The sequence below is a fragment of the Peromyscus californicus genome, unplaced genomic scaffold, assembly GCF_007827085.1.
Source record: "Peromyscus californicus insignis strain IS unplaced genomic scaffold, ASM782708v3 Scaffold_21__1_contigs__length_65335640, whole genome shotgun sequence".
In the NCBI taxonomy this organism is placed as follows: Eukaryota; Metazoa; Chordata; class Mammalia; order Rodentia; family Cricetidae; genus Peromyscus; species Peromyscus californicus.
This window is the reverse complement of record NW_026294514.1, coordinates 41,440,356-41,728,713: the sequence shown is the minus strand read 5'-3', so window position 1 is coordinate 41,728,713 and position 288,358 is coordinate 41,440,356. Positions and strand designations below refer to the sequence as shown.

Here is a 288,358-nt window from a genome sequence, read left to right as displayed (position 1 = left end):
ATGAGAATTCGGAGAACATTGCAGTGTGTGTATGGGCTACTAACCTATGATTTTTCCTCTCTTGTGGCATAGCCTGGCTATTATGGGCTGGACACAGGGCTTGGCTGTGTACCCTGTAACTGCAGTGTGGAGGGCTCCACATCAGACAACTGCACAGAGGAAGGCCAGTGTCACTGTGTACCAGGCGTAACTGGGGAAAAATGTGACAGGTGTTCACACGGCTTCTACGCGTTTCGGGATGGTGGCTGCACACGTAAGCTCCTGAGCTCCTTACATTCCCTGTAAAACCTTCTCTGTGACCTTCCTCAATGTCAGGATAAATTCGGTGAAGTTCCTTTACTTTCCTCTTGTCTTTACAGTGAGTGGGGCTTCATGCCCGTTTTCTGTTCCTGGGTACAAGCAGGTGTTTGGTCCCAGATCCCCACCTCCTTGTTGTGTTAGCCTCGGTCTTTGAGACCCTGATTGCAGTCCACATCCAGCGACGTTTGTAAGGATGGAGGGTCACATCTAACACAACAGTAGGCAGATGATGAGAACCTGGTAACATTAGAACAGTGGTTCTTAACTTTCCTCATGCTGCGACCCTTTAATGCAGTTCCTCATGTTGTGGTGACCCTCCCCCCACAACTAATAAAATTATTTCATTGTTCCTTCATAACTGTAATTTTGCTATTTTTCTGAAATGTAATGTAAATATCTGATAATGACCCCCCCTCCAGAGGTCACGACCCACAGGTTGAGAACCACTCTATTAGAGCCCTTCCGTTCTTCTGGTCATCAAGCCATGTTTGTCCCCCTTCTTCCGCTCTGATGACCTCTCTGACATGGAGGGCAGCTGCCTCCGGGAGAGATGAAGAGATCTTGGGAATGGTTCCATGTCTTTTTATAGTGGTTCTGATCATCGATACAAGAGAAGTCACTTTACTGTCACCCCTGAGTCCCATGAGACGTCTAAATCTGTGATGCTTCTTTTGTTTTAGCCTGCGACTGCTTGCATACTCAGAACAACTGTGACCCTGACTCTGGAGAGTGCCTCTGCCCTCCTCACACCCAGGGTCTGAAGTGTGAGGAATGTGAGGAGGCATCCTGGGGCCGGGACCCGGAGCGGGGGTGCCAGGTGGGTGCTGCCACCATGCTGGGGTGAGAGTCTCTTCCCTGGCATGATCTTCCTTGTATCCACTGGCTTGGTTTGGAGCAGATAAGTATCTCCTTAGTTTATATTTAAAACCAGTACAGCTTGGCGCACTGGTGGTACACCTGTAGTCCCAGTTACTTGGGAGGCTGAGGCAGGGGGGTTGTTTGAGCGTAGTTCTAGGATAGCCTGGGGAGCTAGACTAGGAAGACCTCTACCTTTAAATAAATAAACACATACATAATAGACTCAGGAATAATGCAGAAGAGTAGCATCTTCCAAATTGCTTATTTTGGGTTTTCTTCAACAACTTAGCTTTGAAATTGATAGTTAGAAATTTATATCTATATATCTATATCTATCTAAGCAATATCTACATATCTATATAAAAGAATATCTATATAATATACCTATATTGTATATATCGATATCTATTATAGATATATAGGCAATATCTATGTATCTATCTATATCTGTTGATCTATCTGTATCTACCTATATACCTATATATATATATATAAATAGATACAGATATTGATACATATAGATAGATAGATAAATAGATATAGATATTGCCTTTTAAATATGTTTTAGCCTAGTCTATATTCTATTTTCAAATGGAGTTGTAAATAGTTTCAACAGAGGATTAGGTTGAATCTGAGAGCTATACTTTCCTGTAAATAATTTTCTTAGTATAGAATTGGGTGTGGGTTGGGTTTGGTGGGGCCATTGTTCGGCCTCTAAAATAGTTTGGTAGAGTTGATAGCACCATTACGTTCAATTCTAGTTCACAGTTCCGATGCCTTGTCCACTAGTGTCCGTGAATGCCCTGCTGTGTAGCCCTTGTCCCATTGGTCCCTGACAGCATGGTCCCATGTAGGGACAGCAGGCGGTCAGCTTGTCTAAATTATCGCCCCACACCGTGTTTTCCTGGAGTCTCAGTTTGTGTACTTCCTGAGGATGTAGTTCCTGCCCTTGCGTTAATTGTATTATCTCTCTCTCTCTCTCTCTCTCTCTCTCTCTCTCTCTCTCTCTCTCTCTCTCTCTCTCAGGCTTGTAACTGCAGCGTGACTGGCTCCAGGGGTCCCCAGTGTGATGTTCTGTCTGGCCAGTGCCCCTGCAAAGAAGGATTTGGTGGGCGGAGCTGCGATCAGTGTTCCTTGGGTTACCGGAAGTTTCCTGACTGCGTCCCCTGTGACTGCGACCTGAGGGGGACACTGGCTGACACCTGTGACCTGGAACAGGGTCTCTGCAGCTGCACAGGGGACAGTGGCAACTGCTCCTGCAAGGTACGTGTCCTGGGCCCTTGAGCCTCTGTTTCCTTCCCCTGGCCGCCTCATTCCCACTCCTGAGATTCTGCCTATTTACATTAGATTCTAGTGACCAGGAGTGTGGTGTCAAATACTTCCTCCAACAGTTCCATACTTTGATATCCGACGTTAGAGTCTCCATGTTCTCTCCTGAAATGATGGAAGATTCTTAGAATAGAGTTTTTACCACTTCTACGGTGTCTGATGACTTTACTCCTCTGAACACAGCTTTCTAGGATGCATCCATGGACTGAGTAGTCATTCTTTCTTGAAGAAATAAAGTAGTTAGCAGGGCTTCTAGGAAGATTTGGGATTTTTTTATAGTGGCGCTCTTGGACAGTAATTATTATATGCATGTGAAAGTAAAAGGAAATTGTGTACAATATTTGCCCATGAGGTAAGAGTTGAATGTCATTTTGAATTGCACATGTGTCCATTGGGTTTTTTTCCCAACATGCTTTGCTGCCAAGTGATTGCCACCTTCTCTGGTCCTCTCTGCAAACAGGATGAGGAGGCAGCCTGATGGCGGTGGGTTGGTGTGGGGCTAGAAGTAAAAAGGAAAGAGTCACGGTGGCACATTTTGGAAGTGTCTTCCCGTATATGCTAGCAATACTCATCACTCCAGTCAGCCAGAATGGCGAGGACCTGGATTGTCTTCCCTTCGTAGCCTGGGGCTCTACCCGGAGGCCCTCAGAATCAGTTGGGGACCATGGGAGAGTCACATTAGGGAATGTGTGACTTCCAGCCCCTCCCACCATAGTTTTGATCCTCAGTCACACTTGGGGAGCTCTGGTGTGGAAGAGAACTAATTTCCACAAGCTTCAGTTAGAGACGTGGCCACAGAAGATTGAGTTTAGCGATGCTTGTCGGTCAGTGTTTTTTATTAGTTTGTCTCTGTGTATATAAGAGATCACATCTCTTCTTTTTATTTCTTTTCTGTTATTCCCCACCTTTAGGAGAACGTCCTGGGCCTCCAGTGCAGCGAGTGCCGGGCTGGTACCTTTGCCTTGCAAATTGACAACCCCCTAGGCTGCAGGCCCTGCTTCTGCTCTGGTCTGTCGCAGCTCTGCTCGGAGTTGGAGGGTTATGTGAGGGCTCTGGTAAGTCACATACACACAGTGGAAAGGGTTTTAGCCCTCACTTGCCTCTGGGAGTCAGGTGGACCTTGAGAGGGAGTAGAGACATCAGAAATTGTAGGGTAGCGATTTGCTTGGTATAAGGTGAAAGTGTTCTGAGCACTCTGCCGTCCAGTGACAGAAGCAGCTGATGACTTTCTATGCCCACCTTCAGCTGACCCGTTGAAAGCTTTTCTTGGAAAGAAACAACTGCAACATCTCCACGTGTACCTCCTGTCACTGATGGTTGCTCAAGGATGACAATAGCTTGAACCTAATCATAGCGCTTCAGGCCATGCTGATCCAGGCGTACAATCTACAGGAAAAGTCTTTACTTCTCTGCCCTAAAATGAAACTACTTTGTGTGTGTGTGTGTGTGTGTGTGTGTGTGTGTGTGTGTGTGTGTGTGTGTGGTGTGTGTGTGTGGTGTGCTGCACATTTGTGTGTGCAGAAGCCACCAGGAGGATGTTGAATAGTCCTGCTCTGTGACTCTCCACTCTATCCCCTGGAGCCTGGGTCTCCTACTAAACCTGGAGTTGGCTAGTAGCCTGCAAGCCACAGCTATCCTCCTGTTCCCCGGTAGCATCGGGGTTACAGGTACACATGCAGCCCCACCTGGTGTTTTACATGAGTGCTGGTACTCCTGGGTCCTAAGGCTTACCAAGTCAGTGCTGTTACTCACTGAGTTACTTTACGGGTACTTAACCTGAAAACACGTCTTTCTCTTTCCCATGCTTAGATAACGCTGGCCTCCGATCAGCCCCTGCTGCATGTGGTCTCACAGAGCAACCTCAAGGGCACCATTGAAGGTGTGCATTTCCAGGCCCCTGACACCTTGCTGGATGCGGAGGCTGTCCGCCAGCACATCCATGCAGAGCCATTTTACTGGCGGCTACCAAAGCAGTTCGAGGGAGATCAGGTGAGCATACACCAGCCTTGCCCACTCCCTTCCCAGAGGGAAAATCAGAGTGTGCTACCTCTGCCCATCATTAAAGGACGTGGCTACTTACTTAATCGATCTTCTGAGTGAGGGTGGAGACATTCTCCTGCCCACCATTAAAGGACAGAGTTTTTTAATCGCTCTTTTGAGTAAGGGTGGAGATATTCCGCGCTTATAAAAATCCTTGCAAAGGTTTGAATCTTTGAATGGTTTGATTTTTAAGTCCTTTACAGTTTCCTTAATTCACATTATTTTTTTCTCCTTTCTAAAGCAATAGTTCAGGAAGTCTATACTGTAGTTCCTAGTAGCAGCTGAATGTAATTTTCAGTGCTAGGTCTGCCCTGGGGAGCTCTTCTAGAGGAAGCGATGGTTGGTCGCATCCTCCTATGAAAGGGCACTAGAAGGCTCTGAGAGATCTTCCGTGTCATTCACTCTGATCTCTGGATCATTCTGGTTTTCCTGGGATAGGGTTCAGTGTGTTAGTCCAAGCTAGCCTCAAATTTTCCATCCTCCTGCCTCACTGTCCTGAGTGCTAGGATAACTGATCTTTTCTACTATTCAGGCTCACTTCGATCTAGAAATTTACCCCAGTGGTCATATGGATATGGATGATTTTAATTCAAAGGAGCCTGAAAGTAATTAGAATCCTTGTCATGATGGTGGTGTCTCCTGATACTACCTTCGGTGGAATCACTGGGAAGCGTAGCTTCAGTCCATCTCCTAGACCATTAATAAGCAGATTAGAAGGAGGCTGGTCCCAGACCACATTTTTTTGTTTTTTGTTTTTTCAAGACAGGGTTTCTCTGTGTAGCTTTGGAGCCTGGAGCCTGGAGCCTGTCCTGGAATTCTCTCTGTAGCCCAGGCTGGCCTTGAACTCACAGAGATCAGCCTGCCTCTGCCTCCCAAGTGCTAAGATTAAAGGCATATGCCACCACCGCCTGGCCCTGAACATGTATTTGTAATGAGATACATTGTAACGTGTAATGCCTTTTGTGTAATGGCAAACTTTGCATGAAACGTCTTTACACCAAGTCTGCATCACAAGAATAAAACAGGTTTGTCATTTGTTAGCTCCTGGCCTACAGTGGGAAACTGAGGTACAGCGTGGCGTTCTACTCTACCCACGGCACCGGCACATCCAATTATGAGCCTCAAGTTCTCATCAAAGGAGGTCGGGCCAGGAAGCACATCATTTATATGGATGCCCCGGCGCCAGAGAACGGAGTGAGACAGGATTACGAAGTGGAAATGAAAGAGGTGATGTGTGATTGTTCCACATATGTTCCTTAAGGATGTGAACTTCGCTGTCAGGGTAACAAAAGTCTAGAGCTAAATAAAAGAGACTGCGAGGTGACCCTGGGGTCTGACCCCCCCAGCGGGCTTATCCAGAGTTCTAAGAGTGATTCACATTTCATGGCCTCATGAAAGACACACTGCAGTAGTCATCCCTTACCCACAGCTTTGCTGTCCACAGTTTTGGGTATTCAAGTTCAACCGAAGTCCAGATTTATTAAATGGAAAATTCTAGAAACAATCCTCTTAAGCTTTACATTGTAGACTCTTCCGAGTCACATGATGAAATCATACATCTTTCTGCTCTGTCCTGCCCTAGGTGTGTCTCATCTGGCATATCCTCCTTGTAAGCCACCTGCCTGTTAGGTTACAGCAGATCTTTGTCAGTTCATGAACCACCCTGAGTAGGGCTGATGTCTGAAGATGATTATGGAAGAGCTATGTTCTCTTTTTAAGGCTGTACGTCTTGTGACCGTTTGAACTCTGAATTTAACTGGACAATTTCTCATCCACAGGAGTCTTGGAAATACTTTAACTCTGTGTCTGAAAAACATGTTACGCACTCCGATTTTATGTCTGTTCTTAGCAATATTGAATATATCCTCATCAAGGCATCGTATGGTCAAGGATTACAGCAGAGCAGGTACTCGGAAGCCTCTAGATCAGCGGTTCTCAACCTTCTCAATACTGCGACCCTTTAATACAGTCCCTCATGTTGTAGTGACCCCCAACCATAACATTATTTTCACTGCTACTTCATCATTTTGCTACTGCTATGTAAATATCTGTCTTTTCCAATGGTCTAGGTGACCCCTGTGAGAGGGTCATTCAACCCTCCCAAAGGGGTCAGGACCCACAGGTTAAGAACTGCCACTCTAGAGCTTTGAATATTTGCATTGTTTGATGCAGAATTGGAAGATGTGTCCCCTCACTCTAACTCCCTACATCTTTATTAGTAGATATATCTCTAGTCCTTAGCAAAACCTTGTTAAAATATTAACAGCTTGTTAGTCAGCTTTTCGATGCTATAACAAAACACCCAAGACAGACAGTTTCAAAGGCGGAAAGGTGCATTTGGGTTCTACATTAGTTGTTTTCCTGTTGGGGGTGATAAACACTCTGGCCCAAAGAAACTTACAGAAGAAAATAGTTGATTTTGGATTATGGTTCCAGAGGACTAGATGTCCATAACAGCAGGGAAGTCATCCCCAGTGGTGTGCTCCCTCCAGCAAGGCCATACCTCAGAAAGGCTCCATGAGCTCCCCAAACAGCGCCACCAGCAAGGGACCAAGTGTTCAGTTACACAAGCTTGGGGGGGGAGGGCAAGTTCTCATCCAGACCCCAACAGGTTCACAGTTCATGAGGTTTGAGTCTGTGCTTGGCTGTCTCCATCAGACTCAAGCTGCTTACCGCAGAGCAGGCAGGAAGTGGAGAGCAAGCGAGGGGGGGGTCTGGGAACAAAATATCCCCCTCAAAGGCATGCCTTCAGATGGGGACCATGTGATGAACACGTGAACTTTCTGGAGGGGGCATTCCACCCAGACTATCAGAGTATGATTATGGAATTATGTGAACTACAGATTATCCACCTGGCATGGCAGTAGGGCTTGACAGAAGTGCAACATGGTGGAATTTTAGAGGAAATGAAATATTTTTTATAAAGACTACTCAGACCCCTGAAAGCCGCGCTGTCTTTTTTTTTTTTTTTTTTTTTTTTTTTTTTTGTAGCCATGTCTAAGGGTACTGCCACCTTCTCATCTAATATGAGGAAATAGGTTCAGTGCTGGGCAGCGCAGTATTGGCAAGTGTTGAAGGTGTTCAGGCCCTGACATGCTGGCTGTGGCCTTTTCTGTAACCACACATTCGTGCGTGCTAACATACTTTGCAGTTGTGAGCAGAAGAACTCCACGTGACAGGTCTCAGGCTTCCTACAGTACAGATGCAAATGTTAAACCATGTGCCGTGTTTCTGGAAGTTTCTCACATGTTAATGCTTCTTCTCCCGCTTCTTTTCCCAATGGTGGCTCAGGATTGCCAACATCTCCATGGAGGTTGGCAGGAAGGCTGGAGAGCTGCCCTCTGGGGGAGAGGCAGCATCCCTGTTGGAGCATTGTGTCTGCCCTCCTGGTACCGCTGGATTCTCCTGTCAGGTAGGGAGCCTTCAGTTCACACCTGTTTCCTGGCTGAAGTGTCTTCGTCTACGGCAATCCCGCATGGGGGACGGAACACATGAGCAGCTATAGCGTCACTTTCTATCGCTTTTTGAACTTTAAAAAAAAGTTAGTTTTTGTTTAAATATACGTTAAATATAGTTTATATTTAAATTCAGATTTATTGTCTCCACCTACTTTTAAGTGTGGAGGTCAGCAGCGTCAAGTGTGTTCACGTGGTTCTGAGGATAGACTTGTTCTCCAGAACATTCTTTCTCTTACCAAACCGAAACTGCATCTGTCCAGTCACCCCCGGCCCCCTCCCTCCAGCCCCTCATCTGCTGTTCTGCTCTCTGCCTGACTCTGACTGCTCCTATATTCCCCATATGAGTGGAATCCGGCAGTATATCTACTTTTGTGACTTTCCTTTTTACCTAGTACATATTTAATACACACTGGAGTCTCTTCCTCTTTAAGGCTGAATACTAGTCCGTCATTTGGATATGTTCATTTCTCTATGGGGACGCGGGTTGCTTTTGTGAATAGTGCTGTGAGGAAAGGATTGTGAATGTCTCTTCTAGTTCCTCCACGTCGTTCTCCTGAATCCACCAGACGCAGACTTGTTAGTCGTGCCTAGCGTCGTTTTTAATTTTGGAGGACTGTGCACACTGTCTTTCCTCCATACCAGCTCTGCACAAGAACTCCACTTTATTTACATCTTCAACGCTTGTTCTGCTTTGCTGTTTGGATGGGAGGCATCGGTTTTGTGGAGAGCTGGGGACTTTTGTTTTTGTTGGTGGGAGTGTTTTGAGACAGTGTTTTGCTCTGCAGCCTAGGCTAGCTTGAAACTCACTCTACAGCCTGGGCTGGACTGTAATTCACAGGAGTCCTTCTACCTCAGTTTCCCCACAGCTGGGATCATGGGTATAAGCCATCATGCTCTATTGGTTTAAATATTAAGGCAACTCCACGTAGTTAAAAGGGAGGTTTATTTTATGGGGTAACTTACAAGTGAAGGGATAGGTAACAGGGTCTGGGAAAGGTGAAACGCAGTCCAGTCGAGTTCTCTGGAGAACTCTGCTCAGTGTACCTCCAGTGTCCAGGGTCCAGGAATGAGCGCCAGCCCATCCAGATCTCGGGTCTTCAGGGTCCTCTCACGGCTCCGCCTTGTAGGCGTGACAGTTACTGAAGCCTCAGTGGGGGTGGCACTTCTAGGTCAAACCTGGAAAGGCTACCCACTACATCACTCAGCTCTTAGTGTGGATATAGTTTGCATTTCTTTCTGATAGTGGTGTTACACTTCTCATAAGCTTGTTACCCTCCTGTCTTCGCTGGAGAAGGACATTCATCCTGTGCCCGGATTTTAATCAGTGCCCACTTCCTTGTCCCTTCTGCCTCCCTTTAGGATTGTGCTCCCGGGTACCACAGAGGGAAGCTCCCAGAAAGTGGTGGCCGTGGACTCCGCCCTCTGATTGCTCCTTGTGTGCCATGCAGTTGCAACAACCACAGTGACATCTGTGACCCTGAAACTGGGCAGTGCCTGGTACGTTTGCTTGTGTGGGGAACTGACCTAAGTTTACGCTAAGTTTTCAGTGTGACTTGAAAGAAGACCAGGAACCAGGGAGGTCCTCCAGCAGGTCCTTGCCACATGGCTGCCGCCATCTCTGTCTAGAAGACGCTGGAGCCTCCTCACATCACTGGGAAACTGGCAGGTTTTGTTTCTGCATCTCCCTCAGCAACTGCTGTCCCCTCACTCTAGTCCTCAGTAGCAGGGCTTTGTTTTTCTGCTACTTCCTGGGGTAGCTCATCTGTAGGATGGCAGCCCCCAGGAAAGCTAGAATCCGTTGTCTTTTAGGGCAAGTGTTTCCCCATCAACAGGGACAAGGTCTAGAGCTGTTTCCATCCTCTCTCCTCATCCAGTACTTGGACCTTGTCTGTGTCCTGCTATGCTGGTGAAACAAGTATTTATTGCAACTTATTTTGGAAGAGATAGCAAATAGTCCTTCTGAAGGGAGACCCATTTGAGAGGTCACGTGGATCCTAATGCAACCTATCTTTTTCAGTTGAAATAGGAATAAAATTTTTAAATGAAAGTGCTCAAACGTTTTCTAGTTGAAAAGTATCTGTAAAACTAGTTTTTAAAATATTCATTTGGTAGCGACGTCTTGTCTGTCCTGTCTTGCTGCCACGGGACAAGGCAGAGCAAGGGGGGAGGGCTGCTCAGGGACTCCACGCTTTGCTGTCAGAGCCCTGTGCACAGGGCCAAGCAGATAGTGAGGATCTGAACAGCAGAGATTTTCAATAGAACCCATAATAAGAACCGCTTGCCCTTGGAGCTTAAAAAAGCATCTGATATTCTTTTTTGGTAATAGGAAGGTCGCTGGTTCCACTGACGATGTAAAATTCCAGCTGATGTTCATTCGGTTGTTACCAGAATCTGTTGGTGGCGCTCTGTGGCCACGACTTTCCTCCCTCCCTGGTTTGTAATCGCCTGCCCATGCTTTTCTGCCACGGCAGCTCTCTGCGTGTGGATATCGAATCCTGGAGTAGTTACTTTTCTGTGGCTGGGATGAAACGGAAGGAGGACTTTATTTTGATTTCCAGTTCCAGACGGGGAGCCCATAAGGCAAAGAAGTCACGGCCATAGGTGGTCAGAGCAGAAAGCTGAGGGGTCACATGTCAGTGTACACAGGAAGCAGAGAGTGAACTGGAAATGGGGCGAGACTCTCAAAGGCCACCTCCATTGATTCGTTTCCTCCAGCAAGGCTCCATGTTCTAACTTCCCTCAAACATCACCACCAGCTGGGGACAGGTGCCCAAATTCTTGAGACTTTTCTCGTACAAACCACACGAAGCCCTCACAGACACACAGACAAACTGTTGGGTCTCCATCTAGTTCCGATCTGTATTTTAAGGATCTAAGTCCTGACTGCTTTGGGGGTCCTGGGTCTGTTTTCCTCCAGTAGAATGTATTAACAGTCTCGAGGCTTACGTAGTCTTCTGTTGATCAAAGGCCACAGATCTGGAAAAGCCTCCAGCGTTCTAGGAAATAATCAAGAAAAATGCCCCCATCTTCCTTAAGAATTAACGAACACCTGGCTGATGTGAAGCACGGTTGTTTACACAGCTGTTGCCCGTGAGGATCCTGTCTGACCGTTTCCCATTGCTTCTCTCTTCCACTGAACTGTGGACCTCCAGAACTGCCGCGACCACACGGCTGGTGACCACTGTGAGATGTGTACCCCCGGCTACTACGGGAAGGTGATTGGGTTGCCTGGAGATTGCACCCCGTGTACCTGTCCTCACCGCCCCCCTTTCAGGTAAGCCTGTGCTGGCCAGCCTGACACACCACCGGCTTCCATGCCTGTGTTTGCCTTCCAGGGCCTCTGAATGCTCTCCGTTAATGTCGGCCCTGTGGGGAGATAAGCCGACGTCAAGGAAAAGTGCACGTTCTCAGGGTGTTTGAGCAGGATCTTTTTTTCTTTCTTTCTTTCTTCCTTCCTTTCTTTCTTTCTTTTTTTTTGGGGGGGGGCGTCAAGACAGGGTTTCTCTGTGTAGCTTTGTGCCTTTCCTGGAACTCACTCTGTAGCCTGGGCTGGCCTCAAACTCACAGAGATCCACCTGGCTCTGCCTCCCGAGTGCTGGGATTAAAGGTGTGGCGCCACCACCACCTGCCTGCCAGGATCTTTTCAAAAGGAAAGCATCGTGTGGGGCTTGAGTGTTGGGATGGAACCAATTTTAAAAAAAAAGCTTTTGGGAATTTTCAAGACTGATTTTAGCTCCCAGCTATATAATCCAGTTCGTATTCAATGTAAGGGGATAGGGGTTGATTGTGTATGCATATGCCTAGAAGGAAACACACGAGCACTGAGAAAAGATACACGATGTTTGTATGTCAGTTAATAATTTATGTGGTGGCCGTGGAACTGCTCATGCTGTGGAATAGGTAATGTGGCACCATTCTGGAAAAGATAATTTCTATATGTATATTCCACATCTGTGGCTTGTGGCTATGTGTACCCAGAGAAGTGTGCGCATGGCTCTTGTACCATGCACTTTGTGTATTTCCATACTGTTGAATAACACACTTTATTTCTTCCATCAAATAAGGTTAACCATCCCTCAAGCCCTTAGTCATGACCTATGAGGCCACAGATTGCTTGGTTTGTCTTCTACGCATTTGTATTTCCTTGAAGTCCACCTCATTATTTAAGGAGAGAGATGTTAGAAGTGGTGCAGGTATCTCATGTTGAGGACACCCAGCTTCCAATCCCCTGCAAGAAACCAGACCTGATTTCCCTGCTTGGTTTGGGTCAGGTTTCTGTGGTTTGCAGTTACCCAGCTCAGCCTCCAGGTGGCGCCAGAGCAGTTCATCACGTGGAGGGAGAGGGTGGGGCGAAGGAGGGACTAGCCCAGAGCTCCATCTGGGTAGTAATGTCAGTTTACTTCTGCTGGTCTATCAGGTGACGGTCAGTCCTGTTTCTGTGTTCCACCAGAGTAGCTTTTCTGTGGCTTGACCTATGCACATCATCACAGCCTGCGGACCTGTCCTAACCAGCAACATTCAGTCTTCCTGTTTTCCGCACTTTATCAACGCTATCATTATCTAAAAAATATGGCAACTCCTCTCTCAGAATAAGACCCCTTTTGATTTGGAAAGTTCTTGGGTAGCTAGTTACACTCTGTGAGACTGATCGACTTAGCACTCACCTGCTGCCACCTTGCAGCAAAAGCCTCTTCAAATGATGGATAAAAAAGGGATGTGTCCTGTAACATTGCCCTCAGGCTTCTTTACCTTCTGTTCCACAGATTTTGGCTCTAGCATTTTATCTAACTATCCCGTATAATCACTTAACGTTTAGAACAGTAATGATGAATAAATACTTTAAGGAAGATTTGAAGCTAATATCTGAAATCTTCTGTTAAAAGGTATTTTTTTTTCTTTCAGTTTCAGCCCCACTTGTGTCTTGGAAGGTGACAGTTATTTCCGGTGTGATGCCTGCATCCCTGGCTATGAGGGACAGTACTGTGAAAGGTATACTGCTGAACTATCACAAGGAAGCAAATAAGGACATCTGCTCCTTTTATACCATGTGGGATGTAGTTATGACAGTGATCTGGGAGTCGCTACAAATTTGTACGTTTGTACAGATGTGGGGGGGCACATTGATATCCCATAGCAAGGTCTCGTAGGGTGAGCGTGTGCTCTGCATTTCCTTTGGCAAAAAGGACGATGACTGCCTCTGGGCAGAGCTGGTGTATGTATTCCTGGTTGGTACAGACTGCTCTGTCTATACCTACGATCCTCTTCTCTGTAGGTGCTCCGTGGGCTATCACGGCAACCCTCGAGCAGCAGGTGGCAGCTGTCAGAAGTGTGACTGTAACCCCCAAGGCTCTGTCCACAGTGACTGTGACCGAGCGTCTGGGCAATGTGTCTGCAAGCCAGGAACCACGGGGCTCCGCTGTGAGGAGTGCCTGCCAAGACACATCTTGGTGGAGAGCGACTGTGTTTGTAGGTGATTCTCCTGTGTGTCTCTAAAGTTGGGTTTTCCTGCTGACCTGGCTATGACACCCACAGGGTCAGTGGGGTACCACGAATCTCACTGTACTTCCCATTCTATTACATTTCCTCGATGTACATTGCTGCTGAATCTACTGAATTGAACCTTTAGTGGTGCACAAATAAGCCAAGACGACTTTGATTGGGGTAGGGTTTTATGATACAGTCCGGGCTGGCTTCAGGCATCACAGTTCTGCCTCACCTTCCCATGTATGGACTGGGATTACAAAACATGTACTACACCCAGCTAATAATTTTTATTTCGTAATTGAGCCGTATCAATACTTCCTTCGCCGAATCCAAGGATCAATCAATGAGGAGGAGGGAACATCCTTATGGGGCTGTCATTTATATCGCCCCAATTTCTGGTCTCTTTAGTTTTCTCCAGCTCTGATGGATGTCCCTGTCGAGTGCAAGGGAAAGTCATCTTGGGATGTCTTCTGTGTGGGTGATGGGAGAGGGTTAGAAGGGACGAGTATCAGGGAGTTGGAAAAGGTTTTCAACTTTCGTTTCCGTGTGCTATAAGCAGACGCTCCCAACTGTGTTCTCCACTAATCCCTGCTTGAGGAGGAAGGACTGGCGCACATAGACAGTGGAGGCGGGCTTTGGAGGGGAATGCTGGGACAACTCGTAGCCAGGCCCAGTTAAAGATGAGTGACAGCACTATAATGGTTCAAGTGGTGTGAAGGCATGATGCCTAGGCCACTTTCCTATCTTTGTGACCTTGAGGGTATGACTTTGCCGAGTCTCCATCACCAGTAGAGAATTGCAGCTCACCCTGGGCTGGAGTGAGAAGGAGATCTGTGTGGTGCACAGATCCCTGGTGTGTGTGTGTGTGTGTGTGTGTGTGTGGGTGGGTGTGTGTGGGGGTGTGTGTGTGTGTGTTTCTCTTTATAACACCATGACTAAGGCTGTTTGCATTAGCCTTTGCTTTCTCCCCGTTTTCTCTTCAAGCTTGTGATGATGAATGTGTGGGGGCCTTGCTGAATGACCTGGATACTTTTGGCGATGCTGTCCTGTCTCTGAACCTCACTGGCAGTTTCCCTGCCCCATATGGAATTTTGTCAAGTCTGGAAAATACAACTAAATATTTCCAGGTAGGTACTAGGGATGTAGAGATGGTGGAGAGAAACATCTGTCACTAAGAGAGAAGGAGTATGGGGGGCGGTCATTTGTCTCCCCAACCTTTCAATCCCCCGTGGGTGGCCAGTGACAGTGTCCTCATCCCACACCTCACCGGGGGTTTCTGGGGAGCTCTGATGGAGTTGCTTCACAGAAACCTCCTTGGACATTCTGCCCACGGATTTCATCCCACCTTCTGGAATTCGGCTACAACCCTCCTTCCTCTTTGACAGACCTTTGGGTACTTGAAAAAAGCTGTCCAAATACAAATACTAGAAATAAATCTGGACCATATCCTCTCTAGTGCTGGTTTATGCCAAAGATGGGCTGTTTTCTGTTACGTGTTGTTATCTTCAACTGGAGTTCAAGGTATAAAAAGAGTCTTCCTCCTTGGAAGACCATTAACATCTCAAAGCGTCAATCCTTGGTTTATATTTTATCAACAGATCTGGTCAAAAGGAGAGGAAAGTTAAGAAATTGAATCAGAGACAGTACCTTTCTCTGGAATGTTAATTCTAATTGGAAAAAAATATTGCTAAATTATACTTTTTACCTCCACATTTCAATTTAAATTAATCTACCCACTGTGTCATGGACTAAGAAAAAGAATGGTCATTACTAAAAAGTGTTTACAGAAAGAAGCTTTTCTTGTGTGTGCTCAATCACTCCCCACCTCCATAAACACACTCACACTCACACTCACACACTGGTACTGAGGAGGAGCTGATGAACTCCAGGCAATATTTTTATATTACTTTTTATCAAATAGCAAAATGTGCTTGTGAAAGATGGGTGATTCTGCATTCATTAAGAAAATTCTACAAAAAAAGAAAAGAAGGACGAGATACTTCAATATATATTCTAACCATCACATACACAATCAATAAATGATGTGCTCTGCCGGTTACGTCCCAGGGGTATGACTGGACTGTGAATTTATCAAGTGAAGTAAATGGTTCAGATTTTAACGAACCTTGAATGGTTTGCTCTGATGTAATCCACCCATCCATCCCCTTAACAATGGTTTGTATTCATCTCCAACACTCTCTGGAGGGCAGGAATGTGAACTGCACCCTTCCTAAAGAGTAACATAACTACCTTGTGAAAGGTTTACGTACTTAAACAAGTAAAGAGGTTAGACTGTTGGGATGGATTAAACACTTAACTATAAATAATTGTAAAAGGCTTTTCCTTATTAAATACTTTTTCATTTTGTATAGTAAGTACTTTTCCATGTATTGAGAATTATAGTTAATATTTATAACTCTGATACTGAAATAAAGCCATATTTGGTCTATGAATGCTATCTGTTCAGAGTCTGCTTACTAGAGCAGAGTTTGAGTTTACGTCCCTGTGAGAGCAATGGGGAAGGTGGTAGCCAGGAGTGCATTGCTGGAATTGACAGCTGGCGATGAGCGAGTGAGCGCTTTTGCTTTTAAGAAACTATTAGAAGAAATTAGAATGTCTTTCTGTAAGCCAAAAAGCAATTAGCCCATGAGTCCCTGAAGGATGGACATTTTAATGTGATACAGTAAACAATGTAATATTGTGAACAATGTAACATTTAATGTGATACAGTAAACAATGTAACATTGCTTCTTTTGTCTTTCTTAGAGGTATTTATTAAAAGAAAATGCTAAGAAGATTAGGGCAGAAATCCAGCTTGAAGGGGTTGCAGAACAAACAGAAAACCTTCAAAAGGAGGTAAGTTCTCTGCAAAAAAAATCCAGCTCCCCACCAGCCTCCCAGGGCAGCCCCTGGAAGCCTTTGGGTTCCATCTGGCAGGTTCCTGGAGGCTTCGATTGTAACCCCATGAGTTCCCCTGCTGTAATGGGAAAAGGTTCCTGACCAGATCGCTGTTGCCACCCATGCTAAGGAAGAACCGGGTGGTTCGCTTAGCTGCTTGCCTTCTCTCGTTAACCTAAGCAGAACTAAAAGATCGCTATGATTCCCTCCTTTTCCTAAATTCAGTCTACTGTGGAGTTTGAGAGGCAGAGTGACTTCAGTACTTAGTGGTCCTGTGACCTGCAAGTTTCAGACCAGGTTGACTCTGATGGTTTTCGGTCCTAGATAGAATTAGCTTAGTTTTCATGTCAGCAGGGAATTATTTATTTTGTTTACCTCATGGCACGGTGTGAGCCACCAAAACATCTCCTGGTTTATAGCGTGTGAGGGAGGCCTGTTGTCAAACAGTTTATTATAGATTTCTCAATATGCGCAGACATACACAGCTGTGCACGCAGAAGGAATTTGAAACCAAAGATGATTTGGGAAGACCTTGCATGTTGCAGTGTGGACTTCGGGTGCCTCAGCAAGAAGATATTGTGTAGAAAATAATCTGATTAAAATAATTTTTCTCTCATCAGGAAAGAAGATTCTCTTGGGTCTTAAGGAGAAAATGCCTGCAGGCCCAAGTCTGTTAGTTTATATTCTTTGATATTGCAATCACAATCTTCTTTTGACTTATGAAATTACTGAAAAGAAGTGACAGCTAAAAGCAGTTGTGTCAGCGTTAGGGCTGGGAGCTTTAGGGTCATGGCCTCACTCACACTCCTAAGGAGGTGCTGGTCACCCCCATGTTACCCATCAAGTTGGAGATGGATAGTTCTACTGCCTGGCAGATTGGGGGTCTAAAGCATTCTCCCTGCCTCCTTGTTCTTACTTTATAGGAACTGAAACCTCACAGGCAGTGAGGTTCCCCTTCCTGTATTCAGTGTGAAATTCTGCACTATACACTAATGTTCTGGTCTCCAATCTCATAAAAGCACAAACTGTTCAGCCACCTCTTAGCTATGCCAACAGAGTAGCAAAAGGGCTTGCTCATGTGTCTGCAGGAGTGCCGGTGTGAACAACCTACCACACTGCCAGCTGTGTAAAGCATAACACACTTGTGTAAAGTATATAACAGTGTGAAGACAGTGAAAAAATCGTGATGCAGCCAGTTGAGGTGTTTACAATCCGACGCTTCCCCTGGTGCCAGTGGATTCCTGCTCTGCCACCAGGGTCATGCATCCCTTGTTTACTCAGTGCCTTGATTTTTATCATATTATCTTATGCTTGATTTAATTATATATGATTATATGCTTCATGGCCCAAGGAACAATGGGCTGCACCCTAAATGTCTGTGGGTATTATATATGCACACAGGTAAGTACCGTTCAGCTTAGGTGTAAGTACACAATACCTTCTGTATGTAAGGAAGCACACATGGTATCTCGACAGTACCTGTATATCTCCTAAGGAGTCATTTCCCTTGTCACTCGGTGACATGTGACTGTACATGGGAGCTAATGTGAGTTTAGCTTTCACAACTAGACACAGGAAGTATCTTGCATTACTAGTCATCTAGACTGCTTATAAAAATAAACCATCTTTTCTCATGATGAGTGTCTCTTAGGTGATAGTAAACCACACTAACCCGAGTCCTTACTGTCCTGTCAGCTCACTAGAGTCTTAACCAGCAGTCAGCAGGTGAATCAGGCAGCAGAGAGAACCGTCAATGGGACTCAAGCCCTGGCCACGTTCATTGAGCGGCTGCACACAAACATCAAAGGTAGTACAGGGCTCTCCTTTGGGGACTGGGTGCTTGTTTGGTACAAAGAGTCATGATCACCTTATGAAGCAGGTGAACAGTGTTGGACTGGGCTCCCTAATGCCAAGGGACTGGGATGTCCCATAACACAGGGATCCTGAAGTGTCCGGGATCCCTACTATCTACCTTGAAGAGACTTACCTAGCAACAAATGTTCTCTGTAGAAATCACGACAAAGGTGGCGACGTTGAATCAGACTGCCCATGAAGATTTCCAGCCACCCATTTCTTCTCTTCAGAGCATGCACCAGAACATTTCTTCTTTGCTGGAGCTTACCAAGAAAAGGAATTTCACCGAGATGCACCAAAATGCTACCCTTGAACTCAAGTAAGTCCCGAGCACTGTTCAAACACCACCAGTGAGAAGCAGGCATTTGGATGCTGTGGAGGGGGAAATAATGTGGAGAATGATCTCTGAGAATTTATATTGCAAGCGAGGAGAGAGGTCGGCTGTCCAGGAGATGAGGAGATGGGTACCTGCCCCTACAAATACAGAAAACAAGTCAGTGGAATCAGGGCAGTCCTTCTCTGCATACTGTGCAATAGGCTCTGTGTTCTCTGGGCTGCCCCAGAGAATGGTTGTACGTAGACTCGGGAGCCTGTGATTTCCTGCCTGGCCTTTTCTAGTTTGGTTTTTTTTTTTTTTTTTTTTTTTTTTTTTTTTTTTTTTTTTTTCCCACATAGCTGTTAGCTGACACTGTCTTTCTGTCAGGTAGGCTGGAGATCGCTTTAACCAGTTACGTGAGACTCACTAACTCTGTTCCTTCTAGTAAAACTTGAAGTGTTTGTAAATTTTATCATGGGATAGATGTCTTGGGCAAGCGTTTTCTCTTATTTTCCATATTTCTATGTGGTTTAATATTCAGTATTTATACTACAAGTTCTCCCCTTCTCCCTCCGCTGTCCTCTTCCTCTCCTCTGTCCTCCTCCTCCTCCTCCTCCTCCTCGTTTTCCTTCTCCTTTGAGACAGGATCTCACTATGTGTCCCTGCTGGCCTAGAACTTCCCGTTTTCCCGCTTCAGCCTCCCGAAAGCTGCGATTACAGTGTGTGCACACGCAGGTCCGGTCCCTCCTTTCTGGATTTCAGGGTATCCTGTTACCAGAGCAGACCGTAGGAACTCGATCATTTAGTCACATGATCCGCACTCGGAGGCTCCCTCCTGCTCGTTTCCAGATTAGTTCCGCAAGAACGTTAATGTAAAGTACTCTACACTTTCACCCAGCGACATGCACATTAGGCTCATACCTCCTTTCATTTTTTTGTTTTGTTTTGTTTTTCGAGACAGGGTTCCTCTGTATAGCTTTGCGCCTGTCCTGGAACTCGCTTGGTAGCCCAGGCTGGCCTCGAACTCACAGAGATCCGCCTGGCTCTGCCTCCCGAGTGCTGGGATTAAAGGCGTGCGCCACCACCGCCCGGCTACCTCCTTTCATCTTTGAGTACACTTTCTGACCTGTTGCTTTGCTCAGGTGGAACTTGAAAGGAAAGACTTGGTTGGATAGGGTTTGGAACGAGGTCCTGTGATACAGTCACTAGCATGTTGGTGCAGAGAGCCTGGGGAGGCCCAGAGAAGACTGAACCGAGGGCTATGAAGGCAGCAAAGTGCCAGAGCAAGTAACAAGACCACAGAGTGCCCATCTGTGGCAGCGAGCGTGGCAGCTCTGCCTTCCACTGCTGCCCCATGTAGGAGAGAATCCTTGCCTATGCAGGAGCTATTAAAGATGCAGGTTCCCAGGCTGGCAGTCCTAGAGACTCAGAGCCATGCTGCGGGACCCCCTTCCTCACATCACCTTGCAATGGCCAGCCCCTTGGGTCACTCAACGGAAAGGTTTGAGCCACGGGTGCAAACATGATACTAGGAGCTGGGGATACCCAGAGGACACACAGCAGAGCCTTTGTGCCCAACAGAACTTCTAGACCACCAGGGAAGGCAGGGCCACCCCTTCCTCTCCCCTGTTCCCTGACCTCCCCACTGGCTGGGTCCTCTGGGAATGCTTGCTCTATAATTGCAGCCCCCTTTCTGTTTGGAATACAGTTGTCAGTCAGATTCTATGTTTCTCTCTCCCATCTATAAGTGAAGCTGTGACTAAGGGAATTTTTTTATTAACAATGGGGGGATTCAAAGTGTATTTTCTAGCTTCCACTTTCTAGTTTCCAAGATACTCCCTCTCCCGATGTCATGGATTATTTTAAGAATTATTTATCATCATATTACTAATTATCATTGTTATATAAGTCATGGCCAGTGCTTGAGTGTGGATAAACAGTTGTGGCACACACACCAGTCACTTTCACTCTACATCAGACCACTCCCACCTTCAGGGACTCCCTGCAACTCCCAGGATCCCACGTGTAATTCAATTTAGGGCCGAGATTCTTTAAGGATGTGCAACCAGTTGAGGAAGAGGATACAAGGAGCCTGCAGGGGTGTGTGGGGAGGAGTGCCTGTGAGGTCCCCTCGCACCTGTTGATGCAGTATGGGGGGTGACATTTCTGCCTGGGGAGGCCATTGGAAACGCAGCATCTGTGGGTTTTCCTGGGGGTCCGTCATACATAGCACCCATCTGAACACCAGATTCTCTGCAGGAAAGCAGGTGCTTGTCTGAATCGCCTTGCTTACACAGTTGAGCCCCACTGTCCTATCAGTTAGAGATGTGTGGCACCCTTGCCCACTGGCCCTGCTGAGGACAGCTGACTGCCACTTGCCGTGGGAACTCTGCTTGGCACACTGCAGATTATCACTGGCAGCTGTGATCCCAAACCATTTTCCCATGCTCATGTCCCCACAACTATGCGAAGATAACTTCAGTACAGAAATGGATTCTGTGAGAGATAAGTGGGGGCCGGGGGCTGCTGCATGGACTAAACGGGCCAGTCCCTTATTATGGGTCTTCCCATGTCAGTGTCCTGATGTTCATGGAGAATTTCCAGGGAGTGAGAGAACTGAGGATAGACCTAAATCTACTGTTCTTGTGGAATCTGTTTAATGATCCATAGGATTACAAAGAACAGTCCATGGAAAACTACTTATTCTGTTCAACTTTGCAAGACACTAAGAGTATGGCCTTGTCTGTCCTGTTCTCATGATTGAGGCCACGGATAATGTTTAGAAAGGAACAGAAGAAAATCTTCTGCCGTGTGCAATAACACATGCCTATAATTCCAGCACTTGGGAGGCAGAGACAGGTGGATCTCTCTGAGTTTAGGCTAGCCTGGTTTATATAGTGAGTTCCAGGCCAGCCAGGGCAAAAATAGCAATATCCTATTAATGAATAAATAATAAGAAAAACCATTCTTTTGATTTCCAAAAGCTTGCATTTATTAATGGTTCAAATTGTATCTTTTTTTTTAGTAATTTGAACTTCTAAGTTTTTATCAGAGCTGTTTTATTGGCCCCTGAACCTTTTCCTGCCCTATGAATAAGTTTCCCTCTTCCTTCAGTTCTTGGTCCAGTGAAAGAATGCAGTTGCCATCATTAACACAGAATATACTCTGTTTTCCAGGTCCAGCCTCACTGAGGTCATTTATTTTAATTCCACGACTAATGTATGGTAGGAAGTTTGTGACTGTAGTTTGTTAACCAGAGAAACAGTCCATCCTACTTTAAACCATAACTGTCTCAGAAAAAACGTTCCCAGTCGAGGGCTGGGGAGATGACTCACAGGGTAAAAATGCTTGTTGTGTCTGAGTTAGGGTTACCATTGCTGCAAAGAAACACCATGACTAAAAGCAAGTTGGGTTTATGTGGCCTACACTTCCACATCACTGTCCATCACTGAAGGAAGTCAGGACAGGAACTCAGACAGGGCAGGAACCTAGAGGCAGGAGCTGATGCAGAGGTTATGGAGGGGTGCTGCTTACTAGCTTGGTCTTCATGGCTTGCTCAGCTTGCTTTCTCGTAGAACCCAGGACCACCAGCCCAGGGATGGCCCCACCCACACTAGGCTGGGCCCCGCCCCCATCAATCACTAGTTAAGAAAATGTCCTACAGGCTTGCCTACAGCCCGATCTTACTGGGGCATTTTCTCAGTTGAGACTCCCTTCTCTCAGATGACTCTAGCCTGTGTGAAGTTGACATGAAACTATTCAGCACACTGTGCAAGCATGAAGACCTATGTTTGAATTCCCAAGAACCCACATAAAGCCAGGCACAGTACTATGGGTCTGTGGTCTCAGAGCTCCTAGGGTGAGATGGGAAGTGGAAACAGGAGAGTACCCGGAAGCTTGCAGGCCAACTTACCTGGTGTATGAGAGAGCCCATCTCCAACAAGGTACAAAGTAAAGACCACAACCTAATGACCTAATGTTGTCCTCTGAACTCTACATGTTTGACCTGGAACTCCTGCATTCTCTTCCCCCATCACACACACACACACACACACACACACACACACACACACACACACCCCAGATAAAGATAAAGAAAGAAAAATTGCTTCTAGTCATAAGTAGTCAGGATCCATGTTAAGCATGGTAATTTATACTCACAATCCTAGCAATGAGGGAGGCTGAGGCAGGGGAATTTTCATGAGTTCAAGACTATCTTAAGCAGCACAGCTAAGACCTGTCTCCAAAATAAAAAGTAAGTCTTTGTATATTATTTTTGTTCCAAGAAGAAATGTGAATCTGTAAAAAACAAAAACAAAAACAAAAACAAAAAACTCATTAGTATTACAAGACATGCTTTGTTTTTATTTTCTTCCTACGTGAACCATTTCTATTTGTCAGGGCTGCTAAAGATTTATTGTCACGAATTCAGAAGAGGTTCCAGAAGCCTCAGGAAAAGCTGAAGGCATCGAAGGAGGCAGCCAGCGACCTCCTTTCAAACCACAGCAAAGAACTGCAGGCTGCCAAGGAGCTCCTGAGAGAAGCTGAGAACAGGACCCAGGAGAGCGACCGCCTGCTGCTCCTTGTCAAGGCCAACCTGAGAGAATACAGCGTGAGTCTCCCTGTCTCCTTCCTTCTCAGTTAGGACTGTGATCGTACAGGCCTGTCTGTAAACAGTGCCAACTTTAGCTTCTAACAAAGGGAGCCTGGCCAGTGGCTTCAGCAGGTGGCACTCACTCGGTGCCAACATCAGGGGCTGGCTTGCTTTCATGATACATCCTTAATTGGTGATTTTTGATGCAGGAGAAAAAGCTGAATGTTCAAGAAGAACAGAACTTGACCTCAGAGCTCATCGCCAAAGGAAGAGAATGGGTAGATTCCGCTACTACTCATGTGGCTACTGTACAAGACACCCTAACAGTAAGTTACAATTTGGGCCGCCATACCACAGTTTCTAGAGTAGCCACACACCTCATTTATGTGTGCACATGTACACTAGTAAATAAGTATGCATATATTTACATTTTAATTTCCCCATGCAGCAGCTGGAGCATCACAGAGATGAGCTCCTTTTGTGGACCAGTAAGCTCCGAGGCCACGTAGATGAGCTGGTCATGCAGATGTCCAAACGAAGAGCTCGTGACCTGGTCCACAGAGCTGAGCACCATGCCTCTGAGCTGCAGAGCCTAGCAGGTGTTTTGGACAGGTAAGACTGCGTAGTTGTCGTAATCCAAGAAGCGCTTGCCAACCCATTGATCAGGGTGAAGATGGCTTTTTTTGGTTACAGCATTGAATCGCTTTTACGCTGTGTTTGTGTGCACATGCATGCATGCACACTCGTAGATGCCTATGCTTGAGTGTGCATGTATATGTAGATGCATGCATACTTAGAGGACAGGCATGGGAAAGCCATAGGGCAATCTTTGGTATCGCCCCTCAGAGGCTGTGCACCTATTTTAGAACAGCGTCCTGATGACCAGGAACACACCGTGTAGGCCAGGCTAGCTGGCTAGTGAGCTCTGTCTCTCTCAGCCTCCCCAGCACTGGGATAACAAGCCACCATGCTTGTCTTTTTCCCCATGGACCCTGGGGAGTCGTCGTAAGGTGCTCACGCCTTCAAACCAAGCATTTTACTGACCGAGTCATCTCCCTGGTGAACTTTTATTGTCATGTAAAAATGAGACTTCTGTTTTACCTGTGTGGCTGGCCAGATTCCCTCCTGTGTCTGCCAGCTCACTTTACCATAGGCATGCGTATATGATGGGAAAATGCAGACAGAGTACTATGCTACCATACCATATGCTGCCAGGCTATCAAGGTTTTCTAAGGACCTACAGTGCTCACGTGCTTTGTGTGCGAGTTGCACAAGGAGACTGTGTTCTCTGTACATCTTGTGTTCTTGGGTTCATGATTCAAAGGGCGGATGTGGCTGCCCATGCTCTCTCTGTAGAAGTGTTGGCAGTCTCTTTGCCAGTGCTGAAAGATATCACATCCCATCCTTTCCTGGTGGTCTGTGCTTGTAATGTAGTTATTTTTTTCAAAAGAGAGAGAGAGAAAGAGCAATGTGTGTGTGTGTGTGTGTGTGTGTGTGTGTGTGTGTGTGTGTGTGTGTGACAGTGTGTGCTAGTACCCACAGAGGCCAGAAGAGGGCATCAAATCCAAAGGAGCTAAAGTAACAGACTGTTGAGCACTGTCCAACATGGGTGTCGGCACCTGAACTTGGTCTCTTAGTGGTTAGTTGAGCCATCCCTCCAGCTACCATCCCAAAGTCACTTTAACAAATAGTTGTAGTTATTGCTTAAACTGTTCCTCATTTTATTAAAAATAAAGTATAACTCTAACCAGCATGGTTCCCAGGCTTATTTGTACATTGGACTTAACCTAGGGCACCTCATCAAATACTGGCTTCCTGTACCTTGTTCTTCCTCCCCCAAGATGGTAACTTACGTGCTCTGGATTGTGGTTTAGGATTTACAGTTTCTTTCCTACAGGATGTGTGTGTGTGTGTGTGTGTGTGTGTGTGTGTGTGTGTGTGTATGTGTGTTAAAGTACTGGGTATTGAACCAACCAAGGGCCTCGTGCATGCCAGGTAATCACTCTAATACTGAGCTATATCCAAAGTCTTCTTTGTACTTTCATCTTGGGACAAGATCTCACTAGTTGCTTAGGCTGGTCCTGAACTCACTGTGGAGCCCAGGCTAGCTCTGCATTTGTGATCCTCCTGAATCAGCCTCCTAGTTTAGGCTAGCAGGCCTAGCTAATCTTGGGGTGTTAATTATTTGGTGAATTTGTTTCTTTAAACTTGTGTGTAAAGGATGGATATAAAAAGCATGGTGGGAATATTTGTGAATTGGAAAATACTCCCCATTGAGAAATAGTGTCAAGAATAGATTATACAACAAAAGCAATTAAAAATGACTCAATAGCCTATCGCATAAGTTGGGTGCTGAGTTGAATGGCTGTGAGTACCATAGCAACCAGTAACAAAAAATGGAGGCAGCTTCTCTGTATCATTTCCCATCATTCCTTAAAGATATATGGGCTCCATCCATGGCTAGATTAAAATCTTTATTATTTAGTCTAAGAGTAGTGAAAGCAATTTAAGTGTGATAGCCAACATTAAATAACATTATTTTTTTTAATTTATAAATCATTGAATTTCCCAGTCAAATAGCAAGAGACAGTAATTGCTGATGTCTGGTATGGGAATTGCCCAATTCAGTATTGTTGGAGAGAAAATGAAGTGATTTCTTCAGCAGGCAAAGATGTGTCGATTGTCACATTTCATTGTCTGTGTAGAGCTAGTGAAATCACACCCTTGCCAGTTGGCAAATTCCTAAACTATTTGCCTGCTTGTTAGAATGAAGTTCAACTGATGGAAATATTATCTGATCCTCCTGCAGACAGCCAAGTGAATCTCACCAAGTTGGGGTACAGCCTTTAGGGACCACCCCAGCACCCCAGCATGTACTCAGAAAGCTTTTTGAAAACTACTAAATGGCTTGCAAGAGAGATTATAACCAGTATACACAGGCAGGAGCACCCCAACACAAACCGTGAACCTCAACATGGATCGCGGAAAATCGGGGACAGATGGTGGTAATTGATGATGTTTCTCTATGGGAGATGGCCATCAGGAGCCTCAGTGTTAATGAAAAGCAGTTCCGAGTGTTGCCATGACAAGCAGCTTCTCAGGCATGACTTCTATGTGTAGAGGAGAAGCCATTGATTGCTAGTCCTGGCTTCTTTTCTCAGAAGAAACGAGGAAGCTTTCAGCTTTAGTAAGCACCTACTGTATTCATGAGTGACCCCACTAGTTTTTTTTTTTTAAATAACATCTCTAAATAATGCCTATTTGATAGAGACCTTGAAAACGTTAGAAACGTGTCTGTGAACGCCACCAGCGCAGCGCACGTTCACGCCAACATCCAGATCATGATGGAAGATGCAGGAAGACTGGCAGCTGATGCTCAGAAGACTGCAAATGAAACAAGCTTGGTGAGAAATGCCCAGGGCTTCATTGTGCCTCTTCCTTTTCTGCATGCCATGCATGTCTTCTAGAACAGCAGTGCTCAACCTGTGGGTCATGACCTCTTTGGGGGTCAAACAACTTTTCAGGGGGTCGCCTAAGACCATCAGAAAACACAGACATTTGCATTACAATGCACAACAGTAGCAAAATTACAGTTATGAAGTAGCAACAAAATAATTTTATGGTTGGGGTCACCACAACATGAGGAACTGTATTAAAGGATCGCAGTGTTAGGAAGGTTGAGAACCGCTGCTCTAGGAGGTTTTTGAGCATACACTCAGTGGCTCAAATGTGTTTAGACACATTCTTTTCTGGTGAAATCTGTTTGTGTTTTTGTTCGTTTCTTTGCCGTATCATTTGCCCTTTAAATAATTTTTAGAGAACAGGGTTTCACTATGTTGCACAGCCTGGCCTTCAATTACTGAATTCAAGTGAGCACACCCCCCCCCCCCCACGCCCCAGCCTTCTGGATTGTTAGAAATGCATTACACCATCTCACTCTATGTTTTTAGTCATTCTTGCTTCTTTTGTGAAGACTAATGCCTACAGTTAAAGAGGAAATCTCAGTTTCTTCTGATAAGGCGTTGATGCTGTTCGATACCCACTTGACATTTCGTTTTACTCACAGCTTTATAATGGCCGATGGCCTTCTTTATAGACTTACACATGTCTCTGCGTTCTTCCTCTTAGACATCGAATTTCCCCTCCGGCTCTGAGGTGGACTTGCTGATTTGGAAGCTGGCTGCTGCTCCTCCCTCCAATGGGGCTGCTCTCTCTTGGAGGTTACTATTCGTGAATTGTTCTGTTTTTCAGGTCTCGGAATCCCTGGTTTCTCAGGGGAAAGCAGTTCTGCAGCGCACCTCCAGATTTCTAAAAGAAAGCACCACTACCAGGAGGAAGCAGCAAGGTCAGTTTGCATTTGGACGAGCAGGATGAGAGGCCACATGTCAGTGAGCATCCTCGGAGATCACTCTCCTTAGAGCCATTGGAAGCTTCACGTGTGTCTTCCTCTCCTTCACGTTGGGATATCGCCTCATCTCAGCATCGTGTGACTGTGAATCTTTTCCTAGTGCCGTCACTTCCTTGAACGTGCACGCTTCTCTGTACTGAAGCCTTCCCTATGCCCACATTCCAGGGATTACCTGAGTTAGTATCGCTGCTGTTCCTCCTGATGTATGTGCAGATGCTCCTCTTTTTTTCTCAAACATCCAGTTCCTTGAAGAAATGAGTTATATCTAATGCCATCTTTAAATTTTTTTTTATCTGGCTGGAGCCTGATAGGCCTTCCTTGAAATGTTACTGGATTAAATCACAAATGATAAATCCTTTTCCATAAATACACATACAGTTCAAGAGTGTACAAGTTCAGTATACAAGCAATTGCCTAGGACATATACAAGCATAATATAAAATGGAAAGAATCTGTTCTATATGAGAAAATGTGCAGGCATGGCATTTTTCCTAATGTATAATATGCTTCTCACATTGATGCAGGAAATTTGTAGGAGTAGCATTAGACCCTCCCGTAGTTCCATGAGCCAAGGGCTGGACTTTGCCATAGCTGTGTGAATTAAGAGCTAGGCCCTGCTGTAGCTGACTGAACCAAAGCTTTGGACCAGGGCGTTTTTGTTTGCTTCTCTGTGATGAGACAAATTGGAACCTCCCTTGTCCTCTGAATATTAGATCTTCACAGTTCTCGCTCACCCACTCAATCATAAATGCTGATGGGTTTTGGCTTCAGTTTACAGAGGTAAAGGTCCTTCTAGGGCATTGAACTGCGAACTTCTTGACAGTTCAAATTCCAGGCTTTAATCATGTGCTCAAAATGCTCAATGTGGCTTCATGTTATGAACAGAAACTGTAGAAGTGTTGATCCAACAGTGTAAATTAAAAATCAGAAGAAGCTGAGATGAGTCCAGATTTGGTAGGTGAAGGGAATACAAAAGAGCTGATTGGCCAGAGTGGCAGGGTGGGGACCATGAAGAGCCAGGCCTGCCACCATCAGGGTTTGACAGGGGAAAAAAATGGCAGGTTCCAGCACAGGGAGAAAATTACAGTCTGACAGTTTAAAGATTTCTTCATCTGTGTGCTTTTATGAACTTAGGCACGAAATTCCAGAACAAGCAATAGGGCAAAAGGCATTAGGAAGATAGAAAAAATGATCAGACAAACCAAATCCATCCCCAGTGTCTTCAGTGGATAGTGCTCAGAATTGCTGGGGGAATCTCTCCATATTGAGGCATCTGCAGGAACCTGTATACTCGGTAGATGGATGAGGAATGATAAAGCTGTTACCTCGGTAGTGTTCTAGAAAACTAACACAAAGAAGACCCTTCCTTCCCCTTCACGTAGGTATTACATTGAAGCTCGATGAGCTGAAAAATTTGACAAGTCAATTTCAAGAGAGCGCGGATAATATTACGAGGCAGACCAATGACTCCCTCTGGATCCTGAGAGAAATTCCTGGAGGTAAGCAGAGATGCGTTTCGTGGTGTGGCTACCTTCTTGTTGTGAAAGCGGTCCACAGAAGCATGAGGAAGTCCTGCCTGATGTCTCATTAGGAACTACAGTCGAAAATGAGACCAAGATTGATTAAGCTTCAACTTGAGAGGGGGTGTGACTTAGAGATGAAGATCATGAAACTTTTTTAAAACAAACGCATCAAATCACACTCTAAAACGTCATGATTACATCCTGAAAGACTTTAGGGGCTTTTGAAACTTTTTAAAACAAACACATCAAATCATACTCTAAAACATCATGATTACACTCTGAAAGGTTTTAAGGGCTTTTTTGTAACCACCTTAATTACTGGCTTTCAAATTGGGTTTGACACAGCACTTTGGGGACAGAGGGACCTTCCAAAGAGGCCAAGAAGAAGAGAGAACGTGCTTGCCTCCCCTTGGAGGGGATGCCAGACTCATGTGGCAAATGCAGGAATTCTCATTTTGTGATCTTCCTCCCTCGGATGGGAAAACATTATAAAGTCAGCCTGTTGATTTCATGTTGATGATTTGGAAACACATGGTTCTCCAACACTTAAATAAGTTTGAGTCATAACCTAAATGAATCATGGTCTCATGCACTGTGTACGTGACCCCAGGTCCCCTTGCTTGTTTCTAAGGCTCAGCTGGTGCTTTCTCACCTGGAAATGTCTCTTTCCATTTCTTTTCACCACCCCAAGGAAAATGATTCTTCATCTAATTTAATAAAACACTCACAGTTTTATTTGGGCCTAGTTAAACTGACAGGAAAGTTGAGAGAAGGGAAGAACTGCATTGGGATTTTCTCGATTATTTTCTGGGGTCTTCTGGCCTCAACCTTGTGACTGTGTTGTGCCTGCTTCCTGGTGCTGGAATGACAGGTATGTGCCACCACCGTGTCTAGCTTGATTGCTGTATGCTTTTATATGGCTTCTTCCGGAGTGAATACTTTACTCTGGGTGCTGAGACAGACATTCTCAGCCAGGTGTCCTTGAATAACAGAATTCTTTTTCCCTTTGCAGCCATGTCCTTCCTAAGCTGCTGTCCCTTGTAGTAGCAGCCAGTCCACGTTGTGACTAAATACCACTTTGTCCAGCTGCGGCCACTTCCCTCTTGGTTACAGGCTTAAGTTCCAGAGCCTTCTTATCCAGACATGAGATGACGTGGGGTGAAGATGAGAAGGCTTACAGACAGGGACTAAATAGAGAAGTCTGGGGCTGGAGGGATGATTCGGCGTGTAAAGACACCTGCTGCCAAACCTAGGGACCCGAGTTTCATCTCTGGACCCCACACACTGGAAGGGAGAAACCTCCTCCCACACCTTGTCCTCTGGCTTCCAAATGTGTACCATAGTCATGAACACTCATACATACACATGCACACACTAAAGCAACATGTAAAATATTAAAAGTACTTTCAGTGAGTGTATCACCCCAGAGCTGGACTAAGGGCCCGGCCACTAGCCACTGTTTTTGTAGTCTCGCTGTGCAATTGAAGTAATGTTCCAGAGAATTAAATATCCAAGTTACTTCATTGGCTCTTTAGTGGGGTGATAGAAAATATAAACATACAGCCTTCTTTGACGTGAGAAAGCAAGAAGCCTTGTTTAGTATTCAACAAGAAAAACAATGGTTGGGACATGTTTCTGTGTAAAATGACGTTTGTGGTTTTAGACTTTTCTCTGAGTCTTCAGCGGGGTGCATGCTTGTCCTTGCCTTTATTTTAGGTGTGAGAGAGAAGGGGAAGAAAGCCAAAGAGCTGGCCACAGCCGCCAACGAGAGTGCCCTGAAGACACTAGAGGACGTCCTGGGTTTAAGCCTAAAGGTCTTCAACACATCAGCGGACCTGTCCAGAGTGAATGCCACAGTACAGGAGACAAATGACCTCCTGCGTAACTCCACAATGGCCAGTATGTCGGTGGTCTTCCTCCCTCTTTGGAAAGCCTTCAGCCTGCTGATTGGGAGAGAGCTGGGTACACAGGGATGCAGAATGAAACTGTCCTAGCGTGTAGATTTCCACTGGTGAAGGAGAGGGACCTCAGGGAATGCACATTGCTGGTGTGTGCATTGCTCATATATTTCAGGGTTTGATCACTCTGTTCCGTCTTATCCGGTGTCTTAGTAACGAACACTTCCCTTCCCTCTTCTCCTCTTGCCTAACTCTCTTGCCTTCTTGTCTTTGTTAGCTCTGTTGGCTGGAAGGAAAATGAAAGACATGGAAATGCAAGCCAACCTCTTATTCGATCGACTGAAGCCTTTGAAAACACTGGAAGAAAACCTGAGTAGAAACCTGTCGGAGATCAAGCTTCTGATCAGCCGGGCCCGGAAACAAGCAGCTTCGGTGAGCTGGGCTTGTGGCTCTGAACCCCACAGCTCCCAAAGTCTGGGCTCCTGCTCACAATTACAGAATTCAGTGGGCCTGGCGCTCAGCCACCCCAACTCCCCTGCAACTTCTACAGGCCCAGATCTCAATGACCCCATGTCCTCTTAGTCTCCTCTTAGGATATTTAAACCATCTTCCTCAGAATCCTGCTCATATTTAAGAGTTCAACGACTCTTAAGAAAAAGTTGTCCTTACTGTATGGGGATTAATACATATATAGTTAATTCCTGACTTCGTAACTTAGCCTTGCTGCCATGAAGACATTAAGTCTAGTGGTTACATCTGGTTCTGTTCCTTCAGTTTACCAATTAACTTTTAATGCTGGTGGTACTCTCCAAATTGAGTAGCATGGGCCTCACCCTCCAGGACTCTGAGCAAACAATCTGTGTACATGCAGATGCTGTACAAGTGTACTTCACTAAGTACATGAGGTAACAGAGAGGTCAAAGTTGGGGAATCGTTCAGTAACTACCCATGGATCAATTCACTTGTTTTAAGCATGTAGTAAGCCTCCAGAGAGTATACAGTTGCCACAGTGTGGGGCCCTAGAGAAGAAGAGCGTGACCCTCACCCCAGCTTAGTCTTTCTTCAGCTTTCTAGAGAAAGGCACTCTGGGTTCTCCAAGAGTCTTCCTTTCTATTAAAGGATGCAGGCTCCCGTGCACTCTTACTTCCCTCGATGTCATGGACAGCCTAAGAAAGTGTGAGACAAACTTACAGTTCTAAATCCCATGGTTAATGCAGACTTAGACGAGTGGAAATTAATAGAAAATCTAGACACAGATAATTAGGAAGAGAGCAAGCAATATGTAATACATAGTAGTCTATAGCTATTTACTGAGTGATATAATAAATATATTACCCCTGCATTTATTTAACAAAGGATCATCAAATACTTTATATCAGGCTTTTTCTTTGGGGCCACCAACCTGCTCCCAAATCATGACGCAGAGACTTATTAGTTTTGAATGTTCGGTCTAGCTTAGGCTCATTTCTAGCTGGCTCTTTTAACTTAAATTAACTTGCTTCTCCACATCTACCTTCTGCCTCGGGGCTTACTACCTTTCCTGCTTCTGGACATCTTACTTTCACTGCTTCTCTGGCTGGCTGGCGTCTGCCTGGCTTCTTGCCCTGGGCGTGTCCCTTGTCCTCTCCTTCTCTCCTTCTTCTTCCTTCTCCCAAGCCTAGATTTCTCTGCCTATTTATTCTCTCTACCTGCCATCCCTACCTATCCCTCTTCCGCCTAGCTATTGGCCATTCAGCTCTTTGTTAGACCAATCAGGTGCCTTAGGCAGGCAAGGTGAAACAGATGCAACACATCTTTACATAATTCAACACACATTCTGACTAAACAAATGCAGCAGAAAAAAAGTTATACAATTTTACACAGTTAAAGTAATATTCCACAGCATAAGCAAACGGAACCTATCTTTGCCTAGTTAAAAGAATAATCCACAACAAATCCTGATTTGTGGGTAGGTGGTGAGAGTCCACAGTCACAAGGTATTAAATCTTGTATAAATGAGACAGTGCCTTATGTAAAAGAGTCTATTGAAAACTAACGAGCTGTAGCTGGGTGGTGGTGCGCACGCCTTTAATCCCAGCACTCAGGAGGCAGGGGCAGGCAGATGTCTGTGAGTTCCAGGTCAGCCTGGTCTACAAAGTAAGTTCCAGGACAACTAGAGCTATTAACACAGAATCCCTGTCTCAAAAAGAAAAGGAAAAAAAAGGAGGAAAACTAAAAAGACTGCTCAGCAGTTAAAAGCACTTGCTGTTCTGTGGAAGACTGGAGTTAGAGAAGCTGAGTGTTTCATAGTGGCACACACCTATAACCCCAGGCTGAGGCAGGGAGGATCATGTGTTTCAACTGGAGGCCAGCCTGGTCTACACAGGTGAGACACTGTCTCTAAATAAGCAAATCCTGATTTAAATGACTATCCTGTATCTAAACAGTTGATGTTGTCTCACTCTGGGAAACCAACAGTGTTTTATGAATTATGCACAGAGGAACCAGAGACACCTGGGAAATTGCCCCTGTGTGTCACTAGGTCATGGGTTGCTTTCTTTTTTCCTGTCAGATCAAAGTTGCCGTGTCTGCAGACAGAGACTGCATCCGCGCCTACCAGCCTCAGATTTCTTCTAGCAACTATAACACTCTTACTCTGAATGTTAAGACACAAGAGCCCGACAACCTTCTCTTCTACCTAGGCAGCAGCACCAGTGTAAGTGAGCGACCCTGGGAGTTTGGGAATACAGGTGTCTCCTGGACCCTCTCATGATGAAACCATCAATGTGACGGTCCTGAAGTCACTGAATTCTCCTACTAGGGGTAACCTTTGCTACAATTGTAACATTGGGTTTCAAATAAATGCCAAAGTAACTGCCTAGGGTTTGGGCAGATGGGTTGGTGGGTAAACCGTTTGCCTGAGAATCTGAGCTCAGTTCCCAGGACCCACTCAAACAAAGCCTGGGTGTTGAGGTATGCATCTGTGTTTCCAGAGCTGGACAGGTAGAGGTAGGCAGATCCCTAAGGCTCCCTGGCCAGCTGGCCTAGTCTACTTAGCTAAGTACCAGGTGACTGAGTATCAGGTCAGTGAGGGGCCCTGTTTCAAAGGTAGACAGCACCTATGAATGTACATGAGGTTGTCTTCTGTCCTTGTGAACATGCCATTGCTAATATGCATACATGTGAACTTATACACACATATGAACACGGGCACACATGCCACAAAAAAGAAAGTGACATACCTTATCAGTGCCCCCATCTGCCACCTTATTGGTACACCTTGGGTACATCATGCCTCTGTCGACTTGGGGTTATTCTCAGATTGCCAGGCATCACCCAGGTCCTTCCTGCCAAGGAGTTGCCCATGGTCCCTAGATGACACGTTTCCTAGAGAAGACCACTGCTCCTTTGGCTGTATTCAGGAGGGATCCAAGCCCTTGGGACTTGGGAATATCAGGAAGGAGATATTAAGAAGCATGTTTATTATCACAGATGTCTTCTGAGGAGACAAGAATAGAAGCTCGCTTGCTTTTGTGACCCTTGCCTTAGTGTGCATGCCCACACACCCATTGGTGCCTTCTGAAACAGAAAGAAGCGAGTGCCGCCTTGCCCAATCCTCCTGTGGCTTGGTGGCAACCCCACTGAATGTTCTGGGGAGCTTCCTGAGAGACATAGTGGATGGTCAGTCTGCAGAAGCACTCATATTGGGTCTGTCCTCTGCCTCGGGAATCTCCATGCTCCAGTCCCAGGGATGCGATTATTTACAGACAGAAAAGCACTGAAGTGTTGTACTGGCTGTGTAAATAGCAGTATGCAACTCATCCCCCACTCATCCCCCCCTCCCCCAGTCTGATTTTCTCGCAGTGGAGATGCGACGGGGGAAAGTGGCCTTCCTCTGGGACCTGGGCTCCGGGTCCACAAGGCTGGAATTCCCAGATGTCTCCATCAATGACAACAGATGGCACAGCATCTACATAACCAGGTAGGGAAGAGCGTCCTCCAGCATCTTTTTTCTTTCATTTGCGCCTTCTAACACGTTTGTAATGTATGTGATAAACAGGCTTTGAGTCCCAGTTGGATTATAAACAGCCAATGATGGATTAATTGTAACTATAGTATCTGCACCATAAGTGTGCAGTACCTTCAAAAGCCAGATGAGAGCATTGGATCCACAGGACCTGTACTTAGAGACGGTGATGAGCCACCGTGGGGGTGCTAGGAATGGAACCCAGGTCCTCTGCAAGAGTAGCCGCCAGTGCTCTTAACCACAGAGCCGTCGTCTCTCCAAGTCCCCGGATTTTTAAAAATATTTTTAGGAAGTCCAAGTCCAGGGAGACCCGCCTTGTAAAATGGCTCCTTCCACCGAAGAGGATTTAGTGAAAAGCTACAGAGGAGGGGAAGATGGGGGATGAAAACGGGAGACGTGTTCTCTTAAAATTCAGATAGAAAGCCAAATCCTTCTTTTTTAAAGCCCCCACCCCAGAAACAACTTCCTTTAAGCAGTCTTCCCTAGGACTTTCCTTTTACCTTTCTGTAATATCGTGGGGTTTTTGTTGTTGATGGAGTTGTTGGAAATATTGGCATTCTGTTAAAAACCGGTATCGTAGTGAAAGGAGTGATTTTTATTCAGACGTAGTTTAACTCAGTAATGATTTCAAATAGGGAAAGGGTGGGATGAAACGTCTCTTTCCCGGGAACTCCTTAACATGACTAGGGGAGTAAAACAGAGTTTGAATGGGCAAAGGTGGGTGTAAGGAGAGCTGGTGGGGGGGTGAAAGACATGCTGACACATGTGAGCACGTGAAATGTTTCAAGTTCCCCTCGCAACTCTTTCTGACCTAAGGTTTGGAAACATGGGGTCACTGAGTGTCAAGGAAATAAGTTCGGCTGAGAATCCACCAGTCAAAACAAGCAAGTCTCCGGGGTTGGCGAATGTTCTGGACATAAACAATTCAACACTAATGTTTGTTGGAGGCCTTGGAGGTCAGATCAAGGTAATATTCTCTGAGTGTCTGAGCAGGAGCCACTGGCTCGTCAGCTTGCTTGTGGTCAAGTATGTCCTCCACAAGCCAAAAGTGTCTGCTTTTCTTCGTTTCCATTTTGGCAGAGTCTGCAGAGCTGTGCTGGATTTGCCAGGGTAAAAGGTCATTTTTAATCGTGAAGATGAATACAAGAGAAATCAATGGTGCCGTTTGCCACTTAGAGATCTTTCCAGTGCTGAAATAGGAAATTCAATGAATTTATAGTAATTTCTGTGAAGTCCCTTATCTCTCTTTTGATTTTAGTGGTAATTATGCTAATTGGTGTTTGGCAAGGGTGCATTGTATTTGTTTAATGACATTGGTTAGTTGGACTGGGTTCAGTGTTCTGAGGTTGAAAGAAAGGTTTGCATCCCAGCTGGACTAGACTACTGACCCCCTGTCTGCTCTGATGCTCACCTCTAACAGGCTTTCCCCAGAACCCCTAGCAACTGAGTTGATCTTTAGGAAACCATCTAGAGCTGGGTCTGGTCATGCTCACACACCTGTAATCCCAGCATTCTCGAGGCTGAAGCAAAGGAACTTGAGAGTATGAGGCCAGCCTGGGCTACATATATAACAAGACTCTTTCTCAGCTCCCCCTTCCCCTCAGAAAACCAAACAGTACAAACTGTTCCTGCTTGGCAGTAAATCCAGCTGTTGCAAATGGGACATTCATCACGTGTCCTCTTGGAATTTAACTGTGGGCATTTGAGTCCCCCCCCCCCCCCCCCCCCCCCCGTGGTTTGAGGGAATGTATGCTTCCAACTGGTTATGCATCATGTCTTTGCTCTTATCTTTACATCAGAAATCTCCCGCTGTGAAGGTTACTCATTTTAAGGGCTGCATGGGAGAGGCCTTCTTGAACGGCAAATCGATCGGCCTGTGGAATTATGTCGAAAGAGAGGGGAAATGCAATGGCTGCTTTGGAAGGTAATCCATCCCCACGTCCGACTGTTCCGTTAGCTCTATGCTCTACAGCCCCTTGAGAGGTCATGCACTGTGCTCCTGCCTTGTGTGACTTGCTACTGTTAGGTCATTAGTGTCCTTCAGGTCAATGAGTATATTGGGTTTATAGTGGCAACTAAACCGGTTAATTCTTTAATCTGTCTTTTCATATGTTGTTGATACTCTCACGTAGTACCAGCATCTTTCTGATGATCACCCATCTCTTCCATTCTTGAAGGGTATTGTGAGCCTCTGAGTCAAGCAGTTCTCACTAAAGAAATGTGGAAAATGTACTAATTAGCAAGTAGAGTTTGTGTATTGAGAGTAGCTGTCACGTGCTCATGGACAGAGGGCCAGGACATCTGGGATTCCTGTAGGCCTCAGTACTAACTGGGGGGAGGTACTATTACCCAGGTCCCTCTGTGAGCAGATCCCCCTCACCCAGGCCCCTGACTGAGCCTGCAGGTGCCAGTGCCCTTTCAAGTACTAGAGCCACTGATGAAGCATGTGGTGTCCCAGCCTGCATCTGTCTTGGGTGTTCTTCCTAGTCAGGAGCCCAGACAATCTCCTTGCAGCCCAGGGTAGTAAACCTAGGCCAACTGTGGAACACATGGGTCTCATGGGTCTAAAACATAAGCCCACAGAGGCTCCAGCAGAAGTTTCTGGGAACTAGCCCAAAAACCTTCCATAGCCCCCAGGAGACTCTTTCAGTCTTTATTCCTTTGGAATACATCCCTTCTTGTGGCTGCCCTGACTGAGCAGGCTGTGAGGAGGGAGAGAAACCAGAAACAAAGACCATTCAGGTGCTTGGGTAAGAGAACTCCTGGGCTCTGGGTGGGAAGGGGTCACACACAAGGACAGGACAGCTTTGTGAAGTTTGTTTGAACCCTGGTTTTACTGTTTTCTTGGACTGTATCTTTAGATGACGTCACCTGTGTCTCTTAGGCTTGAACAAGCTAACTGGAAACACCCCTACCATCAAGGAGCACGTTTGCTGTGTGCCGGGCACTAGTCCTAAGAACTTAAGGCACATGTCAAGTTGTGTGCATCTTTCCAGAACACTCTGCTGGTTTCCTTTAGAGACGAAAGCAGCAGAGGAGAGAGAGAGAGATTAGGGAACGTTTTCATGTTCACACAACTAGTAACTTGGGAAATTGGGGTTTGAACCCCAGTTGCCTGGCTCTAGAGACTGTGTCCTCAATCAGACCAGATGGTAGGAAGCAGAGATCAGGGTCGAAGAAAACAGCTGAGTCAAGTGCTGGCCATAAGAGCATGAGGACCTGAGTTTGAATTCCCAGAACCCACGTGATGCTGTACATAATGTCGCACGTGTGTAATTCTATAACTCCTGCTGGGATATAGGAGGCAGAGACAGAATTCCTGGAAGTTCCCAGGCCAGCTAATCTGGAGTATGTAGGAGAGAGAGAGAAAGAGGGAGAGGGAGAGGGAGAGAGATCATAGATAGAGATCCTGCCTCAAGTGGGTTGGAAGGTGAGAATCCACATGCAAGGTTGTTCTCTGACATCCACACATATGCTTTGGTCCCCTCCCCTCCATCCTCCTCCTCTCCCCTTCTCTCCCCTCCCCTCCCCTCCCCTCTCCTCATTAACCTGATTGCTTGACTGTTGGGTTACCCCCCTGCTTGGATGTGTGAAGCTAAATTTAGCTATTAGTCTTGCACGGAGGAAATTTAAAATTCATATCCCAAACTACTCTCATTTTAGCTTTCCCTCAAGCCCTGTGGTATTCCAGGAAAGCTTTTGGAGTGTCTTTGTGATTAATTACAGTTAAAGTTTAGGTTGATTGAATTGTGAGTCCAGTCAGCCTTTGATATATAAGGGGGGAAAAAAAGAAAACCAGGAATACACTGGTCTTAAAAAATATTTCTGTGCATGTATAATTCATTAAAAGCTGTACACCTGCCTCAAAATATGCAAGCTTTAAACTCATACTAAGCATTCTTGAAGGTGTCAATGACATTGCTCATAATATGGTCCTTTTGATACCTATTTACTGTTTGATATATTAGTTAAAACTAGGAGAAGCCAGGTATGGTGGCAAACATTTCATCCCAGCACTCGGGAGGCAGGGACAGATCTCTGTGGGTTCAAGGCCAGCCTGGTCTACATAATGAGTCCCAGGACAGCCAGAGCTCTACAGAGAGCGTCTAAAGAAAATAAAAAACAATAGAGTAGAAAATGCTAACGTAAAAATATCCTGAAGGCACCGGAAGTGAGAAAGGATGGCTACATCAAAGGAAATTAGAGGAAACAAACACGTGCATTGGATAAGCAGAAATATGTGTAGTTGTTATAGTCTAGTGAACAGATTTCAGTTTCCTGCCACGATGGCCACTTGCATTAACTCTCTTTACCTTATAAAGCAGCTGGGCTCTGCTCTGCATGGGTTTGCCTGCATGGTAAGTGCCTTGTCAGTCACAGGTCGGGTGTCTCTTATCTGACTGACATGCTTGGGACTGAGAGTGCTTGGAATTTTAGATTTGTATTTTAGGACTTTGGGATAATTGCATATGCATAATGAAGTATCCTGGAGGTAGGATCTGAATCCAGACACAGAGTCTATGCGACGTACACAACATGCGCATAGCCCGAGGTGGTTCTGTATATTTTAAACCCTCTCTCTGTCTCTGTCTCTGTCTCTGTCTCTCTCTGGCGCACACTTTTCCTCTCATGTCATCGTGTCTGTCAGTGCTCAGATTGTTCAGACTGTAGAGGACTTCAGTTTTCAGAAGTTCAAGTTAGGGGCGCAACTTGTCTTACATTTAACGCCTCCAATGAGTGATGGAGATAAAATTCTACCCTGGCTTAGGATGAAGGAATTCCTTTGTCTCCCCACCCTCCCAAGAGTGAATGGTATTTCATGGCTTCTCCTCCGCAGCTCCCAGAATGAAGACTCTTCCTTCCATTTTGATGGAAGTGGGTATGCGGTTGTGGAGAAGACACTCCGGACCACCGTGACTCAGATAGTAATCCTCTTCAGTACCTTCTCCCCCCATGGGCTGCTTTTCTACCTGGCTTCAAATGGCACTGTAAGTGAAGCGCTTGGCCCTCTGTGTTTGTCCAGTCCCCATTGCCTTGAGATCACCTGTTTCCTGTGTGACTTTTCCTGGGGAGATGTGGACAAATGTCCATTCACTTCAGACCAGAGCAATGCTTGGTCTGGGGAGAATGATGAGTTTATGAGGTTCACTAAGAGGAATATGAGTGAGGAGTTAGGAACAGGAGAGTCCCCAAGACAGCTGCAGGACTCAGACGTCTCCCCCCAGCGTGCATGATGGGCTCCCAAACACTGGGTACACGAGACCCCTTGCAATCAGTTCTGCTTTCTTTCCTAAGTATCCCACCCCCTCCTACATCCCTGGGGAGCTGGGGGTTCCATACAGGGAGGAGGACAGCACAGACGGGAGGGAGTGGTTGGCTGCAGTCTCAGGTGAGGGGACACACATTCCCTGAGGAGATGTCAACAACCCGACCTTGTCAAGGTCTCATTTGGGGAGGAGCACGGTGGCAGCCGTACTATGGCTTGAGGACAGAGTTCCGCAATGGTGTCTCCTGAGGATTTGGAAAGGTATCTCATGGAAATTTACCTTAGCCATTTTCCACAAGCACACACTACTGTAATCTACACATATGTGCTGCACAGGTTCCCACTTAAAATCACTTACCAGTTAACACAAATTCACGAAGAACTACGAGGAACACGTGAGAGTGCTGAGGGGAAGCGTGCCTCCACTTAGCACAGGTATTAGTCAGACATTTGCTATTAAGTCCTCGTTCAAACCGTGTCTTGTTCCTTGTGTGACCATCATGGCCTTGTTTTTTTTTAAATTATTCTTACTATTATTTTGTGTGTAGTTTCTCTGTCTATGCACCATATGTATGAGGCCAAATGAAGGCACTGGATCCCCTGGGACTGGAGTTACAGATGGTTGTGAGCTAACAGGTGGATGCTGGGAATCGAACACAGGTCCTCTGCAAGAGCAGGCAGTGTCCTTAACCGCTCAGCCATCTGTCCATCCACCACAGTATCCTCATTTGAGTCTCATCTGCGGGAATGGTCCCCTTTTTCATCTTGTATGCTGGTCATTTTCAGAAGCAGCCCACTTGTCAATTTAAATAAGAAACACGCAGAGAGTCCAGTTCTCCTACTAAAATATGGATCTGGGTAACAATGGAGAGCAGTTCACTTAATTCTCAGTATTGTTCTACAAAGCCATTGGGGGCATTTTTACTTTCATGTAATGGACCAACTATGGGGCTAGGCTCAATTTCCCCAATTTGACTTTAAAAGGTTCCTTCTACCCCTGACTTGGGTGGGAAGAGCCTAGAGGTAAAGATGTATCTGCAGAGAACTGTTCTTTCCTTCACAGAAGGACTTTCTGTCCATCGAGCTGGTCCGTGGCAGGGTTAAGGTGATGGTGGATTTGGGGTCAGGACCCCTCACTCTTATGACAGACAGACGGTATAACAACGGAACCTGGTACAAAATCGCCTTCCAGAGAAACCGGAAGCAAGGTAAGTGAACAGGGTAGATGTCTGTGATGTTGGCTGCCCCTCTAAGAACAAAGAGCACTCCAAAATCAGTGGCCATTGTGCTCCGTTAGCTTCCTGGCTCCATCCTAATGATATCAGAGTACATCATCCTTACCATTCACCACTTGGCTGGAAAAGAAGAGTACATTCTTGAGTGATATTCTGACTGAAAGCTACCTCTGTCTATGAAACAAGAAGCAATGGGGTTTGCTTCTTACTGGAAGAACAGTATTATTCTGTATGTCTGTGATTTCAGTATTTCTCCTTCAATGCCAAACTGGAAACAAGAATCAAATCCCGTTTTCTTCCACATACCTACTGTTACCATTCAGCTGTGTGTGTTCTGTATCTGCCGACAATTGTCTTTGAATGGTAAAGAATAATGCTGGTCAAAATAGCAGAATTTAAAAGAACCTGTGTTGTTCTTATCTAAGTTGTTCTATTACCAATAAAGACTCAGAAGTCAGATATTGGGGTGAAAACCTAATAGATCAAAGATGCAGAAGAGGAGCAACCAGATGAGCTTCCCTTTTTGACTGGAGACCTGGCAAGCGTGTCTCTCTCCACACATCCCAGACCAAAAAGCCATGAATCTTTAAGTCCCTCCCTACTCTTTCTGGTGCTTGTCTAGCCGTGTCCCTGGGTCCTCCAAACTCTCTATGGCTAATTCTTGTCAACTAGTCACTGGCTTTGCCCCCTGATCCAAGGTTAATTTTATTAACACAGTCTCGGAGTTTCACAGTGTGATCAGATATCCACCACAAACATGCCTTCATAAAGGACTGTGTTAAGGGAAGTTTCCATTCACATTAACTGATCCTTTCTGCCTCCTATTAGGACTGCTGGCTGTCTTTGATGCCTACGACACCACTGACAAGGAGACCAAGCAGGGAGAAACCCCAGGAGCCTCTTCTGACCTCAATCGGCTGGAAAAAGACCTGATTTACGTGGGGGGCTTACCTCACTCTATAGCTGTGAGGTACGGGGTGAAACTGGGGACCCCCTCACTGTGGAGCTGTCATGTGGGATTGTCAAGCCTCTCTTTCCAAGCACGTGACTGTTTCTTATGTCCTTACCTCCAGGAAAGGGGTCAGCAGCAGGAACTACGTGGGCTGTATCAAGAACCTGGAGATATCCAGGTCCACCTTTGATCTGCTGAGAAATTCCTATGGAGTGAGAAAAGGCTGTGCGCTGGAGGTGGGAAGCAAGTGTTGTCGCAGGGGTCTGAATGATGGCTTTCCCTCAGTGCCCAGTGATTTATCTATGTACTAAAGATGCAAGCTCTCAACCAGCGGGTGGGTGGGAGGCAAGGGAGGCCACCAGTCCCGCAACAGCTGGCCAGCCTCACTGTTCTCCCCTCCGTCACCAGCCCATCCAGAGTGTGAGTTTCCTGAGAGGTGGCTACGTGGAGGTGCCACCCAAGTCTCTGTCACCAGAATCGTCCCTTCTAGCCACATTCGCCACCAAGAACAGCAGTGGCATCATCCTGGCCGCACTGGGCAAGGACACGGAGAAGGCTGGTTGGTCTCAGGCACACGTGGTGAGTAGCTGAGACCCACGGAAGGGGATGCTTTCCAGGAAGGCATCTGCCTCTGAAGCAATGATTTCCTGAGTTTCATGATCAATATCCCACTTCTAGAGGTGGATGAAAGGCTGCTGCCCTCCGACCAAGGCATCTCCTGATGGCAGAGCCTGGGGTTTCTCTCTGTGTGCCTTGTGGAAGCTTAGGGGATTTGTTGTTGTTATAAACATGAAGGCAGCCGGGTGGTGGTGGCGCATGCCTTTAATCCCAGCACTCGGGAGGCGAGACAGATCTCTGTGAGTTCGAGGCCAGCCTGGGCTACAGAGTGAGTTCCAGGAAAGGCGCAAAGCTACACAGAGAAACCCTGTCTCAAAAAACCAAAAAAAATTAAATAAATGAATGAATGAATGAATGAATGAATGAATGAATAAATGAATAAATAAATAAATAAATAAATAAATAAATAAATAAATAAATAAATAAAATAAACATGAAGGGAGGAGATAGATGTGCCCTGTGATGGGCACAGTGGTCCAGCAACAGAAGAAAGCAGAGAGGAAGACTTTTTCCAGAGTTTGACTCCCTACAAGAGGGTGTCATGTAATCACATAAAGAAATGTTGGAGGAAACAAGTGTGTGGGCTTGTGAAGGAGAGCCTGCGCATGAGCAGTTTACAGAAATGTGTGGTCTGCTGCTGCAGACATGGCTGTGTAACTATGACCGTGCATCCAACAAGGCAGTACTGCTTCCTAAACTTTGTGGGGCAAAAAAGTAGTTTCTGAGAACCTGATTACGCTGCCCAAGGTCACACAGAAGGCCGGAATACCAGTCTGTGGACCCCGGATATGGCATGGGTCACTTAACCAAGGGTGACTGGGACTGGAATTGGTTTTGTGGGCTTCATTAATCTATTTTTAAGTTGAGGTGGAATTCATATAAAATTAACGACTTTAAAGTGAGCTGTGCATTCAGTAGCACTCAGTGTAATGTAACATTTAGTGTAATGTAGTCACCTCCTTTATCTAGCTGCAAATGTTTCATCACCCAAATTAATGGCCTGTGCCCCCAAGGAGCAGCTCTCCACCCTCCCCTTCCCATTCCTGGCTGCCATCAGCCTGTTCTGTCTCTGTGGATGGGTTACGTATTAGATAGTTTGTGCTGTTGAGTCTAATACAATATTGTCTTTTATGGTTGTTACTCAGCAGGTTTTCAGGGTTCATCCACATTTGACTATGTATTTGATTTGCTCGATTTCTTTTTATTTCCCTGTCTGTACATACACAGTTCATCATTAGTTCACTGAGGGCCCTGGCTATTTCTTCTCTGGGGCACTCAGAAACAATTCTGCTATGGTTTGGGCCCTTGGCTTCCTTCCTCCTGGGCCTAGACCTTCAAGTGGGCTGGCTTTCTGGTGCGAGAGTGGTTCTGTATTTTACCCTTTGAGGCACTCCCAAACTCTTTCCCTCCACCGGTCATGAGAGGGTCGCACACAAGTCCGAGTTTTCTCACTGAACCAGTGGAAAGGAATAGCGCATCTGCTGTTAGCATTGGGAAACACACTTCCGCTCTGGGGCTGGCTTTATAAATCGTTGTGCTTTTTGTCAATGTTGTGAGGAAGTTTTAAGAACTTGAAATGTCCTCAGACCCTTCTAGCTCTTAATGCCACTTTTAGAAAAGCTAGAAGCAACCCACAGGCCAAAGGAAAATCAAATTAAGTGGTCGCGTGTATGGACATAGGAAATCAGAAGTTTCTTAAAATTTCCTCAGTGAAAAAATAAATTAGTCTACTTGGTACTCCATCATGTAGCAGTAAATAGCAAGTATGGGAGCCTCTGCAGAAATTGAGATGTGTGACAGGGTCAGTGACAGCATGATGCAGAGTATAAATTACAGGGACATAAATTAGAAAGCAGTACACCAAATCCAAAATAGTGTGGCAGGTGGTGGCGGTCATACGCACTAGCTTACCTTGTGTTAACATGCCTCGTTATCTGTAGAAGGTGAAAATGTTGCAAATCCTTTGGTAATGTATTTTGTTTTGGAAAATGCATCCTCTCTAGCCCTTCTTTTCCATCATGCTGATTGAAGGCCGCATCGAAGTGCATGTCAATCCCGGGGATGGGACCAGTCTGAGGAAGGCCCTACTGCACGCCCCCACTGGCTCCTACAGTGACGGACAAGAACATTCCATCTCCCTGCTTAGGAACCGGAGGTATCTTAGCTCTCAGATCTTTGTGTGAGGAGACTGAGATGAGCTTGAGAAAGCGTTCTTAGTAGGAACCTTGTCGGATACTTAATGTGATTCAGTGATGGGGATGGTTCACACGATGTCATTAGCAACCACAGTTCTTACTGTTTCCACATAATTCTAGGACTTGGCTAGAATTCTGCCATAGAGTCCGCCTTCTTCTACTTTGTAGTACTGTGTTTATGAAATTTTCCTAACTGAGCCTCTTAACTTTGTACTTTACTGAAGCCCAATATAAACTGTTTACAAACTGGATCAAGTTAATGGCGAATAGTAGGCTGGTTTTGGTGGGAAGTATTGTGCCTACAGTAAAAGCTATCATATCAGCATCCCGTGTATTACCCTCTTCAACTGGAGACCTTGTGCTTGAGGCACGCTGGATGTTTTCACAACAGGGAAAGAGCTGTTTGAATACACACGTTTACCTCTAATCATCGATCAAATCCAGTGACATATTCATAGATTTTATTCTTTTATGTTGAGCCATAGGTTTCATTTGTGGTCTTCACATACAATGTCATGCCAACATTTATCTCTATGGAAAGCTATTATTTCGAGAGTTTGCTAGAATTACACGTGAAAATGGAGCTATTCATTGTACTTAAGAAGTTTGTTTTCTCTTTTGATCTGGTAGAGTTCTCACCATACAGCTGGATGAGGGCAGTCCCGTAGAAATGAAGTTGGGTCCCTTAGCAGAAGGAAGGACAATCGAGATAACCAACTTGTACGTAGGGGGCCTTCCCGCGGACAAGAGGACACCAATGCTCAGGATGAGGACTTCATTCCACGGCTGTATCAAAAACCTGATCTTCGACACTGAGTGAGTGTAACTGGCCCTCATCATGTTTCTTGTAATTTCTCATCTGCCTTCTGAGTTTGCTATTAGAGACAGCCTGAGTTCTGCAAGTTCTTCTGTAGCAAGTGAATTTCTTGATCTATGATGACAGTCTTTTCCAATGAAAGAGTGAACATGGTAGACTCATCTGGCCATGAAATTTTACTAAGAAAAAAATATCATCATTGGCCTCCTGTGTGTGCATGGTATAGAGCACTGAACTGGGCCTTAACACATGCTAGGCAGTTACTCTACCACTAAGCTACATGCCATCCCCAAGTGTACTTTTGCAAGAACCCAGCTGGATTACTAACAGCTACATTTTATTAATGGCTTTCTGAAAAAACAGTTGTTATATAATTAAATATCGCAAGTCTCCATTCTCCTTGAGGAAGAGAATTTCTATCTGTACAAGTGGCTGTTCGTGTCTCCTCTCCTGAGTTCTAGTCAAATTGAGATGGTGGGAAAAGTTGTGCTTGAACCTACAGGCCAGAATCTGCCTCCAGGAAATCACAATGGGTTCAGCAGCAGAGGACACTGGGCCCATCCTTACTAGGCTACTGGCCTGTAGGTAACCTTGAGCAAGGGCAGGCGTTTTCCACAGAAATCCCTGAGCACAGAAAGAATAAGGCCTGTAGCGCAGGCTCCCATGCAACAGCAGAGCCCTACGCAGTTACCTGTAGTTGTACACACATTCACCAATTGCTCATCCATCCCTTCACTGATGAAGGGATGCTCCTGAAAGCAGCGATGCTCTGGACTCCATAGACAGGTACAGATTCGTGAGGTGCCAGTGGGATCCAGGCTGGTGCAGGACGCCAGGTAGAGCTTCTAAGTAGAGAGACCTGTGACAAGCACGGTTCAGAACAAGGAACCAGTGTTAAATGGAAGCTGCTGTGCAGTGGTGTGGGGGCCAGAGATTCGTTGGCCTGAGAGCCTAGCCTACAGGAGGTGACAACCTTGAGTCCATCCTGTGTTCAGGAATGTCCAGGTCACCAGCATGGTCCTGGTTTAGGGGTAGAGTCTTATTTTAATTGGAACCAAACAGAACAGTGTGACTTGGGTACCATGAAGGATGGCCAGTTTGGTTACTCTAAGAGAAACAGATCAATGGTTTAAAATGGGTTTTAATTACACAGTAATGCACTGATTGGGCACCCAGGCTGGTTCCTGGTATTTTTATTTAAATGCCGTCTTGTTTGTCTGTAGAATTTTGGACTTCACTCACGCCGTTGGCTCTGAACTAGTAGAGCTGGACACTTGCTTGCTGGTAGAAGAGCCCACGCAGGACCTTCATGGTGAACATGGGGAACTCCCTCCAGAGCCCCCAACTCTACAACAGCCTGTAAGCATGACTTCCTTCAGCGGCATCAAGACAGCTTGAGAGAGGCACAGGGAGTAGAGAGAAAGGGAAACTGAGTCCCAGGGAGGCCACTGAAGCTGGGAGGGAGGGGAAAATACCCCAGCTGTGCCCTCGCCCTGCCCTCTAGGTCTCCAGCTGTGCCTCCAGTGGCAGAATATCCAATAGCCATTTGTTTATGGTCTTGAAATTATTAAATTATTAAGATCCAGCCCTAATAGTCTTCTTCCCAGGAGCCCAGAAGAGACGCTGCTAATGGTGGGGGTAATCTGTGGGAAAATTATCTAAGTACACCGGGTTCTTTTGTCTATTTCTCTAAGACAAAATTCTATCTACACAGCTTCAGTTCTGTTCTCACACTCAGCTCCTCTCTGTCCCTTCTCCTCCTGTCCTCTCACAGCCCTAACTAAGCTCTTCTGCTATGGATCTCATCTTCGTCCTCAGTTCCTCCATCCATACTCCTTCCTTTTTTTCCTGCTCTCCTGACCTGACCCAGTCCACCTACCACCTGCAAAAACTCTGCCTTGTTCTTTCTTCTCTGCCCACACGACTCTGCTTGGAGCTAGGAATTCTGTCTCAACCCTCCTCACCTGGTATGCAAAAAACCCTTTTGTTCAGAGTCAGTTGCTCTGGAGTGCCATTTGGCCCGAGAGAGAAATTAGGGTCTGAGCTTCATTTGCATAGGAAACAAAGCTATGCATCTATACATCCTCCAGTGGCAGCAGCTGCTGTTCTGACACAGTGGCTTCTGTGACATTTCCTTTATGGAAGAACATATCTGTGTCAGTCCTGCTACAGTGGCTGAGGGCCCTCATGCACCTCTTACAGGAACTGTGCGCGGTGGAAACGGCTCCAGGGTATGTTCCAGGTGCTCACCAGTTTGGCCTCTCGAAAAACAGCCACTTAGTGTTGCCTTTTAATCAGCCCGATGTCCGAAAGAGGTAAGCATTTTCCTGTGGTTCCTCTGTGGTGTTCATTGCCAGATGGTGAGGAATGTGTGGTGTTGTCTTCTGAAACATGCAAGTGTGCTCATACCAGACGGGTTCCGTGCCCACGCGGACCCAGGCAAGGATCTCATCTGTTAGCTCTAATCGGGCCCCTCATGATAACATAGTTGGCATTGTCCTAAAACAAATGAAAGCATTTCCTGCTGGCCTGCGTGGAAGTCTTGCTCATTTTTGTCATTTGGAGCTTAGCTGAAGTGTCATTTTTTTAGAGTTATCCACCCTAAGGACTTAATGCAGTTGCCAGTGAGCTTCTCTGTGCTGCAGTACAACTATGACTTGGTCCCAGTCTTGGTGTCAAGGGTTGAGGGACTCCTTCTTGTTGACTGTTATAGAACTGTTCCCATCAGACAGTAGCCCTCTGTGCCATGAAAGGGTGCACACGTGAGTGAAAACCTCTCTCTTGAGAAGCTGAGTATGTACACTGCGGTAGCAGTGGGCACTCTCTCGGAGGTTGCATTAAAAACAGGAAGCCAACCTTCCTGGTCCCTGGCGCTGACTTCCTGTTCTCTCTCAGGCTCCAGGTTCAGCTGAACATCCGGACATTCGCCTCCAGTGGCCTCATTTACTACGTGGCTCATCAGAACCAAATGGATTACGCCGTCCTCCAGCTGCATGAGGGCCGCCTCCACTTCATGTTTGACCTCGGCAAGGGCCGGACCAAGGTCTCTCACCCCACGCTGCTCAGTGATGGCAAGTGGCACACAGTAAGTTCTTGGGAGGCCCTGTCTCCTGTCCCAAATGTTCTCTCCCTCTGTCTCGTGCACATTCCATTTTCTTGAAGGGAAGCCGTGCATTTTGACCCCTCATTGGCCTTATGTTTGACATCTCCCCCAAATGATGTAAGCATCTTGTCAGGAGGGCCCTTTTCTGCTTCCTGAATCCCTCCAATAAACACTCAACAGCTGGTTACTGAATGAATTGAAGGTCTCAAAAATGTTCTTGACTTGGCAGGAAGCCAGTAAAGCCCACTTGGGGCGTGAAAGGACCGAGCTGCTCACCCGTGGCATCTGCTGATAACCAGGGCTCTGGAGCCCTGCTATACTATTCCCGTTTTCTACGAGCCTCAGCCATTTTCTCACACCAGCTGTGCCACAGGCAGAGCCCACTCCAGGGTTTAGTCTGGGCTCTTACAGATCTAAGGAACACATGTCGTAAGCACACATCTGTTCAAGTTTTTCTCAAGTGGTTTACAAGGCCTGGATGTTTTCGTCTTGCGTAGGTCAAGACGGAGTACGTTAAAAGAAAAGGCGTCATGAGTGTCGACGGTCAAGAGTCCCCCACGGTGACTGTGGTGGGAAACGCAACAACACTGGACGTGGAAGGGAAGCTGTACCTGGGAGGCCTTCCTGTCCAGTACAAGGCCAGGAACATTGGGAATGTAAGCAGCGGTCTCTGTGTGGGACCCACGTCATCTTGCTGTGGTTGTGTGGTTGTGTTTTTGTATGAGACCATCATTCTCCAATGCATTTGTTTAAGTTACTCTGCCTGAATCTGAGGCTCACCAGAAGGTACAGATTTTTCAAAGCATGTGCACAGGTCATGTGCTGAGGCTCCCCTTAGAAGATGCAGACCTTTCAAAGCATGTGCACAGGTCATGTGCTGGGGCTCCCCTTAGAGCTGTCCAGCTTTTCCTGCCTCACAGCTAATGGACTTTGCCTTTTCTGAAGACACACAGACCCAAAGCAACTCAGGAAAAGTCCAGCAAATTTGTACGGTACATAATTAGTGAGAGAAGCACTCTGGATTCAAGGGGTATTTTAGGAAAATGATAGAAAATACTTCTACCCCATTATTACCAAAGTACTGGAGGAAGAGAGCAACATGAAACATTCATGTGAGGAATTGCCACAATTAAGCTTTTTAAAAAAACCCAGATGGTATTGTAATGTGTGTGATGGAGAGAGGTTTAATGAAGCACAGGAAAAAGACGCCCCGTGTCATCCTCTCCACCTACTCTCCTATCTCTCTTGGTTTAGACAACCCACAGCATCCCTGCCTGCATTGGGGAGGTGACAATCAACAACAAGCCTCTGGATAAAGACAGCCCTGTGTCTGCCTTTGCCGTGGACAGGTGCTACACAGTGGCCCAGGAAGGAACTCTCTTTGAAGGAAGTGGATATGCAGCTCTTGGTATGTGCTCTTAGCAGTCTGGAAGGAGCATCTTGGGTTTAGCGTGTCCACACAGCTGATGTGGATCTAGGAGAGACTGAGAGAATAACACCCAGCTGGCAAGGCTGGCCTAAGGCCGCATTTCTGTCCTTCCATGTTCTGGCCTGTTTCTAGCACTTTGCCTGTTCATGCAAAAGCCTGCACCAGTCTTGCACTTGGCAGATGGCCTACAGAGGCCTTCTCCCTCCAGAACAGACAGCCACAAACTCCTGGCTTCACCTGCACACTCCCTGAGTTTATGTAGGGCACGATAAAGACCTTTGAATTCAACATCAGGTGTGTCAGCTGGGTGGTCGTGGAGCACACCTTTAATCCCAGCCCTCAGGAGGCAGAGGTAGCTGGATCTCTGTGAGTTTGAGGCCAACCTGGTCTACAGAGTTAGTTCCAGGACAGCCATGTTTACACACAGAGAAACCCTGTCTTGAAAAACAAGCAAAACAGCAGGCATGTGCATCTGTAATTCCAATGCATGCAAGTAAGACACTTATTCTATCTAGGATATGAAAACATCACCCTCTCAATCTTTCATTCAGCCCCTGGCATGGTGACAAATGCCTTCTGTTGTCAATATCTAGCTTTTTTTTGTCACTTGAATTAAAAAATAAAGTCATTCAATCCCCATTTTGAAAACACCTAACGTAGAGGCTGATACAAGCAGTAAATGATGCTATCCAAGGTACATACACATTAAGAAGCTAAAGATTAGGGGGATAAATCTACAACACAGGGAAAGACCACCACATTGGATGCATCCAGGGCCCAAGGGACCAGATGTCCCCAAGGCTGCAGATAAAGGAAGTACCTGCTCATGCTCTGGCCTGGTCTGTGACTGAACAACTTCTTAAAAGGCAGAGTTCCTACTTGGGCTTGGTTGGGCACACTGTAATCTCAGCCCTGGGGAGGCAGAGGTAGGACCTTATGTGGTGCTGGCCCGATTACACAGCAAGACTCCATCTTAAAACAAACAAACAAAAAGCAAAAAAGCAATGTTTCTTTTTACAGAGGACTGTGAGAGTTGAGGCCTGGAGGATGGGGTGGGGGTGTAACCAGATCTTGAACTTGGCCAATACCATGAATGCTTAGCCAGCCCAATGCAGCCCAGCCCATCTTATGGGTTCTCACAATGACAGTGCTGTCCGTGTTTTTCAGTCAAGGAAGGCTACAGAGTTCGACTGGATTTAAACATCACACTGGAGTTCCGTACCTCCTCTAAGAATGGTGTCCTCCTGGGGATCAGCAGTCCCAAAGTGGATGCCATTGGCCTAGAGATTGTAGACGGCAAGGTAGGTGCCCCATCTCCATGCCCTGCCCACCCCACCAGAGGCGGAGCAGGAGAGAAATGGTAGAAATGCTTAGATCCAAGTTGCTCATTATCTACTTCATTAATGGAGAGGAAAGAAATTTCCATTACTGTTTTAAAATCAGATAGTCCTAAAAAGCTATTTTCAGAGTAACTTTTTTTCACATATTTGAATTAAGATTGCAGTAAAGCCTTGGCATTTCTGCCTGAACCTTACCAGGAGTAATATGTCCACATAATGCCCCGTCTCTTCTAATAACTTTTAAAGTAGTCACTTGCAAATGAGCAGAGTCATCATACAGAATTGCAATTCTGAAGTGAACACACATATCCCTGTGCACCCAGCCCCGGGCTTCCCCTGGTGATGTCCAGTACAGGCCCACCGTGAATCCCCACAGGACATCCTCACAACCCACAGAACTTCTGAGGATAGACCGTGTGTGCACCTGCTCATGTGCATAGCTTGTGATATGCAAATGGAACTGTGGCCACCATCAAGATCCATTGTAGCACAAATCTTAACAGGTCTTATTAATGAAAACAAACCTGAAGCCAGGTATTGGGGTGACCGCTGGAAGATCAGAGAAGCAGAACAAGCCACAGCCACCTCACCTTGCCATTTCCTCAGTTGATCCTATTTCCTCAGGCTGGAAGCCTCTGAGTCCTCATCCAGAATGAATCTCAGCTGAATGGCTGCTAAAAGCCTAAAAGCTTAACCAGGCTCTAGTTCCTGGTCCTCACGCCTTAATATACCTTTCTGTTTCCTGCCATCACTTCCTGGGATTAAAGACATGTGTCACCATGCCTGGCTGTTTCCAGTGTGGCTTAGAACCAGAGATCCAGATGGATCTCTGCCTCTGGAATGCTAGGATTAAAGGCGTGTGTGCCACCATTTTCTGACCTCTGTATCTAGTGGCTGTTCTGTTATCTGACCCCAGATAAGTTTATTAGGGTGCGCAATATTTTGGGGAACACAATATCACCACAATCCAGGGCAACTCTGACAGTACCACTGGACTCCTCCCATGGCACGGCCCCCAGACCTTGCCCCCTCACCCTCGTCAGTCACAGCTCTGTCTCCATCTCTCAACTCCTATTTTACAAGTGTTACATGCTGAGTTCATGCAGTAGATGTCCTGGTTCCCTGAAGGTTCAGTCGGGTTGTCCATAGCAACAGTTATTTCTTATTACAGTGTTACCTCATGGGTTGAGTATATTGGTGCTCTTGCAGCTCAGCCTCTGGTGAATGCAAACTTTCTTCTCTTCCCTTGTGTAAATCTCTCCTCCACACTTGTTCCTGGTGCTCACCTCCCTTTTCTCCCCTTCGGGGCCATGTGGGCACATGGAGGGGAGTCAGGGGTCCCCCCTCTTCCTGTGGGGTGTCTCACACGTGGCTGCAGTTCAGTTGGGGCTCCTGCACTTGGTCCTAAGGTGGCCCCCATTCCTTTGGCTTTGGGCACAAGTGGCCTGGGGTCTCAGCATTGCCACTGGGTAGTGACTCCTCCCAGGCCAGGTACACTTCAACCCCTGGGGACTAGTCTTCCCAGGTGTCTTTGCCAGTGCTGCTTCTTCAGCTGGAGCTACCATCCATCCCACTGCCTGGCACATGAGAGAACTGGGCATGTATGCCATGCCTTCTGCCTAAGCCACAGAAACCATGGATATTGGAGGCTTGGGCTGCCATCTCCTGGTGTGCTCTGCCACCATTTCTACTGTTGGAGTAAGATGCTGGAATGCTCCTTTCAGAAGGCGAGGAACATGGCATCACTCAAATTCACATGTGAAACACCTAACTACCAGCGTCTCTCAGGATGTGATCTTATTTAGACTTTCAAGAAGTAATTAGGAGCCAGCAAGATGGCTTACTGGGCATAAATGCCTGATGCCAACCCTAACAACCTCAGTTCAGTCCCCAGGACCCACAGGATAGAAGGAAAGAATCATTTCCAGCAAGTTGTTCTCGGATCTCTGCGTGCTCACGTGTGGGCACACACATACACACAATAAATAAATGCAAGTAAAAGGATAATTCAGTTAAAACGAGGTCACTAACGTGGGCTCTGAGCCAATCTGACTGTGTCCATGTAAGTAGTGGGCATCAGGACACACAGAGAAGACCAGCTGAACAGAAGGCCCCTTGTGGGTTCCCATGAACTTCCTTGCTTGTTTTTAGGATTTCTTTATCAGGTTCTTGGCCCTTAGGATTTCCTACAGTGACTACTATTTCCTATAGTCAGGAAGACTAGCAAAGTTCTGTTTGCCCTGCTCTTCACACACACACCCCCACTTCAATTGAAAAAAAAACACATTATCTGTATGACAGATTGCTGCTTTGATGCTACTGTTTAGGGCCGATGTTCCCTCTCATCTTATATTTTAAAATCTTTGAAAAACCTAACATCTATTTGCAAGTTTTTATGTGATCTCTTTTTTTAAAAAAAAAAAGTTACCGGAAGTATAATAGCTATAAAAATGTGCTTCCGTATTGCGTTCCGTATTTTACTTTTCTGTTGTGTTCTATCTATTACTTCTTGTTCTCTTTCAAGTTTATTTAGTGCATTGTCCAAAGGTCTGCAACACGCATCTTTAATTTGTCACAGTCTATTCTGAAACAGTGGGTCTCTTAGGTGGCAGGTCCAAAAGAAACTTGGGACGAATGGCTAACTGTGGTGCCTCTTAGCATACCAAGGTACATGCTGGCCTCCGGGCCCTCTCAGGACCTGTGGCTCTTCTCAGCTCTTCTTCATCCTGCCCCCCATCCAAACTTCCAAGACTCCTCCAGCTCATGGACTTCCCTTCCATGACCCTGCTGTTTTGGCAATGGGCTTCCTTGCTCCTCTTGGTTCTCTTGACCCCCCTCTCTCTTGGCCCTTTTTCCTCTTTGCCCTCTCTCCCCTGACTCTCTCACCCCACACCCGCTCCGCTCTCCTCTCCTCACATGGCCCGGTTCAGTCTACTGGCCAAGTTTGGTCCACTACTTTCTCTTCCTGCTCTGGACTCTTCCAGATGCCTCCCTCATATCTACAATAATAAAATTTCCTCTCAACCAGACCTTGGAGCAGTCATGTCCTCACTTTTTACAGTAGGTAGCGTGAGAAACTTAGAGCAACATGTACCAGGCTTTTTCTCTTTTGGGTCACCAACCAGTTCCCTAATCATGGCACAGAGATGACTTATTAGTTATGAATGCTCTGCCTAGCTTAGGCTCATTTCTGGCTAGCTCTTTTAACTTAAATTAGCCTGTTTCTCTATATCTGCCTTTTGACTCGGGCTTTTTACTTTTCTTTCCTTCTGGATAGCTTCCTTCCTTTCTTTCTTTCTCTCTCTCTCTCTGTCTCTCTCTTTCTTTCTTTCGGTTTGGTTTTTCGAGACAGGGTTTCTCTATGTAGCTTTGCGCCTTTCCTGGAACTCACTCTGTAGCTCAGGCTGGCCTTGAACTCACAGAGATCCGTCTGCCTCTGCCTCCCTTACTTTCACTGCTTCTTGTGTCTGGCTGGCTGGTGGCTGCCTGGCTTCTTGTCCCAGGCATGTCCGTCTCTTTCTCCGCATTCTCTTCTTTCTCTCATCTTCTCCTGTTCTTCTCTCAAGCCTAGATTCCACCTCCTGTTTATTCTCTCTGCCTGCCAGCCCTGCCTGTCCTTTCTCTGCCCGGCTATTTCACGTTCAGCTCTTTATTAGACCAATCAGGCGCCTTAGGCAGGCAAGGTGAGACAGATGCAGCACATCTTTACATAAGTAAACAAATGCAGCATAAACAAATGTAACACACCTTTACATAGTTAAAGTAACAGTCCTCAGCAAAAACAAATATAACACCTCTTTGCCCAGTTAAAGTAGTTTCCACAACAGCAATCTGCTTGAAGTTCTTCGCTCCTCCCTCAGTCATCCGTCCTGAGCTGCTAGAACCAAGTAATGGAGACAGGAAGCTTAAACACAGAGATCGACTCTCCCAGCTCTGGAGGCTGGAAGTCTAAGGCTTGGGAGGGTTGGCTCCTTCTGAGAGCCCTCTCCTTGGCTTGTGTATGACTGTCTTCTCTTCACATTATCTTTTCTCTGTGTGTCTGTGTCCTGATGCCTCTTTTAAGGACACGGATTGGATTAAAGTCCACCTCAGTGACCTCATTAAGGTCCCCATATCCAAATATCATCATATCCTGAGGCATGTTAGCGGTTATAGAACTCCAGCATGTGAATTTTGGAGTGGCACCATTCAGTCCAGAGCTCCTCTGCCCTTTGCTGACCCCTGGCTTTTTGTTTGCCACTCACGGCTGTAGCACATCTGTGGTTTGTTAGAGGGAAGTTAGTGAGTGGTCACGTGTAAGTGCCGCCAATGCTCAGCCTCCCAGAACTACAAACTCCCAATAATGTCCGCCATGCTCTGAAAAGGGAGCACTGATTTCAGAATTGTGGGGGCTGGGCTAGAGTCCAAGTTCTTGAGGAGGCCATTGTCCACCATGTTGTTTCTTATGGTCAGTGCTCCATTCTGAGAACAATTCGTGAATGTTCTGTGCTCCGTGGCTTCTTGGCCTTATGGCTAAGATCCAGTGAGAAAGACAGTGGTCCGAAACGTGGATAAACTCACCCAAGCGTTTGCGTTGTTCAGGTCTTATTTCACGTCAACAATGGTGCCGGCAGGATAACAGCCACATATGAGCCCAGAGCTTCCACAGCTCTCTGTGATGGGAAATGGCACACGCTCCAAGCCCAGAAAAGCAAACACCGCATCGTCCTGACGGTGGATGGGAATACGGTTAGGGCCGAGAGCCTTCACACCCATTCCACCTCAGCAGACACTAATGATCCCATTTATGTGGGTGGCTATCCTGGTACGTATGACTCCCAGTTCTGTTTACCTACACAGGGGGCCCAGTCCCGGGGGAGGTATAAGCTCAGGGGAATACAGGTTAGGGATGGAGAGATACACAGTTCAATGGCAAGTCTTACCGTTTTAGAAAAACTGTTCAAAATACTATACCTAAACGTTCTTGTTTCTCACTGAGAACACTAGCTCTGATGGCAGATAAGCAGGAAGATCCTACCTTTGCCCGAGATGACTCCCGAAGTTGGGGGTCTAAGTCACAGGGATAGACAAGCTTCATCCTCTTGCACCAGTTTTGCATTTGAATTGGGCATTGAAGATGTCCCCAGAAATGACTGCAAATCCTGAACACCCCGTTGTGTGACTTTTCAAGTTACAGCTATGCCTTCAAGTTGCTACGTGTTAAAAGTTAAGGAATTCTGCTATCCACTAAAGCCCCGTATGTGGGGAATATTCTGATTTGATAGAAGGTCCACTTGAGATAACTTTTGTCCCTAATGGACAACTTACCTATCTCAACAAGATTGATCAAGGCTTGTCTCTTGTTTTCTCAACAGCCCACGTCAAGCAGAATTGCCTGAGCAGCCGGACCTCGTTCCGGGGTTGTGTGAGGAACCTCAAGCTGAGCAGAGGCCCGCAGGTGCAAACCTTGGACTTGAGCAGAGCCTTTGACCTTCGGGGAGTCTTCCCTCATTCCTGCCCTGGGCCTGAGTCCTGAACTGCTGCCGGAAGCCTCCTTTAGAGTCACTGTAAATATGTTGAGGAGAAACAAGTTTGTGAACTCAAGTGTTCTTCCGTTCCAATTTCATTTCCAGCTCAGGTTATGGTTCCAGAGAAAAACGCTGTATTTATGTTGAACTAAAGCCACATGTACAACAGATACCTCTATTAAATAGTCCAAAATGTCGGTTGAATTCATGGCCTCCTTTTTTAGGTTTTTCAAATGGATCTTTGTGGACATGGGATATTCCGCTGAAGACTGGACAGTGTTTCCTAGTTCCCATTTTGTGAGCATAAAAAACAAAACATCACCAGTCTGTATTAGATTAGAGCAGGATATGGATAATTTCATTTCTTCTCTCTTATAAGTTTCACACAATATATTCACCAGGTAGAAATTAGGACCTGAACATAGTCTAGTTGGTTTCTTACCCAAACAGAAAACATTGTCCAAAGGCTTCCAACAGGACCCAGAGTCTAAGACATGTGATATTACAAGGGATGGGATATAATTTAATACCCCTCAACACAAGCAACCAGGGAAATGAGACCAATTTTTCAAGGGAGTGAAATCAATAAATGCTAATCTCAAGAGGGAATTTATCAGACAAGGCTTTTATTTATTTATCGTTTAGACACACCTTTATGTAGCCCAGTCTGGCCTTGAGCACACTTCATAACAGAGGTCAGTGTCTCCCTTCGGATTCTCTGAGCTTGCCTCCGGAATGCCGCCATACCCAGCTCAAGGACATTAAAGAAGCTCTTATTTTACCTGAGCATGATGAGGATGAGGGAATATTTGTGGGCTTTATGTGAATGGAGTGATGGAAATTTTAACAGAGAAATGGAAAATAGGAGAAAGCATGAAATGGAAGGTATTTATGTATCTATTTTTTGCTTTTTCGGCAGGGTCTACTATGTGGCCCTGGCTGTCCTGAAACTCACTAGGTAGAGCATGCTGGGATCCAATTCAGAAATCCTCCTGTCTCTGCCTCACGAATACTGTGATTAAAGGTGTCTATCATTATTGCTGGTCAAAACCAAACTTCGAAGAATTCAAGAATCATATTTAAACGTAATAAAAATGAATATTGCAAACCCACAGGCAACATCATGCTAAGTACTGAAAAGCTGAAATCATTCCTTTGATTTGGAAGGAACAACTGTGTACTCTCACTATTCTTTTTTCCCTTCTTTTTATTTATTTATTCTTTGTGTCTTTTGCATCATGCAGCTCCATCCCATTCATTTCCCCATCCCTTCATATCCACCCTCTGCCCTTGCAAACCCCCCCAAAAAAAATAAAATTTAAGAGAAAAAAGAAAGAGAGAAGGAAAAATCAGTCTCATCATAGAAGTGTTATGCCCAGATCGCAGGGACTCCCAAAAGATCACCATGGAGACCGAATCCTGCATGTAGAAGCAAAGAGCCTTTATTTCAAGCTCTGGAGCTTGGTCCCTCTGTCTGTCTGACACAGCGGTGAGAGCAGAGAGCCCTGAACTCAGGCGGGGCAGAGTTTTTATCATAGCAGAGGTTGGGGTGAGGGGATTTCCAGGGTCCAGGACCCTGACTGGCTGACAATTGTCTAGGGGTATCAGTAAAACAAAAACAGGTGTGTGCTAGACTCAAGGACATCTGGCCTCCTTATCTAATGGTTAGAATATTTGGGATGTCAGGTACTTCCTCACCCCTGGGTGGTATCAGCTTGAGGCTTTTCCTGGATCTGGCTGTTGCCTGCCAGTAAGCCTGTCACAGAAGCTGTGTCTAGGCCCCTAAGCCTGTCATAGCTGCTGTGTGGTCAAGCTGTTTTGGGGCCCTCCACAGAAGCTGTAGTGTCACACATTAAGTCACGAAGCAAATCCTCTTATTCATACATCTTTACTTGAAAGTGTTCATGTCAAAGAGTCATTGGTCTGGTTCGAGGCATCTGGTTTCTGCTACACTATCAATGCTGGGCCCTCACTGGACCTCCTCTTGGTTATCCTGTTGTTGCCCTGTGTCGTGGAAACCCTGCGCTTTGGGTCTGCGGGACTGGTCCTTTCATGTGCTCCAGCAGATCACAGATAGGGCGGATATTGGGGTAGGCCAACACATAACCCTGGTTCTGGGCCTGGGTAGTTGGAGGGCTGAGCAGCCTGCCAGCTCTCCCTTGTCCTCACCAACAGCTCTCCTGCATCGCCCAGGAGGAGTTCACCCATTGCAAGGGGTGTTCACCTCAGCAAGGGGTGGGGACCAGCCCTCCTGCTTTCTTGTCTCTCAGCTCTCCCACACCTACACCTCAGGGCCAGCTCGACTGTGTTGCCCAGGCTTGCATAGGGGCCACGCTCCTGAGTGCTGCAGCTGATGAGGGGCAAGGCCAGCTTTCCCGCTCTTATGACCTCAGAGCCACCTCTCCCACCTGCCTCAGGGATTGATGGGGTGGGGCATCTCTCCCCAACCCATGCCACTATGTGACAGATGGGTAATAGGGACAGCTCTCCCATGCTCACAATTTCGGGTTGGCTCACCCACACCTCTGCCAATGGGGCTGGCTCTGTTGTGCAGCCCATGTGTACTCCCACTATTCATAGTCAATACACTGGTGGAAGTTTTCACCTAGCAATTAGGTAAGAGAAAGAGAGAAAGGCCATATAAATGGAAAAAAGTCAGATTATCCTGTTCTGTAGAAAAATGTAAAGATTCTACCAAAAGATTATTAAAAGTGATGAAGTCGGTGATGTTGCAGGTTATAAAACTAACACGTCAATATCAGTAGCATTTTTCATTACAGTAACAAGAATTATGAGAGAGAAATTGTGAAAATAATACAGTTCACAGTAGCTACAAAAAAGGGGGTGGGGGAGAGAAATGGGGAATGAGGGATGAAAAAGGGAAGCAAAAAGGACAAGTGGGGAGTAGAAAAGGGGAGAATCCAAAAGTCTGGGAGTAAGTTTAACTGAAGACTTGTGTAATACAAATCAACACTCATGAAAGAAATTGAAGGAGACACATACACAGAAACCTACGCAAACGTGGAGTTCCCTCATGTAAAAGAATTTATATTGATTTTCTTAAAAACCTGTATTACCCAAAGTAATTTTAATGCAACCCCCCCCCCCATTAAAATACCAATGACATCCTTCACAGAAATAGAGGGAATAATTCTGAAAGGCATATAGAAACACAGGAGTTGCCCAAGCAATTGCTGTTTTTTTTTTTTTTTAAAAAAAGATTTTTCTTTTTTACTGATGCGTGTGTTTGCATCTGGTGGGTGCCTGAATTGGGCAGAAGAAGGCACCAGATCCCCGGGAGCTGGAATTACAGGTTGTTAAGAGCCCTGAGATGTGGGTACCAGAAATTAAACTCAGGTCCTCGTCAAGAGCAGCAAAAAGTTTCCATTGTGCAGCCATCTCTGCATGCCTGCAGGCTCCAGAAAAGGACCAAACCTGAGGTCAGTATAATGCCTCATTTGGAGCAGTGCTAAGAGCTGTAACCACCAAAACAGTGTGACATTCATGTAAAAACAAGATTGTTCCCAGAAATAAACCTAACCATCTACAGCCAACTGCTTCTTGATAAAAGTACCCAAAACTATTATGGGAAAAATAACCCTCTTCAGTAAACAGTGTTGAGGAAACTGTATATCCACAAGAATATAGAACTTTGACCCGTATCTGTAGTGCTGTGACAAAAATCAACATGGACCCAATACCTAAATGCAAGGCTTAAAACATGGATGAGACACTTCAAGAGACAGGCATAGACAGTGGATTCAAGTGTGGCCTGAGATGTACAGGAAACAAAAGTGAAGACGAGATTACAAGGGAACCAAAAAGCATTCCAGAGCAAACAGACAGATGGGAAGAAATCTTTGCCAGTCACTCACTGGGTCAATGATGTGTAAGATCCTCAACAAAACAAATAATCCAATGTAAAACAAGGGGGAGGGGACAAATGATCTGATAGACACATTTCAAAATAAATGCAAATGGCCAGCAAATATTTTTTTTAAAACGATCAGTATCATTAGCCATAAGGAAAAAGTAAAATAAATCCAAATTGCAATATGAGATGTCAGCCCAGTTTCAATATCTATAACGCCCCCAAATCAGTTTAAGTAAAATCGGTGTTGCCAATGAAATGGAAAAAATAGGAATTCCATACATTGTGGGTGAATATGCAAATCTGCCTAGCCTCTAAGGACCATGGAGTCCTTTGCTGTCTCCAGACCTACTTACTCCCCAAAGCAATGCAAGCCCCGCCCACCACAGTGCCAGCCCCGCCTACCACCAGCCTGGCCCCTCCCTCCCCCCATCCTTCTACGTTATAACCCCGCCCCCAAGCGGCGGTGAAGAGAGTGGCGAAGTGGACCCGCCCAGCTGCTGACCCTGACTCGACAGGTCGGCTCCGCCCACTACACCCTATGGGCTGCTCCTGCCTGGTTCGCCCAAGTGGGCGTGGCCTATGGAAATTAGGGCGGAGTCTACCGTCAGAGAAGTGGGTCTGGAAACTGGGAGAGTAGAGGGGGCGGGTCGGCCTGGGGTGGGCGTGGCAGTAGGAGTGACGGACTGCGTGAGGGGCGGGGTCTGGGGATGGCGGCCAGCCAAGGTGGTTGGAAGCAGTTGGAGGGGGATGGATAGGGACAGTCTTCTCTAGCTGTTGTCCTGAGGTGAGCACCCAAGCAGAAGCTCTTTGATTCCCGGGAGATAAAGGGATGCTGGGAATTGGGCGGTTACGGGCGGTTGGACTCCTGGCCGTGGGTTTGGGCTCCTGGTTGGAAGACGGAAGGACCAGGACGGCCTCCTGGGTTTCAGTGAATAATAAGGATTTGAACTACTGGACCATGGTGACCCCGTTCCTGGTACCGACAGCCACTTGCCAGGAAGGCTGGGGCTAATGGGTAATTCCCTGCGCTTAGATTCCCACATTTCGTTGAGAATATTTTTCCCTGTTACCGAATCAGTTATGGAGGAGGTTGCACTTGATAGCAGCATGCTCAAGTGTGTTGTACAGTAACGGTGATAATGAATTTGCTCTCAACCCGGGGCTAATAGGGCGCTTTCCATGTGAAAGTTCATTTGATCAAATCGCCTCACCAACTCCTCGTGGAAAGTATTCATTTTCACTGTGTAGGTGAAGAGATGAGGGCTTAGTTTCCCCAACACTCTGCAGTAGGAGCAGAATCAAACCGTGTACTTAGGGATTGTAGGGGTGGCTCAGTGGAGTTAAGAATACTGGCTGTTCTTCCTTGACGGACCTGGGTTCAATTCCCAACAGCTCTAGTTCCAGGGCATCTGATGCTTGGAAAAAAAAAAAATCTTACTTAAGCTGAAGCCATTAATGCCATCTAAGGGGCCATCACTTGGTGCTACACTTGAGCTCCAGAGCCCAGGGTTTCTTTTGTTCTTAACATACTGCAGAACCAACTCCCAATTTGAGCAATATGCCAAGGTTCATTCCTTAAGTCCAATACAGACACTGACTGATTCCAGTAATCAGTTTCACTAATGGGCCTTTTACTAATACAGCTCAATTTCTCTTATCCTTAAGTAATATTTTTAAACTATAAGAAAGCTGGTACCACTTAAAAGATTAAGGGCAGCTGGTTAGCAACCAGCACAGACAAAACTCCCCAACCAGAAGTGGAGTGGAGACAAACTGTGTGAGCTGTTCAACAATTTGCCTCCTCACGACTTCTCAAATGGTCAGTGGTAAAAGCTGGGTTTGCTTGTTTTTAACCTTCCTAGTAGAATAATACGTTTGTAAAAGACTCCAAGAACATAGGCCTTCACATCTGAAACTGTTTTCTCTCCAGTGTCAGCAACAGGGCACCTGGGAACTTTGACTACAGACCAGGCCCCAGCTACTCACTCTAATGAAGTACAGATGGTAGAGTTGATGTTAGGAGTTCATAATGCAGCATATTTTAAGTCCTCGGGCAGTGCAGAAGCAATGCAGTCTCTTTCCTAGCTGTGTCTTGGTAGCCCCAGCCCTGACTGCAAAGGAAAGTCCTAAACTAGCCCCTTAATTGGAATAATTGTTGGCGCACACCCCTTCCGGTGAGTAAATGAGTGATCATTGTAGGGGTGGTGCTAGAACATAATTTACAGCAGGTCTCCCCTCTGACGGCTACGGATAGATCCTCTGGGATATTCTCACCCAGGAAGCTAGTTAACACCAAAGAGTATTGACTTAAGGTATCAGCACCATGCACACTCTACTCCCCACCCCTTTCCTTCTTCCTGGGAATCAGCCTGCCTGCAGGCTCTTGCTATAAACCTCACCCCATAAAGGAGTTTGATGCTTCATCCTTTACCACGTAGGCTCCGACTCTTCAGAGACACTGCGTGCAGTTTGTCTCTGGGACTCTCCCTGGAGGCTCCACCATGCTGGTACCTCTCTGTCTGTTCATGTTATTAATAACTATTCTAATAAAGTCCTTAGTGTCCAGTAATCCTCAGTGTCCTCCAGACCAACCTCTCCTCCCAACCAAAACCCAACGGCTTGCAGAAACCAGTAAGTGGTGAACAAAACACCTAGGAATATGTATCCTTGACCCGTGTTTGGGACTTCAAGTTCCTAGGCCCAAAGGGGTCATTTCCCTTGTTTCCTGGAGTGTTCATAAGATAGCGATGACATGTGTAAGGTCTCCAGGTCCTGTCATTACCTTCCTCCATCAGAAATGGCATCTCCCCTGTTGAGTAGCACAGGATTGACCTAGAAGATACACCCTCTGTCTAGTAGCATCTGGAATGTTTTGTGGTAGATACTCAACATTTATCCACAGAACAGTGTGGAAGTCTGTGGCGGAGTCAGTTTCAGGTACACTGAAGCCAGGTTATGCTGGGGTGTTGGTCTTCCTCGGCACATGCATTTGCCAGACTTCGATGGTCCTTGACAGAGGTTATGACAGTTCACCTAGGCCTAGTGATGAAGTTCAAAGAGAGGACATGATGATTTCAGGTGGAGGGAAGAGAATCTGTGAACTTTCTCCAGGACTGTACAGGTTAGATTTGATCAACTTGACACAAATTAGAGTTACCTGGGGAACTGGAACTTCAGTTGAGTAATTGCCTCCGTCAGACTGATCTATGGACATGTCTGTCAGGCATTTTCTTGATTAATGATTGATGGAGAAGGGCCCAGCTCACTGTCATCCCTGGGCAGGTGGTCCTGGGTTGTATAAGAAAGCAGGCTGAGACAGGCGGTGGTGGCACATGCCTTTAATCCCAGCACTCCAGAGGCAGAGCCAGGTGGATCTCTGTGAGTTCAAGGCCAGCCTGGGCTACAGAGCGAGACAGGACAGGCACCAAAACTACACGGAGAAACCCTGTCTCGAAAAACCAAACCAAAAAAAAAAAAAAAAAAGAAAGAAAGCAGGCTGAGCAAGCCATGGAAAGCAAGCCAGTAAGCAGCACTCCTCCATGGGCCCTGCTTCTGTTCTTGCTTTAGTTTCCTGGCCTGCTTGAGTTCCTTGGCTTCCTTTGATGGTAAATTGTAACTGTAAGCCAAATAAACCCATTTTTCCTTGGGTTGTTTTTTTGGTCAATGGAGTTTATCCCAACAGACTGTAAACTGGAACACAGACTCAATTTGTTCAGTTAGTCCCGTTTTTAGGAAGCCTCTGCTCTCCTGGGCATGCATTTCATCATAAGGCAGGATTTCTGTTTCTGGCAAATGCATTTCTCTTGTGGCATCCCCAGCGAGCTGGGCATAGCAAAAGGTAGAGGCTCCTGAGAACATAGCTTATTGGTACTTTTGTTTCCTTGTGGGGTCTGTTCCTGCTACTTGATTTTAATCGTTTTCATCTTTAATGGTCTGCAGAACATTTCCCTGGACACCTAACGAGGCCTCTACCATGTCTCCTCTGTGGAAGATCCCATGGTCCACTTTGGAGAACTCTGTCTTCTTGTGTCTGCGAGGCTTGACGGAGTAGGAAAGCCTGTGATCTCCCAGGAGAACTTGAGCAGCGTCTGAACTGCCTTCCGCTTTGGTGAGCCCTAGAGTCAGTCCCTTGTGTATTTAGAGACACTCAGGCCACAGAGGGCACTGGATGCAGGGCCTCTCAGCAGTGATAGCCTTTGCCAAGTAGAAGCCACTTTACACAAGTAAGGGTGTAGAGCACAAATTGAAAGACTCTGTCCCCCACATATCCCCCACTCTGATTTTTTGCTTTTGTTTTTTTTTTTCAGAGAAGCGTTTTCTTGGAACTTGCCCTCTCGAGGGTGAAGCCTGGCATGTTTAACCTTGTCTGAGTCTCTGACTTGCTTTCCCATGGCTTTTACCGAGGCTCTGTTGAACACTCATCACATACAGGAGCCGACTGTGACTTGCTCTGTCTTTGCAATAGCAACATGATTTCCTGGTGATTGTAAGACATCTCTCCAGTGTCATTACCCCCCTGGGAAGGTCCCTTGAGAATCACATTCACAGCAGTAGTCAGACATCCTTCTCCAGCCACGTGAAGTTTTGTTCTCCCACTCACCACCACTTGCTTGCTTCCTGTCTTCTTATACTATTCTTCTGGTATAACGAGAAATCCACTGGGGTCTGTCTGCTTAAAGGGTAAAGGAATTTATTAAGAAAGAAAACTCTCTAAACAGGATAGGAGAATCGCCATAGGGTCCTGGAAGGGTGAGGTACTGTCCTCTGCTGCTCCGGCCACCTGAGTCAGTCCGCACCATCCAAGCCCATGTGGGAGAGTAGAGACCAGGGTACATGTGTCTCAGGTCTTACGGGTAGCCCTGAGGCCATTCCCCAGGGGCAGGTACTTCAAGGTCATATGTAACACGAATTGCTAAATGGTCTTAATAGAAAGCCTGGAGCCAAATATCAAGGTGAAGGCTGAAAGATCAGAGAAGCAGAACAAGCCACCGCCAACCTCACCTTGCCAACTCCTTAGCAGATCCTGTTTCCACGAATCCTCAGATTGAAAGCCTCTGAGTCCTCAGCCCTGAGGGTCTCAGTTGAAATGCTGCTTAGTTCCTGTCTCCTCAGCCTTATATACTATTCTCCACCCAGCCATGTCGCTTCCTGGGATTAAAGGTGTGTGTGTGTGTGTGTGCTTTCCAAGCAAAGACATGAGATCTCAAGTGCTGGGATTAAAGGCATGTACCACCACACCTGGCTCTGTTCCCAGTGTGGCCTTGGACTCACAGAGATCCAGACTGATCTCTGCCTCCCAAGTGATAGGATTAAGGGTGTGTGCCACCACTGTCTGACCTCTGTGTCTAATCTAGTGGCTGGTTCTGTCCTCTGATCCCCTGGCAAGCTTTATTAGGGCACACAATATATTAGGATACACAATATATAACCACAGTCATAGATAGTCATAGATAGAACAGATATCCACTACATTCTAATTATATCACATCAGGGTTTTTCTGTTCTTCAAGCTTCCTTCCTGTCTTAGATGATTTAGGGTTGGCAAGTTCTTTCTCAGAATATGTTGAAGGTATGATTTTAGATGCATTAGAGAGTGTATAAGGGACACTGGTCATGGGGATACATTCACTTGAATCCCCGGGGAAAGCAGATGTGTGATGTCCTATTTTTTTTCCCAAATGTCCCAGCAGGTTGTATAGCCAGGGGAAATACAATCTTTCTAAAGTCACTGCCATTCTCGCCACCAGCGATTGCTATAACATGACACTTGGAATCCCCAATGTCATGATACATGTTGATGAAACATTGTGACAGGAGCATGCTTCCCTTGTGAGCCATTTCTGAGGTCTTCTGCTGGAGAATTCGAGGGCTGCCTGAAACACGGCGAAGGAGCTCGGAAAGCGGCAACTTCTTTAGCAGTTGTCGCACTGGACACTACCATTTTGCCAGGAAATACTTTTGTGTGTGTCTGTGTGTGTGCAAACATGCTCACATGTGGATGTGCTCCATGTGCACATATGTGTGACTCCTTATGCCAGAGGTTGACATTAGGTGTCTTCCATTGTTCTTTTCCATCTTTTGTGGCTCACTGATTGGCTAGGTCAGCTGGCCAATGAGCTGTGGTGATGCACTTATCTTTACACCCCCATCTCTAGGGTCACAGATTTATGTGACCATACCCATTGTCATGTAAGAAGTGTTAGGATTCAAACTCAGGTCATTTTTGCTTCCATGGCAGGCACTTATTTCTCACTAAACCATCTCCCCAGCCTCAGAAACTAATCCTCATCTCTTATGGGAGTCTATGGATCATGTTTTTTGTTGTGTAGCAGTTCCCTCCATAAACACATTGAGACTTAGCAAGTTCTAAAGGGAGACTGGGTTAGACTCAGGAAGGAGCTCACAAGTAAGTCTTAGGAAGTTCCTGAAATTGACCAGCCGCACAAAGTTCCCCTTCCCTAAGCTTAGATGACCTCTGAGGCAACTCACACAAGCTGCTTCTGAAAGACTTTCTGGCCTGGAGATGCCTGTAAGTCATACAGAAAGCTTCAGGGCTTCATACTGGGGTGGACTTGCAGTGACATTCCCACTCCTGTAACTCATTCCCCACACTCATGTATGTAACTCCAATAAACTAATTCGTTCACCACGTTTGGTGCATGTTTGTTGACTACTGTTCACATTCCCTTTCTCCCAGTGGGTGTGTGCCCGGTGTTGGAGAGAGGACTAAGTTATAAGATGGCTGAGAAGCTGTTGTCTTCTGTGGGGCAGGTCTTGAGGGCTGCAGGTTCTACCCCTAGTGTTTTTTTTGGATAGGCTGCTGCCATTTGTGCTGATGAGCACTATATAAGGGGCAGCCCCTGGCTGGTCCTCTTTTCTCTTGCTCTCTTGAGTGGCTCTCCATTCTTGGGTGGCCCGCCTTGAGTCAGCTCTGGTCTGATCCTCACTGCTAGAGCATACATACCTCACTGGTAGAGGTTACAGGCCACCATGCATGGAAGGCCAAATCAGAGTACTTCATTTTGGTTAGCACCCAGACAGACTCTTGGTGCCAAAGCATGGGGGTACCGTGTTCTTAAAGACAAAAGACCACAGTTACATCAATCTTAGATAAGGGTCAGAGTAACCTTGCAACATCTATTTTGGCAGGACATAATTTCAGACACAACATGATAATTTTTTTTTTTTTTTTTGGTTTTTCGAGACAGGGTTTCTCTGTGTAGCTTTGCGCCTTTCCTGGAACTCACTTGGTAGTCCAGGCTGGCCTCGAACTCACAGAGATCCGCCTGGCTCTGCCTCCCGAGTGCTGGGATTAAAGGCGTGCGCCACCACCGCCCAGCCGATAATTTTTTTTTATTTATACCTTTTCCTGTGATTTTTATGTGTGGTTTGTCGAAATGATTATTTTGGTTAATGCATCTGGACCATGGTCAGAGTCGTGGACAATCCCAGATGTGTTAACCAAAGTATCTGTGCAGGGTTGAAAAGTTTCTAAGCAGACACAAAATGGAGGCAGGACAAAATGACAGTGACTTTGTCACTTTAGCCCAACCTCCCATGCTGGTGGGGTCTGCAAGTCTGTCCACTTTTCCCCTTGTCTGAGCCAGAGCTTCTGCCCTGAGTTTGGGAACTCAAGGCCTGTCCTTAGTCAGTTCTGATTTTTCTGGGTCCAGGACTTCCACTAGCCTGACTTTTTCTGAACAGTGGTCTCTGCACCCTTGTCCTGTCCTGGGCAAAGAGGGTCCGGGAGGAGTGCGGACGGGAAAAGCCACTGCCCCTGCTGGATAGACCTGGGATTCTGCCCAGTCGTGGGCCCAGGGAAATCAGCTTTGAATCAGCATCCTCTGCTGCCCTCTAGTGATGGGTGCTGGGAAGCACAACATTGTTAAAATGAGACTGCTATTGAAGATAAAGCTGATGTTTAAGGACCCAGATCTCAACTGCATATAAAATGGAAAAAAGCTGATCTCAGAACCCTAGAAGAGAGTTGTGGCTGCCAATGGGCCTGGAAAACGAGGGAGAAGGAGTTGTGGGGTTGGTCTATAGGTACTAAGTTAGAGTTAGGAGGAATTAAGTTAATGATGCAGATTTCAAAATAGCTAGAATTCAGCTTGAATGTCCTTACCCCAAAGAAATTCATGTTTTGCATGATGAATATGTTAATTATTCCGATCATCACAAAATGGACATGAATTTAAACATCCTGTGTCAATCGGGAATGAAGTAGAAGGAAAAGTTCAAAATAAATCCAGGGCCCCTCTGTTCTTGCCTGGCTTGTAGCTGCTGTGGCAAGTCTTACCATAAACTTACCAGTGGAAGGGAAATGGTGAGAATTTTCCAGGGCAGGCTGCACACACAGTGTAAAATGTTACAAGGTGGTAGAGCCATCACTGAGAGTGAATAACTGTCAGGTCCAAGTTCACAAACAGTTAACCAATGCATAGAAGATAGTTAAAACACTGGGCAAAAGGGCAGTTTCAGAATTCTGTTTACCCTGTCAGCATTGGGAGTATGACTGAACACTGGCACACAGATGGGCATTCTCCTGTAATTACTTTATTACATTTGGACTTGCATCTACCTATCTGTCTAGTTATCTTCTATTACATCTATGAAACGACTTTTAAAATACATTGTAAAAACCTTGCGAACACCAGTATGCTCCCCCCCCCCAAGTATCTTAGCACACAGGCTATTCCCTCTGGTTGAATATATATGTTATTGCAGAGTCGTCCCCCGCCCCCAGAGGTAACATGTACATGTAAGGAAATGCATAGATCTTAATCTTAAGTGAAGATCACTGCATGTTGAGTGGCACACACCCCCAGTCGCTGTACCCTCTTAGGCTTCTGATAACACCCCTCATCATGACCCACCTTTAGTTTGAGGTGTTTCAATACATAAGTGGTCATGTTGCTTGTTTAATTTTCCTTTCCCTAATGATTCACCATGTTACTTTTTTTCCCCATGTTTTTTTTTTGACAATCTGTGTATCTTCTTTAAAAGTGAGATGTAATTTTAATTTAAAAATCTGTTGCTGCAGATATTAACTGTAGGGTTCCATTAGCCATGCCCATGCCTGCCCAGTGAGCTCTGATTATACTCACTCCACTTTTGCTATATCCCCCTCCTGCTAGTCCACCTTTTAGGCTCACGTCATTCTGTACTATTAGGGAAAGCATATGACACCTGTGTTTGTGGGACTGGCCACACAGCACCATCTCCAATCCTCCAATTGTCACAAATGACACTTTTGTTCTTGTGACTGAATTAAATGCCATCATATGTACGAACCACATTTTTATTCATTCTTATGTCACAGAATACCCAGGCTGACTCTGACTTGGCTATTAGGAAGAATGCAGGATAAACACGGCCGTGCAGGCATCCCCAGGCACAAACCCAGAAGTGGGACGGTTGGATCATGTGGAAACTGACTTCCATAGTGCTGGACTAATTGATTTTTAGCAAAAACGCATACAGGCATCTTACCCTGCTGCATCCTGTCAGAATTGGTGTGCTTTCTTTACCACGGTTGCTCTGACCAGGGCGAGCCAGAGTCATCTGAATGTGGTGTTTGTTTGCATTTTCCTAGTGGATAAAGTCAGTGAGCATTGTGTGTGTGTGTGTGTGTGTGTGTGTGTGTGTGTGTGTGTGTGTGTGTGTGTGTGTATTGGCTGCAGTGGTTTGAATGAGACCCCCCCACCCCGCCCCACTGGGCTCATGCATTTGATTACATGGTCTCCAGTGGTGGACTGTTGGGGGAGAATTAGGAGGTGCAGTCTTCTTGGGGGAATTGAATCCTTGGGGTTGGGGGACTTTGGGGTTTCCAAAGATTCCTGCCATTGTCAGTGGTCTACTCCTGCTTGTGGCTTACTATGCAAGCTCTCAGCCGTCCCTGCCACCATGGTGGCCTTTGCTCTGCCACCATGGACACTAACCCTCTGGAACCATACAGTGATGCTTTCTTTCTCACCATGGAAAAGTAACTAACACACTGACCATGTAGACTTCATCATTTGCAAAGTGTCTGCTCAATTCCTTTGCCTTTTTATTCATTGAAATGTTTGTTTGTCGAGTTTTTGAATTCTTTACACATTATAGACAGCTCCTGTCAGGAGACCACATAGCAGGGGTCTTCTGCCACTCTGTGACTCTCTTCAGGCCTCCGACTGCTCTGCATTGTGGGAACTTTTTGGTTTGGAGTCATCCCACTTCTCCATGCCTCGTTTCCCGAGCTACTGCAGCTCTCTTTCAGGAACTACTTGTCTGCCTGTATTTGAAGGTTTAGCGATGTTTAGCTCCAGTATTTCAATTTCACGCCATACACTAAGGTCTTTGGTCCATTTTTAGTTGATTCTTTTTAACGGCATGAGAGATAAGGACAGTTTCATTTCTGTACAGGTGGATATCCAATTTTTTCTGCATTCTTTGTTGGAGAAGCCATCTTTTTTCCAAGGAACATTTTTGTCATCTTTGTTGAAACTCAGGCAGCTATTACTGTGTGGATTTATTTGTAGGTCTTCCATTGCATCCTGCAGCTCTGTGTATCTGTCGTGGTGCCAGTACCATGTCCGTTTTTTCACTTGGGTTCCATCGCATGGTTTGGAATTGGGTTTTACGGTGCTGTCAGCACTCACTGTTCATCCTGCACAAGATTGCTTCGGCTATTTGAGGTCTTTTTGTTTCCATGGGAATTTTAGACTTGTTTTTCTATTTCTGTGGGAAATGTCACTGGAGTTTTGATGAGGGGGACTTGAGTTTGTTTGTGTGTTACTTTTCATAAACTTTGTGTCTCGGAGTATGTCAGAGTCTTGAGCCCACATTAAGAAATTAGCTTGTCTCTTACCAAGTTCTTTTAAAATTGTATTGCCCACCCCCCTCTCCCCATGTGTGTGTATGTGTGTGTATGTGTGTGTGTGTGTGTGTGTGTGTGTGTGTGTGTGTGTGTGTGTGTGTGTGTGTGTGTGTGCCATAGTGCACTTGTGGAGGTCAGAGGACAATTTGTTGAGTATTGGTTCTTTCCTTCCATCACATGGGTCCTGGGAATAGAATTCAGGCTTGGGAGCAAGCTCCTTTCCCTAGTGAGCGAGCTTGCCAGCCAATTGCTGAATACTTTATGCTTCTGGAGTACTAGTCCTTTGTCAAATAAAATTTACAGAGGTATTTTTTTCTCTCAATCTGTAGTGTGCTCAGTTGACTTTGTTTTTGTTTTGTTTTTCGAGACAGGGTTTCTCTGTGTAGCTTTGCACCTTTCCTGGAACTCACTTGGTAGCCTAGGCTGGCCTCGAACTCACAGAGATCCGCCTGCCTCTGCCTCCCGAGGGCTGGGATTAAAGGCTTGTGCCACCACCACCGCCCGGCTGACTTCTTAATATTCTCCTGGGATAATTAGCTGTCTGCTATTGTCTTCAAGTCTAAGTTCAATCTTGTGTATCGTGCTTGTTCCTAAGAAAACTACCCTGTGCATTTGTTTGTGATGTTGAGATGGTTTTGCTATGGAGTCTCAGACTCACCTGATACCCAGGGTCTTCTGCCTTAGCTCCTGAAGGCTGCTATTTCAGACCCCTCTCTCCATACTGGTTTTTCTCTGTGGTATTTGCTGAAAGTCCCAGGGTTGGCAGTTTCATTAGCTCTATCAACCACTGTGCAAATTCTAGTCTGTAATGCCAGGGGTCCAGTTGTACTTTTTCTCTTCCTTTTTTAATTAATCCATGTTGATACCCACTTGTTCTAATGTTACCCATTGTCCACTTGGTTGTGTTAGGACCCACGAAGTGGCATGTCAGTGGCACCCTCCTGGCCTGTGTTACCCTAACATGCTTAATGTTATTTTCAGCAAACTTTCTTGGAAGTTAAAGTTTTATAGTAAGCAATGAATTCATTCATTCAAGGCCCCCTTCTTATTTGGTAAGATTACATATTCTAGCTCTTTTGTATTAATGTATGAATTTTGTAACTAGTTTGTCCATTTCTACCAAGAATCCTTTTGATGCTACAGTTGGGATTATATTGAATTGGAGATGTATTTGTGAGGAATTTACACTTGTCACTTATCTTTCATTCCCAAACATGGCACAATTTACATGTATTTAGATTTTAACTTCTATATAAACAGCTTTGATATATATTATGTTAAAACTATTCAAAAAGTGTTTTACTGTTTGCTGCTGTAGTAAAAAGGAAGTTTTAAAACTTTATTCTCTGCTGCAAACATAAAAACCAACTTTACATAATGATCAATATGCCATGACCTTGCTAAATTATTAAAAGGAAGATGTGTGAGGATTTCCTCTATCAATAATCAAATAAATTACAAAAAGATCATTTTACTTTTTCTGAAGACGGAGCCCGGGGTTTCATTTGTGCTAGGCATGAAGGTGTGTTTCTGCTGACATGTAGACCTTTGATTTCCTAATCCTTGTCTTCCAGTGTGCATATGTGCATGTATGTGTTAGGAAGGAAGGTGTGTTTCTGCTAACATGTAGACCTTTGATTTCCTTACCCTTGTCTTCCACAGATTCCACCATCCATATGTTAATGTGTGTGTGTTAGGCAGGAAGGTGTGTTTCTGCTGACATCTACACCCTTGATTTCCTAGCCCTTGTCTTCTGCAGCTTCCAGTGTGTATATGTGCATCTGGGTGTGCATGTGTGAATGGTGCTGTGCCAGCTTTCGATGTGGTTGCTGGGGATACAGACTCAGGTCCACATGCTTGCACATGGTCACAGCAAACATGTGAATCGCTGAGCGCCCCCCCCCTCCTTTTTACTTTTATTGCTTTTGCCTTTTGCTTAGGATAGACAGTAAAAGGTTGAAATTTTTTAAAAGAAAGAGCATTTATTGAACTTTGTCAAAATATTTTTTTTGTATTTGTGGGAAGTTTCATACATATGTAAAAGTTGTCCTATCATATGTGACTGAAATCCTGCCTAGGCAAGAACTGATACCAGCGAAAGTTATGAGGTGGTGGGTGCTATCCCACAATCTCCCTCCCCAGTCACCCTTCACTGTGATGACAGGAGCTTGTCAGGGCTGGCCTCAGACACACGCCTTTAAACGCCCATCTTCTGCCAGCACTGTGCACACGGATGCAAGGAGTCTGGTAACAGTAATTTTAGTTTTTGTCTCTTTATTTTTATGGATAAAAGTCAATGCCTACATCCTATTTAATGAGAGCTGATGGAACAAAAGACTCAATATTCTAACTTTGAGGAGAAAACATACCATGCTGGCATTTCCATGGATATATGATTTTTTTTCCTAATTAAATTGCCAAGTTTTAGAAGATAAGAAATGCTTGAAAGACGGTATTTTCAAATGAGATGAGAGTGTGTAAAACAACGATGTGTTTGAAAGAAACGCTTTAATCCCATGTCATATTACTTTTTATTAAGTGACATATTTATGGAAAATAATTGAAAATGCCTGTCAAGGGGAGTATTCTACCCCCTAATGTACAGTCTTTTCAGGCAAGTCAGACACACACGTGGAAAAGAGTTAACACACAATTGCTCAGAAGAGGGACATTGCATCTCCTGACTTCTCAGAGGAAATACAGAGACAGTAGTGGGAAACACTGCCAGACAAGAGGAACACCAGTTCCTGACCACCTGTGTCCCCACATGGTTAGAAACACGAGACAATCACTAAGGACCCACAGGGACTCCCTCAGAGCACACGACAAGTCATTGCTAAAACTATTTTATATCGTGAATGGCATATTATCAAAACATACACAAAAGATAACTGCGCAACTTAAGTAAGACCCAGGGACAGTTGAACAACAACAAAAAAATGTTAAAGTCCATTTGATTCTTTTTCCCAAGAAAGGCTGGTGAGGTAGTTTATACTGCATATATATATTGTAAGGAATCAGTATTCCAGTTCCTCCAAAGACCACTGGAAGAACCATCTCCCAGCTGGGCTGCATAGAAAAGGACCCTCTTAGGGAGAATGGTGGGGAAATGAGGCAATTGTAGGACTTTTCCTGAATGTGTATTCCTACAAGTCATTTCCTTTAATACTTTCCCAAATGATATTATTTTCTTACTTGTGTATCAAAAGCACTTGATGGGTGAGAAGCCAGTAAGAATTTCATTTACTGACCATGTATCTGGCCTCTCTTTTGTTGGCAAACAAAAAGTCATTTGTTCTAACAGGTTGGCTACTGGACTTTTGAAAACCAACTCTTAATAAGGCCAAAGTTCTTTCAATACTCAGATGACAGGAATTTTACATTTAATTGAAGGTTTATTCTTTCAGAATAAAATCAGTAAAACTCCTTCAGCACACAAACATTAGTGTGCATGTCGACTGAAACTTCTCTAGTCAACTGAATAAGAACAAAATGTTATAGCCAATGTTGACCTTGATGTTGACTTCTGTACAATAGTTATTTGAAAGTTGCCATGTTCCTGAATAAACTGAAATGATTAATTTCAAGTTACCGATTCAGCTAAGACTTTACACAAAATGCAGAGCCTTGCTGTGCGCTACCTGCCATCGACTAGCTGCTTGTCAAACATTGGTGACCAAAGCTAACGCACGAATTCTAATGTGCCTTCAGCCAAGTAAAATGAAAACTCTGGAAAAGAAAAGTAAATGAACAGATCTGTGCAAGTCCTATATAAATAAAACAGAATTGGATGCTTCTAATGCAAAGAAACGCAGGACCATGTCCACGTCTTTACAGAACCACAGAGATGCTCTAGAAGAAGGGCTTCCATGTGCAGGCAGGGTTCTCCCAATGATATCCTGGCATCCAGCAGCCATACAGAGTGATATGCTCACTCTCCGCTTGCACCACAAAATGATAATATACTCATCGCACACACTCATAGGCCCACTGGGCAGCCTTGAGACTGGTCAAACACTGGGACACACACAAACCTCTGCAGTGCATATTTGGCTGTTAGTGGCTTTTCAGAGAAAGGAAATGGAAATTCATAAATAGATCAAACAAACTGGCTTTTGTGTTTCTAGAAGCGTATAACGAAGTCCTGAAGGTCAGAAGTAAAATGAGCTGCACGCTGACTGTACAGATAGCTCCGCTTCTACAACAGGATGGTCTGACTGCTCGAGTTCAGAATGTTTTGTTTCACAACACAACATGTGAGAGCTCTTCTGCACATGCATTTGCAGTAACCTCACATTAGACCTGGACATGGGGTACACAGGTAAGGAAACAGTTCTTTAGCATTTGCAAGTCAATTTTGCTGGCACTCGCACTTGGGTCTGAAATGTTGGAACTGCTGTGAGTCCATCAAACTCCCAGTCAGTGGAAGATGAAGCAGAGCTGGGATAAATGAGCCTCCATCTTCAGTCTCCAGAAGGCAGAGTGGTCCTGTCCCTCGGTGCACTGCAGATTTGTTCCTATTAGAAACACGAGGACCGAACGTTCCCCACTGCAGATCTAGATGACAGTCGCGCAAGATGCGGACAGTGAGGCAGTCTCCAGCCTCCACAGCCCAGTGCTAATCCACAGTGCTGACCCATGTCTCTGGTTAATGATCAAAAAGCAGATGCACTTTTGCAACTTATCAATTCTGCATCTAATGGCATTTTTCAGCACTTATGGGTAAATGCATGTCTGTAGTTTTTGAGTTGGGGCTGCAGAACTGACTGCAGTTGTGAAATGTTTAAAAAAAAAGTGTTTGATCTGCAAAAGGAATCCATACTGACACATGAAAGGCGATTTATTCACTGAGCACCACAACTGTGAAAAGAGAGAAGAGATGCCGTGACTGTGGGCTACAAAGGAGGCTCTGGAAGCACAGACTGGGATTTGTAATGAGGATCTGTGCTCATGAGAGAAGGAACCATAAAACACCATCTCAACACTCAACGGAGGGGAAAAGTTCCTTTGCACCAGCGTGCCACTAAGTCCTCTTAGAGCATGACACACAGAATGACATGGTGCACAACTGTCTTTAGACTGAAGGTCTTCCAAACTAGGAGCAGTGAGAGCATAAATACTGTATGTTTCACATCAGAAGTGCTGCCTATTCCCAGGAACAGGGCCAGGTCTATTTCTGCCTCATAGCTCCATAGTGAGTAGTGTTGGCCTTTCTTCTGGGTCACACCTGCTTACCAAGGAACTGTGATAAAGTTCAGCTCAGTGTGAACCAGCTCCTCCTCTGTAGTTCATATTGACAGAGCTGGCGATTCTGCCCCTCCAGGAAAACCAGGATTACAGGAGCAACCACCTCAGGGCAGTGTGGTTTTCCCCACAAATGCAGGATCTTCTTGGCATATAATACAAGGTAAGAGGCATCTTGGGCATATTTCAAAGACGTGGCTAGGGCTTAATCACCCATTCTGCATGAGGATTAACATGATACACATCCAATATATATGCATCAGGATCCAAACAGTGCTGTCCTAAAAAAAAAGAGAAAAAGCTCAAGCCAATAAGCAGGAGGACGTGAGTTCTATCCCCAGGATCTACATTAAAAAGTAGGGAGGAAGGAAGGGTCAAGTGTGGTAGTGTGCCTTTGTAATGCAAGATAAAGGGTTTTAGAGCAAATAAGCAAGGGATATGAAAAACAAATTAAAAACACATGAAAGTAACAAACAGGAAATGTGTGACAAGCCAAACCTTGAATTATAGGCATAGAGAGGAATAAGTATAGCAGAGATACTGTGCAAAGATATAGGAAGCCCTAATTATTAAAACACAAACTACCACTGGAATGCAAGCAGTAACACCAAACATCAAAACACCACTGATGACTGAAAACAACAGCCAGCATGGAACGATAGCCCTAAGGATGCAGTAGCGACACACACGGCTTAGCGGTAACCAATGGCTCTCTACTCAGCAAGACGGAAATCACTGCTGGTACTGGAAACCTAGCTAACTTCCTAGGGCTAGTTAATCACGGATCATGGAGAAGCTACAACCACCACCTTACTAAACCAGCATAATCCCTAGCAGCAATCAATAAACATTTGTCCTTATATCCACAGGTAGGTGTAGTCCTCACCCCTTATCAAGGACATTTCTCTCTGCAACAGATAAGAGACCAGTACAGAAAACATCAGCCAATCACAATGCAGAGTTGTAGAGCTCAGCCCCAGTGGATACAACCTCCCACACCCAAGGCTCAGGGAATATTGTGGAAGCCAGGGCAGAGAGTTTGTAAGAGCCAGGGGGTCACCGAGTCTCATGTGAGACTGTAACTCCCAGTAATGTCAGGAGCTATATCCATAAAATATGGCCAACATGGCTACCTAAACATGAGCTGAACAAAGGTGACAAAATAGATGTGTAAAGTTCATGGGGTAAAGACCACAAGGCCTCAACACAACTACAGGAAACTAAGGAATGCTTATTGAGAGAAGTAGTCCTCCCCAAGGAAGCTCGTACCAATCTGATAACCAACACCTAGTGGGCAGTCCTGAAGACATACATACAAGTAACACCATGTAGACTGTGCGGGTTATATTTCGGTATATATCTGTCCATACATATATTCATGTAACAACGGTAGAAAAAGGAGGCCGTGAATTTGAAAGAGAGGAAGGGGAAGTGTTATGGGAGGGTTTGGAGGGAGGAAAGGAATGGAGAAGTGACGTAATTATAACCTCAAAAACATTTTTTAAAAGGGAAAGAAGAACGGACATTTTGTTGATTTCTATGGAAGTAACAGGCACTGTTCCCGTCTCAGAAACTTCTCCGGTGGGTACTTAGACAGTAAGTAAATATGTGCACTATAAAGTAAGTCTTAATGATAGGGACATTAGGGGAAAACAAAGCTGGAAGCCTGTACGGTGTAGGAAGACATCACCAAGAGGGTGGCCTACCAGCAAAGTCATGAAGAGTCAGGAGGAGGTGAGGGCATCCGGAACAAGAGCATCCTAGAAGTCTGCCCATGTGAAACGCCCAGCAGTGTGCCAGGTGACTGCGCGCACAGGGGCAGGGTCCAGAGGGTAGGCTTGGAGGCCAGTCCGAGGAACACTACCAGGCAGCTGGACTGACAGCCACGGGGCAGCTGAGTTCACCCAGGAAGGCGTGTGTACCGACCCAGGCTTCCAAGGACTACACCCTCGAGAGCCAAGAAGCAACAGAGACCCGGGAAAGCAGGAGGAAGCTCAGAAACGCACGCTGTCCTCAGCAGCGAACGGAGACAAGTGTGATTCAGATGGGAAGGCACGAGCCAGGCAGTAACTAAGACAAAGGCAGTGGCTGCATTTCAGTGTGCGCGTTCTGGTGTCCTGGATGAGAGGATGGTTCTGGTGAGATGCTGGGGAGGACGCTGGACGCTGGACTAGAGTGGTTTCAAGAGAAGAAACTGGAAGAAATGTAAGAGAGAGCGCTGACGGAAGGTGTGTTGTGAAGTGGAGCAAAGGGACTTGAAGGAGTCAGGAGGAGTTTTTTAAAAAGGACAGAAATGGCTTTTTAAAAAATTTTTTTATTTTTATTTGAGACACAAGCTCACTGCTGTGGGATTGTCTTTCTGCACGCTGTGAATATGTGTTGCTACTATTGGTTAATAAAGAAGCTGTTTTGGCCTATGGTAAGGCAGGATAAGAGCCAGGCTGGAAATCCAAGGGAGATACAGAGAGAAGAAGGCGGAGTCAGGGCAGATGCCAGCCCCACAGCCCAAGGAGCAATATGTCAGCAGACCGGTAATGCCAAACAGTTTGTAATTAATATAAGTCTCTGTGTGTTTATTTTATAAGTGGCTACGGGACCTTGGGACTGGGGCGGGACAGGGAAAAGTGTCTGGCTACAGTTCACCATATTTCCCAAGGTGCTCTGAAACTCATGATCTTCTAGAATTCTGACTTCTGTAGTGCTGAGATTGCTAGCATAGCAATGCACCGCATGAGGCAGGTGGTGGTGTTGACATGGCTGACTGCTTAATACCGCCCTGTCACTGGCCATAAATTGATCCATTTAGGAGAAGCCACGTTTCATTTCTGTGTTGTGAGAATTGAAGGCATTCCCTCTTCAGTCTGTGTCACAGTCCCAAGGTTCCCTGGTGCTTTGAAAATCATTTTAATGGCTGGGCGGTGGTGGCACTCGGGAGGCAGAGGCAGGCGGATCTCTGTGAGTTCGAGGCCAGCCTGGGCTACAGAGTGAGTTCCAGGGAAGGCAAAAAGATACACAGAGAAACCCTGTCTCGAAAAACCAAAAAAAGGAAAAAGAAAATCATTTTAGGTGGGATTGATGCTGATGGGAGAGAAAAGGTTATGGTGCAGGGGTAAACTGAGGCACAGGTAGAGCAAGGCCCTGATTGGGCAGGAAAGGACAGCCCTGAAGAAATCTGAAAAACACTGCCCACAAATAAAAGAGACCACCAGGGACAAGTCAGCCACAGAAGACACAGACAAAGACACAAGGAATCGCCCTTGACCTGTGGGCATGCATCGGGAAACAGAATGACCTTGGGCTGTGAGCCAGGGAGCCGTGTACTACAAGCACTAAGATCTGGTCTGTTTTGTAAGTCCAGCAAGAGGCAGTTTCTAACTTTAAGAGTCACACTGAAAAGGCCTCCAAGTCTTTACCTCACTTCAGTTTTGAGGATATTGGAGAAAAATCACGAAGCTTTTTATATGAAACTATAAAGCCCCTAGACACTTGCTGATTTTTATCTAGAAAATGTGTGAAAAAAAACCCCACCCCTACAACAATAGCAATGTGTCATGGAATATGGGACTGGAAATGGTTGATGACACTTACCTATGTTTCCACCAACTTCATATAACCTTTGGCTCTGCATCTTCATACATTCAGATGAACTATGACTGAAAAAAAGAGGGCAACAGTTGAGGGTTCCTTGGGGACCCACGGTGAATACTGACAAGTCATTCCATCTTGACGAAATGCCCCCCACACTTTTACGACCGAAGTCATGACAACAGCAACAAGAACTGAGGTCCACATAGGCCGAGACAGTTCCCAGCCAATGGGATGCTCAGTGGCCCATGGCAACAGAGAAGCAATTCTAGCTGGGAATGAACGTTGGCGCCGCTGGAGAGAGGTGGTGATGTCAACGTGGCTACCTGTGTAATACTGCCCTGTCACCGGCCACAATCCTCTCCATTCCAAAGGAGCCAAGCTCATTTCTGTGTTTGCTGACTTTGAATGCACTCCCTCTTCAGTCTGTGTTACAGCTTTAAGCTTCCTTAGTGCTTTAAAAACCACCTTTAAAGCCACCTAAATTACCTAAAGGTGATTTCTTTCCAAGTCTTGTCATACAATAAAAAGAAGTCAGAGAAAGCAATCGCCCAATTCAGTTTTTCTATCCCAAGTTTAGAAGGCTGGGATAAGGGAATTCAAAAGGTCCGTGTCAATCACAGTGATTCAAGAACAGTCTGCAACTCTGTGGAGGGGAGGGAGGTCTCAGAAACTTCTCCGGTGGGTACTTAGACAGTAAGTAAATATGTGCACTATAAAGTAAGTCTTAATGATAGGGACATTAGGGGAAAACAAAGCTGGAAGCCTGTACGGTGTAGGAAGACATCGCCAAGAGGGTGGCCTATTCCATTCTTAGTCTTTTTATTTTCAGTGAAGTAATCTTTGAGGTAACTGTAGGTTTGGATGTCAATTTTAGAAATAGTACATGCAGACCCTACGTATCCTTCATAGTCCCTACCAACAGCAGCGTCTTGTGAAGCTGTAATGTGAATTCACGAAGAGAATGTTGACATTGACTCAGGCAAAGCATCCATTTCATCATCCCCCAGGACGGCCACTGCTGCCCTGTTCTGTCCACCTGTACCATCCTGTCCTCACTACACCTGAGCCTGATCCCCCATACCTGGCAAACAAGTGTTTGCATTCCTGTAAGTTCCTTATTTCCCAGTACGATACAAACAGGGAGCACAGTGAGCAAGCTTTGGGTACTGGCTTTTGTCCCACCCTGCATGAATCCCTAGAGACCTGGGCAAGTCCTTTCGTTTCTTGTTGCTGTAGAGTATCCTGGGATCCAGCACGGTTTCATCACTTACTCATTGAAAGATTTCTAGGGTTTATCTGTCTTTGATTCAACAAAGCTGTTCTGGGTTGTGTTGGTGATGTCTTCAAATTTGGGGGATGACTGCCCAGGAGTATGGATGCTAGGCCACATTGATATTTAATTTCATAACAAACTTCCAAACTGCTTTATGGTGTTGCTGAACTATTTAATATTGCCCACACAGATAATGGGTGATTATCTTATAGCTCCTCTGTGTCTTTGCAGTATGTGGTGTTGCTGTATATCACTTTAGAATCCTCATCGGTATGCCATGATATGCCATTGTGTTTTTAATTTGCATTTCCTTAGTGGCTAATGCTCAACATCTTTTCATGCAGGTATTTTTCATCTATCTTTTCCCTTTGGTCAAATGTCATCTATATGTTTCTGCTATTATTGGGTTTGGAGTGCCCCACAAAGGTCCATGCGTGTGAAGCATGTAAACCCCTAAGAGGGGTGGCAGGCACCTAGTGCAAATGTTCAGACCCCTGGAGGCATGCGCTCAGAGGAGAATGTGTGACCCCAGACATTTCCTCTTTCCCCCTCAAGGCCAGCAGGTGAACAGTTTTGCCCCACTCCACATCTTCTTTGTGATGGACTGCTTTGTGATAGGCCTAAAGACAACAGGATCAGTTGATCATGAACGGAACCTCCACAGTGGATCCAAAAGAAACCTTCTGTCTCTATAAGCCATCTTAGATATCTGTCCCAGTGGCAGAGCGCTCCTCTGTAAAATGCCTACGCCTGCTCTAACCACTAGACTGCACTGCTTGGTCCTTACTATCGAGTAGCAAGTACTTTCGTTGTCTATTTCTAGCTGTCTGCTCACCCTATTCACAGGCCCCCTCACTCTTTAAGGTTTCAGTTTTGATGAGCTCTAACCTCAATTTTATCTCATATGCTTCTGGGGTTAAGACCAGGAAACTCATCACTTGTCCGGTCATAAGGATTTTCTCCTTTTATTTTATTAAAGTATTCACATTTCTCATTATACATTTAAATCCATGGTCCATTTTGAATTAATTTTTAAATAATGAGATTTAAATTTTTTTTTTCTGGCCTATGGAGGTCCAGTCACTAGAGCCTCATTTATTGTAAAGAGATTCTTTCTCCACTGAATGTTTTGGTATTTTTGCCAGAAATGTGCTCCAAGAATAGACAGTCATGGAGACAGTTAGGTAGAAGAGTGTCTAGCAGTTGATAGGGTAGGGGCAACTTTTACTATAACTTACAACTATTTAACATTTATTTATCGGTGTGTGCCATGGCATGTGCATGAAGGGGCTAGCTCTTTCCTCCCACCACGTGTGTGCTGTGATTGACTTCCGGCTCTCAGGCCTGTTGAGAGCCGGAAGTCATCTACTCCAGATTACAACTTTTCCGCTGAGGTATTCACAGTTCTAAGGGAGAGGCTGGGCAGCTACGGATCTACTGAAGCTGGTCAGACGACTTGAGTCCATCTGCAGTCACCAGGCCTAGTTTATTTTTATTAGGACTATTGTCTCTATAAAATATTACATTTACTTATTTGTGGAAGAGTTGCATGTGCCAGGGTGCATGGCTAGGGGTCAGAGGACAACCTGTGGGCTCTTCCTACTAAGTGTGTCCTGGGTATCAACTCAGGTCATCCACCAAGTTTGCAGCAAACACCTTAATCTACTAAGCATCTCACCGGACCAGAGCATTTTCTTTCCACAAAGGTCTAATTGAGGGTTTTTTTTAATTTATTAAATAACTTAAGAATTTACCAGGTGCCAACATCCTTACAATAAGATTTCAAGTTTTTATATGGCCATCTACATATGATAACTGTGGTATTTTTAAGATACCTGGGCCAGCAATAGAATTCCATGACTATTTAGACTCCTGTTAGCTGGTCCGCTCTCCTTTTCCTTCTTAATGCAATTTTTTAAGATAATTTTTAAATTATATTTATATACAGAAAACTTAGCAGTATTCATTTAACCCAGTTCAGTGCTGAGTTCTCGGTCCTTTGCCTTTTCTAGCCTGGCAATGCGAGCCACGGATTTAGGACACAGGACGCTGCCTCCCCAGTGGCGGCGGATCTCATCATATCTGTCATTGTCCTGATAGCTTCCACCAGCTTAGCCAGAGCACTCTTGTCCTCTGAGTTAACCTGTGTGAAGGCAACAGCGGTGCATGTCTTCCTGTGGACCAGCCGCCCCAGCCTGGCCTTTCCCTTGATGATGCTGTAGGGGATCCCCATCTTTCGACACAGGGCAGGCAGGAAGACCACCAGCTCAATGGGGTCTACATCGTGGGCAATCACCACCAGCTGAGCCTTCTCGTTCTCCACCAAGGTGGGGACTGTACTGACCCCCGCTCGAAGGACAGGTGGTCCCTTAGTTGGGACGTCCCCTTTGCCAGCAGCTTTCTTCTGCTTCGTCTCTGGCCTGTACTTGTGGGCAAGCTTAAGCAGCTGGGTAGCTGTTTGCCGGTTCAGGGCCTGGGGAACTGGTTAATGGTGGGAGGTGCTTTGAGCCACTTATGGAGGACTGTTCTTTGCCACTGCAGCCTAATGTAGCGGGGCCATTTGACGAAGCATGTGAGATCTCTTTTGGGCTGATGTCCGATGCCAAAGTTCTTAGGCCTTGTCTCAAAAAGAGGATTCACCATCTTTTTGGCCTCCTGTTTCTTTACAAGGGCAGGGATTAGAGTGTCTTCTTCCCTTTGGCCTTCTCTCCTGTAGGTGTCTTGCTTAGCTGGAGCTGAATGCAATTTTTTTAAGTGTGTGTGTGTGTGTGTGTGTGTGTGTGTGTGTGTGTGTGTGTTTGCCTACACATAAACTTCATGAACCACAAGTACATAACTTGAAGGATTCGCAAAATGAACATAACAGGTGACCAGCCCTCATGGTTAATAAAATAACTTACTGGAAGCCAGTAAGCTTTTCAGTCCCAATGCCTCCCACTCCCCAAAACGTGAAAAGGCAGCCTACTGTTTACCATCATAGCCTGCTTCTGGCTTCTGCTGTTTCTATCGCCACTGAACTAATTACAGCTTTACATACAGCTATGAAAGATAATATAAATTCTTTTTGCCCATTTCACCGATGGTAACATTTTGCAAAACTATAACATAATGCCCCATCAAGATATCAAAATCTACCCAGCATATTCAGACACAGTGATACTTGTGCTCACAGTGCAGTAAGCTCAACACACTGCCAGAGAGGCCTGTTAACCCACCCTCATCCTAGTCCAGAGTTCAGTACCAGAGTTCTAACACTACAGGCATCCTTCATGTTGCCCCTTTATAGCCATGTCTATCTTCCCCAATCATAATCACTACCTTACCCTCCCCCGTTTATAGCATCTGTCATCTCAAAGCTATTAAATGAATGAAATTATACAGCATGTACATTTTTGCAGGGAGCTCTCTTGACCAAATAAGTCTACTGCTTTTGAATTTTCTCCAAATGCTTAAGGATATATACCAGTTCCACTAGAAATAATCCAACCACACCCACATTCCAACTAATAAATTAAATAGGTGCTTCTTGTCATTTGAAAACTGTAGGGTAAGGTGTTTCTATCAAGGATGCGTTCCTGTAAGGATGGCTAATGCTCTTTTATGGTCACTTCTGGAGATACACGATGAGAGTTGTGGGCGTCCTTCAGATGCTGGGTGCTGGGAATGACTGCTTGCAGGCTTTAAAAGGGGCAGTGATGGTGTCCAGGGAGCCGACAGGAGGCTTTAAAAGGGGCAGTGATGGTGTCCAGGGAGCCTACATGATACTTCTGGAAATTGATCAAGACATTGACAAAACTAACTGCCATATTTTTCATCCTAATAAACGACAAAATTCATTGATCAAATAACTTATCAAGAGAAGAATTATGGGGCTGGAGAGAGGACCCAGCCATTAAGAAGGCTTGCCTGTCTTCCAGTAAACTGAGTTCAATTCCCAGCACCTACATTAGGTGGCTCACAACGGCCTGGAACTCCAGCCCCCAGGGACTCAACAGAACCTCTGTAGGCACCTTCACATGTGGCAGATACATATATGCATGAATAAAAGATACAAATAAATCTTAAAGAATTTTATGTGCACCAACTCCTTTAGAAGCTGGCCTGTTGGTGATAATCCTATTGTCTACTCAGTTTTCAACCCTTCTAATCTACTTGTCAAATCCCAAAGTAACAGCTGCAATTGTTCAAGAACCACAGATGCAGGAGTGGAGTGGTGGGTCATGAAAGTTCATCGGCCGCATGCTACCTCCAAGCTGGTGCACTCACCTCCAGGCTGACACACCCTACCTCCAGGCTGACACATCCTACCTCCAGGCTGACACACCCTACCTCCAGGCTGACACACCCTACCTCCAGGCTGGTGCACTCACCTGTTCTCATACTGAAACTTCGCAAGGATGTCTTTGGCTTTGGTCTGACTGTTGAGCTGAATGGCCATTGACACTTTGGACAGAAGTGGAGCGTGGACTCTAATGACACCTTCTGGCACGTCAGACTGCCAATGAGGAAAGATCAAAACATTGTCAAACTAGGGCTCAATGACTGCACTCATGAAAATCAGGGACACTGAGAATGAGGCATACACATACACATAAGCAATACTCAACAGAGTGGAACATGCCTTCCTGCTATACCAGAAGACTAATGACTACATCTGACCTGACGGTCTACACTCTTTACACTGAGGCCTCATGCAAATGCTTTAGAATCATAGAGAAAAAAATGTGGATTCTGACAAATATCTAATGATATTTATCAGTATCTTTATTGAACAATATCTTAAAAACTCTATTTAATTAATACACACATATATATACATACATACACACATATATATCTGATGAAATATATCAGCATCTCCATTGAACAAATATATAAGTGTATATGTATGTATATATATAAATCTAATGATATTTATCAGTATTTTTGTATATGTATCTAATATTTATTAGTATCTTTATTGAACAACATCCTAAAAACTTTACTTTAAGATGTAGATATATACACACACACATGTATACACCTGTGTATGAACTGACAGAACCCAAATTACATCCTAGAACACTATGTTAACTGGTCTCTTGAAATACTATATTGAAGTATTAATCCCCAGAACCTCAGAATGTCACTTTATTTGGAAATAAGCTCAAGAGTAGAGTAATTAGTAAAGATGGAATCAAACCAAAATATCTTACTCTGGTGAGAGCTGTGTTCTAAAGAGAAGAGACACAGGGCACACAGTGAGACACCACAGGAAGATAACTGTGGAGACTAGAATGATACCTCTGACACGGACTGTTGGCATCACCAAAGGCCAGCAGAGGAGTGCTCAGAAGAAACCCACTCTACTGACATTTTGACTTGGATTTTAAGTTCCCAAATCAGAAGACTATAAATCTCTATTGTCTCAGCCATCCCATCTATGGTACATTGTTATGGTAGCCCTAGGAAACTAAAGCAGAGTATTTTTAAATGGGGTCAGTTCTTATATTACATCCTAACATCACCATCAAGAACTATGTCAGGGAATCAACATGGAGGGCTTTGGAGCTGGGGGAGCGCAGACAGAGACCATGGCTTACTGCAGTCAAGACTATATTCCTAAAACACCCTTTTTAACATCTCAAGACCTCTCTCCTCTGAGCTCCTCAGATGTCTCTAAGACCAGTTCATACTCCAACAGTATTGGGCCTCTTAACAGAACAGACTCACATGTGTTACAACTTTGGAGACCTTTGTGCCTTTGTACAGCTACCTAACCATGCACCCGAAAAGTCCCTGTATCATTGTTTCCTGTGCAGACTGGAAAGGGCAAGCTTGACGGGCAGACTGGGGCCCAAGAATGTAGTGGACGTGGTCAGAGAGTACTACATAGAGTAATAATAGTTACAGGGGTTGGGCATAGTGGCACATGCCTCTCATCAGTGTGTTCAGGTCATGGGAACAAGAAGGAGGTGTTAGTTTAAGGCCAGCCTTGGCTACACGGTGAGACCATCTCAGAGATGAACAGTGACAGAAGTGACGGAAGGCTGCCTGCTTGCCTAGTATACGCAGTGCTCTGTGTTCAGTGCCCAGCATCATCATCACACACACACACACACACACACACACACACACACACACACACACACCCCACAATACTCACATACACATACATATACATAACACACGCATACACACACCACACAACACTCACATACACATAACACACACATGCACACAACACACACACATACATATACATTCTTTCTCACACATACCATAACACTCACATACACACATATACTCACACTTACACATAACACATACACTCACACATGCACACAACACACATTCACATACACACGTTCTCTCACACACACACCACAACACTCACATACACATACATACACATACACATAACACACACATGCACACAACACACAAACTCACATACACATACATTCTCTCTCACACACAAATTTTCTCTCTCTCTCTCTCTCTCACACACACACACACCCCACTATTAGCCAGAAAGAACAAAAATCCTTACCATTCTTCTTGAAGGTGATTTTTGTGGTACCTTTGAGGTCTTGGGGCTTGAAACCTAAAGAAAACACATTCCATCTTTCAGATGAACCCCAAGAACATAAGTACATGCTGTTTTGGCCTGGTATAAGCCATGTGGAAAACATTTTAGCATGTAGCAAATTATAAAGTGCATATGCCCTTTGACCCTACAATTCCTCATCTATAAATTCTACTGCAAACGTATTTCACTTGTGAAAACAATGACGTCGTATATACTAGTTTATTCATGAAAGCTCCAATCATAAGAGAAATGAATGAGACACCATCTGGGACTCACCCTCTAGGTGGCCTGAACGAGCTATTGTATATCCATAGAGAACACACAAAGAAGCACAGGAGGTGGGCACACTGTTATGGGCACATGCTGCTACTCCTTAAGCCACAATCGAGAATACAGACAGTGTTTTCTTCATGCTACAGTCACATAAAATAGGAGGAACTCATGCAGGCATCCTTGGGATCCACAGAGCACTGGTTCCACAACCCACACACACCAAAGGCCACTGATCCTCAAGCATCCTATAGAAAATGGTACAGGTATACATCATCCCCAAACACTTCAAGTCATTCCAAGCTGGCTTGTTGGACCTAACACACTAGAAATGCTATGTAAGTAAGTTGCCATGTATTGTTTAAAGAAAAACAACACTGAAAAGGTCTGTCCATGTTCAGAACCAAGGCAACAGTGATTTGTAGAGTATTTTCCATCTTCACATGTAGAGTCTGTGGATACAGAGGATTGAGTGGATTTATACTTGCTGCGTGAGCACAGAACATCTGGGGTGGACATATCTGTGAGTTTCAGTGGACACACACCCTGCTCCTGGTGGTGTTTTTCTCCAAGGGTGGAAGTCAGCAGTGACTAAATTTTATTCTATTGCTTTTCTGAGTTTTTAGTACATTCATTTATTTACCTACTTACTGATTGATTGATTGATTGGTTGGTTAATTGATTGATTACGTATGTGTTTGGGCGGGTCAGAAGACAGCGTGTAGGAGACAATTCTCTCCTTCTACCATGTGTGTCCTCAGGATTGAACTCAGGTTTTCAGGGTTGTACAGCAGGCCCCTTTACTGGTTGAGACACCTCACTAGCTCTTCTCAACTATTGGAATTTGTAACCTGTTAGTTAATTCTTTATTCCAATCGGCGTGAAGCATTAAAGCCTGACCTGTCACAATGGAATTAAAGTGTTCTGTCTCTCGGCGCTTGTTTCTGTAGACCGTCAAAGCATTAAAATGGCTGGCGTTCCTACCACACTGTGGCCAGCATCACATCTTACATGCATCTTACACACATCATGGGAGTCCATCCCAATGACAAGCCTGTGAAACAGCCACCATTGTCTGTCTTGGAATTTTGTATGCTAAGAACACCAAGGCTCCAAGGATGAACTGAAGTGGGCCTGGCCCTTCTACCTGGCAGCCCGACCTTGGCTTTAACTCGGGTGTGTATCATACTTTTGTCATTCAACCTTCCAGAATGAAAATGACAAGTGTAAGAAACTCTGAAACCACTGACCCGGACCTGTCGGAGCTCTGAATGCTAAGGATGCAGCCGCGGAAGAGCATGAGGTGGGGACCTGTTGTACCTTCTGGAGGCCAAAGGCTGTGAGAGGCTGGAACCGGCCGCACTTCCTAACTGTTTATGGTTCCTGCTGTTTTGTTTTGAGGCAGGGTCTCAGAACGTCATCAACCCGGAACTCAGCATGTAGCTCACAGCGACCTTCAGCTGACCACCCTCCCATCACTTCCACTTTCCCTGCCCCTGTTCCTCAGCTCAGCCTAAGTCTGACGACTAACCACCTGCCCCTGTACCTGGTGTCTGTCACTGCCTGCATCCTGGACTTAGGTACAAAAGGATGCGCCTCACTCACCAAGAAATTCCAACTACTTGTGACTTGTCTGGGGGCTTGAACAGCCTGCCGGTATGTTGCCTGTCTCGGAACTTGTCAGAGCTGTGGGCACAGTGGGGTTGTGTGTACGGTTACCCACTGCAATGGGTAACAGTTGGGGAAATACTGCATAACGTCTAGAGCTCACACGTTCTTAGGATTTAGAGGGTCCCGTGCACATCCAGAGCTGAGCATACGACCAGGCACACAAGCTAGAGGGGTGGGGCTCTGTTGTTTTGGTGTGTGAGTGTGAGTGTGAGTGTGAGTGTATCCCCCTTTGGGAGATACTTCACATTAAAACCATGACAACTTGATTGTCTTTAAATCACTAAAAGGGCTAAAATGCTGACTTTGAACTTTTGTGAGAGTCATTTCAGCCTTTCTAATAAGTCGAATACCAAACAATCTTCAAGAGATAGACATTTCAAGGACTTTAACCCCAAAGCATGTAGCTCAACACAAAAGAAAGACCCTGGTGCTCCATTTATGGAGAATTTCCACAATAGGTATGTGGTGTTTTAATAACTTCATTCTTCCTTTGAGAAGAGAAAGCCTAGATTGTAGCCTGCGATGGCCCTGCTGTGGTCTACCCTTGGCCCTGCTGGATCCACCCTTGGCCCTGCTGGGGTCCACCCTTGGCTCTGCTGGGTCCACCCTTGGCTCTGCTGTGGTCCACCCTTGGCCCTGCTGTGGTCCACCCTTGGCCCTGATGTGGTCCACCCTTGGCCCTGCTGTGGTCTACCCTTGGCCCTGCTGTGGTCCACCCTTGTCCCTGCTGTGGTCCAGCCTTGGCTCTGCTGGGTCCACCCTTGGCCCTGCTGTGGTCCACCCTTGGCCCTGATGTGGTCCACCCTTGGCCCTGCTGTGGTCTACCCTTGCATCTGCTGTGGTCCACCCTTGGTTCTGCTTTGGTCCATTCTTGGCTCTGCTGTGGTCTACCCTTGGCTCTGCTGTGGTCCACCCTCGGCTCTGCTGTGGTCTACCCTTGCATCTGCTGTGGTCTACCCTTGGCTCTGCTGTGGTCCACCCTTGGCTCTGCTGTGGTCCACCCTTGGCTCTGCTGTGGTCCACCCTTGGTTCTGCTTTGGTTCACCCTTGGCTCTGCTGTGGTCTACCCTCGGCTCTGCTGTGGTCCACCCTTGGCTCTGCTGTGGTCCACCCTTGGCCCTGATGTGGTCTACCCTTGGCCCAGCTGTGGTCTACCCTTGGCCCTACTGTGGTCTACCCTTGGCTCTGCTGTGGTCCACCCTCGGCTCTGCTGTGGTCTACCCTTGCATCTGCTGTGGTCCACCCTTGGCTCTGCTGTGGTCCACCCTCGGCTCTGCTGTGGTCTACCCTTGCATCTGCTGTGGTCCACCCTTGGTTCCACTGATGCTCTCACCTCCCGCTCAAGGGTCTTCCTCCTGAGCAGTTTCTTCACACTCGGCAGCTGCTTCTTCAGCAGCATGGTGGCTTCGTTCATCCTTCTCACCTGGGTGATCAAGAAGGATGGAACCTGCAGAAGAAAGGGTTGACTAGATGAAAACACCCAAGCAAAAGCATCCCCGCAGATTCAGCCTTTGGTTATGGAAACTTGTCTTAACTCCTCATTATCTTGGAGCTGGGAGCTGTGACATTTGTCCTTGAGATTAGAAAAGTAATGAGGATTTCCATTTAGTAGAGAGAACACGCTTAGAACACGTTTAAAGAATATACTGTTGTCTCCAAGGGGAGTTGGTTCCAGGAACCCGTTAGGCTCTGAAACCCTTGGATGCTCAGCCATGGTATAGTGTTTTTGAACATAACCTGCACGAATCTTCTATACTTCAAATCATCCTTGTATGATTTACAATATCCAATCCAATACAAACACTGTGAAAGGCATCACTTTATTGTATTATTTAGGGCCTAGTGACAGGACAGTTCAGTACAGGTACAAAACATTGGGAAGACAGTTGGAGTCATGGCTGGTTAAATCCAGAGCTGAGGAACCTGTGGATGAGGAAGACTGGGGCAAGGAAAGCACAAGCAACCGTGAACTATGTTCTCCTCCTCCTGTCTCCAGGAGTTGCTTGCTCCCAGGACATTCACATCTCCCTGCAGCCAGCATATTTCGTAGGGACACTCGACAGCCACAGAGCTGTCACTTACCTTCCACAGAATTTTCTGGTACTTCAGCATCAGGCGGATGATGTGGGCTGCGGTGTTGGCTAGCAGCAGCTCCTCATAGTCGGAGTGCTTGCTTCTGCTGAAGAACAGGTTTGGCGCCATCACCGTAGAAATGTTCCACAGGCTCATGCGGTTCTTGGATTCATTGGCAATCACTTTATTGAAGAATGTCATCAGAGCCTACAAGAGACAGGGGAGCCCTGTCACTCTACTGGGAACCACTAACAGGCTTCTCCGATGATGACCACTCATTCCCACATCCCTTCACTGTGTTGCTGGGAAAGGGTCAGAAGGCAAGTATGTGTTAGGGAATATTATTTTAAGGTGTGCTGCTTTTGTTTATGTTTCATTTGCTTAACTCTGTGAAGCTGTGTTACTGTGCCTGTGTAAAACACCTGATGGTCTAACAAAGAACCGAATGGCCAATAGTGAGGCAGGAGAAAGGATAGGTGGGGCTGGCAGGCAGAGAGAATAAATAGGAGGAGAAATCTGGGAGGAGAGGAAGGAGGCGTAAAGGAAGGAAGAGGATACTAGGGGCCAGCCATCCAGCCACACAACCAACCACATAGTAAGAGTGAAAATTAGATGGGATAATTTAGGTTAAGAAAAGCTGGCAAGAAACAAGCCAAGCTAGAGGCCAGACATCCATAAGTAACAGTAAGACTCCGTGTGTGATTTATTTGGGAGCTGGGTAGCAGGTCCCTCAAAAGAGCAAAACCAATCAACAACAAGTATGAGCAAATGTGTCCTATGTCCCCTTCAATTGATCAGAAGAAGAAAAGAGAGCAGTTAATTCAACTGTCTGTTTCATAAAGTAATTCCCTTCTTATGGGCTTATTACCATGGAGTCTACAGATAACAGACTTACTTTTTATACTAAACAAGCTTGACAAATATTGAAATTAAACATCAACCAGGGAGAGAAAACACAGCAGCTCAAACAAAACGAAATGCAGTTTTGTTGTGGAGGAAGAAAAATAATTCTCTAAGTAAAAACCCCTTAACTGAAAGGCCCACTGCCGAGACCAGTTTACTGTTTCCTTGAGAAACGAAAAACCGTTTAAACACCGGGAGCCTCTCCATACTCAGCACAAAGGCACCTGAACGTTGTAAAGCATGACTTTAGACATACCATCTTTCTGTTGTCTTTCATGAACTTGTTTTGTTGCTCATACTGGCCTTCAATTTGTCATCCCCCTGCCTCAGCTTCCTGAGCACTGGCATTACAGGCATGAACCACCACGCCTGGCTCTTCTGACTGCCTTTTAATTATGGAATCTTTACCTGGCATAGCAATTGTCTGTGTGCAGCTTTTGTAAGCATTAAAAGAGAAGCTTGGTGATTTTTAAAGTGCACTACACCACCAAAATGCAGACACTTACGAGAACCTTTGGCCCTTCACCAAGAGGATGGAAAGCCCAGAGGAAAATATTGAATGATATTAAAAACTGACAGTCTATGCTTTGCTGGCCCCACCCTTGCATTGAGGATGTAAGATAATGCTGTGTTTTATGATGTAGGGACATGCTAGATGACCAGATCCAACTATGCAGTCTACACAGGCCTGAAACTTTCAACAATCATCTTGCCTCAGATTCCAAGGCCTGGGGTTACAGAAGTGTTCCCACTCTGTGGGGGAAAGGTATCTACCCCCCACCCCCCAACCTCTGCCCCAAACCATGCTGACAGAAAGCAATGTGACATCTTTGTTTTCTGCATTCTATGGACTGGCCTTAAAATCAAGGGCTCTTTCAACTCATCGTACTTCTGTTTCATGTCAAAGGTTCCAAGTGCCTGCTGTTCTGCGTACAGCTTTCTAAGATATACACACTCCCATCCTCAAAACCACAAGAGAAATGTTCACATTTTACTAACATACAACAAAGAAATGAATTTGAGAGGAAGGGAAGTCAGGGAAGAGGAACTATGAACGTGGGTCCACCAGTCACGCTGTCAGCAGGGAAATCCCTTCTCTGGGTGTTGTTTTTCCCATCTGGAAAATGACCAGACTCTACCAGGTGACATCGAAACTCCTCAAACCTAGAACTGTTTAAATTATATTGTGTGTATCTGTTCTAAAGCAGGAATATTTTAGGAATCTCGTAGCCCAGTGATCTCAGACATTCTCCTAAAAGGCTCATAAGTGCTCTCCCACCAGGCTGGAAGGGGTCACAGAACTGCACAGCAGATAACTGTTCTCACTGACTCCAGACCTGATCTGACTCCAGACCTGATCTGCATGGCCTCTCATCTTTACCTCTCCTGTTCCCCACACTTGATCCTGGCAGCTGTTTAGACACCCACCATGCCCCAACTGGACTGAGGGAACTAGATGTTAATGGTCAAAGAGAGTTCCAGAATTTCCATTCTCCGTGTCTCCCTCAACACGACAATACTGGGAGCATGCAAGGCAGTGGGACTGCATCATGCACATGGTTCTGTGAGTGGTTATGCTTCTATTTTCCCCAGGTGAGCCCCGTGACAGATGATGAGGTCGATGACACTTACCTGGGCTGTGTCCCTGTTGGCGTCAGGCAGGGCCATGACCATGAGGTGCAAGGCTTGAAACTGCACTTTGATGTGCGGCCCTCCTAAGGAGACAACAGAAATAATCACATGCTTGGAACCACGCTGATGTGTTCTGACAGCAATCATGCTAACATCTGGTGGCGCAGGAGGGCTCTGACAGCTGAGTGGGAAGGACTCCGGTTTGGAGCTCAACAATGTTAATTTGTTCATTTGGACAGGAGCTCCAGTCTGTCACCCCCTTTCAATCCCATGATGCCTGTTTATAGGCAGGTAGCCAAGAAGATGCTTTAAATAAGATTTAGATGACAGCTCCCTTTTCAAAGAGTGTTCACAGACCTTGCCTTACTCCACAAACAGAAGACACAATAAACATCGTACACAAGGACACAGCAGCATATGGCGACTAAGGATGCATGTTCTAGACTCAGATTCAAGCCCTGCATTTAGTACGAAGTCAGTTAACCCTTTTTGCTTCCATTTCACCATCTATAAAATCTTATGCAGCTCAGAGGGCTGGCTCAGAGGAGGATTGAGTAAGTTAGTGTGCACACAATGTTTAAGTCAGTACCTAGAAACAGCCGTTGTCTTGTGGGTGGGCACATTGGTTTTATGACCAATGCTATTTATTTCCTATCTCACAGAGACAGTCAAGGGAGGTGACTAGTTAGTTGTGGAGAGTGTTGAGAATTTTATTCTCTAATGACACAAGGTGGCGCCAGAGGGCTAGCATCCACAAAGTCTCTCCTTCACAATTCACCATATCCTCTTCAAAAGGGTCTGCTGGTTAGGGGTGTTCTGTTGTGCATCAAAGTATAACATAATAAAACAGACAAACAAACAAACAAAAAAAAAGGGTCTGCTGGTGAAGACGCTCGGGAGTCCTGCGGCGTTCTCAAGCTGAAGGGCACCCTTACAATCAATTTACAGTCTGTGGCTGGAGCCATCGGTTGTTCGTAAAAGCACTGAGCATCACAGCAATGCAAACCTCAAGTGAGAACCTACAGCCACAGGAGAAGCTGTTCGTGTGTGCTGGAGTTGGGGAGCTGGTGACAAGTGCACACCCCCTGTGTGGGAGTGGGGGTGCACATTCACTGATCTGGTCACACTGTCTCAGCATAATCCACTTGGATTTTAGGTAGCCATGTCAAGTTTTTAAAAAGAACGTATCATAGGCCTAGAGTAATATTGAAAAGACTAATGTGAATTGGTATGAGCGTGCCTAAGTCGCAGGACCTCTGAAGAGTGTGTCTGGTACCAAGCACAAATGAGACGCTGTTTCTCTGGATGACTCGGAGGCTGAGAGCCTTGTCCTCAGATGCAATCCATCCCAGACTCCTTCGGAGGGAAAGAGAACAGGCGCAGGAGCAAATGAGATGTGGCAGCCCTTCTTTCCATTCCAGAGCACTACAAGGTCTCCTTTACAATTAAAGTCTGATTTGGTAAACTTTCCATTTTCATTTCACTGACGTAACTCGGCCGCACACTGTCTTGTTAAAAATGTGTGGCTAATTCATGTAATGCATCCTAGCATGGAGCTTTCTTTCTCTTGAAGTTATTTTCCCAGAAAGGCAGTATGTTTTTCATGGACATACCTAGGTCTGGCTGATGAACTCTCTGGTCCTCTATTGAACCAGCAATGTGGAAAAGCGCCAATAACTGCATGAGTGGTAAGTAATTTGTGCTTTCGGAACTCCCTGAGAGCATGAAGAAGGTAGTCCAACACAGACACTCCTGCACACACGCGCACACACACACACAAACACATGCACGCACATACATATGTTCGTGGCTTCACAAAATCTCATCGCAATGTGTGCTTTCTTCAGGGGGGAAACAAAAAGCCATTATTCCCTGACTGGTCACCGGCCGGAACTCTGAGCTTCCAGCAGAGTTGGCTGGTATCACATCGATCACCGGGAGTGAAATGCTTTTCCCTCTCCAAGTTCTACAGAGAAGCACGAGCGCCTCTGTGAACTCTTTCTGTCTCCCTCGCAGGGACATGCGCTGGCTGCTGTGGGTGGGGGATGATGGTGGGAAGAGCTCGCACTCCGGTGTGTCTGTGTGTGTGTGTGTGTGTCCGTGTGTGTGTGTGTGTGTGTGTGTGCATTCACATGTGGAGGTCGGAGGGCAACCTTCAGGGTTGTCTCTTGGCTGTCCTCACCTTTCATTAAGACAGGGTCTTTAATTGGCCTGGAACTTTACCAGGTAAGTTAGACTATCTGGCCAGAGCACGTTGGGGACCTGCTTGTCTCTACCCTACATCTTCCTGTCACTGTCACTGGGGTTGCAAGTGTGCACTACCATGCCAGGTGTTTCACACTCAGGCTAGGGATTGAACTCAGGTCCTTACACTTATAAAGCAAACGCCTGCCTGCTGGAGCCCTCTGCCCAGCAGCTCCGAGCAGCTCTGGCGTGGGAGGCTTGGGTCCCCTGACATAATTGGGTCCCCCCATAACAAAATCCGCTCCGCCAGCTCATTCCGACAAACCCTTTGGTGGGTATCAACGCAGAATGAGGAGGAAACCAGTCTGTGGGGCTCATTTCCCAGGAGGACCAGGGTTCTGAATGTTTTACCTAAAATCGGGAAATCTGGTGTGGGGCAGTGAGTGTCTGGCCGACGGGCGGTCAGTCCTACAGGTGACAATGACAGTGTCTGAAAAGCACAAACAGGCACCTAGCGCAGTGGAGGGGGCACAAGAGCGGGCAGATGGAGAGACCGGGGTACTCAGGAAGGGGAAGTGGCCCGCATTCCCGGACGTCAGTGTAAGATGATGGAGGCTCAATGCAGAGGTAAATAGACAATCCTGAGCTGTCTGGCCTGAAGCTGGTACAGGGTTCAGGGCAACTGGACTGTGGATGCTATGGGGGAATGAGACACAGAGCTCTAGTTCTGGAACATGCCACACCCCGTCTCAGGCCAGCCTGCAAGGACACATGTGTGAGGCAGTAAATCAAAGGGTGAGAAATGAACTGGAAGGTGGGCTCACTGTGCTTGCTATGCAAGCATAAGGACCTAAGTTCGGGTCCCCTGCACCTAGATAAAAAGCTTGGTTTGGTAGCAAACACCTATCACCTCAATGCTAGAGGACAGGGACAGGCAGATCCCTGGGGCCTGCTGGCCAGCCAGTTTAGACACAGTGGTGAGCTTAGGTTCAGGTAGGGATCGTGTGTCAGAACAAACAACAAATGGAGAGGGGACAGTGGTAGAGGAAGATGCCTGAAGTCAACTTCCAGCTTCTATGTGTGTACATAGAGAAGGACACACACATGCACACACAGACACACAGACACACATACACAGACAGATAAACACACAAAGACACACACACACAGACACACACATACACATACACACACAGACAGACAGAGACACACAGAGACACACACATAGACACACAGACACACAGACACACACACACAAAGAGAAGCCACACACACACACACACACACACACACACACACACACACAGGCTGCATCGACCTTCGATCTTAGTCCCAGCACATTTAACTTCTTCACTTACTTTCCATCAGAGTGATGAAGGCAGGTATGTACTCGACGGGGAAGAGGGAGGTGGGGAGTTCTCGGAAGAACGCTTTCAACATCACGGCGGCTTCCCTATGGCACATTTTGTCCCACTTGAATTTATCAGCGTTGAACCTGGCATCCAGTTCTTCGCGGTACTGCTGCAAAGCAAGGGAGACAGTCAGCACGCAGTGACTCCGAACGCCATGTCCTCCTGCCCCACGATCCTTACACAAGCTATGTGTTGGCAACTAGATGCCTAAGCAACTGCTAACACTAACCTTCCCGCATGGTTAAGAGATGAAATACCTGTTTGTGAATTAGCTTTTAAAAAGCATTTCCAAGCCGGGCGGTGGTGGCGCACGCCTTTAATCCCAGCACTTGGGAGGCAGAGCCAGGCGGATCTCTGTGAGTTCGAGGCCAGCCTGGGCTACCAAGTGAGTTCCAGGAAAGGCGCAAAGCTACACAGAGAAACCCTGTCTCGAAAAAACCAAAAAAAAAAAAAAAAAAAAGCATTTCCAAAGGCATCCTGAAAATAGGAGCAATCTTGAAACAATTAGCTAATTCTGCACAAATCTAAACGTTATTAACTGAGTCCGCAGCTTCATTTTTGTGGTTTGGGCGGGATACCACAGCCCCCACACCATAACTGCTTGGCTCAATTTTGACAAAACTCATTTTCCTTTTGTCATAATCCTTCTGCTACCCCCACTTCTGCCTGTAAGTCAGACCAGGAACATCCAGCTCTCCACTCCTTCACATGTGGAATGAGAAATGAAGTGTCCTAATAAAGTAACTCTGACGTCACTGCAGTGTGCAGAGTAATGACCTCTTCTGGAGTAGGTTCAGCAGTTCTCTGCCAACATACACACAGATACACACACACATACACACAGACAGACATACACACACACAAACAGACACACAGACACACACACAAACAGAGACAGACACACAAACATACAGACAGATACATACACAGACACACACAGACACACACATACACACACACACACAGACACACACAGACACATGGACACACACACAGAGACAAATACACAGACAGAAACACACAGAGACACAAACACAGACAGACACAGCGAGAGAGAGAGACCACACACACACACACACACACACACACACACACACACACACACACACCTTCCACATGTTAGCACGCCTGCCCAATCCTGTCTACAGTCTGGTGCACCGTGCAAGCAACTTGTGTTAAAGCAATAGGCAGCCGTAAGTTCCACTCACAGTAAGTTTCTACTTAGAAAAGCATTACTGGTTCACCTGTTATCAATGGAAACCATTCTTCATGTTTCTTTACCAGGGTCACACTCATTTTCTACCATGCCTTTGAACATCCAGGTTTCCCTCAAACACTGGACAGTCATCTCCCTCACTGGTACTAACTGCTCTCTCTAAAGAGGACTCTTAGATAGACTCAGGTAACCTTCCCTTTGTTCCAGCTTCTGCTTCATTCTCTTGAGAACCTACTTCTAGCCCGAAACAGAGACCGCCATGGTCAGTCTGTTCACCTCACCAGCTCCTGCCAGGATCGGCTCACCAACATGCCAGATGCAAATGCTGCCATGCTCCCAGAGCCTGCACAGCTGAGATCTCCGTCAAGCTTGCTGGGCCATGTGTGATTCTGATCTACCATGTCAAAAACAGGGAGTGCTAAGGCAGGGTGCTGAGAAGTATGCAGCCACCCTAGGTTAAATGGTGAGACTCTGTCTCAAAAGACCAATGAATCAACCAGTTAACCAATCCATCAGCTAATCTATCAGTCAATAAAATCCTATTTTTTGTTTATGATTAAGGAGAACACAGGCATAGTCAAAGTCATGTCCTTGGATCTCTTTGTAGCACAAACACAACTATACCAATTTCTGAAGCGTTTTCACAAAAATGCAAACAGCTAGCCCGAAGCTACCAGCTCCGGGAGAGAAACCCACACACAAGGTAATGTAACTGCAAAGCATCTATAATCACCTCAGAACAATGGAAACCAGGGGAATCAAAAATCTTAACATGTCAAACAGTCTGCCTTCTTCCCTCAAACACGTCCCAATGTTTGGCTCAAATTTCTGTGCTGTTTTGAAAAAAAAACATTGAACATTCCAAAGCAGTAAATTGGTTCCAAATGAGCCGTGGGCCTCAGATTTGAGAACTGGCTTTGCCGTCATGTCTTTGTTTGGCTCTGGTGGAGCGGCTTCCTCTCAGGCCTGAGTCCCTGTCAGTCTCACTAATCATCTGGACGGCAAAGCCAAGGCTGGACCATTCGATATCAGCATCCCCCAAATGGCTGGTGTCATTTACTTGGCACAAATCAGGAATGATTATAATGGATTCTTAAAAACTGTCTTTCCCAAGCATGTTCCGTAGGAAGTGTGGTTCAGAGAATGACATCACAGATCCAAATCGAAACAAACACAGGCACTGAAGGTTTGAATACAGGAGGGAAGTAAAGGCTCCGGCACCACATCACGTCTGTCTCTCTAACCACATCTCCTGGTTTCTGCTCACTGGCCCAGATTTCTTCCATGCTCGCTTTCCTGAAACCAGAACTATGAAAACATCTGGACTGAATTTTTGGCTTAACAAGCAGCAGAATAAATGGGCTGACACACCATCAAACTCATTAAGGGCAAGATGTTGCCCTAAATGTGGTTTGGGGATGCGTTCGAGAACACGTTGGCAGGGCGATCAGCCTTTGGGTAGCAGTTTTTACACAACGGTTAGCTGAGGAAAAGTAACCTCTGCTCTCACGTTCAACCAGGGCCACATAAGAACATTTTCTCTTGACAGAGGATCTGTGCAAAGAGAGGGCTGGGGGAATGGAGTCTGACTCTGGTTAGGAAGCCTGAGTCTTCGGGGTCTCCAACTCAGCTGACCACCTAAGACAACAGAAGGGGTCCTAGTTTTCACCTTCATTATTACAGGCATTTCCCCCAGAAGCATGCCTAAGAATAAAACATGATATAAATCAGGCTAGAATCGCTTCAGGAGCCACTGGCAGGTTATCTGCCTTCCAAATGAAATCGTGTTCATGTTGACCCAACTCCTCACCAAATGGAGTCATGACTTCCAGCCCACCCTGCTTCAGATCTCCCTTCCAATGAGAATTTGCCACGTTCATTTACAAGAGGTTCAGGCAGCTGACTCTCTCAGCTGGTCACTCCTCCACATCTGCTGCGTTCTTTGATGAAAACCTAGCCTGTGGCTGAGCAGGCAGATGGTCCAGGCCTGCCCTATTCTGCCCAGTGTAGGAGGAACTGACAAGCTTGTACCACAGCCCATGATACTGGCTCTCTTCCAATGCCAACCCATCTCTGCTCTGGAGGATCCAATAGACATGGCCTACTTATTATCTTCCCATTCAGAAAATATCCTGTCATATTTCTACATATCTACCTTGACAATTCTCATAGGAATAGAATCCACCAACCATGGACTCAACTGAATTAATTAAGGAATGCCTTTCTGTCTCTGGCATTTTCTTTCATGGGTCTATCATAATCAAATTCATTTTTTTCATCACCACATGAATATTCTTTTCGAGGCCCATCACCAAGTGTAATGGGGTAACTAAAGGGTAGGCGTGAACTCTTCACAGTGTGTGCCCATCAGGAAGCACAAAGGGATTTTTTACTAGAAATATATCAGAAAAGATTTTCTCTTCAAGGACTCTACTGTTCTGTAGAGCTTGTCTCTGTATGGGTATAAGAAGGAAACGCAAACAGATTCACATTGCCGTGTTGGTGTTATTTGTAGATGCTGACATTTCCATAAATGGAATTGGGTTTCAGAACAGCTGAGTGAGTATTCCTGTGGTTATGAGCATTGCTACAAATTCTTAGAAGAAATTCAGCCAAAATGAGAGCCAAAGAATGCTTCTCAGCTGAGATCAATTGGTAATGGAAGAAAATGGGCCCAATGACTTCAAAGGCCAAAGACACTTAGCAAACTGAAGAGGTTAATCCCCCAAACAGGGATAGGCGCTTCAAACTTCAAAAAGAAGACATGCAACAGTTTTGATGGTGAATTAATGTAATGTTTCATTATTCTAAGTTTTAAGAATTCCAGCATGGAAGAAACATATAATCAGAGGTACTGAAGAGCATTAAGGCAAGCCATGTAATACTATCAAAGGAATAATGACAGCCACACACTAGATTTATGATGCTCACTGGGATTGGGCTGTGGTGGTTTGAGTAAGAATGGCCCCCCCATAGGCTCATCTATTTGAATGCTTAGTCACCAGAGAGTGGCACTGTTAGAGAGGGACTAAGAGGTGTGGTCTTATTTAAGTAGGTGTGGCCTTGATGGAAGAAGTGTGTCACTGGAGCAGGCTCTGAGTTTTCAAAAGCCCACCCTAGGCCCAATTTTTCTCCCTCTTTACCTGCTGATCAAGAGGTAGCTCTTAGCTACTGCTCCAGCACCATGAGTGCCACTATGCTCTCACACCATGCCCCTGCTGTGACGAAAACGAACTAAACCTCCGAAACTGCAAACAAGCCCCCAATTAAATGCTTTCTTTTCTAAGTGTTGTCTTGGTCATCGTGTCTCTTCACAGCAGTAGAAAACTAAGACTAGCTTACACCTTTTAGGAAGGGAGAGAACATTGAGTACCTTGACTTTGGCAGTACATCCTGAAAGTCGAAAAATTCCTTCCGATTCCAGGCCTGATTCCTCGACTTTCTGAAAAAACTAGAAATCAACAATAAATCACAAAAACTGAATATCTCTGTACGACTACCAGCATTCTAAATAAACAGGGCAATAATTAGTAGACTGCTAAGTATGCATATATATCTTATATATGAATGTTTTCTGAAATGCTACTGACCACGCAACAAGGTCAACATTCATTCCAATTGGCCAATGAGTAAATTCTCCATTGAGATCTTTGCCATAACTTCTCAATATTACCTCCCAAGTAAAGCATCGACTCTACAGGGCATGTTCTCTTGTCTACTATAATATTCTACCAACTTGACTCTTTCAAATCAGATCATTATTTCTCTTCTGCAGCCCAATCAATAGGAAAAGATACTAAATCTATGTCTACAGCCACACTACCTGGGATGCACTCAATTCCTTCTAAATCTACTCTCATTACTTGCAAAGACCCTGACTAAGAACTTAAAGAATTCTAGAAGACTAACCAAGGACTTGGCAATGTAAGAGTTAACTGCTCTCTTAGATTCTCATGGTGGTGGTGATGGTGATGGTAGTGGTGGTGGTAATGATGTGACAGTGGTCGCAGTGGTGATTTTGGGAGGGCGATGATGGTAATGATAGTGGTGGTGGGATGATGGTGATGTTGATGGTAGTGAGGATGTGATAGTGGTGGTAGTGGTGATGATGATGGAGCAATGATGGTGATGATAATAGTGGTGGTGATGAGCTTTAATAATAAGTCTCCACTTCCTGTGCATTTCTTGAAGGTCAAAGCCTGTTCTCAGTGCTCTGCACATACTCACTCATTCAACCCTGACCCCCAGTGTTATTATCCCCCCTGCTGAGGGGGCTGAGGCATGCGGAGGGTAAGTAACCTTTCTAAGTTCAGGAGGTGAGAGGGGGCTGCAACAGCACACAGCAGTGCTTGGGTTGTGATATTCTTTCAGGGATGAGGAAAGAAGGCTAAGAGGAGCCTCTCAGCAGCTGAGAGACAGAACCTCAAATTGCCTTCCGTGAGGCACACAACATCTGCCATCAGAATGGCGAATGGCTGCCATTCACTGAGTGGAGAATGTGATATACATCTACAGTTCGCTTAGCGTTTATTGAGCTCTTCATATGTAATGCTAGTTGCTAAGTTCTATGCTGGGTTTCTGCACCTATGTCATATAAACTGATGCTGAATTCTTGTCCTGGGTTTTTAAAGATGGTTTTCCTCAAAACCCAACCTCCACTTGTAGGACAAAGCACACATTTGTGCTTAAATTTCAGAGAAGGAAGAACAGCAGAGTCACAAGGACTCTGGACTTGGCATGCGCTGTGCTCGCGTCCCACTCTGCCTCTTCGGTTTTCTCCTCCTCCTATGCCCCAGTTGCCTTGTTAGCAAGAAGGAGATAAAATGGCCCCTTGGGCTGCTCCATGCTGACTCCACAGGATATGACGTCATCGGTACGGCCCTTCCCCTGGGGAGACTCCCCACAGATGGGCCCTGTGCACAGAGATGACACAAGCATCTTCTGGCCGTCGCTGCCACCCTCCCTGCTCCATCACTGGCCAGTTAATCACCTGACCTGAGGAAGCAGCTCAGTGTGAGGCACTGAGAGCCAAATGCAAGAAGAAAGAAGAGGGACTGCAGAACTGTTAGCATAAGCAAAGCAACTGTGTTTCCTCAGCCAGGGTTTTTAAGTGCCATTCACCAACAGTTTAAAACCCAGCAAGGTCTGTGGTAAAACGCTGGGATTTTAATTGTGCCACTGGATGTCACTGTTGAGTAAGTGTCCACTTAAGTAAGCATGTTTCGGTTGCTGCCTGTGGGGCTGGACGGATGGCTCAGTGGTTAAGAGCACACACTGCTCGTGCAGAGGACCTGGGTTCACTTCCCAGCATCCTTGCAGGGAGGCTTGCCCCTGCTTGCAACTCAGCTCCAGGGGATCTGATGCCATCTTCTTACCTCAGGCACTCCCGCACTCACACATACTTGTGCATGCACACACGGAGACATAAGACACATAATTAAAAACAAACATAAGCCTTACCTTAAATAAATTAAGCCAGCTATTTAGCAATCATAGAGATGTCTGTATACAGCAGGTGAGGTATCACTAAAATTAAAAAGTCCTTTCACAAAATTTTTCTGTCCTGACTGTATGTAGTAGGTATAGTAACACTTGAAATTTGATTAGAAGAAAGCCAATTTTTGACTTTATTAACTTGATTTTGAGTTGAAAAAAAGTCCATAAAATGAATGATTACACACACACACACACACACACACACACACACACACACGCACATAAACACACTCACTCACACTTGAGTGATTTGAACAGTTTAGCTTTTGACACATCTCTTAAGGCACTGGTATGTTCATCAAAGAGGCCGTTAATAATCATGTCTTTAAACAGAATAATCAAAAATACATGTAAACAGCTAGGCATAGTGACACACACCTTTAATCCCAGCACTCAGGAGGCAGAGGCAGGAGGATCTTCGTGAGTTCTAGGACAGCCAGGGCAACATAATAAGACCCTGCCTTGAGAAAAAAAAAAAAAATGAATGTAAACACATGCATCGCACCAACAACATCTGAAGGAAGCCAGAAGACAGAACACTGGTGTCTTCCCCTGACATGTGATGGCCAAGCAGTGTACGGAGCTTCCGCAGCACGCAGCAAACACTCCTGAGTGGGAAGTAGCTCGTCCCTCAAGAGTCCCGCGTCTGAAACGTGGGCCTCTGTGATAGTGCAATGGTAGGACTTCATGAGATGGGGCCCAGGGGGAGACCTTTACTCCACCCTTCTCATTCACCGACTTCCCATCTGACAATGCGAACGTTCCCTCTCACACATGTTCCTGGCACTGAGTTGCCATCTGCCATGAGGTGGTAGAGCCAAGGCGGCTTTCACCGAGTGACACTATACCGTTCAGAACCTCAGCCTTCCTAATCGTGGTCTAAATCACTCCTCTTCTGGTGAGTGCCGTTGTCAGGCATGTTATCATAGTAATGAAAAACGGATGAATAAGAAGGACAAAGGGGCCGGGCGGTGGTGGCGCACGCCTTTAATCCCAGCACTCGGGAGGCAGAGCCAGGTGGATCTCTGTGAGTTCGAGGCCAGCCTGGACTACCAAGTGAGTTCCAGGAAAGGCGCAAAGCTACACAGGGAAACCCTGTCTCGAAAAACCAAAAAAAAAAAAAAAAAAAAAAAAAGAAGGACAAAGGATCTACGTGTCTGCAGAGCACCGTGAGGACGCTTGGGCCAAAGCTGCAAGGGTTCCACTGTCTTTAAGAGAAAGCACCCAGTGCGCTCCTCGCCTCCCCCATCCTTCTGCACACGGCTCACTTTCTGTAACACGAGGGGAACTTTCACTTCAGGGTCCTTCTTCCGGTCGTTGTCCAGGAGGACCGTAAGTGGCACTCCGAAAATCCCGCTGTCTGCAGGGAAAACAGGTAAGGGAGGAAGAAAAAGCAAGAGTCAGAACGCGTCCCGGTGTTCCGGGGCCAGCGTGGCAGCCGGCGGGGCGGCCTGGCTGGCTAGTTACCTCGGCCTTTTCCTCGCTCCGTCTTGTTTCTCTTCAGTTGTATTCCGAAGGCATCAAAGAAGGCCGTCAACTCAATCAGAGAGAGATGGCGGATTTTCTTCATGTCTTCCGCAGACAGGTCTCCTGTTTCGGTCAACCCAAATCTGGTTTTCTGAACAATAAATTTCTGAAATACACAGTGAAGATCTTTATTCTCCAATCAAATGAGATCAGGACACAGTAACTGTTTCCGGGTCACAGAACCAGTGAGTAGGTGTTCAAGAATGCAGGAAGGTCCCTGCTATGCTAATTAGAAGCAAACCAGTAACCCCCAGGGTAGGACAGCATGCCTGTGGAGGCTGCGAACATTGCCAGCACTGCAGCTGTGGCCACGGCTGCCACCTCCTCCTCTCCTTTTCCATCTTTCTGTGTTTGGGTGTGTGTGCACACTCATACGTGTAAGCGTGGGCATGTGTGTCACAGAAGACAAAGTCAGCTGTCAGTCCTTGCCTTTCAACTCCTTGAGACAGGGACTCTAATCGTTGGCTGCCAAGAATGCCACACTAGTTGGCCTATAAACTTTGGGGAGTTCACTGGAGTCTGCCTCTCTGAGATTACAGATGAACTCTGCTATGCCCATCTTTACATGGGTAATGGAGGTTCAGACTCGGGTCATCGTGTCTGCACGCCAAGTGTTTTTAACCACTGAGCCATCCCCCAACCCAGCAACTGCCTTCTTATAAGGCCTGTACACACCACTGTCCTGTAATCTGGGTTGCACATGGTATCTACACACAAAACAGCACATCTAGGCATATCCCAGAAGACACAGAGTGCTGGTGCCTGGCACCCCCAATTCCCTTATGTATATTCAAGGATGAAAAGCAATCCTCATGTTGGCCCAGGGAACCATCTCAGGAAGTTCATAGACTGATCGCAGAAGGTTTGACTTACAGTTAAGGCATAGTCTTCTTTCTTGATGTCTGACTTCTTCCATTTAGTTCTGTTTGGGGTCTCTGTCACCATTTCTGAATAAGACACCTCAAAAGACAGCTCTTCGGCCTCTGGCGGAATGTTCTTTTCTAGATAATCATCATCTAAAACAAAAAAACAAGAGACAAGAAATGTAATACATCAGCGAGCCAGTCAATGTGACTGGCTGCAAAATAATCTACCAATACTTACAAGGCAGCCCACGGGCATGCTGGAGTCCAGAAATCTGGGGAACAGAGCCTGGCTCCCTGAGGAGGAGTTCACTTAGGCAGTGACATGGTGTCAATGACCTTCCCTATGGACACATTTCCACCCGCATCCAAAACAACCGTCCAATCTAATTTTTAATGTTTTAAACTTTTACGTGTCATGAAAGTTTTTAAGGGTTAGAGGCAAACCTGCAAGAGTGCATTTCTCTGTATTCTTCTGAGATGAAAAGCACCATCTAGATCTGGCATTACTTACCGGGGGCCCAGAAACTTACAGAGGTGGGAAGGAGGGTATCTTCCTAAAACTCTCCTCTACTTTTACAAGTACAAATGCTCACTTTTTAAGATTATCCAGTGTGGACCTCACTGCTGGATATGCAGGGTTAGTCTGGATTGCTGTAATCGGATATTGGTCTAACCTCGAATAGTGCACATTGAGAAGTCCCTGACTGGGAGACGGTGACAGGAATGTCCCGCAGTGGTCCTTTTCTCAAGCTAGGCTGCAAATGAGAGCAAATGACTCCTCGGCACAGAGCATTGGCCCAACGCTAGACTCTGAGTTCTGAGTACGATTTTGACACGACACCTTCCTTCTCTGCCTGGCAAACATTTTTATGCACAAAGTAAAGAATTATTTGATTACAAACAGGCTGCTTTTTCTTCTGTTTTCTTCTTAGGACCCTGATTAAAGGTCAAGAAGACCAAAATGGCAAAAGGCGGAATTCATCAGTCAGATTAATAAGAGGCCAGCTTGCTTTCATATTACAAGGTGTGGAGAGCTTGTAAATTAATGCACCATAATTCCGAATATGAACACTAGCTGAAACACGGTGAGTGGCTGCAGAGTGGAGTTAGGAAATGACAGGGGGAGGGAGGGAGGGAGAGAGGGAAGAGGGAGGGAGGGAGGGAGGGAGGGAGGGAGGGAGGGAGGAAGTGGGGAGGGAAGGTCATGGCTTTTCACTTATGCAGAGGCAGGCTTGTACTCAGCACAGAGGAAGGTGGTTAAACAGTGCTCAGACTTCTTGTGGATCTAAGATGGAGTCTTTGGAAATCAGCGACCAAGCAGGCAGATTCTCCAAGCCACTGGGCCACTTCTCCAAGCCACTGGGCCACTGCATGTGGGCACTGTCTCTGATGGTGTGATTACTAAGTCACAGGCGGTAAACAGACCGATGGGAAAGCTTTCTGGTGAGTCTCTCCTCTTGGTTATTTTATTTTTAGTATCAACATTATTGAAAAACAATTTGCGTGTCAGGCAATTCATCATTTGATGTATGAAGGCAATGGCTTTTAATGTCATAGCTTGGCAACTACCACCAAGATCAATTCTAGAATACTGTCATCAAGTCCACTTTGCATTTGGATGTGAATGGTCAAAGCATAGGCTGTGTTTCTCTAAAAAGAGAATGCGCATTTCTCAAAAGACAGGAATCACAAAGGCATGGCCTTGCGGGCTGGCCTTGGAGCAAGAGGATCCCTTTCTGAGTGTCTCAAGGGCAGAAGCTGAGATAAAAGTCGGCCCTATAAGCTTGTGTGTCAGAAGCAGCTCAGGGAGGACTAACACACACTTCCTCAGTAACTGGGAGCCTTGGATGAGGCTGCTGCTTAGCGTCCTTGTAACATCTGGATACATCATGGCGCTTACGGGGAGGCCTAACTCAAAGCCACTGCCTGAGTGAAGCGCTCCTACCTCACGTGCTGGGAGTGAAGGAAAACTTCCCTTCCCATTTAGCGTGGTTAACACTGTCCATTGTAAACAAAATGGGATGTTTGGAGGTGAGGGAGGGAGTGCTGGAAACAAGAGAATCATAACACACATCTTGCTGGGTAGAGGCAAGGATGGGGAGAGATGTATGGATGAGCAGCGGGCCACAGTGAGATAAGACTAAAAAGTTCTGAGGTACTATCACCAAGCATGGCGACTGGAGATAGCAATAATGTGCTTCACATTTCAAACACCTGCAAGAAAGGAACTTGGGAGCTTTTACCACAAAGAAATGATATGTGTTTAAGAGTTAGATAAGTTCAGCCTGATACAGACATTAGCCTATGTATGCATGCATCGAAACATCACCACAGGTACCCAACCAATAAGTCCTACGTATACAATTACGGTGACACACAGTCAACGTGAAAAGTCGACGTATTAAATAATAAAAAAGAAACTCACTGCTAACTGAACTGAGTGCCAGACCCCAAAGGAGAAGGCACAGCGTAAGTTCACCAGGGGACATGCCACTCACCACTCAAGGCACTTGGAACTGACGGTTCAGCATCTGCAGATCCATTAGTGTGAACGGGAATATCCGGGATAGCCTCAAGTATTGACTGCCAAGCAAGGAAAGAGAGACAAAATCATTGACCACAAATACAGTGATGCTTCATCTCTTACATTGTTGGGTATAAGCCTCGCTTTTAACAGCTGAGACATCTCTCCAGCCTGACCCTTCATCTCAGTTGGGTTTATGTTCTGCAATATATGAATATTTTTCACAAACATACTTCCTGGTTTCACAAATGATTTTCAGTGACCATGGTTGTTTCTCTAGTTAGTTTATATGGATGTGGCTTACCCAAGTTTCTCAAAGAACTATGCTGAAGTCCTCATAACTAACTCTGCCTTCTTAGCTCACATATTTAGCAGCTTCTGCTAAGATATAAAATTAGAATGTTTGAGGATGTATATTTGATAATTACTGCCTGCTAATCTGGATGCATTCTGTCTTAGTTATATCAGTTATATTGCTAATATTAACATATAAACTCTTGCATTGTGAAGTATGGAGTAGTAACAGCTAACAAAAAAGTTAACCATCTTTCCAGATGTGGTGGGTACCTGCCTGTAATCCCAACACTCTGGAGGCAAGGCTGCAGGTGAAGTTACAGGCCAGCCTGCTCTACACACTGGGTTCTAGGCCAGCTTGGTCTACATAGAGGGTTCTAGGCCCACCTAGTCTTCATAGAGGGTTCTAGGTCAGCCTGGTCTACATAGAGGGTTCTAGGTCAGCCTGGTCTACATAGAGGGTTCTAGGCCCACATAGTCTTCATAGAGGGTTCTAGGTCAGCCTGGTCTACATAGAGGGTTCTAGGCTAGCCTGGTCTACATAGAGGGTTCTAGGCCCACCTAGTCTTCGTAGAGGGTTCTAGGTCAGCCTGGTCTACATAGAGGGTTCTAGGTCAGCCTGGTCTACATAGAGGGTTCTAGGCTAGCCTGGTCTACATAGTGGATTCCAGACTAGCCTGGTTTACACAGTAAGATCCTGTTTCAAAACAAACACATAAACAACAACAACAACAATAAAACTCTAAAATAATAAATTATCTCTTATAATCCAATCTCCTTTCTTAACTTGGCTCCTTCCTCACAAAAAATTCTGCCACAGCTCTGTACCCCACTTGTACCATCAGAAGCTGAGTTATCTCTCTTTATAGAGTTCTGCAAAGTGAGTTTCTACTCATGTCTGGAAGGGTACCAGTTTAAAAAAAAAATTGACTCAAAAACTCTACCAAAAACTTTACATGCAAACCATATATTCTATATAAATTCTAATATGGAGTTTTTATCTGTGAACATGTGTGACTTCAAGAAATTGCCATTCTATCAAGAACCTTTTATATGCTAGCCGCACATAAAATCTGTCCTTTTCCCCAAAGACCCTGATGCTAGGTCTTTTATTCTCATATTTATTTAGCAATCACCGAACACCTGCTTCATGAAAGACCCTTTATCGTACGCTGCAGATTGCAGAGGGGAGTCTCCTGTTCTCAGCCTCGTGTTTTCTTTTGATTCCTGGTTTTGCTTCAAACGAGATTTCAAATCTCTTAATTGTATAAATCACATGAAAATAGACAGGCAACTGTCAAAATGCAGATGCCTGTATGCTGCAGTTTCTGGACGAAAAGACAGAAGTTGAGGGTCATGTAGTTCAGTATCAGTCATATTTCTGGTGGCTCCAAAGCCAAACACTACAGCATATACACCCCTGGCTATAGTTTTTTTTTTTTTTTTTTTTTTTTAAAAGACAAGGTCTCTCTGTGTAGCTTTGCGCCTTTCCTGGAACTCACTTGGTAGCCCAGGCTGGCCTCGAACTCACAGAGATCCGCCTGGCTCTGCCTCTCGAGTTCTGGAACTAAAGGCGTGCGCCACCACTGCCCGGCTCCGGCTATAGTTTTGATAGGACATATCTTCCAGATGCCCGTGTCTTGCTCTTCCACTTAGCACTATTGGTGGGTGGTGAACACTTTAACAAGTGGAGCCTCATGGAATGTTTTAGGTCACTGGAGGGCTGGCACTCAAAGGAGACCGTGGAACAAAACACAGCAAAGGGGCAGTCTCCTGCTACAGCAGGGGAATCCGGTTGAGACTAACATAATTCCACCTGCCCACCAGTGATCCTCAGGCAAGGATTGGCGCCCGGGACTCCTGCAGATATCAAAAGTGATGGATTGTCCTTCTTACAGACCAGGATAGAATCTGCATGTGGCCTATGCATATCTTCCTGACCACGTTAGACAAACCTGCATTGTGCACAGCACCTCACGGTGTGAGTGCCATGTGAATAGCTGGTACACTGTATTGCTGAGAAAAGTATGGCAAGAGAAAATATCTGTACGTGTTCACGACAGATACAATTAAAATGTCTTCCATCTGCAGTTGGTGAGTCTGAGGTTGAAGAGATTCATTTCAATAAATACTGGATGGTCATCTGATGTAATTTGCCTTACAGTCCACAATAACACAATTATTCAGAACAAATATTCTGCATAATTACGAATTATTAGAAGGAAAGCCCCAGTGATCTTTTCAAGAGGAAGGCATAACCTTTCTCCGAGTTCACCTGGAGGAAATGATTTCTCGGAAGAAAAAAGGAAAATTTGCAGGTGAACTTCACTCTAGCGGATTTCAAAGACAGACCACTAGCCATGTGGGGGATAACTTGTGGTCATCAAGATTTGGGTGAAAGGGCACTGCATGAGAGAAGACTATTCTTTCAGAAAAGTTAACAGTTGGCCACTTTATACCACTCCACAAAATAAATTCTAGTGGGCAAGTTGTTGAGGTGTCCTCTGAAACAAAATCTTGAGGTCTTGGTGCAGGAAACCCTCCAGACATCTAAGACTTCTAGCTGCTGTGGATTTGCCTCTGAAAAGTCAGAGACCCCAACATTCTCTCACCCATGCCCAGAAGTCCACGGTTCCTTATAAAGGAGAACCATGCAACTCAGAATGTAGTCATCTCAAGGTAAAAACTTGAGAGCACTTTCTATCCAGGTACAGTAAAGGCTGTGTTGGCATCCTGGGTGAATCCCTGCACCTCCCATTTTAATTAACATTTCTAGATAAAAAAAAAAAAACCCTCTGCATAGCAACCTAAAGTAAGAGAAGTTGGAGACTGCGGCCAGGGAGATTGTTTTTAGACCCAATATTGCTTTATTTATGTCACTACTGACATCCAATTTTACTTTCAGGAAAAAGAAGAAACCTGAGTGATTAATTCATTCTGCACAGCTCCATAATCACCATGCAGGACCAAGTTCTTTCTCTCACATCATCATCTTAAACATCTCTTCAACCTGCTAAGAATCTTTATTTAGACAATATGTGATTGGTAAGAAGTTCCCTGAATCAATGTCTGGAAAGAATCGATGGTGTGAAAAGCTAGCAGCAAAGAATGAAGAACTGGAAAATGCATCGCTCTGACTGGACACAAAATTGTGGTCACAGAACTGCCATGGGGGTAAAACAAATAAACAAAACAATGTCTGCCATAGTCTCCTACGATAACTGAGTTAGGTATCCAGCCTACTCCACATTCAGCATGGTGTACTCTTCACTGCTGCCTTGTACAGGGCACTGGGGGTGGGGTAAGGTTGGATAGATGTAGACAAGTGATCATATACTGTGTTGGGAGTTCTCCTGTGAACTAGGAAGTTTCAGGGAGCCTCACTGGAGCTTTAAGCAAGACTTGCACTTTGGATCCATGATGCGCAGCTATGGGAATGATAGACCGTGAAGGGTATAAAGCTAATGTCTGGGAGGTTACTAGGTAGCTGCTTCAGGAATGAAAAAGATGACCACAAGCATCTGTATCAAGGAAGAAACTGTAATAAAGGAAACAGGTATAAATAGTCCACAACCATTTACATGATAGTACCTATGGGCCTCAGAGATGGGTGTGAAGAGAGGAGAGGCAGGAGTTGAGGCTGATACACAGGAATGGCCTGGGCACATGGGTACCACCAAGTGAAATAGTAAATACAGGATGCTAGTTAAGGGCTGATCTGCATCATTGTGTAAGCCCTGTTGCAGATAACCCCTTCTATGGTCACCAAGGTTTCCAAATGAGATCCCATTATAAGTAGGACGGATTTCGGGTGATCTCAAATTAGAGACAACGTATATTCAAGTTCAGTTTATACATATATGAGTTAACAACACTACTTTTCTAAACAATGGGCAAATCTGAGGAGTGGGTGATACATGAGTATCAGTATCGCACTCCTCAAAATAGACAGTGACTAAGAAACTGCTGCCTCCAGGGAATCTCTTCTGAGCATCTATCGGGCTAACATCTGCCTTCCATCAAGGTGGCTTCGGAGAACCACGACCACATCAAAGAGGGGCGGGTCTTCCACTGTCTTCTTTAAGAGATCTATTATCTTGCCTCTGCCAGAAAACTAGCTCAGAGATACTTTGTGTGGACGTGACATAGTGTATGTAGAGGGCAAATGACAAGTATTTTTGACAAAGACACATATAACTGTTACTCAAGGTGGGAGAAAGCTGTATGGGCAAGCCCTCAGAAGTAAGGCTGGAAATGAGGTTTAAGCAAGGTCCAAAGCCTTCTGTGTCCCATAGGAGCTTTCTTCTTACTTACCCAGGAAACAAGGGGACTTCTAGGCTACTGTGGGGAAATGAAACCAACTCAGGGAGGTGCTGGAGACTATCGGTGGGAACCCTGTGAGGGAGGTGAAAGTTCACGACTCCCTCCACACTGGATACCATAGAGTTCACTTCGATTTCCAAACACAGTCGTGCTCATTCGTAGAGCCTCCTTCAAACTCGGATTATTTGCTATTGTTTTTGTGACGCTGGAGGTTGAACCTAGGGCCTTGTGTTCTCCCTCTGAGCTCTACTCTAACCTTCTTTTTACTATTCACTATTCATTACTGTTGTGTGTGTGTGTGTGTGTGTGTGTGTGTGTGTGTGTGTGTGTGTGTGTGCGCGCGCGCGCGCGCGCGCGCGCGGAGGGCATGCGTGTCTGTTCATGTATATGTGTAAACATGAGGTCAGCCTTGGCTAGTTGCTCCTCAGGAGCCGTCCACCTTGTGTTTTGAGACCTGGTCTCTCACTGGGACTTGGGGCTCACAGATTAGGCTAAACTGGCTGGCCAGTGAGAACCAGACATTGGCCTGTCTCTCACTCCCTGGTACTAGGATGACCAGCAAGAGTCACGACACCTGCGTCTTTATGTGGGCACTGGGTACTAAACTTAGGTCCTCACGCTCATACTGCAAGCACTTTCTGCACCTCCTCAGCCCCTCTTTTTAAAATTTTTGGCACAGGGTCTCACTAAGTTGTTCAGGCTAGTCTTGAATTTGTTAACCCCCTGCCGTAGCCTCTCATGCAGGTTTACAGAAAGGAAGATGTATTCATTCCTTAGTTTGAAGTTGCCTTCCTAGTTGTTAGAAGGCTGGTGGGTCACAGCAGCTGTTGACTGGCAACCCTCATTCAAGTTTCCTTAATTTGTCTTGAGGGAAAAAAAAAATCGCTCTTCTTACCTTCCAACATAGTTGTCTAAACATGCAATTTTGCTGACATCAAAGACTTACCATGGAGCCACTCTGGAGGTCCACAAAACTACCTTCTTCATCCTGGGTGCCATTGGATAGGGTGGTACTGTTGAGAGAAGTATCATCCGGCTAAATGGAGAAACAAAAGAACCATTCTTATTCCAGAATTACTTTCCAGTGTGTCTGTGCATTCCACTGACTACAAAGGGGTGTGTGTGTGACAGATGTGAGGTCATGAGAGTCTGGGTATGGACAGCCGTGTGTGGCCATTAGTGCTCACCACTGTGAGACTGTGAATGCTAAGCCCTCTAGTAGATATGGCTTCTGCAACAGACTCCGCCACCACCTGCCACATACTCTAGTTGCCTTAATACTACCTTGGTTTATTTTTAGGAAGCTAGGTATTAAATTAAAAACTTCATTTTCAGGCTCATGTGACACTAAGAGGGATCATGTGGCAAATGTTGGCAACAAGGTATAAGTAAGTGTCCTCTTACCCAAAGTGTTTCTGGGAAAACTAAGGTTTTCCTGATCAACAGGAGGAGGATCAGTCATGATGGTACAAGGTTATAATCCCAGCACTCAAGAGACTGAGACAGGATGACTGTGAACTGGATAACAACCTGGGCTGCAAAAGAAGACCTGTTCTACAAACCAAATGATGTATATCTCTGTAATCCCAATCTGCCTGTGGCAGGACCACAGACGACAGCATGGATCTGCCTGCCAAGTGCTGTGTCCAGGAAAGAATGGTGGGTAACACTAAGGAACCCAGATGTAAGGGTGGCGGACACTGAGGATCAAACCTGGCCATGTCTACGTGAGTGTCCTGTCAGAACTGAACTTCTCATGTGAAGTCTGAAAGTAAATGAAAATCACCTTGGTTCTTTTTTTCAAATTATAGCACTTTTTTTTGATAGATTTCACCAGCAATGGGACCACATATATATTTTTTTTTCATTGATAAGCTAGAACAAAGAGATTTGAAGTTTTTTGGTACAGTATGCAATAAAGCTACTGAAGATGTGAATTTTCTTGACTGAGGATATAAAATTGAATATATTTGAGAATTATAAAAACCAGAATATTTTGTCTTTTAAAAATGCATGCATTTCTCTTGATCATATTTTCTCCAGATGCTCTAAATTCTTTAAAAATGAACAAGAGGCGGGGGTGGCAGTGCAGTCCTGGGATCCCAGCACTTGGTAGGGGGAGGCCGAAAGATGAAGAGTTCGAGCTCATCCTCAGCTACTTAGAGAGTTTGAAGCTAGCCTGGGCTACATAAGACCTGTTGTCCATAAATGAATGAATGAATGAATGAATGAATGAATGAATGAATGAATGAATGAATGAATGAATAAGCAAACCAGATAGATAGATGATAGATAAATAGATGATTGATAGATAGATGATTGATAGATGATAGATAGATAGATGATAGATGGATATGATAGACAGTATGAGTAGATAGATGATCTATATCTATATCTATAGATAGCAGATTGTTTTAAAGAAACAAACGGAACTCAGGCACTGGCCGAAGAATGTTAATCAAGGAGGCCAGCTGACAGCCACCGACCTCTCCTCCCACCCAATCACTACCAATAGCAGATTTTGCAGGGAGCCAGTCTTCCACATCCCCGGAATTCAGCCAAGAATTCCACAGTAGACAACTGGCAGCAGTTCCTAGACGGAAAGCAAACAGTAGGGGGAATACCTCCTCTTAAAGTAGCATAAGGAGGCTGGAAAGATGGGTTAGTGGTTAAGAGCACTGGCTGCTCATCGAGAGGATGCAGGTTCAATTCTCAGCAACCACATGGTGGCTTGTAGACATTTGTAACTCCAGTCCCAAGGAATCTGATGCCCTCTTCTGGACTCCCAGGCCACCAGGCACACACGTACATTGCAGGCAAACACCCATACACGCAAAGTAAAATTAAAAAAAAAAACAAAAAAAACAAAAAAAAAACAATTAAGTAGTGTAAGGGAGAATTCCTAGGAAAAACTGAGAAAAACAAACTAATAATAAAGAATGGACAAAGTAGGGGGTAGACTGAGGCAAATATTTAAAAATGATTGAGAACACAGACACTAAGACTTCTCCCTTGGATAGTCCTTAAATATAACCCTAGGAAAATAGAAAGCATATTATCTAAATGAACTAAGTACCTTGGGGATGAGTGAGCTACCAGCACAGGAGAGAAGGTGCAGCAGGGCTCACAGGGAAAGACACTTGAGAGAGAAAACAGTGACCCAGCTTTGCAGGAACTGAGACAGCATCTTCCGCTCTCTGATTTTGAACTTGGGGAGGGCTTGCCAACTCCACCCACCCACTCTACACACCTTCAACTAAGTGCCATGAGCACAGAAACAATTCTGCCTCTGGGGAAACTAAATCTACAGAGCAAACACACAACAATTTCCTACATAAATCAGTTGGAAAAAAATCAATGTAGTCCAGCTCTACAGAGATGTATGGAAGTAGTGAGTTCACCCCTAGGAGTCCTGAGATCTCGCTTGGGGGATATGCGTGTGGCGGTGCCCTTTGCTTAGCTGAGGCCTTTGCTTCAGTGCTGAGGAGGCTGGGCTGGTGGGAGGTCTGGGAAGCAGACAGAAAGACACTCTAGGACCATAGACTTGATCAGAGGTGCTCCAATCACTGGAAGCTCAACCCTAGGACTCTAGCTCCCGCCCAGTGGGAGTGCTCCAGTTCCCTCACCAGCGGGTGCTCACCCAGGAGTAGCTCCTCCTCCTCCTCCTCTGTTTGCGTCACTGAGCATGCCACTTCACCAAAGTTAATATGTTCTCCGCACAAAATATTTGGGAGAACACTAAATATTTATATCTGAGTGGACACTAAAGATATCGAAAAAATATTTACATTGTAGTCAGTTGTTGTTTTTTTTTTCTCATGTGAGCTCACCCACAAACACCAAGAGCTAGCTGACCGTATCCGCCACACAAGAGACATATAAAAAACTATTCTGGCTGTTATTTCTGACTGTGGTGTTTTGAATATAGAATTTCGATCTCTTGGATTTACCTACAAAAGTATTCCCTGCTGTGAGCAGCAATGTGAGCTGATGCTGTGTGTGGTTGGTGCTTGGCAACAGTCTGAATTGTGTGGGCTCTTGGCTCGAGAGAAATGTGAATGCTCACTCTTTAGCCCCATGAATGCTCCTGCTAGCACTGCTCACAGCAGCCCAGACTGTAAGCAATCCAAACATCCATCACCAGGTGAACAGATAGGGCAACAGGAGGCACAATGATAAAACGGAGCCGGCCGGCGGTGGCACACGCCTTTACTCCCAGTATTCCGGAAGCAGAGCCAGGTGGATCTCTGTGAGTTCGAGGCCAGCCTGGTCTACAGAGTGAGATCCAGGACAGGCACCAAAACTACACAGAGAAACTCTGTCTTGAAAAAACCAAAAAAAATAAAAATAAAAAAAAAATAATAATAATATAATAAAATGGAACATTACCTACTAGAATTCTATAAGTACAAATTTGTGGGTCTTAAATTTATGATTATGAGTAAATGAAAGCAAATGCTAAAGCAGTCTTATATTTAAAATTCTATGTAAATGGAGATGAAAATGAGCGAAGGTGTTAGTAGTCGTGCACAGCTTGCCTCTGAAGGAAAGAAGGGATGTCCATGGACGAGGACAGCGGAGGCATACTGTGGTGATGGCCATCTTCCACACTTTCACTGACTGTGATTTTCTGGGGAGTACAACTGTTAAAACCAGCTGAATGACACGTCTCAAGTGTGGCGTGTTATTTGTAAATTATGCCCCAGTTTCAAGAAGGTGTAAAAATAACTCATCTCCTCAAAGTTTTAAGGGGTCACTTTGGCTCAGAACATATTGCTGTAACAATGGGTATATGAATTTAAAAAGAAGTTTTTATTAGGAAAGAAGAATATGTTTTCTGAAACATACACAGAATCGGGAAGCTAAATAATCATACAATTATAACCAAAAAAAGTAATAATTTGAAACAATGTTGAAAAAGTTTAGAATACATGGCACAGAGACTAATGTAAAATTTAGCAAACAGTGAAATATGATTCGAGCAAAGCAACAACCATATAATTTGTGTCCTAGAGAGATGGACCATAGAAATTGAGGAGAAAAGTTAATTCAAGATATAGTGGAAGAAAATCTCCAGAAACTGAGATGGGAAAGACTCACTGATAAGAATGAATGAAATAAAATCAAGATCTTTGTCAAAGTTCAGAATCCAGAATAAATTAAAAATGCATCATACTCAAGAAGTAAAACAAAAAGTTTAAGTGAGAAACCAAGATAACTTATTTTTAAGGGAATAAGGTTTAAGCAACTAAAGGGGGGAAAAGTCCTCATAACCAACTAAGGGTGTTATAAACTGAGTATGGAAAAGAAAAAAGTCCTGCTGCGCAGGTTTTCCAGGAAAAGTGAGGAGTTTTGGTTGAACAGAGACAGGCAGGTGGCGGATGCTCCTGGCGAACATCAGCTTGGTTTCCTAACCACGGGGTTGGGACAGGGACTCAACCTACCAGCTGCGGGGCATCATGAAGAGGAAGTCAACCCCATGCTAAAGGCCCTGCTCTGTTATTCGCAACTGCACCAGCTTTGATTTTTTTTTTCATCATCAGTTTCTTAATCTGTGATTAAAACAAACTCCTACTTGTTTAAATCAAGGTTCCTTGGATTTCCTTTCACAGGAAACACACGCAGATGCAGCTGGTGACTCTCAGCAGATGGCACGATTGTATCTAAGTCAATGGCAAGTGTTGAATTTGATTTTTCACTTAAAACATTGGCAGTAAACTAGACTGACGACTTTGCCTTTTAAATAAACTAACATCTCCGATGAATATTTCATCGCTGTTGACTAAACATGAGAAAGATGCCGTCATTTATCTCTATGAGAAGTGATTTGTAGACTAGGGCTTCGATGAGAGCAGTTGGATTGTAAATCTCTGTAAGTACCAAACTCAGTGCCATTTATCACTCAGAGTCAAAGATCAACCATGTGCAATCTATGAACAGCCATTCATGTGTGCACTGTAAGTGATGCACTGCCATGTAAATATCTGTGTTGTTACTGAAACTGCAAGACTTAATATGGGCTTGATTTTAAACAGTTCATATAGCTGATTTATAATTACTTGCATAATTAAACTCAAATATAGAATATGTATTAAGCATATAATTTGATAAAATTAATTTAATAAATTTTGGTCAAAATTTAGGTCCTATGGAATTAGCCATTACTACAGTCAAGATGATGAAGGCTACCAGTATCCCAAAATATGATCATGCCCTTTAGGGCATCTATGTCCTTTGGGGACATCTATCCATCCTTCCCTCCTTTCTTTATCTCAGTTCTCCAGGAAGTCATAGATGGTCTCTCGATCACTGAGGGTTAGTTCATATTTCTTGTATTTTTATATAAACTGAATGCTTTTTTGTCTGGCTTCTTTCACCTGGGATTAGTTTGAGACCCTTCCATGCTGTGGATGCGCTGCAAGTCGAAACAGGTGTGAGAAAAGTTCCAGAAAGCCAAGAATGGAGGCACAGTTCTCTGCTTCCCAGTAACGGAGACCTGGCTACTGCCCGAGTCTTCCTTGACTCTTCCTTGACTTTTCCCTCTTGGGTGTGAGTAGAATGGAGACCTAGCTATTACCTGACTCTTCCCTCTTGGGTATGAGTGGAGAACAGAAGTGATTGCAGAAAACAGTGGGGAACAGGGAATGGAGAGAGGGATGAGAAAACAAAACAAAACAAAAAAATCAATCACTGATTACCGAGTTATGCATCTGTTTTTATAGAACATGTCATCAATTATATATTTACCTATTAAACTCGGCTCATTGGCTGCTGAATATTTTTCTTAGAAATTGATGAGAGGTAGTCAGGTATGCTAATGGATGTGGCTGTCCAATCCCCTCAATCACACTGCATTATTTTAAAGTTTTGCACGATTGTCTTGAAGAAATGGCTTCACTCTTATCCCCACACATCCTCCCATAACTTACCAGAGGGCCACTTGTTTTGGTAACTCCTGGCAGCTCTTTTTCTTCCTTGGTGCCATCCAGCTGAGTAGCATGGTCACAAGAATCACTGGGCTAAGGAAAACAAACAAAAGTCATTTCTCTCCAATCACTGCAAACATGGCCACGTACTTCATTAGGCATTACAGCAGAGCTCATAGGCATATGTGTGGTTTATAAAACTACACAAAGACACACAGAGCTCATGGCTGCTTGTGTGTTGACACAGCACTTACCAATTCATCCACAATCATACGAAACACCCTGGACTATGATAGAATTTGTCTCAAAGCCAGACACATCTGGCTGGTTGCCTACATCCTCTTTTCTTCGAGTGTATGAATATTTTGATTTCACTCTACAGTGCTACATGTCCAGCTAAAGACTCGGTGTTACCTGTGATGATTACATAGAGCAGGAGAGTACTCTGGGACATGGACATGTTTCCTGGGGTGTCACACGTCCTATGGATACTCTGTATTCACCTCAATGCTGAGGAGAACAGAATGGAAAGATGAAAGTTAGCAGATTCGTGCTTGGCTGCCATGTCAGCATTGGCCTTTCAACCTTGAGCCTCTTCTGCAAAGGGTAAGCCTTTACCCTTGAAGGATGCAGCTGACTGATAAAAATATGCTGCTTAAAACTGGGCTCACAGAAAATATGTGATACTTGTCTTTCTGAGTCTGGTCTATTTCATATAACAGCACAATCTTCATCTTCCATCTGTTTCCTGGAAAGGACACAATTTTATGTCTTTATGGCTGAACAAAACCTCAATGTATATAGTAATAAAAAAAAATAAATAACTGGACTTACGTCTGCATTCCACAATGGTTTATATGTTCATGTCAAGGAGGTGAGTCTTTTTTTATTCAATTAAGAAATTGATATTAGACTGAGGACTTCATAAAGTCATAATACTGAGCCAAATACTTCATCCCCACCCACCGAATACTGGGAACTCTCCAGTTTTCATGATGTATGAAGTGTACTGGGAGCCAAGGCTTCTGTGTGTGAAGGACAGAGCCAAAGACTTCACACATAAGCTCTAAGACCTAGTGGTGTTTCTCATAAAGGCATCATATCAGTAAGATTCAACTACTATATTCTATGGTTGAATCAACTTTCTGAAACATTAAATGTACTAGACATCACAGAACTCATAAGCTGTTCTGTTGGATCTTAGGAACTGCCATTTTCATAAGCCTCCCCCAAAGCATATATAGTAGCTGAATAAGAAAAGTCCAAGTTTGTAAATGGAAACTCAGCTGAAGAGAAAGCACAGGGAACTCTGGTCAGGATGAAAAATGAACACACACACACACACACACACACACACACACACACACACACACACACACGTCACACCTGATCACTCAGTGATAAGACATTTTTATGAGAAGAAATCTAAGCTGGACAAGGTAGTCTGCAGAGGCAGGGGAATCTGGAGCTCAAGGCCATCCTTAGTGATATGGTGAGTTTGAGGCCAGCCTAGACTTTGGGAAACCCTGCCTCCAAAACAAAATAACAGAACCCAATAGCACCAGAATCATCACAGTGGTCCAACAACACTCAGAAATGGATAGAAATTCCCGGAAAACTAGTTGGTAATGTTACAGGCATCCTGAGCCTAAGAATAACATAACATCGCTTTCAAGCAAAAGAGAAATCCATAAAAATCAAACAAGCCCAGAGTGAAGAATAGAAAGGGCAACAAGACAACTCACAGGACAATTGACTGCAAAGAGGGTGGAGAGGCCACAAAATAACCCGGTGCCAGCCCTGAGGTACTAGGTGGAGAGGCCACAGAGTAACCCGGTGCCAGCCCTGAGGTACTGGGTGGAGAGGCCACAGAGTAACCCAGTGCCAGCTCTGAGGTACTGGATGGAGAGGCCACACAGTAACCCGGTGCCAGCCCTGCGGTACTGGGTGGAGAGGCCACACAGTAACCCGGTGCCAGCTCTGAGGTACTGGGTGGAGAGGCCACACAGTAACCCGGTGCCAGCCCTGAGGTACCAGCAGCAGTCTGAAGCTATGTGTCCTCTGAGAGGCACCCAAGTCAACTGTACTACTTTCCTTTGGTGGCTTTCTGGGCTCGGGGCAGCTGTCCCGGCTAAGGACCAAAGCAGACATCACTATCAGGTCACTCTAGAATTCTATGAGAAACATGAATGGGAGAATAAAAGCAAATTGGTAGTTTTATGTGGGACTGAATGAAATCCAATCACTTTCTCCCCCCTTTCAGCACAACTGTCCCATGGTTGGCTAACTCTCTCAGAGAGCATTTGTTGGAACTTAGTCCCCATTCGCAACAGGATCTAAGTGGCACCTCAAAAAGGTGCTCAGGACCGTGATGCTCTTATTCTGCAAGAGGGATTCCTCCTTTGAGAGTGGGCTCCTCATGAAAGGAGGGGTGTGTGCTCTCCTGCTTACTCTGTCTCACGTTTCATCTTCTACCACAGATGACGCAGCACAAAAGTCTACACCAGCTGCTGGTCTAGTCCTTCAGCTTCGTGGCCCCTCAACTTGTGTATGTTCCACCCTCCAAAGCCGGAAGAAATAAATCTCTATACGCATGGCCCAGGGTGTGGGCATTCCTTTATAACAATATAAAGTGGGCTAAGATTGGGTGCGAGTGCCCACATGCAAGTGTGCTACCAATGACCTTTCACTTGGGCACAAACCTTACTGTCCTACCCAGGACCCAGAGTCAGCCTTGATGCTAGAAAAGGCCTGTCAGGGAAAATATCTACGTAACAGAGAAACACAGCTGTCACTCAATTATAAGTCATTAATCTGATCTGTTAATAAATACAAACTGATCAAGGATCAGCCGTACTGGAGAAAATCAAAGAAAATATGCTCATCAGTTCTGACCAACAAAGACTGAGAGGGGAAAGTCAACAAGGATTTAGTAATTCCAGAGAGATTTGGAGGCCACTGTGACCCCACCTTTGGAGCCACCACCACAAATGAATAAACAGAAATCAGGAAAACTCGAGATATTCTTTTGAGTTAACAGTGTGACTGGTAAAGTTTAAAATCAACATGGGCAGGGAAAATCTTTTTTTTTTTTTTTTTTTAACAGAGCGACACTGGGTACATCAGTCACATTCCAGGGCAGGCCCCAGGCTCAGGAGTAGTCGGCCAACACAAGTCAGACTCCATGTTTTCAGTGACCTTTTCTTTTGTTTGTGTTTTTGTTTTTGAGAGAGAGAAAGAACATGAGTTAGGTAGGGGGAAAATCAGAGCAGAGTTGGGGGACAGCAAAGAATATGATAAAAATACGTATGAATTTCTCAAAGAATAAATAAAATAAAAACAAATCCATGGGTGTTATAATTAATCATTGCAAAGATTAGAATTAGGTAGCTACCAAATGACACAGATGTAATCTATTAGCATAAAAGACAATCTTAAAAAGGCACTGAAAATACAAGACAGAACTCAAGAAATACATAATATTGGCCCAAGCACAGAAAAGGAGAAATAATGAGAAGGTTCTGAATTGAAAGAAATCATCTTCAAAAACTCAAAGCTGATTACTGACAGAATGAGAACAATAGTTTAATATCCCAGTGATAAATATAAACCTCTGAAGCTTGTAGGAATATATAAATGAAAGGAAGACATAAATAATGGAATAAAATTCAGAGAGCCATAAAACTCCTCACCCGAAGTTGAGCCCAATCCACAAATTCCTGAAGGACATACATTCTAGCACTTTTCATAATCACTGACTTGTGAAGTATTTTTGTTTGTGTGTGCGCACACACGTGCAGGTTTGTGAGCAGGTGCACACACACATGCCAGACCATGTGCACAGGTGCCCACGAGAAGACCAGGGATCAACCTGGGTTACTGTTTCTCAGGAGTCATTCACCCTGTTTTTCCGAGACAGTGTCTCTCACAGGGACTTGGGGTGCACTGGTTAGGCTGGGGAGAAAGTCTGGCAAGCCGCAGGGATCCGCCCACCTCTGCCTTCCTAGCATTGGGACCAGAAGCTCATACCACCACGCCCACCTTCTTCTGTGTGTTCCGAGGATTGAACTGCGGTCCCCACGCTTGGAAGGCTAACACTGGCTGGGCCGTCTACTCAGCCTAGAGCTATAGTTTTTTGGACACGAACGATATTCTCACCGGGTATTGCTCAAAGGCTAAAAGGTACACTATGCTGACATTTATCATTTTGTAGTATGTGATCATGTATGGCAGTATTTTTATTATTGTGCTATCATGCCGGCTGTCGTCATCTGCCTCTGACAGAATGCTGCACACGGTCCTGACGTGAAATAGTACAACTCAGGGCTTTTGACTTAGGATGTCGTGGTGGTGATGTGCACTTGGTGTGCGCTGTACACGGACTGTTGAATTAGTGTCTCTTCCAGAGCTAGCTCAATGCAGTGTGATGAAGTCGGTTCCTCTTGGGATGGACAGGAGCAGAGCCACTGGATCACAAGAGGAGATGGTAGATACTAGGTGCTGTGCTGTGGGTAAACTGTGGCATCCCACAGGTCAGATACGTATTCTTTTGGTTTGATTTTTTACAACGCTGAGGATTACATCTAGGAAGTCACACATGCTAGACAGTGCTCTCCCACTGGGCAGCATCCTCTGCCCTTCACAGGCTTGTTGTGTGTGATAGGTTTACAGGCCTCGCTGTGGTTAATTTCAATTGTCAGTTTGATTGGATTTTGAAAATGTAGAGGAGACCGATAACACACACCCTTGGGTGTGTCTGTGAGGATGTTTCTTGAGACAATTACATTTTTGTAAGGTTCAGATCCGATTAATGGATTAATGGCTGGAAAATGTATAATATGAAGCCATTATTGGGAGGTGGGGCCTAGTTAAAGGAAATGGGCGACTAGTGAGTGTGTTCATTGGCTCATCCCTGTGTTCCTCTTCTCTCTGCTAAGAAGTGGAGAACAGCTTGCATCACATATTTTGACCACCAGGGTGCTCTGCTCAAGTGCATGGCACCAGGAGACCCTGGGCTGAGACTCTGAAGCCCCAGGTCACACTAATTTCTTCCTCCCTTTAGTTGATTCTGTCTAAGTATCTGGTAACTTGGAAAGAAAGGTAGTACGTCTGGAGGGAGCTGGACATCTGCTCTTCCAACTTATTGATAGAACTGGATGGCAGGTCTAGCGAAGACCAGAGTAAAACTTAAATGTTCTTTTCCACCTCAGTGAGAGCGTTCCTTCGTCTGACACCACACCTGTCCCTTTCTAGCCTTTAGAAGGCAGTAAGACAGTCATGGGTTTAAAACTGGAGCAAGGAGGGCCTGTGGCCAGAGAGTGGAAGGGTGTGGCTGGGCCTCCCATAGTCCTGCTTCAGTGCGATAGCCTGAGGGGGTTGGAGTATCCTGCAGCCACTAGATGACACTTGACCTGGAGCCACTTCATTACACTAAAGCTACATAGTAAAATAAATAAATGAATAAACAAACAAACAATAGCATCACTTAGCAGAGTCAGTGTAGAAGCAGCAGAAAGGGGGAAACAGAGAGTACTTGGGCTGACACACTCATCTCACAGACAGTCCATTCAATGGACAGTGGCTCTCTCCTCCGCACATGCTCCCCCACCCCTGCTACTGAGAAAAACTAATGTGCTTGGGAAAAGCAAAAAATGATTCAGGTGTCCTGGCTGGATGTGGGCTGTGTAAGACTCCCCTCACGGAGCTTGCCAATGCCTGCTGCCAACCTAACAGAAACCAGAAACCGGGAAGACTTACTGTAGGGAGGGGTTGACACTTCTGTGAGAAATATGATTAAATTGGGAAAAAAAAATTAGGGACAATTCTGCAAAACAGTACTGTTTCCAGTACCAGCTGATGGCACTTCCCTCCAGACCCTAGTTGGACACATGCAAACCACACAGCAGAACCCTCCACAGGACCAAGAGCCAGCCACGAGTTAGTGCCAGCCAGACAAGCTCTTATCAAATAGAGGCTCAATAACAATGTGTGCTACAGAACCTACCCACCACCATCACTGTCTTCAGAGGACCAAGTGAGGGTGGGGTGGGTCTAAGGCAAAAGAACCATCTGCCTGTATCAGAAAAGGGTACAGAGCAGAAAAGACAGACATAGAGTTGGTCAGGGCAAATTTTCTGAGCTATGAACCCAAGTACACCGGGTGTCCTCCCTCAGACCCTACCACAAAGCACGGCTTAAAGATGACTCCAGACTCATGCCAGAAGGCACAGATCATAAACTAAAGCTGTCAGTTGACACCGCTCCCTGGGTGGCTATAAACTCACACTCACCTTCTCTGAAATTGTACTAAGATAGATCAGATGCTGAACTGGGGGAGTAAGCTCGGTGCTGGAGTGTGTGTGACGTGTGAGACCCCGGCCTTAACCCAGGAGATACTGTAAGAGTACCTAATGTGGGTATCTGGGGACCCACTCCCCTCCTCCTGCGCAGAGTAACAGATTCTGGCCCCACGGTGGCATGTATGATGAAACAAGACTGCTTCCCACCCACGTGTGCCTCCTCAGGATATTTACACTTAGAAAACAACAGGAATGCTATAGGTCTAATAATGACACTTAAATTACTATTGGGTGATATGTGGAAGGCTACAAAAGATTTGCCTTGAAGAGCTTAGCCAAGAAAATCTAGCCAAGCCCTGACCCTCTCCCCACCCCCCAACCCCCAATTCCACGCCGCCCCACATACATTTTTGCACTTCAAGTTACAGCAGTGGTTATTTCTGCTGTGGAAAGCACAGGTAGAGCGGGTGTGAACATGCAGATTTAACTACTAGATTACTTCTTATTCCTTAGTTTGCGCCTCTCTCTCTCTTTTTTTCATTGTTTCAAAGTGAATAAGCATTTTCTCCCTAGTTTGCCTGATGGCCTTAAAAAAAAGGCCAATCCCTTTACCTTACCAATAGGCCATTTTTTTTCCTGGTGATAATTGACATCATTTCTTCATCCAGACTTGCATACTTTTTATAAAAATGAATTCATATACAACAAAAGTCATTTGGATACTAAGAAAAATTAAAGTGCACTTTAGCACAGAAATGACCTCTCAATTCAAACTGTGCAGTCAATCATGAGTTATGAGTTTTCTCTATGTATTCACACAGATGGAGGAAGACAGGTATGGCTACGACTGCATATATACTCATTATTGCATTTAGCCTTTGTCCGTCAATATTGAGGTCAGATTAAATTCTAGGGATGAAAATGTGCGTTTTTCTTTGTAGATAACTATATTCCTATCCCTAGCCTGCTGTCCTCAGGAACAGTATCTTGATCCCCTAACTCCTCAGGGAGTTCTACGTCTAACTAAAAATAAAAACCCAGCATCTCAGGTTCCTTTGAAGCTAAGGATGATGTAGTTCTGAGCCATGAGGTAACTGGAACTCTCCCAAGAAGGATTTCCAGGAAAGTGAGCCTGGAATGATAGGGCCATTGATGCAGTTCCAGGAACTGCCATAACGTGGGGATGGTGCCTGCAGTGGCCAGTCTGACTTCTCAGAAAATTGCTGAGGGCTGGATGTGGATGACAAGGTAGGAATGCAAAAGGAAGCTGGGTTCCCGGCAAGGAAAAGGACCATCTACCTTCAGCTCTGCCTTAAAGGAGAAAAACTCCTATTAGTACAGCTCACCATTTCCTGTTCGTCTGTTCTGTGCAGTCAAGTGTGCACACAAATTATACGTAACACAGTACATAAAGCACACTGCATGACTATATCTGTAGAGCCAGTTGTCAGTTAGGTACACATTTAGTTAAATATCCATTGTGAAATTGAGCATGAATTAGATTGATTGTTTCACCAATTAAATGTGTTGTGAAGAGAATACTTACTCAAGTCTTCCAAACCCTAGAGCAATGCCTTTGGGTACAGACCATGTGTTAAACACCCTGAGCTTAGCACTTTTGACTTAGCATACCATGGCTAACACAAGATCCAAACGCTCTACTCCCTCACTATGGGACACCATTGGAAAACTAATTTACTGGCTATCTAGTGAGATCATAAAATGTATTTTGGCCCATAAAAATAGTTATTCCTCAGTCTGACTGACCATATTTTTCTGTTTCTAGCAAAGATTATATATTTCTTTGAAAATGAAGGGGGAAAAAAAGCACATTAATTTTTTCCAGGAACTAGTTAATCTGTAGGAGAAAATTCGATCAAGAGAACAAAATGCACACACTCCTGTCTCCCTCCCCTACCCATCAAACTAAGCCTCAGAAGATACAGCATCGTTTAAAAGGCTTAGCTCTGGAAGGCACTCAACATTTCATTAGCAGAAAAGAAGGTAGAGGAAGCTCCTGGAAGATTAAAACTCAAAAATGGTTTGGTCAGCCTGGAAAAAGGCACAAAAGAAAACTGAGGAGTTAAATACTTAGGCCCCAACCCTCAAAAAATGGTTCAATAACGTCGAAAAATCCTCAGCCCGGAGAAAGGTCCAAGCGACAAATAGGCAGAAGTTAAACACTTAGCCCCAGGCTTCCACATCCAGAAAGAAATGAAAAAGTTGGGAACGCAAGCCAACTCACAACAGTGATAAAAAACTGAAACACATTGTTCTTGGTAAAAGGGCCAAGCCGAGTCTTTCCTTGACCGATTGCTGAAGGACAGCAAACTCCCTGTGCCACAGTGACCTTCACTGGAGTGTGGTGGCTGTTTGGATGAGGAAGTAGTGGTCATGGACACCAGGGCAGCTGAACTGTATCTTAGTTGGGGCTTTTTGGAAGATAAGGACAGGAGTAGGAAAAGGGATTTTGTTTTGCCTGTAAAGGAAATAGAGTTCTTGAGGAGTCTTGTCACTCGGGCATCAATTGTCACGTGTCTCAAAGCAAAATGTCACAGGTGACACACTTGTCCACCCACAGACCCCAAATCCTTTCCATAGCGGAGTTTGGGTAAGGAAGCGGGTCCATACAACTACATACGAAGCACACAGTCACTAACTACTAATCCCAAGCGATCAATCTAGTCTTCCACGAAGAAACACACATCAGCAGGCGGGGATGAAAAATCAATCTAGCAATAACAATGGGAAGAGGAAAACAATGACTCTAAAAATAAGTTCGCTACCCGGAAGGAAACCGCTCACAGAAAGGAGCAGGCGTTGGGAGGTTACGCTTGAGCTACTGTCTTCAGAGTGCTGGTTGGTTATTGCAGCCAAGAAACAAGAATGGGTGCATCTGAGCACGGAGAGCAGGGGTGGAATGCTTCCCTGGCATGTGCGAGCCCGGGGTTCAATCCCTGGACACAAAACCAACCCCACCAAAGGACAGATTACGATCATGAAAGAAAATCCAAAGGAAGGGAGAAGGGTCATAAACTAAGAAGTATTAAGTTCTGAAAATTAACCTAAGTACAAAGTCAACCGTGGCCAAATTACTGACATTCACAGATGGAGGTTCAAGGGATTTTTAAGAATGCAAAACACATACAAAAAAAAAAAAAAAAAAAAAAAAACAGACCAACCAACCAACAAACAAACAAAAATAAAACCCCTGGAAATGAAAAGGGAAGAATGAAGAGACAGCCAGATCAGTCCAATCCCAACAACCATGCGACAGGGGCCCAGGAGACCATGGGCCAGTGAGAGTTGTTTATAATCATTTAAATATGTGCTGGTGCTCAAGGTCTTCATTTAGTATCGGCACGGTGAATTTGGCAGAAAGGTCGAGCTGGTACAATTTCAAATCCCAAGAGTGAAAATGGAAATCAAAACACTTCTACTTTCATTCAATAAAGGAGCAGGGCTGAGCTGACGTAGGCACGACATCTTCCCAAGCACTACTCAGGGCAGCTGAGGGAAGAGTCCTCTGCAACTCTGAGGGAAGGGGAATTTAAGCTTGGAATTCTATGTGTAAAAAATTCAGGAAAACTAAATTGAAAACTAATTTGAGCATCTATTTTTTTCAAACCATTGGATTCGTATCATCACTCATTAAGGACATTGGTAAAATCATACATTTAAGATCAATCCCGAATCTTCTCATGAAACCGAGAGGTTAAGGGACAATAAGGCAGACGGCTTAGCAGGCGAAGGCACCTGATGCCAAGTCTGATGACTGGAATTCACACCCCCGGACCCACATGGTAGGAGAAAATTATGGAAGTTGAACTCTGACCTCCACAAGTACAGCACACTCTGGTACCCATGTGCAGACACACACACACACACACACACACACACACACACACACACACACACACACACGGGGGTGGTGGTGGTGGTATATAATTAAAAAGAAACTTACTAACAAAGTGGAATGGAAAATTGCAGGCAAATATTCAATCAATATTGGCAAATGATGCTAAAGAAAGATAATGAATGATAAGAGAGGGAAGCGGGAGAAAGGCCCAAAGGGAGAGACAGAAAAGAGGAAGGAGAGGATGAGGAGGAGAGGATGCAGAGTCAGCAGCAGAGGGAGGAAGGTAAAGAAACAAACCAGGACAGATATGGAGCAGGAGGAGACAGGAGAATTAGTGTTTACACTGTTAAGTTCAAAAAGGAAGTTTAAAAAGCCCCAGTGCATTCCTTACAAGGTATCAAGTTTCCTTATTCACAGAAGATGCTGTAATCTTTTAGGGAAAAGATCAGACCTTGTATAATGGGAAGGTATTTTTTCAAAGGCTAGGATTACGTGGTTTTGACGCGTCTGACAGGGAACTGCCTGGAGGTTTTAAGCAGCACTACTAGGCTTCTTGGCTTTTTTTTTTTTTTTTTTTTCTTGCCTGCAGCTACCCACCCCTTACCTTAGCCCTTATTCTACTCTGAAACTGAGCTGGAACTGAAGACGGAAGGCAAAGGCAGAGAGGAGGAGGGGTTCTGACGTCATTCTCTCTTAACGTTGTGTGCCGAGCTAGACCTAATGCCCTGCCCGGAAGCAGCAGTTCAGAGCTGATGGCACCCAAGAAAAACTCCACTCTCTGGTTTTCCCTCACAGTTTCAGTCCATCATGGAATGAAAGGCATTGTGGGACAGCTCAGCTGTGGTTGTCGGAACACACAACAGCGCCTGTTTAGCTCTTGGCAAACCAGGAACAAGTGGGTACAACCTTCAAAGGCCTGCCCCTAGTGACCAACTTCTACCACCCAGGCCCCACTTCCTAAAGGTCCCTCAGACCCCCAACAGACTCCTACCAGGGGGAGAATAAGTGGCCTATAGAAGGTGTTTCAGATACAGGATTCAGGACGAGTCTACAGACCCTTTCTATCTCACAGTTTGCTGGAGTAGAGCCCAAACTTCTGTCTGAAGTAGCTGGAAATAGATTTGGCAAAGAAAGCAGGTAGGCAAAGTTTTCAAGACTATTATAAGATGATTCTGGAAACAATAGAAAGGCAACCCAGGGAATTGAATCTATCAGGACAAACTTTTCATTGACAGGCATCTTTGCCAGGACATCTGCAGCTGAACTCCCGGCTTCAAGGTGCAGAAGCCATCTTTACTCAATTACTGCTAGAGAAAAAAAATAACCCTTCCATCCAGAAAGACAAGGACTTCAACTAAGTTGAAAATTCAAATGTCACAGAACTCCCAATGCATGGCAAGTTTATATCTTAACAGACAACATAACATTCTGCTGTTCGACACACAAGCTACAAGTCATATGTGACTGTTTAGATTTAGATCAATTAAGATTACACAAAATACCAAATTCAGTTAAACTGCTTGTTGCAAATGTGATAGAGGCTGTCATATTCGACAGAATAGAAACAGACGATTGCTATCATTCTAGAAAGTTCAGAAAGAACAGCATTATTCCTGGATATTATTATACAGATAAATATGTTCACTAGGTATATGCAAGTTCCCTGGCAACTACCCTTTATGATGATTATACCTAAGAAAGAAGATACGAACAACCTGAAAAGAATCCAATTGGAGATTACATCCGTGATCACTACCTGTGGTGGTTTGAATAAGAATGGCCCCCAGAGGCTCATATATTTGAATGCTTAGTCACCAGGGAGTGGCACCATTTGAGAAGGATGAGAAGGATTAGGAGGTGTGGCTTTGTTGAAGTAGGTGTGGCCTTGTTGGAGGAAGTGTGTAGCTGGGGGTAGGCTTTGAGGTTTCAAACCCCACACTAGACCCAGCATATCTCCCCAACTCTTGGCCTGCAGATCAGGATGTAACTCACATCTACTGCTCCAGGGCTATGCATTCGCCATGCTCCCAGCCGTGATGATAATGGACTACACCTCTGAAACTTTAAATAAGCCCTCAACTAAATGCTTTCTTTTATGAGAGTTGCTTTGGTCATGGTGTCCCTTCACTGCAACAGAAACCCTAACTAAGATACTACCAAACATCATTGATGTCTTAAATTGTGTCATGACTGACGCGACAACAGAACAGATGAGACACCTCAATCAGATTGATTGACTGACTTGCCCTCAGGCAGAATACTAAATTCCCTTGCAGTACCAAATTTCTTTTATCATGTGTACTCATCAACCCGGCATCCCATGAATCCTCTTTGGATAGCATCTGACAAGGGATCATGCACCCAGAAGTCATTCAATAAATATCTGTTTTAACAGGACACACCGTGACGCCGCTGTGAAATGGTTCAATAGAAGAAGGAAGAAGTCAAGCTGACATAGAAACAGGGGGAGGTGACTAATGGTGCCAGAGTGAAACTCTGGCCGCAGAACTACTAGGGACAAGGTTGCACTCAATCGGCCACTTCTCATAAGAACCATGATACTTAACTCTGTCTATTTTTAATCCTTTATTTAATTGGTTTGCATGTCTTCTAGTTTTTATCATATTAAATTTTCTGAACCTAAAGGCTACTCTTCACTTCCCTACCCCCATTTTAAACAACCCACTTGAACTTGCTTTACACGGCCTTGGGTAAGGCCCTAAGCCTCCCAACTCTAAAGGTTCACTCCTCTATCAAGGAAGTTGCAAATTCAACATAAAAAGATTGACCTTGATGTGCAGGGAAACGTAGCCATGGAGATGATGGCTGATTACTCCAGCCCAGTCTGGAGGATGCAGCCGTGCTCTTGGCTCTAGCGCCCTCTGAGAGTTAGGGTGGACCAGCCTTGTCTGAGATGTTTTCCCATCTCTGCCATACCCTCCCACCCTGAGATCAAAGCAAACTTTTCGGAACCACACTGGTTACGTACAGACGATTCGCTGACTCCGAAGACGTCTCTGACATCCCTGACAGGCTGCTTGTTCTTTTTCCTCAGCGTCTGGGTATACGTGTTGTATCTCTTTTTCACAGCAGCGGCTTGGGTCCGAGTCAACGTCGACAGGAGGGCTTTGCCATCCTCCTCTTCATTCCCGGAGACCAGAGTCGACAATCCCACATCTTGTAACCACTCTGCTTCCAGTTCTCCTTCTGGGAAAAAGCATGACCAGGGGGAGGTTAGGATCGCTCTAGACGATGAACGCAGCCACATCTCTGGACATACCAGACACTCAGAAGCATCAGGAAATGTACAGTTAACTTTCCACTGTTGCTTTGAGACAATGTCTTGAACTTAGGATCTTCCTGCCTCTACCTCCAAAATGCTGGGATTGCAGCATGTGCTACCATGGCCCGCTAAGATGATCTTTTCTTCTGCAGTGATTATGAAAGAATAAGTGAAAAGTTTGTACTCTTTTTTTTTTTCATAAGTAAAATCCTAAAATGCTGCCTAGTAGAGCAAGGTTACCTGGCAACTATGAAAGGCAGTTTTCCGCCGGGCGGTGGTGGTGCACACCTTTAATCCCAGCACTTTGGAGGCAGAGGCAGGTGGATCTTTGTGAGTTCGAGGCCAGCCTGGTCTACAGAGCGAGATCCAGGAAAGGCGCAAAGCTATACAGAGAAACCCTGTCTCGAAAAATCCAAAAAAAAAAAAAAAAAAAAAAAAAAAAGGCAGTTTTCCTTGTTAGAAGATTAAAGACTAGCCGTGTTGGAACCTCCAATTCCAAAAATTAATTAATTAATTAATTAATTTTAAGAAATGGACATTTTGATTAAAACCGTAACAGAGAAAGCATGGTTTACTAGGACACAAACAATTCCTCAGTCACTCAAATGCAGCTTCAAACTCACCACCTCGTAGCTGACTGACATCGGTAAATGTTGTCTCTAGTCCTCAATTTCCCCTCAGCAAATGAGCACCATGCATTTCCCTTCCCTGATGCTGCTCCAGCACCTATTCTGAACACAGGATCAACTTTCTCCTATCAGGAGCGGGGCTCAGTCACCACTGACAGAGTTTCAGTTTTCTTTGCCTTCCCACCGCCGCTGGAGTGTGGTTCTTACACCATCTTCTGTTGACCACGTGGTGCAGGATGGCTAGAGGCAACCTACTGTCCTCACAGATCGTACAGACACTGCTGCTGGACCCACCTCTGTCAGACCCTCACTCCAGGAAGTGGAAGCTGGCTTGCTCTAAACCTATTCATTTGAATCCTGGACTCCGGGTTGGGTGTTGTCCCACGGGTACCATAATCCCTCTCTCTAAATTCCTATCTACCGGTTGAGTATAAGGGTCCTAGATGTCATCTCCTCTGGAATTCTCCCCAGGACATATCGGTAATAAGTTATTTCTATTAATCCATGTATTTGTGATATTGCTGTCTCCGTGCATCCCCTGACCAACACACTGGACATAGGTCAATCTAGCGCACAAAGGAATCAGCTGATAGAAACAAGTATTTATGTTATTTGCTGTGGACACTTAGCCATCAAGCCACCCAAAGATGAAGAAGGACCCTGTGAAGAGCACACCAAAGACATCCACACCCACCTCCCCTGGAGCTCCATCAGGGCAGGGCCACCCTGTATAGCCACCATGCAGAGGGAGAACACAGTGCCCAGTTAGAAGCATGCACCGCAATCGGGATAGCAGTGAAAACTTTATACAGCCAAGAGGATACTTTTTTTGAGAAATTAACTATGAATTCAGCAAAGAACCAGGAATAAAATATTTAATAGCTGTTCATTTTCCTGATACTATGAACATGTGACAATCTGTCTATTTTTCAGAAGGCACTTCAAAACCCGAGGTTCATCTGTGAGCATTAATTACCACTGTAAACAAAATGGATGAAAGTTAAAGGGATTCAGAGTAACGTATCCTGTGCAGAAAATCCAGTGCACACGCTTCTCTGGGAACTATGCTAAACAGGCTTATCAGGAACGAGGGCTGTTTGATGAGGAGATTAGACTGACGTGTAAACATGTTTCAAAGCCTCAGCCGAAGAGTCCTGAACTCTGCTTACACTGTTGCATCATCCGTATATAAACAGACATGCGGAATGTGCTTTCGGAGTCCCATTGCCAACTTGGCGAAAATATTTACTGCTGTGCTTTTCTTACTTGGTTGCTCTGTAAACCGTCCCTTTAATAAAAATCAAAGGTGAGTTAATAACATCCACTTCGATGTTAAATGATAATACTTGGACTAGAGGGAGGTCAAACCTGGAATGACCTGGAAGGGCTTCTTTTACTTAAGCCTTAGGTAAAACTATCATGTCTCAAGATGAAGTCGGAAATGTAAATGAACATTAACATTTTAAAAGATGGATTGTCTTTTTCTCCACTTCTGTAAGGAATAATGAAGGAATAGCAGAAAGGGAGAACAGAGCTAATGTAAGTCATGGGAACTGATGGTTTGAAGCCCAGGACCTTTCCCTAGGGCAAAACATAGCTAGAATGTTTTTCTAGGTGAGGAGCGTCCACAGCAGACACCAGTGTGATTCATGTTTGCTGAATTAAGAAGAATGAAGTCTCATGGCCTCTTCCAGTTGTCACATGTACAGTTTCAATCCAGCATACCAGACCCATGTATCCAACTGCCTACTCAGTACCAATGTTATATTCAACATGTTCAAGCCTGAGTTCATAGTCTTCATCCCCTACCCTGGTCCTCTGTTACTCTTGCACATTACAATATGCGAAGCCCACCACCAACTAATGAGGCAAAGAAGTCGCCCAGGAGTATCAACTCCAAAACACTGCCAAGACTTTTTTATACTATTTCCTTATCACATCTTAAAATCCTCCAAATTCCTTTGTTCATTTTATTTTGTATAGTTAATGTAGGGTCACACTCTGTAGTCTAGGCTAACCTTGAACTAGCCATCCTCCTGTCTCAGCCTTTTGAGTACTGCATTACAGGAATGCACTACGGATACCCCAGCTTCCTGTGCCTCCCTTTATCTGTTCTACCACAGCCTTTGTCAAAGCCACCACCATCTCTCACCTTGACTTCCACAACAGACTCCCAACAGCTCTTCCTAGACTCTCCAGGCCCCTCCAAACCATTTTCCACAGTGTCACTAAATCAGTCCTTGTAAATGCAAATATAAACATCTTTCCCCGGCTTTAAGGTGTTCTGTAAGATGTATTTACACAATGTCTCCCTCCCCTGTTCCCCCATAATACCAGGCTACTGTGGGGTCCTCGGAAGCGCTGTGTCACATCTGGACACAGATGATTGTTGGCTCTGTCATTACTGGCCATCTTCCAGACCTCAGCTTCTCTCTCAAGGAAGTCTTTCTCCCGAACTCAGGAGACAAGGTCATGCCTTAATGTTATCAGCCTCAATTCTACTACTTCTTTTCCCTTCAAGTAATTTCCCCTCAAGTAGGTCTTGATCTCATTTCACTACGCTCCTCCTCCTCTTTTGTTAGTTCAAGTCCATGAGAAAAGGAACGCTTCCAGCTTCTACTTGTAACCCTAATGGACCTTATGGAGCACCTCGCTGAGGGAAGGTACACCCACTTGTTGAATTAATTAGTTGATTGATTAAGCTTCAAATGAAAAATATAATTATGGATGCTGTGTTATTGAGTCATAAAATTGAAGAATATCGAACACTAACTTTTAAAAACAAGCCCACCTATCTTGTGCCGCATGTCACACCGGAAGTCTGACTCCTCAGCAAGCGTGCTGGAGACACACATTAAAACAGGAGTCCAACCTTCCATGGGAGTCAGTGTAACTCTTAGCAAAACAGCACTATGTTATGAGCTCTAAATAAAACACATGAAATCATTGTATAGAGATATCAGAGAAGAACCAAACAAGGGCAGGAACTGGAGGGGAATAAAAACCCCAAATTTCGATTGGGATAATGTACTAGTGTGATTTGAATTTACACTGCTTTTCAGCTCAGGCTCTTTTTCAAGCCCTGCAATACTAGAAAACGAATTTAGGAAGTGAAGGGGATATGAGGTCAAGTTTAAAACAACAACTGTATTTCTCTATACCGGAAGCAAAACGATGAGGGAGGCCCAATGAAAGAATCTCATTAAGAATATGAAGATGAGCCGGGCGGTGGTGGCGCACGCCTTTAATCCCAGCACTCGGGAGGCAGAGCCAGGCGGATCTCTGTGAGTTCGAGGCCAGTCTGGGCTACCAAGTGAGTTCCAGCAGAGGCGCAAAGCTACACAGAGAAACCCTGTCTCGAAAAACCAAAAAAAAAAAAAAAAAAAAAAAGAATATGAAGATGAGCTGGGGAGATGGCTCAGTGGTTAGGAGCACTTGCTGCTCTCCCAGAGGACCTGGGTTAGGTTCCCAGCACCTACATGGTGGCTTTCACAACCACCTCTAACAGCAGTTTTAGACGATTCCACAACCTTTTTGGCCTGACAGGCACCAGCCACACATGTAGTTCACACACATACATGGAGGTAAGCACTTACACACATAAAATAAAAATAAATAAATCTTTTTTAAAAAAGAATATGAATAGTTAAGTCATAGAAACTTTTGCGAGGCATGCATCACACACATACCTTGAATGCATTAATAATTCCTACAAGGCAAGTATAAAAGGATAATGTTTTTAAATACATGAAAGCTTTCACAAAGTGCAAGAACAGACATTAAACACAGGGAACACACGGCACCATTAGCAATTAGTGCCATGAAATCAGGACTCTCGTAAGATACTTCCGAAACATCTCTAGAATCACTCCTATTAAGAAAATTGATAATATCAAACTTTGCAAAGATGTCGGGGGAAAAAAGGAACTCTGTCTTAACCTGCAGGGGAGGGTGTAAAATGGTACAAATACTTCAGAAAAATCCTGGCAGTTTCTTATAGTTAAACACATTTAATAAAAATTCATGTATCTGAGAGAAATAAAACGTATGCCCACAAATAATTTCTACAAGATTTCTCAAGTCATTCATTTTTTTTTTTAAAGTGCTTCAACGGTAAACAAAGAAAATCCACAATGCCATTAGCAGGTCAGGAAAACATGATGTATCCATTCGGCGGACTATACTGCGAAGAGTTGACCTACCCCGCATTGTCTGCTAAAGCTATAACTCTCAGCACAGTGAGTGGCGCCTTGTCAGGAAATGGCATTTACGGATAAACTATGGGTTGAATGTTTTCATTAAAACGTGTATATCATAAAATGGTTCAATTTCAATTTACACGCTGTACTTCAAGAAAGATGAAAATTAAAGACAAAAGGAAAGACAGCTTCTAACACACACACACACATATAAAATCGGAGTTGCGGGCAGGGATGGAGCTCAGGGCCAGAGCACTTGCGCTGCCGTGTGCTCCATCCAAAGCATGGCAAAGCAAAAGCCCAAACAAATCCCTAGCCAAACCAAATTACAGGAAGGCCATAGTGGAATAGAGTGAGCCCTTAATTCCTTAGAGCTGGCACCTGTGAAAAAGAGAAGGCCGCACATGCAAACACCTGGAGCCGTCTGAGGCCGAGAACGGCACAGCGTGATGCCTACGAGCCAAGGGCACCAATGACTGCCAGCGTCAATGCAGACCAGGAAGGCAGCAGACCAGGAAGGCAGCAGCAACAGGGTTCTCCTAACCGTGTCAGACAGCCAGAGAGCAAGACCTTACTGATTTTCAATTTCTACCTTCCCAAACTGTGAAGAATACATTTATGTTGTTAAAAAAAAAAACCATCCACTTATGTGGTACCTTGTTAAATGCATCCCTAGAAACAAATGCCAACTACCCAAACCAAAAAGCAATGAACTACTGAGCTAAATCTCATAAAGACTGGACACAGTGACATAAACCCTATGACACACAAACATGGGAACGTGGCTCCTTTGGCCCTAGACGGTGTCATTGGGAGAGGTATGATGAATAAGGATGAAACAGGAAGTCTTCTGGTTGAATGAAATGCTCCCCCTTCCCATCTCTCTTCGAGATAAGGTCTTACTACACAGCCCAGGTTGGTCTCAAACTAGTGATCCTCCTGCCTCAGCCTCCTGAGTGCTGGGACTATAGACATGATGTATAGACCTGACAAAATGAATCTTGATCCAGGCGGGGTTAGAGGAGTGCATGCCTTTGCCCTCATCAAAGGCCACTGAGTCGTGCACTTAAGATCTTTACATCTTTACAATTACTTTCAATGTGACACCCGCAAATAAATATTAACTTTAGTTAGTAAACCTGCATTTTGTAGCAGTTGAGGCTAGCAGAAAATATTTTCCACATCCCTTGGGCTTCAACACATGGTAAATGTGTGGAGGAAGAGTCTGGTTTCTCATCATGTTAGGGAGTTACTTATAAGGAGAGAATACCAGCAAACCCTGAGGCCTCAGACTTGGAAGTTACTGGGCTGCTAGCAAAAAAAAGAAAAAAGAAAAAAGCAGGAATATGGGGCAAGAGGCATTCTCCTCCAAGTGTCTGCCTGAAAAGGCAAAATGGAAGGAAACAGGAGAAACAGGAATAAGCACACACTTTGCTGCCGGAGGCCCGTTCCTAGAATGGATGCTTATGAACTACATGTGAGGTGCTCCTTGTTTGTGTGGTATGGGATTCTAATTGAATACTTAGAAATGATCCTGTCTTGGTGTTGGGTAGGGTAGGACTAAGAGAGGAGAATAAAGGATGAGAAGGCTTTCCAAGCTGGTAGCTGTCTTAAGGTGAACTGCTGATTAATGAAAACATTCCTGGACATTTTATACATCCATGAGGTCAAGCGAGGCAAGAAGCGTTGGACTGTGCTTTCCAGCCGGGATCCTGATCTCTGAGAGCTAAGAACCATTACACTTTTTCCTCTGTTCGTTTGCTTGCTTTTGGCTTTGTCTCCACTCTCAATGATTAACACGATTTTTATTGTGGACTACCAGGCAGTCTAATATATTAATACCAACAAATGTTTCAAAGTAACTTTTCCCTCTAAAATTGTTAAGGCGAATCTCTCTCCTCCTACCCCCCCCCCCCCCCCCCCCCCGGCTCTTTCACTCTCTTAAATGTCAAGTACACAGATGTAAATGTCAACAGCCTCAGCATGCCCGGTCTGTCTGATGAAAAGGTGCCCACCCCAAGGGAACACCACCCACCAGCAGGGATACCTAAGGACTCTTGTCTGGATGACACTGAGGCCTGCCTCCCTCAGCGCTGGCAGCAGTTAACCCCACCTCCACTGATTATAGAATTGGTGGGCTGACTTCTCCAGTGACGGGAAACCCACAGGGCAAGTCCAGCCCCTTACCATCCACAGGCTTGACCTCGGTGGTGGGCGGCTGCTCCTCCTGCGCCCCCACGCTGCTCTCTTTGATACTCTCGATTTCCCGCCAGAACTCCTCCACTGAGGTGCTGCTGTCTACGGAGGCTTGAGAGTTGGATCGACTGAAAGCAGGAGGATGCAGGGACTCATTGGAGAGCATCCTGTTGATTCTTCGGCAGCGAGGAATGGATTTTCTGCGGAAAGAAGACCAGCTGGATGAAACCAGGTGTAAAGTCACCGAAAAATGGAATCTAGGTTGAGTCAACGGAGACCCGTTAGTGTCATCAGAGGGGCTTGACAGAATGAGCCCCATTGGGGGGACCACTTCTCCCCCCATACTTCACAATAATTCTGTATCACTATATGGACATTAGCAAGAATTTTACAAGTAATTATCACACATAAAATGGGAAATTACATCTGTCAGGAGGAATGTGGACAACTAAAGCTTGTTTCCATAGAGTGCCTTAAGCGATGGCAAAGAGGTAAAAAGTCAGCTGACGGTATCCATGAGCATCCTTCTTAAAGGAAAACAAGTAAGAGGTACGGAGTGCTGGTGAGGATGTGGGGAGACCAGAAGGTCTGTGTACAGCTGGTGGAAAATGTCAGCTGGTTCTGCCTCTCTGGGAATCAGTACTACAGTCCATCAGAAATATATATACATACATATATATATATATATATATATATATTGGTTTTTCGAGACAGGGTTTCTTTGTGTAGCTTTGGAGCCTGTCCTGGAACTCACTCTGTAGTCCATGCTGGCCTCAAACTCACAGAGATCCGCCTACCTCTGCCTCCCAAGTGCTGGGATTAAAGGCGTGTACCACCACCGTCCAGCAGAAATAATTTTTAAAAGATGTATTACCACATAATCCAGCAACTCCACTTCTGGGATACACCCCCAAGTAACTGAAAATGGATACTCAAAGAGACATCTATACCCTCATGCTCATAGCAGGTGGTCGTCAGTGGGCAAATGGATACGGGGTGGTAGTACATGGAGTGGTATTTCGCAGATGGTGGCTCAGTGGTAGAGCCCTTACCTAGCATGTGTGAGGCTCTGGGTTCAATGCCCATCAGTGGGGAGTATAATAGAAAGGGCATTTTGAAACATGCTTCAACATGGCTAGAACTTTGAGGCACTGTGTTAAGTGAAATGAGCCGGTCACAAAGGCACACAAAGGAAACCGTGTGATTCCACTTCTGTGAGGACTGAGTGTAGTCAAGGTCACGGAGACAGAAAGTGGTTGCCAGGAGATGGGGGTAGGCAGTTAGGGTCTCAGTTTTGCAATATGCAAAGAGATCCATGATGGCGATGGTTGCATATTAGCACAGTATTTAATGACACTGGGCTATACTTACAAATGCTTAAAATGGTAAGTGTCATAGCTATGCATTTTAAAGTTGTAAAATAAACAATATATTTATAATAATTTTATAAAACCAGCTGCAGAGATTATGAAGTTGTGAATAAAAGCTATGTGTAGCCTGTGGGCAAGAAGCCAGAGCTCAGAGACCCTTGGCAAAAATGGGGAGAAGCACATCCCCACTAAGTGTGAGTCTAATGGCTGAGGAGGGCAGTGGCTCCTCCCATGGCCACTCACTCCCAGGCAGCACCTCCAGGAACGTAAGAGAGCAGAAGCCAGGGTCAAGCCCTGCGTGGCTTCATGGGGTTGGCTGCACATATAAAACACCCAGAACATAAAAACAGTTGAAGGAAGCATGCTTTCAAAAGAGACACAGTAAGCTACAAAAATTTCAAAATGTGGTCACTCAAAGAGATTTTGGTGAATGACACAAAATAAACCTTTGACTTTTATAGTATGTAACTGACAAATTTCCTGAGAGCAAATTGTTTATCTGGAATACCCTAGTCCCCAACAATGCAGCCTGAATTTCTTTCTTTATTCAATAATATCCAATGTTCTTAATTGCTACAGTTTGGCTCTTAAATCATCCCTAAAAGCCCTTGTATTAATGGTCTGCACCTCAGCTGGGGTGCTAATGAGAGGTCATGGTGTCTTTAAAATAGAAGGTCTAGTCAGGGTTGTCACTGGGAGCAAACCTTTCAAAGAGAGATTGTCACCCTGCTCCCTTCTCACTCTTTGCTTCTTGGTCATCATGTGTGAACATCACACACACACACACACACACCCCACCGGAAAGGGTTAACCAGATACAGTGGTGTCCAACTCTGGGCTTTAGGGCTCCCAGGACAGCTACATTTGATAAGCAGGGGAACAGTGGACTATCATCAAACTCTGCCATGGCCTGTAGCATCAGTGAAGCTCATTGATACAGTCACATGAGATTATGCAAGAAAAGCAAGGCTACTGCTCTACAGCACAACCAAAAAATTCCATCTCTCCATCTTTTGTAGACTGGAGTCGCCATTGCGAGAAGATCCTGCACCTGTGTCCCTGACCTTTTCCTGAGGCCTGATCATACAGAGTTTAGTTCTGACATTTTGTTACTTTTTAAAACTCAAGACATTTTAGAAAAGGTATGAAATACTCACCTCTAAAAAATGCATTGTGCAATAAAAAAGAATTTTAGGCAGCCTTGTTTGATAAACTGTTGATAAGTTATTCTGTGAATTCCTTACTCTTGGGTAAGGCAGACCCGTGCGTGCAGCTGAGACTTACATGTGACCCACAGGCCATCAGGGAGGTCGGTGCTCCTCTTAAGGCTTCGGTGGTTGTGTTTTCCTTTTGTAACAAAACTAAATCTGAACACCACTAACAAATGTACAAGGTATTGGTAAATCAACACAGGTTTCTTGTAATGCCGAAACTATCACCATTATTCACAATCCACTGTCCTCCAAGTATCCTATTCAGAGAAAATCGTATAGCTATCCAGAAATTTGTATAATTGTGGATTCTATAGCCAAACTTCTTAAAAAAAAATACACTGTCATAGGAGGGTGGTCTGATGGACGTTCACAGAACAGCATGTATAGATCCTGGGTTTAATCCCTAGCACCAGACCGTGTGTGTGTGTGTGTGTGTGTGTGTGTGTGTGTGTGTGTGTGTGTGTGTGTGTGACTTACAAAATTACAGTTTTAACACAGACTAAGTTTTAAGAATTATAACAATATATTCTAAGAATAAATTTAAAACCAATAATTATATAAAACAAAATGGAGGTTCTTTCCTTATCTGAATTATATCAGTATCACTATATAAAACAATTCTCTAAAAATGTTTATTATTATTTATTTTACATGTGTGGGTATTTTTGCTTACATGCATGGTACCTGCAGAGACCAGATAAGGTAACTGGATCTAGGACTGGAGTTACAGATGGTTATGAGGCACCCTCTGGGTGCTGGAAATTGAACTTAGGTGCTCTGCAAGAGAAGCCAGTACTCTTAGCTACCAAGTCATGTCTTCAGCCCCCATAACAGTTCTTGTTTTCCTTACTCCAAAAATATGCCAGAGACATTTTTTTCTTTGCATGCCATGTCAATAACTGCAGGCAGTAGAAAAATTCACCTGCAATCTACGCAAATGTGCAAATGTACCCAAGAACTGAGAAAGTCTGAAATCACATACTCGGGGAAATAATAAACTCGGTTATAGTAGAGTTCCCTACCCATCCAAAAGACACAGTGGAATCTCAAGGAGAACCTTCCAGAAACTCTGCTAGCAGCAGGGACAACAGGTGCCTGACACTGGCCTTGAGCAGCTGACAAAGACAGGCATCCCAAGAATCCGTGAGCTGTAGTGAGCAGCTATTATTTTTGGCAAAGAAGTCAGACAGCACTTTGGGGACAAATGGCCTCAGAAGAGCTTCTGCGTTTACGGGAAGGGCTTCAGAGAGCTCATCTTCATCCCGAGGACAGAGCACAACCTCCCCTGCTGACACATTGTGCAATGCTCGTCCCCAGGCCCATTCAACAGTTAGATGAGGCGTGGTCTACAGCTTCATACCTCACCATATTAGGACAGAATCACGCTTAGGTTTCATCAGATGTTTGTATTTTTTTTTCCCCTTAGACCAAAACAATGCCAGGAAAACCTTATACAAAAAAACAGAATGCAATTGTGTCACACAAGCAACTTTAGCTAGGAGAACACTACTAGACTCGAAATAGATTTTAAGGGTACGTGAATAGCTAGATAGTCAACATTAAATTAAAACAGGAAAGCTTTTCCTTCTCCACACTTTGACCCGTTGTCTTTTGATCCACATCTGTGTGAACTGCCGGCAGCCACCACAGCCACAGAACGTCTGTCCATCCACTCCCCTTTGTCGTCAGCTGCAGCTGCACATGCCAGGCTGCCCTGCCTTTGAACTCCTGAGAATTCTCCTGCCTCTGCCTTCCAACTCATTGCAAGGTCACCGGGGTCACAGATGCACACCACTGCACTGGGTGGTATTTTTAATTTATTTTACTTTTTCTGTAGGACTCTATCAACTGTTAAGACTACTTAATGCTATCCCAAATTTCCCTCATGACATTCTTTGTTTTATACCCCAGCTTTCTCCATGCTTACTTAAGGAATTTTTCTTCCCTAGTACATTTTTTTCTTACTCCGGTCTAACCTGTTGTTAGGTCCATCCAACAACATGTTTCAGTTTACATTGTAGCTTTCACATCAAGATATCCCATTACCTTTTTTCTAAAGTTTCTATTTCTTTGTTGACATCACCCATAATTTCACCTTTTAATATCTGCCATCTTTTCATCTAATTTCATTAAAATGTTTACCATAATTTGAAAACTGTTCTCTCTTAATGCCAACCATCTGTATGCTGACACGCTGCTACCACAGATTGAAAACAGTTCTTGTGGAGTCATTCTTTCCTATCTGGAGACTTGTGGTTACGTGGTCAGCTGTCTTTAAACGCTCTCCGCTCTCCGGGAAGCTGGAGGAAGTGAGGCTTTACCCTAGAGAAGATCCTCTTCTCTCTGAGAGCTGGAGTGAGGGACAGATTCCTTCAGCCTCATCAAGGTTGTCTCAGACTGACGGCTGAGTTGAACTTTTCTTAGATTTAAACTTTTCTCTGGTTTCAAATACATGAGGGGGAAATTTGTGGGCACTCCAGGCCTCCCCTGCTCAGAGGGCTTTAGGGCTATAGCGCTCATATACGCACTCTCTCTCTCCCTCCCTCTCCCCTCGGTCCCTCCCTCCCCCCTCTACCACTCATCCTCCCTCCCCACTTCATCCCTCCTCCTCCCTTCCTCTCTTCCCTCCCTCCTCCCCTCTTGAGAGTCTGGCCCCAGCCTCTTCTGCTGCTGTGGTGTCAGCAAAATTACCCCCAGAGAGAACTGTCAGAGAAAATTACATCCACAGAGACTCCAATCTGTCGCCATAGGGCAGCCAGCCAGTCACAGCTTCCACGCTGTCTCCGGGTCCCAGTAGGGTCCCCTGACTTAAGGAGAGGTGACTTTCTGTCTAGTAGGGCACAGACTCCGGGGACACGTGACCAGGGAGGGCAGGGACCACCGGGCTCTGCTCACATAGGTAGAGTGCTTCCTGTTTTGGAACTTGGCTCCCATTCCATGCTTTTGTAGCCACCGCTCTCCAGTGCAGTCTCTAAAAGTCAGGGTTTTTACATCCCTCCCCCTTAGCAGTTACCGTGGAAATTATAGCCCGTCTCTTTCGTCTGCATCCCGAACGGAGCACACTGTAAACCTGTCGGGTTTTGAGACAGGTTGTGCTGGGACCGGGGAGATGCCGCCGTCAGTCAAAAGTGTTCGGCAAGTAGACAGGAGGACCAGCGTACCGTGGAGAGAACCCCGGTGAAGAGAGCTGACTGCAGTGGTCCACACCAGTGCCGTGCTGGGAGGCAGCCACAGGCAGATTCCAGGGCTCACTGGCCAGGCAGCCTAAGCCATTTGATGAGTTCTAAGCCAGTAAGAAGATTCCAGCCTCTAACAAAGAAAAAAGGGTGGACAGGTGGATGGCACCGGAGGGATGTCACGGCCAAGGTTGTCCTTGGACTACCACACAAAGCACACACATGCACGCAAACACCTACACACATGTGTACCTGTGCATGCATGAACACACATACAGGTTACATTTTCTATGCATGGTGTGCTACATTGTTTTAACCAACTCCAAATTCACTTGGAGAGCAAAGTGTAAAAAAAAAAAAAAAGACTTTATAAAGTATTTTTGCTATATAATATTTTGTGAGCCTTTATGTTCTCTCATTTTTTTTAGCAGATCTTTCCACATGATGATTTACTCTCACACACAACCTCATTTGATCTTTATGTCAGCCCCCTGAAGCCATCAATGCCAGGATTACACATCTCATTGCTCGAAGAGGGTGTCACACAGAGCCATGTGTGATACAGAAATGTCTGCTGTCGTTATTATAATGAATATGAATTCTTCATGACTTCATGGCCAGCAAGATCTTTCCTCAGTTTCAAGACTCACCTCCCATCACTCCTGTCCGGCACTGACACCAGACGTGCTAATGTTTTTTACCTTCTCTGGAAAGCTATGCTTTCTCTTCCCAGAGGACACATGCTCTCTTAGCTCCCTTCCACCTGAAACACTGTCCTGAAGAGGCATGCCTGTGTTACCTCCACAGTGTCTGGCACACTGTAGAGACTCAGAAATACTTGAAGAGTAGATGAGTAGTGACGATGGAGCCGGGGATCAGCCCAGACCTTTGATCTTCCTCAAAGCAAACTTTCTTAACTCCTGAAGTCCCTTGAGATCACTGTATAGCCTCATGTGACAATACATATTTTTGTGTCAAAGGATGAACACCATACAGTGACTTAGAGGAGGATTCTAAAACCAGCTGGCCCAGTAACCGATTTGGGACCACTGTACCCTTACTTTCCCAATCTGTAAAACAGGGACATCAACCACACAGTCTCTGTGGCCTTGTTGTCAGGATTAAGTCAAGTTAGGGCAAAGATTAGGTGAGATGTCTGGCAAATAGTGAGCCCACATGGTGGTAATTATCATAATGTACTAATTTGCTAGGCTGCATGGAGCTAGATTTGAGTGCAGGCTACAGCCAGTGCTGAAATGTCACCATGCTCTAACAGATCACTAGGAATGCCTTTGTCAAAGCTTCTCAAACTTGAACTACCCAGACTGCATTTGTCAAAGCTGCTAAAACCTGAGTTTGTTCCCCAATTTTCTTATTGTAGACCTGGCCTTTTGCCCCAATTTTGGTCCAAATCGCATAAGAATAGTCTTCTCCTGGGACTAACTGAAATGTGCTGTTATTCTGGCACAGGGGCTACCCCTTTCTCTGCCACCCTCCTCCTTCTCTGGATGTGGACAAGAAGACCAGCGCTTTAGCAGCTGTCTCAGTAGCACTATGAGAGACAGCGTAGACATTTTAGTGACTGACACAGAGCCTCGGGAGCAACACCAGTTGTTGCTGATCCGTGGACTTCCAGAAATGTGATGGGGAGGGGAAAGACCCACTTATTTTTAAAATCGACTTTATTTTTGTTATTGTTATTTGTAGCCAGAATTCCTCCAACTTCTGTAATTGGAAAGTATACTTGACTAAGCCATTTGGGGGTAGGGCAAGATGAGATTCACTCCACCCCACTAAGGGAATGCCCAGGTAATAATAGCCTAGCTTCTAAGCAAAGAAGGTTCTAGCAGTGTTCCTGATGGAAGGGCTACCTAGCTGCTGGCCTTACTTTGGTCTGGGCTTATCCAGCAGAGCCCTGAGTCACAGCTCATCTCTAAGTGGACGAGAACCACCTGCTCCACATTGCCCTCAGACCAAGCAACTCCCAAGTTTTCAAAAGATGGAACCAGAACCACACATCTCCCCTTTGTACAATGCACAAATATGTTCCTCAGCTCACAGTGGAGATACACACACACACACACACACACACACACACACACACACACTTTTCAATAGCATCTTTTAGAAGCCCAGATTACCTCAAACAGGGCCAGAATGCTCATATTAGCCCACCATTGGGTAAGATCATCCAAAAGGAAAGGCATTTGCGACAAAATATTGACTTTCTCCTGTGATATATGGAATACTGTATTGAAAGCAAGAAATAGTACTGCCATGTGGGCATGCTTTCGTGCCTCCGTAGAGTAAGAACAAAGGCTTTGGTCAGCACCAGCTGCGCACCAACTAGGATGTGTTTCTTAAAACACTCTTAGTTTGGCCCGAAGTTGGGGGAATGGCTGCTACAGGCTACAAAGATGCCGAGGGAATACAGAGTAAAGATTCAACTTCACCAACACCGCACTCCATACAATCAAAAGTTACCTCTGCTTTAATTCCCTTGAACTTGGATAATTAAGAATGCTTTGAGATTTCAGGTAGCTTTGAAAACAAGGAGAGAGAAAAGGAGAAAGTTAACACTAAAAAGAAAGAGGGAAAAAAAGGAGGGGGGAAGGGAGGGAGGAAGGGAGGGAGGGAGGGAGGGAGGGAGGGAGTCAGGCAGGCAGGCAGGCAGGCAGGCAGGCAAGCAGGCCATTTCTACAACAAGCTACCGCTCGGCTGCTCTCAGCAAAGGACAGCGGGCAGAGATGGCCAATGGTTCTCCTCCCTGTTCGGTTAATTCATCTAAACCATGGCAGGATAAGATGCCTGCTTCACAGGTGAAGTAAATCATCAAATATGAACCCTTTACGTTCTGCCTACGTTCAAACTAACATGCAATTTATACGCTTGATGTCTATATTTGGTGAGGCTCAGTCAATCTCACAAGTGACTCTTATCACGTTATCCTCTAAGATAAATTAAAGCTATGTGTAGAGAATCATTTTGGTGACACCAATTCATTTTCTCCAAGACTACCTTTTTTTTTTTTTTAAATCCAACCAGGAGATGCTGGGGAAGAACCTATAAAAGAGAATGTGGGCATAAGAAAGAGTTCTCTCACCCTTTAATTCATTCCTCACTTTTAATGGTACTTGAGTCTTGGTCATTCATGTTTTCTGCTTCTGAAATTATATTGCACTTTGTAATCTAGATAAATACTTTTTAAAAGATCACCTTTTACTGCAAACGTTTACTTTTTACAATTTTTAGGTGTGTGTGTGTGTGTGTGTGTGTGTGTGTGTGTGTGTGTATGTGTGTGTGTGCATTTACCTGCCACATGTGTGCAGATGTGGATGAAAGCCAAAAGAGTGTGTTGATCCTGTGGAGATGGCATTACACGTGGCCCTCGTGAGTGCTGGGAACCAAACTTGGTCCTTCTAGACCAGTGGTTCTCAAACTTTGCGTTGTGACGCCTTTGGGGATCACAATCTCAGATCTCCTGCATATAAGATATTTACATTATGATTCATAACAGTAGTAAAATTACAATTATGAAGTAGCAACAAAAATAATTTTATGGTTGGGGGGTCACCACAACATAAGGAACTGTATTAAAGGATCATAGCATTAGGAAAAGTTGAGAACCACTGGACTAGATTATCAGTATGCACTGTAAGTTACATGTTTTCTCTATGGCTTAAACCAAACCACGGTGTATATTTTCATAATGTGCTTTTTGTGGGCTCTGGTGCTTTTGAAGTCATTCTGGCACCATGGAAGGGTTTACCTCAACTTTCAAGCTCCCTTCTGTCTGTCTGTCTGTCTGTCTGTCTGTGAGGTACTGTGATGTATTTGATAAGATGCAACCACTTTCAGAACGTGTGTGGTCCATACTTATAACCATTATCACCACCATTGATGCTCAATGAATGATGGAAAACATGCTTAGTTTACCCTTATTTCCCCCTTTCTGGGTGTCTGTTGACCTACTTCAGCTCTAGAAACTCACATGACAGGGCGGCATCACAAACAAGCTCACCAGAATCATCACGCAGGTTTTTGGCCCACCTTCTACATGGGCGCTCTTGTACAGATGGGACAACTAAACTCTGTGTCCATCTAGACAAACTTTCCCCGCGTGGGGATGGTCGTCCTCCTCCTGGAAACTCACCTACAACTCAGTTTCAAACTAGGGGATTTACAAGAGCACATTTATCCCCGGCCGGCACCAGTGAACTGGCCGTTAGGATGGCAACATCAACCTTTCTAGATGTTCCTCTTTCAGAGCGTCCTATACACCGATTACTCCATGATTGTTTTATTTCTGGCCTGTTCCCCGAGGCAATGACCACCTGTGTTCCATTTGCTTTCACTGGCCAATTTGGAGACGGCTGATCCCTGACACCCGTACAGCCTGAAACTGGAACACCACAGGCAGGATTTCTAATGAAACCGTGATCCTAGAACTAGACGGAGGAAAGGAAACTCGAGATGTTTTCATATGCCAGTACATTTTATAGATAAGGGAAAATAAGCCCTTGGCATGTAAGACACAAGTTCAAGGTTGCAGGGTTATGTTTTGAGAAATGACACCACACAGTGCTGTCCTGATGGTTCTATTTTTTCCCCTGGTGGCCTATTTCTTGAGCGGCTTGTATTCACCCTCGTCATTCATTTTCCAAAAGCATTACAGTTTGACATCTGCACATTAGGGATGGTCCCCTTTGCTCCCTTAATATGTGTCTGAAAAAACACATGACACAATAAAGTTATATTTTTAGCATAAAGTGATGAGAGTTATGTCCTTCATCAAAATATGTAATAAGAAGAAATCAGAGCTATATACTCAAACCTCGTAGTGGTTGAATGAGCAATGTCCCACAGAGGCTCAGGTATGTGAACGCTTGGTCCCCAAATGGTGGCACTGTTTGGGAAGGTTGGGGAACCTTTAGAAGGTGGAGCCTTGTTAGAGAAGGAAATAGTCACTGGAGGCTGATTGAGGTTCTATAGCCTCACCCTGCTTTTTGTTCCCTCTCTCTACTTTCTGTGTTCATATGAAATGATGAGATCAGTCTGCTCCACACCTGCGCCTTCCCACACCTGCGCCTCCCCACACCTGCGCCTCCCCACACCTGCGCCTCCCCACACCTGCGCCTCCCCACACCTGCGCCTTCACACACCTGCACCTCCCCACACCTGCGCCTTCACACACCTGCGCCTCCCCAAACCTGCGCCTCCCCACACCTGCGCCTCCCCACACCTGCGCCTCCCCACACCTGCGCCTCCACACACCTGCGCCTCCCCACACCTGCACCTTCACACACCTGCACCTTCACACACCTGCACCTTCACACACCTGCGCCTTCCCTGCTATGATGAACTGTATCTCCTCTGGAGCCGTGAGCCAAAACAACCCTTTCTTCTCTAAGTTGCTTTTGTCACAGTGTCTAATCACAGCCACAGAGAAGCAACTACACAGGGTCATATAAGATAAATACAATTCTAAACAAAGTTTTAAATAATTACTTAAAATTATTTTTAAATTATTAAGATTTTTATTAAAGAAAAACAAGCTTTGTCTCTGACATTATGAAAGTAATTGAATACTAGGGCAGAGTAACCCCCAGACAAGTAAGTTATCTATAAAACAGAGATAACACTGAAATGTTTAAAAACCATGTCTGTATACCTGATCTAAAAGGATCAGATTGGTGCTATTTCCTGCAAACATTCATGATGTGAACACTCTGATGTTAACGATGGCAGCAATATAACTGAGGGCCTGTGGAATCCACCCTCCTTCCACCCTCTCCAGTTCATTCAAAATATTGATGAGCACTGATGAATCTCACATATTTCTACAGCAAACCATGGCAGCATTTCTCATAATCGGTTCTCATAATGCCTCTTGGGGCAAGACAAAGAAAGCCACAGGCCAGCAGCACACTCAGCCCCTGTGGCTGATGTGGACTTTGTAAAGGAGGAGCTCTGAGTTTCATCAGAAGACAGTGGCGTAAATGATTTCATGCTAGCTGACGCTGGGCACACTGGGGCCTCTTGTCTCCAGAATCCCCGAGGCTCCTCCACACACCAGGATGGACAGCTTTGGTGGTTCAGTATCATCCGATTCCTGACAGTAGACAGGAAACTGTAAATCCCCAATCGATAGGTCACACATGGAGCACAGAGAGCTATTTCTTCCCTGCCACCTCTGTTGAAGCCTTTTCTTTCAGAGAGAAGTAACCCATCCCGGAAAACTTCGTTCCTCTACAGCTCCCTGTCCACAGATTTCTAGCCATGTCATCATCATTCTTTGCCACTGTCAAGAGTTCTTTACTAGAATCAATGACTTCTGAAGGGACTCTGCATAACCAATCCATTAAGCTCATATGCTTTTAAAAACATAAATGATTAAACATCTCATTGCATCTACTTTCAATTATATAACAGAATGGCTGCCATTTAATAGTTTGACTGTGATGAATGATCCAGAGATAATGCAGGCCTTGACATTTCTGCTTTCATTTTCCACTCTAACGCTGTCTTCAAAGCAAAACTTGCCTATATTTTCCTTAACAAAACATCTACCAGAGTTGTGTAGCATGAATCTTAAAAGTTCTTATTAATAAAAACAAACCTGGGAGCCAGATATTGGGGTGAACGCTGAAAGATCAGAGAAGCAGAACAAGCCACAGCCACCTCATCTTGCCAGTTCCTCAGCTGATCCTGTTTCCTCAGACTGGAAGCCTCTGAGTCCTCATCTGAATGGATCTCAGCTGAACTGCTGCTCAAAAGCCTAAAAGCTTAACCAGCTAAAAGCTTAACCAGCCTCTAGTTCCTGGTCCTCACACCTTATATACCTTTCTGCTTTCTGCCATCACTTCCTGGAATTAAAGGCTCTTGTTACCATGCCTGGCTGTTTAAAGTGTGGCCTTCAACTCAGAGATCCAGGTGATCTCGGCCTCTGGAATGCTAGGATTAAAGGCGTGTGTGCCACCATTTTCTGGCCTCTATATCTAGTGGCTGTTCTATTCTCTGACCCCAGATAAGTTTATTACGGTGCACAATATTTTGGGGAACACAATACCACCACAGAGTTGTAACAGGGAATCCTACCAGGACCCTTGCTTGCTCACACAGCATCTTTGCTGTTTGGGTTCTTGAAACAGGGTGGATCATTTTTTGAAGATTTTATTTATTTATGTATTTAGTTAGTGTGTGTGTGTGTGTGTGTGTGTGTGTGTGTGTGTGTGTGTGTGTGTGTGTGTATGCACTTATGGAGACCAGAAGAGGGCACTGGGTCCCTGGAGTAGTTAAAGGCCACTTTTCTCCCAGGGAAAATAAGATGTGGCCAAGGGAACGAGGATGAATCTCAGACCCCTTTGCCCTCTCAGCCAATAAGCAATCTGTACAGTGGTATACACAGACCCTGCATTCTACTAAATGACTCACAGAAACCAGAGGAGCAGCATGTGCTTATCATTAAAGCATTCAGGAGGCTGAGGCAGAAAGACAGCATGCTCAACCGCAGCCTAGACTCCATAGTGAGAATTCATCTTGATAAAACATAGCAATGACTGAACATTTCCATTCATTTTTATTACAGAATTCCAGCAAAATGTTTGTCTCTAGCAAATTTTTTAACATCACATTCATTTGTGTGTGTGGGGGTGGGGGAACAGTCATATTACTCATGTTCAGTAAATGTAGATACTAATTCATTGATTCAAAATTAATAGTCATTATCCTAGAGGCTTCAGAGATGGATTAGTGTACTGCTCTTGTAGAGGACCTAGGTCATGGTAGGTCACAAGCAATCACCTGTAAATTGAGCTCCAGGAGACCATACACCCCCTTCTGGCCTTTCACAGGCACCTGCACTCATATACAGTCATGCACACACATGGGTGGGCACATGAGTGCGCATGCGCGCGCGCGCACACACACACACACACACACACACACACACACACACACACAATTTAAAATGAAACTTACACATCTTATTACCCATACCAAAATGTAACTTTAAAAACACATACAAATAGAAAAGAATAGATGTTCAGTATTAAGAACTCAAGAAAAAGGGTAAATAAATGTTTGCAGACTCATATATACCCTTGTACCCTTGAGACACAGGGACCCTCGAGTTGGGTTCTCTTGTATTTGGAAACCTATTTGCACATACTCCATGGACACATAGCGGATGACATCAACATAGCAAACCCTAGGAAGTATCCACTGAAAAAGGGAGTCAGCTTTGGAAGGGAAGGTCAGCTAGGTCCATTTCCCCTCTGAGGAGCATCTGGGTGACAGTCATCAGTGACAGTGCTGGCTCGGTGATGGCTCCTCCCTTTCCCCTTCAGTCCCTTCTTCTCTCCTCTCCCAAATCAGTTCTTAACGGTGTTCAAGCCAGCAACATTTCAAAGGGCTTATCTAGTTAGCCAGCAAAATTTTGTTACAGTAACGGATGTTTTGTAGTCACCAGGCAGAAGCTGGGCCTGGGTGAAGCAGCAGGAAGACTCAGCATCTAGAGATGTCCTGAGATGTCGTGGACACTTGGACAGTGCCCCTGGACTGGAACTATTATGCTGTATTTGATCCAGCTGCCTCAAAACTCTACTCAAGTGGTTCATTTTATATATATATATTGCTCCAAACTTTCCTGGAGAACTTTCAGAACCCTTGAGTCCTACTCACTGAAAGTTCAATGCAGAAAATTGGAAGAGAACATGTGTTTTTACAGTCACTCATCCTCTACCTTTTCCAGTTCGCTCAGCACACTGCTTATCATCTGGTACATTCCTCGCCCCTCAGAGAAACGCTAGTGCCTTCTGCTATGTGTGAGTCACACCTGGAAAAACAGATCTGTCTCCTCTCACAAGAGGAGTTCTGCCTGGGATGAGAGCACTCTTCTGGCTACTTTCTGAATCTCCCTTACTTAATGAAGTGCTGTTGCCTCTCACTCACACTTGGACCTTCGACACAGGGCTCTCTCGGATGCCCATGGAGTTCACTGTAACCTGCGTGCTGGTACCTCCCACAAGCAGAAGAACAGCCCGGTGGCTCTGTCAGTCGCCCCATCACAACCAGGAACCACTTGGCAGCTTCAGGTTCCCAGACTCACTGTCATTCCTATGGGTGTTGCAAAGAGGCATCAAGACAATGGCACATTGTTCTTCAACCCCACACCCAAGAGAGGGGCCTGGCTGTCTTTGTTCCTGAGAACATTCCTGTGCTTGGGATTCTCCCTCCCACTCTCAGACGTAATTTAAGATTAATTTAGGGTGGTCTGTGCAAAAGGAAAGAATGTTTCACACTCATCCACATTCCTCTAAATGTGAGTGGATGGGAGAAATGTTTGTTTTTAATTTTAGATTTATTTCTTCTATGTGCATGAGTGGTTTGACTGTATGTACGTATGTATGTGTATCACATGCATTCTTGGTGCCTGTGGAGGTCACAAAAAGGAGTCAGATCCCTTGGACTGCAGTTAGGGATGGTTGAGAGCTAGCATCTAGGTAGTGGAAACTAAACCAGTGTTCTCTGCAAGAACAAACACTCTTAACCACTGAGTCATCTCTGCAGTTCCATGGATGGGAATTTGAAGACATTTCTATCAGTGAATTTAATGGTATTTCATGCAAGACAAAAAAATATATGTGAATTCTTTAAAATACATGCAAAGATCCAGGCTGAGCCATTCCCTCTTTGTGGCTCCAACTTTCCCAGCAAGCAACCAGACTCCGGCTTAATAGGAGAAAAGAGAAAAAAAAAAATTCTGCCAAGTCTCTAGTAGAGGATTTAATCTGTGGGTGACTTGTGAGACCAGAGGCAAAGAGAAGATAAAATGTTCCAGAAGAGATTACTGACTACAATATGGTGCTGATGGTTAACTTAACAAATATTTCTTGGGTGCTTACGAATGCTTATGAATCCTAGGTGCAAGTTTCCAGACATCGGACCGTGCCTGAGGTGCTGCAGAAACATCTGTGAGTGAAAGGGTCCGGGAACCCTGCTCTGTTATTTTAAAGGACAAACAGAACCAGAATAAGTCAAATGCAGATGGTCATGGGGGCACATGTGTATGTTTAAAAACGTGCAAGTGAGCTTGTGTTTCTAATCACAGAAGAGTCACAGGATTCAAGATAACCCTCTCAAACACAAGCTGGGAAGGACTAGAGGAGGCAAATGAAGGAAGCCGTCATTTCAAAACGTATCAGTTAATACGGGATACAATGGCAGGGAGCCAGCAAAGCTACAGGGAGCCTCCAGTGGGTGTGGCTTTCTGCTCCAATCACACTGACTGCCGTAAAGAGATGGGATCCAACACCCAGGACACACAGTGGGAACATGGAAGGTCACATCATCAGAAGTTATAAAAGATGAAGTCACATATATTATTAGTAGGGCATGATTTGCCTCAGCTAGAGTATGTTCTAAAATGTACCCACCCACATCCTTAAAAAAAAAAAAGCCTTAAGTAATTACCTGTGAATATGCAGCTGTACACTCTTTAAGGAAATACTACAAAACCCAGTCCTCAAACACATGAAATCCCTAGGTTTCAAAGCCCACTGACTAGACTGATACAGCAAGTAGAAAACTCAACCTACACCCAATGGGAAAGTGGTCAGTAGAAGAGACACAGGCATGGTGGAGTCAGCAGAAGTGTTATAAGAACTAAGTTAAAACGTCCCAGATACCCATGGATTTACAATACAGCATAAGCATTAATAAGGAACAAATCAGAAGTTATAAAAGATGAAGTTTATATTATATAAAAATATAATATGAAGTAGAACATTCACTGGGTATAATGAACAAAGATCAGTGAACCTGAAGACATATTAACAGAAACAACATAGAGAGAAGTACCCAGAAAAAACAGTGACAGAAGCCGACTGAAGAAGCCCTGTGACCAACAGGATGATGCTAGGTTGCTAGGTGGCCTAATACATGTGTTAATTTCTACCCCAGCTGGAGTGTCAGGATGATCTATATCTCTATTTCTCTCTCTCTCTCTCTCTCTCTCTCTCTCTCTCTCTCTCTCTCTCTCTCTCTCTCTCTCTCTCTCACACACACACACACACACACACACACACACACACACATACACACACACACACATATCACCACCACCACCACCACACTACAAACTCATAAAGTGATTCTTAAGCTACTGAATGTCAGGAAACTAAAAACAGTAAGCTCTCAGAGACAGGAAACACAAGAGAGCCCTGCAATGACCTCGGCTCAGCATGGAGAGAAAGCTGCCAGCTCATGGTACAGGAGCAGGGACCCCAGCTAAGCCTGCTGCTCGGCCTAAATTTATAATGGCACTAGGTGTCAGGAGAGTACTAAGTGCTCACGCCAAGGAGTTGGTGAGCAGAGACCCCCCCAGTCCAGCTCTGGAGATCTTCAGAGGGTCACCCCCACATGGAGTCTTCAGCTGAGAACAGTCAGCTTATCAGTAGAAAAGATCAAGGATTCATGGGACCTTGCCTGGAACAGTGCTCAAGAGGGCTATGCCAATAGTGAGGAAAGCTAATTAGTCTAAATGCTGCTTCTATCCAACAGGTCAGTTTTGCTGTGAGCCATAAAAGAACCCAATCACTTCCATGTGTCACAATAAACTCAAACATACTTAAAGAAAAATAAAAAATACCCAGCCCCAAACAAGACATATTTCACTTAGAAAATTGCCAGGCATGTAAAGAAGCAGGCTAATATGAGTCACAGTGAGGAGAAAATGCAATTCAAATAGACCCTAAAAATGTCACAGACTTCAGAATAGACAGGAACATTAAAATCAGTTATAACTTTATTCATATCTTAAGAAGCTAGAAGGAAGAATGGCATCATAAATATCCAAACAAAAAGTTGAAATCCCATACAAACCAAAGCCACAGACCCAGAAGTCCAATATACCAACACTCAAGAAACACGAAAAACGTGTGATGGTGCACACTTGCCACCCTCGCACAGTGGAGGGAGGCAGAGGCAGAAGAACGTTGATTTGAGGCCAGCCTGGGACAGAGGGCCACATCCTCTCAGAGAATCGAGGGAGGCAGCTGGAGAAGGAAGGGAGACAGGAGCCGTGCCACACAAGACAAACCATAACCAGCCACCACATTGTTTGGTCCAGTGACGAACAAGCCACAGCATCGGAGAAAAGCACAAAAACATCTGTACAAGGAAACAGAGAAAAGGATGCCAGCGGTCTTCTGTTAACAAACAATGGCATCCCAAAGACAATGGACTGCATTTCTTAAGCATTTAAAGAAACATAAAGATCAACCCAGTAGTATTTACACAGTGAGATAGCTTTAAAAAAAAATGACAAGGGAAATATACATTTTTATTAAAATATAAAACAGATAAAAGAGTACACAGCAACAGATTCTTCCTATAAAAATAGTAATGGAAATTCTTTAAGGGGAAGAAAAATGTGACTATACAGAGGTACACAGGGCAACTATGAGGTGAAAGAGAAATTGTTTTTCTTACTTAAACATCTTAAGGGCTGCTTGATCACTAAAAACAAGTAATAATGAAGGGTGGTAATAACAAGAAGGCCTGCAAGGGAGATAAGCATTCTATTCTGGGGTTTTTACGCGAATTTTTCCCATCACTTTAACATTGTAATCTACAGAGTCATGGTACAGACTTCTAGGGCTACAGTTTGTTTGTTTGCTTGTTGTTTGTTTTGAGGGAGGGTCTTACTATTTTTCCCAAGCTGCTTTCATACTACTGTACTCAAGTGATCCTTCTGCCTCAGCCTTCTGACTATCTGGGACTATACAGGCTTACCTATAGCAGCTAGCACAGAGCACAGTATTTGATGGACACAGTCAATGTTCATTGATCACATCAGAGTAGCTATCATAAGGACCACAGCGAACATTTGTATTTTTGTGTCGGGAGCATTCAACATCCCTTCTTCTAGCTTAGACACAGGTAGTCACCTCATTGTATTACAGGGCACTAGAACCTAATTCATCGATTTTACAGGTTTTTACATTAAAGTACAAAAATATTACAGACAACTTTATGGCAGGAAGTCCAATAATGTAGGCATAAATGATAAAGCTCAAACCTAGCAGAAGTAGGAGAAATGGGTAATCTAAAAAGCCCTCACCTAATGAAAGACTTTGTATTTGTATATAACGTCCTTTCTTCACAGAAAATTCCATATCCAGATGGCCTTGTTAGAGGATTCCAAAAAACATCTAAGGGAGAAACAATGCCAATTCCTCACAAACTTACAGAAAGGCCAAGAGTGGGAAACTCTTGTTATATGAGCCAGTGTTACTCAAGTTCCAAAACAAGAGGCATTACAAGGAAAGAAAATCCCAGACCCCTGCTCCCCATGAGTGAAGAAGAAAACACTCCATATAAGATTTGAGCAAGTCAAATCTAACAACTGTAACAAAACAACTCATCATCGCCAAATGTGGGCAATTCTGAGACAAAGGTGATTTAAATAATGTGATTCATTATATTAGTAAGTTAAAAAAATTTTTTTTAAATCAAGATTTTTTAACTAAGTGCCCCAGAAAGGTACTTAACAAAATGCAACACCTATCAAAACGACTCTTGGGCCAATTAAAAATAGAAGTGTTACAACCTGGATCTGTGAGTGAGTCGCAGCGTCTGGAAAAATGGCCCTGTTGTATCTAATGATGGAAAGATAAAATGCCTGCTCTCACCGCTTGCACTCAAGATGTACTAAAAATTCTAACCATGCAATTAGGCAAGAAAAAGAAAAGATATCCACATTGCAAATAAAAAGGCGAACTGTCTTCTTTTATGTGGGTATCACGACCCGGGTGTAGAAAACTCCTCTAAAACAAAAACAAGTAAAAAAAAAAAAAAAAACTAAAAAAAGAGCTTAGCAAAATGCAAAGATATGCTAGCAGTAACTAAAAAGCACTTGTATATCTGTGTTGACAGCGAGCAACCAGAAAACAGAATTTGAAAACCATACCATTTAAAACAGCCCCCAAAACGTAAGTTGTCTACGAGAAAGTCCAGAAAAATGGGCAAGCCTTGTATACTGACAACTACAAACACTACTGGGGAAGCTGAGGCCTAAGGATCTAGGGTTCTAGGCTAGCTAGCCTGGGCTACAGGGTGAGATCCTGTCAAAAACAAGAGCAAAACAAATAAACAAAAAACTACTAGAAATCAAAATCTTTGAGACTTCGAAAGCAAAGATTTCAAACACGTGGTAAGATAGAACATTCACCAAATGGATTTTAATATTTCTGTTCTTCTAAGGACACCAAGAAAAAGATAAAAAAAAAACTATAAATAAATAATCCCAAGATGAAAATGTGCTTGTGTCCAAATGCAGAAAGAACTCCCCAAGCTCAGCAATAATGACGGAGACTGAACTTTTATAGACAAGTTGTCAAAGAAAGAAACTGTCTAGAGTTTAGAGAGCAGAACATGATGGGTGGTGCAGCCTGAGAACCACGGTAAGTATCGCTTTTAAAATGACCGGTCGCTGCTGACCCATAGATTCAGAAGATATAGCTCACCTTAAATATTTGATTTTGAACTGCTTGAAATTAGAAAGACAGTAGAACAGTGATTTTCAGTCTGTGGGTCACAACCCTTTGGGGGTTGAATGACCCTTTCACAGGGGTCTCCTAAGGGGTCAGAAAACACAGATATTTACAATTCATAAGAGTAGCAAAATTACAGTTCTGACGTGCAATGAAATAGTTTCATAGCTGGGGGTCACAGCGTGAAGAAGGTTGAGAACCCCTGCTCTAGATTAATTTCAGCCTCCCTTGGTCTGGCTCAGGTTATAGGGCCAGATACAGTGAACCTAAAATTCTTCATCAATGAAAGATTTTTTTTTTAAAGACAAAGTCTCACTTTGTAGGCCCACTGACCTGGATGGATGACCCTACAACCTTCAATCTACCATGTGCAAACATTTCAGATGGGCACCACCATACCTAGAATATGAAAAATATGAAATACAAGCATGTGGCAGAATTGTAGTTGTATACAGAAATGCTTTCTAGAATGGATGTTGTAGTAAAGAAACATTTTCAGAAAATTATTCGATACATCTGCTAGTTTATCATTAGTCCCTGTATGTCTAAAACTTTGCATTTTGTTAAATAAAAAAAAAAGACCTATTTTCTTATCCTCTCCAAACTTAATCTTTTTCCTTTAAAGTTTCATGAAAAGAAAACAAGTTGTTTTGGAAAAGTTATCTGAAGTTGGTCCCTCTTCTCCAGCTTCCCTTCTCTCATAAGCCTCTGAAGTATAGAGATCTGTTCCAGGCAGGGCCAGCTCCAAAAAGATAAGCAAGCTATGCGGTTATGGAAGAACGGAAAAGCAAAAAGACTATGGAGGAGGTGGGGTGAGCACAGAAACCAGCACAGAAATCCCGAATCCTGCATGCATAGGAATTATCCACAAGAGGACTGCTGGGACCATTCTGACCTCAGATGACAGCTAGAAGGAAAAGCGGGTGGGTGGCTGGGAAGTCACACGGGAAGGAGAGCGCACAGGTTAGCGACTACATTCCCACAGCTATCTCAAACTGACAGGCGTCAACTCTAAAGCCCATCGCTGGGTTCTAGTATTTTCCTCTATTTCTGAGATCTTGCTTCAGGTGAGGTATGACTGACACCAAAGAATAAAGCAAGGCTCTCTTCCACACAGTACGACAGAGCTCAAAGTTGGCTACCCCTCACCATGGAAAGCCAGCCTACGTGGACACCCAGTGTTACAAACAGGTAGTGAGCAATTAAGCCCCTAATGTCCACTTACTCTTACTATTTTCTGTCCAGATCTACATCCATGTCCCTTGGATCCTGAGCTGCATCATCCTCCGAGATCAACCTGTCTTATCATCATGCTTAAGGTATGCAGCCCTCCGCAAGCCTGGCTCATTTTTTTCATTCTCTATCATCCTAGTTCAGCATGTGATCTGAGTATATGTCTGTGCATATGTGTATGATTGCATGCGTATTTTTACGTGAATGTTTATGTGTGTACCTTTGCATGTGTTCACTTACCTAGAGAGAAAAATGAGCTGTGATCCACTCTTGGATTTAGAAAGTCTTTAAACAAACAAAACACCCAGGAAAGTATCCAGTGGAAGTCCGTGAAGATAAAACTCTGGTAGTTCTGTGCATTTATCCAGAAATCCGTATGAAATTGTTTAGCCTCTCTTTATACACTGAAGGAAATTGCCAATTGAAAAACTTAAGTTGATTTCAGGGACTTGAGTTCTGCTACACAAAAGGGAAGCAAGGTCTGGAACAAAGATTTCAAATCCTTCGAGCAAATCTAAAGCATTCACAAGGAAATGTAAAAACCAGTGGAAATGTTCACATCCCAAGTCACAGGCAGTCCACAGTCCACCTAACCAAATGACTGAGGCTGACTTCTGTCCACGAGGACACATGGAGGGATGGGGGGACACGCCCCATTTTCCTGTTAGAGGCCAACGAGCCAATTTTACCAGTAACAATTTCTCTTAAGTTCTGAAACTGACAGAAACACACATCAAGGTTCACTGTAACTTACAGCTATGAAGGAAAAAAAAACAACATGGAGGTGTGTATGGCGCGGGGGGGTGGGGGTGGGGTGGGGGGTGGAGGGTGGCTAAACTGGCCAATCTGTAGAGAAAGTGGCTCTTCGTGCTCATTGAGTTCCTATAGGCAACCCAAACAAACTTGGCTGTACTGTAGACATAATCAATTAATCAATTCCCCAGGAGGTATCTGATTTACAACATCTGAAGCCAGGAAACCCACACCACTCTCATTTTCTTTTGTGTGTGTGTGTGTGTGTGTGTGTGTGTGTGTGTGTAGAGAGAGAGAGAGAGAAAGAGAATAAAGCACTATATATAAAGTCTGTCTATGGCCTTAGGAGCTGCTTTGGTCTGTAAGTGTAGTACTTCGGAGGTGGAGACGGGAAGATCCCTGGGGGTCACTGCCCAGAGAGTCGGAAGACAGCAGAGGTCAACCTCAGGCCTCCTGGCACATGCTCACATACAGAGACAGGCAGGCAGGCAGGCAGGCACGCACGCATGCACCCACAAATGCATGCAAACACGCATGCACGCACAGACACACACTTCCATCTATACTATGAATTTCCGAAAGTCTCGTGCTATTATTCTTAATCTGTGGGTCCCTCTGAATGAATAACAAGTCTCAATGGAATTTTCAGCATATTAGAAGCCACCACACACTCCTGGCTGATGACACCAGGCAGGCAGTGGGCTTGACCTTCTGTCTTTTAAATGTCACCGCAGTGAAATAGTTCACAATCCAGTCCAACTTAAAGTTCGGGGGAGAAGAGCAGGAAGACATTTTATTTTATATTTATTTATTTGTTTGTTTGTTTTTGGTTTTTTGAGACAGGGTTTATCTGTGTAGCTTTGGAGGCTGTCCTGGATCTTGCTCTGTAGACCAGGCTGGCCTCGAGCTCACGGAGATCCTCCTGCCTCTGCCTCCCGAGTGCTGGGATTAAAAGCATTTTAAAATCCCAGAAAGTTGAGTGCAGTTCTTTACTCCCTTCCAGTCAGAACATCAAAAGTCCCAAGATTATCTTCCTCCACACCACAAATCTGTCCCTTCCTCTTGAATATGTGAGAACAGAATGGAGAGAACAACAAACCGACGACCAGAGTGAGGTGCATGGAGGTAAGAAGGGCAGCTGTGGCAGACACTCATGACAACGGTTTAAAGAAACACCAGCCCCTTCAGCTGGGCGTGGTGGAGCAGCCTTTAATCCCAGCAGAAACAGAGGGAGCTCTGAGTTCCAGGCCAGCCTGGTCTACACAGAGAGCACTGGGACAGCCAGGGCTACATTGAGAGACTCTGTCCCAAGCAACAACTATAAAAACCTGGAGCAGAGATGTTCCTTGTTTTCCCTTACTGCAGGCAAAGCCAGATCCAGCCGACCCTGACACCCCCTCTTCACACTCAGTGTGGGCCACAGCAATGATGACCTAACGTGCCCCTCTTCACACTCAGTGTGGGCCACAGCAATGATGACCTAACGTGCCCCTCTTCACACTCAGTGTGGGCCACAGCAATGCTGACCTAACATGCCCCTCTTCACACTGAGTGTGGGCCACAGCAATGCTGACCTAACATGCCCCTCTTCACATTCAGTGTGGGCCACAGCAATGCTGACTTAACATACCCCTCTTCACACTCAGTGTGGGCCACAGCAATGACGACCTAACACACCCCTCTTCACACTCAGGTGTGGGCCACAGCAATGCTGATCTAACATGCCCCTCTTCATACTCAGGTGTGGGCCACAGCAATGCTGATCTAACACGCCCCTCTTCACACTCAGGTGTGGGCCACAGCAATGCTGATCTAACACACCCCTCTTCACACTCAGGTGTGGGCCACAGCAATGCTGATCTAACACACCCCTCTTCATACTCAGGTGTGGGCCACAGCAATGCTGATCTAACACACCCCTCTTCACACTCAGTGTGGACCACAGCAATGATGGGCCTCACAGTTTCAGCATTTTAGAGTTTTTCATTTACCATGTCTCATAAATATTTTAATTGGGGAGAAACAAAAGTCCAAGCCCCAGAAAGGGCTTTGGAAGAGAAATATGAAAAGTTTTCACACATAACAGAATCAATATATAGGCCCCTCAACCACCTGGGAAAGGGAAGGAAGGGGTTTCCTTCAAGGTCCCTGTTACCATGCTGTTTAGAAGGCAAGTTGGAGCCAGGTAGACATCAACAGGGACTGACGGGATTAGGGGAGGACTTCAGTCATCGTGAGTTGGCAACTGGAGGAAGTGAGTGTGATGCCCAGAGGAATGGCACCGTGCGCGAGCAGAATGAGTTAACCGAGAACAGTTCTGAAAAAGGGAGGGATGGGAGAAACTTCTGGAGACCCGGTGGAAGTGCACGACTCCAGCATTCTGGAGGTCATCCCACACCATCCTTTTCCCCTTATGCCTTGGGTGGTCAGAACGCCAGAGACAAAGAATTAGGGAGGAAGCTTTGAAGGAGTGACCTCACGCTTCTCCCTGAACTATCTCCCCACAGGGAGTGTTCTGGAATGCAGGGGGGAATTTTCTGCATGCTGCAACGAGAAGGATTTAACTAGCTGGGCCAGTGCTGTGGACAGTCTGCACAAGAAAGAACATCTCGATTTTCAAACTCCTGCTGGACTTAACTACAGGTGAAAACCTGTACAGAACTATTAAAACCCACAGCTTTACTAGGGTGTTTGTGCGCGCACGCGCGCGCGCGCGCGCGTGTGTGTGTGTGTGTGTGTGTGTGTGTGTGTGTGTGTGTGTGTGGTGTGTGTGGTATGTGTGTATGCATATATACAAATGTATATATGTGTGTTTGTGTGTGCGCGCGTGCATGCATAAGCATGTGCATGCTATTTATGCATGTGCATGCAAGTGAGTGTGAGTGCACACAGAGGCCAGAAGTGGATGGCGGGTGCCTTCTTCTACCCTTCATCTTAGTCTCACTGAAACTGGAGCATTCAGCCAGTCTAACCTGCTATGAAGCCCAGGCACCCTCCAGGGTCACCTCCCCAGTGCTAGCATTATAGGCATGTGACATCACAGCTGGGTTTGTATGTGGGTGCTGGGGATCTGAACTCAGGGCCTCAAGCTTGTGCAAGCCTTTCCTAACTGAGCCACCTCTTCGGTCCCTTGATTTTGGTTTTAGACATACTAAGTGTTTCGGTGTTGTTTTGTTTACTCAGAAGTTTCCAGCCGTGCAATCATAAGTAGAAAGACCACACTTTGGTCAAACTGTCACTGTCTGAGTTGTGGTTTCTACTGCTGTGATGAAACACCATGACCAAAGCAAGTTGGGGAGGAAAGGGTTTATTAGGCTTACACTTCCACATCACTGTTCATACTAAAGGAAATCAGGACAGGAACTCAAACAGGGCAGAGGCCATGGAGGGTGCTGCTTACTGACTTGCTCAGTCCTCAAGGTTGGATCTCTCAGTTAGTCTTCTCTATGTGCTGGAATCCTGAAGAAGGCTCTAATGACAGTGGAGTAGACTTAATACCAAGGAGAGGGCAAGCAGGCAAAGAGCAAAAGCTTCCTTCTTCCCTGTCCTTATCTAGGCTTCCAGCAGGTGTGGCCCAGATTAAAGGTGTGTCTTCCTCCCTCAAGATCCAGATCAAAGTGTGTGTTTTCTGTCCCGGCCCAGGCCAGTGTTGAGCTTCTGCCTCAACCTATCAAATGGGCCCTTGAAGTCGGGGAGTGAGGAATTAGGAAATGATAAATAGAAATATAAACATAGAAAGAGAGAAAAGATAAAGACACAGGATAGCTTCGGGAGGGCCCTGGGTCAATACCCAGCAGCCTTGAGTTTACTTCTAATGGGCTTTTTATATGCTAGCAAGGGGAGAGGCAAAAGACATCCTCCTTTTAAGATCAAAACACAACGTACAAACAAGTGTAGACCCTTCAAAACACCTGGTAACCACACCCCATGGTAAAGCCTCTTGTGATTAGACACTGAAATATAAGACATCTGGTAACCATGCCTTTGCACCCTATTATGCAGCCTTGGAGGGCAACATTAACTCTCTGACCTTGAGTCAAACCACAAGTTGGAATCTTTGTGGGCTCCCACAGTCTTCCTACCTGAAAGGTCCAGACTACAGGTGGATTTATTCACTTCAAACCAAGCAAGAAATCTCACAGGTGTGGCCTCCATTTCTGGATTGTAGTTCATTCCAGACATAGTCAAGTTGACAACTGAAACTAGTCATCACAGTCATCATTCTGGAAACTCAGATCATTGGCTCACAGGGGCCAGCTCACAGCTCACAAGGGCCATCTCCATTGTCAGTAGCCCCCTGCATGGTGATTTCTCACCTTAGAGTTTCCACCTGATTCCTTCAAACTGTCAATCAGTACCATCGCATCTCTGAGTTTATATACTGAAATACTCATCATGTAAAAACATTATTCTTTTGAGTTTTCCTTTGTATTACACAAGACTGTGCATAGATGATAATTTAGGAGGTTATGTAATACAAACTTTTTTTATTAACAAATTTTCTAGTCATTTTACATACCAACCACAGATCTCCTCCTGTAACACGAATTGTTAGACCGTCTTATTAATAAAAACAAACCCGGGAGCCAGGTATTGGAGTGAATTCTGAAAGGTCAGAGGAACAGAACCAGCGACAGCTAACCTTGCCTCACCAATTCCTCAGCTGATTTCATAATTGGAAGCCTCTGTGTTCTCATCTGAACGGATCTCAGCTGAACTGCTGCTCAAAAGCCTAAAAGCTTAACCAGCCTAGTTCCTGGTTTTCACACCTTACATACCTTTCTGCTTCCTGCCATCACTTCCTGGGATTAAAGGTGTGAGTCACCATGTCTAGCTGTTTCCAGTGTGGCTTTGAACTCATAGAGATCCGGATGGATCTCTGCCTCCAGAATGCTAGGATTAAAGGTGTGTGTGCCACCATTTTCTGGTCTCTATGTCTATCAAGTGGCTGTTCTGTTCTCTGACCCCAGATAAGTTTATTAAGGTGCACAATATATTGGGGGACACAATATATCACCACATCCTCCCTTCCTCCCCCCCCCCCATCCCAATGCAAACATTTCATTTGAGGATGTTATATAATCTATTCACTTCATTTCAGGGTGATGGAAGAGGGCACTGGGTCAGACAGTGCTGAGCACTGGCGGTACAGAGCACTCATTCTTTCTTAAGGAGCCTCTCATGAGGCTAACTCCTTCTCAATTTATCTCACCAGCTGCTCTGCACGCAGCACGGGAGTGTGGCATTTTCCAGAACTCTCATGCCTCACTTCTTACCCACATCTCATCTTTGACCTTCCAGGAGTCTCTGAGCACTGATTTGACAAACTGCTCTCCAATCTAGACCTCTCCTTCCGGGTCCCCTGCTTCCACAGCACGCTTTACTTGCCTACCGTGTGCTGCCTGGATTTGCAGAGTGTAGTGTTTCCAGCCCAGCAAGAGCACAGCAGAGCCCTTTCTGTGCAGAATCTGGGTTTGGTAGTTCTGTTTTCCTTCATTTGTGGGAATACCACCTCCCAAGTCTTCTGAACTAGAAAACCGGAGTCACTTCAGTCTAATTTATTATCTTTGATTCTCTTAAAGCAAATGTTTACCATGTCCATCCAAATTACCCCTCACTGTAACTCTTGCAAAAATCTAAAGCACACACTTGGTCATTTCCTGAACTGTAATACAGTAGTAAATAGTGTTATGTTCTTAATATCAAGTTGATTTAACTCATCAATTTTACTTGACTATCTAGCATGGGGGAATGACTGTAAATAATTGTCTATAAATTTATTAACTATAAAGTTATTTTTAAAACTTATATAAAAATAATAAAATAAAAAAAGCTTAGAAATAACCAATTAAGGGAATAATTTGGCATTTTTATTGTGCATGCATGTAAAAATGACATTATAGTCACTAAAGTTATACTAAAAGAAGAATCATTATTTCAAAGAGAAATGCTTTTCATAGTGTTAAATTAAAAACTGGGGACAGTGAAAATTGCCCAGTGGTTAGAGCACTTGGCACATAAGTATAAGGACTGGCGTTCAGATCTCCAAAATCCACATAATGCCAGGTTGGCATGGTGGTCACCTGTAATTCCAGCCTTGGAAGATGGAGACAGGGTTCCTAAAGGAAGCCACAGCAATGAGCTCTGAAACTCTACAAGAACATTAGCAAAGTCATGAGGATTCTAACAAAGTTACTGAAACACTAGCAAACCATAAAAACGCTAGCAAAGCCATGAGAAGGCTAGCAAAGCCACGAGAACACTAGGAAAGTCACAAGAACACTAGCAAAGCCACAAGAACACTAGCAAAGCCACAAGAACACTAGCAAAGCCACAAGAACACTAACAAAGTCACAAGAACACTAGCAAAGTCACAAGAACACTAGCAAAGCCATGAGAACACTAGCAAAGCCACAAGAACACTAGGAAAGCCATGAGAATACTAGCAAAGTCACAAGAACACTAGCAAAGCCAGGAGAATGCTAGCAGAGCCATGAGGACACTAGCAGAGCCATGAGGACACTACCAAAGCTACAAGAACACTAGCAGAGCCACAAGAACACTAGCAAAGCAATGAGAGCACTAGCAAAGCCACAAGAAAGCTAGCCGGCACCTGAAATTCATCTCTGCCCCAAAGCCAGGATGAACTGAAGCCATGCAACAGTTTCCGAGTGACAAAACCCAGAAAGAACCAGAACTCCAGAACATAAGCAGAACTCCTCAAACCAGCTCAAGTGGAATGACAGGGACGCTGAGCAGCCATGGGCAACTACCATTAGAGATGATGAGTCTTATACTAAGAAACACGTGCCTATCTACTTAAAATACAGAAGTCATTCAGAATCATGCCAAATATTCTTAATAAGCAATTATAATTTGGGCATGGGATTCGGTGAGAGAGAGCTCTTGGTTGACATGAATGAGACTTTGAGTTTGATTCCCAACATTGAAGGAAATATATTAGGACCTTGGTTAAAACTGTTTTTGAATAGTCAAACAAAAGGCCTATGAAAATACCTAAAGGAAGTCACCAGCTTAACAGTCAAGGCACCAGGTCTTTAATAAAAAGTGGAACGGCCAATAGCTAGGTAGGATTTTCGGGGCAAAGAGGATGCTGGGAAGAGGAAGGACAGAGTCACCAGCAGATGTAGAAGAAGCAGCATAGGCAGTACATAGATGATGTAAACAAACCTGGGGCAGTACATAGATTAACAGAAATGGGTTAATTTAGGTTGTAAGAACTAGTTAGTAACAAGCTTAAGCTATTGGCTGAGCTTTCATAATTAATAATAAATCTCCATGTAGTTATTTGGGAGCTGGCAAATGGGACAGAAAAATCTTCCTACAAAAACTCTTATAATATTGATTTTAAAATGTGTCTGACTCACATCCTAGACCAACCATATCAGAATTCCAGGGGGTGGGTCCCAGTGCCAGATTGTAAAGAGGGTCCCCTTCTGCCATTCAGAACGATGAAGTTTTCCCATGTGCAGAGCAGACCACATCCCCAAAGAAGAATCTCATTTTCATTTTCATCGACAGACTGAAACATAATGAAAAACAAATGACAATGTGAAGTATTCTCTTCACCCAAGGGTGTCTTTTAGTTGATTTTGTTTCTGTTCTCAAAGAGAAATTTCAATACATATCAAAAGTCTTCAGTCAAAAAAAAAGTTAGAATTCACAACATTTAATGCTATGAAAGTGAGCTCCAACTAAGAGAACTTGCTCATTTCAAGTATCCTTTCCCCTGAAAAGAGCCGATCAACATCCTAACAAATGTCTGGAAGAGTACTGAAGGGCAATTTTCCATATAGGGAGAGCTGGCATCCAACCCCTACCCCAGATTTTAAGTTGTCTCAGAATGATGAGGCCAGTGCACCCCAACACAGTTTGGCTGTGGAGACAGAGCTGGAGGATGAAGTAGGTATGGTAAACTGAGTCTGGCTTTCCCCTCACATTTCACTTTCTGCTGTCAACAGCTTATTCTGACCTGGAGGTATACACATTCCTTTTGGACTCTACCATAGGTAGGAAAATTCTCTGAGACCATTCCTTAAGTATATGTAATATTTCAAAAATCTGTGTGCAGACAAAACAAAAAACAAACAAACAAAAAATGAAAGCAAGAGGGAAAAGAAAATAAAACAAGGCTGAGACAGAAGGCTTGTAAGTCGGGGGATAACCTGGGCTAAACAGTGAGTTGGAGGGCAGCTCTTCAAACAGAACAAACAAGAGAAAGAAAAGAAAATGGAAAAAATTATAATATGAAAGCTGTAGATCAACAGTGGCTTCTGTGCAATCCAGATGGTAAAAATGAACAATTCTAGAAATTATTACCTTAGCCATTTGACATCAAAATACTGTTTTGCTAAACTCACCCATCCATTTAAAGACATGTACTTCCCTCCCAATTCCTTTCTTCATCCAGACAAAACTTTCTCCTTATTCCATATAGGGTATATTTCCTAGAGAAGAGTTTTTTTTTTTTTAAAAAAGATCTTCAATATGTGTCAATTAGAAATATTATATATACACACACACATTCAGCACTCATCGATATCAAGATTGTGAGAAATTAGCTTCTATAATAATCTCATCATGTGCGCTGTTCTTTGACTTGTTCTTCTATTCCACTTTCCCTAGTGTTAACAGAGAACCATGACATCACTCTTGTGAGCTGGGTTGAGTTTAAGCACCAGAAAAGGTGCTGAGACTACCAATGTCCCTCCCTTGGTTCCAGCTCATGTCTGCATGCAAATTCATTGCGTTTTCACTCTGCTTTGGAATTCCCAGAACTACAGGTTGGTTGGTGCATTTTTCATACTTAGATTACAACATGCCAGAATCTTAAAATAAGGCCACCATGAGGGCGTTAACTCCTGAAAATGTGTACAGAAGTTAGACTGAGTTCTAGCTGCCTATAAACACAGAGAGCAGAGAGGAGGAAGTAATCTGAGTTAGTGTGAGGGAGCTTCAGGCCAAGGAAGGGAGAGTTGGACAGAGAGGGAGAAAGGATGCTCAAAGTTCAAGAATCCACAAGAGGCAGAAACATCTAGGGTACCAGGAGGAGGTAGACAGGTTAAATTATGAGCCACATGCCTGATTCAAATGAATGAATGGAATGAATGAATGAATGAATGAATGAATACAGCTTGTTACTCATGGTCCTATGCTGACGTTTCTTTCAAAACATCTTAGTGCCATAGATCACCCTTCCTTCATCTCTGCTTGGTGAACTTGGAATCTGAGTAATTTATTTATGTGACTGGCACAGGGACTTGAACGTGAGTGTTGTTTGCAGGTAATGAAAGACAGAGGCTAATCAGGAACCCACATGAGCACCCTTCTAAAAGGAGATTTAAAATATTTAGCAAGCATTGAAATCAATATCAAAAACAGTTGCTGTTTTTATTTTTTCTTGTGAGTGTCCTTGGACGGAAGCAGGCATTGTGTTCACCCCTTTGCTTCTCTAGGCTCTAGCTGCTGCCAGCACTTACTAACTGCAGCTGCCTTCATACATACAGCTTTGACCCCATGACTGCTAAGTACCCTGGTAAAGACCCTACTGTTTGTCCAAATCAACCTTAGAAAAACATTTAGATACTGGACCATGATTCAAGCTTTTCCTAAGCTTATCAAATGTGACTAAAATTGGAGTCTTAGAGAGAGACTGTCCAACAGTCATCAAGCACTAACTCTGGCCTTTGTTCCCATCTCTGACTAGCCTGGACCTCCTTGGGTATCAAAAGTGACTGTGGCACTCGGCATCACCCTGTAAAGGGCAGGGATGTGTCCCTTTATTCTTGCATCTTTAACACCTACAGAGAGTTCAGCACATGTCCCCGCAAAATGAAAGTCCTGACATCCCAATGGGCAGCTTCCATCCCGCCAGGTCCTGTTGTTTTATCCCCAGAAGGGGGCCGGTATCAAGATGTGTCAACCTGGGACTCCTGATGCACTCACTCTCTGAGCCAAGATTCTAAGGCATGAGAGGACCAGACTCCAGATTTCTGACAACACTCCCAGAGAGCTGGGCAGTCCAGGCACACCAGCTACATACCGCAAGGCTGCTTCCTGAGGCCCGAGGGGAAGCAGATAGCAAACTCAGGCAGGATAATGAAGAAGCCTTTCCTAGGAGGCTTACTTGGCTATTTTGAAAACGTGATAGGTCTGAACGAAAGTCAAAAAAAAAGATCATAAAACTGAAAACTGGGGGGTGGGGAGAACTGAGATGGGATGGGGGGAGGGTACGACGACAGGGACCAGCTAACATGAGCAGCAGAAACTTTAGGCTGGAACAGGAGCAGTAGGACCCAGTCATGGACAAGCAATGGTGACGGGCATCTTGGGAGGAGGCCTCTGCCTACACTAGACCCTTCCACCCAACTAGAAACCAGAGCGGCAGTGGGGGAGGGGGAACAAAGGGAGCTGCCAACAGAGGAACTTCAGACTCACTGAGCAATTTATTATTTCCTGGGGTTAAAGGTCAACATCTTTCGACCAGAGAGGGTCTGGACTGGTTCAAAGGGCAGCATGAGGAAAGGGTCCCAGCCTATGTCCATTTGGGCAGGCAGTCTTTAGGATGTCAGGACCCCCCAGGGGCTTGGTGAGTAAAGGTCAGCTCTAGAGATAAAAGAACACATGGAGTGCCTCAGGCAAAGGCATAAAGGACTTGCTGGGAAGCCATCAGTCACCAGGCACCAGGAGGTAACACACTGGCCTCCCTTGGGTCTTCTGGAGAAACAGGACTGGCAGGTTTGCCTGAGACAGTCCAGGAAACCAGGGGTCACTCTGCAGTCAGAGGCACTTCGTGTGGAAGCCTCTAGGGTTTGTTGGTTTGTTTGTTTGTTTGTTTAAGAATGTAGTTGCAGCCGGGCGGTGGTGGCACACGCCTTTAATCCCAGCACTCGGGAGGCAGAGCCAGGCGGATCTCTGTGAGTTCGAGGCCAGCCTGGGCTACCAAGTGAGTTCCAGGAAAGGCGCAAAGCTACACAGAGAAACCCTGTCTCGAAAAACCAAAAAAAAAAAAAAAAAAAAAAAAAAAAAAAATGTAGTTGCAATCCCAGGTGAAGCTTCAAGATAGGGTGACCCAAGGGACACACAGGCAGCAAGCATTATGGCTAAGCAGACAGCTCCTAACCCAGAAACCTGTCAGAGAAGTATGGTTTGGAGATGTGCCCTCCCAAAGGCTCATCCCCTGTCACACCCACTTGCCACACCCAGAAGTTAGCTGGATCCAAAGGGCTATCACCTCGTCAATGGAATAATCAATTCACTAGTTCAGACCTGAATGGGCTCTTAGGAAGTGGGTCAGTCACTGGGTGGGGAAAGGTGTCTCTGGAAGGTAAACTTTGTCCCCAAACCCTGTCTTGCCACTTTGCTTACTGACTATCATGACAGCCTCCTCTCTGTCACATACTCCTCCACCTTGATACTATCCCTTACCACAGTCCCATAGCAATCAAATCAGCCAATGACAGTCTGGGACCTTTGAAACTTCCAGAATAAATCTGTTTGTCTTTAAGTGGTGTTTCTCAGGCCTTTGGTCACAGGGATGAAAAATGAATAAAATGCCAGTATTCCTACATATCTAACGAATATATACACATATACTAAAATTATATGTGTATAAATTCTGCATATATACACATTTAATTAAATATTAGATGCATGTAAATATGTATAATTAGTACACACATACCATGAAGGTGGCTGGTTCCAGGACTTTCTGTGGATATGAAAACTATGATGCTCAAGGCCTCCATACTAAATGACACAGTATTGCCATAGATTCTGTGCATACTTTAAATCATCTTTGGGTTATAACTACTGCCTACTACAATGTTAGTGCAGTGTGAATAGCTGTTAAACTGTATTGTTTGCGGGGAGGGAAATGGTAAGACAAAAAGTGTGCATGCATTTAGTATAGGACCATATTTTCCAAGGATTTTCAACATCAGGTACCTGAATGAAAGGATGGAGAATTTGTAGGTCCCATTGGCCAGTGGCATCTGCTTGCATGAATACACACATTCCCCGCCCCCTCCCCCCACATACACACAATCGAAAGGAATCCCTTACCGATTCTCTAGTCAAAAGTTCTTAGGAATACATTGAACACAGAACATGGAAGGCGGTGCACACCTGTAGTCCTAGCCACTCATGAGGTAAGATCACTTGAGCTTGGGAATTTGAAGTCAGCAAGGGCAACATGGTGAGATCCCATCTCAAGGAAAACAACAGTAAAAGTAATAGAGGAAAGGAAACCACATGTTTGCTTTTTTAATCACATTATTTAAAAGTCACCACTATTTCATGGCTAAAAACTAATGCACCTTCCCCAGCCATTGAAGGAGAGCCCTGCCCAGAGGCCTTGCTGAGCTCAAGAAGGCAGGCTCACACATTCTCTCTCTCTCTCTCTCTCTCTCTCCCTCTCTCTTTTTCTTTCTTTCTTTTATCCACATCCCAGGCACAAGTTCCCCTCCCTCCTCTTCTTCCAGTCTCCTCCCCCATTCGGCTCTCACTGCCGCCCCCGCCCCCCCCCCCAATCCATTCCTGCTCCTTTTCTGTTTAGGAAAGGGCAGGTCTCCCATGAGTATCAACAAAACACGGCATATCAAGTTGTGGTAAGACTAAGCACCTCCCATGCAGTAAGGCTGGGCAAGGCATTCAGTATGAGGAGCAGGGTCCCAAAAGCCAGTAAAAAGTCAGGGACAGTCCCTGTTCCTGTTGCTAAGAGTCCCATAAGAACACCAAGCTACACAACTGTTAACATACATGCAGAGGGCCTAGGTCAGACCCGTGCAGGCTCCCTGGTTGTCGGTTCAGTCTCTGTGAGCTCCTGTGAGCCCAGGTTAGTTGATTCTGAGGGTTTTCCTGTGGTGTCCTTGACCCCTCTGGCTCCTACAATCCTCTCTCCCCTTCTTCTGCAGGATTCCTCTAGCTCTGCCTAATGTTTGGCTGTGGGTCTCTGCATCTGTTTCCACCAGTTACCACATGAAGCCTCTCTGATGACAATTAGGCTAGGCACATCCCACAGGCAGGATAGACTGTAGGTCGAAGGTTCTGTGGCTGGGCTGGTGTCCAAATCCCTCCACTTGAAGCCTTGCCTGGTCACAGGAGATGGCCAGTTCAGGCTACATATCCGCTATTGCTGGGAGTCTTAACTGGGGTTATCCTTGTAGATTCCTGGGAGATTTCCTTACGCCAGGTTTTACCTGCCCCCAAAATGCCCTCTTTCCAGAGGTCTCTTCCAGTTCTCTCCCCTTCTGCCCCCCACCCCCCAACCTGATCGCTCATGTCCACTGGCTCACAGTCCACTCACTAGATCTCTTCTATTTCCACTTCCCAGGGAGATCCAGGAATCCTGGGGAAGGTTTTTAAGATACCGAGAATTTTGAGAAGTGAGAAACTCTCAGAGCTGATGAGTCATATTAGGGACAGGACAAATGTGAATTCACCCTTCATGGGGGTTGCTAAACCCCAATTCTAAGAGATGGGAAATGGGTGGCTCACCTTTTGCCTCAGGAAGAACTGTTGAGAGTAAAACATTAAATAGATAAATAAACAAATAAATAAATAAATGAAACAATCAATCAATCAATAATCAGCAAAGAATCCACATCTAAATTATTAGCTGTAGTTGACTGTGGGATCCAGGCCCACCCGAGGCTATCCCGGGTTTCAACCTGTTTCGTTTCCCTCTATACTTCTACTTAATGCTCTTATCCCTCTCTCAAGAGTCCCTGGGGTAGAAATAAATGTGGGCCCTGGTCTCCCACAGCTGAAATGCAAGATGAAAACAGTGTTGAGAAGAGATTTGGATCAGGAGAGCAAGTTTTGATATCCTTTCCTCCCCCAAATCTGAGAAGGAAAAACGATCTGGAGAGGAAAAATTAGAGCATGTATCCAGCTGAGACCTGGGGTCCTCGGACCCCAGAGAGCTCAGAGAAATCTGGGAAGACGCTTGCTGGCTGCTTCCCTTTTTCATGATGAGGGGTTGTGACCTCAGTGACACATGACATGTCATGTGACAGGGAGCTAGAAGAATGGGTAGAGGGGCAGCTTGGGCTAAGCAGGTGGCCCACGGTTCTACTCAGTGCCTAAAGGGTTGATGAGAGGGAGGGAAGGAGGGAGGGCGAGGCTCGGAACTGAGAACCAGGCAGAAGCCAAGTTTGGGCCACACACCCCATTTCTATCCCAAGGACACTGCATCCAATCCCACTAGGTCAGGACTCAGAGAGGTCAGTCAGGAGATGGAGAAGCCCAGACCACCCTAGCAACAATGGGGAAGAGAGGAGGGCATGGCCGGTGAAATTGCTAATATTCCTGAGTTTTATCCAGAAGTAATGTCAAAAACGCTCAGTTGGATAGGACTGATGGGCTACGGCTGAGACTACATTAAATTCTTCCACCATCTGCCTGAATGGGGGTTTGGAACCAGAATATAAATTATGCCACAAAAAAAAAATAAAGTCATAGTCTGTGACTGTGAAATTCATGTGCGTTACAAGACTGATTGATTTTTCTCAGCCTGAACTGCTTCAATATTAAAAGTGACTCTTTGGCTAAGGTCTGATTCTATCCAGAGGCAGCAGTCTTGGTGATCCGGCTTTCGAATAGGACTCACTAATTTTGGTCAGCAGTCTGGACTTGGTCCATGGTCTTACCTGATCTGTGACACAGTGCTGGGATGGCCTGGCAGCTTCACCAAGCTTCAGCCCTGCTTACAGGTCCATGGACCCCTGGAGGGCCTTGGCCCTGGCTGAGAGGTAAGAGGGACATTAAACCATGCACACTCGATACAACTACCTGCTGTGGGGCACAGAAAACATGCTCCGTTCTATTTATTGCTCCTCTCCAGTGTCATACTGAAGTTGTCTGTCTGTCTGTCTATCTATCCATCTACCCATCCATCCATCCATCTAGATATATGTCTATTTACAATGCTGGGGACTGAATCCAGGCAAGCACTCTACTATTGACCAAGAATCTCTTTACATAAGCTAAGGACCCTGAGCGTCAGTGTTAGTGACTTTTTGAGTTATTTTATTATTATTATTATTATTATTATTATTATTATTATTATTATTATTATTAGCAAAGACGGCCAGATTTCTGCAGAATGCTGTTAGAATAACACACATAAGCCAGAGTAATTTTGAAGCAATAAAAAATTGTCAGAAGTCTGGGCAAGACTTGACAAACTGATTTTAACTATTACCTAACAGATGTCATGGGTATGAGGAAGACATTAAAAACAACAGGACAGGAAGATGTTTTTGCTCTCCTTACAACTGGCAAGCAATGGGAATGACCTACATTCCAGAATGAGAACAGACATCATCAAGAGGCTGCCGAGGAAACTGGGGCATGCCTCTACCTGGGAGTCAAATACCAAAAATTTTAATTCTGGAAAACAAACAAGATACAAGGCCTGTTTATCTGGTGAAAAACTAGCAGACATAATAATAAGGCCTTGTAAATCCATGAGTACAGTCTCCCAAACCCCTCAGAGCAATCTTCTGTGGTAGTTCAATATTCCTTAGTTACAAGAGGGGGACAAGATAGCTCAGCTGGTAATATGCTTGCTCTGCAAACCTGAGAAGCTGAGTCTCATCCCCAGGAACCATGTGAAAAGGACAGGCACTGTGGTACACAGCCTTGTAATCCCGACCTTGGGGAAGAGGAGACATGGATCTCTGGCCAGCTGGTCTACCTGGCAAGATCCAGGCCATGAAAGACTGTCTCCAAAAACAAGGAGGACAGAAACTAAGGTTTGACATCCTAGGGTGACCTCTGGTCTCCACATCTCCACGTGAACACATGCAAGTGGATACACACACACACACACACACACACACACACACACAGAGAGAGAGAGAGAGAGAGAGAGAGAGAGAGAGAGAGAGAGAGAGAGAGAGAGAGCTATTACTCATAGAGTACCATCTAGCTAGGACTTGTACTATAGTCGGGAAAGTAATATAAAACATTTCCAGATAGCCATCACTCCCTATGTCCTGAAAATAACAAAAGGGAGAAACTGACTACAGCCAGTGTGCATTCGTGTTTGGTAATTGTCTTATAACCTCTCTAGTGCACTGTCATGGATGAACACCTGTTGAATATCATCAACTGTCCCCTGAGAAATCCTGTAGGTACTACTGTAGTTGATTTTATAGAAATGAAAACAAAGAAAGTTTGCCTCCAGCCTAAACACACATTATCAGATAAAGGAGAAACTGCAATTCAGAAGCAGGGTTCTGCCACACTTTGGACATTTTCCCACTGACTACTTGCAGTATTTTTACTTTTTATACAGTGACGATTGCCAAAGATCTACTTATGAATGAACAATACAAGTGACTTCTTCCTGCCGAAAGCAGGCACCACCATGCAATCACGGGGCTTGCAGGTGTTTAAGACACAGGAAGTGAAACATACAGGCCACTTAACAAGAAACCTGGAGCTCATTAATGGGCTGGCTATCCATCCACGAGAATTTTATTATTGCAGTAACTTACTTGAAAACAACAACTGTTAGGATTCTGTCGCCACTCCAGCTGCATGACCGCACATGCGCAGTTCAGCAGCTAAGCAAGGGGTCTCACGTCTTGTGTCATCAGTGTGCTATGTGATTGAACACTGTGCGCAGTTGGGGGGGGGGGGGTGTCATGCAATTAGCGCATGCATGACGAAGCTCCATAAGCCTACCTGTGCATGTGCAGAGGAATCCTTAAAAAAGCCGGACACAGACTCTCTCCCCCTCTGCTCTCTCCTCCCCCACAATCTCTCTTTCTCTCTCTCTGGTCTCTGCACATGCTTCTTACTCAGGCCTGGTCCTTTTATCCCCACCTCACCCCCCAATAAAGCTCGGATCCTGGGTTTTGTCGTGGCTCATGACCTTTCCACATGGTAACCAGCATCACTTATCATTTTTTAAAACAACAACAACAAAAATAGCATGTCAACTTTATAGAAAAGAAATTCCAAAGAACAGCTGAGGCGTCTAAAGAAAGAAATGACTGATGAAGGAGCCACTCCTCTCTCCAGACCCTAGGAGCACTTCCTCAACTGACAAAGGCCCATTCCCACTCTTTATTGACACCAGAAACAGAACTCACGTGCTAAGGCACGTGTGCTATTTACATCCACTTTAAATCACGAAGATGAAGGTCTGGGGAACATCTACGTCCAGAGACCTCCTAGCGCTAAAGAGAGTCATCACCTCACAATTGGCGGCTTTCTTTTGTGTTGCTTTTCTTCATACACCTTTCTGCTTGCAGCTCCTCCCATGGCATCCTCCAGGCTGATCTTCCAGACTGTGAATTCTCTAAGCTTAGACCTCACAACACTAAGCACTGTGCTTCAGCCCACCAAACTGCCTTCTGTGTGTTTTCCTCTGAAACCCAAAGCCACACGTGTCACACCCGTAAAGCAAATGGATGATAAGTAGCCTTAGTAGTCGACTGTATCACTCAGGGGACCTACCTGTCTGACTCTAGCAGAACTAGAATTCCACTTTGGGAAGCCCCACTGAAGGGAGAATATCAACAGGACTGATGACTTCAGGGAAAGACCATCTGTGAGAGGGAGACTGGGAAAGCCAGGATGACCTGTAAAAAAGTTGGAAATGCCAGAGAAATTTGGACGCTCCAGGGAAGCACCCAGTGTCTTGGAGAACAATCCATGAAGGTGTTAAGGAGCAGGACCAAGCAGAAGATACAGGGACAGTGGAGGAAGGTCAGTCCTATGCAGGTGAGCAGGCTAGCCTAGGACGTCCTGAGGAAGACACCTTGCAGAGTAGGAGAGCCCACAGACAGCGAGAGACCCCAGCACCACAGTCTTCAGGACATCCACAGAGGATGCATGCCTTGGCTAGGGAGAAGAGGGTGGAATGTGGGCTGGACGCCGATGGAGGGATCAGCAGATAAACCCAATGAGGTCAAGTAGCAGTCAGAGGGGCAAGTCTTCAGTAAACAGTAGAATCGTAAGCAGATTAGTGAAAATGCTCAGAGAATCCACTCAGGGGTTCAGGACAGACAGTTCTCGGTAGTTTATTACTGCTCGGAACTGTAATCCCTTTGCTGGCTTCTCTCACAGCACGTACACCTACCCCCACAGACATGATAGACATCATCTTGCCCTTCGGGAGAGCAGTGCAGAAAAAAGAATGAAACATGGACTTCCGTGTCTTTCAATTAAGTTGAAGATCACTATGGGCCACACAGTCAGACCCTGCCTCAAAATACAAAATGAAATAATGAACAAATAGACTAGGGCTTGGATGTGGCTCAGTAGCAGCACACTTGCTAGCTTCCTGCACGCAGGAAGCCCCGGGTTCCACAGCATTGAAAAATGAGAACTGGAAATGAGCCCACAGGAGCCTCGTTAATGCAGGAAAGCAGCCTCAGCGGATAATTGAAAGTCTCGCAGCTGTGATCACCACAGCCTCCAAGTTTTCCTACTTCTACACAGCAGAACACAGAGGAACACACTGCATCATCCATTCAGTTTGGTGTGGGGAAAGGAACCCAGGACCCAGAATCAGACTCCGGTTCTCCTGGATCTGGTGCTGGAATTCATACGAATTTGAGCCAGACCCTTTAACCACTCAGGTTCCTCACCTGTAAGCCTTTGCCAGGAGTATGTACAAAGATTAAAATGCCCGTGGCACTTCCCCTGTGCATCTAGAGGGGTCTAGTAACAACCGGCCCCCAAATGAATTGATTCTTGGGGATCAGAAGTGGAAAGGAGCCAAGAACTCTCTGGCACCCAGAGCCCACAGTGTGCTGGCAGTGATGGATGTTTGCTCAGGACGTGTTTACTTTAGTGGGTTTATTTATTTATTTTCAAATAGCAATCTGGAAAGGAGCATGGCGTTACAGCAGAGACCATAACAAAGGCTTTGCTGGAACCCTGGGAGGAGTCCAGAGGCCTCTCAGATTCTCCTCTTCCTAGCCTACGCTCTTCACTCCCCGAGTTAGCACTGCCCAGAGCCAAGTTTGTAAACCCCATACCTACTGCTGGGCAGGGCGATGCATGCCTGACCTGGGCATTCCAAGTATCTTAAGCTCCAAGCAAGCCTGGACCACTAGCAAAATCTAACAAGATGAAATAAAGCAAACAAAGCAAAATAAAATCACCCACAAAACACCTCGAACCAAGTTTTCTGTCTCAAATTTCCCTTCTCATGATAGCATCTAAAACCGACCCCTACCATTACCATACCCCCTCACATATTTCCAAAACATTCTGACATTTTGGACACCTCTAGTGCTTGGGAAGTTACCCCATTTCTTAAAACAGTCTACCATGGGTTTGCCTAATGCTGATTCTGCTTGTTTCTGTTCTGTGGACTTGAATGAAGTTTTGAATAAATCAGAAGTTCTTATTGGTATGAAATAGCCACAAAATAACCTAAAAGGGCTTTTTTTTTTAAGAGAAGCTTGCAGAGAGGAGTCATAGGACAAAGCCCATGATGTTTTTTTCATAGTGCATACACGCAGACTCATCCCTACTGAATTACTCATGGTGGCAAACTTTGAAATGAAAGACTGTGTGGCATATCTTCCATTTACTACTATAAAAGAAGGTCTAGGCCAGGCAGAGCGGTGTAGCCTGTGACCCCAGCATTTGGAGGATGAAGCAGGAGGATTACTAGGCCAGCTTGGGCTACATGGCAAGACGCTACTCAAAAAAGGGAAGGGGAGAAAGGGGAGGAGAAGAGAGGAGAAAGGGAGAGAGAAAGAGAAGGGAGAGAAAGAATGTATAAAAGAAAGAGAACACTGAAATAAATAAATGATGGATAAATACATAAACACACAGGCACACCCAGAGATGGGCACCCATTTCCACCGTACTTGCTAGAGAGCCTCTGCCGGGACTAGTCTCCGGTCACTGTGGGTTCTCTCCACATTGCCGCAGATTTGGGAGTTTGGGAACTTCCATAGTTCTGCTACAGCCCCAGCTTTCCTTCACAAGGTGATAAGAATGAGGCTTGGAAGGAGTTCTGCCCACAAAGGAGCAGAAGGGAACCAGGGCCAAGACATCTGCGCTGTCCACTCACCTGGGACTCCGAGAGTCACATACCACCATGGTGAACAAAACCACTGTAACATGCTCAACAGCCTTCCTGGTGAGCAAACCATGGAACTATGACCCAAATCACCATTTATTTGTTTGTTTGTTTCTTGAAGCTTAGGTTCTTGGAAAGTCTACACTGCTGTGATCTGGATAGAGCCAAGGAGGAAATACACCTACCTGTCGGGCCCCAATTTTGCCATGAGCACGTAAAAGGACTGTGTTCACTTAAACACATCTGGCAAGTAGAGGGGGCTCATGCTAATCTTCCCAGCCCATGGGCCCAGGTTTGCTCACTCGCTCCTCAAAATTTGTTTGGTAAATGAGTTTGGCAAGCCTATCATTTATTTGCACTGAAGTCATCAACAATGAGTGCCCATCTAATCAACTCGTACATCACCAAACATTCCTCTCCAGAGTGGTGCTTTTTTCTTTCCCTTGAGTACTCTCCAGGCTTTTGTGTTCCTAGGAAACACCTCGGTTTCTCAGCCTCTCCGGCCTTCTGTTTAGATAAGCACTGGGACCATTGTTCTGAGACAGTCCTCCATCTCCGACTGGTCTTCTCCCCAAGCACCAACAAATCACAGAGCTCTGAGCACCGCGGCTTCAGCTCTGCGCCCACACTGTCACAACCCTGCACTTCCAGGCTAAACCGTTCTCACCCTCACCTTCTGGGAGATTTCCAGGCAGGGGTCTGTGTTTAAGACGGCTGAGCTACCTCCAGGTTTGAAGCAGGCATAAACTGCAGTCCTGCAAGCAGCCCAAACCACAGCCTTCCAGTAAAAACTGACTTAGTCACTCTCCTTACTGTCGAGAGCTATTGATTCCTTTTAGCTCATCTTGTAGGTGATTTTATTTATTTTTTTAATTCAGGCAAATAAGCCCCACTGTTACTGGGCCACTGTCTTCGGAGTCCCTTATCTGTAAAAGATCCCCCTTGCTTAGGTGGCTGACAGGTGCCCTGTCCCCTCCCACCCCAACTCTTCTCTCTAAGATCATAAAAATAAAGCCCTTTGTTTCCGAAATCTTAACATTAGATTGTTTCCAAATGTAAACATGAGTCATATTTTGCTTTTGATTAGCTCAGTTGCTAGTCAATCGACCCTTCGGCTTAGAGTAAAAGCAGGGGCTTTTACAAAGTTTGTCTGTAGAAGGCAGATACCTGTCTGAAGGTAGTGGTGTGAGGGCACTGGTGATATACGGAAGTCCAGTCATCAGAAAGAAACCATGGAATGTAACATTGGAAACAAATACATCATCACTTAAAGATGCAAAGAAGGGCTGTGTTTGGTGATGGCCGTCAGAGCAAGGGTTTAGTCATTATTTTAAAAGATGAGAGAGTCAAGCGAATATTCCATCCTAGGTACCAGGATGGAAATGTTTACGGTATTCTGGGCCTCTAGTTGGTAGTCGCTTTTGTTTATGACTGACATCCCAGATACAAATCTTAACGTCCCACCCATGTAATGTACCCTCCCCTCCATGCATTCCACAGACGAGCAACATTTCACCGAGGCCGGCTTCCTATCAGGCTCTAGGAGACTCTGAAGAGAAGGTGCCACAGGGTCCAAGTGGTCTTTACTTTTAGCTTACAAAATGCTAGTTAGAACAATCTTAAAACAAAACAACTATGGATGCAACCTTTAAAATATGAAGAAGATAGTATATTGAAGTTTAAAAAAAAACCATAATAATCCGAGGATTCAAATATAATTTAAAGGAAATAAAATTCGAATACTCAACCCTCCTGCTTCCCTACTCCTGTGCCCTCCTGCATAAAACACAGACAGGACAGAGGGAGGGGGGGACAGACGGCTGCAGTGGGAAAACCAAACAGGAGGAGAGGTTAGTCAACACTATAGAAGCGTAAGAACTGTCATTTGTGTTTCTGGATGGAAAGCCCCTGCAATTAAGCTCATTAGGTCTGGGTTTCAGAACACACTAAACATGGGTGCTAATTCATCTGGAGCAGTCCGCGCACAGGCAGCGAGGCAGAGGCCAGGGGAAGGGCAGAGGCCATGAACAGATGTAGATTGTCCAAACGCCAACCACAAACCCTGGGGCAGAAGTCTGTCCTACGGGGCAGCACAGAATGAAGGCCCTATTCACCCATCTTCTGTGGGACCAGAGCAAAGGCCACTCCTGGCTGGTGGTGTCTTTTGTCCCAGAACTCAAAGCAAGCTGGAAAGTCTTGTTACCCTGACTAGAGATGAAAGTGATTCCACTCAAGGGTGGAACAGTGGCTGGAGTGAGAGCCTACTTCAGTAAATGTTACTAAAATTAGACAACTACCTGGAACAATGAGATTAGATTATTTCAAGCCACTCACCTCAAACTAGGAACCAGAACCAAGAGCCTTTAAACCATTCATTCGAAAGGCATGTATTAAGACATCTTAAAACCAGTCTTTTACTTTAGTAATATTACTTTGCTTCTTTCTATACCAAGTCTTAGAAACTCACATTTATAACATCACAAGAAACAACCTGCTTTAAAGGGTTAAAAAGATCACAATGTACTATCATCACATGATGTACCTATAAACGCCCAAGAGGATTACCATCAGCGCCACCAAAGCATCCACTGAAAACTAGACACCACAAGCAGCTCTTGCAGACAGTTTTGCTCCCTTCTTTTAAATGAGGGAGAGATGTGGCCTCAGAAAGGAGCCCATAGCCTGCTTTGCCCTTGTAGGGAGCATCTGGAGACTTACCGACCAGCAGGGCAAAAGTCTCAGGGACAACGCTGTGAAGAGAGAGACACAGAACAGCTTTGCCATGGTGTGCCCTCACGGCCTGGAGGCAGGGAAGCCATCTCCAGCCAGCCTTCTCCACCTCACACCACTAAGCGCTTCCCCCTGTCCTCCGACAGGACAAGCAGGGCTGGGCCCTGTGGCCAAGGAACAAAGGGCAGCGGCGTTCCTGGGCCATGTGGACAACGGCTTCCCTCTGCACTTCAGCTGTTTAAAGAGGTGCTCCCTGCCGGACAACCGTCGCCTCGCCGCCTTCCTGTTTGTGTCTCAGCTCAAACTTCCATCCATTTCCCCAAGGAAGACTTACTTTGGAAGCGCAATCAGCAGTCGGGAGGCTGATTTGGAAAAGCTTGGCGGTGTGTGAAGACCGAGACCTAGAAACACGTTTTCCCTAAGTAGACGCAGGGCTCCATGAAGAGTACCATAAGAGTCTGAGGCAAAAAAGTGGATCTCTTGTGATACAGAGGGTTTCTATTCTTCAGACTTTTAATGTGAAATGCGGAAAGGAAAGAATTTGTGGCTGATTAATCCAATATGTGTCGAGCTGTAATGCAGACACAAACCGTGACTTATGGTCAGAAGGTAAGGGTTTGACTGCCGAGGGCTTTACCACTGGTGGGTCCTAGGAGCTTGACAAAATTCAGTCTCCTGTGGACCTCAGTTTTTTTCATCTGAATAAATGGCACTGATAACGTGTACTTTGCAGACCCACTGTGAGAGTTGCAAACAATGAACGTAAAAGACGCCATGCTTAGGGTTATATGAAGGTCAGATCAGTGGAAAACTAGGCTTGGCATGCACAAGGCTCTATGTGCACACACACACACACACACACACACACACACACACACACACACAATCATACTGTAATTGCAGCACAATATTTAACTTCCTGGCTATTGTTACACACTTATCAGACAGCAGTAGTTAGTTTTTAAAAGCTAACATATTTCCTCTCAAGTATTATAGGCTGGAGTTATGGCTAGCTGGTGAACTCCAAGAGCTCTGGGACTTGAGTTCAATCCCCAGCACAGGAAAAAAATATTTTAATTAAAAAATGTATTTTTGTTTACATACTATGCGACTGCCCCATGAGCATGAAGGTCTAAGGAGAGGTAGGAAAGTCACATGCTATCTGGCTTAATATTTCCGGTGCCAACAGCTGCTCTTGGCACATGCTAACATACAATACATGTCAGCGAATAGTAAACACATAACTGTTAAGCAAATGAAAGGATGAATGCCTAAGTTCTGGCAAAACTAGGCACAGTGTTCTATGACAGCCAGTCTAGTGTGAATCCAGGCTGGCAGCAACCTGAACACCCCTCATTGGAAAGGCTCCAAAATTTGAAACTTTTTGAGTACCCTTCGAGTCTGGATTTCCAGTTTCAGATTTTGAGATCAGAGATGTGCAAATGTTCCAAAGCCTTAAAAAAAAAAAAAAAAATGAGCTCTAAAATCTTAGAGTAGATCTCAAGTGTCTGGGACAAGGGATACCTGGCATGCATCCACTGGGTTAGTGAATGCACACGGCCTCTTCCATGAACATCCAGAGGAAATGAGATAAAAAGCTCTTGAAAATCAGAACTGCATATTCATTTTCATTTTCATTATTTAAACTAGCGTAAGGTTTTGCTATCATTGTGATTTTGAACAGTGTATTTTAGCGATTCTTGTTCCACCACAGCTCTCCCCCGTTCCTCGATCCTCCCTTATAGCCCACCCCCATCTCTTTTCCCCTTTTGTGTCCCATGGGTCCTTGTGCCCCCTCCCATCTTTTCTCCATCACCTACTAGCGCCCTGTCTTGGCTGTCTTCCTAGCTTTTTTTTTTAAGGCTTTATCCACATGTACACACATTATGTGTACCCATACACAGAGCACAGACGAGGATCTGCATCTGAAGGACAACACACAGCCTTGGTCTTTCTAAGTCGGAGTCATCTCGCTTATCATTAGTTTCCAGATCCATCCATTTTCAGGACTGTTGAGTCAAGTGACGAATGTACAGAGGAACCTCTTAGGTGCAATGGGCGGTATGAGTTAACTCACTGAAGAAAACTTTACCTTAGAGTGGGGTATGTTTCCCACACCTGCCTCTGTTAAACCCCACAGCTTGTTCTCTGCTGCCCTTTATACCCTGGGGAGGGTGGCAGTGGGGCTCACTAATTTTTTTTTTTTAAGAGCATTACCCTGACTTGAAGAATAATGATTTGAGTTCCCTTGTGTCTTTTATGATCCACTTACTAATGTTTGATACAAGCATACTGGGGGAGAAGAGAGAACATGAAACAATACCAGTGTAGGCTTTTTCTTGACTGCCTGAATCTAGTTCAGGCTGCCAAAGACAGCAGACATGTTCCTTGATGGTTGTTCATGGATCCACGTGTCAGGAAGAAAGTGACTTTATTAGGTATTTGCCCATTTAATGTCATTGCCAAGAGATCAGATCTGTTCACAGGAGACCGTATGAACACAGTGCTCTCCTACTTTTCAGGAGATCTCTTGCTTTTCTTCAGAAAGAGAACGCTCTCTGTCTCACTTCTTTCCCCCTGTATTCTCCAGGCTCTCACTTTTAAACATGATGAGACCTATCCCACTAGAGATGTCCTTGTAAGCAGTAATAATGGAAAATGAATATGTATAACTGAAACGCTGAATGACATCAATTTAGTTCCCAAATAAGAAGAATCTCTTGTATCTCACACCTAAATGTTCCACAGATTTAGGTCAATACATCTCCAAAGAACAGAGGGTGGTGAGATAAACCCAGAGTTGACTGGAGCCAGAGATTCAACCCAGTGCAAGGACGAGCGCCTGCCACAGGTGTGAGGTGATGGGGTTGTATCCTCAGCACCAAAACAACGAGTTGCGGCTGACAAGGACCTACTCTCCTCATGTTTCTCTGAGCTCAAAGTTTCAGAGATGGAAGAACTCCCCCCATTTCCCTCCTCCTACTTCTCCTCTTACTGGAGCTGCAAACGCTGGAGGCATTTTTTTTAATTGAATAATTACAGATTCTGAGGAGCTCTGAAATGGATTCTTAACAGCTTCTGGCTTTCTCCCCTTACATTTAGCCTCTGGCCTGACAAATGCCAGTGTGCAAAGAGCTTGTGAATTCAGCTGCAGGAGGTTATCAAATGCAGCACCAACCCTGCCTTCCGGAACAGGTACAATTTCAGCCTGAGTGGGGGAAGTGAGGTTGACGGCACTTGGAGGTGCCCTTGGCACCCTCCCGGGGGATGCTGACACACAGTCACCCAGGGATGCTGACATGTGGCCAGTTAGCTGCTGTAGAGACGCTTTACTGTCCCTGTTCTGACAAACTTCATCAAGACCCATACCACATTTGATAAGCAAATAAAAAGATAACTTTAAAGAACCGGTCGGGGCTCTGGTTAACCCTAATTTTGTCATGACTTACTTTAACACAGTTTATCAATAACTGCTGAACATCGAACGTTGCTGTTATTCAATGTTTTCGACAAAATAAATATATAAAGTCTGTCTAGTAAGAGAAGAGAATTTATATGTTTGACAAAAGGAACAAATATACATAGGACACAGTGTCTGCCAGTTTGCAGATATGAGGTATGTCCGCTTCACAACACAATAAAAATAAATAGATGCTTTCCCTTGTTCTCATCTGATGCCTTGTTGTGAGTAACGTTCCTATTGGCTGACTCCAGTTACTAACCTCTGTAGGGAGGAAAGCAGGTAAAACCAAGTCGCACTGATGGGTTAATCTTCTTGACAGAGAAGTAGCTTTGATTATATCATTATATTACATTATTTAATTACATTACATTATTTACATTAATTAATTACATTAACTCCAAGAGCTTAGGGCTATTTCCTTTTTAAGGTGAGTAAAAAAAGTGAAGGTATCTCCTCTCTTTTTCACCATTCTAACTTGCCTTGGGGAGTCTCTGCTGGGCTCGGAAGACACAGGTTTGTAAGAACAACCTTCCTATTCTCAACTGATTCAAACAGTTACGAAGCAGACAGAAGTTACCGTAGGACAAAGGGAGCATGTGATAAGGGAGGGACTATTGCCTGATGTCAAGTCTGTCATGCACAGGGGCTAGGGATGGAGCTCAGTTGGTAGAATGCTTCCTAGGAGTTAGGAAGCCCTGGGTTCTATCCTCAGCACCATACAAAATGAGTCCTAGTGGTCCACATCTGTAACCAACTGCACTAGGGAGGCAGACTTCAGGGCACCAGAGGTTCACAATCACCCTCAGCTATGCTGTGAAGCAGAGGCTGGCCTGGGACACAGAAGACTTTGTCTCAAAAACAGAATGCCAAGCCCAAGGCTTCGAGAAGTGGCGTAAGTTCAAATCCAGGCTGTATCACTTCCAGTTGTACTATCTGGGGTAAATCTCTCAGTCTCTCTGAACTGTGCTTTCTTCATGGGTGAAAGCAGTCACAGAGATACTAGTATCCACCTTGTTAGGTCAGGGTGATAATCAAGTAAATTATAAACGCAAACCCCTGAACAGAGTGCCTTTAGAAATACTCAACGGACAGCTCAGATACAGAAGAAAAAAACACAAAGGAAGTGCCACCAACATTTGAATGCAGGAGGGTATCTAAGCCCATGCACGAAACAGGAGGCTCCTTCTTACACCCAGAAGAGTTTGAACACACAAGCTGTCCCTGACCCACATAGCTAACACATGACAGAGGGCTTGGGAAGGGTCTCAGAAAGAATGGGAGTCCCAGATCACCCCTTACCTCCCAACTGTCATAACCCCTACCTGTCTAGGATGCGCCACCACAGTCTTGGGTCCAGCCTCAGTGCAAGCTGATCCTGCACACAGTGATCGCCAGGACTCTTCTGTTGAGAGACTCGAGGGGTGCCTTAATGTCTAGGAGACACTCACGATGTCCTCATAAACTGGACTAGATCGGCCTTTTAACTATAAACAACTAGGAAACTAGATTAACTCTGAGAAACTGTTTACAGACATTAGACAAAGGAAGTACAGGCTGGGATCCAAGAGAGGAGGGAACAAGTGCATTTGTGAGTCCTTCTGAAAGTTAAGTCCAGCTTTCTTTCTGTCTGGTAGGAAGCTCCAACTGCAGTCCTGGGACAGACTTAAGAATACCGTGGTCTCCTCCAGCGAGGGGGACACAGAACAGCATTCTGGAAGGTCCAGGCAGAAATAATCTTGAAGAAAAAAAGCCCAAGTGTCAGACAGGAAGGAGTTAGGCAGACAAAGAGCTCAAGAAATCCCTATGGCATTTCACTGGGTTTGCAGCTGACTATCAAGTCACAATGTTCAGGGTCGACTTCATGGAATCTGACAAAAAACAAACGAGTTTCTATACATTAAACAATCCCCTGAGCTCCCTCGGCTGGCCGACATGTGAGTCTTGTCCAGTTGGAATAGAAAGTCTTTGTTGGAGAGCCCAGGCCTTTAGGTCATGACCTCAGAAGTCTACTTCCTTGAGCGTGCTCTCCTCTTCAAGGCTACTCCAGTTCCGCCCTCGACATCTGAATGGAAATACAACCAAACCTTCACTTATCTTACTCTAAACAGTAACAAGAAGAAAACAAGTCCAGCATTCAATCCCATAACTCCCAGGCAGGGAAAGAAGAGAAGAGGCTCAGGAATTCAGACACAGCAGGATGTAAGACCTCACATGCCAGTCAATGAAAGCTCAAGTGTAAACACGCTCAGATTACTAAAAATTCTAAAAGGAAACACATGAGGGGCAAATGGAAGACAGGAAAGCTTGAGGCTCTCTGGAGATGAAAAGCATGTCTAAAATGAAGAAGATAGTCAATGGACTTATCATTCCATTAATTAACCACAAAATAAGAGTCTAATAAATTTAAAGACTAGACAATACAAAAAAACATCAAAACTATAACAGACAAAGTAGGGGAAGGGGAGATTGGAAAAATTGAAGGACTTCCCAGTGACCCCTGGGACAAGGGACAATCTAACAGACCTACTACTGATGTGCTAGATAGGACCTGGGGACAGGAAACCGATTTTAAAATATAGTGGTAAAATTCCCAACCTCCCTAAATCTGTTGAAAATTATAAATCACAGCTTGAAGAAACTCAATGAACTCCAAGAAAAGACAACACAAAGAAAACACAGTCCAGTGTGTCACGGGACCCTTGTTGAAAAAAGATAGAGAACAAATACAAGAAGCAGCAGAGTAGACAGACAGACCTCGTACAGATAAAGCAAAGAGGGACATAAGGGACAGAAAGTTCCATCAGAAGAAGTGCCAGCAAAAGGCAGATGAAGGACATCTCAAAAGGGCTAAAAGGAAATAACAAAAACAAAAACACTCAGCCTCTAATTCTACATCCAGGCCACTGGAATCAGTCTTCAAAAATAAAGACTGGATAAATGAAGTCTTAGATGTACACAGGTGGCCAATCTGCACTTCAAAAAGTGTTAGAGTTTCTCCAGAAGTGAAAAAATGATTCTCATTGAAAACTTGGAATTCCACCAGAGAATCAAAGCTATGGGGTGGCAGGTATGTGCAAACACAGAAAGGAATTGTTTCCTTGCTTTTTACCTCTTTAAAGTATGGTTGATTATTAAAACAAAAATAACGATGATGCATTATATGGTGTGTGGTGGATGTGGTCAGTGCGATGTATGGACAACAGAAGAAGGCAGATGCTGCTGGGCGGTGGTGGCACACACCTTTAATCCCAGCACTCTTGGGAGGCAGAGCCTGGCAGATCTCTGTGAGTTCGAGGCCAGCCTGGTCTACAGAGTGAGATCCAGGACAGGCACCAAAAACTACACAGAGAAACTCTGTCTAGGCGAAAGAAAAAAAAAAAAAAAAGAAAGCAGATGTTCAGGCTGGAGGAGGTGATATCACAAAACCATCAGGTGCTTCTCTGTACATGAAATGATACTGAGAGATGGAATCCAGCAGTGTAAAGTCTAAAAGTACTGAACAAAGAGATGTATCATGAGAGACAAGATAAAACAGAATAATGCATTTTCTCAAGTAATCCAAAAGAAGGCCAGAAGAAAAGGGGTGAAGTGCGAAGAGAAAACAGCCGGGAGAAACAGGGAATACAGCAAGATGGGAGACTACAGCTGCACACAGACGCTGTCTGCAAGAAACACACTGTGACTATAAAGACACAGGCACCACACTGGAAGTCAAAGTGTAGACTACGCTATAGTGTGTAAATGCTAATCATAAGGACGCTGGGGTGGCCACACTCAGTAAGACACAGTAGACTTCTGTGTCAGTTTGGGCCCTGCATGTAGCAGGTGTCAAAGGATATCGACTGTAAAACGGGCCATGGTAGACTAAGTGACACCGAGATAAAGCCAGAAAGGATTCACACGTGAATGAAGATCTGTACACACAGAAAAGGAAAAGATGACTTGGGCAGGAAGAGTATTATGGTTGGAACACGAAATGTCTGCCACAGATTCATTGTTGAAGTCTTGATGGTGTTATTTGGAAGCATGCTAAAAACTTTACGTCACTAGGGATGCCCCTGGGGTCTTACACTCTCTGGACTTCTTTCTGCATGCCTCTGTCAGCCTCAGGACCACAAAATGGTAAGAGCTTTGCTCCATGACTTCTTCCATGATGCTCTTATCACAGACCGAGGTGCACCAAGGCAAGGTGACCATGAACTGACACGTGTGGCACTTGGAGCCAAAGCAAAGTTTCCCCCACTTACGCTTTTCTCAGATCCATCTAACATAGAGTCTCAAACTGCAGTACAGGTCCCCCAACCCCCAACACCCCCATCTTAGACAGCCCCATGGGCAGAGATAAGCATAAAAAAGCTGGTACAGGGCAGACAAATACTAGCTCTAAGATCATGTTGGGAACGGTCATGGGCTTGATTAAAAAAAAAACAAAAATGGAGAAAAGACAAAAATTATCATTGTCAGAAAAGAAAAAAGATGATGGTCCCTAAATGGAAATGGAAAACAGATAATAATGACAAAATATAAACTGGCTTACACTTTATACCAAGAAACCCCAGTTTATATGAAAGAGATACATTCCTTGGAAGACGAATTACTGGAAGTGACAGGAAGAAATGGAATCTACTCATATTTTAAAGCATGTTGAACCTGATAATGTAGGACATTGACATTCCCACAGGGAAAACTCCAGGCCCAGATGACCTTACTGATACACTACCGAACGACTCAGTAACATGCAATATCAACACTGACACACTACCCAATGACTGAGTAAAACACAAACACTACCCAATGACTGAGCAACATGCAATACCAACCCACATGCAAAACACTGTACAGGGACTGCTTCATTGTATAAAACAAGGTTTACCTCAATAACCACAGAAAGCGGTTATGAGAATGAATACCTAAAGATGGAACTCATTCATAAACATGCAGGCACTAGTCAGTCAGAGCCGGTACTGGCTGATGACGCTAGCCCTGATGGCTAAAGTCTGTGACCAGCATCAGCATTAATGTTGAGTTAGAACCTTTTTTTTTTTTTTTTTTCTTGATCACTGTACCTTGTCTGTTGAAGATAACTTAACATGGTATTGGTCATGAGGCTTAAAGTCAGTAGTCCGGGTCTTCGGAGAAGATGAGATAAAACATCTGGTATCTGACAAACACCTACAATTTCTGTTTTATGAAAAGTCTTTTGCATGCATTCACTTATTTCTTTTTATTGGGGCAAGTGGCTAATAATTCCACACTGCGGAGGTCAGAAGACAACGTGAGTCAGGTCTCTCCTTGCATCACGTGGGTTACAGGGATTGAACTCGGGTTGTCAGCCCTGACAGCAAGCACCTTTATCCGCTGAGCTATCTTACACCTAGCTACAACTTTCAATACTCGGCCTTTTCTTAGGTTGTAGGTCAGTGTGTACTATGGTAAGTCCAATAACTGTCTTCAGACTTGAGTTGATTAGACACAGAGATTGGATGCAGAAGTAACTATTGATTTGAACTCAAAGGCAAGCTTCCAAACAGAACTGGACTTAGCTTGCTCGCTGCCAACATAAAGTCATTCTCCATTGGATTTCTGCCTTACAGAACCAACCCAGTGGGCTTGAGCTCTTGAAGGCAGGATACTCCATGTCTGGGCTAAGTTAGTTCCTGGCTTGAGACCTTCTCTGAGGCAAGAATTATTTTCCTGTGGACTCTTAACAGCATTTGAAGCCTCTCTTCAATGTGTTTATTATGAAAACTAAACACAGTGGGGTCGTGTTGGTGAGGTACCACCAAACTCGGCACAGTGAAGATGTAGAGTGGGGGATGGTTTACTCCCTAAAGCAGTTACTATCAGAGCAATGTCCTCTGGACCTCAGGAAATATGCGGGTTTTAGTCAAGGGATCCATCTATACTCTGTAGTCGGTGGCTCTTTCCTGAGCTTGCTCAGTATAACACACACACACACACACACACACACACACACACACACAGAGAGAGAGAGAGAGAGAGAGAGAGAGAGAGAGAGAGAGAGAGAGAGAGAGAGAGAGAGCGCTGTACTCTCTATGATTCTTCCTAGCAGGACAACAGTTCCCTTGTTTTCCTCTCCTCTCTGCTCAGAGGGTTTTCTTCAGGCACATTATGAAGATTTATCCAAATGTTCAGACTGTCCAGGCTAGAAGTGTTTCCCCAGGCTGATGGCTCTTCTGCAGCTTGCCACTTCCTTCTCATCCTAACCCACCACCTTCTCAGACTGAACTCAACTCTTCCTTTCAATTCATGAAAAGGTCACTGACATAATGAAGGTGTCCCTTTATTAAGACTGAATCCACCGTGGACACGTTTATATCATGTAACACGCACTCTGAATCTCTAGTTCTCTACCCCAAACCTTTCCTGCTAAGGACACCACTTCCCCCTCTATCCTCAGCACTAACCATGAAAGTTTCTGTGCACTCAACAGCAGGAAAAAAAAGAAAGAAAAAAAATTACATAAAGCCAGGTTGGAATTCTGATCAGAGATTAGGAGTCACCCCTTCAGCTCCGTGGCACCTCATTCATCCTCCCACACACACATGACGATATAGGATGCTTATTATCCCTGCCCTATGTGTCTATGGCCACAGTTCAAAGAATCACCAACAAATAACTAAGCCTAAATTTGATTTTCTATACAACAGGTCCGGTAAAGGAAAGAGCCTAATAGCATTAAACGTCACGGTGGAGAGCAGCCACCATCTCAACTATTTGTATACATGAACTAGATGTCCTTATGCAAATGAGAGGTCTGCAAGGGCAGTGATTCAGACAGCGGTAATTTAATAATCTGACTCATCTTTGGAGGCAATTTCCACATTGTAGAAGGCCTGATCTCAATCTTAGGGTAGCATGCTTATCTTGTCCAATAAAGCAAAGGCCCAGACGGTTTCAAATGCACAATAAAGTGAGTCTTATATCTATAAAGTGCCCTTCTTCTGAAATAGGGGAGGCGAGGAAATAGAGAAGTCGGATCCCTCGGTCACCTGACTCAGTATTAATATCTAGTGATAATCTGATTTCGATATTCGCCGACTCACTCTGTTTCTGTAGCTGTGTAAACAATTACCAAGGCAATGATTCAGTAAGTTCTAAATGACAAGGAAGGACAGGGGGTACAGAGATGGGTGGGGGGAGGGGACTGGACAGCGAGTCAGCTCATCTCAAAGCATGAATGCAAAAAAAATGTAGCATACAGCACACTTCATCTTGTCCCAGCTCAGGCTGAGATATAAGACATGGTTCCTTCATTCGACATTTCATTTTTGAGTGCCTGACCATACCAGGCCCTGTGTTAGAGACATGAAGCAGGGGTCAGCCAAGATGCATGTGCTCTCCGCCCTCATCAAGATGACTGTCTGAAAGATAACAGGCATTGGCAAGGAGGTAGAGAACACAGAGCTCTTGCACGCTCTTGGGGGCACTGTAGATTAGCTTAGTCATTATGCAAGACAGCATGGAGAGTCTTCAAAACATTCAAAATAGAACAAACACAGGACCCAAAAAAATCCCACTCCCGGGCACACAGCCAGAGGAAGTGAAATCAGTATGTAAAGAGACATGACCCCTGTGTTTATTACGACTCCATTCGTGAGAGGCAAAAAATGAAAACCACCAAAGTGCCCATCAACTGATGAGTGGGTACAGAAAAGGTGGCGCCTATACACGATGGACGACACCACAGCTTTAAGAAAGAAGGAAGTCTTTTTATTTTGTAACAGCATTGCTAGAAACTGGGTTGTGCAAAAGAAGCCAGGTACAGAAAGATAAATACTGCATGATCTCACTGAACCAGGAGCTCACTGATTTGCTCAGCCTGGCCAGCTAGTGAGCTCCAGGGATCAGGCTGTGTCGACCTCACCAGCACCAGGATTACGGACATACCATACACGTGTAGCATGAATTCTAATTGGTCTTAATAATAAAAACCTGGAGCTAGATACTGGGTAATTGCTGAAAGATCAGAGAGACAAAGGAGCAAGCCACAGCCACCTCTTATCTCCAACTCCTTAGCCTGAAAGGGGTGAGCTTCTGTCTCCTTCTGCCTTATATTCCTCTCTCTGCCCAGACATGTCACTTCCTGTCTTCACCTTCCCTAGTGCTGAGATTAAAGGTGTGTGTGCCTCCCAAGTACTGGGATCAAAGGCATGAGATCCCACATGCTGGGATTCATAAGGTGTAAGCCTCCACCGCCTAACTCTATTTCTCCTTTAGACTGGATCAATTTCGTGTTGCCCAGGGTGGTCTTGAACTCTTGATCTTTCTACTTCCTCCTCCCAAAGGCTGGGATTAAAGGTGTGTGCCACCACTGCCTGGCCTCTATGGTTAACTAGTGGCTAGCTCCACCCTCTGATCTCCAAGCAAGCTTTATTTGTTAGAGCACAAGCAAAATTGGACCACATACATGGGTGCCAGGGATCCAAACCCAGGTCCTTCATGCACAGGCAGCAATCACTATCTGCTGCCATCACCCCGCCCGCCCGCCCGCCCGCCTGCCACACAAACAGAGTTCAAGTAGGTTTCGACAGCAGTGTTAGAGTGCTTTTCTGGGAGTGAAGAAGTCTGCAAGTGAAGCTCTGGCTTCCTGGACAACTTGAGCAGTCCCAGAATGGCTACTGGGAACAAAGCCAGCGGAAGCAATGGTGAGGAGGGATTGTGCCCTGAGTGCGGGCTGGCAAGAAGACTGAGTTTTCAGAGAGCTGTGAACAGCCAGCTCTGGCTACCGGCTGCTCCCTGCCAAGGATCAGTAACTCCACCACACCCACTAAAGGCATGAAGATGTCCTCAGGATGACAGCTGCTTTTACCCTGTACTCCTAGGAAGGCCTGATTTTATTGCCTCTTTCAACAGGTTATATGGTAAGCAACTGTCTTTGATAATTCTTCTACTGAGAATGAACAATGAAAAGGGCAGGTGCAGCCTTTCTCATCCATCCACATCCATAAGTGAGCAAAGAGCAAAGCCAAGCATGACTATGAGGCAAGCGAGGCCCTCACCTTACCCAACAGGCTATGATTTTTGATTATGTTGACAATCAGTGACCATTAATAAACAAAACCATTTTTATTTTCATGGAGTGCTCATGTTTCATACACTAAGAAGCCCGGGTGTTGTCTACATTTCCACATGCAGGCATGTAAACAGTCAAGATGCCCTGGGCTGGATTTGTAGCTCACTTGGTAGAATATTTGCCTAGTGTGCTTGAATCCCCATGTTCTATCTACAGTACTACATACATTGGGTGTGGTAGCTTGCCTTCTAACATTGAGTAGGTGGAGATAACCTTAACTAAATAAATGGTTCCAGGCCAGCCAGGGTACATGAGACATCATCCTTAATAAAAAAGAAAGAAAGAAAGAAAGAGAGAGAGAGAGAGAGAGAGAGAGAGAGAGAGAGAGAGAGAGAGAGAGAGAGATAGGGAGGAAGGGAGGGAGGGAGGGAGGGAGGGTGGGAGGGAGGGAGGGAGGGAGGAAGGAAAAAAGGAAAGAAGGGTTCTGTGCTGTGAGATGTTCTGTACGGCAAATGTGTTGCTGATTGGTCAATAAATAAAACACTGATTGGCCATTGGCTAGGCAGAAAGTATAGGCGGGACAAGGAGGAGAATAAAGCTGGGAAGTGGAAGGCTGAGTCAGAGAGACACTGCCAGCCGCCATGATGACAAACAGCATGTGAAGATGCCGGTAAGCCACGAGCCATGTGGCAAGGTATAGATTAATGGAAATGGATTAATTTAAGCTGTAAGAACAGTTAGCAAGTAGCCTGCCACGGCCATACAGTTTGTAACCAATATAAGTCTCTGTGTTTACTTGGTTGGGTCTGAGCGGCTGTGGGACTGGCAGGTGATAGAGATTTGTCCTGACTGTGGGCCAGGCAGGAAAACTCTAGCTACAGTTCTGTATCTTGAATAATAATGTAATGGACAGATTTCCCCCAGTATGGAAGCCCTGACATGAACAGGAGTAGGGGGATGGCACTAAGAGTTTCAGAGGATCCACTCATCATTGTTTGTCCCCACACATCACGTCAGGACACTGTCAGTGGAAGCATGGCAAAGAGGTTCTTCACTCATGGTGGACAGGAAACAAAGAAAGGAAGGACCAGGACAAGACATGAGCTGCAACGACATGACCCCTGCCCCCCATAACCTACTTCTCCAGCTAGGCTCCATCTCCCAAAATAATACCAACAGCTAGGAACTACACATTTCACAAATGAGACGAGAGGGTAACATTCACAGTCAAAACACAACAAACAGTGATAACAACAAACCACCAGCCCTCAGTAGGCACAGACTACTGTTCTAAGTGCTGTACATTCATGAGCGACATCACTCCCCCATGAGAGTGTAGCTACCATCATTTTATATGAGGGCATGAAGACATGGAGAACGTGGGGACCTTGTCCAGGATTGCATGGCTATCACACATCCTACACAAACCCGAGAATAACACAGACTGACTCCGGACCCTGCTTCCATGTGGCAAGAGTTTACATTAGGCTTTCCCTTCTGGGAAGATTTTATATCCCTATCACGATGTTTATGTTCTCATCTACTGGGGAATAATAAAGCATGCGAAGCAGCACCATGGTTCCTCCGTGAGTGTTTCGCCAGCAGGCCATCCTGTCGGATGAAGACTAACCGGAAATACAGAAGCACACTTCCAAGGATGCAAGCAGGTTTGCAAACACCATAGCGACAGCATTACGAGGCAGGCAGTGAAAAGTAAGCCAGGTAAAGCTGTGTCCCACACTGACACCCAGCGTTCCCTCACCCAGAGAGAGAGAGAGAAAGAGAGAAAGTTAATTTGGCTTTAAAAGTAAATCTCACACACACACACACACACACACACACACACACACGCCTACACACACACATGGGAATAAGAAAATGATGCTGTATTTTTATGCAAAACCTTGGTCTTTAAGCCCATCTCATAAGACAAGAAAAATCACACTTGCTCAAGTATTCTCTTTAAATAGACCTGCAAGGAAAATCATTGCTGGATGATATTTATGTAACCAGAAGGGGAAATCGAGTCTTGATTAAACACCCACAACGGGACAAGCACTGTGCTATGATGTTTCTATGCCAAGTTATTATGTCTTGACAACACACTCATGAGACATCATCCTCCCTGTATCTGAGGATGTGAGAAGGAAGAGGTGACGGACAGGCAGCACCCGGGAGAGCTCAGAGTGTGACCTCAGACCTGCCAGACTCCACAGTGGGCCTTGATCTCTCACCTCACGGGGCTGTCTTCATATGAGCTGATCCACCCGCTTTGAGAGGGTAGACTGGGTCAAGAGCTGACCCTGGGGTGAAATCCTGGGTCTGACGTCCAGTTATGTTGATGATTCACAATGCAACTTGGACAAGTTACTTCCCTTGCTGGGTCTCAGTTTCCCTAGACATAAATAATGATGCCTACTTCAGATAATGCTGTGAATATTAAATAACCCAATATACAAAGAAACTGCAGGACACTTAGCATATAATGTTCAATATATGTTCTTGTATATTACTTTTAAGCAGTACACAATATAGGTAGGCATTTAGCCATTTTTCACTTTAGAGGATATTAAACTCTGCTGAAACACATATAGAATGTGAAAACGTCTCGGTCACACATTCCTTGATGACAGCAGCCCTTCCCGAGACATGTGTAGTTAGCTGATTTTGTCACTGTGCAAACATCATAGTATGCTCACACAATCTCAGACAGTTGTGACATCACTAGAAGACATCTTGTAGGATGACTGTCACATGTGCTGTCCATCATTGACAGAGACAACGTGAAGTACGAGACTATCGCATGTCGGGCAAGTTTAGAAGCCCGTGGTGTCTTTGGCACTTCACAGAATCCCTGACACAAAGGAAGTGGTCAGTATAACATGTGAGGCAAACACCCAAGGAACTGGAAATAACTGGAAACAGCTCCATGATAGAGCATGTGCCTAACATGTATGAACTGCATGGAGCTGGGAACAGTTCAGTGGTAGAGCATGTACCTAGCATGTATGAACTGCATGGAGCTGGGAAAAGCTCAGTGGTAGAACATGTACCTAGCATATTTGAATTGCATGGGGCTGGGAAAATCTCAGGAGTAAAGTGTGTACTTAGCATGTATGAATTGTGTGGGGCTGGGAACAGCTCAGGGGTAGAGTATATGCCTAGCATGTATGAACTGCATGGAGCTGGGAACAGCTCAGGGGTAGAGTATGTGCCTAGCATGTATTAACTGCATGGGTGTGTACCTAGCATATATGAGGCCCTAAGTTCACTTTCCAGCACAAAGGATGGGGGATGCATGCACAGCCTTGCACCCACTGACCCACCATTGCCTTTCCCTGGATCTTCTCTTATCCTGCCCTGTTGCATCCTCTCCCAAGACACACCACCGCACTCCCTCCAGGCATAACACACATGTCCTTTTCTGGGATGAATCCCTCCCTAAGGTTCTGTTTTAAATTGTGACAGCCCTTCACCTAGTTCTCTGATACCCCAGGTCCCCTCAGCCCCTGCTTCATTTTTATCCAAAGTGCTCATTACAATGCATAACATGCTAATTAGACATTACTTATTTGACGGTCTGCTTATATAGGACATCAGCATCACACATCTGTCCCCTTCAGTGTGTGCGCCACTGTGCTCTCAGCACTGAGCAGAGGGTGTGGCGATTAGCAGTAGGTTTAATAAGCATCTGTTTAAAACAATCATTTATTAAAGATCATGACTTCAATCTTACGTGGGTTAATATAAAGAAATACACGGTACGTCTGCTGGGGAAACACAGGAGAACTGACGTATGGGCAAGGTAAGTGTGAGGATACTATAAATTCCTTCTCTAAGAAGCTACTACATTTGTATGCAAATTAAACTAGAACTTCAGTTCCTGTATTGCATACCTACTTGTGGAAAGTAGGGCAAGTGCTTCTGGGTTTCAGGAAATGGGAAGGCACCGTCCTTCACAAAGTTCATACTAGCGAGCTTTCATTTTGTCTGAAACATTGCACCTAAGTCAAATGCTCTTCACAAAGTTCACACTAGCGAGCTTTCATTTTGTCTGAAACACTGTAACTAAGTCAAACGCTCTTCACGTCTACAGCAGCAGCTGCCTGAGACACTTTGTTTTTCAGACCTAACTTCTTAATGGGAAAACCACCAAGTGTCCTGTGCCCCGATAGGGACACCAAAAGTCAATTTAGCAATGGTATACAGAGAGAGGTGCACATTCCCACCCTCCTGGGAAAAGAGCTGAATTCTGCTTCTCTTTTCCTACATTGCTATTTTATTAATGCAGATATAAAAATATTAAAAGTAATATATACCACATTAATTGAATTAGTAATTACCAGTGTTTCTATGGTAAACAGATCCAAGTACGTATGTCTCTACCATGTTCAGTATGGCAGTTCATACACTTAGGAACTACACTGGGCATGATGTACACTTCTCCATAAATACTGAATTTAAAATCCATGATGATTCTCCAGTATTGCACTGTTTAAAAAAAAAAATCACAGGGGTTGGGATGTTACTCCACGGTAAGAATGCACGTTAGCATGTATAAGGGTGTAAAGTCAACCTTCAACACGCATACATTCATTCTCTCTCTCTCTCTCTCTCTCTCTCTCTCTCTCTCTCTCTCTCTCCCCCCACCCCGTTCCTCTCTCCCTTCCCTGCCCCCCTCAGTTCAGTTATCTTTTAAAACTCTATCCAGATGTTATTAGCTCCAAGAAATCTCCCCTGGTTTCTTCACTACTCGCTATAAACACTTACTATTCGATGCAGCTCACGGGTATTCTTCTTTAAATTACTAAGTTAGCAAACGAGTAGGGCTTCATACAGCATTTTTGTACGTACGCATCATTTTACTCTGTGCTAATTCATCCCATCCCCACCTGTCTCTGCTGCGGCCCCAGGAGCCCTGAGGTTGCTTCCTTGCCTTCCCTGAGACAAGCCCATGTCTACTCTTATGCCATGGGTATTCCACTACCCCTTCACTCCCGGCTCCCTTAAAATCTCTTCCTCTTCTCTCTGGATCCTTTTTCTAGACTCATCACATGTGTGTGGGGTCATGTGAAAACATACACACACACATACACACACACACACACACACACACACACACACACGCACCCATACACATTATTTCATTAATTCATTTTACTTACTTAGTTTTATTTTTAGACAGGGTCTTGTGTATACTAAGCTATCCCTAAACTAGGGAACTTCAGTTCACTGGGCAACTGGACATGATTTTGAACCACCAACCGAGGATGGGATTACAAGCATGTGCAACACACCCAGCTCGTGTGGTTATGGGGATAGAACCCAGAGCTTTGTGCACAGCGGGTAAGCACTACACGAACTGAGCCGCATCTGCAGGGCCCCACCTCATTTGAATCTAGGTTCTATACACAAGAGAAGACAGATGGCATCTGTCTTTCCCTCTGCCTTGTTTCAGTTAACATGATTTTCCTGGGAATGTCATGTTTTAATTGTCTTTGTAGCTGAATAAAATTCCACTGTATATGCCACATTTTCTGCATCTGTTGATGGACATCTAGGATGGTTTTATCTCCTGACTCCTGTGAATGGAGAACCAACAGTCATGGATGAACAACCGTCTCTATGATGAGTTAACATAAGAACCAACAGTCATGGATGAACAACTGTCTCAATGGTGAGCTGACGTAAGAGCCCCTGGGGTATACACCCAAGGGTGATATTGCTGGGTCATATGGTAGCTCACTCTCTCTATATCCTACAAATAGACATTTTTCACAGTGGCTGCACAGATTTACATTCCTATCAGAAGTGTGTAAGAGTTCTTCCTTCCCAACATTCTTGTCAGCATTTGATGTCATCTTTTCTTAAAAAGTCATTCTCATTGAGATGAGATGGGATTTGTGTTTCTTCTTCTGTGAGCTGTCTCCTTGTCTCTTTACCATCCTTAGTGAATGAATGATTTGTTTAGTGGTGCTTGAGTTTTGCAGTCCCTTATAGTTCTGGATATTGAAGAACTACCATTCCTGACAGGTGTAGATGCTAATGCTCGGCCTGACATGAAGTTGACAAAGATTCCCTTGCGTTCTATAGGCTGCTTTGTTCTTCATTTGCTGCGCCGAAGCCTTTGAATTTCATGCTACCCATTTGTCCATTCTTGGGATTCATTCCTGTAAACTGGAGTCCTGTTCAGAAAGTCCTTGCCTATGCCTATATCTTGAAAACTTTGGCTTATATATTTCCCTAGCAGTTTTAGAGTTTCGAGTTTTATACTAAGGTCTTGGATAAGTTTTAAATTGATTATTATGTAGGATCTGGATTTATTCTAATGCGTGTATAAATAAAGTTTTCCCAGCACCATTCAACAGTCTTTGTTTTTTTCCAATACACATTTTTGATGTGTTTGTCAGAGCTAGGTGGCTGTAGCTGTATGGGTTTATTCTTAGGTGCTCTATTTTATTCTAGTGGTCTGCATGGCGGTTTTATGCTGGGACCATGTAGATTTTGTTACTATGGATTTGTGATATAATTTGAGAATGGATATTGTGATAACTCCAGCATTGCTCTTTCTTCCAAAGACTGCTGTACTAGTTAACTTTTCTCATTTCTGATATATAAAAAAAAAAACACCTTAAGGAAGGAGGGGCTTATTTTGGAACACCATTGGAGGGCTCAGTAACTATATACATCACAGCTCAGCCCAGCTTTTCTTGGGGTCTGGGTTCCTGGAACATAGAAATGAGCTAATGCACCCAAATCCAGGAACCATGGATTAAAAGGAGTACCTAGGAAAGCCTAGAAACCAAGCTGCCCGTGTTGTTTTTCTCCCGAACATCAAACCATTCAGGAATTGCACTATTCCCCGAGATCATCCCGTCTCATTCCTTAGCATCTCTGAGGACTCCATCCATGGACAACTTAACTTAAAAGGTGCTGAACTGGATTGCACCAGCCATGCCCCCACACCTCTGAAGCATTCAAGTTGTGGTACTACGGCCAATCCAACTGCTGGGATTCTACTGGATCTAGTGGATTTCTTGGTGATTATTTCTCTGCTTTAATGCTTTCCCACTCTGATCTCATAGTATATTGAAACATGGAAGCTGGTGTGTGTGTGTGTGTGTGTGTGTGTGTGTGTGTGTGTGTGTCCGGAGGGTGTGCATCAGAGCTGCTGTGCTCACCTGAGAGTCCTGGCTGCACTTCTCCCTCATGTCCCCCACTGGCAGGGCCCTGGGCCTCCTGCCTCAGACTGGAGAAAAAGCATCAACAGTATTTGTTGTGGGCCACGTGTGCTGGAAACTGGCTGACAGGTGGGAGGAAATAAAATCCACCCATAGACTCAGCTCATGGGGCTTAGAGACTAGCTGGGAAGAAAATGAAAAAGTATGCAGTACAGTCTGGTGGATGGATACACTTGGCTTCTCTAAAGTCAAACCCTGGTGTAAGAACATTCTAGACAGAGTGATGGCGGTCACCTATATGTGATGATCTACTGGAAATACTTCTTCCCTTCAGTTTTAGAATCAGTAGCTTCAGAATGAAAGAACTGTCACCACTATAAAAATGTGTGAATTAAACAGGATGGCATAGATGTTGAGAGCAGGCCTTGGCATTATCTTTGGCACTCAGAAAGGCACTTGGCCTAACTCAGGGAGGGTTCTAGGAAAAGATAATTTCTAAGTTCTGAATAACGAAAGTGAGTTCACCGTGGTGTGTCAGTGCCAATGGCTCAAAGGGGCTCAAGCTTAGAAGCCCATTTCATATGACCTGGAAAATCACAGACTGTGCAGCTTAAGCTATAACTTCTTTTGAAGTTTAGGAAAGCTGGAATTCGAAGATGAAGGGACAAGAGTTGGTCTCACTCAAGCCTCTTTCCTTGGTTGATAAGGAGCCATCTTCTCGTGTCTCCAATGGCCTTCCTTCTGTACATCAGTATGTCTCCACGTCTCTTGAGAACACCGAGCTACTGGACTAGAGTTCACTAATTCTCTCAAGGCCCTATCTTTAAATACAGCCAGCCTGACAGGGTACCGGGGATCACAGCCTCAATATACGAAAGCTGTGGGGATCCTGTGTGCCCCACCACACAGAAAGCCACAGAGAAAAGGACTAGGTCTGACAGAAGAAATACGTGTGCAGCTGAAAGACGATGTGGCACAGCACATTGAAACTGAACATCATTAGACTCCTTTCCAATGCATACAGAGCATAAGTTGAAGCCAGAGAGGGCAGTGAAAGCAAACAGACCCTGAAAAACTTTAAAGATGGGATGAAATATTAAGCAGTTGGAGCTACCCTAAGGGAAACGGAAACCATGGTAGAATTTCAAGCAGAATGAATGCGTGGCATGATTGGACTTACATTTTAGAAAAGTCCCTGTGTGCATGACAAGGAGTTGGTGGAGCAAGGTGAGCATCTGGGACGCACATGAAGTAAGACGAGCAGACAGAGCTGACAGGCAACCTGAGATGTGTCATGGAGATGCAAGGCAGCCCTACGCCTTGGAAAGCTAGTCAGTGGACATAATGATGATGGGTCTGGGGATGGGGTGGGGTTGGAGAGTAACTCCTATGCTACTGGAAGATGGTAGATCAGGGGAGGGAAGGAGGTCAAGTCAAACCTGGACGTCATACATTTGAGGAACCATGGAAGCACCAGGATACCAGCGCAACCTAAGAGCCGCTACACTTGTGAAATGCTTCCTGTCAGGAGAACATGCAGACGCGCACATGCAGACGCGCACATGCAGACGCGCACACACACAAAAGCATGCGCACACAGATACTAGTGTGCAGCTTGCTTCGGTGGGGAAGGCGAGCCTTATGAGATAACACAGCTTGGCCAAAGCCTCACAGCTCACAAACAGAAAAGCTGAAAGGAAAAACAAGATTTTCTACTTGCAGACCCCAAGTTAAAAGTCACAACCGTCTTGGTAGGAGACTGAAAAAGAAGGAGAACGCAGGGACATGTTTGGGGGTCGTGAGACTGCAAGACTCCATGATCCATTGGCTTCACTTCCCAACTAAGCACCGACAACTGGCCCAGCCTAGCTCTCCTGGAGCCTTGCCCACACGGATCAGCAGGTGATGGCAGGGCTGGCAGGTCGGTGGCTCAGCCAGGGCAGAGGAGCCCAGTTTTAGGCTGTGGTTAAGGACAGTGACAACTCTGGTTTTCAGGAGCACCATCTCCTCTCGCCACCACAGCCAGAGCCCGGCGCCTGTGGTGGGTGTGTGCACCGAAGTAATGCCTCCAACTCATAGCTGAGTGAGGACCCAAGACCCTCAGCATACGTTACTGACTAATGTACATGCCTTGAACACATCACTTTCATACAATAGGCATCACAGAAGTGAACAGACGATACAGAGAGAGGGCTGGGTGACAAGCAGAGCGCACCCATGAAACAACGCTGAAATCAAGACTAATGGCTAACCTTCTCCCGTGTCCTCTGCACATGCTAAGCTAGCTTGTCCCCTTGCCCCCACCCCACTCCTCTCTCCAGGACACCACACTCCTGACCTGTGATATCACGGACTAGCTTGGTCTACTTTTGTACAGCACATGAATGGAACTGTACTTTTTCCATGTGTGTCTACAGGCACCTCAGAGTCAGAATCCCAAACTGGAAAATACAAAGGCTACCGGAGGTGAGGCTTACGTATAATCCCATGGTGTCACTGTCCTATCCTCTAAGGACCCCGAGCATGACATAAAGTCCCTGAACACTCAGTAATGTGAAATGAAGCTGGGGGAAGGCTGGGGCCCGTTTCGGTGCTGTATTCTTGTGAGATTGGGTCACCTACCAGAGCTGCTGAAACAAATCCCATAATATTAAATGAATTAAAGATTAGAGGGGAATGCAGCAGCAGCAGCGGTGGGGGGGAGGGGGACGACTGGAAATCTGTTCAGTCGCAATAGCTGCCCTGAGATAAGAAAGCTTCGGCTAATAATGAATTCTAAATCACTAACTATTGCTTTATCAAAGTAATCCCTTTTTCCAGGAAGCAATCCTTTCCATGTTGAAGGATTTCTATAGAAAATGATTTTAGAAAGTGGTTTTAATAGGTTGTAAAAAAAAATTAAATTAAATTAAAAAGTCAGTGGAAAAAGTTTTTTCTAAAACGAAACAAAACAAAAAATAGACAAGAAGTCACAGACATCATGCAGCTGCCCTCCAGTATTTTACTGGCTGGGGCTGTTGGTTTTGTTTTGTTTTTTTTTTAATTCAGTGTAGAAGCAATTTCACATTCTGAGTTTCTTCTTTCCCTGTGCCTAATGATTCCTTCTCGGGCTGGAGAGGATAGTGAGGGCTTGAAGAAATCTCTCATCTTAGGAGAGATTTCAATCACAGCAAGACATCTCAAGTTTTAAAGTTTGGACAATGGAAACAAATGTATTTGCAAACTGTCCGCCAAGGAACTTTGGAGTTTCCCAGAGTCTCTAAAGGAGAAAACATCTATTCACATCCATTCTGTCAAACAGGCAGTCCTTGTACTACGTTAGTTTAGTGTAGGTTCACCTAGGTGAGCATAGTTAGGGCACAGTTCCACCACGGAGTCTTTGGGTACACTCCTCCTTTGAGCATTTGGATCAGGAATTCCTTTGAAGCCTCTAAAATTCTTGATTACATCTTGATGCCCCTTGACCAAGAAAATTGCCAACAATTAGCATGACCTTCTCCCACCAAGCAAAGCTCTGATTCCAATCTTGACAAATTGCCTTTTCAGAGAAGAACGAACCACCTGTGACCACGGTTTTGCCTGCAGACACTGCCTTTAAGCACAGGGGGGAGTTGACACAGACAACCTGGGATGAAACTTGAAATCGGGTCGTATTAGCAGAACTCTGCAACCCAGGGAGCAGACTCTTGTTTCCTTTCTTCCCTAACTTGCTTCTTTCAAGAGAAAACAGTGCACGGAAGTGCTCAGATTTCGGCTTCCTTTCACCCGCTGCGTTTGCCAATGTAATTCCTATATTTATGACCTGCTCTGCTGAGTTTATATTATACAGTTTGCTTTATTCGCTGAAAACTGCTATGCTATGAACATTCCTTGCTTATTTAAAATCCTTAAAATTTCAAGGTACCGGGCTCAAGTGCTAACATTATGTTTTTGTTTGGTTGCTTTTTAAATCACCTAACTGGGATGAAGTGATGGCTCAGTAGTTAAGAGCACTGGCTGCTTGCTCTTCCAGAGGACCGAGGTTCCATTCCAGGCACTCACGTGGTGGCTCACAGCCATCTAGAACACCAGTCTCTTGGGATCTGATGCTCTCTTCTGACCTCTGTGGGTACTGCATTCATGCAGTGCACAGGTATACATACAGATAAAATATCGATGCACATAAAAATAAAGGTTAATTTTTTTTAATCAAGAAACTATGTTTCGTACAGCATGGTAAAATTTGTACAATTTAAAAAGTAAATTAGTGAGTAACAGAAACAATGATGTCACCCCAACTTTAGATGCAGTATATAAAGATGCAAAATGAAAAATGTACTGTCTCCACTGAATCTATTCTTGACCAGTAATTGGATGTTGCAAATGGAAAACAGAATTTCCTGACTTATATTTAAGACTCTCTATTCAAAAAGCTCAATTTATTCCAACTCTGCCTAACAAGTCCTTCATCAAGTTTCTGACCACAAAAAAACCATCTGGGAGAGTTTGAGGGGCTGAGATGTCTGCAACAGGAGTGCTGGTTGTGAAAGTGTGAGGACTCAACCCACATACACCTGTGACCCAGCACTGTGGGGACCCAAGCCATATACACCTGTGACCCAGCAGCACTGTGGGATACAAAGACAGGAGAATCACTAGAAATTGCTGGCTAACAGGTTAGCTCCAGATGCAGTGAGAAACCCTGAATATGACAAAAAGTCAGAGTAGGATACCTCGTGTCCTCCTACGCTCTCTGTGTGCACAGGTATATACATGTGTACGTATACACACACACACACACACACACACACACACACACTGAGGGAGAGAGGGAGAGAGGGAGGGAGGGAGAGAGAGAGAGAGAGAGAGAGAGAGAGAGAGAGAGAGAGAGAGCATTTGAAAAGAACTAAATCCTGCCAATATATCAACTACACCTCCATTCAAATGATTGTTAAGGTATCATTGATGAAATAAAGGGACAAGAAGACAGTCAGGTTGTAAAATGAAAGTCTGCTCCATACATGCTCAGTATCAAACGTAGCTGTTTTAAATCAATTATTTTACTAAAGCATACTCCTTGCTGTGTTGTACTTGACACAAATATAACAAAAGTTGCAATAAATAAAAACCCACTTAACAGAGCAACAGAAACCCACATTATTTTAAAACAATACTGTCCCTACCAGACACAGAATAAGCCTCTACCTCCTACTTAGCCTTAGAGTCTCTGACTGCGAACCGTGGCTCTCACGTCTCTAAAACAGTAAGCGAACACACTAGAGGACAGGTCGCCAGCGCAGTAAAAACTCACTGTCAGGTTGTCCATCTACATCTGTCTGTGGGTCTGTCTGTAGCTGGACCACCCAGCCAGGAGGGAAACGGACTGGAAGCAGAGGCAAGGTCCCAATCAAGGGAGGAGAGCTATCCGAGCTGCCGGCGGATTTGACGTCTCTTTTCTCTCTCACTTGTGCATTCGGAAGTTTTTACCCAGAATCTCTAAAATTTCTAGCAGACCTGTAATTCCTCAGTGATCATTTGTCTTCACAAACTTTTCCCCAAAAGATATGGAAGATATGACTCGGGAGCATTTATAAAATGGTATGTCCAGTCAAATAGACTGCTTGGGTACAGAACCTCTGAGGGCTAGTCCCATGACAGGTGCCCCTCCAGAGTCTCTGGGTTTGACAGGAATCCTTTGCTGTCTTCTAGGCAGTCTATGAGATTCTCCAGCCTCATCCTGCTTATGTGGTTCAGAAAGTGCTGCTCAGTCACTTCTCCTCACTCCTGGCAAGACCCAGGACATCTGTCATTAACGAACTGACCAATGGTAAGGAAAACTAGATAATCTCTGTGCCTCTGAGGTTTCGGATCCCACTGATTTGGGAATGATAGTGAGATGGACAGATAGACAAGAGAGGTCACAGCACTCTGGAGAATTCTGCACACCATATCCTTGCCTCTAACTCAGTGGGATAGGAAGACAAAAGCCGGAATATCATCTGAGTGCTCTTTTTACCAAATCTGTGGGAATTTTATTTCCCTATACACTAGCAATCTCAAGATAACTGCAAAACCCAAGCTTTGCAAAAATCATCCCAATATTTCCAAAATGCACCATTCAATCATGTTCCAGCATGTAATGCTGGCCATGACTGTCATTTATCTCTGCCTCGGACACACTTTCCGGACCCATTTTTGCTTCTGCTGGTTTTCTTGCATTTCCCCTCCTGTCTTTAGACTCTACCTCCCCATCCCTCTACGTCTCAGAGGAAGATGAGTGGGGCTCTCTTCTCCTACACATTATCACGTTAGAGAAAAATGACTTATTCCAGTACTTGGTTTCTACACTTTTTTTGTTGTTTTTCGAGACAGGGTTTCTCTGTGTAGCTTTGCACCTTTTCCTGGAACTTACTTGGCAGCCCAGGCTGGCCTCGAACTCACAGAGATCTGCCTGGCTCTGCCTCCCGAGTGCTGGGATTAAAGGCGTGTGCCACCACTTAAAGCAATCCTGTTTCTCAACTGTGAACACTATTAAACAGGTCGCATCCTCTGTAAAGGGCTGGAGGGCGTTTCCTGGACAGTCTCGGGGAGACCTGCTCTCACTTCAACACCTTAAGGTGCGGCAGGTGGGGCAGGAAGGAAGAAGGGAAGGAAAACAGGAAATAATGATTAAAGGCTGCACAAGAGGAACGGCACTTCCTGAGACTGTCAGGAGGATAACTAATTCTCACACAGATCTTGTTCCGAGGTCTTCCTACTGCTGTTTCTAATCCTCAGCAAGTCTGAGATGAACACTTATTTCTAGTGAGGAAACAGAGCCACTGACGAGTGAAGAGCTCCCGCAGACCCTCCCACTGATGGAAGTTAATCTCTTTCTTTCAAATCAAATGATCTGGGTGAGGCTGAAAGTGACATGAACAGGGACTTACCACCCCAATGTCCCAATTCTTTTGTGGTCCTACATATGACTGAGTGATTGAGCTAAAGACTGATTGGTGTTTAGATGTTTCTGGGTAAATAAGGAAAATGTTTAAGTGCTGTTCAAGAATGATGCTGATTTTCAGGAAGGTGAAATATATTTCACAATATAGGGACTCAGAAACTCCATAACCAAATGTCTCCGTTTGGTCAGAACTCCAAGCACAGTTGTTACTGGCTCCTCCTCTAAATAGTGTCCCATTTTGAACAACTGTTGTGTAGTGGTTTCTTCCCAGATAAATTCTTTCCTGTTGGAGGGAAGCTTATTAAGACAGGGGATGTTAAAGGCAGATTAAAAAGTAGGGTGTTCTAGGGGAGGTGAGACATTCCATCCTGCAGAAAAGCTCATCAAAATCAGGAACTAAGCAACTCAACAGCTTCAGGAAGTTCCTGAAACCAACCAGACTCACTGAGTCTCTCCATCCCCACGTGTCCATGAGCAGTAATGGCTGCTGATAGGCACCGTAGGGTCAGTAAAGCTGAGCTGCCTGGGAAGGAACACACTTCAACATGTGGAGCTTCCTGCGGGCTGTGGAGTGAGCTTGGCATTTCTGGGTCTCATGAGCTGCCATCCACGTTAGGGAGGGCCCTGATGACACAGCTGCCCCTGAGTCATTTCTACTCCTGTAAGTTACCCCACTAAGACTCACTGGTTCACCAAGGTGGACCTCAGTGGTGCCCTGGTGTCTCCAGTGAGCCTAACATGTTCATGTCGCCCCAGGAATAATGTCACACAACAGCAAAACACATAGTTATTTATGCACAAACACCACTAATTGTACAAGTCAAACCATACAAGACGACAGTATCTAAGCCAAGAACTGATGGCTGTTCACTGTCCAACAATTCATACGTGTATGTGTATATGTGTGTGTGTGTACATGTATGTGCACGTGTTTTTGGTATGTGGCTACGTGTGTGTATGTGTGTGTGTTTGTGCATGTGTCTATGTAGGTGTGTGCATGTGCACATATGTGTGTACACATGATTGTTGTATGTGTGTATATGTATGTATGTATGTGTGTACACGTGTTTGTGGTTTGTGGTTACATGAGTGTGTATGTGTGTGTTTACTCATGTTTATATGTATGTGCATGTGTGGGTGTTTGTGCATGTGTACATGTATGTGTGTGTACACACATGTGTATGTGTAAGTATACATCATTGTGGTATGTGTGTGTATGTATGTATATGTGTATTCACATTCATATGGTCCCATCTTCCATTTTTCTACCCATGAAGAGCTTTTTACTTCATTTTTCCTACCTACAGAATTCATCAGGAGCACTAACTAATTCTAATGCTCCTGGAAGTAAAACTTGACACCAAAGCCTCTCCTCTTCCTCTGAGAACACAACGAACGTTTCATCTACAGAATTTACTTCCACAACTGCCGTCTCAGTCCTACGGACTCATAAGTCTTGCACTAATCACTCATTCTCCACATTTCACTAAATTTGGTATAGACCATGTGAATCTTAAATTATTTTTAAAATATTTATACTTTTGACAAGTATTCACTTATGGGGGGGTCACATATGATGTGGTGCACATGGGAGGGTCAGAGGACAACTTGGAGAGGATGGTTCTCTCCTTTCACAACATGGGTCCCAGGGATAAAACTCAGGTCATCAAGCTTGGTGATGAGTGCCTTTACCTGCTGCATCATCTCAATGGCCCTTAAAATACTTTTCCTCCATCTTCTTAGAATCACAACCTGCACGAGCTGACAGCAGCTGCAGCTGGTTTTATTAAGTGTTTTGACTTTTGTTTTCAATTTTTCATGTTAAAGCCAGTGTGGCAGTTTGAATGTAATTGGCCCCATAATCTCATAGGAAGTGGCACTATCAGGAGGTGTGGCCTTGTTGGAGGAAGTGTGTCACTGCAGGGGCGGGCTTTGAGGTCTGATATGCTCAGGATACTGCCCAGTGTCAGTCGACTTCCTGTTGCCTGAGTCAAGATGTAGGATTCTCAGCACCACATCTGCCTGCACGCCGCCATGATGACAATGGACTGAACCCCTGAAACTGTAAGTGAGCCCCAGTGAAATGTTCCCTTTATAAGAGTTGCTGGGGTCATGGTGTCTCTTCACAGCAATAAAAACCTAACTAAGACAGCCAGTTTCCAACAGCTGCTCTACCATCATGAATGACATGGCACCCTTCCCTACTTCACATTACTGTGCTTTTCCCACCTTCAAACACCTCACTTCCCAGTCGTCCTTTTACTAAATCACTGTCTTTTCCTCTAATATCTTCTCATCTCTAATCACCAACCTAATGACGTCGACATCCTTGAAGGTCCCACTGTGGCTTCTTGGAAGTGAGCCACTGTTCAGCTTCCTATCATATCAGGCTTCTGATGCTTCGCCCATTCTGCACCCACCTTCAAGGTCTAAACTTCTTCCATACCTCTTCTAATTTCAAAAAACTGCCTTCTTTTGTCCCAACCACTAACCCTCATTCACCAAAGTGGCTGATGAAGGTCTTTTGGGAAACTGGCCTGCAGGAGAAAGGGAGGAAATCCCTGCTGTACATCTCTGTATCAGGGAAGGTCACAGGTGTCCTGGAGAAGCTCACATCTTAGTGTTCTATCCCCATGACAGTTAGAGCTGCTGGAGGACAAGGTTAACAGCCAGTCCCAGAAGGCTGTTCACGAAGGCAGTGGATTCCAGTGAGGGGCAGTGGGTTCCAGTGAGGGGGCAGTGGGTTCCAGTGAGGGGGCAGTGGGTTCCAGTGAGGGGGCAGTGGGTTCCAGTGAGGGGGCAGTGGGTTCCAGTGAGAGGGCAGTGGATTCCAGTGAGGGGGCAGTGGGTTCCAGTGAGGGGGCAGTGGGTTCCAGTGAGGGGGCAGTGGATTCCAGTGAGGGGCAGTGGGTTCCAGTGAGGGGGCAGTGGGTTCCAGTGAGGGGGCAGTGGATTCCAGTGAGGGGGCAGTGGGTTCCAGTGAGGGGGCAATGGATTCCAGTGAGGGGGCAGTGGATTCCAGTGAGGGGCAGTGGATTCCAGTGAGAAGGGCAGTGGGTTCCAGTGAGGGGGCAGTGGGTTCCAGTGAGGGGGCAGTAGATTCCTGTGAGGGGCAGTGGATTCCAGTGAGAAGGGCAGTGGGTTCCAGTGAGGGGGCAGTGGGTTCCAGTGAGAAGGGCAGTGGGTTCCAGTGAGAAGGGCAGTGGGTTCCAGTGAGGGGGGAGTGGATTCCAGTGAGGAGCAATAGATTCCTGTGAGGGGCAGTGGATTCCAGTGAGGGACAATGGATTCCAGTGAGAAGGACAACCTACCTCTCTGTCCAGCTTAGTGAGATGCATTAGGACAATGTTTCCTTTCCTAGTCAGGATCTTAGCATTTAACCTTATCCTGCTTTTGATAGCTGCTAAAGAATGGTATTCATCATTAATTTCTCTTCTCATACTATGAGTTAGTGACACTAAATGGTCCTTAGTTGCTCAAAGATAGGTTTAAAATCACTGCGATAATGACACTTCATTACAGGGCTCTCTGTAAAAGTCGCCTGGATATAAGTGGACCTGTAACAAGCCCTGAAAACACACACTTAATAGAAAGACATGAATGTCACTAAAGATCGGGAGATGTAATTACAGCTTCAGAGTCATGTGACCAAGGATAACTGATACATTCTACCCCGTGATGACATTTTTAAGTCATTTCTTCCCAGTTACCCGCTGTCTTGCTCCCTCACACAAATGGTCATGTCTGAATTAAACAGACACAGAGAACAAAGATAAAGTCATTGCAACCAGGGAATCTACTATGCCATGTTATTTCAGAATCATCAAGGGAACCCTTAAGGGCAAATCCACTAATATAGACCAGAAATCGGCCAAATCCTAGTCACAAAAGGAAGGTCAGGTTCACAGTTAGACACATAATCACAACCTCTTTGTCTTCTATGCCACAGACTACATCTATTAAGTCATTATCTACTAAGACTGCATCAACTAAGTGCTTGGGGTGAAAGGTTTGAAGCTAAATGCTGGGTATTCAGAAACACCGTGTCCACTGAGAGAAAACTGCAGAACTCAAATATTTAAAATAGCAGTTTACAAGATGTCCCAAACAATCCAATCTCATTTCTCCAAATATTTTCCCTTATAAAAAAGTTAAAAGTACCCAATTTCTGGGCATAGTGGCACATACCAGTAATCCTAGCATTTGGGAAGTTGAGGCAGGAGGACTGAGCATTTAAGGCCAACACTGACTATATAGCAAGACTGTGTCTTTAAAAATAGGATGGGGGATAGGGCACATACAAAATATTTACTTAATTTTTTTTTTTTTTGGTCTCGAGCTCACAGAGATCTGCCTGCCTCTGTCTCCCAAGCGCTAGGGTTAAAAGTGTGCACCACCACTGTCCGGCAAGAATAATTGTTAAAAAGTGGTCTCAAACCTAACTTCAGACTATCTGAAGTTATAGAAGTCATTTTCTTCAAACTGTGGCCTGCCACAGAGCAAACTTAAATGTTGTATTGTGTGCAGTCATTGCGAGGTTATAGCATGAATCATAAACACAAACACAAAACCTGGAAGAAAACAGAGTTGCTCTCATTGTGACCTCACAAAACACTTCTTGCTTTAGCTGTACTTGGGCTGAAACGGGAAGAACTAAACAGTCTACAATCACCAGATCTAATACATATTTTAAAGGGCCAATTTCACAGAATGTATTTTTAGGCCAGAACAACGGCCCTCATGTCACTCATGGTCTCATTTAAGACTTTATGACTGTGATATTACATACAAAGCAGGCAGAAATATCTATGGTCTCGTTCAAGGATGCTTTACCACTTCTAACTGGGTATCTAGATATCACAAGTTCCCTGATTTCTCTGGCCTGTTTCCCAGTCACCATCTGCACTCAGAGCACTGACTAAGTGACGTTTCTGTGAGACACAAAAGTGTTGATCTGTTACAAGAGATTTGAAAGTCTGTTTTTCACATTGTCTGAAACCTTTGCAAATATTGCTTAGAACACAGAAAAATATAATCAATAGCATTGTTGCTGAGCATGGTGGACATGCCTTTAATCTCGGCATTTAAGAGGCAAAGGCTGCCAATCTCGGTGATGCTGAGGTCAGTCTGGTCTACATACTGAGTTCCAGGCTAGTCCCCAGAGTTACATGGTGAGACCCTGTCTTAAAACTAACAAACATAAAAGCATTGTCAATAAGCCTCAAACTAAAGAAACAGAATGATTATGAGCAAATAAAGTTGTTGTTTTTTAAATCACCTGGTCCTATGACACTGGCCTAATTCTCAGAGGCTTACCTTCTGCATTCCTGAACTGTGACTATGGGGCAGAGCTAAGAGGAACAAGGGACTTCATTGTTCTGTGTCTGCACTCTAGCTGAGAGGGGGAAAATCCTGTCATGTCACCACATTGTAATTCTAGTCTAAGAACTGATCTTGAGAAATTTCTAGAACCTATTCTATTTCTAGAATCCCTTTCCATAATCCTCCATATATGGAGGCGGCTGTGGGTTTAGCAATCGATGCTTTTGCTGATTCTGGGATCTTTGTAACATTGCATGAGTCTTGACTTCCCTAAGGACACAAATGACTTCCAGTGTAGACAGCACAGCTATTAGGGACCAAGCTTGAAGCAAACAGGACCAAGAAAAAGCTGGTAAACAACGGGGGAAGTTAATGTCCTTTGCTGACTCTGAGATGCCCCTGATGGAATCTGCAGGGAGGAGCTGTCTCTCCCTGAGCTTCTTGGCTGTGGCTCTGACCCAGGATTTCACAACAGCCTTAAATCCTGCTGAAGTAATCACATCAACCGTGATCCTGGAACTCGAAGGAGAGACTCCCATCTGGCTATCCTCAAGGTCCCTCTCTAAGTAGTAATGAATATTAACACAAACCATGGCTGAGTAGAAATGTTATTAGTCTACCAAGGGTGAATGGGCATTGGCCAATTTGTAGAGCAAGCTAAAATTAAATTCTTAATATAATCTCATGTCAATGAAAGGCATATAATAAAGAATGGCCACCCTGAAAATTAATCTGTTTAATACTTAAATATAATCAAATAGGTCTGTTCTCCAAATGTAGCTCTCTTTATTAAACACTCATTTCTGAAGTTGGATTTTCCAGATGCCTGGAATTTTTTTTTTCTAACTTTGTAGGCAAGACTTCAAAACTGGAAGAGGTTTGCTGTTTCTTGTAATAAGAAAATTGGCTTCTTGTCTTAGCAATTGCCATTATGTTCATAACCTTAGGAAACTTCAAGGACAGAAAATCAAACTAACGTCAGAAAAGAAAATTATAGGGCAAATGTTGTGATTTGCAAAATTACAAAGAGTTGGTGCTATTGTATTTTGAGATTTAAGATATTGCCAGGGGTGGGCCACAAGAGCTGTAGGGGGTGGGACTGGAGTTCCTTGAGTGGCTAAAGCACCCCCCCAGAACCGGTTTGTGCCTGTCCAAGAACTGAAGGAAGTTTCTCCCTGCCTCAGTTGGTTTAGGCCCTTGTGCTTTTCTGTGTTCTGGCCTTAACAATTTCAATTTTTGTGCATATTTCTGTAGCTGTAATTTTCCAGGCTTTAAAATTATATTATCTGATTTTCTCTGAATCACCTCAAATCTCTGAGCCCTCAATTAGATGCTGCACTTCATCAGGAGACAAATGATCTCAAGGCAGAATCATCTCACAGTGAGGTCACCCAGACTCCACGTTCACGCTCAGAAACAAAAGCCTTTTCCCTTTTCTCGTTCACTTCCTAGGGATTTTTTTTTTCTTTCCAAGAGATAAAAATCTGACAAAGTAAAAATATAATCAGCTGGCTGCAAGGAGTCAGATCCCAGATTAGCATGTGAATATATTTCTTTAGTGTCTCATACTCTGTTTCTCAGTGTAAAATTAATTTTTAAAAGTTTCATAAGATAACCTTTAACCAGAGCCAATTATATTGCTTCCCAGTGTTGGAAAAGAAAAGTCATACACAACCTCCCTCCCCCGGTTCCAGAGACAATGGGCCTGTTGCTAGGTACAGAGATCTGGAGGAGAAACCCCAACTCCTGCTTCTCAGGGGGCTACAGTCCAGCTCAGGGATAGGCCTGTCTACAAAGAGGTGACATCACACATGTCAATGGGGATCGCAGACTTGGGGCTCCAGTAGGCGGGGTTCACTAGCAACTTAAAGATCAACAGCCATAGTGGGAGACAGCCGCAGAAGGCAGCATCAGACGGCTCTGGACAACATAACCTGTGGCCTAAACCCTGGGGACAAGGGGACTTAAGCAGGGGGAGACCAAGGAGAGTAGATAGAGAGGCGACCCATCACAACGGCTAAGGGCACAAGTTCTGTCACGGTGTGTGCACTGTAGCACAAGTTTGTTTTTTTTTTTTTAAACTAATGGTTAGCATTATGAGTTTTAGAATGAGAACACCATGCTTTAGTAGAATAAATTGCCCTCTGTGTCTCAGCTGCTCATCCTATAAAGTAAGATGTAATCTACCTTGGAGAACAAAACCTGTGGGGCTGTAATACATGTACACACACACAACCTTTAGACACTGCCACACAATGTCATCTGCAAGGGCCACCAAATCAAGTTACAAAAAAACAAACAAACAAAAAAAACAGTCTTGCCATGCTTTAAGTATGTTTACAACTTTGTGTTGCATGAATTCATAGCTACCTTTAGCTGCATGTAGCCTACAAGCCTGAAGCATGTGCAGCTGTGCCTGCCAGCCTGAAGCACTCAGAAAGTATTAGCAATCATCGCCATATACACAGACCAAGAACAGAGGGAGGGAACCTTGAAAAGCATGGTGTGTACACCCTGCCTTTGTCAAAAGAAAACATCCAGGAGATACAACGAAGGAACCCAGAGGCGAGAACAGAGCGGTGCTCATCAGGAGCCACACTGTGAAGCCCCTCCTTCCTCCCCTTTCCGGAGTCCTCCCTGGAGGAGCCACAGCGTGAAGCCCCTCCTTCCTCTCCTTTCCGGAGTCCTCCCTGGAGGAGCCATACCGTGAAGCCCCTCCTTCCTCTCCTTTCCGGAGTCCTCCCTGGAAGGAGGTCCTTGAAGTCGCTCACACATTCACTCCTATCTGAGGATCCTCAGTCCGTGAGAAATAATTGTGTCTCCATGTTTACTTTTTAAAATAAATTTGCAGTGCTGGGGACTGGACCAAGCAAGTCTTGTACTACTAATCTACATCTGCAGCCCCGAGTTTTCTAAGGTGGGACCCAAACTCTTGATCCTCCTCTCTCAGGCCCAGCCCATAGCTACGTCTGAACATTTCACTTCCAATACTCCTTTCCATCAAAATGCCCCTGTTCAGAAAGGAGGCTGATGACACTTTTGTAAATGTCCCAACATTCCCAACACCTGAGAGGTGAGGACCTAAGTCTAAACATCCACACGAGAACCCTTGGGTTACAAAAGAGCCATCAGACACTCAATAATATAGACACTATAAAATATAGTACAGATGGAGTAATACACTCAGATGCCACATGGCACATGGGAAGGAATGAGGGCCACATGAGGAAGCATGATGAAAAGTTCTTTCTATTAAAAAAAAAAAAAAAAATGCTGTATCTTGTATCTGAACTGTCTCCTAAAGGCCCAAGTGTTACCTTTAACCCAGATCTCCCGGGAGGTGACAAAACCTTGGAGATGAAGTCTGGCAGGGTCTTTAGGTTCTTGGGAACTTGCCCTCAAGGCAGATGATAGGACAATAGCCTTTCTCTTTTCGTTTCCACATCCTGGCCCTGATAGCTGCTTTGTTCTACCCTGCACACCCAGCCCAGCTGTGCTGGCTCAGCCAGGCCCAGCCATGGGTGCCAACTGATCACAGGCTGAAACCTCCCACACTGGGAGCCAAAGCAAGCCTTGCGTATTCGTGCGGTGATCCTCTCAGTTCATTGTTTGGCTAACAGAAATGTAACTAACATAGGAAATGTTCCATCCTTAGAGGCTTGGGTTGCTTATAGCTTAAGTCTCCTCGCTTGGAAAGGGAGGCTATATGTTTTCTAAGGATTCTTCCGGCACAAGTGTCCTGTAAACCGACAGACAGAAAGGACTGGGAGAGAAGAAGAACATGAAACGAGTAAAAGGACGTATGTCTGAAGCTCAGGAACTTGTCGAACAGTATTCCTATGGAATGCTTATAGAAAAGAGTGATATCCAGCTTGTAGATTTCTGACTTTTCTGTTTAACAATGCTTCTTTACTTACTACTCATGACATTAACTAACCATTCCTCAATCCATAGCTTAGTGCTCTCTGACCTACTACACAGACAGCAAGCCCATGGACCACAACACTTGGCTGCCCTAAATCATTTTTTGGCTCAATGCTTTTGCTCCACGTTGAAGGGCAGATATGTGCTCAAATTTCTCTTGGATCTCAGAAACGCTTCATTTGTGCACGCGCTCGCGTGTGCATACACACACACACTACACATAAGATGGGGACAGGTGATCCCATGCAGACACATACTGGCCTGGGTACCCAAGAAAAGCATCGGAAACACTAAGCAAACACCTAACGGGCCCTGGGCCACGGATGAGATGGTCCAACGATGCACGGCTTTCCCTCGTCCTTTTCACTAGGCAACAACTGGGAGACTGCATTACGTATGTATGAGATCCAAAACACTTCCATTCTCCTGGTCTTCCCTGAGAAACAACTAGAAATCAGGACTCCTGGGCCCTGACCTCGTTACATGATTATTAACATTTTCTACTTCAGAGCAGAAGCAGATCATCTCTACAGGGATTACTTTGTACACTCAGGCCCTCTGGGGCTGTGCTCTACCAGCTTTTTTACACACACCAGAGAGAAGTGCCCTGTCACAGAAGTCATTCCTTAAGGTCACACTGCCCAGAAATCCCCTGATTATAGGAGGAAGCATTTAACAGCAGCCTCCAGCCAATCCCTATTTTAGCTACACACTATTTTTACACTGATCTTGTCTTCCACTTGTTTAAAGTTAATCCTAGGCACTAAAGAAGCACTCTTAATACTGGGAGAGGTCTCTCTGGGTACAGAATATGGTTATGGTGTCTATAAATATAAAAATGCACCAGATGTTAAATAAGTTTCTCAAAATAGGTGGTGATGAGGTTAAAAAGCTCATGTGATTGGACACAGGCTGAATTTAAAGTCCAATCATGTTCTGGAAACTGGAAAATTCTCTGCTGGGGTGGCATAACTCCAGGAATGCAGAAAATCTCTAACTGAATCCCTTTCGCCATTTTACTAGAACAAATGAGGGTGCATTCCATGGCACAGCTAGCAATAAGCTTAACTGCACATGGCCAGGTCTGAGATAACCTCTCACAGTCTCTTTTGCCTTCATGGCAACACCAGAATGCTCAGGAAAGATCGTGATTGCATTAGACTCTGCCTGACTTTTTCTGCACCAGAAAACTCTGTTAAACACGAGACCCAACTGGGTCACTCAACCGCAAGCCAAGCTAAACTCAGAAATGGCATGACTCACAGAGCAAGAGTCGCATCTGTTTCTGCGGAATATGAAGCTGGGACACGGACTTTGGGTGAACCACTAGGATTTCTGTGTGTGTTTATGATTAGTTAAGAACACAGTTGCCAATCCTGTGACTCCAATGATTTGGATTTTTTTTTGGGGGGGGTGGGCAGTGCATAAATTCTTCAAAGACTCTAAAAGGATGAAAGTTTTGCTCAAGTGTGACTTTTTTCCAAAATGAAGGACATCCATGAGGAATTGAAGACAACCTCCCTAAGGAGGCAGTGTTTTATTAGCTTATTTCGTTGTTTTTGGATATTTAGTTGAAGTCTCTCTGATAATTTGTCTATTCTGTCAACCCCATGCTGTATTTAATTAAAAATCTTGCTAAACAGATCCACAGAGTCTCCCATAGCCTCCCACTAATCCCTTAACGTATCTAACCTGAACTACTGGCCCGTCTTCCCACCCTCCACCCTATCCATCTACACACTGATAGGCACATACACATCACACATTAGGTCATCCACGCCACTGAATACCACTTCCTCCTGAATCGAAGGTGCTTTCTCTCTAGCAACTGCAGTACCAAACAGAATGTCACTCACAGTCCTCTGGACCACACTGATGCCATGTCACAAGAGAGCCATCTTTCTGCCTTCATCTCTTGCCATTCTCAAGACAGCCCGTGAATGTCTGTTGAAACAAACTATAAAATAGAAAGAATGGATGGATGAACTGAGTATCAGAAAATCTAGAAGTCTCCTTTCTTGTCAAATAATTTAACATTTGTTCTTCTCATCCATTTATAATACTAAAACAATAGTGCAGATAAAGTGATTAAAATAGTGGGCTTTTCTCCCACGCTCCTTGATAAACATCAATCATCACCCTTGGTTGACCCCTGGTCACACTCTGAATGCCACTGCCTGAATCCCTACATCTCTTTCTCTGCCTCTTGCTTTCTCATTTATTACTTTAAAATACATGAGCTAAGAGAGTTCCTCCGGCGGTCAATCTGCTGTGTCTGAGCTGATGTGACTTGTCAGTCACAAGGACAAAGAAGATACCCGCTCAGGAGATACCTCTCCAGCTGACTTCTTGTAAGCGCCTAGTTACTACTCCTCCAGTCAAGTGTTCAAACCTGAATGAAGCTGCAATGCGGGAGGAGGGCAAGAAGACTCAGCAAGTAAACATGGCAGCTGCCTGGCTGGATGACCCGAGTTTGACCTCTGGGAGGGACACACGTGGTGGAAGGAGATCACAAACTCTAGAAGGTTGTCCTCTGACCTCCACACACATGCTGGGACATACAAGTGCGCTTGTGCAGCAGTGCGCATGCACACACATCATACACACATACACACACGCACACACACACGCCAAACACACATACACACACATGTACATACACAGCATACACACACATGCACACACACACAATACACACACACCATACACACATGCACACACACATGCACACACACCATACACACATACACACACATGCACACACACACGCCAAACACACATACACACACATGTACATACACAGCATACACACACATGCACACACACACAATACACACACACCATACACACATGCACACACACATGCACACACACCAAACACACATACACACACATGCACATACACACACATGCACACATGCACATACATATGCACACATGCACACACACAGCATACACACACACACTTGATGATAATGATGCTGATACAATAACAAATTCAAAAACAATGGGTTTACTTTCTTATAAAAAGGAAGCATGTAACAGGCATCACTTCCTTTTTTCTAGAGACTAATCCTCCGTACTTTCCATGACTGGCTTCCCACAGCAGCTTTATGAGTAGGCCCTGCTGGAAGCTCTCTTTATCTCACCAATCCTGACCAAACTGTAGCTTTCTTGGGGGGAAAGGGGGGGTCACTGTTTAAGACAGGGTTTCACTCTGCAGCTCAAGATGCCCTAAAACTCACTGACTCACTGTGTGACCCAAGCTGGCCTTGAACTCACAGGGATCTTCCGACCTCATCCTCCACCGGATGCTAAGATTACAGGTGTGAATCACCATGCCTCCCTCACCTTTTAAAAGGGTGGGTCACAAACCCATATGGGTTCTCATGACAAAACTCGGGATCACGAAACACTTGGTAATGATAAAAGGTTTCTGGTTTCTCAACAACCAAAATTGAGTCTAAAAATGAAAGCATCAGGACCCTGGGGTGCTGCTGGCAGTGATTGCCTGTGTTGTAGCTCGCAACTGCACTGCAGGCTTCATTCTGAACACACAACACTGTGCTGTGTGTGCTACTGACACACAAAACTCCAGAGAACACTGCTAGGAACACCTCAGCTCAGACACAGCCTGTGGGGAGCATGGGCTGCAATGATTTTACTGCACACACAGTATTTTCTGTGTAGAAACATATGGTTTAATTACGGAAAACAGATTTTTAAAAAACATTTTCCTACCATCACTGCGTGTTAAGTATTAATTTTAGTATGTGTCTGTGGTCATAACAAAAATGCAATTTCATAAAAATTGTTAAATGAATTTTGCTTACAATGAGGACAGGATTTCCAACAATTACTAAAACAGCCCTAAGCATACTTCTGTCATTGGTACCATGATTTTATGCAATGTAGTGTTCTCAGCATTGATAATTATAAAATCAAAGAATCAATCCACTCAGAAATGCACAATGTAACACAAATCTTAACAGGTCTTATTAATAAAAAACCCAGAGCCAGATACTGGGGTGAAAACTGAAAGATCGGAGGACAAGTCAGCCACGTCTTACCTCTAGGAGATCCTCAGCCCAAGAGAGAGCTACTTCCTGTTTCCTCACGCCTATATACCTTTCTGTGGCCTGCCATCTTACTTCCTCTTTCCGCCCAGCTACACAACTTCCTCCTTCTGCCCAGCTACATTACTCCCTTTTCCTGCCCAGCTCTATCACTTCCTTTTTCTGCCCAGATCTATCACTTCATCTTTCTGCCCAGCTATATCCATTCTTCTTTCTGCCTAGCTACATCGCTTCCTCTTTTTGCCAAGCTCTATCACTTTGTCTTTCTGCCCAGTTCTATCATTTCCTCTTTCTGCCCAGCTCTATCACTTCGTCTCTCCACCCAGCTACATCACTTCCTCTTTCCACCCTGCTCTATCACACAGAAAATGCTCTATGTCACACAATTGGCTGTGGAGAGGCAAATCTCATGACTCAGAGTCCTGATAGAAGAGTGAGCTTAGTTTTCTGACTCTGATAGGTTCTGGCCTGGGCCTGCTTCCTTGCTGATTGCCTCCTTAACCAGATGGCAGTTGAGGACAATAATTGAAGAAAAGCAGCAAATGGTTTCTGGACATTCTCGCCACTTTCAGCCTATGATGCAGCCTTATATTCAAGTCTCAAAGACTGTGGCAATGAAGAAAGGAAGCCAGACACAAAGTAATGCTGTCTGCGACAGTCTCTACAACCTCCAAAAGCTGGCCATGCTAATCCGTGGTGACAGATAGCAGAACCAGGTTGCCTGGCAAGGGCTGGGGCTGGAAGGAGGGGCCATGAGGGGAACATGGAGGCTGGTGGAAATGGTCTGTGTTTCATTTGGATGGTAAGCACATGGGCCCCGAATCATCAGGCTGTACCCATCATATACTGAATCCCCCACCCCTTTTCAAAGAGGGAATCCAGAAAGAGTTAAACGGTAAGAGAGGTGGGTACGACCTAAATGCACTGCATAAAATTATCAAAGAACAAATAAAGTTTTAAAAGAGGGGACTGATGTAACTAAACAGAAGATTTAGTTTCCAGGTATTATTTTAAAAGTCCTGGTGGTATTGGGATCATTACTAGTAGATGGCTTCTTCCTCTTGTGCAGATGAGAAGGGGCCATGGCTTATGGGAGAGAGGGCTTCCTTTCAAGTCTCTAGACATATTGCCTTCAGAGGCATATCCTTATAATTTCATCAAGTATCAACACTAAGACCCAATATATGGGGGCAGGAGGAACAAAAAAGGAGAAAATCAGTGAGAAAGTAAAATAGACTTCCTCCATAAATTGCATATGCATGTGTTTTACTAGAATGCTAAAGAGAACATAATTGAACAATAGTCTTTTATGTTCTTGGACATCTCTGTGTAAATTACATTAAACTCATTCCAATCGTCTACCAAAATAGGATACAAATTAAATCACATTAACTAGATTAAATATAATTAAATTATACTTTATAAAGTATTGAGACTATTACATACAATATTAATATAATTTATCTTTCTAAAAAGAGGTTATTAGTGACTCCTCTCCTTAACCTTGAGCAATAATAATAACAGTAATAATAATGTACTATGCCATTAAACAATACCCAGCACTCCTATTAATTAAGATCTCAACATACAATAATCTTCAAAATCAGAATCAATCCTGCTTCTTGGATAGGTTGTGTTTTGGGGGAGAAGCTTGTGCACACCCATCTTTCCAACACAACACCCCAACTTCAGCGACTCAGGCGAAGTCTCCCAACTTCGTTGAAGTAATAGCACACAATAAACAACTCGCTGTAGAGACTGGGTAAGAACCTGAGAAGCCAGTCACATAAGCAAACCAGCAACGTTAAACTGGAGAGAGAACGCTGCTATTATAAAATTAGTGCGGGTCTAAAATCATATTTTGGTTCTGGAATCACCTAATCATCATAATTTCCAATCTGATTGTAAGGAAACAGAATTCAGCTGTTAGTGGAACCCTGGAGGTCAGTTAATGGAACCCCTTTGCTACCCAGTGAAGACATCAGGTACACCGCTGACCTTTGTGTGACCTGTTTTATCCAAAGTAGACAGTAAATTCCCCCTGCCCTCCCTCCGCCTCTCCTCTCAGATCACAGGTTAACTGCCTCTGGCCCTCTGGCCCTCCGGCCCTCCAGCCCTCCGGCCCTCGTCTCAGATCGCAGGGACCAGCATTCCTGTGGTTACCTGCACTGCTGCAACCCTGTTCGTCATGCATCTGCCACAGTGTTCTTCCTACTCAAAACTCTCCCCCTATTCATCTCAGGGCTTTACTGTGGCATCACCTCCTCTGAGGAGCTCCCCTCAACTCCCCTCTCACCAACTGAGCCTGAAATATTAGTATATCTGCTCCTCCAGAGCAGCTCACAGATTTTCCTCATTCATTCATTCATTCATTCATTCATTCATTCATTCAATTGTTCTGATATTGAATGTCCACTCAGGGCCATTAGACTGAATTAGGATACTGAAATGAAAGACAGTCTGGTCCCCCAGTGCTCCAATGCTGGATGCTACAGTAACTGACCCTGAACACATTTATCCATTCTCATTAACAGTTTTTAAACAGTAGTGGTAGCACCAGTATTCAGTATCTTATATGACATACAAAAGTTGTTTTTAAATTTTAGTTTTCTTCTTGTGATTATCAGAATTTAAATCTTTCTTGTTTTAATGAATGAAATAACCCTTGGGCAAATTTTAGCATGCCTCTAAAATACCCACCTCTTTGCACTGTCATTGGGAACAATCAAGGGGGCCAAGCCTCCAACATACGAATATGTGCACACACCTAAACCACATGTGTTACCAAAGGACCTAAATAGTAGGAGGACACGTATTTTAGAAATGCTAGATTTCTTTCTTGACTTTTATCAGATTTTCAGCTTTTTTACTTTAAGGATAATGAGGAGCATGGGAAATCACAAAGGAGAGTAACAGAAGTTGAAATGTAGACATGATCCATGCAGGCTCTGTGGATAAATGTGCCACAGTGGGATCCCATCCATAGGTGTGACTAAAAAGTACTGACAGTGATGTAGTAAAAGTAAACCCATTCATAAATAAAGAGTGCTGGGAAACAAGTAACTAAAAATGTCCCCTTCCCTTTGTCATGTCTCTCGCTCTTCCTTCTCAAAAGTTCTTTGTAGGATCCATTCACCTGCTTTATTCACCATCCCCTTTGCAACCTGCGTCAAACTGGCTTCCGTCTCCTCCACTCTGGAAACCCATGGCATCCAGGCTCATCGCACTAAAAATATCCCATGAGTGAGTTTCCATTTTCACCATTATTGGCCATTTCACTACTGCTGATGGTTATAAGGTCTTGGCTTCCACATGTTCCTACCTCTTGGTCACTGTCATGGGCTCCCCAGGCCTAGGCCACCTCCTTCCATCCCCCAGCTAGCAAAACTCTTCAGCTTTCCATGTTCCGTCCACTGCTGTCTCTAGGCCTTGTCTCTCCCACCAAACCTTGTCCGGTCTGGTCCAGATGTTACCATCCCTGATGCTGAAGTCTCCCGTGAACAAAAGCTTTTCAAAACTTTCCGAAACATCCCTCCTCGGCTGACTGTCTGATGGGTCTTCACACTTCTCAACCTCACCAGCTACAGGACAAAAGGCCACCTGTGACATCCGATGCTGCCTGAGCCGAATTTCTAATCTTAGTAAGTAACTCCCAGACAGAAGACAGGTCACTTTTCCTAATATTCACTGCACAGTCACCAAATTATCCAAACTTCTTCGCTGAAGTCCTCACTTCATTCCTAGCTGCAGATCCTGCCTGTCATCCACACCTAAATGACTACATTACCCAGATACATAATTTGTTCACTCCATGATCTACCTTAAAATCATATTTTATGTCCAGAGGAATAAATACACTGAGAGGTCACTGGGATGCAAGAAGAGAAACAGCGAGGAGATTACATTTTTTTTTTTTTTTTTCGTTTTTCGAGACAGGGTTTCTCTGTGTAGCTTTGCGCCTTTCCTGGGACTCACTTGGTAGCCCAGGCTGGCCTCGAACTCACAGAGATCCACCTGGCTCTGCCTCCCGAGTGCTGGGATTAAAGGTGTGCGCCACCACCGCCCGGCCCGGAGATTACAATTTTAATTTCAGGGATTTTAACCCAATTGCTCTTAAGCCGGATTAAGAGAGCAATGAGGGAAATGGGTTTGGGCACGGTGTGGGGGAGACAGAAAGGAGCACAGCCTAGGGGAGGATTTGGTTAACTGAAGAGGGTTTCTTTTCTTAAGTTCACCCTTTAGTCCGCTGAGCAGCAAAGCATTCCCCTGAACTCTAAGGAGAACGAACTGGTGGTTAACAGCTAAAACCTGCATAGTAAGGACTTTTTGAAACATTGGCATCCTGGGAGTATCCCATGTGTTTAGGATTGGCCTAATCGAAATCTGCCACAGTGGGGCTTCTTCTAAGCAATGACTCATGTTGTTTTAGCTGGCAGTGACTCACAGCCTCACAAAGCATGACACAGCTTCAGATACAGCGTCGACGGCCAGCTTCTTCCCGTTACACACTGCCAGCTGCTGGACCCGTGGGCGTCCTCTAGTGTGGGGCTTTCTGCAGCTAAGCGCAATGGGGGCTGCATTTGATAGAAAAGAGCTGCCAAGTAGACCCTGCCATTCCAGAGAGGTACAAATGCAGAGGGGATGGAGTTTATGTTACAAATTCCAGAGCCAGGCATCCGTGCTTGGGTTTTCAAAACAGCCCGGCTGGAAACTTTCAGTTGGCTCTTTTCCTCGTTAATTGCTCGCTCACTCTATTGAGGTCAGTAAGTGCTTTTCTTTCAGATGCCAATGAAAAGTCACCGCAAGTCTGTTTTCTGACTCTGGGTTACACTGGAGGAGATAACACGCCTGGGTAGTTGTCCAGCACTGGAGAGGAAACTAAGGAAAGGACATTGTCCCTGATACCGCCTCTTTCTAAACCTTGGTGTTTCTCAGGAGGGAGCCCATGTTCCCCCGCTGTGGTACTTGCTCTTGGTTTGACTGAGCACTACAGACCATGTATGCCATGGGCCTGAATAACCGCTGTGGTGACAGGACCAGCTGACTGCTGACACTCAATGTCTGCTGACACTCCAGAGCCTGGCTCAACAGGGCTGTCACTCCCCAGAAGCCTTGGTAAAGACATGGTCTTCCTGCTTTGCTTTTCTGTTAAGCTGTAGAGATTCTTTCTTGAACGCCCCAGTCACTCCTGACTGGTCGAAGGAAGCTTAGTTCCTGTCATCAAGACACTCTAAACTCCCAGGCTGGCTAAATACAGGGAATGCCACCTCCGGGGGCCTGGCACTTAGCCGGAAAGCCCACCCCATTGTTAACATGTAACTAACACAACTGTCAACCACAGGAGTGCTGTCGTCATTAGAACTAAAGTTTATCAAAGTGGCTGCCTTGGAAAATAAACACAGGCAACCAGAGCCCAGAGGTAGATCTGACTCCCACCTCTCCAGAAGATTCAAAGCTAGACGAAGACCTCCAGGATTAGTTTCCTAAATGGGAGAGTTTGAAGCCCACCTTAGGCCAGCAGCCTCAACAATCTAAGAATCCCCGATGGATAATGGTTGTACTTAAGCTTACAGTGCCGGGAAGGCTCAGGAAAATGGTGCCGCAAGCGCCCTTTCCACTGCTGTTGTTAAACCAGGTATTCCTAGGGTGCTTGGGCTAGCCTCGAACTCTTGGGCTCAGGTGATCTTTCCACATCAGCTTCCTGGGCATCTGGAACTAAAGGCATTCTCTTGCAGTTATACTGAATGACCATAAGGCTCTCGGACACGACACAGCTCCCTGAAGTCAGAGCTTAGGACTCAATTCTCTAACTACATGAGGTTGAATAGCTGAATGTGTAAGAAGTCATCAACAGTAAAACTTTGTGGATACACTATAACCAATAATCCATTAAGAATCAAACACCCAGGCAATCGCAGCTGTTTCTGGCCACAGGGTCTCCTACTGTGTCACAGGATGTTGATGCAGCCTCCCTTTAAAATGTTCCTGTTGGCAAACCATGCAGTGCCAATACACTGACTAAAACACCTTGGCTCAGATCAGAAACTAAGGATAGGAATTGCAAGGTTTTTACTGTGCACATTTTCCTATTACCATTCCCTGCATGTATCAAATCCTTGGCCTGTATTATTTTACAGTGTTTGATTTTAAAAATTGCTGTCTGAATCCCGAATCATAAAAGAACTGCTGGGGATATCGCTATTCTTGATCTCAAATTGTGTTGCAGAGCTATAGTAAGAAAAACAGTAAGAGAAATATGGTATTGGCATAAAAATAGACATGTTGATCAATGGAATCGAATTAAGGACCCAGACATAAAGCCACACACCTCTGGACACCTGATTTATGTAAAGAAGCCAGAAATATACACTGGAAAAAAGACAGCGCCTTCAACAAATGGTGCTGGTCAAGCTGGATGTCTGCATGTAGAAGAATGCAAATAGATCCATACTTAGCACCCTGTATAAAACTCTACTCCAAATGGACTGAAGATCTCAACATAAAACCAGAGACACTGAACCTCATAGAAGAGAAAGTGGGGAACAGCCTTGAACTCACTGGCACAGGAGAAGACTTTCTGAACAGAACACTGATAGCGCAGGCATTAAGAACAACAGTTAATAAATGGCACCTCATGAAATTGAAAAGCTTCTGTATAGCAAAGGACACCATCACTCAGACAAAGCAACAGGCTACAGAATAGGAAAAGATTTTTTACTAATTATACATCCAGTAGAAGACTTGTATCTAAAATATATAAAGAACTCAAAAAACTGGACATAAAAAAAAAACACCTAATTAAATAATGATATACATAAATAGAGAATTCTCAAAAGATGAAACACAAATGGCTGAGAAACACTTAAAGAAATGCTCAACATTCTTAGTCATTAGAGAAATGCAAATCTAAATGACTTTGAGATTTCCTCTTACACTAGTCAGAATGGCCAAGATCAGTAAAACAAATGACAGCTCACACTGTCGAGGATATGGAGTAAGTGGAACACTCCTCCACTGCTTGGGGGAGAGAAAACTTGTACAGCCATGGAAACCAGTGTGCTGGTCCCTCCAGAACCCGGACACAGACACATTAAGGCCCAGGAAGATCACTCTTCAGCATAACCCCAAAGTACTTTACATCCCATTACAGAGACACCTGCTCGTCTATGTTCATTTCTGCTCTGTTCACAGTAGCCAGAAATGAGAAACAGCCTAGATGTCCATCAGCTGAGGAATGGATCAGGAAAATATGGTATATTTATACAACAGACTATTATTCAGCTGTTACAAAAAAAAAATAATGAAACTTGCAGGTAAATGGATGGAATTAGGGAAAAAAATTATCCCAAGTGAGGTAACCCAGACACAAAAAGACAAATGCAGTATGTATTCATTTGTAAGTGGATGTTAGCTGTTAAGTACTCCAGAAGCAGGCTACAATCTGTATAACCACAGGGGTTAGGTAGAAAGTAAAGGATTCCAAGGGAGGGAAGTATCTTCCTAGGAAGAGGAAATAGAATACTTATGGATCGACAGAGGAGGACTAGAATGGAAGGGTCAAATGGGGAGGAGCAGCTAAAACTAAGGACCACTTGAGGTCATATGGAAACCTACTACAGTAAAAGCTTCTTTTAAAATATATATAATATATAATATATAACATAATGTACAATACACATGACATATATATTTATATTATATCATATAATATTACATATACATATAATACATAATTAATTAACCATACACATATAATTATATAATCAATATAATTGAAAAATGACATATATGTAATATAATATAAACATATACTTATATTATGTATTATATAATGTATATAATATAAATTATGTATACTAATATAAATATTTATATTATATTATAAATTTTATATATATAATATATATGTATGTGTCTTCTAAAGAAGCTTTAACTATAGTAGGTTTCCATATTGTTGTTATCTGGTGATTCCATTTAAATTATTCTCTAATAAATATTTTCTAAATAAATATTATTTTCCAAAAATCTAAATGGAGTCACCAAATAACAGGGGAAACACAACATCACATAGGTAATTTTTTTTGCCACCAAGTGAAACATCCAGTGCCAGGAATGAGTTACATCTAATTAAGTCGTTAGCCAAGGGGCCCCATGGAATCCTCCAAACAACTCGGGTTATAGCCAAGGCTTTTGGCTGTTTCCCACAAACTCATGGGAAGGCCCTATTGCTGAAGACAACATCTAAATATATTACTGAATATGGAAAAGTCGAGCTGGGACCTAACTAGTACCGTCACCCCTAGTGACTAGTGTTCATGGTACTAGAAGATACTCTGTTGGCTACCAGAGGAGAAAGCTGAACCCCAAGCCAGCTACAAACCCTTCAGTCCACAATGGTGACCTGCCTGCATGATGCGCTGGTGGTACAGTAGCGGCACTTAAGTTGTGGGAGTAACCAACCACTACTGGATTGGACTTAAGGCCCACTCCGTGAGATGGAACCCCTGCGTGACCCTGCTCAGGTGGCCAAGAGTCTGAGACTAGATAGGCATGGATCTGGGGAGGGGGGTGGGGAAGGGGGAACAAGTATTATTGTTCTGCTAAAGGAGCACAGCAATAAAACGACTCCTAACGACATCCTACTGTACCTATAGATCAATGTCTCATTCAGCCACCATCAAAGAAGCTTTCCCCTAGAGAAGACGGGAACTAATAGAGACCTAAACCCGGACAATGTGCAGAGAGTGAGAGACCTTGGAAAACTCAGTCCTAAATGGGATGTCTCCAGCAAATCTGTCCCTTCAGGGCTCAGGGAACTATGCAGAAGCCAACGGGGATGGACAACACCAAGGAGACAAGGCCTTTTAGACACAGGATTCGCACTCATAGGAACTCACCGAGACTGTGGCAGCATGCGCAGGGCTTATACAGACCCAAACCAGATGAGGTCCCAGCTCTGAGACGGGGATGTAGACACAAGCTCCCACCCCCCAACCCAGAGGTCTCCAAGCAACAGCTACTCTAAAAGGAAAGTCTCACTGGTCATGCGAACCACACTTCATGGCAGGCCCCATGCCCAGCAGGACATGGCCAACATAAAATTAACTCAAGGGCATTTCTGCAAATTTCTTTGTCTAATTGTCTTTGTGCGTTTATGGCCTTACTGGTCTTTTGCTTGCATATTATGGTTTCCAATTTTGAGTTTTTAATGGGTCTTGTTTGTGAGTGTATCTATCTGAGTGTGTATGTGCTTCTCATGGTCTTTTCAGCTTGTTTCTCTTTTCTTCTTTCTGTTTGCGAGTTTGTTCATTTTGCTTTATCCTGTTTGTTGTTTGTTTTTGTTTGTTTGGTTTTTTTTTTTTGCTGTTTGTTTTCTTAAGAGAGCTAAAGGAAGGCACGGACTTGTAGCGGGGAGGAAGTGGGGATGGCCTGGGAGGAGATGAGGAAGGGAAAATCATGATCAGAATATATTATATAAAATAACTATTTTCAGTTTTTAAAAAATTAAAAATTAATAAAATTGCTGTCTGAATTAGTCATTTAAAAATTAGTAAATAATTTTCAAGTTAAGCAAAATTTCTAGCCATTTCTGAAATAGCACTAAGCATAGTTATGCCACTTTATACTACATATTTATAAAAGAGGTGTTCTCAGAATTAACAATTATAAAATCAAAGTTTCATTTGACCCTGAAATACAGTGCTCTACATCCTATAGTATCAATTATTCAGCCAAAACTTGATTATTTATGTAAAAATATATAAAAAGCACATCTACCTCATTAGCATTCAAATTTGCTTTTGATTTTAGTAAATGGTAATATTTATATGCCAAAAATTGTTTTACAATAATTTTTATGATTCTTTATCAGTTAACGTTTGATAGGTATGCCTATTTTATCTATCAATACACTCAGTTGCATAAACATTTATGATGAGAGGAGGTTGTGAAAGGCAAAATGTTAAGAGGCTGTGGTGATATTTTGTTTGTGATCTAACAAATTAACAAATAAAGCTTGCCTAAAGATCAGAGTGTGGAGCTAAGCCACTAGTTAGCCACAGAGGCCAGGGAGTGGTGGCTCACACCTTTGATCCCAGCACTAGTTAGGTGGAGACAGGAAGTGATACGGCTGGGCGGAGAGAGGAATATAAGGCAGAGGAGACAGGAACTCAGTGCTATCTCAGACTGAGTACTCAGTAGAGGTAAGATGTCTCTAGCGGCTGCTGCTCTGCTTCTCTGATCTTTCAGCTTTCACCCTGATATCTGACTCCGGGTTTTTATTATTAAGACCAATTAGGATTTGTGCTATAAGAAGCCCTGGTAGAGGGTCTGCTGGGGGGTCTGGAAGGATCTGATGAATCTGGTGGATCTGGGCAGTTTGCTCAGTAGGTAAAGGGCTTGCCATACAGGCATGAAGACCAGAGTTCAGATGCCCATGGAAAATTGGTGTGTGTGTGTGGGGGGGGGGGGGGGGGTGGTGACTGTGTGTTTGGTGTGAGTGTATGAGTGTGTATGTGACTGTTTTGTGTGACTCTGTGTGTGTTAACCCATCTATAATCTCAATGCTCAGGAGAAAGAGGCAGAGGATCCCTGAGCAAGCTAGCTAGTCAAATCATCAAGCTTAGGACTGAAGTGACTGAGCCTCAACATATAAGGTGCAGAGTCACCAAGGAAGGAACCTGACATTCGTTTATGGCACCTGCATCATATACATTGTCCACACTCATCCGAACATGCCCACACACAGGCATGTACAGGCACGCACATGCGGGCACACACACATACACGGAGGCACAAACAGAATAAAATATATGCAAAAATGAAAGACTGAACCAAAGCTGGACATTTATAACATCTTCCATTTAAAGGCTGCTCTCAATGAATCAGTCATCAAACTGACACACACAAAAAAATGACATATGAATAATATGCTAATCAGTGTCACAGGACTGCAGCGACATGTTGAAGGAACGGGTTTTGGAAGGAGACAAGGAGGAGCCTGGGCTCCCATGGCCTTGCTGTGTGTGTGCGTGTGCGTGTGCGTGTGCGTGTGCGTGTGCGTGTGTGTGGTCCTCAGGGACTCCCCTTTGCCTGAGTGGCTGTGTCACAGGACTTGCATGTCAAGCTCTTAGCTCAGTGTTTGCCCCACAGTGAGCACCCAGGAAAGCGAAGACGCTGATGCGTGACTAATGGCTGAATGCTCGCTAGAGCGGCAAGTGATAGTCGTGGTGAGGAAGAACCGCTCCGATTACTATCATCAAGGAAACTTCCAGAAAACAAGTTTAGCTTTATGTCTTTAACTGCATGTGCACTCTCCTTCGCATCTATTGCTACTTAAATATAGTTTTAATCCCAACCACTAACATATGAACTTGGCCTACTCTGCAGAATTGGAACTTTTAGAGTACAGCAGTGAAGGTGAGGTAAATGTAGGGAGGACTGTCTGTCAGTTACTGTCACGATGTCCTTTGTTCATTTAAAAGGGGTCTCACTGTGTAGCCCTAACTGGTCTAGACTCGCTTTGGAGACCAGGCTGGTCTTGAACTCACAGAGATTACACAGACTCCGCCTCCAGAGTGTTGGGATTAAAAGTGTGCACCACCATGCGGGCATATTATCATTTTTTAATTTGATATTTTTCTAGCCTCTGTCAGATTTCTCACAATGGTGAAGGAAGCCTGAAATCCTAGCAATCGTGAGGACAAGGCGGGAGGATTGTGATTTTTGAGGCCAGCCTTGAAGAGGAGGAGTTGGGGGAGGAGGAAGAAGAGGAGGAAGAGGAGGAGAAGAAGCAGAACAATGGAGAAACCACGTAACTTCATCAGTGGCTTTTGTGGGAACACAGATACATTAGTGTTTGTTTGAAGACAAAGGCACCGATCAGTGTTTTCTGTGTCGATTCTCATAGATAAGCAACAAAGAACCAACTTCAAATGAACTCTTGTCCCTACACGTTACAGATGTCAAAAAGAAAAAAAAAAAATCCCGTGACTCCCCACAAAGTTCATGGCAAAGAGAAAGATTTGTCTTTCTACCTAAAAAATAATCAGCACCACAACCCAGAAGGACTAAAACAGCTTAGCTAAGTCTCACTTGCTTGACAGCTTAAGAATTCCTTCATGCTTCTTTATCTCCAGCTTGCAGCTCCTCCTTCCTGTCTTCGAGCTGTTTGTATGTAGTCACTGTCCAGTCATTGGATGGATCGGCAGAGAGCGTACAGACTTAGTTGTGCAGAGTAACATGAGACCCCAGCTGTTCCTCTAAAGGAGGCTTAGCATACACTCCCCCACCCTTGGAATAGCCTGGCACTTGACACCTGCTAGACAATTTATCTGTCACAGTCATTTACTGATGTGTGACAGGACACTCGGGGTACCCAAAGGATGCTTGAGAGCACCCCCACTCCCGTTTATTTTTTAATCAGCATACAAAGCAATGGGTTTCCTTGTGGCATTCTGGGGGATACTCCGTTTTCACTGATCCTCCGGCTCTTCTTGACCATGGCTCTCCATTTAGCTCCTACCCTGATTCATACCATGTGCATTCTACTACCCTGCCCACCTCCCTCTCCTAAAGCCACTTTAGGGGCTCACTTCTAGTTTCCTAACCTCTGCCCACACTTCCACACAAATACACACACATGGATCTGTAGATGAGAGAAAACACGTGCTGTTTGCCTTTCTGAGCCCGGGTTACCTCACTGTATGTAAGACTGTCTAGCGTCAACCATTTTTCCTGAAAACTATATAAGTTCACTTTTCTTTACAACGGGACAAAAGTCTGTTGTGGCTACGTTCCACAACGTGTTCAGTATCCGTTCATCAGTTGATGGACAGATAGGTGGGGTCCATGTCCTTGCTATTGGGATAAGAACAGTGATAAGCTCAGATATGGATGTGTCTCCGTGGCAGGATACGGAGTCCTTTCGGTTCGTGCCCAGGAGCAACACAGATGCATCATAGGGTAGTTCTACTTTTGCCAGGTGGCTGAGCTATTTACACTCCCTCCAACAGGGGATGCTCCTCCCACTATCTGTCAGCAATTGTTTTCTTGACCACAGCCATCTGAATGGGCGGCAGATGGAATCTCAAAGTGGTTTTAATTTGCATTTCCATGATAGCTAAGGATCTTAAGCACGCCTTAAAATAGCTATTGGCCATTGGTGTTTCTTTTACTGAGGACCTGTCTATGAGCTCATTGGCCCATTTGTTGATGGCGAGTTTGGGAGTTTAATTTTTGCTGTTCTTTATGTAGTCTAGATATTAACCCCTGCCTGGAGTATAGCTGGCAAAGGTTTGCTCCCATTTTGCAGGCTGTCTGTTCACGCTGCTGATAGTTCCTTCTCATATGTGGAAGCTTTTAAATGGCATGTAATACACTTATCAATTTTTATGGCCATTTTTTGTGCTGCTGGTGGGTCTTGCTTAAATTATACCCTAAAGTGTTTCCTCTCTGTTTTCCTGTAACAAGTTCAGTGGTCCTTGTTTACATTAAGGTTTTTAATCTTGTCTTGAGTAGATTTTTGTGCAGGATGAGTGAGAGATGTAGATCTAATTTTACTCTTCAGCATGTGGGAAAATTAACAACAATAACTAATACTTTAAGCCTGGTGTGGTGGTCCATGCCTGTAATTCTAGCACTTGGCAAAGATCACAAGTTCCAAACCAGTCTGGGCTACACAGGGAGCTGCAGAACAAGGCACTGTCTTAAAGAATAATAATTATTAACATGATCATTATTGAAATTATAGAAATAAAACAATATACCAATATGGGTCACTTACTCTTTGGTAACTTATACATCTTAATAGGTGCTCACTAAAGTGTTGCATCAACTCATACAACATTTATTCACTTATTTGTTTTTACATTTTATTTTATTTAGTGTGTATGCACGCGTATGTGTGTGTGTATGTGCACATGTATACATTCATGTCCCACTGCATGCATATAGAGGTCAGAGGTCAACTTTGAGGAGCCTTTTCTCTCCTTCTACCATGAGGCTCCTGGGGATTGAATTCAGGTCATCAGGCTTGGCAGCAAGCACCTTTACCCTCTGGGCTACCTCTGTGGTCCTCATGCTATATTTTTTTTTGGAACAATCAAGAAAAGTTTCATTTCTACACTGATTAGAGAAGTGGTTGACTTTGTATTTCCATATAAAGAGATTTAAAAACAGTACAAAGTCAACTACTTAAAGTCCCCAAATTTCCTTCAAAGAAATATTCTATTCACATCTTTTGCTTTGGTACAGAACATTTTCCTTTTTTTCTCAGCTGGAGCTGATATCTAGAGACCATTCAGTTGAGGAATAAGAATGTGGCAATTACTCCAAAAGTAACATCGTTTGGTTTGATGGTGGAGTGTAAAGAAATTTGATTATATTCAAATTGGGATGTTTACGTGGGTTAAAATACATAAGCAGGGTACCCTCCTCGGACCTGTTGAAGTCCAGGCTCACTCCTTTCCTGGACAGGGTCATGCAATTTTCCAGCCCCTAGGAGCCTGTAGGGCAGGGCCATGGGAATGCCCTATGGTGGCCTAATTGGGATTTTATCCAAAATGTTAATAAAATAAGTGAGTTTTAAAAAGATATACATATGCGGACACTCAGTTAATACCCTAGGAGAGCTTAGATGTCAAGACACTGCTAAGAAATAAAGAAGAAGATCTAATCACGGAACATTTAATCTAGCAACTTTCTGACTTTTTTCTTTCTCTTAAAGCTTCAATAAAATTCCTCTTCCAGCCGGGCGGTGGTGGCGCACGCCTTTAATCCCAGCACTCGGGAGGCAGAGCCAGGCGGATCTCTGTGAGTTGGAGGCCAGCCTGGGCTACCAAGTGAGTCCCAGGAAAGGCGCAAAGCTACACAGAGAAACCCTGTCTCGAAAAACCAAAAAAAAAAAAAAAAAAAAAAAAAAAAAAAAAAAAAAAAAAAAAAAAAAAAAAATTCCTCTTCCAAAAAAAAATAAAGGAACTTTAAAAATTAGAAAATTTACCTTCATGGTTTTCATGAAGTCAAGCCAGGCAAAACTAAATCATGTTATCACATGGCCACTGATGTCTCCTCACACTGGATTCACTTTGTAGACTTGATAGACATAAAAATAATAAAGTTAGAAAGGGTGATGAATAGATAATTTCATGGTACATAAATTAAGTCAAACTGAGATGAAATGAGAGAAAAATCACCATCAGAACACCACAGTAATAAACTTTGCTGCCATGATCCATAGACAGAGGCTAAAATCAGTACAGGATAGTTGGGGAAGAAAAGATGTTTGCATAAAGTATTTCCAGAAGGACAATAATTAATGGCAAAGGGGGAAATGGTGACTCTGTGGTATAGGAAGCTAGCAACGAGCCAGGCAGCGGTGGTGCATGCCTTTAATCCCAGAACTCGGGAGGCAGAGCCAGGCGGACCTCTGTGAGTTTGAGGCCAGCCTGGTCTACAGAGTGAGTTCCAGGACAGGCACCAAAGCTACATAGAGAAACCCTATCTCGAAAAAAAACAAAAAACAAAACAAAACAAAAAGCTAGCAACTCCACCTTAGCCAGGTGACCAACGTTAACATCACTACAACAACCTAGTGTCTTGGACCTGACAAGATGGCCTGTCCTCACTTTCACAGAATTTTCTCATACTCTCACTGACTTCATAAGAACACACTGGACTAATTAATTTAAGTGACTTCCTATAAAATCACCAACAAGTTCTCAACAAGTGCCAGAGTCATAAAAGACAGATTAATCACAACAGAGAAGCCTCGGGGGACATGCTTAGTTTCACCATGGGATCTTGGGTTCAACTACATAACTGGAAAATTAACTATAGCAAGAAAATCAGTGAAATAAAAATATAGCCTGTAGTTTTGTAGTTTAGTTAACTGCAGTATGCCATGGTTAATTTATTTAGTTTTGACCACTGCCATGCTGGTTTTGCAACACATAAACATTTAAGGAATCTGGGTGAAGGTTATTGTTGCAAATTTTCTGTAAATGCAACTGTACAACCTGAAAATTAAAAGTTAAGAGGACAAAGGTGCTTCTAGGCCACTCTAAACTTCCTGTGTGTTTGTGCTTACATTAATGGTCAGGGAGAACTGAGCAGGTTAAAAATGGATAGACCAACTGGCCAAATGTTTAGCCAAATGATAGGATCAAAGGAAATACACCAGATGTTTGGCAACCGTTCTACATATGGAGGCACCTCCGCTCAGCAGGGAGTTCATAAAGGAAACCAGAGACATCAGCTCTGCTTTCAACCACACCATAAAAATGGCCTATAAATACCCATCCTCATCCAAGAATTCCATTTTCATTACTATTTCTGAACCTCCTAGAACAAGAAGCCCACCATCCCCTGGAATTTGGTGTCCTTTGTACATGCACAAGCTCACATGGACCTACACAAATGTTTAATTTTAGCAAATGTTGACCTGTTGAAATACCTATCTTTTAAACTAATTCCAAACCAGAAAAGTATCCCCAAAACAGATCAACACTAAAAGTTGCTGTTTAGTTTTGCTCAAAATATTTACTTCCTCATCATCATCAAATCTGTTTTATCAAAGTGTTCTCATTATAAATAAAAGTGTCTGTGATATTAAGATCCAACAAGACTTCACCAAATGGGGACAGGGCTGCAGAGACCCCATGGGTAACCCTGGATGGTGGCTCTGTTTGTTTTTTAGAAAGAGCTGTTTTATTTATTTCTCTATTTTTTTTTTGTCATTTCTCAGGAAGTTTATTGTACAACTAGAAATAATCATGGTCATTTTATATCAGGCCCTCCCCTCAAATGTCTACATCATTATTTCATATAACCAAGGAAATGCCTAAAAACAAAACAAAAAAACAAATCAAAAACAAAAAAAAAAAACAAAAACAGGGCAATGAGCACCATCTTTGGCTAATTCTCACTTTATAAGTGGAAGTATTTTGGATGTTTATCAACATTCCCCTGCTTCTGAGTATAAGTTTGACCTTTCTAAAAAGCATGATTCTGAAGATAATTTCAACAATTTATTTTCATAGATCAGAACATTTACAGAATCTCATCTATTAGCCCAATAAAACAAACTGATATTTAATGCTACAGGCATATAAACATGACTCCTGAGAAGTCAGAGCAAAGAAAGACTGTATAGTCTTTTAAGTCAATTCCTAAGAAAATCTTAAAAGACAAAAGTTGCATGAGAAAATTATTGTTAAGAATTAACAACCAGCCTGGTGGAGGCGGCAGCGGCCGGCAATCCCAGCACTTGGGAGGCAGAGGCAGGTGGATCTCTGTGAGTTCAAGGCCAGCCTGGGCTACAGAGTGAGTTCCAGGAAAGGCGCAAAGCTACAAAGAGAAACCCTGTCTCGAAAAACCGAAAAACCAAAAAAAATTAATTAGAAAAAAAAAGAATTAACAACAAAGACTACCCACACTCTGCTCTATTATAAAGTGGAGAAACATAATGACAGAGATCATAGAAAACAAAAGGGAATTCTAAAAGAAACACAGAAGGGCTCAGAAGGAAATACAGTGGTATTTTAAGTGCCCCAACTCCACAGGCAAATTCCAAGAAGGAAGAGCATGCTTTATTTACCAGTATACTGTTTACTCTCCATGTACTGACTTCTTAGAAAGAAATAGACAAAGGATGATCCATATATTAAATATCATAATATTGCTTATCTACATTAAATGATTTTTTTTAATTGAAACCTGGAGAAGACGTATTGCCAACCAACCCCAGTGGATAGTCTTTTAGGTACCCAGTGCATTGATTTCTGAGATACGAGATTGTTCCATTCATTACATCCCATGTTTAGTTGTAATCCATCAATCAAACAAGGCAAGAACAAGACATTGCCTGAATTCTTCCAAATTCTGAGATGGGAGCTGTAAAATTCAGATATTTAAATGGATCCCATATATTTGAATGGTAGTTGATGTTTTAGATGAGCTTATTTTGACTTGTTTAGTTGCCCACTAATCAGGAGCCACTAACAGGGAACCACCTACCAAGAATGTCTACTGCCCATCAAGGACATCATCAACATTTATGACATCTCTTTGGAGTTGTTCAATGCCATAAGTTGTTCAACTAGTCTACTCAGAAGAGGGTCACAGGCAAGGTCTGGCAATCCTACCCCAAGACTGACAGGCACATTTTCCTGGTTATTTACTCTAACAAAACTACATAAGAAAACAGCAGGCCCCAGAGGAATCTAGGTGATGACTTCAATGAGACTGCAGCAGAAAGAGTGTGGCAAACAAGGGCCCCAAGGCCAGCACAAGGAGCAGCCATTACTATTCCTCAGCCTCAGACAGTTTTGACAGGCAGCAGAGTGGACCCCAGGTCCTAGGCCCTGCCTTCTTAACCAGAAGTTGGAAATCCGGTTATGTGAAACTTCCTATACCAGAAATTGTATCACTTCTTTCCTTCCAAAAGTTCTATTGTCTCATCCTTTCGCTAAAAATTCCATTGGTCTGCCCACATTCTTGTGGCAGGAAGAACATCCCATTTATCTTTGTGTTTCCAATGCTTGACATGTTACTAACACATAGTTTGTGCCAACAGGCTGAGTTTGGCTCTTTAAAATCCTGCCATTTTTATCTTGGCCCTGTTATAGTCTTAGTCAGAATCCATTAACATCCTCAAGAAATATTTATTTGGCTACTACAATATACCAGATACTTCTTTGTTATTTGAATACAATGGTGGGGGAAATAAACAAAACATAGAGATAGTGAATATATTATATTATATAGACCCCAAATTCAAAACCAGATAAACTAGGTGTAGTAGAGGCCTGAGGAGGAAGGAGGAAAGATTAGCTTTGATTTCCACCTATGCTAGCAAGAGCTAAAAAATGATCCTTGGGAAGCCAGAGCCCACGGTCACCTACCCAGACGGCTCACTACTCTACAAGTAGGCTCCAAATACATAAGCGATTTTAGGAAAGTGTGTTTCTGAGAAAGTGCTTTCTTCCAAAGTAGAACAATACCATCTTGCTTCTTGGCTTGAAAGGAAGTATTGATCATTAGCTAGTAAGTCAAAGGTTAATGACTGGGTCTGATCATTTCTGTTATCAGACACATGATTAATGATGTAGTATCCTCCGGCTCCCGGTAAACACAGGAACCTCTATTTCCAATGCTTTTACTGAGGACCAGGGAGTTAAGTTATTCTCCCAGGATTCTGCTGTTCGAAGGCTGGAAGGATGTGGGAATGCACACCTCCATTCCCTGCCTCAGAGGAGTGAAAAACAGAGAGTCCTATAGAGTGCCAGGCAACCACCAAAATTACAGAGTTGGACCTGATTGGTTTATGGTAAGAGATGGACTGGCCCACTCTCAGGCATTATCATTCCACCAGACCACATGCTGGGCTAATAAGACATCTCCCTCCAATTCCCTTTCAGCGACCTGGCTGGTGCCCACAGACAGCTGCTAAGGCTTATAACAGACAGTGACACCCAAGCCGTTTAAGAATGTACAAAATCGGCCCTTGCTTTGCATCAAATCACGTCTACTTAGTCACTCCTAGTGTAAGCCATAATGGTCAAAGACGGTGTTTTGTTTTTAAAGAATTGCACACTAACACAGAGGAGAGTTTGTATCTGCAAGCAGCCTTTAAACGATGTGCATGACTCCTACTGCCGGAGCAAACTGGTCCATTTCTCACCGTCTATATAAAAATGAGATTTGACTCAACATGCTCTCTTTGGAAGAAACAATCATTTCTTTGTTCGCCAAGCCCAGTGTCGTCCCTAAACCAGTGTGGTTGGTTCATCCCGTGGATACCTTCCAAAGCATGTTCTGTAATCACAAATCAATTAAATTGGGAAACAGAAGTAATTATAATCCCATAAAGGGAAAGGTGTGAGGGGAAACAAGTAACTGAAAAACAACAGTGATATAAAATGCCACAAGGAGAGGAAACCAAAGTGTAGGCTTCAAAATAAATAAAGCATCCCTCGATGTCTTCATAGCGGATGGGCAACACTTAAGCAAATGAACTTCCCCTAAATATGCCAGAGAGCAGACAGACCATCTCACATTCGGAATATTTCTGTGCACTCGCCTTCGGTGTCGTTAGTGGGGCTCCAACTGACCTTGATCCACCGTGGAACAGATGGACACTGTCAGAGCAATGTAATACAGACCCCTGGTTTATTAAATGCACGTGTTGAGGGGGTTATACACTTCTTCCCACCCAAAGAAATACACAGGAATTGAATTTGCTGCATAGAATCGACACGGGCAGTAATGGAATAATGATACCACTCTATTTACACAATTGAGAGAGTATTTACGCTAGAAGTCAATTTGTTACGTCAGAGGAAGTTTCCTTTCGAGAGAAACTTTAGCTCCAAATAGTTCATCTGAGTGTTTGAGAGAACTTTTTTTTTTCTTTTCCTCTGGCTTGTGTTTGGTTTTTAATAATATTTTAAAATTGCTCCAGTACCTGGTGAGAGCCTTCCACAGCAAGGATGAGTGTGTCCAACTCATCATAAAGTTTTAGCAGGTCCCCCCGCTCCGCTAGCCTCAGCCAGCCACACACAGACTTTTTGCCCACGCTATTTCTCATTACCCGTCAGGACCATACGAACAGCAGCAGGCTCAGTTCATCAACTCCACAAAAACTTGCCAAAGCGCTGCCGCCCCCTCCCCCCGCCCCGCCCGCCCGCCCGCCGGATGCTGGCGCGGCCCTCGGTGCGGCTCGGTACCTGCTGAGCGGGTGGCTGGCGGCGGTCCGGGGCGCGCAGCGCGGCTCTGCGCCCTGGGGTTGCGAGCGCGCGTGCGAGTGGTAGGCGGTCAGCACCACGCCGCCCGAGTCCTCCACCTCCATCCTCAGCGGCGCATGTCCCCGCGCCGACCCAGAACAAAGAGCCGGACCAGCGTGGACCAGCTCCGGGAGCGGGTCAGCGGCCCAGAGCGTCCGGCGCCCCACGGCTCGACCGCTAGGGCCGCCCCGCCCGCCCGCCCGCCCGCGGACCACGCCCACACAGTACAAGGGACTGATTAGCATACACTGGGGGCCACGCCCACAGAGTACAGTGAATAGATTAGCATACATTTGAGGGCCACGCCCACACAGTACAAGGGACTGATTAGCATACAGTGAAGGCCCCACCCACAGAGTACCCTGAACATCCCCGCCCATGGATCCCTGCTTCTAGGAAACTGGAAACCTGCTTGCCTGGAGCTTGTGGCTCCCGCCAGCTGCTCTAGTAAAGTTTGTGTTTTTCTTCCTTTGTTTCTCTTTTCCTCTTCTCAGCCTCCTCCTCGCCCCCTTCCTACGGGAGGCTTATCCCACGGCTAGGAACATTTCCTGCCTGGCAGTCAGAAGTGAGACAGAAACCATGCCTTAGGCAAGAGGGGAGAGGCTAGGTCTGGAATAGGTGCTCTGAGGAAGAAAGGGAGAAAAATGTGACGCTCTCATTTAAGCATCCGAATCAAAAACTGAAGAATTGGGTTGCACTGCTGTTTGCTAGTCAAGTTACAACAAACTTGATTTTCCTTCTGCCCAGGCAATCCCTCGGTAAGCGCGAGACAGCACTTCCTTCCTATACCCTCAAGACTGCAGCAGCCAGACCCTTACCTCATTCTTAACATCCCTTTCCTCCACCCAGGCCTGATCACACTGAAAGATACTGTTTCCAGACTGTCTGAAAGCTAGTCCTGATTGCCATGGGCTCAGTGGATGGTATTTTCAGGGGGCTTCTTAAGGGGTGGAGTATAAATACACACACACACACACACACACACACACACACACACACACACCACACACAGAGCATACCCAAAAGTGCAGTATAATCTTTCCCCTGATCATGTTTCTGTCTGGAACTCCGTTAAAAATTCTCTCCCCTGCCCCCTGTGAAACCTCTTAGTGACCATCAATCAAAGCCCTCTTCCCACCCCCTGCTCCCTACCCCACCCCCCCAAACCCCCCTTCCCCCACCACTTTCTAGAAATTGCTCTTGCTTTTGTTACAGGAATAATTTCATTCTGCCCTGTAATTACGCCAGTCTGCCCAGACCATGCCCTGTGCGCTTCTTTGCTCCAGCATCCACTTGAGTAATTGCTAATGGGTCGTGGTCACCACCCCCCACCCCCACTCCCCCAGAGCACAGATGGAACCAGGAAACTCTTCTCAGGATGAAACACCAAGGAGCTAGAAAGCTCTGAGGGGAAAGTCCAGTGCTAACTCAAGATCAAATTACTATTTTCCAGCAAGTTGGTGCTTTCTACTAAACAGCAGGCTTCTGGAAGGTCTGGTGTCATTCTTTGCTTTTATAGCCCAGAGCCCCTCCTGTTTTGCATGGCAGAAGATGTGCTGGATAGTTTTATGTCAGTCAACTTGACACAAGTTAAAGTCATCTGAGAGGAGGGGAGTCTCAATTAAGAAAATGCCTTCATTAGAAGGGGCTGTAGGCAAGCCTGAGGGCATTTTCTTAATCAGTGATTGATGGGGAAGCCCAGCCCATCGTGGGTGATTCCATACCCTGGGCTACTGGTCCTGGGTTCTATAGGAAAACAGGCTGAGCAGGCCTTGTTTAGAAAGCCAGTGAGCAGCACCCCACCGTGGCCTCTGCATCAGCTCCTGCCTCCAGGATCCTGCTCTGTTTGAGTTCCTGCCCTCACTGCCTTTGATGATGAACTGTTTCACGGAACTGTGAGTGAAATAAGCTCTGTCTTTCCAACTTGCTCTTGATCATGATATTTCATCACAGCAGTAGTAACCCTAACTAAGACAGACGGCTTAGTGGATGAATGAATGGGTTGATTATGAGGGCACTGGTGAAGGAAACAGCATTCTCTGGGTAGTAGTTCTTATCTTTCCGTCCAGCCAAGAAACTTTTGTAAGTGACTCACGGGACTTCATAGCACCCAAACAACAAACAAAAACAAGTTGTGTATGTGGTGCCATTTTCCAAATGTTTGTGTGTGTGACTGACTCGATTAAATAGAACTCTGGTCAGCATTGTTGGGTTTTCAGGTTTCAGAAAGAAGTTAGACTGCATATATTGCATAGCAAAATATGTTATTCAAGCTACTTCCATTAGCCCTTCAGATTGGCTGACCTGATGTTACTTAGAGTCTCTGTATCTAGGGGCTAGAGCACCATGGGATTAGGACATCTGTAAACCAGAAGAGAAACCACCAGGAAATCTAGAGGGATGGGAAGAGGTTGTGCCCCAGTCCTCAGGCTTATCTACTGTGGGTGGGAGGACTATCCTTCCACCTGAAGCCATGATCCTGGTGATAGCCATTCCTTGGCTGCTGTCTCCAGTGTCTGGCAACTACTCCCTACTTGGTAAGCAGATCCGGGGTGGTGATGGCTCAGTATGCTTGAATCGTGCCATACTTTTTCCTTTACTCCTGACACGACTTTATAGACAGTCCCTCTTTCCCTAAGATAGTCTTCATCACCTGAGCGGCCTGTTCCTTCTCCTTCTATCAAGACACTGAGTGATATACATTCAGCCTGCCCTGTAAGCAAGGCAGTCTCCCATGAGCAAAATGGCTAATGTCGCTATAGTGGTATAATTGTGCTTACCAGGAAAGACCAAAAAAAAAATTGTCCCTGAAATTGTTTTGCCTGTAAATAATTTCCAGGTTTAGCAATCAAATACACCATGAAAAAACTTTGGGGAATGAGGTATAGCTCCATGGTGGGACACTTGCCTGACATGCTCACTACCCGGGCTTTGATACTGACAGATCTTCAGGACTGAATGAAAAGAAGCAGCAGAGACAGGGACTGAAGACAGGAGACTTTTGGGCTTGGAGTCTTTGGGTTTCAGAATATCCATCTGGCATCATGATCTAATAGAATCTATTAGCATCTTGACATCTCCAGATGTCAAGTGAACCACTGGCTAGGGATGACAGTGCAAGGCAGTGACAGCCGGCTGGATGGTAGAGCAAGGAGACAAGAGGAACTTCCGGGAAGATACAGTTACCTAGACAGTGGACTACAGGCATTGGCTCTGAAATAACACTTTCTGTAAATTGGAATAAGGGCAAAGAGAAGCAAGTTTGAGTTTCCTGTGAAAAACACTGGGCTGAGAATCGGGAGACACAGGTGTCACACCAGCCTAACACCAGCAGAGCATGGAACCCTGAGCAGGATGCTAGAGCCACTTCTGCACATGTGAAAGAAAGGCACATACCACGTGCCAGGTTCTGTCCTAGATGTCAACACATCAGCCCACATCAGATACCTTCCGAGGATGAAATAAATACCACTGTTCACAGCACCAAGTTACAGCTGAACTACAGCTGTTTGCCTGAGAATACCAGGCCAGGATGGGGCAGGCTGGAACTCATACCAGGCTGTCTGCAGCCTGAAACCAGGTTCTTAAGTGTTACACAGTAGGTTTCCTAAGATGTAAAATGTATTCTTCTTTAGTTAATGTAATAAAATGAGTAGGACTTGATTTATGTTTCTTCACGCAACTTTTCATAAACCTATTTAGTATGTTAAAGGTTGAATGCCACCAGTATAAAAAAAATAAATGAAGTGGTAATTATATGTATTTTCCGTGCATAATGCTTTTTTAGATGTGTATGTAATTTATTCTCATCTGCTCTTAGAATTTGTTGAAGACTAACTCAGTCTTGTAGATCTGTCTGTAGGTGGGCATGATAGGGCATCAGAGAGCAATAGAATTTGGGGGCTATGAGTGTAGCAAGACTTAGCTTTCTCAATGAACAGAAGAGGGAGAATGGTCTAAAAGGCTGGAAAGCTGAGTCTGGGTCTGGATTATAGATTTGCCACTTACTGAATATACTATTCTAATTTCCTAATTAGAAATGACCAAATATCCTCCCAGGATTGGTGGGAAAGCCAAGAGCCTATCTTTAAAACATCTATCACACTGGTAAACATAATCTGTGCTGGCTAGTCTTTCATTAAAGTCCACTTGAGATAACAAGCTAGAATTATCTGAAAGGAGAGAACCTCCATTGAGAAAATGCCTCCATAAGATCCAAAGGTAAGCCTTTTTTTTTTTTTTTCTTAATGATTGACAAGGGAGGGTTCCATCCCTGGGTGGTGTTCCTGGGTTCTATGAGAAAGCAGGCTAAGCCGGGCAGTGGCGGCACACACCTTTAATCCCAGCACTCTGGAGGCAGAGCCAGGTGGATCTCTGTGAGTTCGAGGCCAGCCTGGTCTACAGAGCGAGATCCAGGACAGGCACCAAAACTACATAGAGAAATCCTGTCTTGAAAAAAATAAACAAAAACAAGAAAGAAAGAAAGAAAGAAAGAAAGAAAGAAAGAAGGAAGGAAGGAAGGAAGGAAGGAAGGAAGGAAGGAAGGAAGAAAGAAAGAAAGAAAGAAAGAAAGAAAGAAAGAAAGAAAGAAAGAAAGAAAGAAAGAAAGAAAGAAAGAAAGAAGGCTGAAAGGCTGAGCAAACCAGGGGAAAGCGGAAAGCAACACCCTCTATGGCCTCCAAGTCAGCTCCTGACTCCAGGTTTCTACCCTGTTTGAGTTCTTGTTCTGACTTCCTGCAATAAGGAACAGGGATGTGGAAGTGTAAGCCAAATAAGCCCTTTCCTCCCTGACTTGCTTTTTGGCCACAGTGTTTCACCGCAGCAACAGAAACCCTAACTGAGACAACACCACACACGCTTGATGAGTGTTGGCTCCCTTCTCTCCTTTTCATTATTCCGGTCACCCGGCCTCCCTTTCAGCCTTTCCAGAAATATCCTTGTAGTTCAATCCTCAGGGGTAAACAACCCAGATTTAGAGATTCCTGGGACATTTCGAAACCTCTACTAAGAGACGAAACTAGTGGAAAAGTCCCACTGGACACCAGGGCGCCCCAGCTCTGAGGCTCCTGAAGTATGGAGATAACCCAGCTTACCCAATCCTATCAGGAAATGCAAGAAAACAGGACATTGATGGAAAACCTTCGTGTGGACAAAAGAAACGTGCCCCTCGTGGCCCCACTGCTTATCTGGCCCGAGTGCTGCTTGGATAATCATGGAGTGCCAGGACTGGGAAACAGCTGCAGCTGTTGGGGGGGACCCCACAGCCACAGGCTGAACTCTCTCAGCAAGAGGGCTGGAGGCCACTGGGTCTTCCACCCTGATCTACAGGAAATAAAGGCACAGTTGTAAAGCAGCAAGAGGATCCTGACAACGGTGCTCCCTTCACCTCACTGTGCCCCCAAATCCTCTGGAAACAATGAAAAATTGAAAAGAATGAGCCCACAATTAACTTTAGATGGAGAAGAAATGCTTTAAAAAATAAAGCAAGTTTTTTTTGTTTACTTGGTTTTTTGTTGTTGTTGTTGTTGTTTCTTTTGAGACAGTATCTCATATATCCTAGGTTGGCTTTTTTTGAGCTTTCTAGTGTAGCAAAGTACACCTTGAACTTCTGATCCATCTGACGCCACCTCCAGAGTGCCAGGATCACAGGCGTGTAGCAGCATGCTCAGTCCTGTGGTGCTGGGGAGTGGGGGTGTCAAATCCAGGGCTTCAAGGATGCTTAGCAAGCACTCTGCCATCTAAGCTACATCCCCAGCCCCAAACAAGGATTTCTTAAAGTGTCTGGAAAGCTGTTGTGGAAATTCTTCATCTTCTGTTCGGCTAATGACTCTTAAACGGCTCCTCTTAAATACTTTTTAACATTTATCGGGACACTACTCAAATCATCCAAATTTGTTTTCCGAATGTTCTCACAATGACACAGAATTCTCACCCCACTCTGACTTTCCTTCTTGCTTCCCCAGCATCTCTCTTTCAAAGAGAAATTGGAGCTATTTTTCTTCATTAACCATCCTGGGCTCTCTGATCAATCTGGTAATTGGGTTAAGCAGATTATATCACCATGAGAGGCAGTCAGCCAGGTCACAACGAGTTATTTATGTGATGGACACAACTGAGTCACATAAGAGACTTCTGCAAATAAATTGAATCATTATTGATTGGAAATAAATCACTGCTAATAGACCCAGGCAGGGACGGGGGAGGGAATATCTGCCAGCCACAGGCCTGGCTGGAGACATAGCTCATCTAAGAACATACTTCCTGAGGCTGGGGAAACGGTGCAGTTAGATAAAGGGGTGGCCACAAAAGCATGCAGAGTTTGGATTGCCAGTATTCATGTAACAAGCTAGGTGTGGTGGCACATATCCTTAATCCACATTTTGGGGAGACAGAGGCAGGAAGATCCCTGGAGATTAGTGGCCAGTTAACTTCTCTGAATTGATGAGCTCCAGGTTAGTGAGAGACTCTGTCTCAAAACAAAGTCAAGAGCAATCGATGATACCTGGCACTGACCTCTGGCCTCTGCATATATGTACACACACATGCATGTTCACCCCCTGCTCCAACACACACATCCTTCTCCAGGGGAGGAGGCAAAACACCCAAACACATAAAAAATAAAATTAAACCTTTAAGAAATCATCTTCAAAGATGAATGACAGTTGGCGAATTGCCAAGTAGACATGGGCAGCTGGGAACGTTAGAAGAAAGGTACTGTAGCAGGGGTGGGGGGAAGAAGTCCCAAAGAAGATCCAAGATGGCAGTTTTGCTAGGCAAAGTGGGGAACAGAGAATACTGGAAACTAAGCTAAGAAAACAGGCAATTTCTGAGCCTGGGTGGATCTGAGTGCATTGGAAGTGTTTTAAACTGTCCCAAGTTCAGATAGAAAATCTTGAACCTTTTGCCCAAGCTGGGCAAACCTAGAATCTACATCACATTTGATTGACACCCCTGGAGTTTGCACTATGCTGTCCTTACTCCTCTGATGCCCACCCTCCTTCAGAGAAGAGTGCATGCTGGGAAAGAAGAATGTCTGCTCTAAGTGTCCAGAATCTGAGTGGCAAACCATCCTGAAAGAAAGACCACCAGAGCAGCCACCAGACATTGCTTTAGCTTACAGATTCCCCCAGAGGTCTAGAGTTAAAGGACATCGCCAGTCCCTCTCTCTGTTGCTAGCCCATTGGGACAGATCAGTTGCCTGCTTGCTTAGCAGTAACCCGGGATTGACAGACATCCTGACCGGGATGAGAAAGTGATGAGATGTGGACAGAGGAGCTGGAGAGGGAGGAACTAGACAGGGAGTGGCATGGGGACAGATGGAGCACCCAGGTTGACCAGCAGGGAGGAGAGGTTCATTAGGAGAGTTCCTGGGTTGCAGCCACAGAAACCCGGCTAATTAAGATGGGAAAGAATGCTTCAGAAATACCCAGGAACTAGCCGAGATTTGACAGCACATGCTGAAGAAAAAGCAGGAAAAAGAACACAATGACAGAATGCAATCTTGCTGACTGCTCCTTACAAAATTCGTGCATTTTCATTTTCCCTGCCTTCTTCTCCTCGGGATCCAGGGAATAAAAACGTTGCGTCACGTTGACTGTGCTTAAAACCACATGCTTATCCTCTACTTGGCGGTCACTGGATGTTAAGAAATGAGGTCTTTACAGACCATTTTTCTTGTTGTATGGGTAAGGTGGACCCAAGAGCACACAGGTGATGAGGGACATTCGGGTACCAGGACTGGCTGCCATAGATCTGATGTTTACTGGAGCAGGATTTGGTGACACCTTGGGGAGTCAGGATCCACTTAGCAGCACTGGCCCACAGGCCCATTCAGGACATGGCAGGTCATAGTTTCTAGGGTCTGGGAAGGAAATGGTGTTGCAGGAAGTGAATGAAAGAGTGATACTTGGAGAAAGGAGCCCCTGGCCCACTGGGAAGTTTTGTCTAAATGTAGCCTGGAGTAATAAGCATGCTGTTTCCTGAAAGTGTCTATAGATCAAGTGGACCTGGAATTTTAAAATGAGCAGAGGAGGGTTCCAGTCTAGACTGGCTAACTCAGGCCTCAATCCAGGCACAGGTTGCACCATGCAATAATACTTACATGTCAGGAATGGAGTCTCTCGGTTGTGGAGAGTTGAAAGTGAAATTTGAAAGCATGTTTCTCCGAGGGATGGTTGAGAATGTGCCAGAAGGAATGTAGGCTCAGATCAGGGCAGACAGAAGGGTGAGTGCTGCTTCTTTTCCAAGTGCTTTGTGACATGATTTCTTTTTTCTTTCTGTAATACAGGACAATAGTATTTATCTCATACCTTATGTATAATGCTCAACAAAATTTTCCTTTTCACTACAGTTATACATCCAAGAAGTTATTCTTGTGACTCTGAACTTGTTAGGAATACCTAAAAGAGGTTCCAGGGCAATTTAATAAGCCCCAAACACCATGAGTCTGACACTTAGGAGGTTTCAGTGTACTCCAAAGACTAAATATTTCCACTGTGGAATGTGTTAACAGAAGCCGTGTTCTGAAATAGAGCAGGAATGGGAGATTATGGGAAATAGAGGCTTGTCTGTCATGAGACACTGAAGAGTGGTGTGCTTGGTACTACACGTTGTCATCCAACTCTCTTGGCTCCTGTATGGCCATGGCCCTGAAGAGACATCCCCACTTACAATGCTGGTATTCCAGACTCATCATTTGCAGCTGGGGTTCTCTGAAGGCTTCTGGGCCTAGCACAGCAGCTGGTGCAGAAAGGGGTAAGGTAGCATCCCAGTGAGTTAAGAAGACCGCTTTTACTGAGTCCATTTCTATCTCTGCAAATGGAGCATAACCTTGGTACTGTGGTTGCTATGAAATCAGACCACAAGGCCAGCCTTTCCAGTGAATTTCCAAAGAGCACAAGGACTCAGACACCGTAGACAGTGGTGCTGAGCGGCCTCAGTCCTAGAAAGGGTGGATCTCTGTGGATAATGCCATGCAGCTGGGCTCAGCGACTTTGAAGATAGGCCTGCAATGCTAAAACCTTTGCTGTAGATGTATTCACAGTAGCTAAAGTACTGGACCTTCAGGTGTCGGAGAGGGCAAAGGCTTTATCACCTGTGAGCCACCAGCCTGTGGAGTGCCTACCTGGTCTGTTCCTGAACTTTCCCCTAGAGAATTCACACTGAGGCTCCCCACTCTGGGTATGATGTTCTTTTGAAAACTATAACAAAAAAAGTGATGACAGCCCAGTTTGTCCCAGCTGCAACCCACAACCCAGTGTGCCTGGCATGTGAGGTCTCAAGACATAAACTTATAAATGTTTAATTAGTGAATCAGGAATGAGTAAGTTTATAAATGAGCAGAACAGCATGCGAAGCTATATATATTTCCTCTCAACCCTAACACTGTGGGTTGATAGTTAGGAAACTAATTAGGGTAGGTTTTCCACTCAGTGACTACATTCAAAAACTCCACCCAGGAGGACGCCAGCACCACCAAGCACAGCTCTACTTGTCAGAACCCAGAGGAGCAAGCTGTTCAAGAGAGAAGTGTCCAGACTACATCCTATCTGTAGAGGATAGAACCAGCCAAGAATGGCCATGGTGGCACAGATCTGTAATCACAGCACTTGGGAAGCTGAGGCAGGGGGATTTTTGAGTTAGAGGTTGACCTGAGCTAGATAGCAAGATCTTATCAAAGAAGAAAAGAAGGAAGGATAAAAGGAAGGAAGAAAGGAGGGAAGGGGGGAGGGAGGGAGAAGGGAAGGAGGGAAGGAAAGAAAGAAGGAAGGAAGGAAGGAAGGAAGGAAGGAAAAACAAAACAACTGCAATAAAAAAAGTAGGAGAAGACTCTAGATGGCTGCCAGTAAATTGCCACTGTAGAGTTACCTTTACAGTCTCATTTCCTTTGGACAAGATTTACAATCTGCAGTCTGCAGGTAGCAGGTTTTCCTCTAATTGGAAATGCACCTTTCTCCCATCGGCTGCGGAGGTGAACACAGAACAAAGGGATGCCGAGTTCTCTGAAGTGCTGTGGTGAAAGGTGCCATAATTCTTTCTCTAATATCTCATCCTCTTAAGCCTCTTTTCAGTCACTTTGGAGAATTTTTTAAAAAATAGCCAGATCTCAAGTGACCATTGATTTCTACAAGTGATGGAGGCAGAGACACACGTGAGTCATCAAATCCAAATTGAGGTTCGTTCTTTTTGTATAAGGGGGAAAAACTGTCACATTGTTAGGGAGCAAGCTGTCATGGTTCTTAATAATCTTCTTTCATCCAGACTTTCAAAGCAGTTTGTAAATACAAACTCACTTATTCCCACTCAGTTAGATAGAGGAAATAGGATAAAACGCCATAATTACAAATGCCGTAATCACTGCTGTATACTGCGTACAGCGTTGGACACAATGTGGTATCACTTATTTCTTACACTGAAGGTTCCCTAAATGTTTAGTTCTTGACCAAGTGTGGAGGATTATCCTGAATGATTAAGAGGTCATGGTGCAGAGTCATTAAGTTCCTAGACTCGGCCGGGCGGTGGTGGCGCACGCCTTTAATCCCAGCACTCGGGAGGCAGAGCCAGGTGGATCTCTGTGAGTTCGAGGCCAGCCTGGACTACCAAGTGAGTTCCAGGAAAGGCGCAAAGCTACACAGAGAAACCCTGTCTCGAAAAACCAAAAAAAAAAAAAAAAAGTTCCTAGACTCTAGTATCAGCCAGCCTGGGTTGAATCCCACCCAAATTTCTTCCTAGGTCTGTACATTTGGGTAAGTTAACCTCTCTGGGTGCCATCTCCCCCAGTTTAAGCCACATGGCTTAGGAAGAGTTCTAGCTATAGGCAGGCACTCAGAATCATGCCCCCAAAGATGAATGGGAGAGCAACCAAGAGGAGTGGTGAGCCTCTGGGCAGCAGACGACGGAACAAGACTGCACCTGTCTTCCCTCTACCCTGGAAGTTTCACTGCAGCTGCTGCTTAAGCAAGCCCAGAAATTCCTTCTCCAAAGCCACTCTACCCTGCCATGTGCACAGCCCCAGGGTGCCATTTGAGCAGTGTTGCCTTCTGTAGTCATGATGCCCGTGGACACCACTGTCCTAAGACTTTCTAGGCCCCTGATGTTTCAGAAAACCACAATTAAGCAAAAATGCTGTTGTTGTTCTCATTGTTTTTAAAGGCAGGATCTCATGTTGCTGTCCTTGAACTCACTATGTAGCCCAGGATGACCTTGAACATCTGACCCCAAGTGCTGGGATGACCAGAGCACACCACTACTTCTGGTTTTACACAGTACTGCATGCAGAGACCAGGCCTTTGTGCATGCTAGATGAGCATTCTACTAACTGAACCCCGTCCTTGGCCCCACATTTTGGTTTTCTAGAAATTACGTTGTCCTACTAAAAATTTTCATGTATAGGAGTTGAGACTGATCGATGTGATCGGTGGAATGAACAAACAGCTCAAACTTAATATGTCCACTGCAATTGCTAGGCCAGGTGTGGAGCAAGGGTTTACCACTAATCTACGCTGCTGCTCTCTCTAGATTATGTTCGTGTTCAGTGTCTGACTTCTAGGGTTGACTCTTGAAGGACATTCTGTAAAGAACAATCACGAAAACCAGGCTTTCAATGACCACAGTTAGAACTTGAAAGGACCATAGTTGGAACTCGGTCCCTAAATTCTAAAATCTTCCCATCAGTATCTATCACCAGCATTTAAAGATAGTGGAGGGCTTGCTTTAAACACCCCTAGAAGGGCTGCAGGTGATGATGTAAAGAGGGTGGTACCACTTCCCTACAGAGGGAGCTTGAGAGAGATCAATTGAGAGGTCAATCTTGTTCACGTGGATCTGTCTGAGCTGTTAAATGTATTTATCTCGTCCTTGGTTGTAGAGTAAGATGAGCAACCGATCTGAGGACCAGCAATGGACAAGCTTGCCTGCCATCCCCACCAAAGCTTCTGGGCTGAAGTAGTCCTTTGGCAAACCCAAGATATCTGACTTCCTCTAGAATCCTTCATGGAGTCAGGTTTTCCATGCCCCCCAGCAAGAACTGATTGATAAGTCCTCAGGGGAATCAGTCCTCAGGGGAATCAGTATTAAGGTGAGATGGCCTTACAAGACCGTACAACTCCAGAGGGTCTTGGAGTTGGTTTCCCAAGATGAGAGTGGGCTCAGAGTCAGTCTCCCCTGGCTACTGGAAAGGCTTCTGAAAAATGTGCTGAATGGTGGGATATGGATCAACTCTCAAGGGACAATCTTCATGCCACCATTAGTGGGAGCAATGTGAAAAGAGCCCTCCTTGCTCACGGACAAAAGCATGACTAAATTTAGTGGGCACCACGGTTTCCCACAATGTCCCCTGGGTACAGACACAATCTCAAAAGGGAGAAAACCATCATGAGAGATGAAAACTTTGGTGGGCTGAGCTTGTGCCCCAAAAGGGCTGCTTCAGATTAGAAAAGACTTCATGTTTTTGAAGTGTCAGGATTAGGCCTCGGTTGTTGAGGAGTGAAGTTACAAGGGCACTCATTTAATACAGCTCACTTGGAGCGGTGTGAGAAGTGTAAAACCCATGAGGTGAAGATGAATAGGACAAAATCACTGCTTTGAAAAGCATGTGGTCTTGGAGTATGTCACAAACGGAAGCATGGAAATTGGAAGTGTCCACCTTAAGGCTTTACATCTGACTGGTCTTGACTTAGGAATAAAAAGCTCTTATGAACTGGGCTCATGCGATACTGCAGAAAGCCAAGGCTGGAGTGCTAACAGTCTCTTGACAGAAATGCAGTTGAGAAGAACAGCAAGAGGAAGCCTGCTCCAGGGCAGTCTAAACAAGCTACGAATGATGCTTTACGAAAAGAAACCAAAGAAACGTTGAGATGATAAATCGGACAAGGAAAGTAACCGCTTTAGAACAAGACACCAGGGGACCCCAGGCGTTATGGAAGCTGGGAGGACACTCCTTCCCAAGAGAAAGGACACATCCAGAACACACCCCAAGAGGAGACCTTGAGCAGAGGCTCAAAGAGCTACAGACCAGCACAGTCCAGTCCAGTCAGACACACAAAGGCGAGAACTCAGAGATGACTGCAGTTAGGTGCACAAGAAGGGCCTAGTCAGGGCAGACAGGTCAAAGGGTAACATGCTCGCGGCATGAGCATGAGTGGCTGAGTTTGGATCCCCACAATCCATGTGAAAAGCTAGGCTATGGTGCATCTACAGTGCTGCGGGTGGGCAGGGCATAGATACAGGCTAGCCCCAGGGCTCCTGGACAGGCAAAATGGTGAGCTCCAGGCTCCTTGAGACTCCATCTCAAAAGGAAAGTTAAAAGCCATTTAGAAAGACATCCAATGCCACCCTCTGGCCTTCACATGTCCTTTCGTAGGTGAGCACACCTGTATACACACGTGCATAATGTAATCCCCTCTCCTTCTTGTTCCCTCCCCTCCCCCCACATATTATATTTAAAAAACAATAATGAGGCCCACACTGTAGCTAACTATTATCAATCTTAAGATAACTTAAATGTATAACATAAACATCTCAGTTGTGTTGTCAAGAAAGAACTGGCAATATTTTAAAATAATAATAGTGCTGATGATGGTGAAAATGAAAACTTTTTAAAAGGGGGGATAGCCTCACTTTGTTCCCCAAGACTCAGAGCTATCAGCAGACATCTCAGGGCACAGTAATTTGGAGTCATGGTAGCAGGCAGGGTGTTGGAGCCAGGAAGGTCATCCAGTCACATGGGCTAAAGCACTGTCATCAATTTCTCAGTGAGAACCAGGCACCTGCTTAGAACACACTCTGAATACTTTACAGCTAATTTCCCGTGTTCTCAGGCATGCACAGGTCTTATTACAGAGTACAGGTTTTAAAGTTCTGAGCATAGACTTTTGATGCTTCCATTAAAATTCAAGTTAAATATCACTCTCAGTATGCATTCTGCCTGGTTTTTAAATTAAGGTTCTGGCTAAGGAGTTCTTGCAGAGATTTTGATGATTATGCTGCCTAGGCCATACTTACTGGGAAGCGGCTGTCTGGCATTGTCTCTCTAAGCATGCAATCTCATGGTGGTTTGGAGTTCATATCTGTCATAGCCAGGGCTAGGGATGTGATCTTCCAAGTATTCCTTTGTAAGTCATCAAACAACCTCCCTACATTTATACCCAGTCATGTCCAGGAGCCCATCTGTACTGGTTCCCAAGAACCAATTATTAAATGTTCAAGAATGTTGTGAGCTAATAATTAAACATAGCTGTTACTAGAAAGTGAAGAGTATCAACTTGTGTTTAAATAAATTAAAAGGAGTTATGGTGGTTTGAATGAGAATGGCCCCTATAGACTTGTGTGTTTAAATAGTTGTTCTCAAGTTGGTAGAACTGTTTGAGAAGGATTGGGAGATGTGGCCTTGCTAGAAGAAGTGTACCCTGGGGGCAGGCTTTGAAGTTTCCAAAGCTGCATGTTATTTCCAATGTACGCTCTGTCTCCTGCAGGTTTTGTTGTAGAAGAAACTCAGAGTAATTAAATTAATGTTATAAAGGATTTACTAATAGATTTGCTTAAAAGAGCTTAAAGAACGGTGCCTCCAAAATATCCCAAAGCTAAGTAGTGTGCTAACCAGGGCTGTTAGAGATGAGGGGAAATTGCTTCTCGGCCTTTTGGCTAAGATCAAGTGTAGAGATGAGGGAAATTCAGGATACTAAGATGTAAATGTTTATTCAACAGCCATTAGGCCCCATTCCCATAACAAAGATACACTTCTGAGGGGCAGCTCAAGATGGGCAATGCAGGCCTTGACCTGCATCAAGTCCTGGTCTGCCATTAAGTCCCCTGTGCTCTTATCAGGAAAAACATGATTCTGCCAGGTGGACAAGTTGAAACAGGATAACAGCTATTCTAAAAAGAACAACACTGGTGTACTTAAAATAATTCTGGCAATATGTAATATCTATGCTGTGTAAATCTTCTATTTGCTAACGTGACCAGACATGTAGTCTCCTGATTCTGTTTAAGCTGTTTGAAGTGTAACCTGGGGCCGGGACCTGAAAGAAGATCTAAGGATGACAGTGCTGTTCGAACGCACATGCCTAGGGTGCATAATCTTCTGTTCCAGGCCAGATCTTCCTTGGGCATTAGCCAAGAGCAGGGCATGCACTATTAAAGAGCCTTCCCTTCATTTCTAAGTGTGTGAAGTGACTTCTCACTGAGAAGGCATGGTATTTTTACAATAGAGAAGTGAGCTTTCAGCTGTTCTTGACCTTGGCTCTGCCATCATGGACTCTCAGGAAACACAGACTCAATTAAATACTTTCTATTATAAGTTGCCTATAACTAAAACATAGAAAAATACTTTCTGGTCATTTTAAATTTCCTATTTCTTATGCCTTCAAGGATACATGCACCTGTTTTTGTATGACAGAACATCATGTTGATAGCTTGAGATCAGCCTTGATGAGGGCATTTACATGAAAGAAATTAGCAGGCTACTCACCATAATTGATTGAATTGATAACTATCTGCATTTGCAAAAGTGGATGTGTGTCTGCAGCTGTTACACTGTGGCATAGACAAATGGAGAAAAAATTCTTCCACTATGCAGATCGAATTTATGATTCAGAGAAGTGACTTATGCTGTCTACATAGAGCGATGTCCTCCGTATGTTTTCACTATTTCACTGTTGATGCTAACGTGTTCACAGACATAAATGTGAAGCAACATCCACGAGGGGGCCACACATCTACTGTTGCTGTAGGTTAGCTGCAGAGCCAAAGGCTCAGCAAAAACCAAGAGCCTTTGTGGGAATCAACTTCGATGCTGAGTTCACAAAGACAGATGTAGTTCATGTCTATGTGGAGTCAGAGGTCAACATTAAATGTCGTCTTCTGTAACTCTCCACCTTGTTTGAGACAGGGTCTCGTAGTAAACTCTGTCATCACTGATTGACAGTGCTGGTGACCATCATGCTGAGCTCTTGAGGTCCTCCTTACTACTACCTCTTCAGCACTGAGACTACAGGCATGTACTTCCACACCGGACTTTTTATGTGGGTACAGTGATCCAAACTCAAGTCTTCATGCTTCTGTGGCAAGCCTATTATCAACCATCTCCCTGAACCCCATTTTTATTTTAATTTTGTAGTGTACATCTTATATATAGTAAATGTATATAATGCATACATTTCTCCCCTAGAGAGTCAGTTGTTAAACATTAGTAGGCACATCTCTGTTTGGGAAATCTTTTATAGGGAAAAGGACAGGAATGGGTCCATTTTATTTGACTTCGGCTTTTGGTCTTTGTTTTTTATTCTCCTAGAGAGGATTTTATCTTTCTTTGTTGAAGAAATGCCCAGTTTCAGATCTTCACAGACTTCTTTGTTCTTTCTCCAGGTATAAAAAGGAGCTTGGCTTATCATCCCTGGCAAGGAACTTGAAGGCAGTAATCTTTTATTTCCTCCACAATTAAGTGGTTTTGTTTAGGGACAAAAATTGACATGCTGCATCATCTGTGCTAATCTAGAGAATCTCTACAGGAATACTAGGGTGTCTTTGAGTGCAATGGTGTCTTTCTTAGCTCCTGCCTGGGCTTGGCTCAGAAGTTAGGGTGCCAGACACACAGTCACATAAAACTTACACTCAGCCAGTGGATTTTAGATTCTTGTCTCAAGAATTTGAGGAATGAAATTCGTGAATCTCAGAGGGTAAGTTTCAGGATGGGGAATTTTATGAGAGGGGCTTCAGAGAAAGAAAGGAGGCAGAGTCTGTGAGGCAAGAGGGGTTCGGGAGTGGGGTACTATCCATCTTCGAGGCTGGGGCCTTTGGAAAAGACTTTTGATGGAGACAGGGGTGAAGTACAGAGAGGAGGAAGAGCTGGTCGGTCCAGTTGGCCAGCCAGATGTCAGTCACGTAGTCACAGCCTGCAGGCGGGGTTCTCACTGAGGAGAAGAAACAAAACCAGAGCAGCACAGAGCTCTCTTCCGGCATTGCTGGCCCCTGGTGAGGATGTTCTCAGACCTGCTGCTGTGTGGTCCCTGCCCTACCCGGCCGGTTCCTACCTCCTGTGCTCATCTGAATCATTATGTTTGTCCAGCACTTGTCTGTGGTGGCTTCGAAAATTATTTGAATGTTTGAGAATATTTAACTTTGTGATAGTTGAAGGGAAATGAAAGCGACAGCTTTTCACGTACTGTAGTCAAACTTTAAAAAAAACACAATTTATGTGTACGATGTATGTGTGCATGTGAGTGTTTGTGAAGGCGCGTTCTTGCCCTGGGGCGTGTATGGAGGTCGGAGGGCAGCCTCAGCTGTAAATCTTCACCTTTCACCTTGGGTGATGTAAGAGTGGTCTTGTTGGCCACCTGCTTTTTTGAGACATCCCTCACCAAGCAGGCTTTGTGGAGTCGGAGTGAGTCCTAGGCATCTTGCTGTCTCCACTTCTAAGCACCAGGATGAAATGTATACACACCACAGTGCCCAGGTTTGTACGTGGCTTTGGGATCAACCTCGAGCTTCTAGCCACTTTGAAAATTAGAAATAGTTATTCCTTGTGTAGGAAACTTCTGAGGGAAACAAGTCTTATTAGGATGAGTAGGAAGCCAAGCACTGAGCCGTCTCACCTAATGGCCCTCCCAGTCAATGACGTTAACATCTCTTTCTTGTTCATGCCTCACCTCCATCGAACCTATTCCCCATCATCATGGCAGTCGGGGTACGAGATCTAGACTCTCAAAAACAGTAGAAAACTTAGGAAAGGGATCCCTTTCAAATCCTTCATCCTGGTCACAGGACGGCGTTACAACTGTGTTAGTACAAAAGCTTTATTTGTTGAGAATAGTAAAGGCTGAAAAGACCAGAGGGACCCAGGTGACAGAGCAGGCAGTGGCGGGGAGCGGGGAAGGCAAACACATTTTATGCCTGACTCTTTTCTGACAAATTAAACAAACAAGAATAAAATCATTATTCATCTGTATGTTTTGAAAATAATACATCATGATGTTTGGGGACATACTGGAGAATTTCACTTAGTGTTAGTATGAAAATTTTATTCTGTTGAAAAGTAATTTGCCTTCTAACTAATGTTCTCTATCACTATCCTGCTCAAAACATCATCTCCCAGTCTCCAGCGTATTCTAAAAATTAAGATGTCATTATATGTTGGCTGAGTAAACCACTCATGTAAAAAACCAGTAACTGTGAAAGCATCATTGGCTCCTACATGAAAATAATCACCATATTTACTTTTATAGTTCCTTGGCTGTTGCTTTATGGATGTAGCGTTAAAATGTATTAACTTCAAGATAAAAATAGTTTTAAAGTAACCATTACTTTTGGGGTGATTACAGAGATAATGAGATTCATACTCAGACCGATGGACTGTTTGAAATCCATACATACCATTAATAACTCTGTGGACTGCCACAAAAATGAAGACACGCTGACCTGACTGAGCTTCCCTATTGTGTGACACAAGGGGCCACAGTAAACATTCTGTGGGGGGCACAGTGATGTTTCCTAGAGACTGAAGTGGGGAAATTGCTAGAGTCCAAGATCTGGGACAGCATGAGCAACATAGGAAGACTTCTCTCGCAAGAGAAAAAGAAGAAAGTAAATAAATAAATAAATAAATAAAAGCAGAAAATGATTTTAAAAAGAAAAAAAAAAGGAAATCTTCAGCTAGGCTCTGTGCTCTCAACTGCTGAACTCTGGAGTTTAAAGAGTATTGTGATTGTCATCTGCCAATCAAATTTAGCCACCACATTTCATCAAGCGATTCTACCTGCTGACCTGTGATCTAGTTCATCGGGCTTTAATATGTGGTGTCCGAATGACACAGTGAACACTGGTGTTCCTGCATCACCAGGCAGGCTTTGAAACCCAGAGCCCTTAGGGGAGTTTTGGCGTAGGGTGAAACTCACTCCTATTAGATAAAGATTATTCTACACATTTCTGGAAGGCTTAATTTTTCTTGCTCCCACTCAACCAAGGTGAAATGAAGTTGTCACTCCTTAATGATTCCTAAAGCTTACGTTTTTTTTTTTTTTTCAATATAAAAAGTCAAGAGGTTTCTGATCCAAAATCGAGTCTTGTTTAGGTAAAAGGACACCATGGCAGCAGGCAGGCTAGAATTCTCAGCTCTCTGAGAGCCAGAAGAAGCATCTCCCTTCGCCTCCTAAGTACTGTGCCTATCTAGCACTGAGTGTCCATCCTTGTTCCCCATCCATGCCTTTAATCCAGTTGGCAAATTATAGCTCAGGGTCCAGTTGCAGATTGCCACCAGTTTCTGTGAATAGAGCTTTCAAAGCATAGCCCAGAACTGATTAACTGATGATCCTAGGGTCGCTAGCCTAAAATATGGCGTTCTGCACCTTTAAGAAAACATTTCCTGATCTGGCTGGGGGAGGGGGATCACTGCAGTCTCTCTTTACTCCCTTTCTAGTGGAACACACATGTGATGAACAGGTCAGCCAGTGGCACCTCTGCATATTCTCAAGACCATGTGTGTGTGTGTGTGTGTGTGTGTGTGTGTGTGTGTGTGTGTATTCTTGTGTACTCAAGAAGATCATTAAATTCACTCAGAGGAAACTGAGTTCTTTATTAGATATCTTTCCATACAGATTCATGATGTTTATTTACTTACATGTCCTTCAGAATGTTCCTGATACTTCTCACGAGAACATTTTGATGCCAAAATGGCATCTCACAGCTTTGAGCTTCATTGCCCCCTAACTCTGAGCTTAGTATGCCCCTGTCACTCCCCACTTAGGACAAATCACAGGTCCTGCCCTATGGTATAAGATCAATTCCCAAAGGATCAATGACTATATATATATTCATTCAAGTAATTTGAAAACTATATGAATTTTTAAATGATTTGTAAATGGTAAAGCCTTTTCTAACAACAACATGTCAAAATTAAAAAACAAGAAGAGAAAACTGATAACTTTGATTACATAAAAATGTCCTTTCTTGGGGCTGGAGAGATGGCTCAGGTCTTGAGAGCTTTTTCTGAGGATCTGGGTTCAACTCCAGCATTCACATGGCAGCTTACAACTGTGTGTCACTCCAGTTCCAGGAGATCGAACACACTTTTCCAACCTCTGAGAAGACCAGGCACACAAGTGGTGCACAGACATACATGCAGGCATAGACATAAAATAACTTAGATCTCTATCTCTGTCTATAGATCAGGCTATTCCAGAACTCTCTATATAGATCAGGCTGGCCCAAAACTCTCTATATAGATCAGTATTGCCTAGAACTCTCTATATAGATCAGGCTGGCCCAAAACTCTCTATATAGATCAGTATTGCCTAGAACTCTCTCTGTAGATCAGGCTGGACTAGAACTCTCTATGTAGGTCAGGCGGAACTAGAACTCTCTCTGTAGGTCAAGCTGGCTCCAAATTCAGAGAAATCTTCCTGCCTCTACCTCTTGCATTTGGGATTAAAGGCATGTCCCACCACACAAACTTAAAATAAAAACTTTCACATAAGATAGGCACAGTGGTCACATTTGAAATCCAGCTACTTGGGTGGTTAAGGTGGAAGGATTATGAACTTGAGGCTAGCCTGGACCTCACAGCGACACTTCATCTAAAATAAAACAAGCTACAGCAAATCCTTTGCATTGGAACAGCACTGGCTTATTTTGCTTAAGGTGCTAGCCTTTAGTTGCAGCAGGCTTTCTTTGGGCCACCGACCAGCTCCCAAAATCATGACACAGAGACTTCTTACTAGTTATGAATGCTCGACCTTATCTTATGCTTGTCCCACTAGCTCTTATAACTTAATTTAGCCTGCTTCTCTTCATCTGTGTTTTGCCTCAGGTCTTCTTACCTTTCTTTCATTCTGTATGTCCTACTCTGTGTCTGTCGTCTGTCTGTCTAGTGGCTGCCTGGCCCTGGTGTCTCTCTCTCTTTCTCCCTTGTTCTCTCTCTAGCCTAGATGAGTCCTCCTACTTATTCTCTCTGCCTGTCATTCCCATCTATCCCTCTACTGCCTAGCTACTGGCCGTTCAGCTTTTTATTAGACCAATCAGGTGCCTTAGGCAGGCAAAGCAACATATCTTGACATTGTTACACAAATGTAGCATAAACAAATGTAACATATCTTTGCCTAGTTACATATTCCATAACATATAACACACTCTTACATAGTTAAAGTAATATTCCACAATATTCAGTTCCATCCATTTTCCTTCAGATAACATCATTTCATTCTTTGTGACTCAGCAAAACTCAATTGTGTAAATGTTATCACATTTATCCATTCATCTGTTGATGAACAGTAAGGCCATAACTTGGTTATTGTGGGTAGTGGTATAATAGATACAGATGTGCAGGTTCACTCCTGTCATGGTCCCATTTCCTCTGGCCTGACCACATGCCAGACATAAACAGCCCTCCACTTCCCCTTTCTCCATTCCCTTTCTCCTCCCAAAACCCAAGTAAGCTCTGTCTTTGGTTTAGCTTGAATTGGAGCCACACCTTCCTTCCCTCTGTGACAGCTACAGTTTCCAGCCTGGTGAAATGTCACACTTCCAGTCTTGAACCAATCTTAAAGTCGTAAGTCTAGTCCCATCCCCCACTTCAAGAGGACACAAGTCATTGGCTTGGCTCTGTGCTCTGGACTCTCACACATTCCCAGGCCACCTTCTAATTGTAAGTTCCCTTTCCACAAACATCAACCAAAAAAACAACTTGTTTGGTCATCCAGCCAATTTTAACTCCTCCTTATTCAAAAGGTTCTCTCCCTCTCTCTCTCTCTCAGGGTAGTTCAGACAATAGAACATGGGTTTGAAAAACTGGTTTCAAATTTTTATTTGCTGGGCATCTTGTCTATCCCATGGCACTCTGTGCTAGCAGGATGGAACTGAGGAACCTCAATGAAAAAGACATTAAAAACCCTTAGGATTGACAAGATAAAAATTAGTTAAAAATGTAGATACAAGGTAAAGAGCAAACAATATCAACATGGCTTCTGTTCTCTCTCTGTCTCTCTCTCTCGCCTTCTCCCCCCTCCCCATGTTGGAGAGGCAAGAGCTGCTGAGAAAAAGTCTGGGAGAGTCATTGTGGTGAAGAATGGATTTTGAACTAGGCTGTGAAGGACAACCTAATTTCAGGAGAAGACGGCGAAAGTACAAGATGACAATCTTAGCACTGTTAGTCACTTCAGTTGATGTTCCCTTCAAAAGCACATCTGTGTGCTAGGGTTATTGTAACAAAGAGCCACAGTCCTCTGTAGTGCTTGAAGGATACATTCCAACATCCCCTGGGGATGCCTCAACAATATTTGTTACCAGATATAAACACCTGCATAGGTATAATAGAAGGATTCTTACACACCACACAGGAACCTTTTATTGTTAGGTAGATCTGCATTCATAAATATATATTTGCATTAACACTACACTCAGTACATTGTGCACGCTTTTTCCTACACAGTGTGCACATACACATAATACAGTTTAATTTACAAGTTAGGCATGCTAAGAGGTTAACACAATTAGCTACCACATGACAGCTGTTCCAGCTCAAGCACTGTAATGTCTTGAGTGATAACCAAGACAATCCTAAGCACCAACAGGTGGGTAGCATATACCACATGGAAACACAGTGCAAAAGGATAATTCTCATCCCAACTACAGTGGGACAAGATTTCACTACAATCACAATTGGAAAAAAAAATCCATCGTTTTTATTTCTGGAATTTTCCCCACTCATGTTTTCAGACCACAGTTAGCCACAGGTAGTTAGAAATTGCAGAAGATGGAATCTTGATAAGGAGGAACTGGTGAACCACAGATTGAGTTGCTGAAACCAGAGAAAAATTTGCATTATATTCTTTAACAAAAGTCCATATTCAAATTGCCAGCATAGCTGGTGACTCTTGCTATCTGTAATGGGGACCCTGTTAGCCCCTCAGTTAGATTCTAGTAGTCTGGGGGGTAAGAGTCTCTGTTTCTCCCTGTCTTTGCCTTCATCTTTACAGGACGTTCCCCCTGTGTGTATTCAAGTCTCTAAATACTCCCCTTTCATCCAGTGCCAGTGATTCTGGAGAGGGGCCACGCCCTCTGGCTCTCACTTTTACTTGGTGGTCTCTGTAATGACCACCTCTCTAATAGGGCATCATTCTCTGTGGTACCAAGCCTCAGACTTCATCACGTGAATTGTGGGAGATGAAGGCACATATTAACCTAAGAGGACACTAAAAATGTATTAAAGATGTATTAATTATATTCTCAATTAACAGTATGAAATGATATGCTTACATTAATTAGCAGATCATATAGGACTGGTAGTACAAAATTCATTATTATAAATTATTATGAATAATACATAAATAGATGTATTGATAACTGTAATCTTTATTCACTACTTACTATGGGCTGATTGTTTTCTCATCATCTTTGATTTATTCTGAAAAGCACTCTATGGGAAAGTCAGAGTAATTACTTGTATGTCCCTTACACTGTGGCAGACAGTAAGAATCAGGCTCATTGGATCTCTATGCCCTGTACTCTAATGACTGCATTAAGTACGAGATTAATGGCATATGAACTCCCATATAGATCCTCTTAAATGACAAAGGAGAGTCTCCTGGGGTGCATGAGAAACAGTGTATGTTTACTCTATGTATTATGTAGTTAAGTCAGAACGACTTGTACTACACAGGTATTTTCATAGCCGCAGTTTTCTGTTAGGCAAAACATCGGTCACCTCAAATCCCACAGCACCATAAACATCTCAAGTTTCATGTTTTTTAGACTCTCCGTCTCTAAAGAGAAAGGAGGGTACATTTTACGTTTAGAGAGTCCACGGTCACAAATGAGCTGTTTTCTTCCCATGACAGGCAAAGGAAGAGAGGTAACAGATCTGGGTGTTTACATGAGGGAGGTTGATGCCTGAGCAGTGATAAGATCTAAGGCCATCCACTCCTACTGGAAGAATCCTTATGAGGGAGGAAAATAAAGCAGGGGTGTTTTGTCTTTGCATCGAGGTAAGGTAAGTTGTGCTTTGGAGGCACCACACCGGTGATGGCAGCTCAGATTTTCACAACGTTCAAAGTGTGTTCACATAATTTATTTCAATCAATTGCAACCATCCTGTTTGGTGGGGGAACATGAGTGATATGATCCTCCATTTACAGATAAGGATACTAAGCCAGTGGAGTTGAAGTGGCCCTCTGATGGGATCCAGTTAATAAACAATAAGAAACACAAGTACATGATTCTTGATGTTCAAGAGCGGCATTTTCTTGGCATTGGGGAATATCAGCTTTTACAAACAGAGTGTAGCTCTTAGTGCCAAAACTGACTTAGGGAACTTTTTACCCTTGAATTTGTTGCAGAAGTTAGTTGTTTTTTAAAAAAAAAAGTCATTGGGGGAAGCTGTTTTAGGCCGCTTGTAACATTAGAAGTTGCAGTGGTATCCTGTGGTGGTTTGAGTAAGAATGTTCCCATAGGCTCAGGCTTTTGAATAGTTGGTCTCCAGTTGGCAGTGCTATTTGGGGACGCTCAGGAGGTGTGATCTTACTGGAGGAAGGGCATCACTGGTCACGGACTCTGAGGTTGACATGCCACATATCATTCCCAACTTGCTTTCTCGTTTTCCTGCTTGCAGTTAGAGATGTGAGTTCCTGGCTGTTCCTGCCCTGCCATGCCTGCCTGCTGCCACCCTGCCACCACTGTGGCAGTGATGAACTCTTATCCCTCTGGAAGCATAAACCCATAGAAAACCTTCCTTCTATAAGCTGCCTTGGTCATGGTGCTTTATCACAGCAATAGAAATATAACTTATATACATCCCATATACCTCCTGCCCTTACAAAGGCACAGCTCCCCATTATCAGCATGGGCAGCTGGAGTGGTGGTACCTTAGCTGAAGATGATGAATTTACACTGACCATCACTGTCTCTCAAGGTCCACAGTTTATAAACATCTTATAGGTTTAGATGATGTACTTGACATGTATCTGCCATTATGGTGTCACACAGAATAGCTTTGCTACACCAGGGGTCTTCTGTACCGTGGGTATTCACTTACCTCGTAAGCCCTGGAGACTATTTAATCATTTCTACAGTTTTACTTTTCCCATAATGTCAGAGAGTTGGAATCCTAGGGTCTGCAGCCTCTTCTGACCAGCTTCTTCCACTTAGTGATGTGCTTGTAACACCTATTCACCACCCAAGAGTTCACTCCTTTCATTGGTGAAGAATATCCCACTGTCTGGATGTGCCTCAGTTTGCCCATTCATCCAGCAGAGACCACCTTGGTTGGCACAGCGTGTTTCTGCGGAGATGCTTCCAGCTCTTGGCAGGTAAGTGCATAGGAGCCTGGACACTGCATCACAGGAAGAGCATACTAGCTCTCCTGAGAACCATGCAGTTGTCATCCACAGATGACTGCTCCCGTTGCTCGGCAATCACACAGGCACTTGGTGCTGTCAGAGATTTGAGTTTTGCCCATTTAAGAGGTGTGTCATGGCATCTTGTTATCTTAGCAACTATGTCTCCTCTCACCCATGTTCTCCTAGCCTGTGACTGACTCCTTCTGCATGACAAAATGTTCACAGGGCAAAAGATGTTAATTTGAATGAAGTCCAGGGCATCCGTCCTTTCCTGGATAGAGATTTGGACGCTGGGTCTGCAATGTCATGGCTCATCCTGAGCTCATGTGTGTTTCCTACTGTGTTCTCCTCCAGGATTTTTACAGTTTTGTGCTTTATACTCAGGTCTGTGATCAGTTTCAAGAGACTTTTTGTGAAGGGTGTAAGGTCTGTGTCTAGACTGAAGTGTTTGTAAGGAGATGTCCAGTTGTCCCAGCATCATTCTCAGGTGTTTTTTGGTTTTTGGTTTTTTGTTTTGTTTTTAAAACCAATGGTTTATAGATACTAGTCAAGATGTTCCTGGCCCAGCTTTGTATTATAGAGAATTGGTGGGTGCCAGCAATCTATATAATAAACAGCGAACTACAGACATAATAAAGTGACACAGGACTATGACATCCTTCCAAGGTGCCAAAAGACAACATGCATTTACTCAATGAATGCAAAGTTGTTGAAATGATCATTTGGTAGACACTAGTGTCTCTAAGATAAATGCAGTGGATACTCTGATGGAACAAAGGGAAGAGATAGCGGCTTTGTGGAACTTACTGTGTGTTGTGTGTACAGTGTGTATTTGTAGGGAGGATCAAAAATACAGTTGGGAAACGTGTGACAGGAGACCTCTTCCAAGATGACAGATTGGAAGACTCAGAAAAGTTCTCTCTGATTCAATGATGTGAGAGCTGAGACCCAAAGTATGTGGATGAATTAACCAAGGCCAGATGTGCATCAGGGGAGGGGTTGGCAGAGAGGTACTAGCCAGGGAGACCAGGAGTACAAGGGCCTCCAGCTGAGATGATGTGCAGCCTATCTGTACAGTTTTGATGAATTGTTTGTAAGAGCCCCCTTTATTTCCTCTCTTCATTTCTTTAACACTCTTCAGCTGGGTTTTTACCACTGCCACTCTAGTAAAGCTGCTTTTCTTTTCTTTTCTTACTTTTTATTATTTATTTATTTGTTTGTTTGTTTTTTGAGATAGGTTCTCTCTGTGTAGCTTTGGAGCCTGCCCTGGAACTCACTCTGTCCTCAAACTCACAGAGATCCGCCTGCCTCTGCGTCCTGAGAGCTGGGATTAAAGGCGTGCGCCACCACCGCCTGGCTTAAAGCTGGTTTTCTTAAGGTTCTCCTGGCTCTTCTCTCAAATCTCACCCAACCTCACACCAGCATTCAGACCCTTCATCCTTCCTCAGCTCTGGAAGAACCTGCAGTTGACCATTAGCTTAGCTCCCCTTCTCACTCTTCTTTTGTTCGACTTCACAATATTCGAGCCCAGGGTTCAAATCCAGACCCTTGCTGTTCTCTGTCTACATTTTAGGAGCTGTTACTCGTGTCCTGAAATCATCATCCCTACTCTGGTTCTGAATGTTAAATCCCTGTCTATAGGTCCCACCTCCCCTCTGAGGTACAGACTTACTTATCTGTGAAATACACAGCGACTATTAATTAGTATCTATAATGAATTTATTGCGCGATAGAAAATCGGAACTTGCTTCTGTATAAATGGAACTTACTCCAGCCGACTAACCTCCCCTTTTCCCAGCTGTTGATCCCTAGCTATTCCTTCTGTGTCTTTAAGGTCAGTTCCCAGATTCCACGTAAGTGAGGCATGTAGCACTTGTTTCTCTGCCTGGCTCTTTCCATTTAACAGAGGGATCTCGGTTCCGCCCACATCGTCACAACCTGATTTTGATCTTTTCATGGTTGAGCTGGATTCCTTCCTGGATATGGAGCACATTTTCTTCCTTCATTCATCAAGCAATGGAAACACAGGCTTTTTCCCTCTCCCTTGCCTGTTGCCAATAGTGTTACAGTGATCGCGGGCATGCTGATATTTCTCTGACAGATGACTTCACGTGGGAAATAAATCTTGTTGCAATCAGTTTACTACCGAAAAGGTACAGCTCAGGGGTAGAGTGTATGACTGACATGCGCTATGTCCTGGCATCAGTCTCTAATTCAAGAAACAAAAACAAAACCCCAGAAAGCCCCACCTCAAGGCCTGCGCTACAAAATGGCAGCCAAATTCGGGCACCTGCCTCAGTGGAATGGACTCACCTGGACTCTCCTAAGGCTCTTGATGTAGAACTCTTAGACTAGTGGGCTCCCTAGACCCTCGCAAGCAGTTCTTGAAGCCTCGTCTACCTCACGGGTTGTCTCTGTCTCTCCGTTTTCTGGTAGGGAAGCCTTTCAAGGACTGCATGTCAGGTGCCACCCCAATAGCCAGCCTCTACAGGTGGTGTGAACTGGAAATCCCACCCAGCACGGAAGCTCCTGTCAGTCACAGCCACCGGCTCCACACTTAGGCATCTCCAGCTCACGCTTTGTCCGTACTCAGATCCCTGTTCATCACAGGGAAGGGGACAGGAGACGGTGAGAATTTGATGACAGGTAAAGGAGAGAGCTTCCCATTCAAAGCTGATGAGGCTTCAGGGCTGAGCACTCAGCTCTGGGAACCTGGTTTTCAAGGCAATTGGAACCTTCAGTGACAGCCCTGAACTGACCACACACTCCCCCATAGCAATGGTACTATCAGCCCTTGACATCTCTGAGCACCTCTGAAACTTCGAAGAAAGAAGTCCTCCTCAGAATACTGGTTTTCCAGTGACCAGTCTAGATTTAAAAAAAAAAAAAAAAGTGGCATAATTAAAAAAATAATGTTTAATGCCAAAGTAGCATAATCTTATCACATGGTACTAAATTCAAAAGAATATTCTGCAAGTTAAGAAATTATAGTTGTGATCTTCCTGTTAGGTCAAATGATTTTCTGAAAACAAAGATGTTTGTTATATAGATGCATTAAAATGGGTTCACTTATTGGCTCCACAGAGTGACTTTGTAGCAATTCTGTACATGGACGTTAGCTTTTAAGTCTTCAATAAGGAGGCTACAATCCATGTAGCCACGGAGGTTAGGTGCAGAGTAAGGGACTAGCATGGAGGAATAGATTTCCTAAGGAAAGGGAAATAGAATATATAGTTAGAGAGAAACAGGGGAAGATGGAGTGGGAGGGGGAAGGGAGGGGGAATCAAGGTTTGGGCTTTTGGCAGGTCTTAGAACTGTATTCTGGCAACCTTCTGGTAAGTTTGTTGACTCTCAAACGTTTACCAATTCTTCATGCTCATCAGAATTTGTGTGAGTACAGATCCCTGCATGTTATGTTCAGACCTGTTCAGTTCTTTCTATGCCGTTCCACTTGAGAATGCAGTAAGAGATTTAGAAAGCTGTGCCGTGATACGTATTTTGACACCTGGGAGTCTCTTTCCCCTTGCCGCATCACAAACGTTATCAGACATCCTTGACAAAGAGACAGAAACTGTGGGACGTGGATGGATGGCAGTGCTTTTAAACCACAGCAGCCAAGAGGACGGGCAATTTATCACTCCCTGCTCTGCAGAGTCAACACTGCATTGGGGACTGAAAGTGAGCCACGGGAGCCTGTGATCAGAGGCCGTTCGCACAAGGGAAATGTTATACCAACTACACAAGGTCTTCTCCCAGATGAGGACTGTCACCGTGTTCTGCCTCTCAGGTTAAACCTTATCCGGATATGATGGATGAGAAGGAGGGAGCTGAACTGGGAGAGACTGAGGAAGGCAGGATGATGTGCACTGGGAGGGAGAGCCACACCTTACCACACAGAGATGAGCAAATGCACAGCTAAGGCTCACTGGTAGAAAGGCAGATGTAGTTCAAATAGCATGATGGAGTCTGGATCCTGGCTTTGTCACTTCCTGGTAGACAAGATGATTCCAACCTACTCAATAAGGACGATTGTGTCAGTCACTTTTCTTTGCTGACAAAATACCCCAAGAGAAACAGTTTCAAAGGAGAAAAGACTGATTCCAGCTCTTCCTTACAGACATTTCAGTGCATAGCCAGCTGCCTCCATTGCTGTTTGTGGCAAAGACAGGCACAGCCCCAGGAACATAGTGCATCCATTTGAGCCTCATTCTCCAATCCCCTCTACACCCCATGATAGCATTAGATTATGAGTTAGGTCATGAATGAATCAACCTGTTGATTAGATCAGATCATGTCTCAAAAAACCCACTTCTGAATGTTGGATTGGAGCTTAAGCCTTTATGAATAAATGGAGGGGCAGTTCATCTCTAAAGCATAATAATAATAATAATAATAATAATAATAATAATAATAGTGTCATAGGGAGTAAACAAGGACCTTCATATAAAGCTCTTACCATAGAGCTGGGCGCACAGCACATGTTCAAAAAGGAATTCACTTGGAATGGTTAGGGTAAGACCACTTGGAATGGGGTTCTAGAGTTGGTCCATGCACAAGTGCTAAGCTGTGCTTCTCTAAGCTCTGTGAAAGGAACATGGTCACCACACAGACATATTCTGTAATAGAAGCAGAAGTGATCAAAAATGGCTGAGTATTAGACACTAAAGGGGGATCTGCTGAGCACTGCCTCAGACACAAGCCCAGGTGGAAATTTTTACCACATTTGTTGACTCTATGTGGAAGGGAATGCTGGCTGTGTGTGATTTTTCTCAGATTTGCTTACAAGTCAGTTGTCATAGTGCAGAGGACCGAGGGCACCATCAAAAGATGTCCTCTGCCCCAGGCTCCCTGCCATCCTTTAGCTTGATTGACTTAGGTGTGTCATGAGCTTTCTGCCTTCTCTGTTGACAGAAGATAACAGGATTCTGACTGACTGTCTGATATATTTATTCTGGAAGTATTTGAAAGGAATTGTATTTCAGAGGAATACGATGAGGACTACAGTTCTAAAATTTGAGGTCAGTGATTGATTGCCTTGTGTTGAGCCTGGTGATTGGTGGTATCAGTTCGGGGTTATAAGCTGGGCGTGATGGCACACACGTGCAATTCTAGAAAGACCAACCAGGAGGAGCTTGATTTTGAGACCAGTGCAGGCTGCACAGTGAGACCCTGTCTGAAAAATATGTCTATGTACTCAAATCCAGCAAAACCAGCTCACAGATCTCCATGAATAGCAGGTACAAAGTCTTACAGAGCCAGGGCCCTGTATTATGAAGGTGCCCTGGGTTCCAGTCCAAGGTCTGTCCTGGTCACTTTAAACAAGCTGGGTTCATCTTACCCGTCACTTTCTCCTCTGAAAAACACAGACAATAAAACTCTAATAGTGTTGTTTTGAAAAGCAAGCTCCTGTGGGTGAACAGAGACGGGGGCCTCTATCGTGAGACACCTGTCAGGAAATGGTATCAGGGAGACAGTAATGGGACCATTTTCCTTCTTTCTTCCTCCTCATTATTTGGAACTAATTTTCCTCCCCTGGAGATATTTTCGGCTTTACTCGGTGCCAGCTTCTGCTCCCCTCAGTGGGGCTCTTTTATCGCAACCAGCCTGATGAACTCATCCCTTTCCCATCAAAAGCGACTCTGCTTTTTCTTTCTAAAACAACATCTGGGTAAAAAAAAAAAAAGAGGAGCATGACAGTCGCTATAATGCATTAGTGCTGTGCTGATGTGACATAAAAAGCTTTTCCACGAACCCCGGATGATTAATGACAGAGTCTCGATTGAGCTTCAGAGAGAGTGGCAGTGACTTAGTGTGTCTGTCACTGTCTTCAAAAGGAAGCCCTTTTCTTTATTTATAGGAGTGATGGTGCCCATGACTGTAGTTGATAATGTAATGCTAAAGTTTAGTGTCCCTGTTTTTATAAGGAGGTATGTTTGCCTGATCCAGCAATCACGTGTTTAGTATATTTTTTGCAGCTGCATATTATAATAAACCACACACACACACGCACACACACACACACACACACACACACACACACACACACGCACACGCACACGCACACACACACACGCACACATTTCTGTCATTTTTAGAGACCGCAGTGCCCCATAGCTATTAGTTCCTGCTTTATTTCAAGGACATAAACAAATATTTATTTCTCCCTTTTATTATGTACCTCCCACCGCTAGTGAAAATATTTTTATATAATTTTCAATCTTAACTGCAGAGAGGTCATTTTCAAGTTTGTCTCGAATCCTTCACCATCATTTACTAGAATTGTCTGGCTTCCTTATAAAGGTTTCAGTGAGGAAGCACCAGTTTCTCTTCTCGGTTTGTATTTGCAAAGTGATATGAACTATTTTCTCTAAGGCAAAACACTGATGTACAGGAGGTGGAATACACTTGAGAGGATGGGTAGGCTCTGAAGAGACGTTAGGTCATCGTTTCTTGTGGCAACATTCTCATCGTGCCTGTATCAATAATTTCCTCTGAATATTTTAGGGAGCTAGCATGAATGAGGCAAAGCACAGTGTGGATTGGTAGCTGGAAGAAATGCTTTATGCATAGATCACCCTGTGCGGAGGCTGTCATGGTAGCTCCCTTAGTGTGGACTTGGAGTGGTTTGCTCTAGACTCAGCCAAGGAGTGGGAAAGACAGCCACACTCTTCACATTGAGCACTGCTTTGGGTACAGTTTATACCCACAAAGTGCCTGTTCATCCCAAGAGCATTTCATGTCCAGGGACATGAGGGGAACATCTCCTTCACAGGGATGGGAGCACTCTTCTTCCTAGAGTGAGAAACCGTCGCTCCATGTTAGGAACAACTATCGCAAACATGTCTCATGCCACCATGAAACATCCCCTCAGCCTATCCTCTTGCAGCTCCAAGGAGAAAGAAGACATGTTAGACTACCCACCCACAGCACACGTGGATTCTTTCATTAAACCCAGGAAGGTCAGGGCCACGGCATCTCCCATGAGGAAAACTCAGCTCGTTCCCCAAAAGCCTACCGAGAAGATCCTCGCAGATCTTTTGGAACACATCTTAGTTTCATACTTTTAATGGAACATCTTTTCTGTTTTGGAAAGTAATCCACATCCCACTTCCATCACTCCCAGGAAAGGAATTTGAAATGTGGTTTAAGGTTTGCACACCGCTCTGCTCAACACATCGCTGATCTTTTAAATATTTATAATATCAAGGCAGTCTTCACGTCTTGCTGAAGAGAGGCACACTGTGACATCCTGCCTTCATTACAGAGGAGGCTTTAAAAGGTAAAGATAAGCTGGGAAGCCACACAATGTTAAGTGACACACACGCACAAAAAGAAAGATAATTCACCTATCAAATCCCATCTAACACACACACACACACACACACACACACACATTCCCTCATTTCCAGAGTCTCTGAAATGGTCCTGTGTTGATTTTTGTAGTCAGAATAAAAAGCTCTTGGTAGCAGTTTTAAAAGCTATTATAAAAAAAAAAAACCCTGGAAATTGCTAAAAGGAGTAATACAAGTTAAATTATATCATGTACATTGTCTTTCTTAGAAGTATATTTTTCTTCTTTTCCATGCATACAGTATGACTCACAGTCTATATTCACAGAGCTTGCTAATCTTAACTGAAACCCTGGCTCTGACTGCCATCACTGGCTACATGCTACAGTGTGAGACTGAAGTGAGAGCCGTGAATCTCCAAGTCCCTCAGACGACTTGAGGTTCTCCAGGCTGTGCATGCTGCTTGCTGTCCGAGCACCTGAACATGCCAGGTATCACTTTAGAGTTTAAGACAGTTAAGTTGTGTTGGTGTTTTAGCTCAGTATAGTCTCTAAGAAGGTGTGTGTGTATGCGTGCGTGCGCACACACACGCGCAGGAATGCATGTGTTGCTGGGGCTTGAACCTGGAACCTCGTGTGAGGTTAATCAGGTATCAGTAGGAGCCCCCAGCTCTTCACGTTGTTCTGTGCTTCCTCCAGCCCCAAGGCTGAAGACATTTCTGGGTACATGGCCTCCAGGAAGTAGCCATGTTACTTCCATCTCTGCTTCTACAACTGACCTTTTAGCCTCCTTCTCATAAGGGTCCTTACTACACGATGGTCTTCCTACACCATCCAGGCTAATTTCCCACCTCTAAGTAGTCGACTTCTCCCAGCTTTAGGAACTTCTTTTCACTGATTTCAGAGGTCAGGATATGGACATTTTGGGGAGCCATTGTTCTGTCCCCTACAATGACTGGTCACCCATTTGTGCTAAGTAGGGAAGCCACTAGGACTCCTCTGTGGCATATAGGACATTTACCTTCTGCAGCTGAAGACGGAAAATAACTGAGGAAAAAGCCTGACAGTGATTAGAAAACTCTGAGACCTCCAAGGAAGGCTGCTTTCTCAGCTGTCAGACCCCACACCCAGGTGGGGCCTCAGCTGAGAAGGCTCGTGACAACCATGGGGATTTCTGAGTGGACACATTGGATTGTCTTGAATCCTGAGTCCTTTTGAGGCCCCCGAACCTGCACAAGTAGCTGATCCTCTCTGTTGAAGGCCAATACCATCCCTTTACCAGAGAAAAATCTCAGAAAATAAAACAACTCCTCCTCCTTCAGCACCAGCACCAACATCACACACCTCATGTCTGACCTCATCCTCACTGGCCTCCAGAGACCTGACCACAGCGGGACCCACTGGGCAAAGGCTCTATCTATGAAGAGAGAGCAAGAACACCCCAAGGGAGGTGCGGCATGGAGTCAAGTCGAGGCTGTTTGAAGTTGCAAAAATCTGAATGGCTCTGCATCCTGAGGGTACTTAGCAAAGGACCTCCCTTATCTAACTCTATATAGGTAAGTGGCTGTCTTTCCAGGGCTGTTGCTAAGGCTGGTTCACGCTGCTAGAGCTGTGCTTGAGAGCTCTGGAGAAGCGATGTGTGCATTAAGTGAACTGGAGAGACTGACCATCAGGCTGAAGAGAAGAGCTTTTCAGGCTGTGCAGCTGCCTACAAGCCATGCAGTGTTCCAGTTGTTCAGCTCTCCTGGGCCACCACCCATGCTGGGGTGGGCTTTCCAGGCATGCAGCTGCTTTTGAGTCATCCTGCTCCCTGTAAGTCACCCTTCACCCATGCTCCTTTTGATACCCCCCCACCACAACTTTACTGGTTTACCTCATTGGATATTGGTACATTCATTATGCTGATCTATTGTGGGCTCCCTTTCTGGGATGAGTACACTTGTGTGTGTGTGTGTGTGTGTGTGTGTGTGTGTGTGTGTGTGTGTGTGTGTGTGTGTGTTGAACTTCCCCAGGAAGTCTGTTACACAACACAATCACACACCATCACACACACACACACACACACACAGGAGGGGCCACACACGTTGTTCAGATCACAGCCAGACTGATGCTTTGTCTGAAACAAAACCAGGAATAAACATTCCTGGTTGGTTAGTCTTGGTGTTTTGGGGCTGTATTATGGCACAGCACATTGTAGTGGGAGTGTCACGTGATGTGGAGGGAACACGTCCACATTCATTGCCAAGATATGAAGGAGAGAGAGAGAGAGAAAGAGGTTGGGATCCCATGATCCCCTTCAAGAGCACATCTCCAGTGACTTAAGAACTCCCACAAGACCCCAACTCTTATGAGTTCCAGGCCCTCTGGGTAGCTCCAAGCTGTTCATTTTAGCACATAGGCCTTTGTGAGGCACAAGATCCAAACTATAGCACCCCTCTAACTATGGGTTAGCTTCTACAGGCCTCATGTCAGCACCATATAGTGTCTACAGAAATTATTAACTACAAGTTGGTTGACACACGAAATTTAAAACTACTCAGAAATCTAGTCCATTGGTCTTACTGGATTCCAGTTTGAATTGCCCTCCCCTTTTGAATATAAAGGCAGGTTAATTATCTCCTGGGTTAAGCAGTTTCCTATCATGTCACAGTGTACTGAAGACATCATCTTGATGGAGGAAGGGTTTATGTTAGCTGGTGGCTTCAGTGTTTTTAGTCCAAAATCAGCTGGCTTCTGTGATGAAGATTGTCATGATGAGGATATAGTAGAGGGTGATGACTGCCTCAAGGTGTTCAGGAAGTGGAGAATGGACAGTGCGGTGATATTTTATTTGTGCTGAAATGTGATGATATTTTATTTGTGCTTTAATAAATAAAGCTTGCCTGGAGATCAAAGGAAAAATGCCAGCCATTATAAGTAAACAAACAAGTCAAGCAGTGGTAGCACAAGCCCTTAATCCTATCACTTAGGAGGCAGACTCTCTGTGTGTTCAAGGCCACACTAGGGAACAGAGCCAGGTGTGGTGACACATGCCTTAATTCCAACACTAGTTAACCACAGAGGTCTGGAAGTCTATACGGACAGACAGGATGTGACAGAACTGTGTAGGAAGAGGAAGTGATGTAGTTGGGCTAAGAGAGCCAATGAGAGAACAGAACAGAAAAGGCATATAAATGTGAGTAGACAGGAAGAAGGTCTCTTTGGAAGCTGTGGAGTTGGTGAGGTGAGGTTAGCTCGTGGGTTGTCCTGGTCCTCTGATCTTTCAGGCTTTCACCCAAATTTCTGGCTCCGTGTTTTTTATTTAATAGGACCATTTAGAAATTCATCTATAAGACAGGAAAGGGAAAGAATGGGAGGGGGAGGCCCAGGGGACAAGATGCTATCCTCAAAGGCATGCAGTCACTCCTCTCTCCAACTGGGCCCCAACTCCAAATAACCCGGTAGGGTGTGGGATCTTGACTAGATTAACCTATTCATGAGGTGAGTACTCTGATCTCTCAACAATGCACAAGCTGGTGATTGAGTTATTGACACATGAGCCCTTGGGGAAGGGGGCACACTTCCTCTCCAAATCATACCTCATCACTTTAATCTACCTTTACCCCTAACTAAAATGTCTCTTGGAGCTATTTTCAACTCTACTTGGAGACATCAACTGGGTCTATATTGTAGAAAAGTGTGTCAACCAGATGCTACCTTAGTGCGGAAAGGGAAGTAATAGGAAAAAGTTCTTCCACAAAGGTATAAATGCAAGGTGGTAAGAGCTATAGAGAAGTGAAAATGATCCCTAAGATTCCAGTGAAAACAATCGTCCCTTCAAATTCATCTTCTTTGAGGGAGCCCTCAGAAATCTCCACATGGATCTGGTATAATTCCCAGGGATCTTCGACAGTTTTCTTACAGGCTGTGCTGGACACAGGACCGTGGTTCTGTGTTCTTTGTTGTCACTTTGGAGTCAGCGAGGTACCTATGAATCTCAGTTTCCCTACTTAGTAACCGCCACACGCCGGGTAAGATACATCCGTGCTCTGTGCGCGTCTCTGTGTTCTCTTGTATGGAACTGACAAATCCTCCAACCTGCCTCTTAGGTTCACACAGCAGATGAGGCAACACTGATAAACACCAAGCAGGGTGTGTACACACAGTAGGTGTTCAACAGAGGTCACTTATGGTGGGGGAAGCTACCCCCGTGATGAAAACGTTTCTCTGGAATGAGACTTTCAGCCCGACTGGTTTTTGGCTAAATGCAGGAACTCAAGCTTTTCTTTGTAATTATTTTTTTGTAATTATTTCAAATTACAATAATAAGATTCTTACATAATTATGCAAAAACTCTTACATAATAATTACAGAAATAAAATTCTTTGCAATTATTTCCAAAAAGAATACATCATTACTTTTTGATTTGCAAGAAAATTTCAGAGAATAGTTATTTCTTAGTACAAGGTTTAGTGCAGCTATGTGAGGGGAACCAGAATTCTTTGACAGAACAAAGCTGTGGATACAAACCTCGGAGATCTTCCCCTGTGGGCCCACCACATGCACTTTAACGCTGCCAATAAAAATGTCATGGAAAAATATTCAGCTTGGATCTGGTAGTTTCCAGTTTTGTATATATGATTACCAATTACCTAAGGAAGTAAGTTTTGAAAATGTCCTGTTTAGCTCCTATCAGAGATAAATGATATTTCTATTTATGCAGAATTTTAAAAAGTTACTTTGAGCTGGGCAGTGGTGGCACACGCCTTTAATCCTATCACTCGGGAAGTAGAGGCAGGTGGATCTCTCTGAGTTTCAGGCCAGCCTGGTCTACAGAGTGAGTTACAGGGCGCCCAGAACTACACACAGAGAAACCCTGTCTCGAAGAAACCAACCAACCAACAAAATTCTGCCTGAAGACTGAAGGATTTTTTTCTATATTATGACATATAACACATCCAAAGCAATGCAAAAACACACGACAAGGACCCATCCATCGCAGGAGACGCAGGTACGACCCGGAAAAACCTCAGGTCAAGCAAGCACATTAGGGTGCTGTGGGTCCCTTTTATTCCCTGTGGAGGAAGCTTGTGACTCATTGTTTGGGGCAGCAGGTTGATCTTGGTAATCTCATCAGCCATTTGTAAAGATGGCTGGGAGACTCATCTAGCATCCCCCACCCCCCCACCCCTCCACCCCCGTAGGTTTGCTATTCGGTACTAAATAAAGCCATCAAATGAGGACTCCTCTTCAGGTCCCCAGGGCAGGGAGAGAGGGATACACTGAATCTAAGGGCAGTGATCTCCACTGGGCCCCACACAAACCCCAGCTGACCTGAGGAAGAGGAGAGCCGTCAACAGCCCCTCGGCAACACCCATGAATATTCCCATGATGCGGTCAGCGTGCTTGGGGACCCCTCACCGCCTCCTCTCCTTGAAGCCCCCTGTAGTGAGTCACGCATGTCCTTCCTCCCCTCTTTCTCTCCTGGAGCCACACTGCCTACTAACACAGCCATTCTGGGCCCACCTGAGATGGGCTGGATCACTTCTTTTTCTGTCCATAAGCAAGCACCCCTTTGCCCCATTGATTTTGCGCCTGTTTCCCGGAAGCGCTAAGTAGTTCTTGCATTTCTACAACAGTCTCAGACTCATCTCCTTCCTTCATTTCCTTCCTGATGCTTCTCTGAGCTAATCAGCACAATTGTGCCAAAGTATACCGTGAGCGAAAAGCCTCCGCTCCAGGCTCAAAAACCACTCAGCGATCTTAGAAGCATTTTCCTTAGATTTTTGTTTGTCTACATTTTTAAAACAAGTAAAGCCAAGCAATACAAATTCTTGGTTTATTTTTTCTTAACAATGATGCCCCAGAAAAAAAAAATAGAAAAAAACTTCCTTCACTAGAGAAAAGACCTAGCTCCTAACAATAGCATGATTACTTTAAATATAATCATTTAAACTATAGCTGGGTATGTTTTGGTGGAAGAGAAGTATACTCAAAGCGCCCGTTGTGTAGCTGAACTGTATCACGTGGAATGCATTTCTTCTGTCCAAGATCAACATCACAGCATGCACCAGAGAAAGCTAGATCCACATGGACAGAAAGGAGCCATGTCTCAGGGGACAGTGAGAGAGCAGACACTGTCTCTTGTGGAGACCACAGGAACACATATTCCCCACTCAGGGGAGAGTGCATTGCCATAGTCACTCAGATCAGAGACAAGCGTCAATCCCTTCAATTCTGCCTTGCAGGAATAAAAGGAACTCCTTACATCAGCATGCTTAGGGTCTTCCAGCCTGTTGAAGGAATTTCTTCAGTTCCCTGTAAGATGAGAAGTCAGACCTGCATACAAGAGCATGCACCAGGGTATCTTTGTTAAAATCACAAATTCTAGAAAACAGTCATCTTACTTTTGAGACAGAATCTCATTTTGTGTAGTCCAGGCTGGTCTTGAACTTTTGGACTGCTGGGATGATAGATGCAATATTACACTTCACTGATTTAAAAACCTACCCAATACAAAAGTCTTTAAACAAACTAATCTGGCAATATTCTAGAGTTCAAATGTTCCTTGGCTTTGAATTGGGTTGTGTCCTGGGTCATCTTAAATTTGACAATGCAGTTGACCTGACAAACATCCCAGCTTAGCCGTGCCCACCCTAACCATGCTCACACTAAGTCAGTCTACTGATTATACCACCCAACACAAAGTCTGTTTCCTGATAAAGTGTTGAGCAGCTCATGTAATTTACTGAACTGTACTGAAAATAAAAACCAGAATTGTTGCATGGGTACTTTTTGGTATCATCATAAGTTGTGTGTGGGTGTGTAGGGGGTATATACACACATATATATGAGTGAGACAGCATGCAGGAGGCAGAGGAGGACCTGGGTCCCTTCTGCTACTCCCCATGTTAAGTTTTGAGGTAGAGCCTCTCACTGAATGTGAGGCACGACATTTTGACTGGCTGACCGGCTGGGAGATCCTAGGATCTGTTGTCTCACCCCAGAAACACTGGAGTTTCAGGCACAAACAGCCGTGTCTGGGTGTGGGTGCTGGGGATTTATAGATTTATGGCCCTGCTTTCACAGCAAACATCATTTTACCCACTGAGTCATGGCTGCAGCCCCTTGTCTTACAATAATTTGAAAAATTCATTAAATTGAATCATCCTAAGTCTGGATCAGACATCTGTGCTCTGCAGCTCTCCGAAAGATCATGGGAGAGCGATTTGTATTACATAATGATTTAAGCACAGATTATAAAATAGCATGTATAATTCTATTGTTTGAATCTTTATGCTTTTGTATATGTCAGAACACAGAGAGAATGCTTAA

At 44.6% G+C, this 288,358-nt stretch overlaps 2 protein-coding genes and 1 pseudogene across 6 annotated transcripts in view; 1 reads left to right on the top strand and 2 right to left on the bottom strand.

Moving 5' to 3' along the window:
• Lama1 (laminin subunit alpha 1) overlaps nucleotides 1–57,632 on the top strand; it is a 138,474-nt gene extending 80,842 nt beyond the window's left edge. The window contains exons 21-63 of the mRNA XM_052750175.1: nucleotides 73–253; nucleotides 981–1,117; nucleotides 2,185–2,421; nucleotides 3,399–3,542; nucleotides 4,297–4,476; nucleotides 5,569–5,754; nucleotides 6,306–6,433; nucleotides 7,819–7,939; nucleotides 9,345–9,482; nucleotides 11,138–11,259; nucleotides 12,888–12,974; nucleotides 13,258–13,451; nucleotides 14,454–14,596; nucleotides 16,236–16,325; nucleotides 18,063–18,174; nucleotides 18,378–18,540; nucleotides 22,939–23,149; nucleotides 23,341–23,457; nucleotides 23,580–23,743; nucleotides 26,400–26,535; nucleotides 27,383–27,476; nucleotides 28,922–29,038; nucleotides 30,779–30,961; nucleotides 31,238–31,392; nucleotides 33,512–33,655; nucleotides 34,788–34,921; nucleotides 35,783–35,933; nucleotides 36,766–36,890; nucleotides 39,804–39,954; nucleotides 41,296–41,440; nucleotides 42,296–42,437; nucleotides 42,541–42,655; nucleotides 42,828–42,998; nucleotides 45,041–45,192; nucleotides 45,863–46,048; nucleotides 47,273–47,408; nucleotides 48,252–48,364; nucleotides 48,945–49,134; nucleotides 49,650–49,808; nucleotides 50,407–50,560; nucleotides 51,749–51,882; nucleotides 56,503–56,725; nucleotides 57,276–57,632. Of these exons, the coding sequence (XP_052606135.1) occupies nucleotides 73–253; nucleotides 981–1,117; nucleotides 2,185–2,421; nucleotides 3,399–3,542; nucleotides 4,297–4,476; nucleotides 5,569–5,754; nucleotides 6,306–6,433; nucleotides 7,819–7,939; nucleotides 9,345–9,482; nucleotides 11,138–11,259; nucleotides 12,888–12,974; nucleotides 13,258–13,451; nucleotides 14,454–14,596; nucleotides 16,236–16,325; nucleotides 18,063–18,174; nucleotides 18,378–18,540; nucleotides 22,939–23,149; nucleotides 23,341–23,457; nucleotides 23,580–23,743; nucleotides 26,400–26,535; nucleotides 27,383–27,476; nucleotides 28,922–29,038; nucleotides 30,779–30,961; nucleotides 31,238–31,392; nucleotides 33,512–33,655; nucleotides 34,788–34,921; nucleotides 35,783–35,933; nucleotides 36,766–36,890; nucleotides 39,804–39,954; nucleotides 41,296–41,440; nucleotides 42,296–42,437; nucleotides 42,541–42,655; nucleotides 42,828–42,998; nucleotides 45,041–45,192; nucleotides 45,863–46,048; nucleotides 47,273–47,408; nucleotides 48,252–48,364; nucleotides 48,945–49,134; nucleotides 49,650–49,808; nucleotides 50,407–50,560; nucleotides 51,749–51,882; nucleotides 56,503–56,725; nucleotides 57,276–57,436 (6,426 nt within the window). The 3' untranslated portion in view covers nucleotides 57,437–57,632. The remainder of the gene's footprint in view (nucleotides 1–72; nucleotides 254–980; nucleotides 1,118–2,184; nucleotides 2,422–3,398; nucleotides 3,543–4,296; nucleotides 4,477–5,568; nucleotides 5,755–6,305; nucleotides 6,434–7,818; nucleotides 7,940–9,344; nucleotides 9,483–11,137; nucleotides 11,260–12,887; nucleotides 12,975–13,257; nucleotides 13,452–14,453; nucleotides 14,597–16,235; nucleotides 16,326–18,062; nucleotides 18,175–18,377; nucleotides 18,541–22,938; nucleotides 23,150–23,340; nucleotides 23,458–23,579; nucleotides 23,744–26,399; nucleotides 26,536–27,382; nucleotides 27,477–28,921; nucleotides 29,039–30,778; nucleotides 30,962–31,237; nucleotides 31,393–33,511; nucleotides 33,656–34,787; nucleotides 34,922–35,782; nucleotides 35,934–36,765; nucleotides 36,891–39,803; nucleotides 39,955–41,295; nucleotides 41,441–42,295; nucleotides 42,438–42,540; nucleotides 42,656–42,827; nucleotides 42,999–45,040; nucleotides 45,193–45,862; nucleotides 46,049–47,272; nucleotides 47,409–48,251; nucleotides 48,365–48,944; nucleotides 49,135–49,649; nucleotides 49,809–50,406; nucleotides 50,561–51,748; nucleotides 51,883–56,502; nucleotides 56,726–57,275) is intronic.
• Nucleotides 57,633–74,414: 16,782 nt separating this feature from the next.
• Arhgap28 (Rho GTPase activating protein 28) lies at nucleotides 74,415–248,619 on the bottom strand. Of its 5 annotated transcripts, XM_052750171.1 has the most exons (19): nucleotides 248,378–248,463; nucleotides 225,435–225,535; nucleotides 142,610–142,818; nucleotides 135,301–135,518; nucleotides 122,157–122,246; nucleotides 116,174–116,263; nucleotides 110,585–110,669; nucleotides 108,094–108,236; nucleotides 107,161–107,326; nucleotides 106,962–107,053; nucleotides 103,571–103,648; nucleotides 98,928–99,090; nucleotides 95,386–95,468; nucleotides 92,860–93,057; nucleotides 92,111–92,224; nucleotides 88,798–88,851; nucleotides 86,636–86,760; nucleotides 80,993–81,057; nucleotides 74,415–77,685 (listed from the first exon to the last, which is right to left on the bottom strand). In XM_052750171.1, exons 2-19 carry the CDS (start codon nucleotides 225,488–225,490, stop codon nucleotides 77,603–77,605), a joined length of 2,112 nt encoding a protein of 703 aa, XP_052606131.1. In that variant the 5' UTR covers nucleotides 225,491–225,535; nucleotides 248,378–248,463; the 3' UTR covers nucleotides 74,415–77,602. The 5 variants fall into 5 exon arrangements, with proteins under 5 accessions (XP_052606131.1, XP_052606130.1, XP_052606132.1 ...); XM_052750170.1 differs by lacking the exon at nucleotides 225,435–225,535 and having other exon boundaries at nucleotides 248,378–248,619; XM_052750172.1 differs by lacking the exons at nucleotides 225,435–225,535; nucleotides 248,378–248,463 and adding an exon at nucleotides 187,718–187,878.
• On the bottom strand, nucleotides 84,165–86,568 carry LOC128117991 (60S ribosomal protein L7a-like; annotated as a pseudogene).
• Nucleotides 248,620–288,358: the final 39,739 nt, after the last annotated feature.

What these genes read in the sequence shown, in the direction of transcription:
- Arhgap28 (XM_052750170.1), bottom strand. Translation starts at nt 248,499, where the DNA reads ATGGAGGTGGAGGACTCGGGCGGCGTGGTGCTGACCGCCTACCACTCG. An exon ending in GCCAGCCACCCGCTCAGCAG is followed by an intron (nt 142,819 to 248,377) that starts GTACCGAGCCGC and finishes TTCTTTCCGCAG; the next exon opens with AAAATCCATTCCTCGCTGCC. An exon ending in AATCACCTTCAAGAAGAATG is followed by an intron (nt 86,761 to 88,797) that starts GTAAGGATTTTT and finishes CCTCATTGGCAG; the next exon opens with TCTGACGTGCCAGAAGGTGT.